The 231,900-nt window shown below is 36.3% G+C and overlaps 4 protein-coding genes and 1 long non-coding RNA gene across 6 annotated transcripts; 2 read left to right on the top strand and 3 right to left on the bottom strand.

The window, feature by feature from the left end:
* Positions 1–27,439: 27,439 nt before the first annotated feature.
* On the bottom strand, positions 27,440–133,760 carry LOC134652063 (collagen alpha-1(XVIII) chain-like). 2 transcript variants are annotated; one of them, XM_063507213.1, is made up of 27 exons: positions 133,522–133,760; positions 75,556–75,602; positions 72,925–73,445; positions 43,137–43,205; positions 41,910–41,936; positions 41,254–41,289; positions 40,653–40,692; positions 40,329–40,354; positions 39,965–40,018; positions 39,551–39,673; positions 38,714–38,896; positions 38,381–38,521; positions 37,572–37,671; positions 37,346–37,435; positions 35,584–35,645; positions 35,287–35,484; positions 34,779–34,913; positions 33,761–33,847; positions 33,087–33,321; positions 32,730–32,794; positions 32,329–32,421; positions 31,677–31,841; positions 30,954–31,105; positions 30,559–30,735; positions 28,658–28,798; positions 27,908–27,985; positions 27,440–27,495 (listed from the first exon to the last, which is right to left on the bottom strand). In XM_063507213.1, the coding sequence occupies exons 1-27, from the start codon at positions 133,533–133,535 to the stop codon at positions 27,468–27,470; spliced, it is 3,087 nt and encodes a 1,028-aa protein (XP_063363283.1). In that variant the 5' UTR covers positions 133,536–133,760; the 3' UTR covers positions 27,440–27,467. The 2 variants fall into 2 exon arrangements, with proteins under 2 accessions (XP_063363283.1, XP_063363284.1); XM_063507214.1 differs by lacking the exon at positions 41,254–41,289.
* LOC134652230 (uncharacterized) lies at positions 84,684–85,166 on the top strand. The gene is made up of 2 exons (XR_010097175.1): positions 84,684–84,853; positions 84,888–85,166. It is a non-coding gene; the product is annotated as an uncharacterized LOC134652230 (long non-coding RNA).
* An 18,439-nt stretch (positions 133,761–152,199) lies between the features above and the next one.
* Positions 152,200–158,699, top strand: LOC134652331 (uncharacterized). Its single transcript, XM_063507502.1, has 5 exons — positions 152,200–152,456; positions 156,097–156,281; positions 157,529–157,707; positions 158,116–158,225; positions 158,510–158,699. The coding sequence occupies exons 1-5, from the start codon at positions 152,200–152,202 to the stop codon at positions 158,691–158,693; spliced, it is 915 nt and encodes a 304-aa protein (XP_063363572.1). The 3' UTR covers positions 158,694–158,699.
* Positions 158,700–169,210: 10,511 nt separating this feature from the next.
* On the bottom strand, positions 169,211–175,141 carry LOC134652330 (uncharacterized). Its single transcript, XM_063507501.1, has one exon. It carries the CDS (start codon positions 175,139–175,141, stop codon positions 169,211–169,213), a length of 5,931 nt encoding a protein of 1,976 aa, XP_063363571.1.
* Positions 175,142–180,435: 5,294 nt separating this feature from the next.
* LOC134652329 (secretory phospholipase A2 receptor-like) lies at positions 180,436–185,148 on the bottom strand. The gene is made up of 6 exons (XM_063507500.1): positions 185,087–185,148; positions 183,763–183,870; positions 182,794–182,940; positions 182,014–182,226; positions 181,039–181,293; positions 180,436–180,626 (listed from the first exon to the last, which is right to left on the bottom strand). The coding sequence occupies exons 1-6, from the start codon at positions 185,133–185,135 to the stop codon at positions 180,436–180,438; spliced, it is 963 nt and encodes a 320-aa protein (XP_063363570.1). The 5' UTR covers positions 185,136–185,148.
* Positions 185,149–231,900: the final 46,752 nt, after the last annotated feature.

Genomic DNA, 231,900 nt, shown 5'->3' with positions numbered 1-231,900 from the left:
TAAAGACTCTACAGCTGGTTCCAGTTACAAACAGTAAACTACAGTGGCTGGTAGTGATGTGGTAGTGTGGTGGTGTGTAGTACTACCATATCAAAGAATGCTGCCAACGGTGATATATTTTTTTTCTTTTTTTTCTTCTGTTTGTTTGTTTTATTTTTGTTATTTTATCTAGTTTAATTTGTTGTAAATATATTATTGTGATAAGTGCAGAATTGCACTGTATTTGCATGCATGCAACTGTGCTTACTTATAGTAAATACTATTTGATTGATTGATTGGTGTAGATGCCCTGAGAGCTCACGATGAGTCGCTCTCAATAGCTGTAGTACAAACCCAGTCGCCGTGGCCGAAACCGGGCACGACAGGATGATGATGATGATGATGATGATGAGATGTCCTATTCCTTTCCCATGGATGGTGGTGTATCTATTTTAGTTACGCTACTTAAGATAATACTAATTTAGTTTAGTAGTACCACTGTATATACATATATAATATGTAAAAAAAAAAGAATATAAAAATAGGCAAATCCAAGGCCTTCGGACTGTAAGCGAGTACTGATTCCTAACGAACTCGAAAAAAAAGCGATATGAGTATAAGGATCGATCAGCAGCATACTACAGCAAATGAACAATGTATTCTAATATAAGTACTTACCCAAAAAGCAATCATATTCGCATTTCGAGTATTTTTTGGTTCTTACGAGGATGGAGCCTCTCGATTCAATACACCAACTCTCGTGTCAGTTTTCCAATTAAAAAGAATGAAATAACAGGTTTATATATCAAGCTTTATAAGCTTGTCAGCGCAGCGTGCTAAAAAAACAAGGGGTTGCATTCCGGGAGTGCCGGCAGAAGTGAAAACTCAATGACATTGTAACAGTTTTTCGATCAGTCGAAAAATGTTCAACTCGCGACAGGTCACGTGTCCGTCTTTTTTTCCCCACCTCAAAAAGTGCACAGCGCCGCTAAAGAAGTATTCACTTCAAAAATATATACGATCATAAATGGTATAATATAGGTACTCAAAAAACAACCGTCCCATTGCGGATTTTATTGCTGCTAGCAATACTGTCGGCAATGTTTCCAGACTGACCAACTTGCCCAAAAGCGACACGTCACTAGTTGTTGGTACTATCTACAGGCTAACTTTTGCGGCATCAACTCGGATAATCTCATCACTAGTCTAACGGTTACGGTAATCCGTCTACACAAGCTGTACAACTGCTTCTAGTCATTTGCATTGAAGTTTGAGATGTACACGGGTTGACTAATCGTCAAACAACGTTGACTACCGTTACATTTTATTAAACTATTACTTACCTATTATTTTTCCTATATATTTGACTTACTATTGAGACTTTCGCCGCTTTTTTTGGAACTGACTAGAGGTATATAAAGCGAGAATAGGACAAAGAGGTTACTGTGCTAGGTCGGATGAGTTTGACGCAAGCACACTACTTATATAGTACATACCCTAATACACACACGTATAGATATAGATATATGTATTACTTGCCTAATGTATCCACTCTAGTAATATCGTAGCTTAGTAATGTAATGAGTCAGTTGATGTCGCGGTAGTAAAACTTTAATAATTAGTGGGAGTTACAATGCGATATATTTCAATGCTCCCACGGATTTTGTATCGTATGTCTTTACTGCAGTGAAGCAAAACAGACGGCAAAGTTTAAATCCGCGAACCCGAGGTCTACCTCGCAGATACTTCCCACGAAATGGGAACATAATGCGATTAAGAGCTGCCCTTTCTTTATTTAGATACCTACTAATTTTATGACTTAATTCATTTTTAGGTTATTGATCATTTTTATAGAAATATAAGAGAATACTACAATATTTTTAATAATAAAAATGATTACGGTGTCGCGGGTGATCAAGACTCGAAAGCGACGCGGTGCGGTGCGGCGCGGGAGAAAGAAACTGTTGATACTCATGGAAATGCTCTACCCGGGCGATTATCGCGCGAATGCGAAGCGGCGTGGTGCGGCGCAGCGCAGCGCAGCGCAGAAGAAATAACCCATTGGTACTTATGGAGGTGTCATACGTGGGCGACCGTCACGCGAACGCAAAGCGGTGCGGCGCAGCGCGGTGCTCATACTGCTCATATTAATAATTAATCAAGATGGATTTTTTAAATTTCAAACAACGCCATTATGAAAATAATTATTACTCGGTCCTTCGGTTAGTTAAGGATATGAAATTAGAGGCTAAGAATTACCAGTTTTCTGAATACTTAAAATATATGGGTAGGTACCTACGTAGTACATCTTTATGAAAAGTTATGCTGAAGATAAAAATATTTTTGTACTTACCTACTTCATTCGTACTTAAATATTTTCAATATAAGAAAAAACAACGAAAGAGCAGGAACGAAGTAGGGTAAGTCTGGATTTGCAAATCCTGAGTGAAAAGGCTCCTGTCTAGAATTCAAGTGGAGGACTATGGCTTATTCTAAAAGCTTGAAAGCGGGGAGACGGTTCATTAATTTGACGAAAGGAATTCTTTTATGTGATTCCTTCACAAATACTATCAGCTCCAAATCCAGCAACTCTGTTGTTTTTTAATTAGCAGTTATATACATACAAAAAACCTCCCAAAGCCAGCTAGGGCATGTGTAATTTTGTATACCTATGGTTTTATTTTGAGATACTGTAGGTACTTACAAAACTAAAAAAAACTGTAAAATATCAGGATGAACTTCGCTCGATAGAAAAAAAAATAACATTCCTCTATTTTTAAAATGTGTACTAACACTTATTATTATTATTCTTGAAGCATTTCGTTGAGTTACAACTCATTTTTTTTTATATAGTTATCTTTAAACTTGCTCTACTGATCAATATTTTAAATTTGTCAATCCCTCGTTTTTCCAGAAAAAGTTCTAGATCACAATCATATCAGTAGTTTTGTCATATAAGCCACTACAAAGAATCAGCTCAAATCGTATTTTACGTCACACAATTTAATTGTCCAATCACAAATTCCCAAACGCTGAACTCGCTACAGCCGCTGTTTACCGCAAAATGTAAGGGAACCAACAAATTGTTATTTTAATAAACAGCAAGGCTCTGGTTAGCTGAGTATCTGGCAACAAACAGAACTGGGTGAGCGGTGGCTTATTCACAAATCCTGCTGACTGCAGTCGGGGGGGTTATTATGAGGCGGTTTGGTCACGATGTCGATGTTATATCGTCATGAACTAATCAACCTGCACACTCAGCATCAACAGTAGTGGATGAGACAATACACCAAAAATATTGACCACCCTGGAATACTTTTCAAAATATATATTCGGATATTTGGGGGTTAAACTATTAGCTCCTTAGTCGATTTGGTGAAAGGAAAGTCCTGAGGTCTACTCTACGCTCTATTTCTGCCTCATATGCTTAAATTTTCATCCGTCAATGCCGAAAATTTTATTCATGAAAGAATAAACTTTCAAAATAACATATAACTGTAAGTACCATGAGATACATATCTACTCTTATAAAATTGTTTTGGTAGCATACTATGGCTATATATACATTGTGATAAGCGGTGATGTCATGAAGAACTGTAATTTTACGCTTACTTCTATTTATTATGAAACTAAGGCTTCAAAATTCACATTTTTCACTTAGCACGAAGAAAGGCATAATCTGACTGCATTATCGTTAATTTATCGTTAGTCCCAATTCCTCCCTGTACCACCGACCCTGCATTGCAGTTGTACGGATTATAAGAGGACGTTTTTTCAATTAACGTGCCAAATAAGTTTGCTCAAATTTATATCTTAAAACAATGTGAAACTGTATAAAGCAGAAAATGAGAGTTTGTATGTTTAAAATAGTTTTAAATACTTAATAAGGAGCCATTTAAATGTTAGCTTTTGTATTTTATTAGAATAAACTTTCTGTTTTAGCCTTTTGTTCGTGTAAATGTTCAATAACATAATAATGTGTAATTTTATGAGATAAATTTTAATTTTAACTAACACGTTGACTTGTTTGAATAAAATCTGTTCGTACTTTAGGATATTAATGTATGGAACTAGCCCTTATATCACCTAAAAATTGTAAGGGTAAGTAAATATTTTCAATTTTTGCAAATGCCATCAAAGACACCACGGGGGATGAGTAAGATTTTTTTTTTCTCATATTTAAACGACCACAATGGCTTGCTTTAGGTAGGATACCCATGCAGGATCGTTCCAAACGCTCCAAAAACAAAAATCCCTTTTTTTATAAATTCTAGGACAATTTTACACCGATCGACCTAGTTCCACAGTAAGATCAGTAAGGCTTGTGTTGTGTATTCTAGACGACGGTATATAATATATTATATAGTTATATTATAAATTCTTATATTACATATAAAACATCCATAACTCAGGGACAAATATTTGTGATAAACACACAAATAAATGCCCATACCGGAATTCGTACCCGTGAGTTGGGACCTTAAACAACAGAAACATGTCAAACATACCTACATAAAATAATATAAATACATATGTTAACAAAATCTGTATTCATCTGTTATGTCAGCTTACCTAAATAACGAAATTTAGCAAATGACAAACAGACCGCTAACTTTACTGGAATATCCTTACAGGAATACCGCTGTATAGTTAGTAGGAGCATAAAGGACATGATATGAGCGCGCTCAGCACCACCGGCTGCTATAATTAATTAACCGGCGCCGGTAACTGCACCTTCTTCATTAGCTACTTGCATTACCAGCGCAAGCAAACGCTTAGAAAAACCAGTATCCGAGCGATCTCTATTACACCACCGCTACGACACTTGAAGTCATAAGTTACAATGGTTGAGCGTAGCGTTCTTCGTCTGTAAGCTTATGGTAATACTCACCTTGCTCACTTAGCACCGCACATTGCTGCACTAGCGTTTGAGACAGCCAGTTTGAAAATAGAGACCTTAAAAGACGCGCCAGAAATGTAATTATATCACATTCTAATCTGCAAAGCTTTGCTTCATTCGAGGAGTCGTATACTTTACAAATTATTACATTCCATTTATAATTTTTGGCACCGTTTCTAAGAATTACAATGTAATGACATATAATATAAGGTTGAGTACGAAAATATAATCGCCCAGTCTGGAAACTCGAGTGACATGAGCTCGTATGAGACATTGTATTTAAGAGGAATTTATGATAGCTTTGCTTTGTGTAAAGCTCGAGTTTAAGGATCGCTTGTTTTTTAGTAAGTCGCTGGGTGAGAATACGTTTGTGCCATACGCCACTTACATTGGTTTACAGGAGAGCGAAAAGAAGCAAAAAATAATAATTTCTCGTAAAGTTTTACATTTAGGAAATATTGAACTTATTTATCATTTAGGCAGATATGTTTACTATTTATAGTACTATACAAATATTGTGAATATAGTGATAATCATGAAATAAAAGCACTTTTATTATTGCCATATCCGTTTTGATGAGTAAGTGTTAAACGTACAATGTATGATATGACACAAAAGTTTTGGATATGTCACACTTTTGTGATAACTTTCTGTTAACAGAGTGTAATTATCCTATAGTAAAATGCGGATATGGCACATTTTTGAAAAATATGTTTTTCCAAAAACCGATTAATGTCAATTATAGCATATTTTTTGTTATTTTAGAAATCATTAAAAAACGATTTTGCTCAAAAATGGATATGGCACAAACGTATTCTCAGCCGGCGAAGTGCATGGATTCTCGAAGAGTGAAAAAATGGACCTTAAGGTTTTTTTTAATGCTTTCTGTGCGGAGGAAAAACAACGATCTACATCTTATAGGTATTATTATTATGTTCAATAGTAGTAGTTGCAATTTTAGTGTTTTTACAGATCCGATCAGAAAGCGTTCTGGTCAGATTCGGGGAATTGGCAATGATGTCAGATAATGAATAAAGAATTGAGATATCCAATTTTTTTTGCAATAGTATTAATGTATTTTAAATTAAACCTCTTACATTCATTAGCTTCTAAGTTCTCAATACTTTTTTTATATTTATTTATTGATAAACTTCATTTATTAGGTACAGAAATTTACAAACTTAATATACTTAGGTAAATATAAAAATTAAGGGTATTGTATGCATAAGTTCTTAGTTGGCATATTTGAACTAAAAATCTTAGCTATACGAGAAAAATAAAGTAATTGTAAATACATACAATACATTAAAATAGAGTGGGGATTTCACAGTGTCTGCCTCCCGGGAGTTGACATGGATAAATTGGACGCTCACCTTTTGTGAACATTGTGGCATATGCGCCAAGTTACAATCGATTTTTAACATGATTTGATATTAATAATGTGTACCGTAAATCGTGTCATATTTAGTTAGGTACTTTCCCTCAATTTACCATGCAAGGTAGGTACCTAATGCAAAAGAGAATATTGTCTGTGCTTTATTTATTACATGTGGTAATGGAATACGTAGATTCACTGTTTTAAATTTAGTTTTAATATTGTAGACAAATAAAAATGGCTTAAGGCTGATTTAGACGGCGCGATTTTAGTTACATTGCCGACTGTTGGTTACGGCCAATTCAAACGACCGGTCAAAACCCGCAATGTAATGAAACTCGCATGCGAGTTCTTGCATCGTCTAAATGAGCCCTAAATTGTTAAACAGCTAAATTACATTCAATATTCATGATTCCCCACAATGTTTGAATAAACCTATTCTAAATATCAGATCACGCCTGCAGCCGCATAATGTGTATGACCCATTAGGGATTACAATATTTATGTAGTCATGAGGCAAATGCGTTATGAATAATAATGTGACAAGCCCAAATATTTTTTGCTCGTTATTTTGGCCTGTGGATAAAATCAAATGTGTAGGAGTGACCTTTATGATCCTGGTTTAATTAACCTGGAGGTCGAATCCGATTTAACAATTTGTTATGATTTTGATATGACCTTGACGATCGTCTTGGTGATTGGCACGTATCTTGCACGACGCACTTTTCGCAATTGTACCAGTCAGCGTTAAGGTCGTATCAAAATGTCATCAAAACCTAAACAAAGAATTGATAAATCTGAGTAGCGCTCCTGGTGGTATTCGCTATGCCTTTTTCATCTTGCTGGGATAAATATCATATATAACACTTTAAACTCTCGCGTTTTGTACACATATTTAATTTCACAAACGGGTCTACCGCGATATAATTTCATTGTTTATACCTTAAATTCCGACGTTTCAACACGGCGAACGACGACGACGAACGACGACGTTTCCATCGTAATTTAAGGTAAAAACAATGAAATTATATCGCGGTAGACCAGTTTGTGAAATTAAATATAAATATCATATAACTTGGTCAACCAAATCTTGAAAAAGGCGGCAAATTTGAAAAATGTAGGCGCGAAGGGATATCGTCCCATAGAAAATTTGAATTTCGTGCCTTTTTTATTGACAAGATTTGGTTGACCAGCTATAATAACAACAATAATTGGTCCGGTTTTTTATCCCATACATAGCCCAGTACTTAATCCATCGCTTTCACCCTTAGCCCAGTTAATAGATTCCATCAACTTCCAATGGTCTTTACTGCAGTAGTAATGATGGTATAGTTTGAATCCGAACAGTACCTTTAGCTAAGTTCGATTCTAGGGGAGTTTGCAGAGTTACCTGTGTAGGTATACTAGGTATACTCTTGGGTCGTTCGTCCAAATGTTTTTTGTCAAGTTCTTAAATTAGTCCCATCCTGCTTTCGTCACCCATTCTACATTCGTCAAGTTCATCGGTGGTCTTTGTCATCTTTGGTTATAGTTTGTTGTTTGCCTTTTTCTTATTCCGGCTCATTTCGGTATTCGTCATCATCTTCTTTGGGCATGTTTGATGTTAGTCAATTTCTTTTTTTAGTCTCATTCGTTATTCGTCCTATCGTCTTTGGTCTTATTCTAATTTCGTATTTTTATTATTTAGGCTCTTTTGAAATTTGGACACATTCTCTATTTGTCCCGTTAAATATTCGTCCCGTTCGATATTCGTCCCATTCGATATTCGTCACATTCACTATTTGTCTTGTTTTTGTTTTGATTCCATAAACAATAATCCTTATACTTAAAATATTAATTTAATGTACGACACGGGGCTTACTCCGTCGTGCCGTGCCTGGTCTTAGACCAGGGCACGGTAGTATGGCTACTTAGATAGTTTCAGACTGATAAAAGCTTTGATAACTGCTGTCAACCTTCTTCAGGGCGACTTCTATGACACCCACGGGAGGAAAGGGATGATGAAATTGATAACCACAATGGGAAAAAGACAATCGACAAATATGGCCAAAGATGACAAAGACTACCAGCGAAAGTGGCGAATGAAGAATATGATAGAATACAGAATAAGACAAATTAAGAACTTGTCAATAACCGAATGGGACCAACAACGAACGTGTCGAAGAAAAAATGACGAATAATGAATGAGACTGAAAACGAGATAGACTAACATCGAACATGCCCAAAGAAGATAATGACGAATACCGGAATGAGTCGGAATAAGAAAAAGGCAAACAACAAATATGACCAAAGATGAGAAAGCCCACCGACGAACGTGTCGAATATAGAATGGGTGACGAAAGCAGAATAGGACTAATTTAAGAACTTGGCAAAAAACGAATGAGACGACCCAAGAGTATGTTACCCCTGTGTATCGATAAAAGGCGATATCCAAAAACATTTAGGTACAACTATAGTAGGTACCTAAGTATTCACATCGGTTCCCAACACGTGCCGTCATCAATCAATGTCCTCCCGCTTTGTAGACCAATATCCACTTAAGCAAGCCTCACCTGCCCTAATAAATGAGACGAAAGCCTTACCTCGCCGAAAAATGGTATTCACATGGCCGGCGACATGTTTTAGGCATAATGGGGCATATGGGAAAAATCTTGTTATGGCCAATTACTTAGCACGTTTTACGAACGGCCAAAACAGATAAGCATCCCAGCTACAACTTTTTCCGGGCGTCCGGAGTTGGAAATTTACAAGTTACAACTGAAGTTGCATCTGGGATGCGGTACGTATTCATAATTCATATCACAAAAAGATTTGTATAAATGAAGATATTTATGTAAATAGTATATACTATGTAGAGAGATCCAGTATTTTCTCAAATTTACTCAGAACGAAGAAAGGAGTGCAATGTCTAATCAATAGTATACATGACCAGGAACGCCTTTATTTATTGCCCTATTCAATTTTATTTCTCAAATAGTAGCAACAATAAGCCGATTTAATTACGTGAGGTTGTTGTTTTGGTACGTCGTCAGCAATTTTCTAACGTGTTTTTAATTTTCGTCACTGTGTAACATACGTTGTTCCATCCCTCGCGAGCTCACTCGTGTATAAACTCTATGGTTATGGCTGTTAACCTACCCACTTAAAACTACTTTGAAGATTGTCATTAACTTGTCAGTGTCATAGCGCGCGATAATAAGTCCAGTGAGTTCGTTGTGTAATTATAATGTAGAACTTTATAGACCTTTATTTTTTCTCAAAGAAATTATACATTTCACTACAGAGAAACTTAGTTACAGCATAAATATAAATAATCAGTAAGTATAGCGAGTGCATGCGTACTCACTTACAAAGCTCTTAACTAAAACTTAAAAATAAATAAATACTATAACTTATGTTTGGTTAATACCAACTTAACTAAATATAATTTGACTACTTTACAGTTGCGTAAAAGAATATAATTATATTCTAAACCACACAATGTGAAAGAAACTTTATTTGTCTAATACAATTTTACTAGGTACTTATTAATCTATAAATAAGTTAACTACCCATATTTAACTAAACTCAGTTCGAAACAAAGACAACAAACCAGTAAACAGTGGGTAGGGAAGAAGCTACAAATTGTTACCACAAAATAATAAATAAATGTAGTGTTGTGTTTCCAAGTATGTCAGTGATTATGAACATTAAAGTCTACATTCAAAGCCGGAAACTATTGCTTCCCGCCCGTAAGTAACTATGCAATATGAATACCTATGTAGTATTGTATGTATGCAATACGGATAAGTATACTAAATTAAAATTGTATGATTGTGGTTCCTTAGAACACTATTTTTCGTTGGGTACTCACTACACTGTTACGGAAAAATAGCGCCTAGTTACATATTTCGCCAGTCGTTGTTCAGGGCAGCGCATCTATCTATCTATCTATCTATAAATTCTTACATTTTCGTTTCAGTTTGGAATTTCAACGGTTTCTACATCAAAGCTCAACAAATTGAAGGCCATGGATCCCTGATCCTTAAAACGTGGCCAGTAAAAGGTGAGGTCTGATCGTAATTGCGTGTTCAATAGTGTTAACAGTAGGAGCGGAATTACAAGGGACCAACCCTTCTGTCTCATTAGCGACGACGCTTTGGTGAGTAAAATGACGCTTAATGTCTATTACTTATTTTGTTTATTCAAATCAAGTCTTATAGTGAATAAAATAAGTCACGTATGGTAAAGGTTACAAATCCATTTTCCGGGAACATATTCAGCAAATACAGCATACAGGTACAAGTCGTACTTATCGTCAACTATTTTGGGATACCTTTGAATTAGGAAAATGAGAATACATGTGGGGGAGCTTAACAATTTTTACTAAGCATTTGCATCCATAAATTTCTTCCTTCAGTAGACATTATTATTGATTTTCTGAAGAAAAAAAAAACAGTTGTTTTGTTCAAGAAATTTAAGAACATCATGAATATCTTATTTTGTCATTTTTGTACACATGGTCGATGGTCGACAGGTCGTAGGCTATTATTTATCAACTCAAATTTCCACGGGATACCTTCTCATGTAAGCTTATTGTAGCAAGTACTTATAACTACGAGTATTACATGTTACTACAGGCTTTCATGAAACTGTCCTCTATTGTACATGAAGGGTTGACACAAACAATACGAAAGAAAAGTAGCTTTACCAACAGTAACAATTCGTGCTGTTGGTGCCACAACTAGCTAGCTCGGTGTGAGTAATGTAACAAACTTGTACATTTGTTCCACGAATCATATAGTAAAAGACAAAACTCATTATTCTAATCTTCTATCTTATACATATAATAAAGCTGAAGAGGGTCGAAAGTCTGTACATGGAAGATATTCGAAATAAAGTTGGTTGGGGATACTTAGAATCGATAACAGAACACGTTCCAACAGTTTTTAGAATTTTTGTCTGTTTGTCTGTTTATCTATTTGTCTGTTTATTTGACCGCGCATCACGTGAAAACGGCTGAACGGATTTTGATGAAAACTTTACTAATCTGTCAAGAAAATCCCTGGCCATATTTTAGGCTAGAAAAATTCAACCCCTAAAAGGGGGGGTGGCCACTACACTCAATTAAGTTATGTTTGCACCTGAATCTTATGGTGCTAACTTAAGAAAGTGGTGCAAACTTTTTTTTTGTGTCAACATTTTTCTTAGTCAATGTCAAACGTCTTTGCAAATACATATTAAATCACATTTATAGACGGGTCTATCGCGCGTCTATTGACAATAATTAACATTATGTGAAGTGGGTGGTTGGAAAATATGATGTCTACCCCAACCTTTTTCATACACTTTTCGTCTGGTAGTTGCACAAATCTCTGTTTTGACATTTTGTTGGGACATCAGTTACCCGCGACCACGACCAGTGAAACCTGTGTCGAAACGTCGGTAAATAAAGGTAATAAAATAAATTTCGAGATAGGCCCGTCTATAAATGTGAGTTAATATGTGTTCAAAACGCGAAAGTTTTTAAATATTATGTCTTTGTAAATGTCAAACAATTTGGGACTTGCAATTAATTCTATTGATCTGTGTTTAAGCACTGACAGCCTGGACGCTTCGGGCCTTCGGCCCTACATGGAGGCCTTCGGGTTTCGCGTTAGATATCCGCACCAAAATTTCACGTAAACCATTGCGGCTGTGTCCCTGACATAGCCTCTCTACATATTTTTCTATCAAAAAAATTTCGCGCTCGCTACGCTCGCGTTTTTAATGCGATTTTAAAGGTTAAGCCTACTTTGATAAAGGTGACATTCTGGGCACCCTACCGAGCGACTACTATTCTTCGTTTTTTTGCATTAGAAAGAAGGTAAGCGATCTTGACATGTCTTTTAATTGAAAAATGCTTTTTAAAAATCAATAACTTATACTTATCAAAGCAGAAGAATATAAATGATCGTATTAGATTCATAATTGTTACATATTTGCCGTGACTTATTTTTAGAACATGTTTTTCAATTAAAAGACACATCAAGATTGTTTACCTTTTTTCTAATGCTAAAAAAACGAACTATACTACGACTTAAGAACTGACATCCTGGACGCTTCGGGCCTTCGACCCTACACGAAGCTCGGCCTTCGGCCTTCGCATTTAGACACTTATACTATTGTTCTGTGTTTAAGCACTGACATCCTGGACGCTTCGAGCCTTCGACCCTAAGCGGAGCTCGGCCTTCGGCCTTCCCATTTAGACACTGATACCATTGTTCTGTGATTAAGCACTGACATCCTGGACGCTTCGGGCCTTCGACCCTACGCGAAGCTCGGCCTTCGGCCTTCGCATTAAAACACTTATACTATTGTTTTGTGTTTAAGCACTGACAGCCTATCTCAATTATTTTCTATCAAAAAAATTCGCGCTCGCTACGCTCGCGTTTTTTACTTTTAATGTTAAGCCTACTTTGATTAAGGTGGCATTCTGGGCACCCTACCGAGCGACTACTACTACGACAAGAACTGACATCCTGGACCTTCGGCCTTCGCATTTAGACACTTATACCATTGTTCTGTGTTTAAGCACTGACATCCTGGACGCTTCGGGCCTTCGGCCCTAAGCGGAGCTCGGCCTTCGGCTTTCGAATTTAGACACTGATACCATTGTTCTGTGATTAAGCACTGACTTCCTGGACGCTTCGGGCCTTCGACCCTACGCGAAACTCGGCCTTCGGCCTTCGCATTTTAACACTTATACTATTGTTTTGTGTTTAAGCAATGACAGCCTGGATGCTTCGGGCCTTCGGCCCTACATGGAGCTCGGCCTTCGGCTTTCGCATTAGATATCCACACCACAATTTCACGTAAACCATTGCGGCTGATCTGACTCATTTTTCTATCAAAAAAAATTCGCGCTCGCTGCGCTCGCGTTTGTAATACGATTTTAAGGGTTAAGCCTACTTTGATAAAGATGGCATTCTGGGCACCCTACCAAGCGACTACTACTTAGGCCAAATTTTTAAATTATAATTTTTTTAAGTGTTATTTATTAAATAATATTAGACCTAAATTCGAAAGTTTGTTAGGAAGTATGAATTTCTATGTGTATATTTCTTAACTTTTCATGCTGAGACTGATTTGACTGGAGGACAGAATTGGGTGATATTTGTCATGGACATGATTTGGATAGGTACAGTCAAGGACGTAAAAATACAAAAGTAGTACTGTATTGTCCGTTATACACCTACTACTCTGTGTCGTTTAAATCACGTCTAATATTGGAATAAGGGCGAAAAAAACTATTGGTTTTGAGTGTAGTTTTGTTTACTGGTAGGTACCTACCAAATTGTATTCAATTCAATTCAATTCTTTATTCGTTCATCACAGGTACATAAATAGATGTACCTGTTGTTGGCGTACGAAATAATTTCTTATTATCTAACTATATACATTTTTTTTTACATTATTTACATGGGTAATGAGATTGGCAAATAAAAAAATAAAAAATTGTAAAATATTTTATCTGGACTTCAGTCCGCTAATCGTATCCATCTGTCAACTTTACTTCAATTTCCGCCTCCTGGGGAGAGAAAGAGAAATTAGGGATGAATTAGCTTACTGACACAGACCGAATTCCACGCGGGCGGAGCCGCGGGCACAGCTAGTGCTAATATAAAAAGTAAATAAGTAGCTACGAGTATGCAGCATTTTAATCGCCGTGAGTTCTAACTACCAGCGTCGTTTATTCGCGGTCCGGCTTAACGATCTGTCCACTCTGATAAATGTCGACTGATTCTCTTGTGTGTTAAGTCTAAATTTAGCGAAAAGTTTTAACTGACTACACGTTTTAATTAAAAAGATAAGCGACGAAAATACTGTGTAATACCTACGCTAAAAACAATTTGAAACAGGCCAAATATCGTCATATCGGGTCATGTACCTATACCTAATGAAGGGTTACGTAAGGGTTAGCATTATTATAGCAAAACAATGTACACGAAAAATGCTACAAGCTGAGGAAGCTGTTTATACGAATTTAAGATAAGCAATGAGCATCATCTCTTATTTTATTAAGAAGGAAAGATTTTGGCATAAACTGAAAACAATATAGTTTTAAAAATTTAAAGTCTCTGGATAGTAAAACTTACAGGCCAATAATTATCTGAATGATCATATACGGTACCTAGGTACAATTCCAGATTTTGAATATACTTAGATTTTCCAACAACACTTTCACGTTACTATCTCAATTGAATCAATATTTTAGGCAAATTTATCCTTTCAATCAAACATAATATTCCGATACAGCAAACCCAACAAAATTGTTTAAATAAAAAAGTACAATCAATGAATAACAAATACAGAGAACCAATACATTTCTTTTCGGCCGACCGCCGCAAGATTTCCTAGCGTTTGATATAAGGTCGACTACAGAACATTTGATTATCATATTTTTGTTCTTTCTTTCCTTTTATTTCCCCCTTGTGATACAGGATGCATATTTGCATATTGAATTTCGATATAGTGTACAAAATATATGACTGATTTTATCAAATCTATGGATACCATTGAAGTTTTCTTGCCTCTTCTTCTTCTTCTTCTTCCTCGCGTTGTCCCGGCATTTTGGCCACGGCTCATGGGAGCCTGGGGTCCGCTTGGCAACTAATCCCAGTAATTGGCGTGGGCACTAGTTTTTACGAAAGCGACTGCCATCTGACCTTCCAACCCAGAGGGTAAACTAGGCCCGTATTGGGATTAGTCCGGTTTCCTCACGATGTTTTCCTTCACCGAAAAGCGACTGGTAAATATCAAATGATATTTCGTAAATTGAAGTTTTCTTGCCTATTATATTTCAAAAGATTCAAGAATAAAAAAATTCAGGTGAGAAAACAGAGAAATTTCAGTTGGCTATCAGAGTTCAATTAAAGGTAAAGTGAGCTCTGGCTGATATGTGGTATTTTCGAGTTATTTTTTTCACTCTATCGTCCTGTTCATAATATGTTTTTAAAAGAAAATCATATTATTATATAATTATATACGTAGGAACATTATTCATGTCAAATCCAAAAGTGATTTGAATGTCTATTAAATATAATACCTACACATGCACGCAAAAGTGGGTTCAAAAACAAAAAGCATAACGACAGGTATACTTAAAAAAAGAGTCCGCTAGACATTTTACTGCCTACTGTGTTTTGTGAGGCTATTAATGTTTTGACGGAAGCCAGACTGTCTCGCCTACATAATTGCTGTCATTTTTGCTCCACCAAAGAAATGAAGCCAGGCCTGTTGGTGCAGATAATAAATTACTGGGAGCTTCATTTGTCCGACTACTGCCACTAATTTTTCAAGTGTCACGGCTCTGTTTTCTGTAGACATTATTCGGATGCAATTCACGGATAAATGTTTTTTGTGCAAGTTTTGTAAGAATGGTAATATCGAAATATACCTACTTAAGGTACAAAACATTTAAAGAATGACATTACCTATTATCAATCAACGTGGCAACGCGGCGAGCGTGATGGGCTCCTTTGCGTCTGGAGGGGCGCGGGGCGAGTTTGGTGGATAGGTTTAGTACTTGTTAGTTGTTAGTTTAGATTAATATTTAGTAGTAGTGTTTATTATCAATTATTCTAGTACAATTTCAAACGTATGACATTTTGTGGATTAAACAATTACGAGTAAGAACTTTATCATTCATTACCTATTTATAAAAACATACTTGTACTGTACCTACCTAATGAAAAACAAATTTCAATTTTTAATATTTATTATGCTTCTCATTTTCGTATTTAAGTATTGTATCAATTTTTACCTGTCAACATACAAAAAACTTTCTAATATAACAACAATGTTCATTAAAGCTTCCGTAATTAAGGCCAACAAGTTATCCACATGATAATTATCAACAAAAACCGTTTAGCTTATCCTACGTTTAGCGCTGGCGCTTGGCCAAATACTGACGCAACTTACAACACCTCATAACTTAGCAACTTGCCCGCCAGTGACGTGGATTCACTGGATAACAATAGTTTTAACTAAGCTTCACTCGCTTAAGCGTTAATGAGATAGGTTCGGTGATGTAACACGCAATATTCAAATATACAGGGCGCGGCCGGAAGAATTTATTACACTAGGCTATTAGGCGGTGGACTTTGTTTTATAAGGTGTTCTAAAGCCTACAAAACATAGACAAACCCAACATCCGTATTGCGAATGTTGAACCGATTACCTAAAAACGTCTTTCCACATCATTTTTCGAATTGTACAGCCAGCATTATCATGTGAAGATTTAGCTGAGGATCGATGAGGGTCCGAACGGAGCCGGTCGTTTATCAAGCGACGCGCGACAGCATTGCCTGTTTATTCCACTGACTGAGCGAGCCCAGGCTTCAGCAAACAGTGTAGCATGACGTCGAGATTCGCAACGACTATGTGTAATCAAGAAAAGCTTATGCTGGTACCTCCAAGTGGTCAACTTGCTCACGTGCGGCAAGCGATCGGAATGACACCACTGAGCGATGCTCTAATATCCGCCACGGAATAGCAAGGCCGCTGCAATCCGGACCCAAGATGGGATGCACGCGGACTGCAGATATTTTATAAGGTGTCAAATGACGCCTATCGATTTGCAGTTCAATAGTTCAAACGCGTACATAATCGGAGTTTAAGCTTTTGCCATTTAGGGCTGTTGAATATGACAGCGGCATTTATGGAATACGGTAAAACTTTTCATACACAAGAGTTTTAATGAACTATTACACTTTGAACATATGAATACCTAGCATATGTCTTTTAATAGACAACTGAATCTTAAATACCACAGCTGCTGTGTGTATCAACCTCCTGCTTCGCTACGAGAATACGCTGAGTTGTAAGGGATTAAATAATAAAAAGAAAACAATACCAGAAAAGTAACAAGAACTAAATTTTATTCAATAGTACATAAGTATGTACTAATAAAACTTCAGTACAAGGGTTGAACGCTTTGTTATATAAGTACTCTGCGTCAAAACTTATGACCAACTTTATTGGCAAATTTCAAGAGACAGTCTTTTTTAGCAATAAGCTATTGAAATTGTTCGCCATAAAGATTTCATTTTGCATATAATTGGATTAGCCTGTCACTTGTCGGGTGAAATTGTTCTCGGCCGAAATTTTGTGTCATATTTAATAAGTTGCTCTTGTCCAATTGAGACACGTTTTTCAGCAATAACAATAGGTAATACTCGTAATAAAATATTAGGAACTTTTATAACTTATTACCCTTGTGTCGTGTTTATACACATTAAGTTATTTTGTTGACATCGTTTGTTTAAAATATAATTAACTATAATTTTGTTTCTAATTTATTTAATATTTAGACATAAAATACACGAAACTTTTAAATTAAAGCCCATTAATTCAATTAGGTAACAACCTAATTGAATTAATTGGGTCTCTAGTTAACCTATTTGTACATTTTAATTGTTGTTTCATATTGTTTTGAACAAGTAGGTACCTGACGTAATGTATATTTCAATAGGTACTTACCTAAATAATAAAAATTGTAAGTGTAAAAATTTGGATACACAGGATTGAACCAATTTAGCATGTAGATGTAGATGGGAGTTAAAAGTAATCACTTAATCCGGAGAAAAATCAAAAAAAATACTAAAATGTATTTTTTGAATAATGGCGCGGGTAGAGAGGCTAATAATGTTTATAGTTTTATAAAACCGAGCTTACAAAATATTTGTTACTTATAAGATTTCGGAGCTCGCAAAATGACAGGTGATCAACACTCCCATAAAATTACAACGAATTGCATAAAATAGGTCAAATATACGTCATTAACAAGTAATGTTTTTCGTTTCGTACAGTAACATTCAGCTTTAATATTTAGTCTCCAAGACTTTATCCACATCACGAGTCTAACACGAATGCCGGCTTTATTTTTGAACACACGGGTTAGCTCAAACTCAAATCGCACGCCGTTATATTAAAAAACTTTTTGGCCTCAACATAACCCCGCTTATTCATTCCTATTGCAAATTTGCCACCGAATTTGATATCTATAATGAGAAAAGTTTAGAGGATGTTGTACTATTAAAAGTCGGCAAAAGTTTGGATTTAGATTTCTTGTTGACTTATGTGATAAACCGTGAGGGTTAGGATTGTGTGATTATGGATGTGTGTAATAATAATTTATAGGATAGATAATTTGTGGGCTTAAAACCTTGTAGACTTTGTTATTAAAACTTTATAAAATTTTACATTTATGATAAAAAAACTTGGTTTTAATTTAAGTAGTTCTAAGTAAAATGCTAGATTTATTTTGAAATTACATATTCTTAAGTCGCTTTTTTATAATTATTCTATTTATTACCTACCTAAATTAACTCCTTATTATACGGGTGTTTGGTACATCGTTTGCCAAATTAAAACGGCAGATAGGTTGAGTCATTTGTTATCTTCTCATGCCTAGAAAAACAAAATTTGCCAAGGTTTTTTTTACTACTGCGCAAGTAAAAATTTGAAATTTACGAAAATTGGCATAGAGCTGTTTTTCTAGGCCTGAGAAGATAGCAAATGACTCAACCTAATATCTGCCGTTTTAATTTGGCAAACGATGTACCAAACACCCTGTATTTGATAAATATCTACATATGTACGTAAATGTACCTACGTTGAATTAAATTGCCATAAAATATAAATGCCTTATTAGACTAATTTCTAAACCTTGACTTCTCAATTGCTTAATTAAACATTCAAGTAAAGTACCTACCTAATTACTTCACCAATTTATTCATGTAGCTTTAGCTTTTCTCGTAATACCATGCATTATAAGAAGTAAATTTTTTTTTTTAAAGATGTGTTCCGCCGAGTTTGTTGCCGGCCCCAATGGATACCCTCCTCAAATTGAGGGGGGATTTAAATCTTCTCGGGGCAGAGGTGTAGGGTTGGAGCCGGTCTACCTAGCTTTATTTGACGTTCATAAGCGCATTGTAATTATGCCTACTTGAATAAACTATCTTTTATCTTATCTTTATCTTTAATATTTCAAAGTTAAGAGTCCACAGCAAGCTCGGTTCTCCATACAAACGTAGTTACGCTCTCATTAAAATTACTACCTAGATTGTTCTGAAACTTTGTACTTACAATCTATGCCTGTAATTAGTATAAGCTATATATAAACTAATTACAGACGTAGATACGTATACCTCATGTTATTGTTTGTGCAAAGTTTCATTGCAATCCAACACGTAGGTTTAAAATAAGTACGAAACTCTGTTTGTATGGGAAGGTGAAATTCGGCCGTGCTTGCTGCGGACTCTTAAGTATCAATTGGGATTAGATAAGCAGGATTGATGGTAACTATCAAACTCGAGTCTAGACCCGGCATGCCTCATTTGCTAACGCCCTCGAACTTGCCCGAAGGTGCCCGAAGTTTGGCCGACGCGTTAATGGTCCGACAATTTATTTAAACGGTTTACGTGCCCTTCAAAATTTACAGTGCTTTTGACCTTGGGGTATCGAATGCGAGGATCGATTTTACATCGCAATTCGAATTAATTATATGCTTTTTCTATTGTTATAGTAAGGTCAACCGAGGTAAATGCTAAACGGAACATTTTAGAACTATTGCAACCACTCTCTTTTTGAAGTGTGGTCACTGAATTTTAATGCAGACGGCTATAATAGTTATAATATGTTGCGTTTCGAAGATATCTTCAAATGACGCATTTACCACAAGAAACGCATTTACCTCGGTTGGCCTTACCTATAGTCGATGTGTGATATGTATCATAAGTCATAACACCCGAGTGGAACTAGACAGATTGAATATTTATACAATTAAGTTTTATGAAAGTATGTTCTAAATAGCTACAGGTGGCGGACGAAACCGCACAATAGAACTCTCTTATAAATATATTAAATATCAGTGTAGTTGTCCAGAAATTAGATATATCTGCGGGATTAAGATAATTGCGCCTTTATCGTCTCTCATCGTGATCGTCAATTTATATGTAAGTCTGAAAGTGTCGCGACTCAATAGCTGATAATGATAAATGTTTCAAATTTCACTGGTGTGTACCCAGTGATTGGTCTGATTCACATCGCTCGGGTTATGATATTTCTCGATAATAATCAACAACGTCAAATTACATATCCGCACACCTTCCTAAGCCAAAATTAAACGGATACAATATAAGTTATTGCAGTACCTCAGCACCTATTAATGCACCCAAGTGCAGAAGAGTAGTTGGAGAAGCGCCAAGTCCTAGGAGGATAATGCGCTCCACTGGTAAGGAATTGCCGATATTGATTACTGGATCAAAATCATAGTTTAAATTTTCAATTTCTGAACCCCTAGTGTAAATTTCATTCGATGGCGTGACGAGCGTTCGCGTTTGCGTTATGTCTATTATTGCATCGGATTTTGAACAGCGCGTCAGGCGGGACGTTTTGGAAACTCAAAATCCCATACAAAATGACAACGCAAACGCGTACGCCACACTATCGAATGAAATTTACACTTATATAAATTATACCGCAGCAGTATTTTAATAGGCCAATCAAATTAGATTTTTTCGGAGAATTAATTCCCAGCAAGTTGGAAATAATTTTAATACCTTCATTTGGTCCGAAATGCGATTAACCTGAGTTTGCGCTATCCCAGGAGGTGTGCATAAATTTTGGGAGCCTTAGGATAAAAAAAAATCCTTGGATTGCTAATTAAACCACTCGATCTTCTTGTTCGTTGCTAATTTCTTTTTTTTTTGTTAATTTTACATTTTTTAATTACATACATACATTTACATAATTAAACGAATTGAAATAACCACTCGATGTAGAAGGAACCCACCAACAATTATAATAGCCTTCAAGGCATAGGTAAACTTGGTGGTTAGAAAACAGTATTATTTATTTATTTAGTTCTGGCTCTCAGGTTGTTCCAAGTATGTCGCTATATACTTTCAATGCACGAAAGAGTACCTATTGATTGCACAAAGAGTAAACTAGTATTGTATGAATTATATTAGCACGATATGGCTAAAGCGTATCCAAATCAATCTCTAATGAGATTTGTTATCAAAACTATTTCAAATACCTACCTACCAATATACTTGCTTTAGAATTCTTGACTTAATTGGTCGCCCAGTTGACAATGTCATATTACACCTACATCAATGAATTCGCTATAATATTATAGACCTACATGATATTCCACTACACAATGTGTGGTCAATATAAATGATGGGGTTATGAAATCAAGAAAATCAGAGTGGCCTAAAAAGCTATCGAAGCTATCGACATGAAGGAATGGAAGAAGCTGGAAGAGGCCTATTTGTGTCATACTTATGTGTTTATATTCATATTATACAAAAATCTAACTTTATATGAAAAACTTAATAAAAGTGAATTTTATATAAAATAATTACACACAGTTATCAGAGAGAGATGAAGAAATAAATTACTTAACATTTTTATCACATAATATACTATACAGCTTTCATCATAAATTCATTATTCAATCCAAACTCATTCTAGCATTTGAACTAGAGTGGGGCTCATTTGCAATAAGAGGTCGCAATGACTTTCAACGAGCGGCATAAAGGCCAAGACTTGGCCGTAGTTGCATGCGCTAAGAGTTAGTCCCGACGTCTAATACCTAGTATTGCATAAAGTATTTTTTATACTCCGTTGGTGGCCATAACCGGAATGTATCATCGACTTCCACCAGAAAACTACAGCCATAATAATAACACTGCTACTTATTCTGTAGGTATATACTAAGAGCAAAACGATAATCTAAATTGAACATTGAGGTTAGGAATTTTTAGTTAACTGTCTTGAAGATGGTACCTAGTATTATGGTCCTGATAAAAGAGAAGTGATGATGATGATGATGATCCTTTCCGGCCGATTTCGGCCATGGCGACCACTGCGACTCCTAGTTTGCTCGGCGCTCGTGCGCCCGAAGATGGCTGACGTAGCCGATCTTCGAGGTGAACCCCCGCGCACATTGAGGGCACGTGAGGACATCAGCCACGTAGTGGTAGTGAAGTACCTCGTTAACGGCTACATTTTTAGGGTTCCGTAGCCAAATGGCAAAAAACGGAACCCTTATAGATTCGTCATGTCTGTCTGTCTGTCTGTCCGTCTGTCCGTCTGTCTGTCCGTCCGTATGTCACAGCCACTTTTCTCCGAAACTATAAGAACTATACTGTTGAAACTTGGTCAGTAGATGTATTCTGTAAACCGCATTAAGATTTTCACAGAAAAATAGAAAAAAAACAATAAATTTTTGGGGTTCCCCATACTTCGAACTGAAACTCAAAAATTTTTTTTTCATCAAACCCATACGTGTGGGATATCTATGGATAGGTCTTCAAAAATGATATTGAGGTTTCTAATATCATTTTTTTCTAAACTGAATAGTTTGCGCGAGAGACACTTCCAAAGTGGTAAAATGTGTGTCCCCCCCCCTGTAACTTCTAAAATAAGAGAATGATAAAACTAAAAAAAATATATGATGTACATTACCATGTAAACTTCCACCGAAAATTGGTTTGAACGAGATCTAGTAAGTAGTTTTTTTTATACGTCATAAATCGCCTAAATACGGAACCCTTCATGGGCGAGTCCGACTCGCACTTGGCCGCTTTTTTTATTATTTGTTTTATACTGCCATCGCAGTGGACATTCATTCTTGAATTAAAGGGTTAGCAACGTGTAACGAGCTAAATTGCTCGAGTTGGAACTCTTGGAAGCATTCATAGATTGTCTACTTATGTTCAGACAACAGTAACAAGTAGTCTGTCTATTATAATTTATAACCATACCACTTAACATATGTAGATTAATCAGGTAGTAGAACTTATAGTTAGTGTTTGATCTTAACAAATAAAATACCTTCATAAAAATTCATGAATAGGTTAATAACAAGTATTTTTGCACAGCAAGAGTACTATGAGCAATCGCAGGGCAACCGCGATAACTAGGACATGCACGAGCGCGCTGAAAGTGTTCCTTAGACGCGAACTTAATGAATGACTCACTGAATTTGGTTACAAATCAACTTATTAACGCTAGTGCAAATGTTAGAGATATGCGGCTTTGGACCTGTGACCTTATTTGCAAATGTAAATTTAAATTATTAATAATCGTCTTGGTTAGGTCGGTTAAATATGCAAGCCTGAAAATAATATCGCTCGTAATAAGTAAGTAGGTAGGTATTTATACTTCGTCTAATAGTTACTGTCACAATTATACCTGCATCTGCTTCCAGGATGCCTTTCTGAACCTACAAAGTCCATAAATAGTGAAAACCTACATGCATCGGCTCTACGACTACAAAAAAAAAATATTGTGTGCTGTATTGTAAAGGAACAAGGATTACTTTAGAGTATTTATATGTCATTGACATCGACTCACTGTGTCTCTGTACATGGCTCCATAAAGTTAAACTTTCCATTGTCATCCTGCATTCAGAAAAAATGCTTTTTGTAGCTGAGCTACAAAGCGGACGTCGGTCTTAGTCTGTGGGGAAATTTAATATACGAGTACCACTGTGTCGCAGTGAAAAAGAATGCCTGTCAAATTACTGGGTGTAGGTGTAATATTGTGAAATTTTAGGATTATTAAAACGGGTTGTAAGTTAAAAACAATAGGTAAACAAATTAATTTTAATTTCTGTTTAATTTTTCTTGTTTTACAAGTAAAGCTATAGTTTTTTGTATGGCACAAGGAATTTAATTTAAGAACAAAATGTTTAACATCAATATATCATATTGTGACTTATTTGTAATTTATTCTTATACTGGGAATTGAATACATCACTGTGGATCAAGAATGTCATAAATATCACACTATACTAATTATAATATAAAGACAATCGATGAAGGTCCATTACGGATTCGTTACGTTACTATGTAAACCAAACCTATGCAGTTTATTGTTAACTGTCATCAAAATTGCAGTTAGAAATCTACCGTATCGGCAACCAACAGACAATGTGGTAGTTTATGCTTAAAACTATCACATAAAATGTAAAACTACAATTATTAGATCATTGCTTTCAAAGCGAATTTGAATAGGTATTTACAAAGGTCGACTATGTACAATTAGTACGCAAATCGGTAGGACAAATAAATAAAAAAAATATTTGGACACATTCTTTCATAAAAGTATTTGTTACCCAAATATTTGGTTTAAAAAACAAAATACCTACCTTACCTACCGTAAACATTAATTGCTCGTGCAGAGATATGTGACGTTATCTATGAAAAGGAACCTTATTGTCGATGGCGGTTACGCCATTATTAACGATGCTCCGATATAAATACATTGCCGCGCGACGCTGTGCGGCATAAGCGCCATCGACAATAAGGTCCCTTTTCATAGATAATGCCCCATATTATTACATTAATTGCTAATCTACGAGTATTTTTAATTACTTACTATGTTTCTATAACTCCTAAAAAAGCGATGAAGGTACAGTTAAATAATCTCTTCTATAAAATAATTAGTTTTTGAATGAATTAACAGTAAATGAGTATTCATTAAATAACCTACATGAGATTATAACATGTTTTAATTTCAAGTAATCTTATCAAGTATTACCCGTGTCATAATCCTTTGTATTTCGGTGTAGGTAATTAAAAATCCAGTGAGTATCTGCATCTTTTTAGGGTTCCGTAGCCAAATGGCAAAAAACGGAACCCTTATAGATTCGTCATGTCTGTCTGTCTGTCTGTCTGTCTGTCTGTCTGTCCGTCTGTCCGTCTGTCCGTCTGTCCGTCTGTCTGTCCGTCCGTATGTCACAGCCACTTTTCTCCGAAACTATAAGAACTATACTGTTGAAACTAGGTAAGTAGATGTATTTTGTGAACCGCATTAAGATTTTCACACAAAAATAGAAAAAAAACAATAAATTTTTGGGGTTCCCCATACTTCGAACTGAAACTCAAAAATTTTTTTTTCATCAAACCCATACGTGTGGGGTATCTATGGATAGGTCTTCAAAAATGATATTGAGGTTTCTAATATCATTTTTTTCTAAACTGAATAGTTTGCGCGAGAGACACTTCCAAAGTGGTAAAATGTGTGTCCCCCCCCCTGTAACTTCTAAAATAAGAGAATGATAAAACTAAAAAAAATATATGATGTACATTACCATGTAAACTTCCACCGAAAATTGGTTTGAACGAGATCTAGTAAGTAGTTTTTTTTTATACGTCTTAAATCGCCTAAATACGGAACCCTTCATGGGCGAGTCCGACTCGCACTTGGCCGCTTTTTTTAAGTAAATAAAGTGGTATATTTAAAAGTTGAATTGGTATTTTTGACATTAATATAGGTAATCAACAAATAACAAACAACAGTCAACATTCATTCGCTCTTAATTACCTATATACAAGATTAATCCTTATAAGTGGAAACTTATTATTAATCAATTTACAGAACTGCGTTATGCAATTAATAACAGACATAAGGATGGTTTTTGAGAGCTCTCGATCTTTGGAAATATCTCATCATCATCACGCGTGGCTCATGACAGCCTGTTTTGAATATCTGTAATTATTAGTCAAACTTCTAATTACGTAGCATTATAAAAATGATAATGATATAGGCATAATATGTATAAGCAAACTTTGATACATATTTCAATGACCTAGCTGAAATTAACTGTTTTCTTTAGAGGGGACCTCGCTATTACAGACTTAAGGTATGTTACACCAACCAAAAATGGAGTAACTATCTACATGACTTTATTAATTATCACGAGTTGCCTAAATAATTTGCGTGCCAATAATAAAAACAAATTAGTTTGTAATTTATTCTGGTTACGGAATAATCAAATTAGCCACACAATATTTATTTAATTATATGGTTGGATAGGTAGGTACATCACAAGTTATGTTTTGAAGTAAATTACTATTTGTTTTTGTCATTTCGGCCAAGGCGCGCCTTGAAAACCATAATCTAATACCTTTAAACGACCAATTCTTGTTTATTTATTTATTTATATATATATACATATTTCGGGGATCTCGGAAACGGCTCTAACGATTTCGATGAAATTTGCTATACGGGGGTTTTCGGGGGCGAAAAATCGATCTAGCTAGGTCTTATCTCTGGGAAAACGCGCATTTTCGAGTTTTTATATGTTTTCCGAGCGAAGCTCGGTCACCCAGATGTTTATTATTTATCAGACGAAAGCTAGCTTAACTCTTGTTGTTGAAGTAAATCGCACTTATTCATCCTCTCTCTCTTATTATATAATCGCTGTCACGATTGCAGTAAACGCATTTTAAAATATCCAAACGACAGTTTAAATCACAGTTAAAGTGAGCTTAGTACTGTACTTTAGGTTGTATTTTGCTCTCTTATTTTCGACTGTTCGACCACTTAAATTATAGTGAGGAATATTATTACTGCATTTTAATTAGTAATTATCCTGAAAATACAATAACATTTCAAACACAGTACAAATATTTTAGAACATTTATATTGTACTGCATTTTAAACAGTTTTTGGCGTAAGTATTAACTTCCCTTTACTAGTTAATTTAGAATTATCGTGACACCTTTACTGTATTTTAATCAATAAAGTCTCAAAATTCACAGCAGACAACTTTATTACGGCAGTTTAAATAGTTAGTTTTACGTCAATAATTTACCAAATTCTTCTGATTTACTGTACATGGATGATTCGATTTTTATATGTTCCCATTGTCATAATCGCACGTGGACTATACACATGTATGCGTCCTGACATGGTGGTCCAAGATCAAGAAAAAACAAAAAATCGCAAAAGTAGCACGTACTGTTGTTTAAGTACTGCACGGCAGCATTGCAGTATAGTTATTAAGTTTTTATTTGTCGGATCATTTTTTTTTCTTTGTATGAAATGCATGCTGTGTTTACCTTTAAGTGATTGTTGCACTTAGAATATCACTAAAAATGCTTGTATGTATTCTTTCTTTCTGTGCTAGTGTAAACAGTTGTTGGTGAACCAAATAAATTAAATAAATAAAAATAATTGCTTAAAATACTCTCAGCGCATTGTATTGTAGGCACTAATAGAGTGAGAAGCACTAGCACTGCAAGTAAAGCCTAATCAATATCAAATCAAATTGACGTTTTTGAAGTTCATATGCTTTGATATATTTATGTTTGCGCCATCAGAGCCACAATGGATTGGAGGTTCAGCGGTGATTTTCAAACTAAGTTATAAAGGCACTTATATTAATGGTCACGTTAACCTTCTTCGTCTTCTTGCTCTGTAACAAAATAACAATAACAATAGGTATCTAATACAACAATATAACAATATCTTTATTTAACAATAAAAGTTTAACAGAAGCACATTGCAGTAAACTGTTATTAATAAAGATCCAATACGATTGTTACGCACTTTTGCCTAGTAAACTACTAACTAAAAAATGTGTGCCATATAAATAAATTTGAAATCAGACAATTGGCCAGAAAGCTTTGTATTTCGACTCTGTAATTAGGGTGTTCACTTACGGACAGGAAATTGGTTAACACACTTAAGGTTCAAATTAATTTGGTTGTTTAATACTTGCGCTATAAAATGTTCAATGTAAAATACACCCGATGGCGACATTTGATAATTTGGCACTGATAAATAGTAATATATAAGTGTATATTAAATTGAAGTTAAATACTTACGGTATATGCCTTTGTCTTCTAGGCAGGGTTGGTGTTACCTCTACACACAACACGATGAATTTGCTGCTGCACGGGTGCCTGAAATTACAATGACAATAAATAAGTTATTTCACATTGCACATAATTTTTATTATTATTTATTTGGGCCCGCTACTTTGTCCACGTAGGTATATGTTTTTAAGCTCTAGTTCCTTTCTCCAGTTATACTCATACACTGACTTGTATATAAACAGGCATATGATATGATTCCTGGTTCCTGGCATATAAGCGGTAGGCTTTTCGCCCAGCGATTTTGAAAAGCGCGTTATTGCGTGATTGGGGAAAAACATCCAAACATACTTACTTATATAAATGAAATGAAATGAAATTTATTATTCAAAACATACAGTTATAGGTCACTACATAATGGGATTATTTTACATTTGGTATATTTAATAAATACTTAATTATATTAATTATACTATGATGATAGTACAAAGGTAAAATTTGAACGGAAAGGAGTAGAATGTTACCCACCAACTTTAATGTTAATCAGGCTAAGAGCTTAATATTCTTCAACAATGACCATATAAACGTGGTAGAAAAAGTATAATGAGTAATTTATATACAGTCACCACACGAGATTGTTACGCCATTTAGGGTCCTAGCTAAATTGGTTGTTCCGGTTGCTTACGCTATGGAACGTCCAATTTAGCTGGAACCGTAAATTGCGTAACAATCACGGAGCGTCACTGTATATATTAAACTTACAGTTCTCTCTCCAGCAATCTATTTTTGGCAAGCGTTGACGCAGTCCCAAAATGTTTAGGGCTTTCGCTCATCCAGTCTAGGCAGTTGGCCTTCTGGCCCACTTCTAGTGTGCTAGAGCCATGCCACAGTTTATGTTCAGGCCTAAAACATTAAAATGTATTGTTATACAAACGCCATGTTTTTGATTTTTTTGGGCTTAATATTTACATTGATATAAGAAAGACGCTCATAGACATTGATATAGTATAAAGAACTGGATACCCAATCAGCCGCCAAAAATGGCCCCACAAAAGTGATGTCAAAACAGATCATGCATTACTTTTTCGTTTAGTCTTGTTTGAAACGCTCAAATGTGAAGTTGTCAACAATTACGAAATGTGCCGTTAAAATATGTAAAAATAACAATGATAAAACAAGGAAAAAGGATGGAATGTATTTCTTTCGGTTAGTTCTTTGGATAGCATTACATAATTTATGTAATCTGGTGGTAATTTTATGGTTTTGAATAAATTAATTTTTTAGTACCAAAGAAGGGATGTCAAGGAACAAAATTCTATCGAGTCGATGTGAGGTCAATATTTTTTTATATTTTTATATGGAATTCATTAGAAATAATATTATGTTTAAATTGAAGATTTCCAAGAAAACCTATGCGACGTGCAAAGTGGACTGCTATTTAATTATAGCAAGAGATAGGGGTGATGCAGTTTTAAAAAAGGCAAAACGGCACTTGTGTGTTTGGCCCATTTCCCTGTTTCCGACATATACACCACCAATAAGGGCTTATATCGACTAACTGTAAATGCTAAACCTGTCGGAACACAATGACAACCACAGGATTTTTTTTTATAAAGTATAGGTAGACTTTATAAAAAAAATCCAATCAGTATCTAAATGTCCCCGTGCACCCGTGCTATGAGTAAATGTAGATCTTAAATACACAGCTATTTAATAAGTAGAATTTATTTCAAGGAAATTAGTATTTAAAGACGTATACTTACGAATTAAAAATTTAATTTGTTTGAATTTGAACCACGAATTAATTTTATTTGAGCTCCCGATTAAATTAAATTTGTTTTATTTATTACTTCAATTTTAATATTTTCCTGTACAGTAATACATATTAAAGTGTACCAAAGTGACTCCATTCGTTCATTATTCTCGTTTGACGTTGTTTGACGTAAATAAGTTACGTTTAGTGCCATCGGACTAAATTTTTTAACAGTGTTGGTACTTATGTTTGCAAATTTGACACTTAATGCTTACGACATTAAGCTCTTTTCTGTACGAAACATTTATCTTGACTCAAAATTTACGTAAGCGTTTTTATCATCAATGCAAATGGTGCGAAACGTCATTGGGATCCACATTTCTTGACGTTTTTGTTCTGCTTTGTGTGTCTATTTCTTTTATATTAAGTCAGTGCTCATAGATAATGTCCAGAAGAATACGTCAGTTTATAATGATTAATTATATATAGATACTTAGTATTTTGTAGAAAATCAATTTATTACAAAACAAACAAATATACCTAGTCAGTTAGAGTGAATACAATGAATCCACTCCAAAATCCCCTTCCACTTTGCTCTTTGGATAAATATCAACATAATGGAAATATTTTTACACAATATCTGATACATATATTTTACTATGGCTATGCTCCCTTGTTTAGATTGTTTATAATGTTAATAATAAATTATTATACGAGTTAGGAATAAACACAAATTGCAATTTTTTTTTTGTAGGTTTCTAACGCTTATAAATTATAATAATAAAAACTCTTGATCTTTTCAGTTAATTTAACCTTTACGCATCTCACAGAAATAAATGAGAAAATATGTCCATAATTATCTACATATTTTAAAACTTTCTTCTACTAATTTGTAGGTAAGTACACTTACCAGTTTGAATCAATGAATATACTCTTCCCATTGAACCCAAAGATGTTTGCTGTCGAAGAAATGTGACCCAGGTCATAAAACATGTCTTTCCACGTGTTAAAAAGCACGTCACCAAATAAGTTTCCTACTGGCAGTTCATGATATTTTTTATTTACAAGATTCTCTAAGCCACCATCCCTGGAAGAGAGTAAATATACTCGTATTATATTATTCTTGAACATTACGAAACAAAATATATATTTAACTAAAGTTGCATATGGCAATCCAACTGTTCGGATCGAGGTGCGTAAGTTTGGATTTAAGGATGACTCACGATAGAACGGTTCGGGATCACGTGAAGTTTTCTAAAGAAAACTGAAGTGTCGGATGCCTGAACATTCATCATTTATCCTTACCTAAAATCGAGTAAAGGCTCAAACTGACCGCTGATATTGTGTCTTTGAGCCTGCCTTCCGCAGTCATTTGCTATCGCGTAGAAACTAAAACTTGAATTCGTCTCACTTAACATTCTACCCGTGTATGGTCTGTTTAACGCTATTAGACGGATCTGAAATAAAATCAGTTCGTAATTATTGTTAAAGTTTAATGATAAACATGTTGTGAATTTCGAGTGATGAGAAATGTTACGGGTCTGGTAAATAAAGCTGATAATCCCCAACGCTATGTGAATCGACAATTGTGCTAAATATCATTTCTATTTTTACTTGTTAGCTATTTATTTGCGTATGAAAACTGTCACCTCCAAGCATGCCCACTTTTACGTTTAGAGGTCATAAATATCATATCAGTAATGTAATACATATATGTACAGTCGCCATCAGATAAATCGGAGCGGCCAAGGTGTTCACAATATCTGAACACGCACTCAACGCTCTGACAATAGAGGCGTGTTCAGATATTGTGAGCGCCTGAGCCGCTCCGATAATTCTGATGGCGACTGACCTACTTCATAATAACGTCACAATAAACACGTCAAACACAACAATGTTACTTAGGCGATCGGGGAAAGCGGTGTTGTATGCAGGTGCAGATGGTCTTGAATATTTACTATTCTCTAATGTCACGATTATATTTTTACAATTGTCCCTCCCATTGTAAGTATTAGGTATCATACTAACGTAATTTGTTTTTAAACGCCTTGGTGGTCGAGATCTCAACCTCGGAGGTCTGTCGGTGCTTGCGACAATGTTGTTTGCCCTCGGGGATCCCGTCGTTACTGCAGGATCATGCCGCGGTGGTCGAGTGGTTGTCGATGAGGACTGGACGTTCCATATGGAACCCATCTGGAAAATAGGTAAAATCAATATTAAAGTTAGAAATGTAACAAAAATGATGTCGATTGTCAAGAAAACTCATTTTTAAAGTGTTATGCCTTTCTGGCGTTAATTTTTGTAACAAAAAAACTATTAATACCTATTACCATTGAGGACGATTTGTACTTTTTAGTCTTGTTATGAAACAGTTATGAATCTGTCAGCTTTCTGGTTGAATAAATATGACTGTTGACAACCTGACAGACCATATCCATAACCATGCCATAACAAGATATAACAGTTAATATCTGGTCCCAAAATGTTAAATATTAAAACCAACTAATAGTTAATTAATTAAAAATTTAACATTTCAACATGTTATTCCAGATTAACGTTGCTTCTTTCTAAAAAGAAATGTTAACAAAGTGCCTTGAGCGCTCATTAGGGATTCGCATAATCATAACGAAACATTGAATTAACAAAGGATATATTCTTATAAAGGAAACGAAAAATATACCCGGACATATTGCCACCCGTTTTGGACCCGTAAAAGAAGAATTTCCTCTTGTAAAACGAAGGCTAAGGTTCCTAGAGGCGTGCTTTCGGTTCTCTGTAACAAAAAAAAAACAACTTTATAGAGTTTTTGATACTTTATTATATTTACACATACTCGCGGTTTCGAGATAATTGGCTCTCCCATACCTATTAAATTAGTATGGTATGATAACGCAACAGCTTATTTCAGTTATGTCAATGTGTACAAATTAAAATGTAGAAGGAAACTGAGTAGTGCTTCCACCAAGGGACCAAGCCTGTGGTATTGGTGATGACATAACTTCTTTGTGAGTTCTTCATACTTATATATTTTGTAGTCGTTTGGATGAACAATTGACAGTTACAAATGTTACAATGACTTACTTTTATTAATGCTGTCCGGCTTTTGTAAACCACTGTGGAAGCTGTGTAGAAGTCGTCTTCTCCGACTGAAAAATATATTTATACAAAAATACATATTATATATTTTTATCAAGCCAGGTCGGTACCTTGTCTATATAATTTTAAAGATATGTAGTTCTAAAAATATTGAATACAATATAATTTTTATTGTGAATCTAAGTACTCAGAGAGTTGGTTTTCAAAAACGAATAAACGGATAAAATAAAATAAACGGCGTCCATGATAATTCCGGGCTCATTTTAATAAGACATACAAAAAAACTACATGGAACTGGACCATAATTTTATTTGATATACCAACAGCAAAAATGTTACTCACTGTCATAATAAATAGAATTTAGTGTTTCCGCTGGTCCACCCAATGGTCCAGTCATAGTCAATCCAGGGGACCCAGGTAGGCCAGGTTCGCCAGGAGGACCTGGAGGGCCAGGAGGTCCAGAAGGTCCAACAGGTACAGGAATAGCAGTGTGATTGGAGACTGCACCCGGGGGTCCAGGTGGGCCAATTGGTCCCGTGAGCCCAATCTGACCTCTTTCGCCTTTTTCACCTTTCAGCTGGGAAAACTGTTAAATTTGTATTTTTAAACGATATAGGTACCGGGATAGCCTGTAACACGTGCAAAAAATTAAACTGTAGGTTGTACTCCTTAAACTGACCAACATTTTGTTCAGTGACTTAAAAAAATATATGAAGACTTTAGATTATTATTTTTCATACAAAATAAATATTAGCTTCAATGTACGCCATTATCATTGTGATTGACGTTGCTTGTCACGCTTTAAACATAAGAAAATTCGCAATGCATTGCGTCTTAGAATAAACTTGAAAGTGTATTATAAATTAAAACACAAGTTATTTAAAAAATGTTGATCAGTATGAGGAGTACAGCCTATAGTTAATTTTTTTGCTCGTATTACAGGCCACACCCGGTATAAGGCACGGGTTAGTAGCATGCGACCCAGCATTTACTTCTTAAAAAATACGATATCTTACCAATGCCAAGTCAACAGGTTGAGTTCTTTCCCCTTTCTCTCCTTTTTCTCCGGTCGACCCTTTTTTACCTTCAACGCCTTTGTGCCCCTAATAGAAAGCGAGTAAATCAAGTTAACATTACATTAATAAAAATCTATTGTAGAAGCATATTACTTCAAGGGAAATATAATATTATTACGTAGGTAAGCAAAATGTTTCAGTTGAATAACGAATGAACGAGTTGGTATATTTTTTTTAAATACACTATGACAGCGAAACTTAGATTGTGTTTAGTTTTAATTGTCTTATTTATGTTGAATGTTATTTATAAACGCGCTGCATACGCTCCTTTAGTTGTACAAAAGGCACATTTTTATCACTAGGTAGAGTCTAGCTAATGAAAGTTGAGCCTGAGATTTATTTAAAACTTTTTATATGGCAACTTTTTTTCCTATCAAATAAGCTGTCAGTTTCAAGCTGTCATTTAATTTCATAGTAATTTTATTGCCAGGTGCGGTTTTTATTGAAATTCCCGCGTTATCTCAGGCTCAACTTTCATATTTTTTTTAGTTTTATCATTCTCTTATTTTAGAAGTTAGGGGGGGGGACACACATTTTACCACTTTGGAAGTGTCTCTCGCGCAAACTATTCAGTTTAGAAAAAAATGATATTAGGAACCTCAATATCATTTTTGAAGACCTATCCATAGATACCCCACACGTATGGGTTTGATGAAAAAAAAAATTTTGAGTTTCAGTTCGAAGTATGGGGAACCCCAAAAATTAATTGTTTCTTTTCTATTTTTGTGTGAAAATCTTAATGTGGTTCACAGAATACATCTACTTACCAAGTTTCAACAGTATAGTTCTTATAGTTTCGGAGAAAAGTGGCTGTGACATACGGACGGACAGACAGACGGACAGACAGACGGACAGACAGACATGACGAATCTATAAGGGTTCCGTTTTTTGCCATTTGGCTACGGAACCCTAAAAATACCTTATCTTATATAATCAAAACAGACTGATGGATGCTTACTATAGGTCCCGGAGGTCCAGTATTTCCTTTATCTCCTTTAGTTCCATTTTGTCCCGTCGTACCTTGTTCGCCTTTAGGACCAGGATCTCCTTTTGGGCCCGCCTTTCCGGGGTGGCCATGCGATCCTTTATCACCCTTAAATATTAATACAAAAATAAAAGATGGATAGTTTGCTAGGTGTAAGAAATGCTTGGCTGACATTCTCTTTATTTAAGTTTGTTTCCTATGTGAATAAGAGAATTTAATATTTATTTCTAATAAAATGTTATGCTATGATAGTAAACATACTGTTTAAAATTGTGTTTGTTCTCATGCTAGTTTATAAGCTGTAATTATACAAATTTTTATGATAAAAAGATTATTGACTAATAAAATTACGACTAGTAATTTTTTACTTACTTTACAAATCACAGGTAAAGTAACGAATTTTAATGAATTTCATTGTCATATGAAAATTTCAAGGATTGGAAGAACTATCAACTATCGACCATGGAAAATAGTCACTAACCTTAGTTAATGTAACGGCAGCAGCAGGAGTGTTTCCGGGTGGTCCAGGTTCTCCACGGTCCCCTTTATGACCTCTTGGTCCAGGTGGTCCATGCTCCCCTTTTGATCCCTGTGGACCTTGCTCTCCCGGTGTTCCGTCTCGGCCATCTTTACCATCATTTCCCGGTAGTCCATTTATCCCATCATCCCCCCTGTCACCCTGAAATATTGAAAAAAAAAAAAATTTTTTTTTAGTTCAGAATATTATTTTTTATATAAATTTTCACACCACAAAGTACCAAAAAGTAGTAGTACTTACCTTGACACCATATTCTCCTTTCTCTCCCTTTGGTCCTCTCAATAAATCGGAAATTTCAGCCTCTGAAAATAAAAATAAATTATAGAACCTTCCTAAACTAAACACCTATAAGAAAACAATGTGAAATCACTTGAAATCATGCTAAAAAATAAAGGATAAAAGAAAATAATGCTATTAAGATAAAAAAGGGCCTCGTTGAGTTGCTTCCAACCGAAAAATTATACAACGACTTATTTCTACATCTAGTCGGGGGATCAATATTCAATCGGCCTCTTTCTACCCTACATGGTCTGTAAAGGACGCAGCTACAGCAGAGCTTTGGACGTTTGTTCATTAAGTAATGCCAATTCGACAGGCCAGAGGGATGGAATCTTTGAGGGCAAATAAAAGAAAAATGAAGGGAAATCAATTGGCTAACGTTATTACTTGTACGTGATCTGGTTTGATTGATAGAGATAAATAAATGTGTAGTTATTTGTAGACTTCGTCAAATAAAGCCTTTTTTCATTATTGTAATATTCTTTTTAAAAATACTTTTGCTAGTATTTTAGTTTGAAAAAAAAAACTGTCAAATTCAACTTTGCACTAAGGTCAGTGTGAGGAAGACGGCATATAAGATCGTCATAAGGCAAGAACTCTAATATGTATCTCGCTCAGGCAGTCAGAAAGTAAGAGTTTCCCCTTTTGATTTACCGACCTTTTGTGAATGGAGTATGTGTACAAACGCAAAAGTTGGTTGGTTTTTAATAATTCATGTAGTTTAAGAATATTGTACGCCTTAAAGGCAGGTTATAATGGACATTAAGTATTTTAGAACATCTGTATTACCTACATATAACTCACAATAAAGAAATTGAAATTGAAATTGGAAGTGACGAAAGAGCTTCTAGACGCTCTAACTTGATAAACATGTCTTCCCCCTATTCACTTTAGTCTATTGTGTAAAAAATGTTATCAATTATCAATTCTTTTCAGTAGTGAGTTCAGTTCAGGCCCTTCTCCGAAGTCCGAACGCAGCTCGTAGAACACTGAGTGGCCGGTCATGCGTTCCGGGATTGAGGACTATCATTGTTATGGATTTGTTTACATTTCGTTGCCTAAGTTATTTCTTCGACCCAATCTATGCGCTGGTTGTTACAACACACACTTCATAAAAATTTTGACTCTACTTACCATTTATTTCTAAAAATAATACTCTAAAGCATCTGTATTTTTGTATTTACGGTTAAAGATTCTTTATTCTCATAAGAATTACAAATTCACTTACATGAGAACATTATAAACTAAAATACATTTTCAAGTTAAACTAACAGTGCAGTTACTAATAAAAACATATGTAGGTAAGTTGACAATCGGCATGCAAACTAGTTCTGTTGCTGTGCGGCGGCGCATCGTCGAGTGCTCAGCGATAAGGAGCTAGAGTAAACATTAACGTATAACGTATTGGATGCGGCATCGGTATAGGCCTAGCGTTTAGCTGTGTATTTTCCCTCAGAGTCCCATTAACAAAATCACTCGATAAACTGTGTCGTAAAAAATAATATCTACTATGAAAACTCCCACCACATTTTAGTATGTACATAGGTAAATAGTTTATATTTCAATAGATATTGCTAATCCCTCACATCTAATAAGGAGCATCCTAGACAAAGCTCAAAAATGTGATTAATTCGGTAGTCTACTTACAGCTCTGTACTTCAGATTTTTAAATAAATTATGTCGAGGTTGGGTTCTGGTAGGAACGTGGTGTATAAATACTTACTCTCTTTAGGATCTATCTCTTCTGTTAACAATGATGTTAATTTAGCTGGCATGCCAGCCAGACCGGGCAGACCAATGAGTCCAGTATCGCCTGTAATAAATCAATCTTATATTATTTAATATTCAATATTTCGAATTAAAGTAAAACGAAAATATAATATTGATTTCTTCTCGGGACCGTACTTGAATACTCGATAATAAAAAAACTTATCATAACTCATGTTAACCTTTTTGTCCGTTATGGCCGGGTAGCCCTTCACTTCCAGGTGTGCCTGGAGCCCCGTCTCTTCCATCTTCACCGGGTTCTCCTCTTTCTCCCTTTGTTCCCTATGAAAGGAATAAAAAGAATAAGAACTGTTAAAAAGGTTAATTGACATACATTATAACCCTTCATGGCATATATCAATGAAATTATTGAAAATAGAAACACCGTCCTTCTATTAAGCGAGTCCATGGACGTAGGCAGGTACAGGCAGGAGCACAAATTTTACATACAATGCATGCCCCTCTGTGAGTTTAAGCATCGCTTGTCCTTCTATCAATACGCACAATTGCGAAATAATAGTTATTTGTACAACAAGAGATCAAAGTTTGATATTTCTTCGAGTGCTTATTTTGAGTCCCGTGCAAGCGAAAGATGCTATACTAATTTAGAATCTTGAGCGTAGTAAGGGACTCAAAAGCGCACGAGATGTAAATAACTTTGATCTCGTGTAGTTCACAAAACTTTTCACCTCAGCAGTGAGAACATATTAGAGAACCCGAAAAATGTATTCCTTCTTCATCACTTACCTATTCACTCATGTTTTCTTAAGATATACCAACAATTAAGTTTTCACCTCAGCAGCTCGAACAAGTGTACTTTGCTACTTAAAAACAGTGAGCAAATTCGCATTTTGCTCCCTGAGTGAGCAAAATCGCATTTTGCTCATTTTCTCTCACTCAGTGAGCAAAATGCGATTTTGCTCACTGTTTTTAAGTAGCAAAGTACCCTTGTTCGAGCTGCTGAGGTGAAAAAACAATTTTATCATGTTACCTGATCACCTTTGTCTCCTTTGGTACCAGTTTCTCCTTTTGCGCCCCTTTCTCCTTCCAGTCCTCTAAGACCTGGGGGACCAATTGGTCCAGGTGGACCTCTTTCGCCTGGTATGGCTACTTCATTTTTCTCTTCTGTTCCCTGTCAATAGGCGTTCTAACATTTAATGTTTCTAAGAATATAACAACTTACGTAACTATACAAAAAAAATTGTAAAAATAATAATAAATTTGGTAACTACGGAAATTTTATCTTTTTTATGTGATTATTCTACTGATAAATAAAGCAGCCTCAGTATTTGCGTGTCTAAATTAAACCAGAACAATGTATCACCTTCATGATAGTACAAACTCCCGGGGGTCCCTGCGGCCCTGGTGGCCCAACTGGTCCCAGTTCTCCTCTCTTGCCTGGTTCACCATCTCGTCCTGGAGATCCGGCTCTTCCTGGACTGCCATCTTCACCTCTTGGTCCTGCGTGTCCAGTGTGCCCTCTTGGTCCAGGCTCACCCGGTGCACCCTGGAATATTTATTATTTCTCGATACTTACATTTAATCATCATTAGCTTTGCGCATTGTCGGCGCAGCAAGTTTATTTCTTCCATGCCCCTCTGTTGGGCGTCATCTCACCATTCACTTGCTTTCTTATTATCTCTCATACAAACTGTCAAATTTTTTGCATTTGTCATTTTAGACAAAATTTATATTAAAATCAATGTGAGTTTAAGAAGTACCTATATTTGCATATATTGTTGTCAGAAGAACAACAACAATCAGGTAAGAAGTAAGAGACGCTGTCAGAGAAATATGTAAAACTATTTATTAAGTCAGTGAATGAAGGCTTGGTGGTTCCCTCCTTATGAATATTTCTACATTTCTATACATACAATCATGCACCGAGCTGCGATTTATTTCATGAGTGCCTAAGCAATACTTGGTCATTTTTGTAAGTATGTACTATTTTTTCTATGACTTAAATTAAATTAAACATGTATTATAACTTTTGGAATTGATTACTCAATAACAAAATATTACCATTAGATTTGGGAAAGGGGACATGTGCGGAAAGAGAAGAGTCGTAAAATGTATGGGGCTCAATACATCCCACGACTCTTATCTTTCCACACAGACTCTAAACAATATATGAAAAAAGGTAATGATAAAGCTTTTTTACCCGTGGGCCAGCTAGTCCAGTTTCCCCTTGGTCACCCTGTGGCCCCGGAGTTCCTGGTGGTCCTCTCATCTCAGGCATGGACGCAAGCAAGCTAGATATGGTCGACTCGGAGCATTCACATTTCTGCAAATATTTCGTAATTATACACAAACCTACCTAGTACCGTAAGCGCAATAAGGCTTGTATTGTGGGTACTAAACGAGGATATATATATAATAGATTAGATATATTTAAATACTAAAATACATGAAAATCATCTATCTCAGGAATAAATATTTGTGATGAGCACACAAATAAATGCCCTTACCAGGATTTAAACCCGGACCCCCTGCTTCGTGGGCAGGGTTACTACCGACACACACATCTGTACATAATATTCCAAGATTTTCGTGTTTATTAAAAAAAAAAACTTACACCAATTTCTCCTGATGATCCTGGTACAAAATCGGGGCCTTCTATATCTTCGTCCTAGTAATCCAAAAAAAAATGAATCGTTGTAAAATTATTCTACATTTTAAAAATGTAGCTATTCAAACATTATTTTAGAGAATGTTATTCAAATGGGACGATGAGAGAAATTCTAAAACTACTTATTAGAAATTACCAATCTTTATCTCGGAAACCTGGAGGCTAAACCAACATTAGTGACCAAATACTCGTATCAGTATCTATTCATGATATTACAATTTTGATTACTATTATTGTATTTGTCTACGATGTCTACCTTAGCAAGAGGCAGAGTTAATATAAGTAGAAATGGAGTATAATCTATACTTACATCGCCACCAATTCCATCATCCCTTTCTGCAAAGTTAAAACTATAGTTAAGATAAAATTCTTTTAAAGGATTGTGTTTACAAATATTTGCTGGTCTACAAATTTCTGACATGAATTGTTTTTGTAAGCCCTTTCAATATTAAAGTACCTAAGTAAATTCAAATGATGTTTTAAGTACTCATTATTAATGTTAATAGGTATGTACTTAAAGAGAATTATTTTTATTTTTTGCAAAATTATGTTAATTTATAACTTTTTTGAAGAGGAAAAATGTATGCAATTAATATGTTTGTTTTTAATTTATTTATAAAAAATAATGTTATACCTGTCGTTGATGATGTTCTTGAATCGAAGAAGTCCGTAAACTATAATATACAAAAAGACAGTTAGAAACATTACGGTAGTAAAAATTTATGTACCTATAATGTTCACTTCAATGAACTAGTATGACACTTTCATTATATTTTACTTTATTTTATATATTATTATACCAAACTAAAAAAACTTCCGTTTACGTACCTCTAAACTTTAACAATTTCGTGCAACTAAGCCTGTCAAACACTGGTACAGTTAAGTCCTATTGATTTTCAGAGATACATATGTACATTCAAATTTTACCGCCTTTCCAAGCAAAGCACAACATAATAACGAACATAACAAATAGGCAGATGTCCAACCAATGGCAATAAAGCGAGTTGCAATGCCTATTTATTTTCTAGTGCAAGATGCCTAAATGTGGATCCTGTGTGTGTAAGGTAAGTACTTTATGTAAGAGTCGCCCACAAATAACTCGCTCTACTCGCTGATCGCCAATGGTTGGACATCAAGCATAGATGGGATAGATGGTCACGTTAAGCAGACAATTGTTACAGCCAATTGAAAAAAGCCAATCAAAAAAATAAAAATGAAAAATTCTCCGCACTTACGGGCCTTTCAGCGGTAAGACTTGCTGCTATTGGCCCCTAAAAGATTATGAGCATTAATAATATATGTATTAATAAAAATAGAAACAGTAATTTAGTTTTAATTAAGTTGTTTTAATTTTAATTAAATTTTGTGTTTCATTAGTACCTATTAGGTTGTAACTTATGAAATTCAAGGAATAGAAAGATTAGATATTTAATAAACTATTTACAAACAATGTAATCAAAACAAATTAAAAAAGATGTTCTACTGATATGTAACATAGGGGTAGGTAGGTAGTTTAACCGTAGGTAAAGATTTTTATAAAACATAAGTATTTTAGAAAAAAATTATTTTACATTTTAATGTCCTGTTGTTAGTACAAAAATATACAATTATTATGCGAGATTCATTATGATTAATTATTTTATGGATTAAATAATAAGTCCCAGACACGGAGCTCATTTGATATTGTATTGATTCTCATTGCCACTCAGAATTGCATTAACTACGAGTAGGTATTCGTTAAGCAATGTAAATGCAAAGGGGAATGATTAGCAAATTCGTATAGGTCTGGGCCGCATTGTTGTTGCAGTATAGGTATAAAACTATCATTGTCATATATTTTTACATATTGTTCTGATTACATTGTTATAGGAAATAAGATTTGAACACTTACACCATAATCCCCAGCCGGTTTACCAGCCTACAAAAGAAACATTAAATAATTAAACACTTTCCAACCCTGTCCTTAGAAACCATGTCGATTACGCACAAAAATAAATTGAAGGGAATTTAGAATTGATTCTAAAACATTTTTTTCTAGAATGGATTTATGACATCAATTTTTGTTTTTACAATGCTACAATATCCACTTTTAAAGAAACAATCGTCAGTGAAATGGCGGTCGATGAGTGGATTAAACTCGTGTTTAATTAAAAGGCGACGACGATTACGACAGGCTATGTACGCATTTGATTATTAAGTATGAGAATTGATAATAATATTAAAATATAGGCAGCTCACATGCTGTAAAATATGTGCTGAAAGCGACTGTGAAAATGTTTAATTCATTTATCAATTGTTTTCTTATTTTTGTTTAAATAAAAAAATAAATGTGTAGATGACCGATTCCATCTTGATATTTTAAGGAAAACAATTGATAGTTTAATACATTTTTATTCTTTGTTATTGTTGTGCGTAAACGTATATTTAATTTTGTGCTGTAGTAGTCGATTAATAATTTATAAATTCACTTTTGCCGCCGCATCAGTTAAAGGAAGAGAGACACGAAGCTGTCATAAGATGCGTAAATATTTTAATAAAACAATACATACACTGTCGGGTAGTCTAAAATCCTGAAAATCATCAAAATTAAATAATTATATATTATTTTTATAAAATAAAAGTAAGAGTAGGCGCAAATGTATTTTTCACAGGACGATTTGTTATTAGGTACCTAACGCCTGTTATTTCAACATTCTAATTTTGTTATATCTGTTAGACGATAGTAATTAAATTGACATCAATAAATTTTACTTTTACTGGTGTAATTAACGATCATAATATTACCAAAAAAAAAATGTTATTATATGATAAGATATATCTAACAAAATATATTAATAATATGTCCATGTTTTTAATAAAATGTATCTAAATAATTCGTTTAATGTTTAGTTTTATATACTTGAGCTCAAAAAATAAAATTGAAATAAAATTACAATTGTGTGTAAAAATATTTGTGTGCTGAAATCGTACACGATTTGGTCTTTAAAATAATGATTTAGCAGAATATTATTATTTTCACTTTTCCGCGGTGAATTATATTCCGCTAAGGAATAAGTATTATATCGACCAACTAGCCTTAAAATTTAGATTAATCATATATATCAATAGATATACTTACAGTTTTACATATATTATCTATAATATTTTCTTCAGCGCCGACGAAAATTTTTATATCTTGAAATTCACCCTGTAACAATACAGTAAAATCAATTTTAATAAATCACAAATTGACAGTGTACAAAGTAAAGTGTCTTAAAAATATTCCTAGAAGTTGAGTTAAAATATATACATTATTATTTATTATTCCAAAGACTAAGAAATCGAAACAATTTTACGCAATTTACTTGACCAACTAAAACAAACAACCTCAGGCATAAAATTCAATTCACTAAAATCATTATGCTTCGATGAAACCTCCGAGCCATAAATGTCTAAACGATATTAATAAACTTCACGAAGACCTGAACTTGAAAAGGGCAACTAAATTAGACGCTAATTTTATTGATGATTAAAAAAAATATTTGGTACTATCTTTCATGAAATTATTAATTTTACTCATTACATTTTAAACGACTAAATATTCAAAAGTGAAGACATGTGAATTGACAGAACTTGAACAAGCCGAGGTTTTTGCCATGTTACTATGAGAAACTGTCTTTACCGACTTACACATGAAATGCGAACCTCGTGCAAATACTGTTTAAAGGGGACATTTACTAATTTGAGCATCAACATTTGTCGCCTTCTTAATGTTACGCAAATAAAAAACGCCATTTTATAAATAAGAAATATTTTCTTTGAGCAATATAGAAGAGTAATCCTCAGCTTAATGGCGACATAAGTTAATGTGTGTACGTATTTGGAACACTCTAATCAACAACATTTTAAAATGTGGAGGAAATGTTTTTTTATCTGTAAGTTTTGTGCGTGATTTTAAAGACGAAAAATCTAGTCTGTGGTCAGTCATGTCGACTTTGTAGATGTTATCTGTAGAAGCGTTTTCTCTGTTCGCTGAAGCTATCCTCATTGTTCAGCTAGAAGATTAAAAATATGACGGGAGTCAGTTCTTTTGTGACAGAGACGGCCTGGGATTTTAATGAAACTGACTCTGAAAGATTCGCTTGCGATCGACACGCTGGCGTTTGTGAAAACTGGTGTATATTTTGAGTGGAAAAATATGCGGTACGTGATTTGTGACGATACGAAATATAAGTGAAATAATTTATAAAATAATGAGTTCGACATTATGTCGCTTCTTAATAACCTCGGAGCGCCTAAGTTACCATCTTCGGTACTAAATATGCCGCAGGGACCTTTTCTAGATTTATTTTAGCTTTATTAAGTTGTTAATTTAGTTTTGAGAAAGGTTCATTTTTACAAGCTTTTTACAAGCAAGCGTTCATTTTTCAAAGGTTCATTTTTACAAGCAAACTTGCAATGTAACTATGAACTGGGCAAATCTTGCAAGCTAAATTTGACCCACTTCCCAACTTCCAATGAAGCTGAAATTTTGCATCAATATGTAAGTTGGATGACAATGCAATATTATGGTACCATTGAGCTGATCTGATGATGGAGACAGGAGGTGGCCATAGGAACTCGGTGATAAAATAAAGCAACGTAATTGTGTTTAGGGTTGTTAGAATTGTCTCGTTGAGTATTAGTTGACTGTGTAAAAAAAGTGCAGTCAGTGATAAAAACTGGTATCAAAATACATAATTGAATTTTGACAAAAAACTTATCATGGCTCCGTACCTGAAGGGTATCCTATAATTCTCCGTTGACGTGCAGTTCGTGTTTGTCAGCAATCAGCATAATAAATCACCCATGAAAAGAAATAACTTGAAATGTGTAACTATGTACATATGTTTGTAGGGGTCAAATCATGCAAGTTAAATTTGACCGACTTCCCGGTTTCCGATAAATATTGGACAAAATATTATTATGACATGAAGCTGATCTGATGATGAAGCTGTGTTTAAGCACTGACAGCCTGGACGCTTCGGGACTTCAGCCTTACGCGGAGCTCGGCATTCGGTCTTCGCATTTAGACACTTATACTATTGTTCTGTGATTAAGCACTGACATTCTGGACGCTTCGGACCTTCGGCTTTACGTGGAGCTCGGCCTTCGGCCTTCGCATTTAGACACTTATACTATTGTCCTGTGTTTAAGCACTGACAGCCTGGAGGCTTCGGGCCTTCGGCCCTACGCGGAGCTCGGCCTTCGCATTAAGACACTTATACTATTGTTCTGTGTTTAAGCACTGACATTCTGGACGCTTCGGGCCTGCGGCCCTACGTGGAGCTCGGCCTTCGGCTTTCGCATTAGATATCCACACCAATGTTTCTTGTAAACCATTGCGGCAGGCATTTCCATCCAAAAAATTTCGCGCTCGCTACGCTCGCGTTTCGCGCACTTAGACACTTATACTTTTGTTCTGTGATTTGGCACTGACATCATGGACGCTTCGGGCCTTCGGCCCTACGCGGAGCTCGGGCTTCGCCCTTCGCATTTAGACACTTATACTATTGTTCTATGTTTAAGCACTGACAGCCTGGACGCTTCGGGCCTTCGGCCCTACGCGGAGCTCGGTATTCGGTCTTCGCGTTTAGACACTTATACTATTGTTCTGTGATTAAGCACTGACATTCTGGACGCTTCTGGCCTTCGGCCTTACGCGAAGCTCGGCCTTCGGCCTTCGCATTTAGACACATACTATTGTTCTGTGTTTAAGCACTGACAGCCTGGACGCATCGGGCCTTCGGCCCTACGCGGAGCTCGGCCTTCGGCCTTCGCTTTTAGACTCTTATACTATTGTTCTGTTTTTAAGCACTGACATTCTGAACGCTTCTGCGCGGAGCTCGGCCTTCGCATTTAGACATTTATACTATTGTTTTGTGATTAAGCACTGACATCCTGGACGCTTCATGCTTTCGGCCTTCGCATTTAATCACCAAATACACAAATATTTACCCTACTTAAGGCCACTTATGCTTGACGAGCAGCGAAGAGCTTCGAGCCTAAGAATATAAAGACTTACTCGTAATGCAGTTGTTGCCTCCTGTTCGACGAAATCAAGTATTTGATCAATCCTCTAGATATGTCCCTACATATTTCAGAACAGCTTAGTAACGGAGATGAACAGACTTAGAAACCTGTCCAGCGAGAACTAAAAAGTAAAAAAAACTTATTTAAAAACAAGCTTTTATTTAAATGCGATTAAAAGAATAAAATAATGTTTTCCTTTAAAAAAAAATTACTATCAACTTTTAACGTCATTACACAATTTATATGACATAAAAGCTTGTCGCGATATTAACCTTTGTAGATAAACAAGTAAAATAAATAACTTGATCTGATGGATTAAAAAATTTTAAAATTTTCATACTATATAAATACGAGTACTTAAATCTCGCGACAAGCTTTTATATCATATAAATTGTGTAATGACGTTAAAACTTGATAGTAAAATTTTTTATAGGAATAAATTATTTTATTCTTTTTATCGCTTTTAAATAAAAGCTTGTTTTTAAATAAGTTTTTTTACTTTTAATTTATTAGATTTAGAATTTTATTTTATCATATCGAAAATTTACGAACTACGTACGTGATTTAATAATAGTATAGCACAATTAATAACAACAACATCATTGCCATGTAAACGTCGACACCTTTTTCGCTTTTCCGCTTTTTTGCCAGAATTCTAGATCTGATTTAGAGGTAAGTATTGTAACTTTAAAAATATGATTTTAGTCGTCATGTATATGTCGCGCAAGTGTAAGAATTTCTAAGAAACATTCCTTTTTTGTTACCAGATTTCCTTACACATTTGGTAACAAAAAAGGAATGTTTCTCAAGCTCAATGCGCTTTTAAACCTGCACCTGTATTGGTTTGCCTTTTTTTTTATTTTAAATTTTAGGAAAACGTTCCGTCTAAAAAAACTTACCTAGAGTCTGTGCGGAATGAGAAGAGTCGTGGAATGTATGCGGCCCAATACATTCCACGACTCTTTTCCTTCCGAACAGAAATAGTATCGATAAACCTGGCCATGGCCCATTGATAAACTTCAATGTAAAATGTATAACATTTCACGGAGTCAAAGGCTAACCGAACCGTAGGTATGAAAATGAATGACCGATCCATACTTATCTCAGCACTTCGCAGTTTCTGGTCATGAACGCAGCAGATCAGAGGCAGCTGTGTAGCTGTGAGATGCCGGATATTGCCTAACCAATGCCCAGTTACAGTTGAACAACAGTCACATGTACTAGTCATTGCTCTCACCTCATCTGTTATTTTATTCAATGTGTTAGGCAATACTTACATTAAAAAAAATAAACATTACGGGTTGCTTAGTTGAATCAGGTGGCAAGTGGGAGAAAAAGGAGAGTAATAAATCTATATTAAAATTTATGTGCAATGGTTAATTTTAGAGCAAAGATCACTTTTAGCTAGGCAACCCATGTCCCAACATAACAGATGATAATATAAACTCATGCTTTATTTTAAACACTATACTGTTAGAAAACAGGAGTGACTTGTAATATTAATCCGATTTAAAAAAACCCGTTATAATTACACAATTTTTAACAATGTATTTTTTTATGTGAAACGTGAGTGAAATTTCTGTAAAAAAACCGTAGGGGTCGGATCAAAATCTAAGTTATTAAGTCCGACTCACGCTTGACTGCAAACTTCTAATAGGTTTTCCTGTCATCTATAGGTAAAGAACTATTTTTTGTATTTTGTTCAAAATTTTAGACCCACTAGTTTCGGAGATAAAGGGGGGGGATGGTCATTTTTTGCCTATTTTCTTGAATGACTGCTAAACTTTTTATCCTAAAATTATAAAAAATATATATTTGAGATTATTACAATAAGCTCTTTCATTAGATATGTAACACGATATAGTTTGAAAAACTTTTTTATTTATTTTTTTCATTTACCCCCCAAAAATAGCCTCCATATTTGAAATTCATTTGTCTCCGTTACATGTCCGTCTTTGGGTCACAAACCTACATATGTTGACCAAATTTCAACTTGATTGCTCTAGTAGTTTCGAAGAAAATAGGCTGTGACAGACGGACAGACGGACGGACGGACAGACGCACGAGTGATCCTATAAGGGTTCCGTTTTTTCCTTTTGAGGTACGGAACCCTAAAAATACCAGAATTTGACATACGGGTATTATACAATTCAATATCCCAACTTACATTACTTATAATTATACTTCATCAATAAATCTGGCAAATTTATGTTCGCTTCCCATATAACATAAACGAGGCCCCATAGTTTCTAAAAGGATAATAAATTTACATGAGTTTGTTTGCCTAAAAGCATTGGTTTATTTAGGAAGGTTGTAAAGTAAATAGGTTTTATGGAAATCAGTTAAGTAATTTCAAACTAATAGATTGCGGAAAGGTCAGATTTAGTTCTAATTTGTCTTTTCTGATCCCGAAAGTTAAGAATATTGGTAAAATCCCTAAACTACTAGATTCATGGACTTTATATGTTAAAAACTTTTTACAAAAAAAATAAAACCGACTTCAAAAAGGATGAAATAAAATATTATCCTTTTTGAAGTCTATGCGTTACCAACTGATATGTTTGAAGTCGGTGCCAAGCCAAGTAGTAACAATACCAGTCAACAATGGGATTTATAGCCATAAAGCTGATTATTTTTGAGTGGTATTGTTACTACTTGACTTAGCACCGACTTCAAACATATCAGTTGGTAACGCATAGACTTCAAAAAGGATAATATTTTATTTCATCCTTTTTAAAGTCGGTTTTATTTTTTTTGTAAAAAGTTTTTATTTTTCCATTTTTAGTTTCCTATTTTCCTACCCTTAAGGTTGGATTTTTTTTCCAAATTTATATGGGACCAACTTCGGGCTATACCCTTTCCAATAAAAAAAATAATTATCAAAATCGAACTACTCTGTAAAAAGTTATGCGTGGTCATACATAAAAAAAAAAAACAAAAAAAAAATATACGCGTCGACTTGAGAACCTCCTTCGTTTTTTCGTCGGTTAAAAATATTAGCAGCTTCAGTTTTCTGGTTTTTGGGATCAGCAGAGATATTTTTTTCTTATACTGCGTAACTAAGTAGGTTAGGTAGGTAGTTATGGCCCAGAACAACAAATTTACATGCCGTTTTTGAAGTGAAAACTTCTTTAGCGGCGCTGGGCACTTTTTGAGGTGGGGAAAAAATGATAAACTCGAGACAGCGTAAGGCGATCACGTGACCGTAAGGGGCGTAAAGCGATCACGTGACCGCAAGCACCGTGTAAGGTCACTCATAATTTAAATGGCATTTAAATCAATAAAGAAAAGCTCAATGTTATTTGACATTTATTTGTTCAAATAATTTGACGTTGTCATGGCAGTATGTAAATAAACATGTCAATGAAAAAGTGTGATCTTATTTGAGAATGATAATCAATAATAATAACATATAATAAATAAATAGAATACCTCCGCTAAACGTATGTATCGCGTTACCGGGCGTCGGTAACATAGTGAGGTGAGTTTTCACTTCTATCGGCACTCCCGGAGTGCAACCGTTGTTGCTTGTTTTGCTACTGTAACAACCACGGCAGACTACCCACATCTTAAGTAATAATTTCTGATTGTTTTCATTTTAATCAATTTTGCGGGTACAGTAACACTGACAGTATCAGGTATAAAACGGGGCCCTCCTACCCGGAGTAGTCAGTCGTCGCCGTCGATTGAAACTGTAACTGTAAACACCTAAAGTGAATTTGAGTTAGAATAAATTGTATTAATTGAAGTTGGAATAAAGTCAAGTACTAAATTATAAAGTTCTTTCTGTGTTTATCTTTGTGTAGGTTTCATCTTCAGAAGTGGGATAGAACGTAAGTACACGCCTACTGCTATTAATTTATTGATTTAGTGAGATAACGGATAAACAAGATGATCCTTATATTGTAATGTGAGGATCAAAGGACATTTGAAATTAAATTAAAAAACTACCTTATAAATAAACCGTTTTATTCTATTAAAGAATATTTTGCAAATGCTTTAGATTAAACTATGTTGACATCGATATTGTACCTACGCGTAATTCTAACTCTTGACGTTCTATTAATCTGTAATGCATTATTATTGTTGTGATTGTTTTATTATATTTTATGTTGATTTTATTGTGCACCATATAATTGTATTTGCATGCATTTAAGTATGTTTTATTGCAAATAAACTGATTGATTGATTGATTAATTGATTGATTGATTTGAGATTTGATTGATTTGAGATTTGATTTATTGATTGATTGGAGATTTGATTTATTGATTAGTTTGAGATTTGATTTATTGATTGATATGAGATTTGATTTATTGGTTGATATGAGATTTGATTTATTTATTGATTTATTGATTTGAGATGTGATTTATTGATTTGAGATTTGATTGATTGATTTGAGATTTGGATTATGTTCAAATATGTCAAGTTCAATAAAAAATATTTGAGATTTGATTTATTGATTGGAGATATTTCAGATATGAGATATTATATTAGATAAACATAATTATATATATATATTTCCTTTTTAAGCTTATAAGGTATTATTATGCATATACCTAGTATATATTATGTAACACCGGATACTTTTACGTTTCATGTCGAGTTGCTGGAAAATATGGCTGACGATGACTCGTGACGATCAACGGCGCTTGTGAACTCCAGCGGCAGTGGAAAGGAATCCAGAGCGAATCAAAGTTCTGTTGTGATGGTCACGCGGCACTGGACATCAGGTCATGTACACCTACTTTTACTTTATGAAAAAAAAAGTGATTAATGATTTTATAGGGTGATATGTGATGGATTACCGTAAATTGCTTTAAATCTGAGACTTACAAATAAATGTTTTATGAACATTTTGCCAGAAGTTGAAGATAAGTTGAAGATAAAAAGTAAATTTGGTGAACCAATAGAAAACTATTACTACTACTACTACTAACTATGCTTTTTATTCATTTCCTGGGGATAGGTATCACACTTTAGGTTGCTTTAAATTGCTACTGACATATCCAGCTTGACAGACTATACGTATGTACCAATTATGAGAAAATTTTCCTAAATGAATCAATACGACATAATAGAGTAACGGGTATAGATTTCATCCTATGTATCTTACGGAATAATAGATAGGACGATGAAATCGATTGCTTTGCGTTGTGCTATTTTCAGCCAGACCGACTTTTGTAAATTATATTTGAGTTACAAGGAAGCTCCGCATTTAGAATTCCATCTAATTAAAATCAAAAATTGGTCAATACTTAGCTCATTAATGACACATTTCCTGTGGATTGATTTAAAGGTTTATTGATTCATTTATTGATTGAAGTATCGAGCTATTGAAATTATCGAGTCATTGAATTATCCAGTCATTGAATTGTCGAGCCATTTAATTGTCGAGCCATTGAATTGTCGAGCCATTGAATTGTCGAGCCATTGAATTGTCGAGCCATTGAATTGTCGAGCCATTGAATTGTCGAACCATTGAATTGTCGAGCCATTGAATTGTCGAGCCATTGAATTGTCGAGCTATTGAATTATGCAGAGTTACGATTAAATTGTTTTAGTTTCAGATCGATATCGAATTGACGGCAGGGTTGAACCTGTTTATACTTACGAGAACTAGATTTGGTTTGTACGCTAACTAGAACAGGAGCACCACGATTAAACTGAGATCGAGGAGAATTGATGGGGCAATTGGAATTAGAATGCCGTAGGAAAAATGCTACAGAAATGGTGACTAGTACAAAAGATCAAGAAGTATGATGCTAAGTCAACCCAATTATGCGTGTATGTACATTATTAGCAGAGATTGATGCCGAATATCAGTAGCATTAGAGATGACTATTGATATTTGAAGCATTAGAGTGATTAAATTGAAGAATATAACTAGAATATATCTAATAATAATAATATAATAATATTGGCAGCACAATTTCAACAAGCCCTTGAGCTTGGTTCTCTCCCACCTTCCTTAACAACTGGTGTCACCTTCCTGCTCTATAAGTCCGGTAGTACCACGGAAGCGAAGAATTACAGACCCATCACGTGCTTACCTACACTCTATAAGCTCCTTACATCCATTTTGAGGACAAAAATCAACGCGCACATTGTCGCTAACAATATTTTGGCCCCCGCTCAAAATGGATGTAGGGTTGGGTCCCGTGGTACTAAAGAGCTCCTCCTCATAGACATGACCATTTGCCAACAAATCCGGCGGAACAAGGAGGCCCTCTCGGCCGCTTGGATTGACTATAAGAAGGCCTATGATTCGGTGCCTCATTCATGGCTGGGGAGGGTCTTAGAGTTGTATAAAGTTGATGCAGCTTTGAGAGCCTTTCTAAGCGCATGTATGAGGCAGTGGACCACAGTCCTTCGTCAACCAGGAGGCGGGGATGACCGCCCTGGCCCGCAGGATTTCATAAGGATTGAGCGAGGAATATTTCAGGGTGATAGTCTGAGTCCCCTATGGTTCTGCCTAGCTCTGAATCCCCTCAGCACCCTGCTGAAGGATTTGGGTCTAGGTTGCCGGCTTCGGAGAGAGGGTGAAGTCATTTCTCACCTTCTGTACATGGATGACCTCAAATTATTTGCACCAAATAACCAAGACTTGAAGGAGCTACTGAACACCACCGAAGTCTTCAGTAGTGCCATCAACATGGAGTTTGGTGTCGATAAATGTGCGGTTATGCATGTACAGCGGGGGAGGGTTGTAAATTCAACAAATTTACAACCTTCTGAGACAATGTCTTTCAGATCTATCTCTGAATCAGAAACCTACAAATACCTTGGTATGTCACAGTCGTTGGGTATTGAGGACGAGGGTATTAGACGGTCGGTGAAGGAGCGCTTTTTCAGTCGGCTCACAAAAGTCCTTAACAGTCTTTTGTCAGGAGGCAACAAAGTGCGCGCCTTCAACGCCTGGGTAATGCCCCTACTCACATACTCCTTTGGCATACTAAGGTGGACTCAGACCGAGCTGGACGCCCTGGATCGGAGGGTCCGATCACTGCTCACCGCACATCGCATGCTACACCCACGCTCGTCGGTTATGAGATTGTACATCCCACGGAAATGTGGAGGCCGAGGCTTCCTAAACGCCAAGGATCTCCACAACCGCGAGGTGTACAATCTCAGGAATTATTTCCTTAACAACGAGTGTGGGATGCATCGTGATGTGGTGGCAGTAGACAGGAACCTCACGCCGCTCTCCTTGGCAAACGAGAACTGGCGCAAACCTGTGGTACTAAGTACTGCGGATCGCAAGGCGGCATGGGAGAGTAAGGTGCTACACGGGCGGTTCTACAAGGCCCTCACGGGACCCGATGTGGACCTGCTCGCGTCGGTGAACTGGTTACGATTCGGGGACCTCTTCGGAGAAACCGAGGGTTTTGCCTGTGCAATTGCGGACGAAGTAATGATGACGAACAACTATCGGAAATATATCCTGAGGGACGGTACGGTCGACATTTGTCGGGCATGCCGCCGTCCCGGAGAGTCACTCAGGCATATCATTTCCGGTTGTTCTCATCTTGCTAACGGCGAGTACTTGCACAGACATAATCTCGTAGCCAGGATTATTCACCAGCAGCTTGCTCTTCTATACGGTCTTGTGGACCGCGAAGTACCGTACTACAAGTATTCACCTGTGCCGGTTCTCGAGAATGGCCGTGCCACGCTCTATTGGGATCAATCTATTATCACTGACAGGACTATTGTAGCCAATAAGCCTGACATTGTGATAATAGATCGAGCGCAACGCCGGGCCGTGCTCGTTGACATCATCATCCCCCATGATGAGAATCTCGTGAAAGCCGAGAAGGACAAGTCCAGTAAGTACCTAGACTTGGCTCACGAGATAACCGCCATGTGGGATGTTGATTCGACGATCATTGTCCCGATAGTTGTATCAGCGAACGGTCTAATAGCGAAGAGTCTCGACCAACATCTTGAGAGACTCTCGCTAGGTGGTTGGATCAAGGGTCAGATGCAGAAGGCGGTGATCTTGGACACGGCGCGGATAGTCCGTCGGTTCCTCTCTCTGCAGCCCTGACCACCGGCAGCTTGGGCCTTGCCCCGCTGCTGGCGGCACCCTAGGTTAGGTTTTTTTATAATATGTTTATAAGTATTTTGTATTGTTTTTGTAAGTGTTTTTGTATTTTATTTTTATATCCATATTATAAATTAACCTAACTTAAGATGATAAATAAATAAAGAGAATAATAATATAATAATAATAATATAATAATAATATAATATATCTAGTTATATTTGAATATAACTAGAGTGACTAAATTGAAGAATATCAGTAGCATTAGAGATGACTATTGATATTTTAATATAACTAGAGTGACTAAATTGAAGAATATCAGTAGTTTTAGAGATAACTATTGATATTTGGATATGATTAGCCAATGGTTTCTGGTGAAGTCCACGGTGCAGTTAAGGCTGGAAGTCGTTGGGTGGCCAGATCAATTGTGAACTGGTAAAGTCCACGGTGCAGCTGGAGCTGGAAGTCGTGGTGGCTAGAACTGTTTGTTATATAGAGTGATATGATTGGCCAATGGTTTCTGGTGAAGTCCACGGTGCAGTTAAGGCTGGAAGTCGTTGGGTGGCCGGATCAATTGTGAACTGGTGAAGTCCACGGTGCAGCTGGAGCTGGAAGTCGTGGGTGGCTAGAACTGTTTGCTATATAGAGTGATATGATTAGCCAATGGTTTCTGGTGAAGTCCACGGTGCAGTTAAGGCTGGAAGTCGTTGGGTGCCCAGATCAATTGTGAACTGGTGAAGTCCACGGTGCAGCTGGAGCTGGAAGTCGTGGGTGGCTAGAACTGTTTGCTATATAGAGTGATATGATTAGCCAATGGTTTCTGGTGAAGTCCGCGGTGCAGCTGGAGCTGGAAGTCGTGGGTGGCTGGAACTGTTTGTGAAGCCCACAGTGCGCCATTTGAGGTGATGAATCATATATTAAAACTGATTTAATTTACATACTAGAACAAATTAAATTATTTTCAGAAAATATCTTAATTTGTTAAATATTATATTGAGTAGTCACACTACTATATAAGTTGTAAACTGAAATAAATGTCATATACTCAGAAAAAGTGACCCAGGCCTCTAGTGCCCCGGGCTGGAATCGAACCAGCGGCCTCTGCTATCGCGGCAGTTGCTTGTTCCCTCTCGGCCACCGGGGGCAGCGGCATGGGTCGCTGATTTAATTTATTGAAACTGATATATATATATACTGAAACTAATTTAATTTTTCTATTGACATTGTTTTATTTTTATAATTTTTAGTATTGTGACATTGTGACGTTTTTAATTTAATTCTATTGCATTGTTTCGATTTGTTATTTACTAATTTTATTTTATATTGATGTTCGGTTCTAATTCTTGTTATTATTCTAAAAAAACGATCATCATACGACCAGTAGTACAAGCTGATATTGTAAAATAATTATAAGGCAAGAGATGAAATGTCTACGAAATGAGGTTATTGCCAATTTATATTGTTAATACGAAAACGAAGGGACTCGTTTCAAACAGGACGGCCGACTGTAACAACCACGACAGACTACCCACATCTTAAGTAATAATTTCTGATTGTTTTCATTTTAATAAATTTTGCGGGTACAGTAACACTGCCAGTATCAGGTATAAAACGGGGCCCTCCTACCCGGAGTAGTCAGTCGTCGCCGTCGATTGAAACTGTAAACACCTAAAGTGAATTTGAGTTAGAATAAATTGTATTAATTGAAGTTGAAATAAAGTCAAGTACTAAATTATAAAGTTGTTTCTGTGTTTATCTTTGTGTAGGTTTCACTACATTAACCGGAAGTACAACATTCAACAAATGCTTAAAAAGGCAGTTTATATAAAAATATATCGTTGCAGGTGTTAGCTTAGTGTTTAACATCGATATCATATTACATCTTGAAGCCGTTTAGAAATTGATGTCATTTTGATGTAATTTGACCATCCCATCCCATCGTGCTCGTAAATACATTGGTGCGTTACTTGGAGGATATAATCAAACGGAGACGCCATGTCTGTAATTTTCTGTACAAAACAGTCTGCCGATTTTTGCGGGGGAGGGGAACGTCAAATGTATGCGTAACGTAAAAATAGCCATGTCAGATAAACGTCAGTCCATACATTGTGTATGACCGTTGGCCGCCTATTTTCGACAGAGGGGAAAGCCTGTTAATGGCTACTCCGTTTAGTTGTATCCTCCAAGGTGCGTTAGCTATACAGAATAACAGATTTGAAGGTTCGAATCTCGCTCATTATTAAATAGCTCTAAGTTACAAGAAGCTAAAAGAGAGTGTCCAATGCGCGCAGCGACGTAGACGCATTGATGATTAATTAATTTTATTAATTGTGAAATTAGCGCGGCTCGGCCGCAGCTAGCGAAGTGACGCGATGAGTGCCACCGGACAGGGTGCACCCATTGTGAACGAGCTCCTCGCCTTTCTGCAACAGAAGCTGCTGCTGGAAGGAGTGATGGACACGGTGTCCGCTGTCCAGATCTGTTCGTCGAGTTTCTCCGTCGAAGATATCTGTGCAGCAAAGAAGGTGCTGCACGAGTCCCTCGGGATCGCCGGCACGTATGTACCTCACCGGAGAGGAGATGAAACCGGGAAGAAAACCCTAGAGGACATCATCAGAGTTCTAAGGGAGAATGAAGACCGGATACCGGAGTTTGTGGTGACGGGTGCCTCCAGCCTGCCGTCCTATATTCCGGATCACGTCGACGTTAGCTGCTTGTTGAAGGAAGTCGTGGCCCTAAAAACAAGTTAAGCGGATGTCATTTCGAAGTTTGAAGCGGCCCAAGTCACTATTACCGAGTTACGCAACGAAGTCGTCAGTTTGCGAAATAGTGCCCTCACTCGGTCGGCGGCATCAAATTTCAAGTGCGATGACCGACGAGCCACGAGCCCTGAGTCGGTCAGTTTGGATGTTGCTGACACTGTGAAAAGTGTCGCATCAGCCGTGTCGCCGCCCGCGATCCTCCCGCGCGCGCGCCCTCCCCCCGCCTCCTCCAAATCACGTCATCGTGTGTACGCGGATGTCGTCGCCGGTCCGAAAGTCGCATAGAACCGGGTTAGTGTACCTTTGAAGGTACCTGAAGAGCGAGCCAAAGAGAAGCTCCCTGGTGCCAGTGTGGATGAGGAGGAGTTCACTCTGGTGTCAAGAAAGAAGAAAGCGCGCTCAGCGCCTCGTAAGACTCGGTGCGGTACCGCCGAACTAGTTCATTCTGGTTTGCGGGTTGCTACACCGAGTAAGGCGCTGTATGTGTCGCGCCTGCATTACACCGCCACGGCTGCTGAAGTCGTGGAGTATGTACACCAGAAGACCGGCTATACGCTGAGGGTGTTCCAGCTTCGATCGCGCCACTTCAACTCGTTTGTGGTGCGCGTGCCGCGACCGCTGCAGGGGACCATCGAGTGCGCCGACTTCTGGCCGAAGGGTGTCGTTTTTCGGAGGTTCCGGGGCAAACTGTCGAATCCGACACAAGACCAGACGATTCAACGGAGCCACGCCGTTTTGTCGCCTAAATAGTGTTTAGTTTTTTAAGTTTATATAAAATGCATATACAAACTCGTGTTAGTAGCCTTATTTAGGCTTATAGGTACTTATGTACCTATTGCGTATATCAAAATACATTTTTATTGACATGCCCGCTTGCCTAACATGTTTAAGATTTTGCAAACTGTAGTCATTTTGTTTCTACTATTTATTTAGCGATTATTATCTGAGCGCTTGAGTTAGGGATGGGCAATGGAAAACATCATAGGCACACCAAACCATTCATCCATCCGTAAGAGATATCCGCGTGGATAAAACAACTGTCGCAAACACCGCGCGATTAATCTGTCATTATCACGCTGTCGAAAAGAAAATTCCAATCATATATACACACATACGCGCACACACACTAAATTACGATACTGTTTTATTGCACACCTCAAACAACAAGAACAGCAACCAGAACCTACATAGTTTTTTTTTCTGCGCCACGCTTTGCTCAAATAAGTTTTCCAAATATTAAACACCAGTTTCAAGTGAAATTTATTTCAAAACGGCTAATTTGTAAGTGAGCCTTCCCGTCGTAAATCTCACGCGTGAAGTTGTAAACTTTTACAAAAAGTACAGTCATATTATATCCTGGAGATACATCACCTTCTCTGACGTTTGAATACCATGAACACAGCCGTGTTTAATTGTTTATGCCAGAGTGTTTATTTATAGTTGAAACCGCTTGAAAAGCTATAAGAGACAAATGGCCCGATTCGAACTTTAAGATACGTCAAATATTACGTCTAGATACGGTATGGATGAGATATATATGGTAGTGTCAAAAGTGACGTTTTTGTTTGAAGAAGTAATATTTGACGTATCTTAAAGTTCGAATCGGGCCGAAATACCCATGTATTTATCCCCCATGGTCTCTTACGTATATCTTGAAAAATCAGGAATTTCATGAGATGCCACTGCGGCTATGGGACACAAGTTATTTGATAGTTAATATTTGGAAAATAGTATCAAAATGTAGACTTGATTATAATAACTTTTTGCTCCCAAAATGTGTTTTATAAAACTGTGACAAATCTTAATCATCCAAATTTTGTAAATACGGAATAATCAACTGTAAAAACTTACGATGACACCCTGTATTATAATATCGGCCCAATTCGAACTTTAAGATACGTCAGTTAGTAAATCTAGAAAAGATATGGATTAGATATGTCAGTGTCAAAAGTGACGTTTTTGTTAGAAGAAATGTCACATTTGACACTGACATATCTAATCCGTATCTTTTCTAGATCTATTAACTGACGTATCTTAAAGTTCGAATTGGGCCGTAAGTGTATTAAGAAAAGCAAAAATGAATTAAATTCTTTTTTTTGCCTTATTAAATTTATATTATGCCGCGCTCGAATCTCAAAATGTAGCAAACATTGACATTGCCCATTTCAGGCAAAACGTAAACGTTTCACTCACGGGCGTTTTTCCTTAGGAATTGATCAATCTTTGAACAAATACTTTTCGTCTTCCTCTGCTTAAGTGTTACGTTCTCATTTTACCTCCGAGTGGAGATTTCAGGGGGCCCCTCCAAGTTAGCGGACGAAGTCGCTTTTATGGAACTTTTATGGATAAATAGTACATTTTCATTGTTTGACTTATCTTTGAATTTTACGACGTGTTTTATCGTTAGAAGCTAATTGTGTTTATTATGAATTAACGCTTGCTTCGGGTAAACATTTTGTATTTTTTTTATGATGAATTTAAAAAGTGGGACCATCTTTTTAAAAGTCAATACTTACTGTTAATTAATTGGTAAAATTCCTATTATTAAAATTCCAACATGGCTACCTATTTATTACCCAGGAATAAAAAAAAATATGATCGGTATATCGTAAAAATACATGAATAATAGTAGTAGTAAAAAGTTACTTATAGAGACTACTAGACTAAGAGTGCCCACTTAGATCAAGTACTTCCCTTTGTATATTTAGGTTTCTAATGCATGAAAAAAATATTGTTTTTTTACCTACTTACGTATAAATAGCAGACGATAAATTAAAACCTCACAAAATTATATTAAACATGAACGTCTATGGCTCAAAAATCATTAAATAGGTATACTGGTAATAGGTACCTACGTGTTGTTTTCATAAAGCACCAACCCCTAATTTATAATTTAGCATCTTATTAAACCAAAACAAGCTAACCCTGCAATGTGAAAAAGAGGTGACCTTTGACGAGACAGACACATAAAGTAGTCGTTACCTTTCCAATTTAAATGTCTACGTAAATTATGCCATAAGTAATGCTTAGATAACTCTGGATTCTATTAGGAAAAATCTAATTTGAAAAGTCAATGGGGCTTAGAATGTTTTAGGTTTCTTATTGTTTTATTTTTATACTTCACAGAGGCAAAGGTATTATAAGGATTTAAACTTAACCTATGTTACCGAAAACGTTTATTACATATGCCTAATTTAAATAACAAATAATTTAACTTTGATCATATAAATATGACATTCTGAATTCTGTTATCTACATCATTATCTGTCATCAGACAAAACATCTTAACGCATGATTTTGCTACGAAATAAGATTAGTCCAGTACTTATCGATAATTGCGTCAGACGAAAAATTAAGACCTTTTCGGATATTATTTATCGAATTAACTAGGGTCGCGCCAAGGCCATCTTCTGAAAGAAAACTCATAAAGCTGTGACCTCATTATGGTAAGTAGGGTACTCAATCATAATCCAGGAACGTTAAATTTTCTAGCATTCGCAGATATTAGACACTTTTTGGACAAAATGTTTCATCAAAGAAAAGGTCAATTATTAATCACCTAATAGTAGTATTTTAAATACTTTTAACTAAATGTAAGTACCTACTACTTTTTGTATATTGGTCAGTTAGTTAGGTCCCGTAACAAAATAACTTCAGTAAGACCTATATTTTTACATTACAGAGCTAAGGGTTCAAAACATACCTTGCATTTAACCTCATTACAGTTAAGCATAATTCTGTTCAAATTTCGTATTTTCTGTAGAATCAACTTTATCCCATACCGAAACGTAAAGTTAGAATTTGGGACCGAAGCTCTGTAAGCCGAGACCGAAGGGGAGTTTACGTAAGTTATTAAAAACAGATTCAAACTTATTATTGTAATTCTTTGTGAAACTCCTCGGAATAACTCTTTTATAGACAACAAAGTAAAAAAATATATTTATATATGCTTTAATAAAACGTTTTATGAAATGGTGAGATTATAATTTTTTATACACGGTGCTTCCTGTAACAGGAGCAATAAATTAAACTGTAGGCTGTGCTCCTCAAACTGACCAACATTTGTTCAGCAACTTTTGAAAATAACTCGTGTTTTGATTTTTATTACACTTTTAAGTTTATTCTAAGACGCAATGTATTGCAAATTTTGTTATGTTTAAAGCGTGACAAGCAACGTAAAATACACTGATGTCAGCGTACATTGAAGGTAATATTTATTTTGTATGAAAAAGAGGAAGTCTACAGGATTCATAATTTTTAAAAGTTGCTGAACAAATGTTGGTCAGTTTGAGGAGTACAGCCTTTAGTTTAATTTATTGCTCCTGTTACAGGAAGCACCCTGTATAGTGAAATGATGTCGTATATTAAAGAAAAAGTGACCAAGACAAGTGGCGAAAGCGATACATTATAGTACTACAGTAGTAAAACACAAACATAAAAATAAAAATAAAGTTATTTGATTGTAATACACTGTTCATTAAGTTTGAAGGGAAATTTCGATTCGGTTTATCTTCCGACAGGTAAAAACATACTTATACTTTGTGTATTTACCAGGAAAGAAAATTATGTAAGTACTTTTTAAGTTAAATACAGTTTTTGAAAAAAAAAATAAACCCTACTAAAGTAAAAAAAGATTGTCTGTAATAAACTGTAAAAATACAAGGGAATGTTAGAGTATTATTAAAATGCACTAAATATCAACAATAAATACAATATATACCTATTAAACAGTATGTTATAGAATGTACATACTGTGCTTTGATATCATAGCGTGTACTGTGTAACATATTATATATTCAGTTTCTATTTGCGAGTTCCTATAATTGGCTCTGTACGCCATTTAAAATTTCATAGCTGTTGGAATTCCTTATAAAAATAAATAAATAAATGTATTTCATGGGATAATTGGATGTAAATATGCAAGTACATTACATAACGTACCTTACCTATTATTAATTTCAGCCCATCTACTAAACGGCATATTGCTTTATACGTTATCACGGTAATAAGCTCATACATATTTTCATCAGTAATGAAAATATAAAAGATTAAAGATCTTAATAAAATTTAACAATACAAAAATTACTAATAATCTTTATGAAACTTTAGATCATAGAAATTTATATTTAGTTACCAAAAACATAACTGGACTTTAAAACTAAATATAAATAAAACTAACCTTAAAAGGAAACAGGCTTTTATATAATGTTGTAGCAGACGTACCTACCAAACCTATTCTCTACAATACTTTGTCTAAACATCTTACCAGTTTACTTCTTATTTATGTCATATAATAGACAAAGATAAATAATTGAAGCTTACAGTAATGGGGCAATTATAAGATCCGGGGATAATCGTAGTAGGCGGTAATCGTTTATGTACGTAAGTAATTAAAGACCGTTGGGCCGACCGATCCAGCTATTGCGTGATGAAATGGATTTAAAATCGTTTATTGTATGTAATGGCACTTTGAAATAAGAAATACAAAACAGTTAACGTAATCTAAGTTGTCTTCTTCTATGTAGGTAAATGAACGAATAAACGTCACAAAATCCCTTAAAGGGATAAGTTCGCCTTTGTACTCCCTATCAAGTGCCATAAATTTGTGTTTTGTGTTTTGTACAGTACAATAAAGAGTTTATACATAGATACAAAATGAATTTTTCAAGTAGAATCTAAATGATCTATTTTTGAACTTATAACTATACCTAATCATTTAGTTTAGTGATAGCTGCTCTATTCATCTGATTTTTGTTAAGATTACGAGAAGGCCTAGCTATGAATATTTTGAGCAGATTAACACAGGTAGTCAAATAGTTAGACAAAATAGTGGAATGGAAGAGCGCACTAACTCAGCGTGAAATACGAGGGACGTGCCAGATTATGATAAGACTTTAGCCCAGTAAATCATTGGATTTTCCGGTCGGGAGCCGACGCAAATTTAAGGAGGATCCCTTGGAGGAGCCGTCTACATGGCTCACGGCTGTTTACATGGCTTTGGGAATTCAATACATGCTACATGTCAACAAATATTAGAGTTATTACTCTTTAATGGTTTTCCGGAATAAGATTTATATCAGAGAACCTAATGAGTACGTAATTTGAAATAAATATAAGGCGACCTACCTGCTGTATCGATTTGACCCAATCATGATCAAAATGCTTCTAGCTCCAAAAATATCTATGTAAGTATCGAAAACTTTTCGCATTCCAAAAAAAAATTATGTATATGACGAGGAGAGATAAACGATCATGTTAATTAGACATATATGTGAAATAACTTCGATTGTATTGTATGGTGGCGACGGCGTTTAGGTTCGTATGTTAACTATTTGATAAAATAAATAGGTGCCTATAAAATACATACATATTCTTTTCATGCCTTCACGCGCTGGTTGCAAAAAATCTAAATTTCGTCGTGTTATATTTTAAATACACTATTCACACACTTCTGCCTAATTAGCAAAATCAGGGCGTATCTAACGCTGCGCACACATTCCCACAAATCTACGGCGTCACCACTAAACTTCTCGGGAAACTTGGACGGTGTTTGTTGCATACTTAACACCAGGGTCTAAGTTTGTCTTAACAAATTGTAGTGGGAAGTTAACCCGCACTCACGTACAGGCGGGGACAGAAAAACTTGGGCAGTACCTGTCCGAACAATGCGCACGTAGCTCTAGACTACAAACTGTTGAGCGCGGCGCGAGTTTAGGGAGCAAGCGAACTTAACACGCCCAGGGACCTTGATGACCTTGAATTCTGATGACGACTAATTTCAATAACCACCCGTTCTTTCCGCTGAATCAAATTTTTGGGAGTAAGAATGAGAAAATTAAACAGTTTTTCAAACTATATCGTGTTACATATCAAATGAAAGAACTCATTGTAAGAATCTCAATTTTTTTTTAATAATATTAGGATAAATAATTTAGCAGTTATTCAAGGAAATAGGCAAAAAATGACCCCCCCCCTTATCTCCGAAACTACTCACCAAAATTAAAAAAAAAATACAGGAAAACTTTTTGAAATGTGCAGTCAAGCGTGAGTTGAGGACTTAATGTACGGAACCCTTGGAACGCGAGTCCGACTCGCACTTGGCCGGTTTTATCCAGATGAGTGTACTAACGAAACAATAATCTTTTTTATCATTTTACGCTTCTCTTTTGTTTCTTGAGCACTTCATAAGATTAACGTAAGAGTTCAAACGGAGAGGTTTGGGACTGCGAGGGATGTGAGTGGGATTTTAGCAAAGTCCGTTTGGTTTTTGTGCTTTCTTTATTTCTAGTTCAGTGCAGGTAAGTTCTGCCATGGCCGTAGCAGGATAATTTAATTTAGCTCTTTTGGAAGTAGTTTCATAATGGTATATTTGCTTTTGAGATTCAGAACTTAAATAAATGGCCTAACTGAAGAGATGGCGACGGCGATAGGTAATGTCAACTTCGCGACAACTGTCACTTTGATAAGTCCAAGAGACTTGTTCAAAATGAATCCCAAGTATGCAGTGTGCTTAACGCATATTCCAAAGGGTATTTCAATGCAATGATATTTTGTTAAATTTGTATTGTATTTAACGATTTTGACTATGCCCATGGCTGGTGGTTCCTTCTGAGCACGCAAACCTGGTCTCGTACTCACTTTATTTATAAAACAAAAATGGCAGAATAATGATGAAACAGAATTGTATTAAAATTTAAGGCATCGTTATAAAAATGTCATTTACATTCTAAGCGAGTGTGCCTATTTTAGACGTGATCTCATTTTGTCACTACATGCTTAGATTTATGACCTAAAATGTTATTTGAATAATAAGTTTATTTTCGTAAGCTCGTAACTTTGCTATGGATATCGGCATCATAAAATCAACATTTGTCTGTACGATATAGAGTATTTTTATTTCGGTATTTTATACAGTCATTATAATAATTAGGTTTTGCCCAATAAGGCTTAGGCTTTAGGCTTCGTCCGCGTAAAAGTATTTTAATGATGTCATATTTTAAGTCGATCTCATTAAAATAAATTTTTTGTAGTAAAAAATACTTATACCTACCAGGATTTGAAACCGAGATTTCCTGCTTCGTAGCGATCACAATAGACTAGCCTATTATATATATTGAGTATTCTATTATTTATCTATAAATTAATAACCACTCAACTCGGCTAATACATCGCATTTGAAAAAATACACTTTGATAAGGTAAAAGTGATAATTTTGGTCAGCATTGACAGAATAAAATGCTAAATTATCTTCAAATAGTCAAGCGGACAGAAATGTTACTCTGGACATCTCGCCACTAGTTATCACTATTGCAAATAATATCCTACTCTCGATCACATTTATAATTTGCAAACAACTGATATCGAGTTATAATATCGCCAATGCACAAATTCAGTGAATCGTAAAGGGCCTAGATTGTACGTGTAACAATGTCCTATTGAAAGCACAAAGCCACAAGTAAGAAACGGATCGGAGAAGAGGGAAAATTGGATTTTCTTTGAGTGAAGTTCTCCGTTAAATTGAAGCTGGCTTTATACGCGAAATATCTAACTGTTCGCTGTAAATTATAAAAACTTATTTGGGAACAACCTTTGATGTTACGAATTGGATGGGCGATTTTATTTGTATAATTATTCAATGGAAAAGAAAAGCTTGTACCAGTACTAAGTAAATATAAATGAAACAAGGTTTTTTATAGGATGTCATTCAGTTTTGATATATGAGTATAATTATATATACATATCTCTTGCAAGAAAAGCACGAATATCCGGAAAATTACATGCATAAGAAAGCATGTATAAGAAAAAAAGATAATTACCTATCGAATCTATTTTCTATGAGCCAAAAAATGCTCGTCAGATTTACTACATATCTACTTACGAAGTTATTGAATTTTGTTGAAACATTTAAAACTAATAATGTTTTAACACTTACGAACGAAGCACTGCAATTTCAAAACAGTCGCAATGCAAAACAGTGTATTGAGTCAATTCGCAAACGTAAAAAACCTGTCTAACTAGCTACATAATATTGATAACTATAAAATCCAGTAACCTACACGTAGTAAATAATAAGAAAACTGCAAGAATAATGTGAGTCCTATATTTTTGACATCAGCGTTTTTGTGAGTGAGGTCTTATATATCCCATGTTTGTGAGTGAAAACGCGTGGTTTGGTGCGCCTGACGCGGGGCGATAAACACGTGATTCTAGGTCCTACCATTGGATGCGCGAGCATCGGAGGCGGTTGAGCCAGCAAACGTTACCCTAATCGCAAACTGGATGAGGATATAATAATTAATAACCATCGATTTAGGAAATATCTTTTGCTTTAAACATAAACAAGTTTTCGACTTATAGCGGTACCTACCCTAAGGCCCAAGGTACACTTGTAAGTTTTACTTATAAGTAAGTAGAGACACAGCTAAACTACAGAATGACAGATGAATATCGTTATCTCATTCTAACAAATAGCTTTGTTCCTACACTTACGTAAGTAAAAATTACAAGTGTATTATCTCGGTTACAAGTGTATTATCTCGGGTCTAACAGTATACCTAAGTGTAACTTAGAAATCCGTGATTAATATGCACAAATGAATTTTACAATGACACTGGTATGTACCCCCGAAGCAATCGCTTGCCTTACTTCGACCAGCGACGAATAGTTTTGAAATATCACTGCGTCTTATTCCTAACGTCCACTTTACGTAGATCCGTGAGCTTAATTACAAGAGTCCTAAAGTTCGGCCTGCCATCAATTAGTCCACATTCTCAACATACTGCTACACCGTGAATTAGTAAGCAAATACGCCGTTCTAAACTGTTAACAATTTTACTAAACACTACTGAAAACAATAACTTAGTAACACGTGTTGTCTCGGAACAGGGAAACGTACCGTAGCGTTAGTTTAATGAAGTCATAACGGCTGATTTAACGGAGTTTTGGCAACATTAGCGTTTGAAATTAAATTGAATTCAACCAACTGTTCTTACATTTACAGCACGGTTAATTGTTATCAAATATTTTTTTAATAAACAACTAATTTTTGCGATAATTCCGGCGTGTAATTGTTATGAGTTCGCGTTGTTACCATTCACCACCTTCGCGTTGATATTAAATTTATGAATTGATACTCATGTTTTTAACCCCTTAAACGCCATTCTTATCGTGCGCGACGCGTCATCGTGCACCTTGTCGTTGTCGTTGTTGTTGGAATGCACGAAGGTTCATTTTGGGCTGAAGCCGCGCGCGTCACTTGACGTCTTTAGCGGTCAAAGAGTTAACATACCACAGTAATTTTATTTTATTATAACAAAATAACATTTAAGCAAATCAACACTTTCGACGAAAACAAAGAAAAATACGAATTTGTGTGTTAGATTAGAAACGACAAGTCTTATTTAGACCTACCCGGTCTGAGAGCCATATCCAATTAGGTAATAACTCACTCCGCCGGTCAGTATGAATAAAATATTCTGCTGTGGATGTATTGGATTGAGATTGTGTGTTAACTAGCTGATTATTTCGCGATCCATGTTAGAATATAAGATACCTGAGCATACAAGAGCTATACATGAAATAATTTTATTTCATTAACTATTCTGACATATTTGATAGTAGAGATTATAAATTGACTTGCCAACTAACCCCATGAATAGGCGTAGGCGCTAGCTTTTAAGAAAGCGATTGCCATCTGAACTTCTAACCCAGAGGGGAGACTAGGCCTTATTGGGATTTAGCCCGGTTTCCTCACGATGTTTTGCTTCACCGAAAAGCGACTGGCAAATATCACATGATATATAGTACACAAGTTCCGAAAAACTTATTGGTACGAGCCGGGGTTTGAAATCGCGACCTCCGGATTTAAAGTCACACGCTCTTACCGCTAGGCTGGGCTTTGATGCCGAATATGTCATATTTTTTAAATTTAGTTTAATATTCTACTTGAATACTAAAGTACAGCAACATAAAATTGAATAAGCTTTACCTTCACTGTTCCAAAATACACAATTTTGTAGCGCGCCTTTTAGTGGCACACGTTAAGCTCCCATCTAAAAATGTGCAGAAATTTTAAATGTTCACGAACAAAGTACCTACTTCCTTCCCCCACAGCTGCCAAGTCGACATTTAAATAGGCTTAAACTTAGGTACGTTTGCTCTGAAACGTTCGGCCGGTTCACATATTATTAGGTGACGTATGGAGAGAACGAAATTGTACTCTTAACAGGATATTTCAAATATAGTTAAACATATAGGTAGGGGCTGACATTAGCTTACTGATATTTGGGATACAAAAGTATCACTTGTGCTGTGATATCTTGTACATGTACAGTCACCACACCGGATTGTTTAGGGTTCTTGCCTTGCACCGGATGCCATTTAGGGTTCTTGCTAAATTGGAAATTCTATAGCGTAAGTATTGAAAAACTAATTTAGCTAGGACCCTAGATGGCGTAACAATCGCGGAGCGTGATGGTACATAGCATTTTCTATGTATTCGAAACAGTACCTATCCCATGCACTGTATTCCAGTTTCAAATAATGCAGGAAACTAGCTATTAAATTATAATTAGCGCAATTTTGTGAAACGATTTTACTTACTAATTTAATAAACATGAGCATTATACAAGAAAAATCGACAGCATAAAATACGGAGTCAAACATCAAGATTTTCTGATCATTCAATTAATTAATTTTATTACATCGTGCCAATTAACGTTAACAATAAAAGTTTTTATATCGGATGTCCTGACTGGACCGCCTGTGCATTTTTGTCAAATGCCGCAATGGCTACATTTCTTGTGACATCTGGGAACTAAAATGCCGTACCCACTTGTATTTATTATATGTTTACCTTGCCAAACTATTTACACACAATAGATATAATTGAAGTTAAGTTTAACTTTATTCAACTTAAGTGTAATGCCTAGATTTTGAATTATAAACTAACCTAACCTGACTTACGTTAGATTGTAAACTAACGGGTTCACAATATTACGGTGTCATATATACTTAATATGTTTCCGGGACGTTAACTTTCATTATTTTCTCCACAGAAGGGACCTTTTTCTGAAATGTGTTTAATCCCTGTATACTCCGGAGTATATTCAACTAAAATATCACGCCTTCGCTATTTTATATCACGACAGCCCATAAGTACAGTTACAAAATATATTTTTTTTGTAGTTAGGTATTTGTGACTTGTTTTCATAGAGTTTGCACACTTGAACGTAATTAAAATGAATGGTGGCCGCGCTCTCAAACAAAATTAACATGCTAGCGCCAATGCAAGGTTAGGGCGAGTTGCCCTCTGTGTTTTGTCTAGCAGGTAAGCCATACATATTTATATGTCCTAATGTCCTTAACTAGTTGTTGTCTAAACTGGCAACTGTATTACAAACTTGAGTCAACAAATATGTCATTAGCTACGTCTGATCACTATTGAATATGGCACGGACCAGTACTTGATTGTAACAAAGAACTATGACTCTCACGATCACAAAAGCTGCCCGGAAATCGCACAGAGCGCGGCATCGCGCACTGAATTAACGAAGTTGCTTTAGAAAATTAATACGAGCTCGCTCGTGCCGTATAATTTAATTTACTCGTGTTTAACAAAATCCCTGACGTGTGTGAGTCGCCTACTAATTTAGAAAGCTGTTTAGTGACAGCTAATTTCGCAACGGTTTACTTGCTCGAATATTTGCTACAGTTTCGGTCGAATTTGCGGCATATTTCAGCGCGTGACTAACGTAGGGCGTACGCTCTGACAGTTTGCTTTGATTAAATTTTGCTTAAGAGACTCTATTCGTCATGCGTTTAAGTGAAATGACGATGTATCACTAATATTACTCTGAAGAATCTGCAGGATATGCCCCTTAATTTGCTAGTTACGCTTGGCCATTATCCACTACTACGACCACTTATCCGTTTGGTTTATAAATAGGTATTGTGGCGAAAACAGGAATTTATAAATGCTTAATTTTTTGTTCCGAGTTTTACAGATTTATTTGTTGGATTTAAAATCAGTTACTTTTAACGCCTAAGATACAGGCTTTCGCGCAAAAGAAACACTAGTCTAAAAGCTCTCATTAGGTGGGCGTTTTCTAAAATAAATATCGAAAACCTGATTCTTTCAAATCTGGACATTCTTGGGCTCATTCTACTCAGAATCGACAGCATTCTCCATCCTTCGATTAAAAAAAGATGCCCCAAAATGTCCATTCCATTACGTCACGTTTTATTATGAGAAAATTTTTCACTTGTATGGACGTGACGTAGTCCAATGTACAATTTTCATACAAATTTTTGGGACATTTTTTTTATCATCAGGATTGAATATGCTAGTGATTCTGAGTTGAAAGAACCCAAAAACACCAGGATCTGTGAGAATCGGGTTTTCAATATTTATTTTAGAAAACGCCCAGGTACCTATACTTTGCGGCGTGTCGATTTAATAACTCACTTCCAACAACCGGTTCCATTATACCCTTTGAACAAGTAAGAAGGGGCTAAGTAGGCTTAATACGTAGGTTTCTACACTTACCTAGTACTTGTTAGGTGTGCTGCAAAGACAGTGTATGGTAGGGTTTTTAAGCTGGCTAGAAATTTGCTTCAACTAGGCTTGGTTTGTTGAGTTTAGGTTTCGTTTTAGGAAAAGTTAGTGTGGATTAAAACTAACTTAACTTAACTTAACTAAATTAGTTTTGGCTTTCTGTGACTTTGTGCAACTGTTACTCTCTCAATTTTTTTATTTTTTTTGTTTTTATATTAATTTTATAAAAGACGGTAGTCTATGTCATGTGATTGTTCTATTTTTTATTTTTATTCTGGTTTTTACTTGTATATTAATTTTCTGTTTTCCTTGTTATATAAATAATAATGTTTGTGTTTTTAATATCAATGTAAATTTATTTGTGTGTCGTTGGCGTACGTGTCGCCGTCAACTTTTTTTAGATTAAGTCAGGTCCCCACTGAAAACCAGCGCCACGGTTTGCCGCGGCATTATGCTGAGTGGGGATCCTATTTTAGCGTCCAAATGTCCTTTATGTCTGCATGCTTTATTTTTTTTTTCTTTGTATTCATGTTGTGGCGTTAAAATAAATGTATTTCTTCTTCTTCTTCTTCTTCTAACTTACTTGCTAGCTAAATGAAAGCTTGCTGTGTTACTAAAACATAATTTTGAAAAACATACCTACATACAGGGTAACACTCAGTGGGAAAGTATTTAATTAGCTCTATTTTTCAATTTCTTTTTGTTAATCTATCTGTTTTTTATGGGAACAACCAAATATTCCGAAATATGTTTTTCCGACTTTCATAACCTCGATTTTCATAATCCCGATTTTTTATATGTCCGAAATATCGAAATTACGACTTTGAAAACCACGAAAGAAGAAAATCACGACTGTGTTATTTCCGAATACTTAAAATCCGATTTTCACATAGACGAAAGCTTAAAGTTCCGATTTAGAAAAAATCCGAAAATATTTTTTCCGAATTTGTCTATTCCGAAAAATCATTGACCGATCGGAAATAAAGTAATTCGGTATTCAAAAATTCGATCTTTTGTAAACTCGGAATAATGAAATTCGTGATTTTTAAAATAAGACTCAAAACGCACCTTTTTAAGTCTAACTAACCAAAATCCGAATCGGAGCACCCCACTAGCCACGTGGTCTTGTCTGTCCTACCCCTAGAGTGTATGTAAAAAGCCGGAGGCGCGAAGGGGAAGCAGCCCTCGCCCAAGCAGATGCTCCGTAGATGCCCATAGCGCCCAACAAAAAAACTGTTGCCAGAAAAGTGGCTTAGGTTAGGTTAGAACTGCAACCCCACGAAATCAAACTGTTGCTAGAAAAGTGAGTTAGGTTAGGTTAGAACTGCGACCTCACGAAAACAAACTGTTGCCAGAAAATTGGGTTAGGTTAGGTTAAAACTGCGTCCCCCAAGAAAACGAACTGTTGTCTGAAAAGTGGGTTAGGTTAGGTTAGAACTGCAACCCCCAAGAAAACGAACTGTTGCCAGAAAAGTGGGTTAGGTTAGGTTAGAACTGCGACCCCACGAAAACCAACTGTTGCCTGAAAGGTGGGTTAGGTTAGGTTAGAACTGCGACGCACAAGAAAACGAACTGTTGCCAGAAAAGTGGGTTAGGTTAGGTTACAACTGCGTCCCCCAAGAAAACGAACTGTTGTCTGAAAAGTGGGTTAGGTTAGGTTAGAACTGCAACCCCCAAGAAAACGAACTGTTGCCAGAAAAGTGGGTTAGGTTAGGTTAGAACTGCGACCCCACGAAAACAAACTGTTGCCTGAAAGGTGGGTTAGGTTAGGTTAGAACTGCGACGCACAAGAAAACGAACTGTTGCCAGAAAAGTGGGTTAGGTTAGGTTAGAGCTGCGACCCCACGAAAACAAACTGTTGGTCGCCGAAAGCGACCAGCAAGCCGAAGCTGCGGAGGTGAGCATTTATTGTGCCTGCGCTTTGATACGCAAGGGCGAAGGGGCTGCTTTGCCCGTAGCGCCGGAGCAGATGCGGAGCACGAATCGATAAATTCGGAATTTAAAAATTGGGGATATTTAAAATAGGAGTCACGTGGAATCGGAATTCAAATTTTCGGAATAATGGCATTTCGGAATTCGTGATTTCAAAAATCGTAAATGTTAAATTCGGTGTTTATCACTATCGGAATTTTTATATTTGGAATTATGTGGTTCGAAATTTAAAAAAATCGTCATTTTGCTATTCGGAAATATACACTTTCGTGATTTTCATCGTTCGTAATTACGACAGTCGGAATTTTGATGGGTCGAGCATTTATAAAACGGAATAATAAAATTCGATATTCTAAAATTTGGCATGAAATATTTTGGAATTATGTAGTGTACCCGTTTTTTATGTTTGTTGAAAAAAATAGCATGAACTTATACGTAAAAATGTTTAAGTAGTTATATACTATAGGTGCGTATGAAACGTGCTACTTACCTATTGAATTAATAAAAATACAATACACAAAAAAAATAGTGAATATAACAATTTGTATAAGTGAAAACTTACGTGGAAAGGATGCATCTCGTCACTCAAGTGTACTTTATAGTCACCTTTCAAATCAATGTCATGAAACACTGAACCACTCCTTTCGAAATCTGGCTCTTTCTTTTCACAATCCAGCCAAAAAGACACTTTGTCGTGTTGTATGTAGAAAGAAACATTTGTCCACTTGTTTTTTATACTCATTTTTTCTCTAAAACTAACAGTCTTCATGGAGAAACTGTCACTTTTCAATATAAATTCGTTCAAGTTTCCATAGTTCGTCTTCAAAATCAACATAAGTTTTCTAGTGTAACCAGTTGGATCGGTTATAGAGAATAAATTTGATGTTTTATATATTTCCAACTTGAACACTGCGTGTATCATCAGTGGATAAAATAGTGTTTTATTTGCCAGGGAAAGCTTTGAAATGTCAACCGACACTGGTTTGTCTATTTTGTATGGAGGTTTAGTAAGATCTTCCACATCTTCGCTGCTCTTTGCGTGATCCGCAAATATGATTTGCTGCAAAACGTTGTATTCGTCATCTGAAAAAAAAAAACAAATTGATGTAGGTAACAATCTTATTTATAATAAAAACTCTTTCCTATTTTCCTACACCTTACTGTCTCAAACCCCTTCGAATATCAATATAAACAGCATAGGTTTTTTTCTTAAGATTAGGTTTTTTATATATTATAGGCAAGCATTCATATAAAGGTAGTCACGCGCCTAAACAGGACGTAGTATTTTTTATATTTGTTTCTTTACATAAATAATAAAATTGTATTGAATTTAAGGATATACTAGCATAGTTGTGACCACTCTGACTTTTACTACGTAGGAACGTGAAAACCTGAAAACTCACCGTTTTCTTTCTGATTTGTTTATCACGATACGGAGCTAAACAGATAAGCAAAAAGCCGACTGGTTTTCGTATAAGTTTCACAAGTGAAAATATCACATTATTTGGAGTGCATAAACATCTCCATTAACACGAAATCCTTATCTGTACCTATTTGTCAAAGTGGAGGCAAACGAATTGCTGAGTTTTAATAGGCCCTTTCAACTTGGATATGCTTCCTTTAAATGCTTGACTTAACTCAATATGTATTTCATTTCAGTAAGTCATTCATTTCTTTTTTAGCCTACCTACTTGCCTACTGTAATCGTCGACAGACAAATGAAAATGTCGCTGCGTGGCGTTGAAAATGTCGGAAAAAATCAAATGATTTTTTCGGGAATTTATTAAACTTTAGTTTTTTCCGTTTTTTTTCGGATTTTTGAAGAAAAAGCCAATAAGTCATTACAATGACACAACTGTGACAACTGAACTGAACTGACACCGATCCGATGTCAATGGCAAAGTAAGTTTATAATCATTCACCTACTTACTCACCAGTATTAAGAAAAATAACCGATTAAAACCTGTTTAAATCGCTTTTTTCGTTTTTTTTTTCGGAAAAATTTAAACGGTAAATGTCATGGTTTTTTTGCGTAAAAATCCGAAAAAAAGAGCCGTTTGGAAAGAAACGGGATTTTTTCCGGAAATTTTCAACGCTAATCTTGATGAATGATGATGTCACGAACTTTAACCCAAATTGCGGTAACTTTTTATATTATCTGTCTACGATTAAATATTAATAATATGCCTATATTTTATGTTATTGTCACCCAATTCTGTAAGTACCTAAGAACTTATGGTAAACTTAGTCTCAATCGAATATCGGTTACAAGTCCTAATTTTGCTAGCAGAGTTTTATTTATAAAATTATGCTTGTATTTGTCCCGAGCAAACATTGCAATGTAAAGAAACTTGTAAAAAGAGCAATTACTGTCTGCAACGGAAACGACCGTAGTTGACAATGCAAATGTTCTCAGCTTATTAAATTAAGATAGAATACTTTATTCTTTATTTCTTAGAGAAATACTTGTATATAACTGAAATTTTCTAAATAAAATCTAGATATTTATTAAAACTAAAATTACATAGACGTCCAGCTAAGTGACATAGGCTAGGTCTTCTGACATACGCGGCCTAAGTAGACCTAACAGAGGTTATGGCGTCTGCCGCAGACGCAGAAGACGCTGATTCGATCCCATCCCTGGGCACTGAAGGCCTTGGTTGCCCTAGGTTAGGTATGTAGTAGTTCTACTTTTTAAAATAACACTATAATTTTTTTTTATTTGTTTCCTAGTTATTTATATATTTATCCTTTATCTGTAGCGCATTCAATTTTATTGGTGCATTACTTTTATAAACATATTTTTTATTTACAAATAGGTTTAGTAATTTGAACGAAGCACCAAGACGCGCCCTTATTAGTAGCAGCTGTTTCAGTCTTATCTGATCGCCACCTAATGGCAACGGTCACGGTACATTTTTATTGCAAATTAAGGAAAAATAAATACTGTTTATATACGTAAACAACCAAAAGACATATGTACATAACTAAATGTGATTACTGTAAATTACTCTTCGAAGTATTAGAACAAATTAAATTATTTTCAGAAAATATTGCCTTGGTCACTTTTTCTTAGTATATGACATTTATTTAAGTTTATATTGTAAATTGTCGCTGTCGCTATATCGGATCGCTTTGTTACCTTTGTTGTCCATGGTATATCATAAATACGTTGGAAATTAACGCAACTTACATGTTATGGAAGCTGTGGCAGTTAGTAGCGAACAAACACTTATCAATCTGAAACAAAAGAAAAACAGATTATAAACAATTCCAAACGAAACAAAAGACGAACTATATTTTTAACACTAACAACTAGTACATGAAATATTCCGATTGAAGAAACTTGGTATGTACCTTTAAGCCTTTGGAACCTATTACCGTGGTTTGAATTGAACACCTAAGTGTAAGGCCTGAGTGAACGCTTGAGTTAGGCGTGCAGCGGGGCGGGGCGTGCGGCGTGCATGTTAAACAAATGCAAGCGTATAGGAGCGGCCTTAGTGCACGCTGCTCAAATTACTTGTGAGCCCGACGCCACGCTGCACGTCCCGTCGAACGCTCCGCTTCGAGCGTCCACTCAGGCCTTACACTAATACACTCAGCAACCTTAATTGCCCACTAAACGACTACTTTTGTTATTGGGATTAGCTTGAAAAAAAAAATCTTACTTTCAATAAGCTTCATTTACATTAATGTCATTAATTTTGTTAAAACTACAGGCATCTATAAAAAAAACGCATAAAACTATCGTCTTCCAGTTCCCGCGGCAAACGAAGCAAATCAATATCAAGTATTGAATAGTCCATGTTCCTTCGCTCATATCTCCTTTCATCCAAGACTAATGTTTTTCCGATATCCTTTATATTTTAAAAGTGCATTGAGATTTCTATATAGCGGATGCGTTGTTTTATGAAGTTATTATTCACCGGGGAGGCTGCTGGTTGTTTTGCTATCTAGAGAATAAGTATAGCTTGGGAATTTTATAGGAAAGTAGTTTTTACACCAGCAATTGACTAAATCAACTATAAACTTTTCGCATTCATTTTTGAGCACAGGAAACAAACCGCAAAGAAAGAGGAGGAGGTTCTCAATTCGTCAGACTCTTTGTATTTGCTTTGGTTTATTTTAGGTGTATTTTCTCCGATTACTCAAAGCCAGAGTCAGTGTTGGCCGAAAGTTAATGCAAATTGAAAATGCTGGCCATTAACCATTATAAATTGAATCGTAAACTATAATCGTCCGATACGGTTTAAGGTTCAATTTATAATGGTTAATGGCCAACATTTTCAATTCGCATTAACTTTCGGCCAACACTGGCCAGAGTGCCCTCTGAACCACGTTCGACGTGTTGCCTCCCTGTCACACTTACGTACGAATTTACAAATGCGACAGAGAGGCAACACATCGAACGTGGTTCGCGGTAGGCCCTCAGAAACGGTTGAAGCGGAAGGTTACAATTGGTTAGATTGTCACGTCGAGATCTGAATGCCTATTCTGTGTTAGCGTTAGCAGCTCATGCTGGCTAATGCTCGCGGAATGCATCTCGCTCGCACTTATTAGACTCACACATGACTCAAGGTAGTCATGGCAATCTGGAGGAATCGAAGGAACTTTTCAAATATTATGGACTTGGCGATTTATAGTAACTAGCATTTATTTTGCCGTCGGGAATACCAATTCGTGAACTGGAGCTCTGTATGAACATTATAATGATGGTATGTTAGACTGTTTGGTAGAGTCGGTTCATTTTTGTTAAAACAACATATTTTACTAGCTCAACGGCTATTAAGTATTTAACAACTAACCAATGATTGACCCTAGTTTCAGTGATGACAGGGCCTAAAACGTAAGAATGATGTGGAGGTAAAATGTAAGTATGATGGATCGCTGGTTGCATCCTACGCCAAAAAGTCGTACATTATAATAATTTCATTATTCAGATAGAGTTTTAGCTTATCGCGGTAGCTTTAATATATATGCAAACCGGTAAGCAGAATCTCAGACATATTATATTTTAGACTACGCAATATAACTTACTTGCTCACTGACAATCAATATTCCAGGGCTCATATTTTCGGATGTGACCTACAAGATATTTATTTTATAATCCAAAGCTACTATAAAACCCCTCAAGGTTTATAATTTAATTTTTTGTCTATATTATAATTAGACTCCATAATGATATTAATGATTATTGTTGGAATCTAAAGACTTGTTTGACATAAAATTCGTAAATACCATAGTATTTTGCAACAACGATACCATCTTTGGAATATTCGAAGTGATTGGGGAAAAGACTGACCACGGTTATCTTTTCATACAAATCACTGGAGATAGCTACAAATTTGTTTTTACAAAACTTACATGCCACATCTATTTGAATACATGTCTCCGCAGAAAATGCACGGCAGACCGGCAAAAACACGTTTTACGTCTCCAGACTGCGATCATTATCGTAAGCTCTCCGAACAAGTGTCGTGCGACACTTTAATGGCATATAATGCACTCGTTTTAACTTTACAAGCAGCCGACTAAAAGGCAATTGGTTATGTAGATTAATTTCACCACGCACATTTATTTTGCACTTAATAACTGCGTTTAAAACTGTGATTGGCGTGTGTTTAATGATCGTGTTGGAATATCAATGGTCTTACGCAAAAAGGCTGTAACATATTTGTGTCATTTGATAGAAAAATGAACTTAGTGCGATTGGCGCTTACATCATGTGGCTCTGTATTTTGTATTGAAGTATACTTTATAATGGCTTAAGCTCCAACTGGCATAACGTTTCTTTTTATACGAATTGACAAATTTGACGCTTATTTAGTTACTGGTTGCTGATGTATTTGTGCGAAGGGGAGGTTGTTAGTCATGCTTGTGAAACTGGTTTTCGATCATCGTTAGCCCTTATTAGTTGAATTATGCAATTTGTCAGCAAATGTAAATCGTTTTATATACGAGATCATATTTAATAGCTAATGAAATATTGGCTTGTATAATTATTCATTAAATTATCACTCATATTTTATCAAATGAAATCGGACGAAATAGCATTTTGTTCATGGTCTAATAAAACATGGTCTTCTCTTCCCAGAGTGTCACTTGCCTACGTCACAATAACATTGCCACTTTATTTCAACATAACATGTTACATGGGTACATTATATCTATAGTTAATAAGTTAAAATATTTCTTTATAATTTTCATTTATATGTATTTTATCTTAAATTTTACAATAACACGTCATTTTTAATTATTCGTTAGCAATATCTTCCGATTCACGAAATAAATTTCAGACTTTCGGGTAATTCTGTTTACACTACTGGCAACACAGGATAGCGCTGTCACATTTGACAATCCGCCATTTTGTCCCTGACCGTCATCCTTGTCGAACGCGTGTTAATTGTTATTTCCTTCTCGCTCAGTGTCAGCAGTCGCAGTGTTTTCCAAACTTTTCACGCCGTAAGCTTGGTAATTAATGTTTTGTTACGAAAATGGTTGGCTGCTCTATTCGGAACTGTAAGAGTAGGAGTGAAAAGTGCAGTATAGATTTGTTTTATTTTACTATGTTTCTACATTAATAACTTAAAATTAATGCCGTTAAAATAATTTTCACCTTTGGTTAAAATACTCCCACATTTTAAAGTTTGAGAACCTGTAAACAGCATGATGACGTAGGCAAGTGACAGTTAGGTCATTCGCGAATCTCGGAAGAGAGTAGGTACCAGGCGGAGTATATTATTATACCATGATTTTGTTATAGGTACCATGACGGTGGCAAACAAACGTGTGACCTGCCTGTTAAGTAATATAGTGCTATTATAATATGGCTGTGGTCTTCTGTAAGGTGAAGATTCGTCCCCAGTTAGGGTGCTCCAGATTCGAGCGAGATGACATTTCGCTGTGCTCGGACTCTCTTATCAACTTTAAATTAATAATGGATTAAAATAACATAAAAGTATTGGTGCGCTTCTCGAAAGCTCTAAGACTATGCAAATATTCTGCCTTTGCCGTCACATCATGAAGTTTGCAACGATAGCAAAATTTAATCATTCGCCGGCACTGCAACTTCTCACAAAAAGTTCACACTCGTATCAGCGAAGATAAGTGGCATTTTCCTTCTGCTGGTTGGAATACCGCCAATTTTTTAAACAAAGGTGTACCTACATACCAAACAAACAACATAGTTTTATGTAGGTATTTGGAGACAGTGTTGACCCATATGAATACATAATCAACTCAATAGATGCCAAACAAATGAACGCGGCCACAGAATAAATAATAGTACTAAGTACAGAAGACTCACTCTCTAGCAAAACGCGTCTGTTACGATCAGCACAGATATGGCCGCTAGGTGGCGACAGCGCCACGCGCGGCTTCTGGCTTTACCCAAAATTGGGGCCGAACGGATGTACTTTTAGCTACCTATAGCAAAGCGACGAAATCGCGGAGTGAGACACGCCTGACGCGGCCAATAATCCCTCTCACCCATTTGAAAACTTACCAAAACGGAACCGCGGTAACAATGATTTTTACGTTTTCCAAGTGGCGGAAGCTGCCAGATCATTCGTAACTGGGTCAGTTTTATTCGACCTAGAATAGTTGCCGCTGTCAGCATTTCGGAGCACTGGGCTGTTATTCCTATCCCTTTCTAAAAATGGCACAGCAAAGCCAGTATAAGAGAGATCTCCGCGATTATGCACAGTTTTTGCGATGTTTAGGGTGACAATCTATCCATTTTTTATGAGGATCAAGGTGTTTATGTGGGATGGGACTGACTGCACGCAAGTAGGTAATACAAAAACCAGAAATTACAGTCAAAGAGTTTGAACCACTTCATGTTAATTAATAGAATAATGGATGATGGTAACCTGACGTTACTGACTTGGATCAGAGAGGATGAATTTGGACCACGAAATTTTGCGATGAAGAGTAACTAGTACATTTCTATTTATTAATAATAAAATAATTTACAATCACAGGTGCATGCAAACATATGAATTCCAATTAATACAAACCAGGTAAGTGTAATAAAATTTATTAATAATGGAAAGATAGTGGATAGGTACCTATATCGACCATAAAATATGTCCGTAAGTAAATGTTACAAACACAATGTTACAATGTTATAAACACAAATTAATAATACGCCACGAAATTATAATAATATAATTATGTTTTTGAGTTTTTTTTAATAAATTAGCAGTTCCAATACATGAAGAAAATATTACCTTGTTATATTAAAATGCTCTTCTTTCCTTTAAACTAGATGATGTTTTTATTACGTGCTGACAGGTATATTTAATAATCTGAGCAATACGCTCTGGTAGTCACAAAAATAACCGCAGTGTCGTGTCGCCCGGCGACTTTATGGGCGCGGATAAATGAAAATCAGAAACACCAAGTTTTGCTTTTTTAAGAAGTTTCTCTACGTACTTTGATCAGCTTTTTTATACATTTACTTTTATGTTACAATGTGTTGTAAGTTTGCCTTGAATAAATGATTTCTATTCTATTCTAATAAAACATAGGCCTTATACAGAGCATGATTTAACCCGTTTTAAGCACTCTGATTCTGTCCGAAAGGACACAGCGGCTGTATGGTCGTTGCAGCTCATAATGTAAAGCAACAGGGTTTAAAATATTTCATGCCAAAACGACCTTAAAATCGTGATGATTTACGATGTAATTGCCAATCATTATGCCAATTTAATTGCCGATGTAATTTAAGGCCCGAAATACACACATTATGTACGTTTTTTTAACAATACGACGTAGCAAACAAGCGCACGACGACAATATGACGTTGCAGTCCTCCCAAAATCAATTCAAAAGTATCGTCAACGTTTCCATAAAGGTGCCATGTTTATTCTTATTCGTATTCTATACACGGATTAATATGTTATCATGTGCAGCCAGAAACTGTCTGCCGTATTCGAACTTCAAGATATTCACAAGAGACGACACGTACTAGTTCCATTCTAGATACGTTATAGTTTAGATTTCAACTAGTTCTCTTTTGCAGCGCAATTCGGGCAACCAAGGTCACTTTTACGATAGATCATGTTAGATATCTATTAGTTGTGAATTAGATCTCTAAGTAGTATCTTGTGGAAATCGTTCAAGAGTATCTCCAGAATCGCGGAAATGTCAAATTTGACAGGTTAGATCTTAAACATATCGTTATTGTATCTTGGCGATGTCTAAAAGATATCTATTAGATGTCTATTACAAAATCCGAATCGGGCCCTGTGTAGGTATTCTTGGAAACTCTGGCATTCTAATGATCGTCTGGAAAACGACACTAACTGTTATCATGGCTGCATACGAGTGAGAGGATTTAGTTTCCATTTTCAGCGATACTGAATATAACCCGTGCCCGTGACTGGTTTCCTACAACTTTTGGCAATCGGATCGCTAACTTTTTCATTCAGTCGACGTCAAAAAGTTCTGCCGATTGAATATATTCACCATTTGTTCAAAGTTATCTAACGACTAATTAAACGAGGTTTTCGCATAGACTAGGAATCCTCTAGACTGAGTTTAGAGCAATTATTTCATGAAACCGATGCTACCAAAAATACGGGGGTGCGGGGTGCGGGGGGACGAGGTGAGCAAATCCCGTGCCGTGATTGGTCCGTAAAAGGCACGGACCAATCACGGCACGGGATTGACTCGAAGATGGAGTAAAACTACCGTATAAGTGGCAGAGGGGGTAGCGTTACTATGCTCAGTCTAGAGGATTCCTAGTCTATGGGTTTTCGTAACTGACTGGAAAGCTTTGAGAAGGTAAATCTCAGCGCAGTGACGCTGTATTTTCTCTAATTCTGTACTATTTTATAACACCCTGTAGTGTTTTTACTCTTTTAGGGGTCTGTAGTCAACTAAGAACCCTTATACTTTCACCATGTCCGTCTGTCTGTCTGTCCATAGATATCCGTTGTCATACAAAGTAGACTGTTTCAGAAAAATTAAGATTATTATCCGATATTTGCATGTTATAATTAGTATTGTTAAATTAGTAGTAAGTATTTATTACCCTAGTACAAGGGTAAAGTGGCCGTACTTAAAAATGGAATCATATTAAATTTAAAGGAAACACTTGCTAATATGTACCTACACTTTTGTACTGTCGGTAAATACCAATACATTCTGGTAAATAGGTACCTTAACAGGCTAGCCTGCTTGTTGCATAAACATCATAAAATAGCTTCTTTGTGTGCATTTTACGTGTGACCATATTTGACCCATCCGACCTTACGATTATATGACTGTTTAGCATGTAAATGCTAAACATAACAGCCCGAAGTGTAACTTCCTTTCGATTTCTATATACAAAAGCGTCACGAATGCGATACGATGCGTACGATATTACGATGAAATATATGTAGTAATTAAGACCTAGCAAGATCCTGGCCTAGCGGTAAGAGCGTGCGACTTGCAATCCGGAGGTCGCGGGTTCTAACCCCGGCTCGTACTAATGAGTTTTTCGGAACTTATGTACTAAATATCATTTGATATTTACCAGTCGCTTTTCGGTGAACGAAAACATCTTGAGGAAACCGGACTAATCCCAATCATTGGCCTTAGCGTCTAATGCAGACGATTTATGGCGTAAAACCGGAGAAATATCCTATTACACCGCCTGGGACGAAATTAAGGAAACGCAGGGATGCCCAGCACCTGCATTACCCTCTCGGCTTCACTGTCTTATCCCACAGGAAAGGCGAGCCAATACGTGTGGAGACAGGTCAGCTGCAGGAATCTGCCGCTTATTTCAGGTTGGACCCTACTCGCGCCTTACGGTAACTCCATTCCGGGTTTTATTTTGGAGTATCCTTCTCCTAGATGGATTGCAAACCAATGCTACGACGACGACCATCTCCCCTGTAACGAAATACCTTCTTGCTTCGTTTGTGGACTTAGTCGCCTCGTACGACACCCTTATCCTATGAGAGAGTTGGCGCTATTCTAAAGCCGGCCACCACACGGCTAAGTCCCAATACGGGCCTAGTTTACCCTCTGGGTTGGAAGGTCAGATGGCAGCCGCTTTCGTAAAAACTAGTGCCCACGCCAATTAGTGGGATTAGTTGCCAAGCGGACAAAATGCCGGGACAACGCGAGGAAGATGAGATGATGATATGTAGTAAGACCTCGCTACCTGGTTGACGCCGTACACTGCTTACGTACTTAAGTACATACGTATCTGACTATCTGTATAAATGTCAATATTTTTATACAATGTGACGCTTTATCGGTATGTCATAAAACGAAGACTAAAGGTCTTACGCACCGAATGACAAATATTACGGTTTAGAAACTCCTGTAATCAATATATTCGGTAGTTAAAGACTTCAAACTAGTAATTACTTTAATGATCTTTAATAATGATAATAATAATGGCGCAAACCTGTGGTACTAAGTACTGCGGATCGCAAGGCGGCATGGGAGAGTAAGGTGCTACACGGGCGGTTTTACAAGGCCCTCACGGGACCCGATGTAGACCTGCTCGCGTCGGTGAACTGGTTACGATTCGGGGACCTCTTCGGAGAAACCGAGGGTTTTGCCTGTGCAATTGCGGACGAAGTAATGATGACGAACAACTATCGGAAATATATCCTGAAGGACGGTACGGTCGACATTTGTCGGGCATGCCGCCGTCCCGGAGAGTCACTCAGGCATATCATTTCCGGTTGCTCTCATCTTGCTAACGGCGAGTACTTGCACAGACATAACCTCGTAGCCAGGATTATTCACCAGCAGCTTGCTCTTCTATACGGCCTTGTGGCCCGCGAAGTACCGTACTACAAGTATTCACCTGCGCTAGTTCTCGAGAATGGTCGTGCCACGCTCTATTGGGATCGATCTATCATCACTGACAGGACTATTGTAGCCAATAAGCCTGACATTGTGATAATAGATCGAGCGCAACGCCGGGCCGTGCTCGTTGACATCACCATCCCCCATGATGAGAATCTCGTGAAAGCCGAGAAGGACAAGTCCAGTAAGTACCTAGACTTGGCTCACGAGATAACCGCCATGTGGGATGTTGATTCGACGATCATTGTCCCGATAGTTGTATCAGCGAACGGTCTCGACGGTAGCGAAGAGTCTCGACCAACATCTTGAGAGACTCTCGCTAGGTGGTTGGATCAAGGCTCAGATGCAGAAGGCGGTGATCTTGGACACGGCGCGGATAGTCCGTCGGTTCCTCTCTCTGCAGCCCTGACCACCGGCAGCTTGGGCCTTGCCCCGCTGCTGGCGGCACCCTAGGTTAGGTTTTTTTATAATATGTTTATAAGTATTTTGTATTGTTTTTGTAAGTGTTTTTGTATTTTATTTTTATATCCATATTATAAATTAACCTAACTTAAGATGATAAATAAATAAAGAGAATAATAATAATAATAATAAGCCCGCAGGGCAGCTTGTGGCGAGCTGTTGGGGAGTAACGACCCCACGGACCCGAGTGCTCCAGAGAGTCGGTCAGGGTCTCCGTCTCCGGCGTGTCTTTGTCGGTCGGAGTGGAACCCCAAGGGGACCCGCAGGACTCTCGGCTCTGGCTTGCCTTCATTGGCCGTCCAGAGAGGAGTCGTTAGAGCTATATGCTCCAGGGGTGGAAGTGAAATTTGCGTAAGCGCGAGTTGGCACAGTGGCTGTTTACAGCCACTGGGTAGAAAGCGGTGTACACCTCTCGACACCCCTGAGCCGCTCACACCGATGTTGCGCCTGGTCGTCTTTACGACGACAGTTTCAGGGGCCCATCTAGTCAGCGGCGAGTCACCACCTGCCTCGATAACGTGTGTTAGCATTGTTATGGCAGGTGTCCGGACTTCTTTACAATAGCCCAGTATCATTGTCCCCCCAAACTTCAATCCATAGACCGATATACTGTTCACTTTTTATACAATAGTCCCAATGCCTGCTGAGACCGGTTCACGGGTATCTATTGATGTACCCGTGAATGGGTTCCAGCAGGCGTTCTACATGACATCAAACTTGTCTGAAAGGGCCTCTGCGCTGTTGGCTTCGGCCCCACGCACGCCTCCCAAAGGTCCGGGACCCCATGGTCCCGAGATATGGTGAGACATACAAATAATAATAATATATGATCGAATCAATTTAGTAATTGTATTGATTACAAGAGTTTTTAAATCATAAAATCGAATTGATGACAATCGATGAAGAAAACGTTTTTTGGTTGCCCATTTATCTATGTATGCATGACAGATAATAACCAAGAGATTATCTGATATTATTCTTTAAGCTTCATCCTATAGAATTTAAACATGCATGATTAGTCACAAGACGGTGTTGGTAAGCTTGACCAGGTTAATCCTACATCTGCTAAATTATGCGTAACCTTTTACCGTGAATATGTATAGTACCTTTCACTTAAATACATTATTCGAATATAGTTTTACTGTAAGCGAATAACTTTTTATGCAAACGCTATGTTTGCGAAAAGCTCTTGCGGCCTTACAGTTGAACCCAAAATGCTCTCAAGATTATATTCCTATACTTACGTATAACGTTAACATAATAAATACACCGTAATTAAGTATTAATTTAAACATTTACAAATACCTAAACTCAACTTTTTTTATTATAGATTAAGATAGGTGCTCACTGCATACGGTGTTAAAATCGGAAAAAGAAATACATCTGTAATTAAGTGGTAATTAAGCTATCAAACAAGATTAATGAGTTACAGTACTGGTTACAGTGTTGTGATGTAAAATGCAGTTAATAATATTAGTTTGTTGTGTATATAATCATTCATTATAAATAAAGCACTTAGTAGAAGCAATTATTACATACAGACCTTAATGACCTCATTTCGACGAGACATTTATTGCTACTGTAGAAACCGATAGATAAAGTGATGCTGAGTTCAGTTTATTATCTCGATCATTGCATTGTATTTGATTTACATTTCAATACCGACGTTATTGAAATCAGCAATCCGTATTGGGCCAGCATGACGACTATGTCCACAGAATAAATAATAGTACTAAGTACAGAAGACTCACTCTCTAACAAAACGCGTATGTTACGATCAGCACAGATATGGCCGCTAGGTGGCGACAGCGCCACGTGCGGCTTATGGCTTTCCCCAAAATTGGGGCCGAACGGATGTACGTTTAGCTACCTGTAGCAAAGCGACGAAATCGCGGAGTGAGACACGCCTGCTATGGCCCATGCGATGCCCTCTTGTACAATGACAGGAGGCCTACATTCATGCAGCTACGTGCCCAGCAGTGGGACTATTGGCTTGTGTTGATGAAGAAGAAAATATTGCCCAAGTCGCATACTTTGTTAGATATGTATATTTTAGTTATAAAACTCCAGGCCTGCCTATTAAATAAAGTTTTATTCATAAGGTCGGTCGTGAACATTAAAAGATACAGATTTATATCCTTTTAATTAATATTTCAATAACTTCGTAACAGGAAAATGTGTCCATTCATACACAAAGTTAACAGGGGAAATCCGTTATACTAGAAACGATATTATTCTAACATGATTAATGTGTGTTTGGCCTCGTGTCAATCTAAATCACTCTCGATAACATTAAATAAGAAACATATACCTAATCAACACCGAGGTCGATAAAATATAACGTCATTTTAATAATGATCGGCACAATTACTCTTAACCCTTAAATGCATGATTTTTTCTTTTTGCCCGAAATTAACCTCGTAAGTCCTGTGTTTTTCCAACAGCAGTAGTCATATCTGCCGGCTGTACTATACCAAGTACAAACCAAGAATAGTGCTTCAGACCGAAACAAAAAGATGTCGATTTTAGAGATTTTTGAAGTGGGGTCTTATTTTCAGTATTTTTTATGGTATGTTTATTATGTATAGAACCTCTTTAAGAAGGAAATTATTGAAAATATTTTGTACTTGTGTGAGTACATTGGGTTTTTACACAGTATAATAAAAAAGTTAAAGGATTTATTTAATATTAAAATTAAATCATATATTTTCTCTACACATTACTAAAGTAAAATTTTTACTTTATTACAACATAACTAATCTTCTTCTTATAAAAAGGTGAATTAAAAAACCTCTTTTCATTATTTTAATACCATACTACATCTACGAAGGTTGGATTTGGGTGTTCAAAATCTGGACTAGATCTCCAGACCTACCCCTTGCACTTTGCCCACGTCGCGCCCTTGTGCACTTGTGCTTCTACCACGGCTACGCCCACCTCGTTGACCACGAGCACTTTGAAATCGATGACTAGATACACGTCCGCGTACTACAACTTCTATTTCTCCATCTTCATATTCCGAAAACGAAGAAAAGTCCCTATTTGATTCTTGGTCGGGTTCAGATTTAAACATATCTTCATTATCCTAGTCCTTGAAGTCATAGTTATTGAGAAGTTGTGATATTAGCTTTTCATCAAACGCTAGAATAAGAAAAAAAATACTTGTAAGTTAGACCGAACGTACTACCGTAAGTACAAATTATTTTGACCAATCACGACCCTCCTTAAATATACAGGTTTCTTTGAAATATTGTTTATTTTACAATATTTATAATTTAAATATACTAATACATTCGTATGACAACAGAAAAAACAAGTGATTACTTGAATATAAACCGATTATCTTACCTCGTGCTGGCCAGCGACCTGACTGTGTGGCCATCTTGCGAAAAAATGACACTGACACTGACAGTTGACTTTACCTGTCTAACATGGCGAAATTGACCATAGAATATAGAATGAGAATGACCGTGTCAGTGTTGCCGTTGTAAAAAAACTACCCGGTAAATGGGGAATGAAAAATGTGTACTTGAGTAAGTACATTAGGCAGTTACGCCATCTATGTAGTTAAAATGTCAGGTCTGAAGTGCTATCCTTAATTTGTACTTGTACAAGTACGCGGGGACTTACGAGGTTAATATAATTATGTATCACACTTAACTGTCATCAGAAAGGTACACTATTTATGATGTTCCTATGATAAAATTTGTAAATATAAAATAATTACAAAACCCCAAAAATCTGCCCAAAATCACATACTAAAAATCATCAACTTCCAGGTTTTTCCAAGTTTTCCGACATTTCGTCTATAAACAAATGTAAATGTGTTTTATAAATTAAAATACTGCGTAAATTTATGTAATAATTCGGAAAATTTATTATTTTTACTATTGAAATAATATACTTACAGGAACAAATAGAATTTGTTTAACCCTTAATCTGTGAGCTGTCTAATGCTTCGTAGACATTTGGCAACACTATGCATTTAAGGGTTAAACCTTGACGAATAAACCAAAAACAGACTATTTTAAAATACAAACCAGTTGCGTATTGATTTATTACTCATTATCAAAGCAAACCACTTTGAGAGCTTTGAGCCTGCCGAAACAACATTTACTTTATAACTTCAATCTATTTTAGATCGGAAACCTGCTCTTCAAATAATTTGTACAAGGACAATTGCTTTAAGTACCTATATAACTTTCAAGGGTCAAATTTATATTTATTTAATCGTATGGCAAATATATTATAAAATAAAAATTGAAACAAATATGAATAATTTAATCATCATCATCTTCCTCGCGTTGTCCCGGCATTTTGCCACGGCTCATGGGAGCCTGGGGTCCGCTTGACAACTAATCCCAGTAAGTAATTGGCGTGGGCACTAGTTTTTACGAAAGCGACTGCCATCTGACCTTTCAACCCAGAGGGTAAACTAGGCCCGTATTGGGATTAGTCCGGTTTCCTCACGATGTTTTCCTTCACCGAAAAGCGACTGGTAAATATCAAATGATATTTCGTACATAAGTTCCGAAAAACTCATTGGTACGAGCCGGGGTTCGAACCTGCGACCTCCGGATTGCAAGTCGCACGCTCTTACCGCTAGGCCACCAGCGCATTAAATATGAATAATTTAATGTTTACACTAAGACCATTCAGCCACTTCATGGCATCGTCGCTCAGGGTGATCAGGGCTATTACCGCGAAAATCGAAGTTCGCAAATTGCGGGCATCTGTCTCTGTCTCTCTAATTACGCCTTCATTGGAGTAAAAGAGAAAGATCCCCGCAAATTGCGAATTTCAGTTTTCGCGGTAGCCCCTCAAGTCTTTGGGGAGTCCGGCGACATAGCGCGTTATAGGGTCTTGTATTTTTGATGAATTTCATTTGAAGTAAATAAATAAACATCTGACACAAATAAAAGAAGTTGGAAGAAAAACTACTTATATTCTTTCATAGAGCTTTAAGTGTTATACACTAAGCGGGCTAACAAATTAATAATAAAAAACTACCTATAAAATAACGGCATTTTAAAGGTAGGTATGATTATTTACAAACTAAAAAATGTGTAAGGCCATAATCGAAATAACAGACGAAACAAAAAACGAACAAATGCAACATAGCATAATACATATTTCTCAACTAACGGTATATACTATATAGGTAGTTCTCTCCCTTGAGGATACAAAGGTTAAAGCCGGTAATCGCTACCATAAGTAGATTGCCAACTGTCTTCTGGCAGTTCTGGGGTCCAAATACAACGCCCAACAACATATTAAAAATTGATATCGGTTACCGGCTACGAACTATCTCTTCCACTCTTTCCCGTACCTAAGTCATATCACGCGATAAACTTCATCCTTATGAAGCGATATACGAGGTACCAGAAAGTTATTTCACTTCTGCTTCCATTTCAGCAATTAAACGACTAATTACCCAATATTTTATGAATAGTTAACCCTGCTTGCCAGCTTTTAATCATAAAGTTATTTGAGTTTCGTGTGGGTGATACTATTTATATTTATGCGCGACTTCGCAAGATATTAGCACTAAATTCAACTGTGTAGCAACTCCTGATATATCTAGAGATGTGGCTAAATATAGCGCTTTCCCGGAGAAAAACGACAATTTAATACAAACTAAGGAAACGGGCGCTTATTACATTTCTTAATTAGTGATAGATTCCCGAATATTTATTAAATTTCTAACTTAATAAATTGTACTTTTCTGCCAAAAATAACAAATTACTTACTTTTCTTATGAATTCAATACTCAGAGGTTAATCATAATGTATTTACTTACTACTAATTAAAACCCTGATCGATGGATGCCATACAAAGGCAACTAGCCTATTTTATCACTAAATATTTCTATAATACCATTCAGAGTACATACAGCTAAGCTATTAGACGTGTTCAGGCTCTAAACCAACTTCACTAGTTATAAAAGGACTACCAACCACATTTAAAATGATCTGGAAGAGATCAATTAAAGGGATAAGTTCGCCTTTGTACTAATGACGAATGTTATTTTTGTTTAGATTTTTGTACAATAAAGTGTTTTACTTAAAATGTGCAAAGAATATCTATCGATACCTATCGCCTGCTTCCCTATTTGCAATCACTGTTTGCAAATCGTCGTTACCCCAGATTCCTTGCATCTGGTCTCTTATTTAGAATAAAGATTTTACTATCTGGAATCTAAATACAAGAGCTATAAATTACCCTTTCCGTTTGCTATTTGTGGGTCCTGGATTTATACAAAATTCTGCAAAACACGAGTTCGCTTTCAACAAAAATAGCTAAATGGAAATTTATTTAGTGGCTTCGCTTTATAAATCTAATAGTTCCATAGTATGCAATGCTAATATTTATAGTACAGGCAATATAATTTTATATGTTGTATTGGAATTTGATGCCCATTTTATAAACTACCTAGTTGAAATTTGGTTGCAAGTACGAGTACAATGTAATACAGAGATATAGAAAATGACTCCACCATAATTAGGCTTGTACTTAAATGCAATTGGGATACACGCTGATATACTTCAGTTTCGTTACAAGATTTTTATGTTGTCTCAATGATGTAAATAATGGTAACTTTTTAGCAGGCTAGATTATTTTTAATAACCTGAACTGAAATTATGTTCATCAACTAGTGAACCGCAAATCCACATTTAAATTGCAAATCATGTAAAAATACGCAACCAACAACAACTAAATCCCGTCATTTATATTTACCTGGAACACATTCGCTCGTCAAACCCTATACGAATATGTAATTTAATTTACATGAAAGCAATTTCGTGTTCGAGCAAAACATCAACACGAGAATACTCATTTGCATCTCGCACTAACATTTCTGGTTGTGTATAGTTATTATCTTATCTACCTGGTACTAAAAGTTAGTATTCATTACGTGAGTTTGATGTTATTTTAAACAAAACTAAAACATTAAACTGTCTGTTTTGAGTATTTATTTTCCTGCTGTTACCACCATCATCATCATACTCTTATAGGCGATCGCCACCACATATTTTAAATTAGACCTAACAAAGTCTCGTATGTGCGAGGCCCCGATTCCCCGAACACGTAAGTTCTACCGTTGTTACTGAAAACTGCATATTTTGTATAATATCTATAATATCCTGTCAAGCTAAGACTTTCCATCAGATCTCAACATTCTGAAACTACACAAGCTTCGGAAATATTGTATGCATAGATGCAAGTGCAAGCTTCCAGATGGAAGTGTTGATGGTCTTCCAGCCGGCCTAGCCAAGGTTACAATCGCTATCGCTTCGACAACGAAACGCTTTGTGTCTCTCTATCACTCTTCCATATTAGTGCGACAGTGACGGTTGCGTTTCGATCGCTACGAAGCGTAAGCGATTGGTGTCTTGGCTACGCGGCCTGCACGGTTGGCATCGCCGACACGCCAGAGAGCTGTACCATGAATATTTGTTGTAATATCATCAATATCATCATAATAGCTCTTTGCAATGCCATTTGAATAGTGGTCTCTTCTTACGACTGCTTTTACGACTACCATTGAGTAAACAAGACACGATACTAATTTGATATCTAGCTAAATTTAACGGAAAGCGAGAATCGACTATGACTATTTTCTCGTTACAATGTCTCATCTGTTTGCGCTTTTTCGGAAATTTCAGTCTTCATGCTTAGGTAATTAAGTTTCTTTAACAAGAGCGTAACTAGATGAGATAAGAGTTTTTAAAAGTTTCAAGTGAGTTTGTGATAAGACAGTAATTGAAGATGGCGACTAATCCGGCATTCCTAACACGTAGTAATTGAAGGGAGCGTTAATAATTAGGGAACGCACTGATTTTCACTTCTGTCTCTATTCATATGCAAATTAAGATGTGGGATGTTATTGTGGAGGATTGAGGGTAGGTAACTAAATTTGCGATTCCCTGAATGAGCAAGGAAGGGTTATGAATTAACAATTGGGTTTAACAAATCTTTAGACATTAAAATTAGACTATATACTAAATTAAAACGAAACTTAACAAGGCCACAACTTAGTCAAACAACTCGTCCCGCGCCCCTCCAGATGCAAAGGTGCCCTACACGCTCTCCGCGTTGCTGCCCCAACTCGCCCAGAAAATTTTGGCCTCAGCACACCAACACCCGGAAACGGATCTTTAGCCTTGGTACTTTAAACATAGTCGGCCTTGGAGATAATAAAGACATTTTGTTCGCTTACTTCCATTATGTCCATTATTTTCAATCGAAGCTTTACATCTATACCCATTTCACCCGAAAATTATATTACTATAGTATTTTTCAAACTCGATGGGTAGGATGACAGCGGTCATTTCAATACAATTTTTCGAGATTTAGTGTTTTTAGGTTGTAAATTATATGGAGATGACACACGCGGAGAAGATAATACAATGCTCCATCTTTCGGACTTTGTTGTCAATTTTTGACTGACTACTTGGTTTGTTTGCTCGCTTGTGGCTCTGGTGATAGGACCCACGGCAAACCATGACTGTCTACAACCTATTTAAACAATTTTTTACTCAAGATATAATATTACACTCTATTGTATAAGGGCATAGGGGCTCTTGGCATTAAAAGGTCATGTTTGGAGTATTATTTCCGAATACCTAATGTTGCACCGGTAACAAAGTAGGGACCAACAAAACCCACAGACACGTGTTGAAATCCCGATCAATGAGGCTGTAAATAATAATAAAGTTATGTTATAAATTACGTTAATATACCATAAGCTTATAAGCGGATTGGAAATAAAACGAAAAAGAAAAGGAAAATGTATTTTTCTCTATAGTAAAAATATTTTGCTCGTATTTTTTCTTTAAATATTTCTCACTGGAGGAAAAACAACATCCAAGACCGCACCAATTTAGAAGTAAATAAAGCTTTTTGAAGAACTTTTAGTGGTTTCCTATTGCTCTTTGGGAGCGGCTTATTGACTGATATCTCGATTATTATTAATAGTTTGTATAGTATTTTTATTTTATTATAAAGAATGAAAAAATTCAATAACATACCTACACACAGAAAATATTATATAGACTATGTTAAAATGCAGTAAATTAAATTTATTTATTTCATGCCGATTGGCTTCTATTGTTTTAGACCCACGTGGCTCCAGTACTGTGGACTCTGGATCCCGTTTCTCAAAAGCTTGTAACTTGTAATACAAGCGGATGTCACTTTTTGACAGCTTTTGTTAGAAAGGGACTTCCACTTGTTTACAAGTTACATGCTTTTGAGAAACGGGCCCAGTATAGGCTCATACGATTTAGATAACAGGATAAGCAGCCAAGATATCTTCTGAATAAGGTAGGTATTTTAATATTGGTTTTTATTTCATTAATGTTATAAACACGGATACCTACTGATAAAAAATATAAATCGATGAGAATAGTTATAATTATTCTCCATTAGATAATCTTATGGACACAATAACAACGAAATTCTTTCTGCGCAATTTTTTTATCAAATACTTACCTAGGTACTCATAAGAACATCACGCACTAATAAGCTATTTGGTTTGGCTTGGTAAGTGATTTATGCATATTTAATTAAATTAAGAAGATCATAAAGTTACACTAAATTAAAATTAATGAGCCTATTTGGGTTTACCGTCAGAAAAAAATTCTGAGGAAGGTCAAAGAGTAATTTAAGTAGGTATCTAATGTAATTAATTACCTACCTAAATAAATCAGGGTCCAGTTTTACTCATTTGATTTGAATAATACATTTCTACCTACCTATGCATAAATGTTTGCAAACAGATCCAAGCGATTTTATAGGACAAGTGCCAGTTGTGGTGACTATTAGGGATACATAAATACGATAATAGTATGAAAATAATCCGGAACTCGCGGGTTCATGGCCAGGTCTTCCTACCAATGAGTTTTTCAGAACTTATTTACAGTCTTTTCGGAGCAGGAAAACATCATCAGGAAATCAGCCGAATCAGAAGAATCCCAATAAAGCGTCTTCCCCTCTGTATTTGAAGGTCATATCGCAATCACTTTGAATAAACTAGTACATTGTAGTTAGCTGGAAGAGATCCCTTAACGGGATAAGTTCGCCTTTGTACACATTTACTTGATGATCTCTGTGTTATGTACTTGTTTTGTGCAATAAAGTGTTTACTACTACTACTACTACTACTACATACGCCAAATCTTGGTATTAGTTGCTAAGCGAACCCCAGGTTCCCTGGCAAAAGTCGGGACAACGCTAGGATGATGATGAATGATGATGACCTCGACGAAAATTATAAAATCACTGCTGTCCAAGTCGCTAAAATATTCGCAGAATTGATATCACGACGTGTAACTCAAAGGGACATTATCACAGGGCGTCTAGTCGAACGCGATAATTACTCGCGATAAGCGCGTCGTTATGCTAATGTCCTGTGGGGAACCCACACGGGTTAAATAACTGGGGATTATCTCTTCTACTTCAGCGTGTATGCTCCCACCGTTAGTCATACATCTATCTAATCCCGTTCCATTTGAACCGATTTGCTTTTACTTGGATATTTTCTATTCACTCATGATATTTTTGATAATGTTTGCCTCTTCATCAGTATTTTCATGATTGTTCTGGTTTTTTTGTAATTTTTAATTTAATTTTTTATTGTAAAAAAACTAGCTAATAATATAAAAAAAGTTACTGTTCAAGATGTTATAAAAACACATTCAGGTACACCTGTGAAAATAAGTTGCTATTTTAATCATTTGTCCTGAAACCTGGCACAGGATGGTGTCAATAACAATGACAGCCCTATTCAAGCAAAACGCTACGAATCGTATCTCAGCTACCACGCAGCGCTCAACATTCTATACTACACCCAGAACCGCAAAGACGTAAGTCAACACACCGCTCATGTATCCCTATTCCTTTAGACGTGAACGCTGTCACTATTTGAGTTAATAACGACTTTTTGCCATAGCCGTTATGTTTACATTTGCATGTAGTTGCAGTTAAAGCTGAGTTCTGTAAACAACTGGCAGTGCAGACTTGCTTAATATTGCGTTAAACAGATTAGTACATTTGATTTAAGTTTGGTTGACGAGAATGGAAATTACTTGTAGCGGCTTTGTAGGTCGTATCAAATTAATACTTTGGATTGTCTTTGAGGCTTTGATTGGAAATCTTCACACGTCTAACATAGTTCGCAATAGTTATTTACGGTATAAGTGCGGAAAAGAGGAAATCCGAAACGAGTGGCGATAAATTAAAACACGACCGAAGGGAGTGTTTTAAATCGACACGAGTTGCGAATTACCTATTCGCACGCGTATCGTACAACGTTTTGTACTACGTGCGGGAAAGTAACACCATATGTACTGTAAATGCTTTTACAGTACATATGGGGCTACTTTTCCGCACTAGTGCGTAAAATAGCACTTTTCGTGCGTATGTCGAAACTTTAAAGTGCCATATGTACTGTAAAATGTTGTTCGATACACGTGCGAATAGGTAATTTGCAACTCGAGTCGATTTAAAACACTCCCTTCGGTCGTGTTTTAATTTATCGCCACTCGTTTCGAATTTCCTCTTTTTCGCACTTGTATCGAAAATAATTATTTTATCCCTCATGAATAAATACCATGATCTGTTTGTTATTTATAATAATTAAGTTCCATATTCTTGGCTGGATTTCTTAATCTATTTTTGGTAATGAAATTGACTTAGCAATATATTAGGTATATTAATTATTTTAGGTAAAGAATAGAAGATGGAAGGACCTTTGTATGTACCTTTTTTGCAATATCTTGAGACCGAGTTTATTTATATATTTGGAAAATGGATAACAATAATAGAATAAAGATGAATAACATAAAAGTCTTAAGTAACTAAAAATCAGCACAATCTTAGACGTGATTCAGATAACCAATTTAATAGATAGTTAAACCGATGGAAGCAATTTAAATCATGTCAATCACAGAGATGTCAAATAACTACGATCTTCACAACTTAGTTATACGAACATTTTGATAATGGACTATAGGTCTATTACTTAACTGAGGCGGGGAGTACCTACTTACACTTAGGTTAATTACGGCCTGACTGAAGGTTTGGTTCTATGAAACTGATTTGTATTTGGTTAAGTAAATTAAAATTAAATACCTGAACTAGATTTCGTCCAAATACTAAACTACTTTCAACTAGAAATATACATACATACATACATACATACGGGTCAAACTGAGAACCTCCTTTTTTTGAAGGCGGTTAAAAATACCACTCAACTGCCTGAGGTAAGTGGTACAGTCATCATCAATAGTAGCATATATTATTTATGAAACAACGTGCCAAAATTATTCTGCCACCCTCTGTTACTTTTCCAGATAGAGATATATTTCAATAATTCGCGTTTTCATAAGTAGGTATCTGTAACACTTAATATATATTATTATATCAATTTTTGTTTTAAGCTATCAGAGAATGCCAGATAATTTTCCGCTCCGCTACTTCTGAGGTTGACAAGAGTTAAGACGAGGGCGCGTGCAAAATTTGCCTTCTCATAGAGACGTAGTCCTCATTTTCCTCTCTGCAAATTAGACATGATTGAAAATATTTTGACACAATTTGTTGTAACTATATCTACCACAGCTATGTCCCTACGTTTGATTTTTTTTTCGAATTACCTATTATAAGAAATAAGACCATTAAAAATTTGTATAAAATCTATTTTCGCTCCTAATTTTTACAATAAAGAAAAATCGATATCATATTTTTCATAGCGTCAATATACAGAGACGAACATGGGGACTACGTTTATATGGGGAAGCGGCCGTCTTCTTTCCTCTTAATGCTTATGACGAAACCGTCGCTATTAATCATGGAGTTATTAAATAGCATATTAGGTACATTTAAAAGAGTACATCGGAAACTCCCGAATAAACATCCATTACCCACACGATATTAAAATACGAGCAAGGTCTATTTACAGCCGGATGTCTTTTTGCAAATCCGAACCCATTTTGAGAAGGGTCTCTGGCACGTGAATAGACAACCTTTATCTGTAACTAGCATCATGTCATGTCGGGTGTTTACATTATATCTGGATGTAAAGGCTCACACACAAGAGCGAATTCATTCATGTTTCAGTATGTATAATACTTAATTAACCGATATTTTTAGGTGAACGAGTACAGAACTATACGGTACGGTACGGTTCTTCGGTTGAGAACTCTATCTAACATTACTGTATATACGTTTTTGGCAGAAAAATCATTATTGGTAGAAGCTTTTATCTTTGACTGTACTTTTCTTACGATATACTACTAATACTCATCGAGACAATTCTAAAAACCCGTAACACAATTAGGTTGCGTTGTTTCATTACAGAGTTCCTATGGCCACCTCCTGTCTCCATCATCAGATCGGCTCGATGGTACCATAATATTGCATTGTCACCCGACTTACATGTATGCAAATTTTCAGCTTCATTGGAAGTCGAAAAGTGGGTCAAATTTACCTTGCAAGATTTGACCCATACAAACATAGTTACATAAATACATATTTACACAAGCACCTACATTGCAAGTTAAATAAAAGCTTGTAAAAATAATCAAGTTATTTAATTTATAAACGCGTACTCGTATTGTTTTATGCATTAAAACGCAAAATACTTCGCAATACGATTATTTCCAACAAATGGAACTTGGTCGTTTACTTTTGGCTCATCAAAATGGCCAAGCCGTTTTCAAGCACAAATATTCCGTCGGATGTACAAATATATTTATATTATGGTTAATATTCAATAAGTTATACAAAACCATGTCCTTCCATGGTTTCTCCATACGTTTGTGTGGAAAAGCCGTCGCCCACTGTTGTTTTATTAATATATATATAATGTAAATACATTACGTATTTAATGGCATATGGTATATTGAGATATATATTATTAAAACAACAGTGGGCGACGGCTTTTCCACACAAACGTGTGGAGAAACCATGGAAGGACATGGTTTTGTATAATTTATTGAATATAGCTAAATTTTACATAATTTATTAAAAACTAGTTTCATAAAAAATTCAAAGCATACATTAATTTGCGTAAACATATTTACTTTAATGTTCATATCCAGAAAGAAAAGTGGGGAACACATTTGTGTGGAGACGCGGTTACGTGACGCCGTCTTCCGTTACATAGGCGCGTTTTCCTTGCGGGGGGCCCGCCGCGCTCAAGCGCTGCCCGGAAAACGCGCCTGTGTGATGAAGCCTTTAAGATTTCCATTAATTTATTTTTTAGCTCTAATGATGTACATTATGTAGTCGTAGTATCTGTTTATGACTACCGACTTTTAATGCAAACCGGCATTTCAACTAATGTTGGGATATAAAGTACGTTATATTAGAGATGGGCCGAACATGGATTTTGCCGAATACGAATATTCGGCCGAATATTCGGTTCAGTTCAGATCATACCGAGCCGAATATTCGGTTGGGCTAAATATGTCTAAAACGCTGAAAACAAGTTCATACAATTCCGCGATGGGTTATTCCCACTAGTTACCACCAAGTTGTTACCAGTGGTAACTACTGGGATTTTTTTTCCCACCTTTTACCACTGGTAACTACTGGGAATAACAGTAGTTACCACCAAGTTGGTTTAGTGGTAACTACTGGGAATTTTTATTCCCAGTAGTTACCACCAAAATTTTGTTAGAGTTAAATACTAATAAAAACAGTATAAAATAGTTTAGTATAAATATAGAGTGATTTAATAAACAATTATAAGCCGATTGGTGTTTTAGTAAACTGCCTTAAACGTGACCAAGAATATTGAAACAGTTTAACCGGTACTAGTACAAAAACTATAAAATATGTAAGATAAATTTAATAATCCACTTAGATTATTTTTCAAGTGATTTTATTAGGTAATTCAAAATCACTATATATTTATACTATACTATTTTTATACTGTTTTTATTAGTATTTAACTCTAACAAAATTTTGGTGGTAACTACTGGGAAAAAAAATTCCCAGTAGTTACCACTAAACCGAGTTGGTGGTAACTACTGGGAATAATTTTTCCCAGTAGTTACCAGTGGTAAAAGGTGGGAAAAAATTCCCAGTAGTTACCACTGGTAACAACTTGGTGGTAACTAGTAGGAATAACCCTTCCGCGATCTGCACTCCGCACGTGTTTTTTACCCTTTCCTCTCTGGATCGCGAAGTGCACCCGCACTAGCTAGCGGACGCTCTTAAAAAGAATTTGTTTATTAGGCAAATATTCGGCAATTCGAACCGAACTATTTGGCTGAATACGAACATTGAAAAATATGCCAAATACCGAATAAATACCGAATATTCGTCCCATCTCTACTTCATATACTTATTGTTTTAGTCTTGAATCCATTGATGCTGCCACACGAACAGTAAACATTGTAGGTAGTTATTTACATAATGGCATGCAGGTATGTAGAATCTCCACACGCGCCTATTAATTAAATTAAATAGTCATTCATTAAATTATTTAAATGGCCCAAAATTATGTTTAAACACCTATTAGACTAAGAGATGAAACTAATTGATTGAGCACCGACCATAACCATAACTCGGTCCATTTTTTTTAATGCTAAGTTAATTTAAGTTGAAGCATTTAGATCGTAAAATAACTAGAGATGCAAAGGATAGTTGTTTGGCCGGATACCGGATACCGGATATCCGGCCTGTACACTGGCCGAATATCCGGTATCCGGCCGCCGGATATTAGTCCGGCGGAACTATACCTATATTTTGAGTTTTGCAGGTGCGCGTTGTGCAGGTTTCGACCTGTTTCGTAGTGAACACAGGTAGTGAACGTTCGCGCGGACACATTTTTAGGATTGTAACGAGTTTTATCATGTCATTACGTAGTAAGTTCGTTTATAGTTACAAGTGTACGCGCGTATTTTTGTGTAAACAAATAAGTGTATTGTGTGACATTGGTTACATATTCATTTCTATCTACTGTGTCGTTAGCATTATGACCGTGACTGTTTTTTAGATTCCATTTTTTACCGCAAAATGTGTTAATTTTACTATCAGGTATCCAGCCGGATAGTAGGTCACTATCCGGTATCCGGCCGGATACTAAAATAACGGCCGGATAGGCCGGATACCGGATAGTAACCGGATATCCGGTGCATCTCTAAAAATAACGAAATAAATGTCTTTTTTAATTATTAATATTTATTTGGTAAGTATCGCTATAAATATTTTATAAGACTTTTCTACATGTAGGTATTTTACCTTTGTTTGAATTTCTTCCCAAATATATTCAGGTGTAGGTCGATGTTTTCCTTAATCGAAAAACTTATAGCATCAATGGTCATATATACCTATCATGATATACCTATCGTACATACTCAACTTCCGAAAAATTCATTGGTACGAGCCAGGATTTGAACCCGCGCCACGCCGCTTTTTGATAGATGATATGTGTGTGCGATGTAAAGATTACGCATTTCATTAGCGACCTATATCTGTGTCATTCTGTTTTAAATTCCATCCATTTCTCGTATTAATACGCCTCCCCAAAAGCAAATGATAAATGGGGTGGAATGGAAAGTGGTTAAAAATAGACCGTGAGGTCTCCACTTCATAATGAAACGGAGCCGCCGTCACACGGCGATTAAACTTCGCGGTGCGAATCAGACTGATTTCAATGTCCATATTGATTTCATTGGTTATTTAGAGGTTCTAAATATAACGGCCGACGATATAAGAGATTCATTCCATCGGGAAAACCCCGAAGCAATTGAGCAAATTCGAAAACGAAGACTAGAATTCACTAGTGTAAGTGCGAAGTATGCTTACACTGATATCAAATATAAAATTTATAATATTCAAGGATCAAATTAGGAATGCTCCCATTTCAATGAACTCTCAATTACTATAGCAAATCCCTACGGAGATAGATATTTGATAGCAGGTTCATATATATGTATGTATTGTGTCTAACATATATTATATATTATATATATGCTAGACACAATACATATATACATTTCCGATTAGCTGGCGGATGTATCCAAATGTTTACGAGTGTGTGCGCGCCAGCAAAGTTATTAAGCGCCTCTTTACACAAACTTGTATAACTATGCCGACTGTACATTCTATGCGCTGATATTAATAATCCTTCTTGTCTAATATTAAATATACCTACATTATCGCACTGAACGGAGACAACGAATACTACAAGAAAGAACAGTCGTAATCTAAATAACTTCGATACATTCAGTTCATCTCATTCAGTTTATCTTAGTTTGACTACCATTTCATAATGTATCTCTCAGTTACTTAAAGGTTAGCTGGAAGAGATCCCTTAACGGGATAAGTTCGCCTTTGTACACATTTACTGGATTATCTCTGTGTTATGTACTTGTTTTGTGCAATAAAGTGTTTACTACTACTACTACTACTACATTCCCAAACATCCACGAAACCATTACCTACTGTACTCGTACGGTGTATGTACCTGATTTATTAAACACGTACGAGTATACTACCTATATAACATATCAACAGAAATATACTATAGGTACGTGTCTGAAAACCGGTAGGCAAACCTACCACTAAGCTCATTTTGCTCAATGCCTCTCAAGACTATGGGCCCGATTCGGATTTTGTAATAGACATATATTAGATATCTTTTAGACATCGCCATGATAGGATAACGATATGTTTAAGATCTAACCTGTCAAATCTGACATTTGCGCGATTCTGGAGATACTCTTGAACGATTTCCACAATATATGACTTAGAGATCCAATTCACATCTAATAGATATCTAACTCTATCTAACGTAAAAGTGACATTGGTTGCCCGAATTGCGCTGCAAAAGAGAACTAGTTGAAATCTAAACTATAACGTATCTAGAATGGATCTAGTACGTGTCGTCTCTTGTGAATATCTTGAAGTTCGAATACGGCACAGTATTACGTTCACACGTCTTGATGAATATGAATGTGTGCAATTGTTATGCCTTGTTTGTCGCTATGTGATTCATTTAATATCTCATCTTAAGTGAGATGGAGCGTAGCGAGGAATGTTAGCGCATTAACAAATTGTTTGTAATGTTATGATGGAGAAGCTTTTGTTCCCGATCCGTGTCTAGGTAGTATCTCTGTACCTAAGTATTGGCAAACATATTGGTACACGCAACTTTAAATATGATGGCTAATAATATTTTACTGAACTATGTGTGTTAACACACAGTTACAACCTAGTTATTGAAAGGCAAAATGTATTCAATTCTTTTAAGGGTTCCGTACCTTAAAAGGAAAAAACGGAACCCTTATAGGATCACTCGTGCGTCTGTCTGTCTGTCCGTCCGTCTGTCACAGCCTATTTTCTCCGAAACTACTGGACCAATTAAGTTGAAATTTGGCACACATATGTAAGTTTGTGACCCAAAGACGGACATGTAACGTAAATAAATGAATTTTAAATATGGAGGCCACTTTTGGGGGGTAAAATAGCAAATTTAAAAATAAAGTTTTCCAAACAATATCGTGTTATATATCAAATGAAAGAGCTCATTTTGAGAATCTCAAATATATTTTATTTATAATTTTAAGATAAATAGTTTAGCAGTTATTCAAGAAAATAGGCAAAAAATTACCATTCCTCCCCCTTTATCTCTGAAACTACTGGGTCTAAAATTAAAAAAATAAAATACACTAAATAGTTCTTTACCTATAGATGACAGGAAACACCTATTAGAAATGTGCAGTCAAGCGTGAGTCGGACAAGTACTTAGTTTTTGATCCGACGCCTACGGGTTTTTTAAAGACATTTTACTCACTTTTCATTTAAAAAAACATATTGTTAAAAATACATGTAACGTAAAAAATGGATTTTAAATATGGAGGCCACTTTTGGGGGGTAAAAGAGCAAATAAAAAAATAAAGTTTTTCAAACTATGTCGTGTTACATATAAAATGAAAGAGCTCATTTTGAGAATCTCAATGTTTTTTTATAATTTTAAGATAAATAGTTTAGCAGTTATTCAAGAAAATAAGCAAAAATGACCATTCCCCCTTCATCTCTGAATCTACTGGCTCTAAAATTTTGAAAAAAATAAACTATAACAAATAGTTCTTTAGCCATAGATGACAGGAAAACCTATAAGAAATGTGCAGTCAAGCGTGAGTCGGACTTAATTAAGTACTTAGTTTTTGATCCGACCCCTGCGGGTTTTTTAAAGACATTTTACTCACTTTTCATTAAAAAAACATATTGTTAAAAATTGTGTAATGTACGGAACCCTTGGAACGCGAGTCCGACTCGCACTTGGCCGGTTTTTTTAATTTGTACATATTATTATAGAAAATGAAAAATAACCAACCGAAATTACTCTTAGAGATTAGCATCAGAAAATAAATGGAATCAAGGCCGTACTGGAAAATTTTACTCACTTATTATACCTATAATATGTGTAATACGTATAAATTAAAATATTGACGAATGGGTACAAATCACATACTAGCTTTTATTGATGCTATAAACTTATTTTATAAGGTTTGCTTAATTAATTTATAGTTATAAAACCAGTTTATTACCAGAACGCATCTGAGGCAAGGCTATTTGTATCACGATTGTAAGCATGTTTTTATGACTATGCATTTTGCAGACCTTTATGTGTCACCTGTTTATAAAATAATAATATAAACTAGGCTTTGTAAGCGACACTTTGTATTTTGTGCACTTGTTATTGTGATTCAGCAAAATTGGAGATGCATGGGATTAGATACGTAACAGGAAATGTTGAGTAGTCTGCATCAGACTGGCATTTGAAGTGCTTATACATCGACCTTAATTACTTACGGTACAACAGGAGTACGCGCACATGTTTCAGCGTATATAATTCTGGTACATTATTGCCGAGAGGTAAACTAATCAATTATTTTATCGAAACTTCACGTCAAAAACGTTAATACCAATTTCCCTGATTATTTTTTTTAATAATTTAAGGGTGATTCTTAAATTATGTCCAAATAAATTTTTTTTATAAAAGTTTTTTTTTTTCACATAGTATTACATATATCAAAAGTACATACAAAAAGCAATTTTTATATTCATATGGTCAAGCTTAATACCCTCGGGAAAGGTAAATAAAATGAGTACATAAACACGGTTGTGACAAAGTGTCACTCAGTCGCGACATTTCGGCATTTTGGTGGCCAACTTAGCTATTTTGATTTATATAGTTATTTTAACATAGGCTAAATCACTCCTATGACTACGACAAATCTAATGACAGCTCAGACGTCGAAATCCGTCAAACTATAAAGGCTGTAGAGCGTGACAAAGAATTCGATACACATCATACATACATACAAGTGAAAATATTTTTTTTTGCTTTGGCAGTCGGGCAATAATCGCAAATAATCTGTAGCTAATAAAAATACATTACTGAAAAGTGCATGTGCCTCTAAATTAATCAACGAATTAAGAATGACACGACCACGTGTCTATATGTCACGAACGTGGACTCAAAAGTCCGTGGTGGTGACAGATTTTTGAGGCCACGGTCGTGATAATTTGGAACATGTTCGATATTACATAAACATTTCCTTTGATTTTGCAAATGTTAAATAATTAGCTTAATCTGCAATGTATGAGGTCTGATGTTACAAACAATAACGTGAAACTGCATCTTACTTTTAAAACTCTAACACGGCGGTGATGCGTTAAGGTTGACCATTTTTTCAAATGAACACAAATTATATTACCACGCGCGGTGGTGACGCGAAAACTAATCACCAAATGTATGTTGTTTAAAATTATATAAAATCGTTATAAATCCATACAATTTTTAAACAGTCTTGTAGAACAAGGATTAGTGTTTTATATTTGATATACCTAAATTATTATAAAATCACTTCATATTAAAAAAAAATCAAATATCACAAAATCTGGGGAAGTCACACTACACGGTCCGTGACATTTCAAAAGTCAAAGTCAAAAGTCACGCACGCTGGCTGCTTTGTACAACTGTCACCGGTTTACAAGCTTATCATTACGAATATATATATTTACGTTCACATCTCTGCAAATTCGTCTTTGTAATCTGATGCAAGAGAACAAAATGCATAAACAAGTGTTTAAATACTTACTCGTAAGTACTCATAAAACTATATAGCTCGGCAATTTGAGAAATAGTCATTTTATGCCTTAATTTATAGTGACAGGCGTTAAACGATGACTAGGTATGCCACCTTGATGTAGACATTATTCCGAAGGTATAAATGTTTTATTAGCAAAAGGATGCTATTCTCCTAGTTCTTTTGGTTCGCCATTGAAAACATATTATCTATACAAAACAATTACACATGAGATATGTAACAAAAACGACGCGCAGATTATAAGTACATTATGAAAATAAAAATAAAACTTGTGCTACGAGTATCAGTGGTTTTAAACAATAGTGTTACACTCAACTTTTGCTTGACACCAGAGTCCTACGCATACCCAAAAGTTAATCCAAAAGTCATCAATAAAATTATATTGATGCAAAGTACACAAACACAGGAAAAGTACAGGCTTTGAGTGGGTGCTCGGTGAATCTCCAGTCTAATTAGATAATTGTTTGTTTATACAAACTTTTTAGATCACTCAACTAACAGTCCTTTTTGACACCGCTTAAGGAAAAATATAATTATGCTTATTAGTGTCATTTTTGGTTTCATTTCCTAAGCATTTTATTGATTAGTGTAATCATTTAACAGAGTGGCTAGTTGTAGTTCCCAAAACAAATAATGACCTATATAAACTATGCAACCTACCTACCTCGAACCGTCTCAAGGTCTCAATTATGTATTACTTTAGATGGAATGACATAAATTTATTTATTTATTTAGTATACATAATAGATCCTATCTTAGAATTTACGCGTCAGCCTTTACTACTTATATAAAACCCAACTTTATTAACTGAAAACATTTTAAAAGTGTATTTTAAAATGTGGTGAATTACAGCAATTACTTATTGTAAAATAAATGCAATAAATTGTCTCGGGACCCTATGGCAATGTACCTGGCTCGCAGAGTGACGGTTAGTGGTTGGAGCTCGGCCAACTTAGAACACTTTATTGTGTTTAAGTACTAAATTTCAAATAAAACACTATACATACAATATTATACATAATAATGTACAAACAATTAATTTTATTATAGTATTTATTCTAATTGTGACATCTGGTGATTTGCATTTTCTTATCACGTCATATAGATTATATTGATTCTAGTCGAGCTAGATGTTATGACAGTTTGCATTATTGCCCTCAGTACATTTTCTCTTTTCGATTACAGTAATCGTTTAATCTCATTTTAAAACAAATAAAAAGTTATATTATCACAGGTAAAATTTGTTAGCTTGTATTTTAACTATATAAATACTATAACTCTCGTAAGACTAACACATACTTGTTACTCGCTGCAGGTTTTGCTCCGGTAGAAGATTATCGAAACGGATCGCAACATCTAGAGCGATAATGATAATCGACTAAAATTACGTAATTAATATGTATTATTTTTAAAACACATTATTTTCTTCCATTAAATATAAATTATAGTATCCTTTTATAATAAAACTTGTTTACATCCGATAACGAAGTTTCTATGACAGAATTTGTTCTACTTTCACTTAATTATAACCATTTCTCAAAACGTGAATTATGGCTTAAAAATCTCGTATGTTCGCATTTATCGGAATAAAAATAGCGCTATAAATAATAGTAAATAATATTTATAATAGTTGTTATTAGAAGAATAATAATAAATCGGTCCAAGACTTGGACATGGGCCAAAACTAAAAACAATTGTCATTAATTAAATTATCTTTAGAAATAGCATTTAAACTGGGGGAATACCCAGCTGGCGACAAATTTGACTTTAATAAATGACTGTATGTGACGTCCCACGGGTACCTTATGGCCGTTGGCGCTTACGCTATTATTAACGCCGCTCCGCCGCCGCGCGCTATTATTATTGCGGCGCTATGCGACGTACGCGCCAAGTGCCATAAGGTACCTTTTGCCGTGGAACGTCACATATAGTGTTTACGCCGATAATTTTGCAAAAGCAAACATCCCTGGCAAACCGTCAAGTTCGCTAAAGCAAAATTTGTATAACGTCACAAGGTTAGACATGCGATGTAATGCACTGAGAGAACCAGCGTCGAATTGCGGCCCTAGGAAATCGGCCAAGATCATGTCATTTGCTGATATGGTTTGTTGAATTTGACACATATATCCTGTTGTCAGGTGTGTCTCACTCCGCGATTTCGTCGCTTTGCTACAGGTAGCTAAAAGTACATCCGTTCGGCCGCAATTTTGGGGAAAGCCATAAGCCGCGCGTGGCGCTGTCGCCACCTAGCGGCCATATCTGTGCTGATCGTAACAGACGCGTTTTGTTAGAGAGTGAGTCTTCTGTACTTAGCACTATTATTTATTCTGTGCTGTTGTTCTATTGAGTCTAAAGCCCGCGACGTAAACTTGACCCGTATTTTTTGCAAATTTATTTACGAAATTGCCGACGACGTTGATTGCGGACGACGTAGATGTTCTGTCTTTAAATATAGTTAGTGTAAATACATCGTTTTCAAAATTAACTTACAATTTAAGTACATAAATGGCGAATTAATGCGCAGGTACCTTATATGCATAAGTAGAAGGAAGTTGAAACTGGTTTTAATGAGCTTAATTTTAAATAAAACATTATTATTAGCGGGTTACGCACAGTATGTATTCATTGCATATATGATTTAAATATTAAAATATGCAAAAAACGTGGAGGTAGGTCACGTATTGTAAAACAGAAAGGGCAAAAGCGGAGTGCCTCTTTGGGTGGCCTCCTTAACGTGGCGCGGTACTGAATGAGCATATTAGCATAAAGTGTCCCGTCTGTTCAAAGTGTATGTGTCAGATCTTTAATAGTTGCCCGTTAAACAGAGCCCACGTTTTTTACACATATTCATGCATTTTCTTACGAGTAAATATTATAATGATCGGTTAGTATGCAATTTTATGTATTTTTTCATCTAATTATTATACCACTTAATGTAATCTCCATTTATATACTTAGATAACAAGTTTGAGCTTTATAAATACCTATACTAGTTAGTTACGTAGCTAGAACGTAAAGTGCCTTGGGTTGTTTTTAGGGTTCCGTAGCCAAATGGCAAAAAACGGAACCCTTATGGATTCGTCATATCTGTCTGTCTGTCTGTCTGTCTGTCTTTCCGTCCGTATGTCACAGCCATTTTTCCGAAACTATAAGAACTATAGGTACTGTTGAAACTTGGTAAGTAGATGTCTGTGAACCGCATTAAGATTTTCACACAAAAATAGAAAAAAAAACAATAAATTTTGGGGGTTCCTTAGAACTGAAACTCAAAATTTTTTTTTCATCAAACCCATACGTGTGGGGTATCTATGGATAGGTCTTCAAAAATGATATTGAGGTTTCTAATATTATTTTTTTTCTAAACTGAATAGTTTGCGCGAGAGACACTTCTAAAGTTCTAAAGTGGTAAAATGTGTGTCCCCCCTTCCTGTAACTTCTAAAATAAGAGAATGATAAAACTAAAAAAAATATATAATGTACATTACCATGCAAACTTCCACCGAAAATTGGTTTGAACGAGATCTAGTAAGTAGTTTTTATTTAGTACGTCATAAATCCCCTAAATACGGAACCCTTCATGGGCGAGTGCGACTCTCACTTGGCCTCTTTTTTTTGTTTTGTATTGTAAGTCCCCACGAAAGTTCAAATATATAGGTTACGCATAATACGTTTACATAATTGATAGGTTAATGACGATGTTCACTCTTGTATGTAAATTTGGTAAGACAAATGTAACAGCTTATTTGTCATGTTTGTATAGGGTATAGGGTCGTAGTGGCGGACTAACTGCCGTATTCGAACTTCAAGATAGTCACAAGAGACGACACGTACTAGATCTATTCTAGATACGTTATAGTTGTAACATGCCAGAATCTATCTATCATGTTATCATTATATGTAAACATATAATTATTCTATTTTTAAATCGGCTAAATTTAATTTTTGTTTCTCACGGTAATTGGAACAGCTATTTTTCGTCTTACATCTTAAATAAGCCGAAGTGACTGAAATTCTAGATAAAGTTTTGAGGGGCCTGGTAATTTATAGTAAACCAATTTATTAAGATACTTGTTTATAAAATAATTTGAACTTTATTTCAATGTCATAAAGCTTTTGCATTATAAAACATTGCCTAAAAATTAGATTGGTTCTCTTAGCTCAAGTACTAGTTTCAAATTTCGACTAACACTTCGCACGTCGTCATAAAAATGAATGAGATATGTTTGTTTTGGTCAAAATATTCTATGCAAAACTGAACCATATTATAAAGAATTAAGAAAGGGCGGAGCCCTATAATAAATGGCTCATATAGAAAAACAAAGACGATTAGAATAGGACCAGCCATATGCGGATCGGGCTTGCGTTCCGGGGGTTCCGTACATTGCACGGGTTTTAGCAATCTATTTTTTATATTAAACGTGAGTGAACTGTTTATCCTAAAATTATAAAAAAAAGAATATATTTAAGATTCTTGCGATAAACTCTTTTGTTTGATATGCAACGCGATATAGTTTGAAGAACTTTATTTTTAGATTTTCTCATTTATTCCCCAAGAACGGCATCCATATTTAAAATTCATTTGTTTACAATGCATGTCCTACTTTGAGTCACAAGTGCTAAATTTGAATTTAAATAATCCAGTAATTTCGGAGAAGGTAGATTGTGACAGACAGATAAACGGACGCACGGGTGGTCCTATGGGGTTTCCGTTTTTACCTTTTGAGATACGAACCCTAAAACAAACTGAGGTGTCAACCCACAGCCGTCATAATAATATTTTAAACCACACCCATTAAGTAGGTCAAATTGGACCTTATTTTAATTAGTAAATAGGGTTTAATTTGTATGCGATTATGAAGTTCAGCATTGGTTTGAGGTATACCAATGAGGGCAAAGGAACTGGGAATAGCGGGGAAGAGTCATGGCATGGTAGGGATGTTTATAAGGAATTGCACAAGCATTTTCTTGGCCTTCAGCAGTCCGTTGGAACTGGTTCAATAGTGTAGGTGGTTAGGTTAACCTAGGTTACCTATGTTGTGTCCTGGCCTGGACTTTGCTAGAATCTTATGATCCTGGTAGAGTTTGGGTTGGAGCATAATATAACGTAACTTGTTGTGGGGTTTTATTTGATAGTTTTAGAGAAGTTCAATTAATTTGTGTTAATTTTGAGGGTTTTATTGTTTATTGGTTTGTGGATTGGACAAGCGCTAGTATAATAAATTTGTACTAAGTGAAGTCTAAACTATTGATCAATAGACTTAATAAGATTATAAAGTTTGTGTTGTTCATAGTGCCATTCATAGTGAATTTAAATTATTTTATTTGTTTATTGATTTGTGCTCAGACAAGCGCTAATGTATGTATTATATATTAGTGAAGTTTAGGTTACAAATCAATAGTGTTAAAGGTTTTAAAGTCTTGTTTAGTTTTCAGTGCAATTTATTAAGTTGTGATTTAATTGTGTTTAATATATTTAGTGTTTTGACTAGGATTATTTTAGTAATATTTAACACTGAAATGATCTTGGTTGGAGGACTTTATATATTAATTTAAAGTAGTTTTGCGACATATTTCATAGCTTTCTTATATAAATTATGGGGTAGACAGAACAAGTTCCAATTCAGCACAGTGCTGGGTGGTTAGAGAAATAGGGCGGGTAACCAAACGGTGTCAACTACAGCCCTAGTTCACTAATTGCGGATTTTTGATAAATACCAGGTGGGACCTGGCAGTTCCTGCGTTTATTAAGACAGGTTTTACCCCTGGAATCTGGACGATTTGGGTTGTCAACTAGACTTCTTAAAAAAGCCAGGTTCTAGTCCAAATATCCCGTATCTATGTATTTATATATTCACTTTTATATTACCCTTTTCCGGCTATATATCCGCTGTCCCAACCCCCTGTGTGGATATATTGGCCAGCACACGAGGAATAGGATCTAGACTAAATCGAGCTTCCTCACTCGTCTTAGTTAGCTGTAGACTAGAGATTACTCATTGCACATCGAGTAATTACGCGAGTAAATTAAATGTGTATCCCGGGATACTAGTTTGCAAATATATCGGTAGATTAGTTGGTTAGTTTAGCTGTTAGGGCTAGGTTTTATATTTGTTTGGCTTATGGAATGTAGGATTAATCTAGGTTTATAATTTTAATTTAACAAAGCCATTAGATATTCTCAGTAGATAGCTAGGTTCCCTTTCGATTTGATACATATGGCTATTTTTATTGTATATTACGATGATAATTATGGGTTTATGGGTTAATTTCAAAAATAGCTATAGCTAGGATGTAGTGTGGGGTTAGGGAATATTAGGATTTATTACATATACTTATTTATGACTTGTTGACAAACTTGACATATTTACTTATGACTTTAAATATATCTTGGTCCTTTGCAACGCTACTGGTAGAAATATATTGTGGGAAAAACTAAAGTTAATAACCACAATATACTGTAGTATTGTAGAGTCAATTTGCTATGAGAGAAATATTTATTTTGCCTGTCCCTTGGCAGTCTGTATGACGATTTCATTCTGTTTTCTACAGATCTGTAATTTTCACACTTGGCCTTAAAAATACAAGGTCATATTATTATTGAAATATATCAGTGAGTGGTTTGTCCGGGCTAGGTCGAGGCAGATGCAAGACCGTAGTTTATTTTGGTCCGAAAGTGAGATTCAAAATGACTACAGCTAATGTTTGGATAATATCATTTCATTGAATATTGAAATACGTATACTACAAAATTGCAGTATTCTGGGGAATTAGAGTGGATCAAATACAGCTGCTCTACTACCAGTATTTTGTTATGTTAAATTGTCCCTTTGATTTCCTCTCAATATTGACGAAAAATGTCACAAAATAATGACTTGGTCAAATGGTGAAGTAGGCCAGTCATTATAAAAGATGTCCCTTCTGGACCACAAAATAGTTCCTTCCGAACTGGGGCGGGGATTCTGACCTGCAACTGGATGATGATCACGGGTGTCGCGGAGGCGGAGCGACATCTATACCCCAAAAACAAAAATGTTTGTAATTGTGACATTTATTAGAATTCATTCTGACATTGACCAACTGACTATTACATTTGACAGACTTTACTTACTTTGACATACTTTACTGACAATAGACTTTACTATGACATTTCTCGGACAAACTTAATTATGACATTTTACTATTGACTTTTTGTTTACATCATATTACTGACTTAGTCAGACTAAGTCTAACATTACTAAAACTTGCAATAATCTTTCTTACAACTCGGACATATTTTATTCTGACATAATTTACGGTTTAATAATTATTTGACATTATTAGGATTCATAACTCATTCCTTATATGCGAAAAGGATTTCGGTTACTATTAGCGGTTACGACGAAGGGTTCTACATAAACACTAGACGATCATTTGGCCAATTTACTGATCCAATTCAAGATATTAACTTATTTAATTAGCTTTTTAGGTTATTTACATTATTTTATAATTATTAATAAAGGTATTTACGGATTGCGGTATTTTAAAAGGGTTTTAGAATTTTAGATTTTCTTATTGGAATTTTTAGTGTTTTAGGCTAGTCTAGATCTATCTAGGTAGGGTAAAGTAGGGTTAGTTGAGTAGAGAGGTGGGAGAGTGTTACAATTGGTGCCAGAGACCAGGATAAAGTTTATATCATTTAATTTTATTAATTTGTAAAATTGGTTCCGTGACCGCGGATAACTTAACATATTTTTTATAGTTTATATTTTATAATAATTCGTTCATTTATAAAATTATGCCGTGACTGTTTTGTTTTATATAATTTATATTGAATTAAGTTTATTTCATTTGATTCTATTATTTGATCAACGTTATTAGTTTCATTTTAATTTTGAGTTACATGTCTTGTTTTGGACAAAGTTGTTGTTATAGTTGATTTGTGTAAACGGTCGATTATAGCAACACAATTGTTGTCGTGAAAACGGATAGCATATTATGGGATTGAGTTTTTTTTGCTAATTAGAAAACGTTTTTTATGATCATTCTAAAAATAAATTTTAGGCGTATGTATTCATTGCCAAGATAGTCGTAGCTTTTACATACTTTTACGCGATTAAATATTAGAACTTAAAAAAAAAAATCTTAGTTGGCTAAAATTATTAAAGTTGTATATATGGGGAGGCGTACATGTACATACTTATATAGTAGTTTTCTAAATGTAATTTGATAGTTGATTGCTAAAATTATTAAAGTTGTATACATGGGGAGGCGTACATAGTAATGCTTCAAATAGTCTAAAATTGCAGTTTTGTTGTTATTAGATTCTGATATGAATATTCCAGTCGTTGTAGAATTTAGAAATTAGAAATACGTGGCATTCCTTAAAGTTATCGAGAATAGTTAGACTAGTCACAAAAACAAGTCGCGCCGGCCACTTAACTGAAGTTGAGTCTATTATTGTTTAGAGTTAAAGTCATTCGTAGAAGTTACAAAAAATATCGTCGCGCCAACCACTTGAATTGCAATACGAGTGTTGTTTTCGTTAACGCTCGAGGTTAAAGTGTGAGAATGTGTTAATTTTTTACCATGTAGGGAATAACTTAGTGTAGAATCAAATAAATAATAAGATTACTTACGTTTTTGTGCTGAAGTTATGCTTAGTGCTCAGCTGTGGATAACATTATTTTACTAGAGTCACTAAAATTGGAAACATTAAAAATAATAAGTAAAAGATAGTAAGGAAAAAATTTTTTTTGTTTAATTCATCAAGGTATATTAGTAATTGTTTAGGTATTTACATGATTGAGCATTAACATCAAATTCCTTATTTCATAAATATTGTAGGTCTTTTATACTCAATATTGTTAACACTGCGTTATTCAACAAACTTTTTAAACAAGTCCGTAGGTACGTTGACTTGTGGATAACTTCATACAATCGGGATTTACGTTGGTGCGTGTATTCGCTCGGTGTTATAAGAAAGGGTTTATCTTTATTTTTTGAATTCTTTGAGTAGGTATAGGAATACGTAAGTTACTCCGTTGTAATTAAGCTATTGTTTTATATCTAGTGGGTATTGAAGCGGTTTATAGTTTTTGGTTTTAGTGTTCTTATGTGTAAACAAAGTTTGTTAAGAATATTACAATTTCCGAGCTAGAATTGAAATATTGAATAATTAAAAATATGTCAATATTGGAGTTTAACGTTTTACGGTATATACGAGTCAGGTTACATTTTAGGATGAATAATTATACAATTACACGTTCAGTTACTTTCAGATTTTATTTTTTCAGTTATAAATACATTTGTCACTTGTATATTTACATAAATGCTAGGAATATTTATGAGTTATTTAAATAATCAGTAATACAGAAAAGCATTTTTCTATAAGCCACATTTTTGCATTTGAATTAAATAATTTTAGATTCATGATTTTCAAATGATTAGGTAATTTGTTGTAACTTGTGACTCATACAATAAGGGCGTTTTTGCAGTGAGTGACAAGTTTGGCTTAGGTAGTTTAGGTTTCCATTCAGATCTTGCGTGGGAACTTAAAAGACTTAGGCTTAAATAAAAATAAATAATTATAATTTCAATAAATAATTAGTACGTTAGGTTAAAAAAAAAAATAGTGAATTTCAAATTACAAACAATTTATTTACCTTTGAATTTCTAGTAGTATCCAATTCAATTAACAGTTTTATTTTTATAGTTGGTAATATAATTGATCATCACATTAAATTGCTTCTTTTCATGACAAAAACGTTTTAATTTTATTTGGTCATTTTTAAATATTTTCAAAGTTTAACATGTTTACTATATTTTGCTGGGCTCTCCATAGTTATATTTATGTCAAGTAAAAGCATTAGTATTGTAGTTTTTTTTCTATCACAAGTTGGTATAGATATTTGAATTTTGACTTTGTAGTATATTGCATTTTGGTATTTTCAATCGAGTAATAGAGTCGTAAACCCAAAGTATTTTTTTAATAGATGTATTGATTGTATGTTTGCTAACAGTAAATTTTCATAAAAAGATTACACATCATTAAAACTTATTTTATTTTAATTATTTTATTAGCGGAAGTTTTGTTAGATTTTCAGGGGTGTGTGAAAGTGAGCAAGGAGGTGCATAACTATGACGAATGTTTGATGAACAAAAAAAAAATATATGCAGGACCCTGGGAAGATAGCAAGACTATAATCAAAACGCTTTTTTGACATTCTGACTGGAACATTACACTATACAAGGGAGGTAACACGGTAGTTTGGTGTTAGGTTAGGCTCGCTAAAAAAAAAAAGAGCATATTTGCAGATTTATAAACTGCCGCCGTGTTATTTCTACACTACACACAACATCAGAATAGAAACCCACATACCCATCGTTAATGTGACGTCATAGTGCTTTCTTCATATGGAAAAGCATAATGCGAGATGAGCTTAAAAAATGTTTAAAGATGAAGTGTATTATTTAGCTCATTTCGAATCAGGTTAATGATTAGTTGTGCTTTTTTATTGGTTAGTACTATTTAGTTGTTCAATTATATACAAAATAATGTTTATAATTAATACATTTTGGCACTTCATTGTAGAAGCTAAGGGTTAAGCAGAGCTTAATCTTTTATTTTAACGTCCCGTTAATGATGTACATGCTCCAGACTAGGAAAGGCTTTTTGGGGATATAAGTCATGAGTTACGGTGTTGGAATTAAATCTTTTAAAAAAGAAAAACCCGTCGAGTGACATCTCCATATGTTGCTAGGCAGAAGAGGGAAGCGACTCGTCGAGTGGCATTATATGCTGCTTGGCAGAAGGTTCAATCTTGTCTTACGAAGGGATACGTTCAGTTCCTTTCTTGGTCGTCAAAATGCAGACTTAAGTCGGAAACGTGCGTATGTATCATTCGGATCGATAGAAGGATCACAACTTCTATTCTCTTGTTGAGGCAGGATTAACTGGTTGCGCTTTTAATTGTTTATTTTTAACATGACTGAACTTGTTAACTTATACTCTCAGAAGTGTTCATTCCTCTGTTTGGTTTAAACACACACTACACAAAGCCGCAACAAAAAAAAAAGGCACACACAGAAGGGAAGAATGTTAAAAAGGTTTCTTATTAGAGTTTAATTGCATTATTTTGATTACGATTAATTGTCTTATTTTGGTTTCATTCGAAAATTTACTTTCGCAAATATATTGTTAATATATTTAAGCTACAGCAAATTTTGGGAGGCGATTGTAACATGCCAGAATCTATCTATCATGTTATCATTATATGTAAACATATAATTATTCTATTTTTAAATCGGCTAAATTTAATTTTTGTTTCTCACGGTAATTGGAACAGCTATTTTTCGTCTTACATCTTAAATAAGCCGAAGTGACTGAAATTCTAGATAAAGTTTTGAGGGGCCTGGTAATTTATAGTAAACCAATTTATTAAGATACTTGTTTATAAAATAATTTGAACTTTATTTCAATGTCATAAAGCTTTTGCATTATAAAACATTGCCTAAAAATTAGATTGGTTCTCTTAGCTCAAGTACTAGTTTCAAATTTCGACTAACACTTCGCACGTCGTCATAAAAATGAATGAGATATGTTTGTTTTGGTCAAAATATTCTATGCAAAACTGAACCATATTATAAAGAATTAAGAAAGGGCGGAGCCCTATAATAAATGGCTCATATAGAAAAACAAAGACGATTAGAATAGGACCAGCCATATGCGGATCGGGCTTGCGTTCCGGGGGTTCCGTACATTGCACGGGTTTTAGCAATCTATTTTTTATATTAAACGTGAGTGAACTGTTTATCCTAAAATTATAAAAAAAAGAATATATTTAAGATTCTTGCGATAAACTCTTTTGTTTGATATGCAACGCGATATAGTTTGAAGAACTTTATTTTTAGATTTTCTCATTTATTCCCCAAGAACGGCATCCATATTTAAAATTCATTTGTTTACAATGCATGTCCTACTTTGAGTCACAAGTGCTAAATTTGAATTTAAATAATCCAGTAATTTCGGAGAAGGTAGATTGTGACAGACAGATAAACGGACGCACGGGTGGTCCTATGGGGTTTCCGTTTTTACCTTTTGAGATACGAACCCTAAAACAAACTGAGGTGTCAACCCACAGCCGTCATAATAATATTTTAAACCACACCCATTAAGTAGGTCAAATTGGACCTTATTTTAATTAGTAAATAGGGTTTAATTTGTATGCGATTATGAAGTTCAGCATTGGTTTGAGGTATACCAATGAGGGCAAAGGAACTGGGAATAGCGGGGAAGAGTCATGGCATGGTAGGGATGTTTATAAGGAATTGCACAAGCATTTTCTTGGCCTTCAGCAGTCCGTTGGAACTGGTTCAATAGTGTAGGTGGTTAGGTTAACCTAGGTTACCTATGTTGTGTCCTGGCCTGGACTTTGCTAGAATCTTATGATCCTGGTAGAGTTTGGGTTGGAGCATAATATAACGTAACTTGTTGTGGGGTTTTATTTGATAGTTTTAGAGAAGTTCAATTAATTTGTGTTAATTTTGAGGGTTTTATTGTTTATTGGTTTGTGGATTGGACAAGCGCTAGTATAATAAATTTGTACTAAGTGAAGTCTAAACTATTGATCAATAGACTTAATAAGATTATAAAGTTTGTGTTGTTCATAGTGCCATTCATAGTGAATTTAAATTATTTTATTTGTTTATTGATTTGTGCTCAGACAAGCGCTAATGTATGTATTATATATTAGTGAAGTTTAGGTTACAAATCAATAGTGTTAAAGGTTTTAAAGTCTTGTTTAGTTTTCAGTGCAATTTATTAAGTTGTGATTTAATTGTGTTTAATATATTTAGTGTTTTGACTAGGATTATTTTAGTAATATTTAACACTGAAATGATCTTGGTTGGAGGACTTTATATATTAATTTAAAGTAGTTTTGCGACATATTTCATAGCTTTCTTATATAAATTATGGGGTAGACAGAACAAGTTCCAATTCAGCACAGTGCTGGGTGGTTAGAGAAATAGGGCGGGTAACCAAACGGTGTCAACTACAGCCCTAGTTCACTAATTGCGGATTTTTGATAAATACCAGGTGGGACCTGGCAGTTCCTGCGTTTATTAAGACAGGTTTTACCCCTGGAATCTGGACGATTTGGGTTGTCAACTAGACTTCTTAAAAAAGCCAGGTTCTAGTCCAAATATCCCGTATCTATGTATTTATATATTCACTTTTATATTACCCTTTTCCGGCTATATATCCGCTGTCCCAACCCCCTGTGTGGATATATTGGCCAGCACACGAGGAATAGGATCTAGACTAAATCGAGCTTCCTCACTCGTCTTAGTTAGCTGTAGACTAGAGATTACTCATTGCACATCGAGTAATTACGCGAGTAAATTAAATGTGTATCCCGGGATACTAGTTTGCAAATATATCGGTAGATTAGTTGGTTAGTTTAGCTGTTAGGGCTAGGTTTTATATTTGTTTGGCTTATGGAATGTAGGATTAATCTAGGTTTATAATTTTAATTTAACAAAGCCATTAGATATTCTCAGTAGATAGCTAGGTTCCCTTTCGATTTGATACATATGGCTATTTTTATTGTATATTACGATGATAATTATGGGTTTATGGGTTAATTTCAAAAATAGCTATAGCTAGGATGTAGTGTGGGGTTAGGGAATATTAGGATTTATTACATATACTTATTTATGACTTGTTGACAAACTTGACATATTTACTTATGACTTTAAATATATCTTGGTCCTTTGCAACGCTACTGGTAGAAATATATTGTGGGAAAAACTAAAGTTAATAACCACAATATACTGTAGTATTGTAGAGTCAATTTGCTATGAGAGAAATATTTATTTTGCCTGTCCCTTGGCAGTCTGTATGACGATTTCATTCTGTTTTCTACAGATCTGTAATTTTCACACTTGGCCTTAAAAATACAAGGTCATATTATTATTGAAATATATCAGTGAGTGGTTTGTCCGGGCTAGGTCGAGGCAGATGCAAGACCGTAGTTTATTTTGGTCCGAAAGTGAGATTCAAAATGACTACAGCTAATGTTTGGATAATATCATTTCATTGAATATTGAAATACGTATACTACAAAATTGCAGTATTCTGGGGAATTAGAGTGGATCAAATACAGCTGCTCTACTACCAGTATTTTGTTATGTTAAATTGTCCCTTTGATTTCCTCTCAATGTTGACGAAAAATGTCACAAAATAATGACTTGGTCAAATGGTGAAGTAGGCCAGTCATTATAAAAGATGTCCCTTCTGGACCACAAAATAGTTCCTTCCGAACTGGGGCGGGGATTCTGACCTGCAACTGGATGATGATCACGGGTGTCGCGGAGGCGGAGCGACATCTATACCCCAAAAACAAAAATGTTTGTAATTGTGACATTTATTAGAATTCATTCTGACATTGACCAACTGACTATTACATTTGACAGACTTTACTTACTTTGACATACTTTACTGACAATAGACTTTACTATGACATTTCTCGGACAAACTTAATTATGACATTTTACTATTGACTTTTTGTTTACATCATATTACTGACTACATCACATTACTAAAACTTGCAATAATCTTTCTTACAACTCGGACATATTTTATTCTGACATAATTTACGGTTTAATAATTATTTGACATTATTAGGATTCATAACTCATTCCTTATATGCGAAAAGGATTTCGGTTACTATTAGCGGTTACGACGAAGGGTTCTACATAAACACTAGACGATCATTTGGCCAATTTACTGATCCAATTCAAGATATTAACTTATTTAATTAGCTTTTTAGGTTATTTACATTATTTTATAATTATTAATAAAGGTATTTACGGATTGCGGTATTTTAAAAGGGTTTTAGAATTTTAGATTTTCTTATTGGAATTTTTAGTGTTTTAGGCTAGTCTAGATCTATCTAGGTAGGGTAAAGTAGGGTTAGTTGAGTAGAGAGGTGGGAGAGTGTTACATAGTTTAGATTTCAACTAGTTCTCTTTTGCAGCGCAATTCGGGCAACCAATATCACTTTTACGATAGATCGTGTTAGATATCTATTAATAGATGTGAATTAGATCTCTAAGTAATATCTTGTGGGAATCGTTCAAGAGTATCTCCAGAATCGCGGAAATGTCAAATTTGACAGGTTAGATCTTAAACATATCGTTATCGTATCTTGGCGATGTTTATAAGATATCTAATAGATGTCTATTACAAAATCCGAATCGGGCCTTAGGTCCAATCAATACTTTATTGATTTTATCTACTGCATTGCATTGACTATGCATGGTGCTTTAATTGAAGAAGACAGTTGAATTAATGACAGGTTGATATTTTAAAATTATTAATTCTGGTAAGGGTCACCCCACACTAGCGTCTCTCGCGCGTTGGCGTCTAGTCATCTCTGTGCCTGCTGCTCGACGCAATGTTGGCGCAACTGCGCAGTGACGCCATTTTCCATAGCGCGACTAGATGCCGACGCTCAATAGACGCTATAATATATGGTGTGGGGTGAGATTGCAATAAACCACAACTGTACATTTAAATAAACTAAAATCTTAATAATCATTATTATGAAAATATTATTCTACTATTTATATTTGTTATTAGTTTGTTTGCATAACAGTTGAGCAATATATTAAATTTTACAATACCTTTCAAACTTGAATTTGCCCCTTTATTTTCAAAGCTTTAGTTCATTTCAAATCCAAGTGGTAATTTGTTTCACTAATAAAAGTAACAAAATAACGGTATTTATTTGCTTAAATAAAGTATTAAATAAATTTCAAAGCTTTCTATTTGTTGAAGTGCCTCGTTGTCATCTTAAAGGATTTAGTTGTTTTTACAAAATGTTTTCTTTTATGGTTACTCAACTTCTTACTATGAATAGGATAATATTTTATTAGATGACGTTGAAACTCTAAGTAACTTAAAAAGGGACTACTTAAACTCCTTAGTTTCGTCAATCAAACCGTCTACCCGTATTTTACCTATACCACAATCTTTTTCGTTGTCATTTATGAGTAGCATACTTACTTACTTGGCTGGCGCGATGACTCAAAATGAGTCTTGGCCTCCAACACAAGAGCACGCCACTTTGCTCGGTCCAGAGCGGTATCACGCCAGCTTTCGCCGACGCCGAGCTCACGGAGCTACAATATAAAATATTTAGTGCCAACAAATATTTGTCGTCAAACGGCATTAGTAGCTACATAAATATATAATGTAAACAGCAGTTGCAACTGTCACAATACTCCTGGCCAAGTGACCAATGTTGGCATGACAAAGCTGACTTGATCCTTTTGATGGATGTCCCCAATGCTACTTGCTACTTGGCAACGTTTCAACATGCTTACCGGCTTTATTCGCAATATACTTTTGAGGTAGCGACAATGACAATTATCAAAGAGGGTTGTCATAGTAATGGACAGTGGAAATTCTAGAGAACTCTTAATACAGGGATTATTAAGACACAAGGATTCCAGTTCCACGTAAGAGGACGTAGGTTTTGACCTCAACGTGTACTAATAAGTTCCTCAGAATGTATTTAGGTACAAAATATCATTTCATATTTTCCAGCAAGCGTTCCTTAAGTGAAAATTAGACTAATCGCAATAAGGGCTAAGCGGTGCTTTTACCTCTGGGTTGTTATGCAACCATCTGTTTTGCAGGGTAACCATAGAAATCAATTTAGTTATTGTACTGTATTGGCTGTTATACATGTAACTATAGACAAAATACGTGTTAGTGTAAAAACACAATGCACGGATACAGAAATACAATGTCGTATTGGTATTTGGCATTAAACTTTCGTTTCTGAATGCGGCCTGAGGCCTTGCGGCATCACGAAACATTCGCGTAAATTGCGGTCACTGCATTAAACGAATTGAGTCACAATAATGACTCAGAGACATCAGGGAATAATTCAACTTACTAGCATCATTTTACTAAATATTTTATTCATAAGGATGCATATGTTATATTAATGTTACCTATAAATAGAAAGGATCTTGTTATAGATGGCGCTAATGCCGCGCGATGTCTTGTATTTATCAAATATTGAAATCAAGCAAATCATCACTCTTTCATCATCCTCCATACAATCAACAACGACTTCTGCAATTAACCGTTTTATCAAAGAACCCTCGTCACCAGTATCTTTGGAAGATTATATTACAAATATTAGTTACACTACAAATACAAATCGAAGCTTTTTAATTGAGTTGTCGCGATCCTGACTTGCGCATCTACACACTCTGATAGAATGCTGCTGTTGTCAATTCAATACATCGTAATATTTTTGCTGATTATGATGCTAGAGTCGATCTGTTCGAAAAGAGAAGAGTTGTGGAATGTATGGGGCCCAATACATTCCACGACTCTTCTCTTTCCGCACAGAGTCTAATAGTAGAGTTGTGTTGTTCCTAATGCCCGTCTTACAAAATAGCCAAAATTGTCTAAAGATTTGTGGCATTTTTTCCCATATTCCTGATTTTAAATACATATATACTATACTTGGTGAACTGGTTAGCAAATGTCAGCGTCGTCGGGAAATATCCAAAGTACGGGTGTCAACATTAGCGACACTCCGGCCCTGGTGTAAACAAGCAAAAATATCAAAACTAATCTTTAAAGCTGTGAACATACGGTGGAAATTCGGTTGGGTTGTTTGCACAAATGTTAGTCGAAAACGCGGCACAGCGTAAGATTGATAGACTAGCCTGTGAATGAACTTAGCAAATATACCTACGGATTTTTGGTCGGAGATAAATCTTTTGGTTGGATTAATCTGATATACATACTTGGAAAGGGCAACACAATTTATATCCGGATTGGATTTTGTTGTCAACTCGTGACGTATGTTGAGAACTAGCTATGAGATTGACTATTTCACTTGTCGCAGTTCATGTTGTTCGCTTAGGATTGGGGATATTAATTTTAGAAAATGTATTGCTTAGAAAACTTGTTTTCTTATTAATAAAATACAAGGAGATAATGGGTGATATAGGTATAAGTATATATACCTAACGGCAAAACCATATACATATGTACATATTTATGTCTAAGATAACTCCGCACAGACTTTGAAACGACAAAGTGTGGTACCACTACAGACTTCACATTTTCATTGGAATTTGACGATGATGGTGGCTTGTCCAGATAAAAGGTCCAAAAGGAAGACGAAGACCTGAGCATGGCAGGAGAGATGATATACCGGTTAGACACAATAGCTAACAGAAGAGCAAGGTGGTTGGCTACCCGATACGCCACGATAGATTTTTGAAGCATCCTGGAGGGCAAGATTATGGGAAAAAGACGCAGAAGAAGTTCCAGGATCACATGTATCAGCCAAATAAAATGTATAGTTTCTGTCGTGTCAGCAAAGAGAAGAGTGGCGATTACTCCACCGACAAGAGCATAGCTCTTAAATATTGGTGATGATGATTTAGCATAATCGTTATTGTATGCAAACACTGTGCAAAGAAACATCGACTTTTCACCAATAAATATAAATTTTAATACCTACGAGACTAGTTTCTATTTGAATATTGGCGTGCCAAAAGTTAGCGATTTTATTTACCTTCTTATAATAAGTTATGCAAACAAAAATTGCCCATCTCTCGTAAGTGTTTGTGCAGCGAAGTCGATCGGAAAGTCACACATGACCCGCAACTATCCATACTAGTTACTCGTATTTCAAGTGTCGCAGTAATAGTCTTTTTGAGAAATGTTCGTTGTTGATAATATTGTGTGTACGTATGTATACTTAGATATGAACAAAAACAAACGCTTACGAATGTCGGTCTAACTTTTCTTAGCTATACAAATATGGTATGTTAGTTCAACTAATATGAATGTAAGACCTTCGATTCGCTCGGTCCGTCTTCGGGTAGGGAGAGTCCGGCAGATTTGACCAGGGGCACCATGGTATAAAAAGTACCAAAATTAAAATAATATTTTTTTTGTGCACGCATGTGTCACACCCGAACAGGAATTGTTACGTAATATACCTATTGCTATATTGCTGATAAACCCCTTCCTCTCTCATTACTTCCCCCCTTCCTTCTTAAGCTATCTACGAAACATCTGTGAATTCGTTTTTTTTAAATAGTTTTTCTAATATTAACTTTAATATAGTTTTGTTTGGATGGTGTTAAGTAATACATATTATTTGTTATCATCCCAAAAAGTAGACTACTATTTATTTGTCAGTAGCACATAATAAACCCCATTCTACTCTAGGTATGCCATGTTCCTCAAATATGGTGTTAGGTGCTTAATATAATCGACAGAATATTGTCTAGTACATTAATCAACAACTGAATTACTCCTACCAGCTTAGCTTAAATCAATCATAAGTGCATGTCAAGCACGACGACGAATCTAGCCACGGGCATCGGAAACTAAGTAATACTGCAAGTCAAACGAAATTTCGAATGATCATACTAGAACCACAATATTAATTTAACTATAATCACGACTAAAGCTGAAACCCTATATCCGTTACGCTAAATCCGGTTCAAAAGTATGAGGTGCAAATAACTTCGCTTTGATAGTCAATCTTTTTGTTTATTTCTTAGTATCGACTTGGTTATATTTCATACTTATTATTTCAGATGGTTCAAATATTAAATTATAAATAGGTACGTTCAAATCTTAATGGCTTAGCTAAATCTAAATTTAAATACCTAATAGTTTTAATGAGTTCGTTAGTTTGTTTACATAGGTTTTATTAGGTTAGTATCACGAATTATGTTTGTTTTGGCATGCCAAAACAACCCCATAAACCCATGGGTTTAGTACGAATTTAACCCATACTATATTTACGCACTTGTTTGATGATGAATTGGTGACTGACAATTTAAAATAATAGTTTACTAATCTTATTTCCCTAGGTACGAAGTACTAGGATTCTGTCAACATACAATCTTTATAGTACCTAGTTGCGTCACTTGCGTCTGAGCATTTTCCCGTCTGTTGCGGCTGAATAGAGATCCTTAAAGGTACCTATTACCGTTCGGAATCAGACTACGCCAGCATTCCTGCGGCAGTATTGAGGCGCGACATTGCTGCCGCGAATGTTAAAAAGCAGTAATATCGCGCTATAAAACAACTGCAGTACTGCTGTCGACTGCATTGCTGCAGGAAACAATTAAGTTTGACGTAACCAGTAATATAAAAACCGGCCAAGTGCGAGTCGGACTCGCCCATGAAGGGTTCCGTATTTAGGCGATTTATGACGTATAAAAAAAAACTACTTACTAGATCTCGTTCAAACCAATTTTCGGTGGAAGTTTACATGGTAATGTACATCATATATTTTTTTTAGTTTTATCATTCTCTTATTTTAGAAGTTACAAGGGGGGGGGACACACATTTTACCACTTTGGAAGTGTCTCTCGCGCAAACTATTCAGTTTAGAAAAAAAAGCGGCCAAGTGCGAGTCGGACTCGCCCATGAAGGGTTCCGTATTTAGGCGATTTATGACGTATAAAAAAAAACTACTTACTAGATCTCGTTCAAACCAATTTTCGGTGGAAGTTTACATGGTAATGTACATCATATATTTTTTTTAGTTTTATCATTCTCTTATTTTAGAAGTTACAGGGGGGGGGGACACACATTTTACCACTTTGGAAGTGTCTCTCGCGCAAACTATTCAGTTTAGAAAAAAATGATATTAGAAACCTCAATATCATTTTTGAAGACCTATCCATAGATACCCCACACGTATGGGTTTGATGAAAAAAAAATAATTGAGTTTCAGTTCGAAGTATGGGGAACCCCAAAAATTTACTGTTTTTTTTTTCTATTTTTGTGTGAAAATCTTAATGCGGTTTACAGAATACATCTACTTACCAAGTTTCAACAGTATAGTTCTTATAGTTTCGGAGAAAAGTGGCTGTGACATACGGACGGACAGACAGACGGACAGATGGACAGACGGACAGACGGACAGACAGACAGACAGACAGACATGACGAATCTATAAGGGTTCCGTTTTTTGCCATTTGGCTACGGAACCCTAAAAATGATATTAGAAACCTCAATATCATTTTTGAAGACCTATCCATAGATACCCCACACGTATGGGTTTGATGAAAAAAAAATTTTTGAGTTTCAGTTCGAAGTATGGGGAACCCCAAATTTTTTTTTTTTTCTATTTTTGTGTGAAAATCTTAATGCGGTTTACAGAATACATCTACTTACCAAGTTTCAACAGTATAGTTCTTATAGTTTCGGAGAAAAGTGGCTGTGACATACGGACGGACAGACAGACGGACAGACGGACAGACGGACAGACGGACAGACAGACAGACAGACAGACATGACGAATCTATAAGGGTTCCGTTTTTTGCCATTTGGCTACGGAACCCTAAAAAGGCAACAGAACTGTAGTAGAGATATGTAATTATACTAATTACAAATATGAAACTAATTTTGTTTATACAATAGTTACAAAACACAAATATTAAGTGGCAGATAAACAAACTATGGGCCCGATTCGGATTTTGAAATAGATATCTACAAGATATCTTTTAGACATCACCAAGATACGATAACGATATTTTTAGGATCTAACCTGTCAAATTTAACATTTCTGCGATTCTGGAGATACTCTTGAACGATTTCCACAAGATATGACTTAGAGATCCAATTCACATCTAATAGATATCTAACTCTATCTAACGTAAAAGTGACATTGGTGGCCCGAATTGAGCTGTAAAAGAGAACTAGTTGAAATCTAAACTATACCGTATCTAGAATGGATCTAGTACGTGTCGTCTCTTGTCAATATCTTGAAGTTCGAATACGGCAGTGTGACTCCTAGGTCATGGATTTATCGGAAACATTATAATTATGTTGCGGTAGTAGATATAGTAAATACCTACAGTATCTAGTTGCGATAGCTATACTGGCCACCAAGTAAGCGATTCATAAACATGTTAAATAATACCAATTTGTTTTTAATTAATGCGTCACGGACCCTCGGGATAAAAATTATAATGTGAATATAAATAAATTATATGCCAAAAAGATATCAAAGGTATCATGATTTCGTTCCTCCGGGTATTAAGTGCTAAAAAGTATCGTCCCGAATTAATATAGGAACCGAAAAAAAACCGAATATTACGTCGCGCTCTTGCCTAAGCATAATCCGGTACGTACAACAAACAAGACACACACAACAGTAAAATTTCCATTTAAATAAATAAATATTATAGGACATTCTTACACAGATAGACTAAGTCCCACAGTAAGCTCACGAAGGCTTGTGTTGTGTGGTGTGTTGTGGGTGATTTGATCTCAACATGTCAACCAGGGATCGGATACCGGTATTTTTTGTATGGGAACGGAAACGGTATTTTTTCGTTCTTTGCTAATTACTTCATTTCTAATTGGGCAATCTAATAATACGAAGTCGTAACCTAAAAACACAACTGAGTCCTACATTTCGAGTATAAAATAATTCGAAAAATATGGTTATTTCTTAGTTTTTGCAAAAAACCGGTTCCGATCCCTGATGTCAACTATACTTGGTCAACCAGATCTTGACAGTAGAAAAAGGCGGTAAATTTGAAAAATGTAGGCGTGAAGGGATAGGTATCGTCCCATAGAAAATTTGAATTTCGCGCCTTTATTTACTGACAAGATTTTGTTTACCAGCTATATAATATTTTTCACATACCATGGGCACGGTGACAGCTATCATCTCAAGAAATATTTTGCATATACAAAAATTGCGTTTTAAGGTTAGAAATTGTATGGAGGTGACAGCTGTCACCGCACCCAAGCTATATGAAAAATACTAATAACTTGTTCTTAGATAAAGACCTTACTTACTTCTTTACCCATTTACCATACGTGATTAATTGATAGTTTATGACATCGTAATTAGTATGTTATGATGTATAATAAAAACGTTTCACAACCATTATCAGCGTAACCTTTAGCCTTTACAATAACTTTAGTAACACTATTGTAGATAATAATAGTTGGAATCATAAAGAATATGTTTTATCTACAGCATCCTAGGCTGTTCTTATGAATATGAAAATGACTTTAAAAATATAACTAAAAATACATTCAATTGAGCAACGCGTTAAAAAAGGTATCCAGAATAAAGAACTAATTGCTATATAAATAAATTGATTTTTTAAATAATACCTATACTACATGTAACTAGCACATCGTTGTCCCGTGTACGACTGTACGTCCCAAAATTTTAGAAATTAAAAAAATCAAAGTAGATTTTCATTAAACGTACATTGAAAAAAAATCTCCGTGACGAACCAGAAAAACAAATACAGGGTGGCCGCAAATAAAGTGGGTAAATATTTATTTGGCTAGAAGTAGGTATATTGGTGCCGATTGAGACCGTTACGATGATGTTATCAGACAGGTTCAGATAATATCGATTTATTGTATTGTTTATATTTATAGACGACTCACACTTTATGTAGCCGCTGGCAGGCATAGCTAAAAACAGTAGTCTTATTAAATTTGGTCTTTTAAAGTAGACAATTATCTTACTAAATAAAAGCTTAATTATGCACGTATTGCATGGAATGATATTAGATACTTAAGGCTTATTCTTGTTCTTAGGGATTCTAAAAAGCAAAATTAAAATTTAAAATCCAAAATTTAAAAAAATATTGTTATGGTATACACGATATTTTACATCAATATTGACAAAATCACCTTTAGTTCCGTGAATGAAACTATAATCAATCTTTTATAATATGTAGGTAAGATAGGTAATATATAACAATAACTTAACACTACAAAAAGAAAGTAATAGGTACCATAAACTAACTGTTTGAACTTTTATAAAAAACCTATTGAAGAAGTTTATTCACGAAATTCGGAACTATTGAAAGCAAAAGTAGTCAAATAAACAAACTGTTAACGATACACTGTATGTTTTGCTTATAGGAGTGGAACATTTATGAGATACTAATTAGAATAAGATATGGACAACTTCATTGCCTTGACGTCATTTAGTATTTTATATCAGATATTAATATTATACAATATGAAAAATATACAGAAAGCTTCCTATTACAAAATTAATTATTAATTATTTATTCTTAGTAGTTTTTAATTTTTTGTTAATGATGTAGGTAAATATCTTACCTTGCGAGATCTGTGAGTACATCATGCTTTTCATCGTTTTTATTTAAAAAAAAAATACACTGAATATAAATTATGCTTCTAAAATGCAAGTAATATTATTAAAAAGCTTTCAAGTGCTGTTGAAAATAGCTTTCAAGTAATGGAAACGAACGACGAGTGCCTTTCGTAATAGTTTTATTCATTCAGTTATTCTTCTCGTAATAAATGGATGGCAAGTTTGTCATCCAATATAGGAACAAACAAGGTAGGCACGTATTACATAACTTTATCGGTTCACAGCATCGAATGTACAGCTTCCCAAAATTTAAAATTTAAAATATTCCTTAAAAGGCACCTTAATAAAAGAACGGAGACACAACGACTGGGAGGTTGGCAAACTGCATTCTTAGCATAATTTGGTTATGGGCGTGTTTTTGCACCCAGATGCTCGTTAATCTTGTTGTCAGGTTAGTTATTTGGGGCGTGTTAATGTCGTAATAAAGATTTAAATGAAATGTTATATTTTTAGAGATATTCTGCAGAATACTTAACGTAACTGTTTTATTAGTTAAAGTTTTTATCGAACGTAAAAGAGGTCTCATTTTTAGCAAGTTTTTTTTTTGATAAATTGCACTGTTTATCATCATCATCATCATCATAACTTAAGAGATTTGCTCTTGTCGGTGCACTGTTTAGTATCTGCCGGCCGGCTGACGGCCAAGCCACATATTTTGACTAAGGTGTAGAGTCTGTGAAGGTAGGGCCTGTGTAGAGTTAGAAGCTTGGCTCTACAAGATATCTGATAACTTTTTGTCAGTGCGAGCCTTATGGTTTCGTCTTGGCAACATTTTACATGAAAATGTTTTTGGTGGGATTACCTATATCAAGATTTTATTCATCAAACGCTTAAAAAAAGGCTAAGTAAAAATATGTATAGGTAACACTTTTTTGGACAAAAGACAGTTAAAGTTACCTCGGTTACAAAATCTTTGCACCGGTTTCGATTTCTAAATGTTTCACTTTTCTGGCTTAATAAGAACGAAGCATTCTGTATAAATTTCTGTATCAGTTAAGGTAACTTAACTGATACAGAATGCTTCAAGACTCAATATATTTAATCCGCCTATTGTGTAGTACTTATTAATAATTATTTGTAAAGTTTTTCTTCAATATTTAATTATAACATTCAAAAGGTGCCAAGAAATCGAGGATCTTTATGACTCTAAACGAAAATACTCCTAGAAGGCATATCACGTGTAGCCGAGATGTTTCTTCCTTATAGTATCATCAATATTATAGATAAGTATTTACATAGCCTACACCTACAGACAGACACTGAAGCGCTAAGCACGTTGTGATACAAATAAATGTCACGAGAAAAAGATAGTAGGTGTTATATAATTGCGTTTTGTTGATATTTTCAGAAAAGTCACGTGGGACACAATACACGAGACGACATACACGTGGGACATGAAATAGGTATTGGAACTTCATAACACATTAAAATAAAATAGTTAACGTTTCTGTAGAGTCACTACAGTACAGTGGTGACACAGTGGTGGTACAGTGGTGGGTACAGTGGTTTCTGTATCAACTCACTGTCATCTGTATATAACCTGTGTGTTCACAAATAAATATTACTTACTTACTTACTTACTACAGCCAGCTATGCTATAGGTATTTTAATAAGATAAAATAATGTGTAATAATTAGTTTATTTAGGGAAACATCAACGAACAAAAAATATAAAAATAAAAAGTAAATTATGATTATTTCTTACAGACATGATGCATACTGTATTACCTTTTTTTACATACTTAATACTCATACATCATTGATTAAGATATCACACCGACCATAATACTTCTATAATTTTAATTAAAGTACGAGATCGCCACTGACAACAAAAACAGTAGCGGCATAAGCGTGGTAGTTATTCGCTCTCATTATCGTAACACTTTCGCTGCCAAGTATCCACTATGCGTTTTCCTCTTGTAAGATAATTGTGGAGTTTAGCTCTGAAACTGCCAAACGTCAATGACCGCATTATGATTTTCCTTTAGTAAAGCTACAGCTCAGCTAAGATGCTGCAGTAGGTACCTACTCAGTTTTAGATCATGAACAAAAAATAATAATGAAACCGAATGTACAGTAAAGCAGCGTACTCATACATTTCCTGTACCTTTTAACGGCCAGTAATTGAGCGAAAATTAGGGAACATTTTTGAAATTATTCTTGAATCGCCCTTAGATTTGGTCAGAGGCGCCTAGCCTTTTGGCACAGGGCGGACACGCCATACATCAAAAATGATTTGCGTTTATATGTGTGCACGGCACGTCTGTACACGCGTCATTGAATTTCTGACGGAATCCTGACGGAATCTCAGTAGAGCGACTTACGCACACATTCATGTCGCGGCCAGTCGCGGGCGAGGTAATCCGAGTCGGTGCGGGGCGGTGCGTGTCCGTTCTATTACTTATTCTGTGCTTTTGGGACGGGTACTGCCGTGTCCGGGTGGTTTAGTTGTCAGGACGTTAGCCGCTTAAGCTAAAGACGCGAGTCCGATACCGGTGGACTTGGTCACTTTTTTCTTTAGTGTATATTTGTATAATATCTATTTCAGTTTATTCTTAAACTCTACAGCCGTGAGTATCCAAACCTTTATATTGCGTCTTGTCACGTAGCTTCATAAAATTTAGTGTAATGCAACGGCTTTACCTCCGTTATTGACAGTGACAGTTATTGCAGGTTTCAGCATATTTTCGGTTTCCGCACATCAAGGGAACCAAAATAAATAGAGCCCTTTGTCGTTTACACCATTTTACTAATATGGCCCTTAGTTATTCTGGTTTGTATTTAGGGTTGAGCCATGTTTGAATTTAAAAACATATGTATGCAAATACTTTTTTGTATGCAAAAACGTATTTATACGTCTTGGCACCGAATTTCCTTCTCTTTTTTGCGTAATTTGATGCGTCTGGTTTAACACGTTTTATTGTTATGATTTTATGATGATTAGTGTTATATTATTACGTAGCTTTTTCTTTTTATTTTATTCAAGATTTAGCTCATAATAACCGAAACTGGTTTATTTCTAAATTTATACATGACAAATTTTAGATAGTGTTGGGTTATTAATGAAAACAATTTGGGAATTGATTTATAACTTTTCCATATAATTAACTAAGTATTATTATAATTACAGTAAAAGATAAGTTAAGTAATAAAAAAAACTCCGTCTTTGTAACTTCACATAATTTTGTTAATTCAGTAAAAGTTGTACTGTTTACATTTAATATAGGTTAATTTATGAATTACTCCCTAAAAAAACAAATAATCATAAGTTAGGTACATATTTTTTTGTTTATTATTCATTATTGTGAAAAGTGCATACCTATGTCTTATTTTTTCCGAAACATTAATTTTAATAATTGTTGGTTTATTATTTAATGTAACGTAAGAAAAAAAAATACACATAACAAAATAAACTTCGTATTGTAAATCTTAAAAAAAGTATCAACAAGTTGCAATAATTTAATTTTACCGAATCATTTATTTTTAAATATAATTTTTAATATAACCAGAAAACAGTAAATAAAAAAATGCAAATACTCACAAAACGCACTTCATATTGTAAATCCTAATGCAATATCACAGATAAATCATAGCACGACACTTGGCACTCACGTCACTGCGCCCGAGCATGCGCGTCGCGACATCGGCGAATACAGAATGACGCCGGCGCCACGAGCTTTGGAAACTGAAGATTAAATTGACGCTTTAATAAGGCGTGTGCGCACTGAGATACGTTATAACTAACTTCCTGCTGTCTTGCTGCTTAATTAAGACGGTGATAAGTCTGAAAAATAACTGACAAAAATAAGACTTCAGCACACAGTTATACTTACCATCATTAAAATCAAAGATCTAAGATGACCTTTCATGTGATCAGAAATTTTAAATAATGATAACTCTTCCATTTTGTTTTTTTTTGTCTTTTAATTTATTGTTTTAATAGCCACTCTTCTATGTTTGTATTTCTATAAAATAAAGGTACTTATGAATAAATGCTACACAGTTACGCTCATTATTCTATAAAACTGTATGTGGGGCCGGTTTCTCAAAAACTTGTTACTTGTAATACAAGCGGATGTCACTTTTGACAGCTTTTGTTAGAAAGGGACTTCCACTTGTATTACAAGTTACAAGCTTTTGAGAAACGGGCCCCGAGAGACGTGAAGCCTAATCGATGATTTAATGTATTAAATCGATAGCGCGCACATTTCTTACATGCGCGCTGAGTTATGTGATAACTAAGTGACTTCGAGCGTTTTCCTACTCAATTAAGGACGGGAAATACAGCTGGTAAAAAAACTATAACTAGATAGTGTTACCTATAAGGAGATAAGAAATAAAGTACATTGCCCGCAAAGTAATAATTTTACTTTGTGGTGCGCAAGTAACGCCGTTTAATGATTTTAGTACGATGAGGCGATTTTTTTTGTGACAAAATAGACATGGTAAGTCTAGTTATTAGTTATTAATGATGTTTGTAGTTTAGTTAAATTTCAAGTCTTACTTGTATTTAAGCGGAAATGTTTATGTTTCTGTCATTTTTAAATTCGTTTTACTGAATATCAAAAACATTATAATAAAAATACAATGTAGGTTGTATCTAAATTATATTGAGGGAATGTGTTCATCATTATCTGACATAATAAAAGTTTTATTTCCAACCGGTACCTACTAGAAAAGCAGAAAAATTGCAAGTGCGTGTTTATTCGTATGTTCCATTGAGCTTAAATGCGTTCGCAGCATCAGATTGAACTGTCACAGTTTTTCCAGTTGAGTTGAATAAAACATTTTCATGCATTAAACAACGGACATTTTGCAACTTTTTACACAATCCCAGATTGTTAAAATTGCCAGTCGGCTCTAGCTTGACACCTGTCATTGTACGGTACAATTTTGTTTAAAGTGTTCATCCAATTCGATAAGTAAGCAGGTAACTAATATTTAAACAGTTTATTTGTACAAATTACTATTTATAGATTTGAATAGTTAAGGTAGATATAGGCTACTTTCGAAAAATACGGAGGCAAGCTTTAAATTATGAGGTATCTATTGCAGATAACGAACGGTCAATAAAATTATGATATTAGTTAAAAAAAAATTAATAATACATGAACTATCCGTACGGTAGGTAGATAACGCTTCGAGCTTTTAGCATAAACAAGTGAACTGAATGAAAACTTTAGTGAATGTGTGTTTAGTTGTTCTGTTGAAATAGTGATAATTAACTATGATATCCCGACGATAAAGCGACTTAGTACACGTTTAATGGAATATGGTTTAAACATAACCATCTTTTTGAATTTAGATCGGGTTTAAACTAGTTAACAACATTTTTACCATACCTGCCTCTATTAAAAATTACCAACTTAAATTATCACTTAACAACCAAAGACAAGGTGTAGAAATATATTTCAGGTATATGGTCAAATAATAAAGTGCGATATTTCATGATTTAAAAACCTAGAAACATAGATGTCTGGCTCATGATGATAAAAGTACAATAGCACTAAATAAATAGACTTGTTTACGAGTACGTACATCTTTGGAAATCATCGAACCTGACTTTAGTCACATAATTTTGTCGGTTTCTCTCTTCGCGTCACTAATATTATCTAAAAGCCAACATCTGGCGTCTATGATTTAAATGAATGGGTTTCAGCTTGCGATTATTTTGGCGCCTGTGATATTATGACAACATTCAATGATTCTTCAGAAAATTATTATACGCGATTATTTAACAATCTTATAAGAGAACACTCATTGCGTCAATAAATAGCTCAAGAATGATTTATATTATATTCAGTACACCGAAATATAATTAAAGAGATTCTACTCTATGGTTCTTTATTCTATATACAGTGAAACCTGGTTAAGTGGGACCTGGATAAGTGAGAAACCTCTATAGCTGGGTCTCATGGTGCGGTCCCGACACTTTAGCACTGAATTACCTCTGTTAGTGAGAAAACACGAACCTCTATAACTGGGATTAGTTGTTGTGATTTTATAGTCACATTTACCTCTATAATTGAGACAGAGTGTATTTTACCTCTTTTACTGAGACTATATTTATAAGGTTACATTTTCCTAATTGTTTTTTTAGAATTGTATAGGAATTGACCTCTGTATCTGAGATAACGTCAATCTATGACCTCTCTAACTTGGACTTTATTGATCAATTTCCGTATTCTTACTAACTGTTAGTCTATGCACAAATTCCGCATTTGCTTAATTGTGTCTAAACGACTTCAAGTTTCATTTAGTTACTTTATGTAGTTAAAACTATCGAAACGAAAGCTGAAATTTTGATAAGTAACACGAATAAACAGATTTTCATTTAATACATTTCTAAGACGCAATGAAGGCCGTATCAAATTTAACTGAAAAAATCTATCCTTTGGAGAATCATTCAAAATAAATTCAAAGAAATATTTAAACAGACTTAAAAAATATTTACTGACAAGGATTATTTTACCTTATTTATTTTTAAAGATAATTACAAAATACCTTATTTACCACCTCTATAACTGAAATATATCCTCTATTCTCACCTCTATTAATGGGACCCTCTGTAAATGAGACAGACATTTATTTGTACCTGGCTATTAACTGAGAGCCTGGGTAAGTGAAATACCTCTTTAAGTGAGACAAATCTGCTCGTCCCTTGAAGTCTCACTTATCCAGGTTTCACTGTAATATATGGTTCGGTAGTGTGTTTTTTCTAAGGAAGGAAAAAGTAATATTAATATTTTTCTGACTTGAATTTGATAAACGCTATTTAAAAGATCAGTTTGAAAAAAAAAAGGAATACATATGACCCAAATAATTATTAATTCACGTTATGTTTTACAGGTGTGGTTATTTAACATATAACGAAAATACTTTAAACTGCAATATTTAAGTAATTAAATACGAATTAAAATAAAATTACAACGGTAAAAGCTATTGACCACGTTTTATAAAACGGCGTATCGAAATGATTATAAGGTGCGGTCACTCTGTGGGTGAGCCGCCAATTATATTCGTTTAACGTTATAACAGTTATATACCTAAATACGTTTACTTTTAAGATAGTTATCCTTTAATATGGATAAACGTATTTCATGTATGTGCATGTAAATATAATAATGCTTCGGTAGCAGTGAGTAGTTCAAATGTGTGACGTTTTGTAAATTGATACTAATATTATTAAAATGTATATTATGAGGAATTATTGTCTATCTGTCTGTTAGCTCTTCACGCTTAAAACGCTGAACCGATTTAGTTGTAACATCATGTGGTATAGAGTTTTTCTATCCCAGAAATCAATCATCACGGATGTAAAAAGGGAGGTGGTAATTTATTGGTGGAACTAAATAATTTCTTTTCAATCATCATAATCACGCAGACGAAGTTGCGACCAGAAGCTAGTAGTAGTAGTTTATTAATTCATTATTAAATATAATAAAGAAAAAAGATAAAAATCGCGAAGTTCTACAGAACGCTCACGTTCAAGGCTAATTATTTTCATTCACACTTAAAATAACACACTATTCTTAAAAAAATTAACAATAAATAACCATAAGTACTTTTGGACGAAATCCAACACGGGGCTAATCCGTGGGTTATCAATGAACGATGATTCGTTGATGACTGTGTTAAGCCCTGATATTCCCATAGCCTATTAAGCCTATCGTCTCAAGGAACAAGGAAATGTGTGGCCTCCTTCCTCCTTCCTCTAATATAGCTAGGGGCCCGATTCGGATTTTGGACTAGATATCTATTAGACATCCCCAAGATATGACAACGATATTTTTAAGATCTAGCCTGTCAAATTTGACATTTCCGCGATTATGGAGATACTCTTGAACGATTTTCGATGTCAAACGTCTCGTTATGTATTTTTAGATCTCAAAATGATTTTGAAACCATCTTACTACGATAATTTAACGTAAAAGTGACATTGGTTGCCCGAATTGAGCTGCAAAAGATATCTAGTTGAAATCTAAACTACCAGGTATCTAGTACATAACGTATCGTTCTCTTCTCTAAAACCGATCGTGTTTTCCGAATACCGCGGTAGGTATTTTTATTTGCTATAATTACTATTTGACCCGGAGGGTTTCTAATTTAAACATTTTCCTTCCGTGAACTGATAAGCTAGTAGTAAAAAAATATCGTGTAAATAACTACATAAGATTCGTAAAAGTGATTTACCTCCTGAAAACCCTCGGCCTGAAAGTGAAATTTCTTCCCGACGTTTGTATTTTCAGAATAAATACAATCTATGTCTCTTTCAGAAGAGAGCGGTTCTTAAGTTATAGAGTTGTCAAATAAAAATAGTTAAGTAATGATAGTAATTTGAACCCATAACCACAGGGTTGAGACGAGAATCAATTTAAGATAATAGATAGATAATAGAGTACTTATGATTTTGCTAAAAAAAAAGCGGCCAAGTGCGAGTCGGACTCGCCCATGAAGGGTTCCGTATTTAGGCGATTTAAGACGTATAAAAAAAAACTACTTACTAGATCTCGTTCAAACCAATTTTCGGTAGAAGTTTACATGGTAATGTACATCATATATTTTTTTTAGTCTTATCATTCTCTTATTTTAGAAGTTACAAGGGGGGGGGACACACATTTTACCACTTTGGAAGTGTCTCTCGCGCAAACTATTCAGTTTAGAAAAAAATGATATTAGAAACCTCAATATCATTTTTGAAGACCTATCCATAGATACCCCACACGTATGGGTTTGATGAAAAAAAAAATTTTTGAGTTTCAGTTCGAAGTATGGGGAACCCCAAAAATTTATTGTTTTTTTTCTATTTTTGTGTGAAAATCTTAATGCGGTTCACAGAATACATCTACTTACCAAGTTTCAACAGTATAGTTCTTATAGTTTCGGAGAAAAGTGGCTGTGACATACGGACGGACAGACAGACGGACAGGCGGACAGACGGACAGACAGACAGACAGACAGACATGACGAATCTATAAGGGTTCCGTTTTTTGCCATTTGGCTACGGAACCCTAAAAACCTATGAATTTGCTCAAAGCCATACAATTGTTATACAAGCAAATTTAATGTCCGACGGTCAAAGCTACGTCACTGTCGAATGCATTAAAAAATGTATTTTTTTCTTGTGCTGAGGAAATAAAGTGAACCCTGCGTTTGAGAAAATCCTAAAGAGACTACGCCAAAAACTCGCCTTCTGTGGGAAAGCGAAGTTCTAGGTATAGACGTAATATGGTGTAACTATTGCGCAGAAAATCGAATTATAGAGGAAACAGGGATAATACCGTCACCGGGTCATGGCGCTCATCTCATACGTGATCGTTTTAAATTTAAACGAGTTTTACTGTAGTGCGCCTAGCTACGGGAATAACATTACACCAATAACGATGGCCGCGGATACGTGGATCATTACCTCGGCCGTTAATACGCGAACGAGTGAATAATTTCCCTGTGACGTCACTATACGCTATTGTTCGTAATTCGGCTGAATTATTGGTCGAACGGAACGATCGGAGCTTTTGTTACGTGATGTATTCAAGAATTTTGTGGACATTTCAATAAATTATTGTAAATGATTACCAAGGCAACAAATAAAAAAAAATAAAGCAGATTTTTGTATAAAAGTAATCTCACACTTTATGGAACATGGTTTAAATGTAATAATGTCACTCGGTTATCACATAAACGAAGCGATTAACACCTAATATTTAAAAACGGCTCAATGCTTACTTTAGCATACAAACAGTTAAATATATAAACACGCACACTCACACAGAGTGCTAAAATCACAAGTTATAACCTTTCATTTTAACTTTGTAGATAGGAAATATAAAACTTTGACCAATCAAGTTTTGTTGGTTTATTACGGACTACTGATGTTTACGAAGCACGTTACGAAAGCGAGAGTAAAGACGACAAGCACATAGAAAGTGTAAATTTATTTTATCCCAGTGGTTTGCTAAGAAGATTTTATTGACTCTTTTGTTATGTTACATCTATGAATTAATGAATGAGCCTATTATTGCCAAAGATTTAATTGACTATGTTTTATAGATTTGAAAGTTGACACCATCTTATTTTGCAACCTTTATATCATAACATTCATAACATGTATAATATATGTATATTAACAAATTTACTATGTCAAATAGATATACATATGTACTATCTTCAAGGTCTTGAAAAAGAGATCCTTTCTAATGCATTTATTATACTTACCGTGATATTTTAATGCGTAACGAGTGACTGAAATAATTTTCGTTAAACTTTTACGATCAACCTCTAAAGCTTTCGTAGAAGTAAATTATCTATTGCCATAATATATAGTAAATTATATAAAAAACAATACACTCTTTTTGCAAGAAGGTTAACTGGCTCATTATTTTGGAACGGAAGTCTACGGCTAGACTTGACAGTCACGGTTTAGGTTACGCTTATGAAGAGTATAGACTAAACAGATGCAATATTGGAGTTTTTTTGAACTGATGATTTAAACAGAATAATCGTACATAATATACGCGCACACGTTGTAAAATAATTTCTATCTACAGAATGAACTACTACTAATAATATGAATCTAAGAATAAAATTATTTAACTAACAATTATTAAATAATCTTCCAGCTATGAAGTAATTCGCTTGTCATAATCCCAATACTAGGAAACTGTTATCTGTAACTGAATAACAAGCTGGATGACTTGCCACTCAAACATTTAATGATGTCACCCCGTCACTCAATCCACCCATCAAGGTGACAACTGGCACGTTTGCGAAAATATCTTCCCGGTACCCGTGACCCAATATTATATTCGCAATTAGCACACAACATAATGGTAGAGGAGATATATATGTAAAATATATATTAATTTTTATTTTAAACTTAAAAATGTTAACGACACGTTTGTGACGTTAAGAGGCAGGTTGAAAGAGCAATACGAACTTTAAAAAGCTGACTTCTGACTTGTACCATGGTGTATCACGTGTATCAGTTAAATAAAGGCTCTGTGAGACCGAGCTTTGCTCGAAAAAGAGAAGAAGATAAGACCTAGCTAGATCGATTTTTCGCCCCCGAAAACCTCCATATAGCAAATATCATCGAAATCGTTAGAGCCGTTTCCGAGATTCGCAAAAAATATATATGTATAAATAAATAAATATACAAGAATTGATCGTTTTAGGGTATAAGATAATATTTTTACATCTCTAATGTATGTAGTTCCTATATTTGAATAAAAAATACGTTGACGACGCACACAAAAACCATGGCATTAGGTTTAAGTGGCAGTAGTAATAATTTTTCAAAAAAGTCTCGAGCGAGGCAATTCTGAACTAATGTTATGTAATCTGTGATAATAAATCACCTCCATTTGATTGATTTTTAAGACAAAATAGGCCAAGATGACGTACTTTTTAATTGCAACGGCATGTCGGCTTCGCTCAAACGGTTTATGACATTTTAATTGAGTAATTAGTTTTTTAGGCAGCGTTTAGCGTTAACACGACTAATTGTCTGAGTCTGGTGTGACGTAAGGATTATTTTTGTTGCAGGGTGGCATCCAAAGCATTTGAAACAAAGCAGATTAAATCACGGAAAACAAATATTCCCACGAAGGGAAAATCTTACCGAGCACGTTACCGAAAAAAAAAACCAGGAAAAAGTCCCGGTAACGGCATATCGATAATATAATACGACCAAGGCAAAATGCGAACAAAGTACCGGTATTGAAATGAAATTGGTAGTAGGTACTCAATTTTAAATTTCTGAATACGCCGTAAAGTCGCTAAGTATATAACTAAGCCGTCAAATTGTTTTGAACTTTAGCTTCCGCCACATAAAGTTTTAAAACCTTTAGTAATTCCATTTTAAGGGGATTAGAGGTTTGTGATTTTAGTCGAAATATATTTTAAGCCAATATTAGTATATATTAGATATTAGAACAATTTTCTAATACCTGGAGTTGCAACGCCGCCTTACTTATGGCGCTTAACGACACCACCTTTAAATAAAAGAAGGATTTAATAGTAAAACATGTTAGGCCAAAAGAGTTGAAATCTAGAGTCTGTGCGGAAAGAGAAGAGTCGTGGAATGTATGGGGCCCAATAAAGATAAAGATAGATAAAAGATTTTTATTTGTGACGTTCACAAAACATGTACGAACATGTACAGACAACAACAGCAAGAACAGAAGATAACAATAAATGTGCATCACGAAATGGATCCAACTCAGCATAATGCTAGCTATAAAGCCAGCGCTGGTCTTCCGTAGGGCCCATTCGGTGATGCCACGACAGATAACACAAAAAGATACAAAGTAAAACATTTGCAAAAGATACACAGAAGAAGTAATTAAGAAAAATTTATACATGAAAACGAATTAAGAATACAAACAAAACAAAAAGAAAAGAAAAATATAAACATAGACAAAAATTTATAATAGACGTAAAATTATGAACGCGACCATACCATGCGTCAACTCTTGCCTGCAGCTGCTAGCGCCAGCGGCGACGTGCGAAACTAAAACTGCATAAGCATGGCATGGCATGGTCGCACCATGGGAAAAGTTAAACTAGAAGATGGACAACACAATATTAAGTGGGCGTAACAAACTCATTACCGCGAGTGTCACTAATCCTGTTCAGCCACATCAAGGAACGGCAATACAGTACAGCTGGATGTCTATGAGTTCTGCGACATAGCATACAAAACGTAATCCTAACCTAAACTTAAAATTAAATAGAAATGATAATAGAAGCGATATGGCAAAGCAAAAGGGACAAAAAATGAACGGTAAGTCTATATAAATACGAGAGACAAAACAAGTTATATGCAACTAGTGTCATGACTCAAAGTTTCCTGTGATTATTGGTGTAAATACATAAACTGTTTGAGTTTGCATCTAAAACTGTTAACATTTTGCAGGTTCCTTATTGGCGGAGGAATATTATTCCAAATCTTTGCTGCTGCATATCGGAGACTACCACGGAACGCTGATGTAGCATGTCGGGGTGGCAGTAGGTGTATCGCACACTGCCGGCGTTCACGCGTCCTATTGATCGTCAGCTTATCGTAAAGATATTTTGGGGCATTGAACTTCAAGACACCAAAAAGAAGACAAGCTAAATGGAGTTTGCGTCGATGTTGCATTTTTAGCATATTGTGTTTGTTGAGAAATGGAGTGACATGAGCCCTTGAAGGAATGCTGAAACAAAAACGTGCGCAGGCATTTTGGACGCGCTGAATAAGCTTCTTTGTCTTGGCAAGAAGTCGGGGACCATATACACTGTCAACATAATTTAATTTAGAGAGAACAAGAGACTCAACTAACCGTATACGCACATTTTCATTTATATATGGCCTTATTTTATAAAGAATTTTAAGTTTATAATAACAGCTTCTGACAACATTAACAGTGTGGCGCTCAAACCGAAGGCTACTATCCATGAGGAGCCCAAAATTACGAGCCTCCTGAACTTGCTCAATGGATTGCCCCATCAAAAAAAAAAAAAAAACAAAAATGGTTTATTGTTTAACAGTACAAGTTTTACATAAAATAAATGTCTGGCGGAACCCAAACTAGGCTGAGCCTGTATCATGGCCCTTGAGTGCAAAGCAAGTTTGACATTAAGATTATCATGTTAGTGCTACACTTATTACTTACACTTAACAAAGAGCATTAACTATAAAATTTATAAACTAATAGGATACAAAATAAATCAATATCACAATACAATCCACGACTCTTCTCTTTCCGCACAGACTCTATAAAAGATCACAATAATTTGACTTTTCGAGGTTTGTCTCAAAACATAGTGCGCAAAAGGTGAAAAAATAATTCCAGTATAAGTAAAATCCATGACATAAATGCGCATTCTAACTCCATAAAAATTCTACCGGTATCTCTTCACCGGTAAATAAACACCAATCTACAGCTCAACTAACGTATAGCCAAAGCTATATCTAATCTAACGATGCCTTTTTCATTAGAAGGGTGATTTCCTCAAGTTAACTATGCGAAGTCACATCTTAGATATCAGAAACTTTTTCAGTGGTAAAAATCCATTTTAGCGAAAAAACCAAGAGTACCCATTATTGCCTTTAATATTTTGCTACTAGAAGTAAAAGTAAAGTATAAATGATAAAATAAATTATTTAGTTTTGTTTGTTCATGTTTGAACATTTCTGTTTAATAGGTAAGTAATAACGAAATTGATTGATGATTTAGATTAGCGTCGGTATCAGGAGTTCGATGCTAATAAATTAATAATAATATAAAAATTGATTTTAATTTAAATCGGCCTCCAGAGCAACCACTACAAAACAACAAATTTGTGCCTTAAAGTGCCCTGTGGGGCTTAATACTACTACTCCTAATCACTTACCATCAGCCGTTAAAGTGCATAGCGACTTTATCAATGAATGCATTCATAATTTCTCTATGCAATTTCGCAGTAATATTTTAAACTTATAATGTATTAAACAAAGAGTGTCAGCGTTTTATAAAAAGTGGCTTTACAAAACTAATCTCCATCAAAACTGTGCACAATTTACGTCCATCCATCGAGCCCTGGCTCACTGACATCATTGCGTGACCGCGATAAACACAAGTGCGGTCCGCCGAAGAAAATATAGCCTGTTTAGCGTGGATGGTAGCAAAGGCGAAATGAGTTCGCATACACAATGGCGATCTATGTGTTTACGCTAGTGGAACATCTAACAAGACACAAAGAGGTCGTATTTCTAAAGTACAGAGCCGTTTAATTTTTGACGTTTAATTAGATACCCTAGTTGGTCTAAAGAAGTCATTCAGTAGGAAGTAGTCATGTAGGTTGTACATATGGTGCTACTTTCCCGCTCTAGTCGAAACTACTCACTCACACTTTCCGCGCCTATGTCGAAAATTTAAAGAGCCATTTGTACTGTAAAACTTTGTACGATACGTAAATAACTATTACAGTACATATGGGGCTACTTTTCCGCACTAGTGCGTAAAATAGCACTTTTCGTGCGTATGTCGAAACTTTAAAGTGCCATATGTACTGTAAAACGTTGTTCGATACACGTGCGAATAGGTAATTCGCAACTCGTGTCGATTTAAAACACTCCCTTCGGTCGTGTTTTAATTTATCGCCACTCGTTTCGAATTTCCTCTTTTTCGCACTTGTATCGAAAATAACTATTACAGTTCATATGGTACTACTTTCCCGAACTAGTGTGGGAAATACACAGACAATCTAACCTCTAGACTGAGCTTAGGCCAATTCTTTCATGAAACCGATGCTGCCAAAAATACGGGGGTGCGGGGGGACGAGGTGAGCGAGTCCCGTGCCGTGATTGGTCCGTTCAAAGACACGGACCAATCACGGCACGGGATTGACTCGAAGATGGAGTAACGCTACCGTATGTGTGGCAGAGGGGGTAGCGCGACTATGCTATGTCTAGAGGTTGGATTGTCAGTGGGGAAATAGCACTTTCCGTGCGTATGTCGAAAGTTTAAAGTGCCATATGTACTGTAAAATGTTGTACGATACACGTGCGAATAGGTAATTTGCAACTCGTGTCGATTTAAAACATTCCCTTCGGTCGTGTTTTAATTTATCGCCACTCGTTTCGAATTTCCTCTTTTCCGCACTTGTATCGTAAATAACAAAATTATTGCACCCCTCAGTACAAGAAAATAATACAGAGAATACAACAACTACGTTCGTTCTGTTAAAAAATTCTACTATATGTATATAAATAAAAAAATATAGCAAAGTGTTTAGTTTTTACTTGGTGCATTCAATTTATAACTATTACCCATAGATGTAGGCAATTGTGACTCATTCGATTAGAATTGACACACTTCCTGCTATAATCGCACGAGACAAGGGACTTTATTCCTAAATGATGATTTTACGTATCAAAATTATATCGAAATGGTGGTTGCATGCCTTTTCTCGCTCTATGTGTTCTCTTTTTAGACGGCATCTCCATGTGTATGAGCGGGATACGCTGATATTCTTACTAAATTGATATGATATGTTTACATCTTGAATGTTTGTTTCTGAATTTGGTTCTAGAGCAATCTATTAATTGATAGTAGGCGCCAGCATTTGTTTTATTAATTTCCTGTGATTGTTACCGACGTCTGTCTGGTAAGAAATATATCATATTGTGTTAAAATTGGTGTACCTAAATTAAAACCAAGACCAATAATCCGCACTTCCAAAGAAGATGATCAGTGGTCTTTAAAAAAAAACGTATTGAATTTGATTGAATTAGATTTGAAATAAGTATTGCAAATAAAAGGTTCGTTGAAATGTTTGTGAAATAAACTAATATTATAAAACAAAATGCAATAAGCTGTTTATTTTTATTTTTAAGTACACGAAATCAGGTTATCATGTTCAATTATGAAGTTAAGGGGGCTAATTTTAATACGTTTGAGGTTTACATAATTATGATAAGAATACAATAATAAGATTAATGTTAAATATTATATTTTTTATTGTTATCAGTCATAAAGATATTTATACTGCCTCAAAAAGATTGAACATATAATATCCACAGAAGAATGCACACATAATAAACTTCCATTCAATGTACCTCATAAATAAATGGAACAGAAATTAACTATACCACTTTTAATATCTCAGCATACAATACTATATCAAAGCTGAAAGGGTCTTTATGTTATGTGACGTAAAGTTTATAATCAAATGTGTATAAGATATCATTTAATAGCCATTAAATCTAATAAGATACTAACGATAACTTATTTACATTTAAATAGCGGCGCTGTAGTAATAAATCTTCATTCATAAAGTGTAATCTGATTGTACACTTATACCTACATAATATTTAGTACAAGTATGTACATTGTGCCTAAGGGCCGAAGGGTGTGTACTACATATATATAAAAAAATCATTCTTAAATGTAAATGCATAGCAGAACTATTTAACCAATTGAAATTCCAAGCAATAAATGAGCAACTTTGAAGAAAATATAATTGTAGTTTTTTTTATGTTACCAAATTTTATTCAAATTAAAGAAATTAAAACTAACAAAAATAAATTAAACTAAGAACTAAATAAAATAAACTAAAACTACCTACTTAAAAAGAAAAAGCCTACAAATAAAAAATTGGCCCCAGGTCTGTGCCATCCGGTAGGGTGCCCAGAAGGCTGGCGGCGTTGCCGCGCTGAACGGCAACGCCAATTATGCGTTGGGCGAGGTAATCTCCAGCCTTCCGGTAACCCGTTGCGTCTATAAGGCGCTTGGCCAACTCCTTATAAACGCTGTGCGCGCCTTGACCCCACGGCCCAAGCGTCTTCACCGAAAACGGCTCAAACATGCAGCCGCTGTCTATGTCTAATTGTAGCTAGTTATTGGTACGTATTAAATTTCAACAATATACCTGCACATACATATTCACGGTTTTCACATACATATTTAACTACTAACGCCTATAATAATTAACCGAGCAATTACTCATATTTCACTGCTTCAATCACGTATACAATACCTGTTTGGGAAACTTAACTACATCAATGAACAATGAAAACAGAGGGCTACCGCGAAAACCGAAATTCGCAAATTGCGGGGATCTGTATCTTTTACTCCAATGCAGGCGTAATTTAGAGTGACAGAGAAAAATGCCCGCAATTTGCGAAATTCGATTTTCGCGGTTATAGCCCAGAGGTTCCAAGTTTTCTATACAAAGTGACTCGCTCGATGCTCATGATTACAATTTTATGGGCCTAGCCAACGCTTTGTTGCCCAGACAATTATTTAATACATAGTTACCTACTAAAATAAGTACAAAATACATTTTATTTGTGCAGCGCGAATCCATGCTGGCGAATTCTACGTACTTATCTATTTTCTCTTCGCCCAATTTAAATACAAAGATGTTTTTAATCCACTCGATGTATTTCAAGATGCTTTCAAATACCAAAATAATTCATTTATCGGTAAAAGCTTTTAATAAAAGTACATTGAACCCACAAATATGTACTGAAAGCTGGATTCCAATCGATTAAAATAACAGTTTCAATCAGGTATTTTGTGGTATAAAGGTTGAATATATAGTGTGTCAAAGGTCTGTTTGATTTCAAACATAGACAGAGAGAATCATACTATCTTTGTCTTACACTAATACTACTAGTACTAGCACCCAAAGGAAAAGGATGAGTATAGTTTTTTTTGTTCCTATTTACTGACAAGATTTGGTTGACCCAGTATAGATAATTAGATGGGAATATTTTTGATTGCTGTCAACATAACTACCGCCATAGTCTTTCAAGTGGCATATGTCATACTTGAGTTGTTGGAATTTCGATTTTATTTCAATTAATCGAATTTCAGATCTAAATGACTTAAATTGTCCGGAAGCCGTTTCCTGCCACTTGAAGAGTTAATAAAATTGCATCTTATGCTAACATTCTGATGCCATATTTATAAAAAGACTGCCGGATTGGGCGACTGGCGTTCTAATCCCGGCAACGAGCGTTACATATTTTATCAAGGAATTTGACAGTAACACCATTTGTCTAAAAGTAGCGATCCTATCTCTCTGTGACTATGAGATTGCAGAAAATGATTTCCATTTTGGAACCAGTAAAAAAATCTGAAAATTTAAGAGATGGGAAATTCGTTAATGTTAATTTTTTTATTTTTTTATGATATTGGAGGCAAACGAGCAGACGGATCACCTGATGGTAAGCGATTACCCCCGCCCATGGACACCCGCAACACCAGAAGAGTTGCAAGCGCGTTGCCGGCCTTTAAGATGGGAGTACGCTCTTTTCTTGAAGGTTTGAAGGTCGTATCGGTCCAGAAATACCGCAGGCGACAGTTCATTAAGTATATAGGATTGTTGGTGAAACTTTGTTCACAAGCAATAAGGGCAAAGACCTCGCTGATTATGAAGCCCTGTATGATTATTATCAAAAGCTGACTCATTTTCAAACTGATCTCACATTTTACAGCTTCCATTGTTTGTGTAACTGGTCACTGACATTCAAAGGCTACGAACCGCAGGTCATCGCACCAATTGTTAGTAATTAGCATTTTTAATGTTCGCGCCGAGAAAACCATAACATTTTATATGACTGATTTTAGGTTCAAGTTCGTTACTATAGGTCTTTGTAGTCAGGGTTAATGGCATTATGTATGTATGTCACTTTATTGCACATGGTTTACATAAAACGAAAAAAAAAAACAAAACAAAAATAAAAATGTTATGTACAAAGGCGAACCCTACAAAAGATCTCTCCCAGCTAACCTTTGAGAAAATGCGAAAGGATCAAACACTTAACAGGTGAAAGACAATTTAATAATTATGGACAAACAGCAATATGAGAATTTTGGATACACATAAAGGAAGACGAGACATGATACTCGTAATTAAAGGTGTAAACAATTTCCCGAGGGATCAAACCTTTGAGTATATAGCCTAAGGAGATGTGATAACGTAAACTCTTCGAACAAATTTTTTCACCACTTTAAGCGGGGGGCGAGGTAAACACCTACAGCACACCACCAAAAGATAACTAACTCAACAGACACAGATTTTGCTGTTGCGACAAACGCACACTACAAAAAAATTCAACACATCAAAAATTACACGCACACAGACAGAGTTTTCACATAACTATGCAGCATACATACGAACATGATAGTGATGGGTCACATCTGAAGAATGATTCAAATCAGTTTGATGAATGAACTGAATTGTCTTATACTACCTATTTATTATAAAATTGTAAAAGTGAAAATTCTGTACATTGAAGATATTAGGTAGTCAATAAAATGATTGTTTATATGTATGGCTGTCTGTATTTATGTGTCTTTGTGTCTTAGCCAGCACGCACAACTAAACTGTGGAATGAACTGTCGCCCGCGGGTTTTCCGGGCTGATACCTATGTAAAGATATCGTCCCATGGAAAATTTGAATTTCGCGCCTTTTTTTACTGACATTATTTGCTTGATCAGCTATATTAAACAAACCGCCGTGATTGAATGAATGAATGATTCATTCAATCATTCAAATGTCGAGTCGCTTTTTTGACTTTGTCACATCCCTTAAGACCGATTCGTCCCCGTACCACTGTATTCATGTTTACATTTTTCTGTCGTTTATGTATCGCAACGGTTTTTTCTTTAAATGGAGATTGTACTTCAATATACATTTAATAGTTAGTATAAATACTTATTTATGATAGGAAACGCGATCTTGTTGCGAATTTGAACTATCAGATCGCCTTTTACATGATAATACTGCACAAATCACCATTTTTTAAGAGAAACGTCTTGCGACACGGAACGATGCAAAATGGCGGTGAAGCGACTTCAAGTAGTTTTATATAACGTGTTTGAACAGTTGACCAATGTACTTTGCCGGAGGGGGTCGCCCGTGTATCACATCTCCATAGGCTATATACTCAAAGGATCAAACTCAAATTCAAATAATCACGGAAGGACAGAATCACCCCCAATACATATTAAATAGAATCGGCACCTGAAACTTAAATTACTATGTACTCGTAATTAGGTATAAGACTTCGAGATATACTTAGCAGTTAGCAAATTAACTAGTTATAGAAAGTTTCTTAATAGCTCTAACCCGTTTAAATAACTATTCGTATCCTTTTACAATTTCCTTTCGATATGTTACCGTTTAAAATGCCTTTAACTTTTCTCACTCATGGTGATAAAACGACTGATTTTAATTAGTTCTATATTTATTTTCAACCTTGTGTTTATTACCCCAGGACTTAATTTTGCATATACAGTTTTCGAATAAATCCTTTTTGTTATTCAGACTAATGTTATGTTAAAAGCTGCAGTTTACAGGGCATTTCTACAAATGATTGGTGTGATTAGTGATTAAGCTTGGTTAATTATCTCAATTAAGATGGAATCTTAATATACTGTCATTATCACATTCGCTGCTACTATAAATAAATTATGGGAGCATATTCGTCGCTATACTTACTCAACCTCATATCTGCAACAATTATTTGATGGAAATGTCGCTTTTCTTTCATTCGGAATACGGGAGTTTTTGTCATCAAATGAGTGTTACAGATACGAGGTTGAGTAAATATAGCGGCGATATGATTAGCAATAAGCAGTAAGGTGCTTTGGGATAACATCGAATGCGAGGTAATTTCGAGATTCTCTAATATAAACTGGGACCACTTTTTACTGTTGCAACAGTAGGTAAGAAATATATCTTGATAATCATTGCAGTTGCGTGAGTTTTGCCAAAGTATGTAGTGCTGGAAACATGTTTAGATATACATATTAGCAAATTTTCATTCATAAACTCATTTTTCATTATGAGTATAGCCTAAAATCGCTATAAGTACATAGCGAAATGCATGCGCGAACTATAGCAAAATGACATAATTTTGATATTAAAATGTACGTTTGAATTGTCCTTGTTTTGTTGTTGCTATCTTGCATTTCCGCAGACAGAGCGAGACGGCAACAAACATGGTGGCCCTTATCAAGTTTTTTTGCTGACGTGTAGACACTAGCATGATGATAATTTCAATTTATGAAACGTATTTATTTAATAAAATTAATTAATAAACAAAACTAGGTTTTTTATAGTCAATTTTGACACTATAGGTATTATAAATAGAATTTTATGTGAGTTACTTTATTTTTTTTTAGATTTATGACAAGTATAATAATAAGTATTATATAATTGAATGAAACATTTAACATTGGTTTAAAGCGATAAGTATATGTTATCTGTTTACTTCAAATTTACTTGTTTTTTTTAGCAAAAAATAGCAGAATATTCTTCAGAATTACGGATTGGCAGGTGTTGATTTTTATGGACCTACAAAGTTATGAATTGTACCTCCTCATTATAAGCGGGCACGGAGAACACTGTAACCTTGTAAAGGTTTAGTGTTATTCAAACTGTTAAGTCATTTATACATTCAAAATTCATTATTTCACGTCATACTGAGGTTATAAAGTCACATTGACCATGTGACACGCTTAGTTAATTTTTCTTATTATTATTTAAACATTTATTTATTTGCCTTATTAGACTATGCTAGACCTGCGCCATCGCTTGCAATAAATATTCAGCTATAGGTGGTCATTTAGTGACAAACTGTGGCCAGTGAACCACGTTATCTAGCACACATTATAATATAAGTAATACATTCTTATACAAACTGGTAATAAATATACATAAGCACAGACGCCATCAACCATGTCGTGGTTTGAAACAGTAAAAAAAGCAGCTACAACTGTTGCGAAGAAAATAGCTGAAGCAACTCCGACTGTCATGTTCGGTGCAAGTGCTGTTCCTGACCATCACAGCGGGTGGTGGAGTGTTCTCAATGAACCTAGTACGTCTGGAAACCCAGGTGGAGGATCCAGTGAATCCAATAGTGATATTGATGTTGCAAGTGTATCTACAGCTGTTGAAGTGACAACTAGAGCGAGATACACTTATGAGCTAGACAGGTAAATTACTACACATTACTAAAAGTTTAATAGGTAGAGTCTGTGCGGAAAGAGAAGAGTTGTAGAATGTATTGGATCCCATACATTTCACGACTCTTCTCTTGCCGCACGGACTCTATAATTTGGTATACTTATCACAAATGTATTTTTATTTTATTTATTTAGGTCTGCTAACAGCAGTTACGGTCTTACATTATTAGGTAGGTGCACATTTGAGTTTTAATGTCTAAAACGTATTGCACAGCTAATTAAAGGCAAACAACACTTGTGTATACTCATATGTAATGACCATTCCATGCTAGCCCTTTTACCCTAAGTGACGCATATTTGCAGTAAACATCCGATGTCCTGTGCTCAATTTGCAACAAACCACGGACTTACAAGCACGTTATCTAACCCTAACGATTGCGATATTATATAATCCGTGATAAAACTTCAACAGATAACACACAACAACACATAAAAACAAATACATTAACTTCGATAGCACTACAAAATTTGCAATCATGTCTTGGTTTGAAACTGTAAAAAGTGTAGCAAAAACAGTAGTGAAAACTTTAAGTGATGTGACTGGTGGTCCAGCTATCGATAAAAGAAGTTTTGCACTTCCTTATCGAGATGGTAGGCCTCAACCTTCTACATCAAGAATGGCCAGAAATGAAACTAACAGTGAGAGTGGAACAAGTGAAGATGAAGCCACAGGTGTTTCTCGAATAACTACTAGAGCCAGAATTACTTATGAATTGGATAGGTAAATAAACAAAAAAAAAACGGGTTGCACTCAGGGAGTACCGGCAGAAGTGAAAACTCAATGACTAGTTCAAAATGCACTATGTATAATTGAGGTTAACGCCATCTAGCGTTAGCGTTAATTACTTGAAACCCCTAAGCATATCACTGTTAGTACTCTAATTATATTAAGGTGGTTCGACTAGGTTACTCAAAGCTTAACCCTCGCTAGATGGCGCCACTTTCGCAAAATTTCATGTTTTATTTTTTTGTGGAATGGTCTTGGTATTTGTATACTTAAAAGTATGTTTAGCGAACTCTTTAAGTAAATATTGAATTATTAAAATAAACATTGAATACTTCATTGTGCATAAACCACCCTTTAAAGTCGACGGAGTGTTGCTGTCATGCTTTTTCCTACTATAACTCACACATGCAAACAGTGTTTCCGTGATGCTTGTAGTTGACAATTTCACACAACGTGAGTATTATGCTGCAATAGCGTTATGGTATGTTCGTGGAAATACGTGCAAGAGGATTGGTGTCCAAGACTGGTGCGAGTAGGTAATTTCATTTTGTTTATTTTTGTCCTTTTTGTGTTATCTTAACGAGCAATTATTATATATATTTATTTATATATTTGGATGATATCAGAAACGGCTCTAACGATTTCGATGAAATTTGCTATAAGGGCTTGAGGGGTTTGATCTCTTATCTAGGTCTGATCTGTGAGAAAACGCGCATTTTTGGGTTTTTATATGTTTTCTGAGCTTTGATCGGTCTCCCAGATATTCAATCTCTTCTTCCTCGCGTGGGGTCCGCTTGGCAACTAATCCCAGAATTGGCATGGGCACTAGTTTTTACGAAAGCGACTGCCCTGACCTTCCAACCCAGAGCGTAAACTTATTGGGATGAGTCCGGTTTCCACACATTGGTTTCTTTCACCGAAAAATAGGTATCGGTATATAAATAGGTTCCGGTAAATAGGTATCAAATGATATTTCGTACAAAAGTTCCGAAAAATCATTGGTACGACGGTACCTACGAGCCGGGGTTAGAACCCGCGACCTCCGGATTGCAAGTCGCACGCTCTTTCCGCTAGGCCACCAGCGGTTCCCCCAGACATTCAGTATCATCATCATCACTATCACTATCACTACATAGTATAAAACAAAGTCGTTTTCCTGTCTGTCTGTCTGTATGCTTAGATCTTTAAAAGTACGCAACGGATTTTGATGCGGTTTTTTTAATAGATAGAGTGATTCAAGAGGAAGGTTTATGTATAATTTGTTAACCCGTGCGAAGCCGGGGCGAGTCGCTATTATCAAAAAATTACTTTATCAACATTTAAAAAAAAAAACCTGATTTTCACAGATTATGATCTTTTTGGGTTCTTCCAACTCAGAATCACTAGCATATTCTTGTTGAATCCTAAAGCTAATATAAAAACTATATCCCAAATATTTGTATAGAAATTTTAGTTTCCGCTACGTCACGCAGGCTGGGAAACATTTTTGATACTAAAACCTGACGTAATGACCGACATTTTAGGATATCTTTTTATGCTAGGATGGAGAATACCTACTGACGATTCTTAGTAGAATGAGCCCAAGGAAGTCGGTTTGTAAGTGTCAGGTATCAGTTTTTTTTAAAGCGCTAATAGTTTGTTCTACAAGTAAAGCAATCCCTTACTGCCCAGCCTCTAATAAAGTAGTAGGTAATTGTAAAATAAAAGAAGAACATTTATTTTAATTTTTTTTATGATTAATTCAAGTACCTACAGTACATTTTTTCATATTTGTTATCCGTAGTAGTCCCTGTACCTGAAAGAAATATAATTATCATGAATCATGATAGGAAAAAATCTCTAATGTAATAGGAAGAAAGATGATGCAACAATATGGATTCTAATAAAGTTATAATCAAGTTATAATTTACTTACCTGGTAGTAACTAGTAATAATTGTGTTTTTCATTCATAGACAAAATTCCATTATTTTCAACCACAGGAAATTTTATACATTTTTTTTATTGCTGTCAGGATGTCCTGATTGTAAAAATCAAAGAGATTAGGTAGTTTCTAATTATCTTTGTAAAAATTAAACGAATATGCTTAGCCCATACTTAATCAATCGATTTTTGAAAATAAGAAAAATTTAATAAAAATAAAAAAAACAATACTAAATTTAGGTGTAAAAAAAAATACAAAAAGTTATGTCCCAGCATACAATGACTGGGGATTGAACCGGGAACCTTCCGTTTCTAAGCAAAAAAAGCGACTGTTTACAAAACGCACCATGGTAGTTCTTAGCTAAGCTGACGAAATTCGGGTACTTATTCAACAAAATCGGGTAGGTCAACAAAATTGCACTAAACATGACGGCACTTCAAATTCACGCCGTGGTCAGCCCGGCAACGTCGGAAATGGTATGGCAACGTCGCAAATGTATCCGTACACGACATTTGTGACGCACACATACGTAAAATTGATGAAAAGTTAACTATGATTTTTGCATGATTTCTGTATTAAACATTGTTTTCCTATTCATTTAGCCAAAATGAATATTCGAAAGAAGATAAATGCGGAAATATTTATGTAGTAATAGTGTGTAGTTACTTAATGAAAGTCGATTGAATTTTGTATGAAAATCGAACCACCTTAATACCAGTTAGAGCGAAACTCACTCTCGATCAGGTCACGTGTCCGTCTTACGGTCACGTGATCGTCTTACGCTGTCTCAAGTTTAAAAACATTTTTTCCCCACCTCAAAAAGTGCACAGCGCCGCTAAATAAGTTTTCACTTCAAAAAATTTATAGTAGAACTTCGTCGCCGAAAAATCAGTATCATACAATTATTTACAACGATTTTGTTTTTCACTTTGTAATTCGTAAACAATTTTAAATGTTACAGATTTCAAAAGAACGCTTTGTTAATGTTTGTGCAAATGAAAAGCGAACCACCGGGGAGTAGCAGAGTAGAAGAAACGACGACTCAAGATTTAAACTTTATCCGGGATACCCTCACCGGTTTTCGGTTCGAAGTAAACACACACATAGATCTCACTTGTAGCGAAATCGAGAATAAATGTCAGGAATGTAAGTACCTGTACTGTCCTAAATTATAATCGAATAATCGCCCAACACATTCACTGCCAGTGTCCCGCTAGGCAGATAATCCTAATCTATTTAGGTCTTTAGGTCATATTTAAGCTCGCGCTAGCAGTGAATGTGTTAATTTAGAGATGAAACTTAATGATGAAATTGCGGGCAGAGGATAAAGTATAAGAGTTAAAAAACAAAAAAGCGGCCAAGTGCGAGTCGGACTCGCCCATGAAGGGTTCCGTATTTAGGCGATTTATGACGTATAAAAAAAAAACTACTTACTAGATCTCGTTCAAACCAATTTTCGGTGGAAGTTTACATGGTAATGTACATCATATATTTTTTTTAGTTTTATCATTTTCTTATTTTAGAAGTTACGGGGGGGGGGGGGACACACATTTTACCACTTTGGAAGTGTCTCTCGCGCAAACTATTCAGTTTAGAAAAAAATGATATTAGGAACCTCAATATCGTTTTTGAAGACCTATCCATAGATACCCCACACGTATGGGTTTGATGAAAAAAAAAATGTTGAGTTTCAGTTCGAAGTATGGGGAACCCCAAAAATTTATTGTTTTTTTTCTATTTTTGTGTGAAAATCTTAATGCGGTTCACAGAATACATCTACTTACCAAGTTTCAACAGTATAGTTCTTATAGTTTCGGAGAAAAGTGGCTGTGACATACGGACGGACATACAGACGGACAGACAGACGGACAGACAGACATGACGAATCTATAAGGGTTCCGTTTTTTGCCATTTGGCTACGGAACCCTAAAAACCGTTCTTAGAAAAGAATGTAGTTGTCATCAAGTACCCATGTACTTCCCCTCAAAACTAATACAGCGTTTTATTATCATAAACAAACACACAGGGCTAACTAAGGCAGACTGCATCTCACATACCTGTAACATGTTTGGGAACTAATTATATGTAGGTAGTAGGAATGCAGTTCTCACTATGCACCTGGTACATATAGGTAATATAAATGTTTTGGACGTTAAGAGGTTAAAAAAAAATTAGCCAAACCATCTTGTAGAATGGGAGTAGGCCTACATTAAACTACATTAGGACTTAGATTGGTTTGCGGCTGCTATTTCTTTGTTAGGTATTTGATGCATGTATTTTGATGCATGTATTTTTAACAAATATTTTGCTCGAAATTAAACTCTCGTGAGACATATTTTAAAATATCTGGATCACTAATCACTCTAAATGTTTTAATATATTTTGCTTTCCAGTTTTTCAGCAAAACTTTACCGAGTACGGTGCGGTTATCGTGGTTGTTCTCACGTTTGATGGCACAACGGGACAGTTATCGGCGCTGGACGGCAGATTTTCAGAATCGATCATTTTGCATCACTTGACGGACAATTTGAATCCGACATTGCTCAGCAAACCCAAAATATACATTACCGAGGTAAAATCCAAATCTGATTAAACATTTTATAGAATACTAGCTTCTGCCCGCGACTTCTTTTGCGTGGAATAATTATGGTGATTAATAAAAACTATCCCATGTCCTTCTCCATGCCAAATTTCATCTAAATCGGTTTAGGGTTTAAGGATGAAGAGGTAACATATATACAGACAGAGTAACTTTCGCATTCATTCATAGATAGATAGAAGAGTGTGTGTGTGTGTGTGTGTGTGTAAGCGGATAATACCTATGTATAAGTAGGCCTCATAATACCTATTAAGAGCCTCGGTTATTATTTATCAACCCCCATGTACATAACTCATAATGGCGGTTGTCTTTAAATCTTAAATATTCTCTGTTGAATGCATTGTAGCAGAAAAGTTAATAATGAATTCGAAATGTTTACAGGCCAATCGGATAATTTCCTCTGAAAATGGACTCCGGTTGATTTCTATATCACTGGAAGGACATCTAGATGTTTTGGGATTTCACTTACCAACTATGGAACATCAATCGATGTGAGTTTTACAACAATCATTTTAATACGGATTAAATCCATACTAAAATTACGTAAGGTTATACGGGTGGGTAAGTGTGTCTGCGGGATAAGTGTGGCTGGCCTTCACATTGGGGCTGTTTTAAAACACCGAAATAATCAATAATTATTGCGTATTTTACACATTTTCACTAATCTCTCTTTTTTGTGTGTGGGAATAAATTATTTATTATTCTTATATGCCAATCAAGTACAACCATAGACCGATAAAGAGGTAGACAAATATATTATGATAATTTATTGCAGGATACGACGTCCACTTCTGCTTATATGTGACAACATCAAGAATATGGCTGATACTCAAGACTTTGCCACTATATTAAAGAAATCTGCAGACGACATTTCAACAGACGCAAACTCCGTTTTTGTGAATAATCCTATAGAATATTGCAACAAGTTTACAAAAGAGATGATATTAGCGAAATCTTAAACAATCAGAATCTCATCAATAATATTAATGAGCGCATTTCCTTACTTACTTACTTATAAGTTCTACTTATAAGTCTACTTTATACTTTTTATAAGTTCATTTTGGCTGGTCATAGATGATGATATTTACTTTTTAACTAACCTGATCACTATAATAGATTAAACATTCATTTAAGTACCTATATAAAGATACTCATATCAAATTAAGGTTTATTTTGGTTATAATTGTTGTTCTTGAATAAATAAACGGAAACTTTTGTTGTTGTTTTTTGGGGCAATTCCGGCCTATTTTTAACCTTGCATTAGTATATATTCAAAAATAAACCATGTGTACCCGCGATTGCCATTTCTTGAACTTTAAACCGATGTATCTTTTCAGAGTTATTCAGACATGTCCAAAATTATCAGAGTGACTATGCCACTAATTCGGGTGTAAAATTAATGGTGCAGTCGCGCAAGCCCGTGCTCGCGGAAATGATAACGCATTAATGGCTCCCGCCATTAGCATCCGGTGGGGAAATACAGCGCCGGACGTAAGTTTTTACTCTAGGAGTGCCTAATTCCGGTTATGGCAAGCATCTAAATAATACATGGAATCATGTCTCTGTGTCTTTTCGAGTCCAAGCTATTGATGGCGGCGTTGCTACGCGACGGAAAAGTTATACGTTTAAATGATACTAATGAAGATCCAGCTAGTTAAGCATAAGTACAAATAAAGACGCACGCAATTAGCAGCAAGCCATATTTTTTTTTGTATAATTTCAATTATTTTTAAAAATAACGTATTTGGTAAATGTTGTTCAAGGCCTAGTTTACCCTCTGGGTTGGAAGGTCAGATGGCAGTCGCTTTTGTAAAAACTAGTGCCTACGCCAATTCCTGGGATTATGTTCCCCCATGTGTACCCCAGGCTCCCATTAGCCGGAACAACGCGAGGAAGATGATGTGGTCCAGTTGTTTTTCGATCCTAAATAATAATAATAATAATAATAATAATAACCGCCATGTGGGATGTTGATTCGACGATCATTGTTCCGATAGTTGTTTCAGCGAACGGTCTAATAGCGAAGAGTCTCGACCAACATCTTGAGAGACTCTCGCTAGGTGGTTGGATCAAGGGCCAGATGCAGAAGGCGGTGATCTTGGACACGGCGCGGATAGTCAGCCGGTTCCTGTCTCTGCAGCCCTGACCGCCGGTAGCTTGGGCCTTGCCCCGCTGCTGGCGGCACCCTAGGTTAGGTTTTTTATAATGTGTTTATATGTATTTTGTATTGTTTTTGTAAGTGTTTTTGTATTTTATTTTTATATCCATATTATAAAATAACCTAACCTAAGATCAGAAATAAATAAAGTGAATAATAATAATAATAATGGATGTACATGGATGACCTCAAATTATTTGCACCAAATAGCCGAGACTTGTTGGAGCTACTGAAAACCACCGACGTCTTCAGTAGTGCCATCAACATGGAGTTTGGTGTCGATAAATGTGCGGTTATGCATGTACAGCGGGGGAGGGTTGTAAATTCAACAAATTTACAACCTTCTGAGACAATGTCTTTCAGATCTATCTCTGAGTCAGAAACCTATAAATACCTTGGTATGTCACAGTCGTTGGGTATTGAGGACGAGGGTATTAGACGGTCGGTGAAGGAGCGCTTTTTCAGTCGGCTCACAAAAGTCCTTAACAGTCTTTTGTCAGGAGGCAACAAAGTGCGCGCCTTCAACGCCTGGGTAATGCCCCTGCTCACATACTCCTTTGGCATACTAAGGTGGACTCAGACCGAGCTGGATGCCCTGGATCGGAGGGTCCGATCACTGCTCACCGCGCATCGCATGCTACACCCACGCTCGTCAGTTATGAGATTGTACATCCCACGGAAATGTGGAGGCCGAGGCTTCCTAAACGCCAAGGATCTCCACAACCGCGAGGTGTACAATCTCAGGAATTATTTCCTTAACAACGACTGTGGGATGCATCGTGATGTGGTGGCAGTAGACAGGAACCTCACGCCGCTCTCCTTGGCAAACGAGAACTGGCGCAAACCTGTGGTACTAAGTACTGCGGATCGCAAGGCGGCATGGGAGAGTAAGGTGCTACACGGGCGGTTCTACAAGGCCCTCACGGGACCCGATGTGGACCTGCTCGCGTCGGTGAACTGGTTACGATTCGGGGACCTCTTCGGAGAAACCGAGGGTTTTGCCTGTGCAATTGCGGACGAAGTAATGATGACGAACAACTATCGGAAATATATCCTGAAGGACGGTACGGTCGACATTTGTCGGGCATGCCGTCGTCCCGGAGAGTCACTCAGGCATATCATTTCCGGTTGTTCTCATCTTGCTAACGGCGAGTACTTGCACAGACATAATCTCGTAGCCAGGATTATACACCAGCAGCTTGCTCTTCTATACGGCCTTGTGGACCGCGAAGTACCGTACTACAAGTATTCACCTGCGCCAGTTCTCGAGAATGGTCGTGCCACGCTCTATTGGGATCGATCTGTCATCACTGACAGGACTATTGTAGCCAATAAGCCTGACATTGTGATAATAGATCGATCGCAACGCCGGGCCGTGCTCGTTGACATCACCATCCCCCATGATGAGAATCTCGTGAAAGCCGAGAAGGACAAGTCCAGCAAGTACCTAGACTTGGCTCACGAGATAACCGCCATGTGGGATGTTGATTCGACGATCATTGTCCCGATAGTCGTTTCAGTGAACGGTCTAATAGCGAAGAGTCTCGACCAACATCTTGAGAGACTCTCGCTAGGTGGTTGGATCAAGGGTCAGATGCAGAAGGCGGTGATCTTGGACACAGCGCGGATAGTCCGCCGGTTCCTCTCTCTGCAGCCCTGACCACCGGCAGCTTGGGCCTTGCCCCGCTGCTGGCGGCACCCTAGGTTAGGTTTTTTATAATATGTTTATAAGTATTTTGTATTGTTTTTGTAAGTGTTTTTGTATTTTATTTTTATATCCATATTATAAAATAACCTAACTTAAGACCAAAAATAAATAAAGAGAATAATAATAATAATAAAGCCTTTTTATTTCCCAAATACATAATTTACAACGATTTTAGATTTTTTAATTTTTTTCTTAATTTATAGGGACCCCTCTTGTAGGGTATAGGCCTCCTCCAGATTCTGCCACCTCGTTCTGTCCTGGGCTGCTGTTAGCCAGCTTTTGCCGACTACTTTCACAATATCATCCGCCCATCTTTGTCGTGGATGTCCGACTTTCCTTTTCCCAACCGGACCGGCCCATTGGGTAGCGGCGAGGGTCCAGCGTTGGTCTGTGCTCCTTGCTACGTGTCCGGCCCATCGCCATTTCAGTTTTAGGGAATGATGTAATGCATCTGTCAATTTTGTCTTTTTTCTAATTGTTTGACTTTTTACTTTATTTATTTTTCTTAGGTTCAGGATGCTTCGTTCCATGGCTCGTTGACAACTCATTATTTTGTTTTTAATGTTTTTTGTATAGGCCCAAGTCTGGGACCCATACGTCAAGCAGGGTAGAATACAGGTATCCATCACAGTTCTTTTCATACTTAGCTTGTAGTCACCTTTCAATATGTCTTTATGCGCCCAATATTTATTCCAACTACAGGTAATTCGCCTATTAACCTCGTCTTCGTTGCTCGTCTTAGAGAATGATACCTGTTTACCTAAGTAGATGTAGCTATCCACGTATTCTATTTCTACATCGTCTAGTAAAATTGAACTTTTAGAGCTGTTCGTCATTATTTTAGTTTTATTTAAGTTTATGTGCAGACCAGCTTTCTTGCTCTCTATATTAAGCTCTCGTATCATTTTTTCCAGCCTTTGGTGGTTTTCAGCAAAAACTACAATGTCGTCTGCAAATCTGAGGTGGTGAAGACGTGTATTGTTTATTTTGATTCCTTCTGTTGCCCAGTTCAGTTCGGCGAATATGTTTTGCAGGACGGCTATAAAAAGCTTAGGAGACAGTGGGTCGCCTTGCCTGACGCCTCTACCTATTTTAAACTCATTACCTCTGGTTTCTAGTTTGACTCTGCTTACACTGTTTGAGTAGATGTTTATTAGGATTCTAGTTATTTCTGGGCTTATTCCACATGTTCTAAGGGCTTTCCAAATGAAGTTATGGTGAATGCTATCGAAAGCTTTTGTGTAATCGATAAAGCACATATATAGAGTTTTATTAAACTCGCTATATTTTTCTATGACTTGTTCCATAGTGTGGATGTGGTCCATGGTCGAAAATCCGGAACGAAATCCTGCTTGTTCTACTGGTTGCATGCTGTCTATTTGGGACTTGATTTTGTCTTGTATGATAGAAGTGAATAGCTTGTACACAGTAGACAACAGACTTATAGGGCGGTAGTTGGCTATGTCCAAAGGATTTCCTTTTTTATATAGGAGTATGATATCCGAGCTGTACCATTGTAATCCTAAATAATACTTGTACACAAATATACGTGTACACCTTGACAAATAAAACTGAAAATATGTAGAGCTGGTAAATACATATAGGCAGTATCTTTCTTACCGTACCTACATAATGACATTTACTAGGAATTTTAATGGTCATAAGACTGTTGAATTTATTGAAGTCAATTTGTTTGGTACTGATAAATTGATGCCGGCATATTTTTGACGAAACCGCTTCACCAGAGGCCCTATAAATTAATTAAATCTAATAGTCGGGATATTTGTTCGGGTATGTAGTAGGCCTTTACTAAAGAAAACCAATTATGGCAATTATATCAATGTCTAAAATGAATAGTAGATTGATGAGTCACACAATTACATAGAAATTAACAGGGAATATGTTTATAGTAGGTAAATAAATAATTTAAGGTAAATTCTCACTAACGTAGGCCACAATGCAGAAAGCGAAACTATCTTAAGTCTATTTTTTTATTCGGTAGACTAAAATGACATTTCATAGTATGAAATGACACATGATGTTCATACTATGAAATGACATTTTAGTCTACCGAATAAAAAAATAGACTTTAATCTACCCATAGAATCTTTTATATTTTTGGCTGAAATAATATTAAATAGCGTTTGAGTAATTAAGGAATCTAAGGATGTCTAAGAGAGGTAAACGAATAACTAAAATTTAATTACATATGAGGAAACACGTTTGCGTTACTTACCTCAATCGAATAAAATAGCCCCTTAAACTTATTCAAAAAGTTCTCGTAGCAAAGGCATTTCAAACCACAATTGAAAAGAAACATTGCTCAAAATATATAAGAACAAAATTGGTTTCCTCTTCTTTTGAAATAAAATGTTTCTTACAATTTACGCGGTACCTACGCCTTGCATTCGAGATGCAAAACAATACGGGAAATACAGTTGTACCAGAGACTAATAAATTTTACTACGAAAGAATACCTACTACTACTAGCCTCGCCATTATTCTGTACCTTGATTTCAACATAGTCTCCGTTTCGTTTATTTTATAAGACGGATTTGCTCTCCAAGGAGAGCTCCAGTTAATATTAATGTTATGTTTTATCGATTTCAAGTCCAAATTGCGTTAGAGAAGTGGAAGCCAGTGAAAGTCAAAGTGCCGAATTTAACATATGAGTCTGACAATACATAAGTTCAATACCTATAGATGTGTTTAATAATAAGGAAACCCTATTTTCATGGAGGCAGTCTTAGTTATTCATTTGTCTCTGGCTGTACGAAAACATTTTACGCGGCTGTTACCTGTTTTCTTCCTCTGCTGCGTAGCGGTTGACTGGGTATCTTTGAAGAGAGAAATTATTTCTAGCGCTGAAAATAATTAAGTTTCTACAGAAAAGGTTCAGCTATTTGAATACTTTCAGCTTGAAAGGTTCAGCTATTTGAATCATTTCTGCACATTGACTTGTCAATTTAGTTCGCCTAATTTTGGAGTCAACTTTAAGTTGAAAGACGAACTTGATCAATATTTTATATCCCCTGTCAGGCAAATCACGCACCACAACGCTAACTTCTTATAAGACAATTGCCTTAACCACCACAATTTTGCTATCAAAAGATGTCCTTAAGTCCGTGAGAAGAAAGGAAAAGCCCTAAGTAGCCCTTAGAGACACGACAGCGATATTAATTGGACGTGCAGTATCACTAAACGGAAGTTGGAACAAATGGCAGCCATTCTGGAAGTTTATCAGGCAAGAGGCTTATTAGTCGTGTCATGACACAAGTTTGTTTATATGCAGCGGGTGTGCATTCTCCGGCATATTGCACGTGTCACCTTTGCTGTTTTATGCAATGTCTTTTTAGGGTTCCGTAGCCAAATGGCAAAAAACGGAACCCTTATAGATTCGTCATGTCTGTCTGTCTAACTGTCCGTCTGTCCGTCTGTCTGTCCGTCCGTATGTCACAGCCACTTTTCTCCGAAACTATAAGAACTATACTGTTTAAACTTGGTAAGTAGATGTATTTTGTGAACCGCATTAAGATTTTCACACAAAAATAGAAAAAAAACAATAAATTTTTGGGGTTCCCCATACTTCGAACTGAAACTCAAAATTTTTTTTTCATCTAACCCATACGTGTGGGGTATCTATGGATAGGTCTTCAAAAATGATATTGAGGTTTCTAATATCATTTTTTTCTAAACTGAATAGTTTGCGCGAGAGACACTTCCAAAGTGGTAAAATGTGTGTCCTCCCCCCTGTAACTTCTAAAATAAGAGAATGATAAAACTAAAAAAAATATATGATGTACATTACCATGTAAACTTCCACCGAAAATTGGTTTGAACGAGATCTAGTAAGTAGTTTTTTTTATACGTCATAAATCGCCTAAATACGGAACCCTTCATGGGCGAGTCCGACTCGCACTTGGCCGCTTTTTTTACTCGCAGTCGTACGATGAGATATTTTTTCTACAAAATTACGCTGTAGAGCAATACTATAAAAGAGGATTTTGAGGTAAACATAGACTGACATTTGTTTATTTATAATATTTTAAATAGTATATATACGCCAAGTTATTTAGGTATTATTCAATTAGGTACTATACAGGCTGATATCAAATTGGTAAAAGAAAATAAACTTTTTACTTTAATACTTTTGTCCTAAACTAAGCCTCTACTAGATCTATTGCTGCTAATTTAATCAAAAGTACCTACTTACTTATTCATAAATAATAGATAAAAGGAAAATACCAAACCATTGGGATCATCCAACAAGTCAAATCCAATGTTTCAAGAAACCAATCTTTCAAGATCAACACGAGAATAGGCAAGTAGGAAAGTTTACAAAAGATAACAAGAATGGGAAAGTAATGGGATTCTAATTATTCATTAGTGGCCCTCCCGCTCGTCCTCCCGAGCCCCGTCCTTTCAATTCTGTTTCACATACGAAAGTTTTGGGCGATGAAAATGTAATGAATGGCTTTAGTCACGCACTTTGTGTGTGTTTTGTTTAATTTAAGAAATACAATTAGCGTTTCTTTTGTACATATTTATTTTCTCATGTCTGTAGGACTGAAAAGGCCGAACGAATTATTTGTTTGAGCTTAAACCCCCAACATAGTTCGCTCTTTTCCTTTGACGGTTCGAATAGGCTAACTAACTACTCTTCTATGTAAATGCACAACTGTAACCCTCGCATGCTTGAGGGCCATTTGGAACGGTGCGGGGTGTAAAAAACCATGAATTTATTTCATCGTCAATTAATGCTCAGTCATAAATAAAAGCAAAACGGCGAAGTGTTGAGCGATTTAATGGTTGAGTTTTTAGGAATCTTTTATTTAAGAATGTTTAATCACGTATGTAATTATTTTTTGTGTGTATATGTATATCTTGTGTATTCGGCCTTTATACGTCCCACTGCTTGGCACAGGCCTCGTCTCCTCTCAAGCGCGAGAGGGCTTGGGCTATAGTCCCCACGCTGGTCCAATGCGGGTTGGGGATATCTCCGATGAAATTAACAATTTTGTCGACGTGTGCAGGTTCCTCATGATGTTTTGTTTTCACCAAAAATAGGTGGTGGCCGAGTGGTTCTGACGTCGCGGGTTCAAATGCTTAAATGTTACAGGTGTAATATTATTTTAAATACGCAACTTTTAGAATATTTAAAGTTTCCTTAAGGTTTTAATAATACTGAAAACGAATATTTAGTTTATATAAAACAGGCCCACAAACGTGTCAATACGATACAAAAAAATCGCAAAGGCTTTTTAAAAACAAAAAGAGTATTTGACATAAAACGGTGAAGAGCGTTTGAATCTTTATAGTTTGCGATAAAGAATGGTATCTACCCATCGAGAATACCGGGTTTCAATTGCTTGACAATAAACCAGGATTGTCGTGAAATCTTTTTATGGGTCGTTATGGCGTTTAATTTAATATCTATAAATGCCCCTTTTTTTCGAAGTAGAAAGATAGTAGTGAAAAGTGATAATAAGGATATTGTTTACACTCGGGAAATAGAAATAAAACAGAATAAAAAAAAAGAAAATTAACAAGGATAAATCTGTAACGTCACTAGACACTCGACTCGACTTGACTAGTTTATCACCGAAATAAACATATTTGATTTTAAATGTTTCCTCATCATATATGTACCTCACCGTAATACGAGCCGTTTACTACCAATTCATTCACAAAACCATTGACATAACCCGTTCAAATTACGCCTAAGTCCTAGGGGACGTATATTGCTTTCCGTTTCGTAGCAAAACGCGCCAGCGACTCTGAAATTGCAATATGGCTCGCACTGTAAGCACGTGATTACCTTTAGGTTGCACCACAGAGGATGCCCCTACTGGAATTGCCATTATTTCGTCTGATAGTTCGTCATTACAGCTCAACCAGCTAACATAGGTCTGTGATTCTAAACAATTAGAAGCAGCTAAACGGTCTAGAGAACTTGGTCATGAATGAGTGCTTTGATGACAGATACAGGAAATTGCGAAGTTTGGAATCATCCTGGGAACTTGTGATGCATTAAAGGATTTATGGGTTTGTGGTTTCGATAAACTGTGCATTCATGATTTGGGAGCGCTATGGGCGAAGCCCGTAAAATGGTTTTATCTACACACATGTCATTAGTGCTCTATAATGCGTTCAGAAACCGTAGGAAATGACAAGCTTTATTACAACCAATTTTACTATGAGAACTTTCTTATCTGTGGTAGTAGGAAATTTTTTACTTTAATGTACGAGTACATTAAAGTACGTTACCTACGTTATAGATTTTTGTAAGGTTATGAGTTTAAATTTGGAACAGCAGTCAAAACTCAAGTGGGTCTCTGTAGGTGACGGTCGCCTACAGAGACATCTACGATAGCTCAAGGTTCAAGGGTTCAAAATCAAAAGGGATCTGATTGTATCTGTTATAATAATGGTTCTTATGGAAATTACAAGGATCACTGTAAGTTAGGTTCACGACAACACTAACTTAGGTCTAAGCTTGGGTTCTAGCCTAGGATCGGGTCACTTAGATTCGCGTTTTAATCGTTCGGGTCCTGAATAACAACTAAACTGTTCGGTTTGGGTCCTGGTCACAACTAACTCGAATTTTACAGGCCCGCTCGTATTTATACGTTTGCGAGTGTAGACTTTTAGCCAATGACAATCGCAAGTTCGCGGCTCTCTCCATGGTAACTGACAGAGACCAGGATAGTTTACACACACATATAAACCAAGGGACGCGTTCGATCTAGCGACTGTGATTGGCTTATGCGATTTCGGTAAAAATGCACAAGTTCAGACTTATTTGCTTGAATTTTCTCTTTCAATTTGGTAAGAATCTAGGTTTCCTACTTCGAGCTAAATCGTTCAGCTATACTACTATATGTTATTAGATGCGTCTACTTACGCTCTATAGACTGGCAATAGTTTAATCAAGTGCATGATTACGGTCTAGCTACAAGGTTCAGATTAATGAGCCAAAATCTGCCAAGAATGACAAATGCTAGGCACGCTTTCTCGCCCTACGGTTCGAGGAGAGAAGTGAGAGTCTAGATTTTACCTAGATCAACACCGTTACCTTTTTCTACAATGATAATCATACGTACTTCTAGCTATAGTTCTAAGCCTGAAGTAGGAATGAGTATCAAAGTGTTTCTCCAAAATAATTGGAGAAAATTACCATTTTTATACCTGTCTAGCTCACACACTCTCTCGCTCTACTGGTGACCAATTAGAGAGCGAAAAAGCTGGCTTTCGCCGTGGTATCCACCACCACGTAAATATAAATGGAATGTAGGCATAATCGGGCTCATTATTATTATGACTGGGATAGAGACAAGGTTCTAGTACTCATTTTAAAGTAACGGTTCAGTTAGGTTTTAACTAATTACAACTTAGGCATAATACAGTTAGGTTTTAACTAATTACAACTTAGGCATAATACATGGTCTACCTAGGTCTTAGGCTACCTACGTTGATCAAGATCTTTATTTTTTAGCTATTACAACTTAAGTAAGGAATTGAATTTATATCTTAGGGTCATCTATGTAATAATAATAGGTACGGTCGTGGTCAGCGGGTCGGCTGTCGCCCACACTCCCCTCGTCGACTTGCTATGTCGACTCTGGATCGACCGGCAAGACAGCCAGCCTGGTAGTGGGTCTTCGGAAGACGCCGCCCTTGGTCCGCACCTCCGCGCTGCGAACACCGCCGTCTGGTCCCGGGTAGACTCGTTCGACCACGCCGCGTGGCCATACGTTGCGTGGCAGTGAGGGGTCGACGACGATGACTAGGTCGCCGACCGCTAGTGGCCGCTCGCCCGTCGCTGAGGATCGTCGCGGGGCGAGGGTGGGTAGGATTTCGCGCACCCAGCGACGCCAGAAGGAGTCAGCGAGTGCCTGGCTGACTTTCCAGGCCCGTCGGTTGACCTCGCCACAGGGACCAGTGAGAGAGGTCCCCGTGGGGCCGTTGAGCAGGAAATGGTTCGGTGTCAGCGCCTCGGGATCGCGTGGATCAACCGAGACATGTGTGAGAGGCCGAGCGTTGACGCACGCTTCGGCCTCGGCCAGTAAAGTCGCAAGCACCTCTTCCTTGGGCGCTCGCGAGTGTAGCGTGGCCATGAGAGCAGTCTTCACAGAGCGGACCATCCGCTCCCAGGCGCCGCCTTGGTTTGGGGCACCGGGGGGAATGAACCGCCAGTCCATGCGATACTGCAGGCCGTACTGCTGCAGTGCGGGCAGCCATTCTTCGTAGGCAGCCCGTAGCTCCGCCGTAGCGCCACGGAAATTAGTTCCGTTGTCGCTCCACATCGTGCGGGGCCAGCCCCGCCGCGCGGCCATGCGGCGAAGTGACATGATGGCGGAGTCAGTGCTGAGGGAGTGCACCAGCTCCAGGTGCACCGCCCGGGTCGTCAGGCAGGTGTAGAGCGCCACCCAGCGCTTCTCGTGTCGCCTCCCGATGGTAACTGTAATGTGACCGAATAGATCTACACCAGTGTTCGTAAAGGGTCTACAAAATGGCTCTATGCGCGACAGCGGCAAATCTCCCATAGGCGGGGCGCGTGGATTCGCTCTTCTAATTCGACAGAATTGACAAGCGCTAGCGATCGCACGCACAGTCGGTCTTAGGCGCAATATCCAATATTCTTGTCTAACATCGTTTACAACGCGTTCATTGTTAGCGTGCGCCGCTCTTCTATGCATTCTAAATATAATAAGTCTGGCCAACCGGTTACGTCCGTGTAGAATGGCCGGCCTCTTGTTGATAGGCACGGGCGCGGCATCGATGCGCCCCCGCATGCGGAGCACGTTGTCGGCTGCGAGCTCGGGGTCCAGCTCAAAGAGCGCGCTGCCTTTGGTCAGAGGCTCGCCGCGGCGGAGGCTCCGGAGCTCGTCGGCGAAGTCCTCGTTCTGCGCTCTCTGCAATAGTAAACGTTCAGCGGCCAGTATATGTTTGGTTTCTAAGCTCATCTTAGTTTTAGATTTTAGAATGTCAATAAATTGCAACATTCGTGCAGTGGCTCCCAGTAAACGGTCGTAACTTGAAAATCGGCTCACATCTGGCAGCGGTGGCGAGGCAGCCTCGCGGCTCGCAAGGCATTGTTTGACCTCCAGTACTTCTAGCTCTGGTTCTGGCTGGTTAGATGGTTCTTGTGGCCATTCTGTTGCTGGTAGCCGTAAGAAGGCGGGTCCTTGGAACCATCTGTGTGTTATGTCAAACTCACGTGTACTGTCCGCTCGAGTGGCGTCATCTGCAACGTTCTGGCGTGTCGGCACCCAACGCCACTGTTCTGGTTCCGTGAGCTCGGCGATCTCGCCCAGGCGGTGCGAGACATAGGCGCTGTAGCGGCGAGCGTTTTCTCTTACCCAGTGGAGTGTCGTTCGGCTGTCAGACCACATGACGACTTCCGCTACCTCGTACCTGTGTTGTTCTAGAATAGTCTTCTTCAGTCGAGCTCCGATCAAGGCCGACTGTAGCTCCGCTCGTGGTATCGAAATGGATCGTGTTGGCCCCACTTTAGCCTTTGCCGCGATCAGGGTGACGTAGACCTCCCCTCGTCTTTCGATACGCCAATAAGCGACCGCTGCGTATGCTTGTGAGGACGCGTCAACAAAAATATGGAGGGTTCGTCTCACCATTTCCATAGGTCCGTAGTGGCGGGGGATGCGCAGTCCACCGACGTGTTCCAGCGCTCGCAGCCATGTCTGGAACTCCTCGCACTCGTCTGGTGGCAGCGGAGCGTTCCAATCCAAACCCAGGCTCCAGAGTCGCTGTAGTTGGATCTTTACTGTAATTGAGAAATATGAGATTATTCCCAACGGATCATAAATACTCATTACTGCGCTTAGAGTCTCTCTTTTCGTTGGAGCCCTTTTAAGCTCCTTCACCTCGCTTGGGACTCTGATCATGGTCGTGTTGAAGCCGAGATGGTCCGTTCTTGCATCCCAGATTAGACCCAATACCTTCTGTTCCTTGTCGCCGATCGGCGCGGGTGTGTGTGTGTCGGCTCGTAGCTCCTCTGGGATCCGTTCTATGAGAAGTGCCGAGTTACTAGACCACCCACGGAGATGAAATCCAGCCTGCTGGTGGCAAGCGGAGACCTCTTCGGCGCATGCAATAGCATCTGCTTCGTTTTCATAACTAGAAACGTAATCGTCCATATAGTGGTTCCTTACTATGTCTTCTAGGGCCCTCGGGTAGCGGTTCTCCTGAGCGTAAGCATTGTAATTTCTTACCGAATGTGCGAGGAACGGTGAGCTCGCGATTCCAAACACCATTGACTTCATTCTGTACATATCAGGGGCGCCGCTTCGGCGCGCCGCTCGCCACAGGAACATCTCTTCTACATCTGCAGTCACAGCAAATGCACCTTCCCTGAAGCGTAACATTATACCGATAAGTGATTGTAACATATCCGGTCCTTCAAGAATGAAGTCGTTCAGGCTCTGTCCTTGATTTAATGCTGCGGCATCAAAGACCAGACGGATCTTCTTTGGTTTGTTCGGATTAGTGACAGAAAAGTGAGGGAGATAGTATGACCCTGGATCTGGGCCTGGTTCACTTACTCTCTCGGCGTACCCCTTGTTCAGTAAATTATCCACTTGGGCGATGTATTTCGCGGCGAAGCTCGGATCCCTATCCATCTTCCGTTCTATTCCGCGCAGTCTCGTTAGAGCCATGTTGTAGCTAGGCGGTAGTCTAGGGTCATCATCACGCCATAGTTGCCCTACTTCGTATCTTGGGCCTTCTGGTGTACTCACTTGCTTTACAGTATCGTTGAACAGCCTTTGTGCTCGCTCGTCCTGCGGGCGCACCTTATCAATCAGCTTTATACCGAGCGAGTCAATTTCAAAATATCGCTGCAATTGTTTGTTCAACTCACCGTCTCGTTCGCTCGCTTGTGAGAGGTGTAGCACTCGTTCAGCTCGTCGCGGGGTCTGCGGCGCGCGTCCATATATTACCCAGCCAAGATCTATCTTAACTGCTGCGGGTTCATTTCTTGCTCCGACTCGGGTCTCAAGCGGTAATATCATGTGCCAGTTGTCCGATCCGATGAGCACTCGAGGCGTGGCGGTGTCATACGTGGCCTCCCGTAGGCCCCTCAGGTGCTTGTAGCGGTCGATCAAAGTTCTTGGCACTTGTTGAGAGTTAATACCTAAGTCTTTTACCGTTCTAAGTTGGACGAGATGCGTGTGTCCCTCGATCAGCCCGCGTATCTGTACCGTCACGCGTCGGCTGGGCTCAATTGATGTCATCGGACCAATCCCGTTGATGTGTAGTGGCGCTTCGACACCCACTGCACCCACAGCGTTGGCCAGCGACTCCTCGCACAGACTAATAGTCGATCCGTCGTCACAAAGTGCGTAGCATTTGATCTCGCCTGTCGGTCCAGATAAAAGTATAGGTATTACCTTAAGTAAAACGTCTGACTGCTCCTGGTGCTCTGTGCTCAGCACGAAGTGGTGCGCTGGTGGCGCCCTCTCTCGTTCCAGTCGTTCCGCCATCATCAACGTGTGCTCCCTCTGTGCGCGCTCTGGCTCGATGGGCGCGCTGGCAGGCATCGCTGAGGCCGCTTCGTCAGCATGCCGTGAAGACTGTAGTTCCCTTCGTAGGAGTGTAGATTCATCATGTAGCAGCCGGTGATGTGGGTGCTGGCATCCTTGCTCTCCGCACACACCTGCCTTGCAGCTGCCACGCCTGTGTTTCCTGTTAAGACATTTAAAACAAATTTTATTATTCTTCGCCCATTCCCATCGAGCCGCGACACTCATATTTAACACACGCCTACACTCTGTGGCCGGGTGTACGGCACCACAACAAAGACAAGGTTCTGTTTTGTCAGTTGTATATGTTTGCACACGATTTGAGTTATTGTTATACTTGCGGACCGCTCCACCACTTGACAGCTGATTCGATGCCGGAGGTCGTCGACCTCCGCGCGCGTCTTCACGCGAAGGCGCCGGCGCACCGCGACGAATGCCGCCTCCGCGCGCATGGCTGTACTGTAGTTCTTTATCACTTATGTCAAGCAGGAAGTTAACCATAAGCGTGAGCTCGGATTCGGCCTCCTCGAGCTTATCTTCTGCATATTCACACCACCGCGATCGCACGTGAGGTGACAGGCGTTCCGTGATTTCTCGTATAAGGAAGGGATTATTTGCGTACGCACGTCGATCTAAACTTGCAAGTGTCGTCACAATGTTCACTACTTTAATGGCAAAGTCATTTAGGTCCACCGCACTGGGCCCTAGGTTCGGTAATTTACGTAATTCGTTCAACGCTTTATCTATTAAAAGGTCGGATCTGCCAAAGTTTTTCTTCAAAACTCTTAATATTAACTCTGGATCAGCTGACGACGCTAACATATGCAGGACGCAATCTCTAGCTTCGCCCTTAAGACAATGTCTTAGCCGGGATAGGTTCTCCCAATTGGTAAATTTATAGCGGCTGCTAGATTCTGTATAAGCAGTATAAAATGTAATCCACTCACTGGGTAGTCCTGTAAATACGGGCAAGTCCCATACTTGCTTCGACGACGTCGGTCTGCTGTTCAGGGCCACTAGCTGTGTCATAACTTGTTCTAGACTTGCCGTCGCACCCGATGACTGCTCCCGTGAACTACATCTGCAGTAATCGGCACATTGCACTTTATTATTACATACTTCGTACTGTCGGCGTTCGCACGTACGGTCGCGTACCTCTACCGGCCGCGCGGGCGGCGTGCGCACGCGGCGGGTACCCGGGGTTGACTGCAATGGCGGCTGCGCAGGCCGCGCGCGCTCGGCCTCGGCTCGCGGCGCATGGGCTAACGTAGGCACGGCGTGGCGCGGTGGGCGCGGAGCAGACGCGCGGGGCCCCCCGCCGTCCGCGTCCGGACTTGTTTCGTTATTATCACTCACGTTCACATTGGTATGATTTTCTTCCGGCCAATCATTTATAGTGATATTAACCATCGATTTGATAGACGAACTCGATCCAGTCTCTTTCTTTTCAATTTCGAGCTGACTCAGCTCGATTTGATGATCTAGCTCTAAAAGCTCGCGTTCAATTTGAAGTTCGCGCCGAGAAATCTCAATTAGCTTCCGTTGAGATTCTTGTTGTGCGATCTGTCTACGTAGCTCCACCATAGACGTACGCGATGCTACAGATGCTCGTGAGGATCGACGGCGTTCTTTTAGCACTGGAGCAGAACTCGGCGGCGCTGCGCGGCTTTCGTGGTTCAAGGTCAGGATCGCATCCGCGCGCGCTGGTGAACCGGGGAGTGAGGCCGCTCCGGGATCAGGGAGCGGGGCCGACGGGCCAGGTTCTTGTCCTCGGGCTAACCTTTCTGGTGCCCTCCTCGGTGTTCTCGGCATTAGCAATACCGATTGGGGCGTGTCCTCTCGATCGTCGGTTGGACGGATCTGCTCGGAGCGCGGAGCACCTCCGCCGGCCGCGGCGCGTGTCGCTGCGGCTGCGGCCTGGGCCTCGCGCTGTTGTTCTAGCTGCTGGCGTTCCATTTCAGCTCGTCTGTCGCCGCTCGGGGACCGGTTCGTTACGCCCATTTTAACATTACTCGTAATACACTGAATTTACGGATCATAAAATTACACTGCACTACTGACTGTTCATGAAATAATTTTAACCGGCGATTTAACGGATCACAACTTATATCCGGCTTCGCGAAGGACCACAACTGTAGGTGACGGTCGCCTACAGAGACATCTACGATAGCTCAAGGTTCAAGGGTTCAAAATCAAAAGGGATCTGATTGTATCTGTTATAATAATGGTTCTTATGGAAATTACAAGGATCACTGTAACTTAGGTTCACGACAACACTAACTTAGGTCTAAGCTTGGGTTCTAGCCTAGGATCGGGTCACTTAGATTCGCGTTTTAATCGTTCGGGTCCTGAATAACAACTAAACTGTTCGGTTTGGGTCCTGGTCACAACTAACTCGAATTTTACAGGCCCGCTCGTATTTATACGTTTGCGAGTGTAGACTTTTAGCCAATGACAATCGCAAGTTCGCGGCTCTCTCCATGGTAACTGACAGAGACCAGGATAGTTTACACACACATATAAACCAAGGGACGCGTTCGATCTAGCGACTGTGATTGGCTTATGCGATTTCGGTAAAAATGCACAAGTTCAGACTTATTTGCTTGAATTTTCTCTTTCAATTTGGTAAGAATCTAGGTTTCCTACTTCGAGCTAAATCGTTCAGCTATACTACTATATGTTATTAGATGCGTCTACTTACGCTCTATAGACTGGCAATAGTTTAATCAAGTGCATGATTACGGTCTAGCTACAAGGTTCAGATTAATGAGCCAAAATCTGCCAAGAATGACAAATGCTAGGCACGCTTTCTCGCCCTACGGTTCGAGGAGAGAAGTGAGAGTCTAGATTTTACCTAGATCAACACCGTTACCTTTTTCTACAATGATAATCATACGTACTTCTAGCTATAGTTCTAAGCCTGAAGTAGGAATGAGTATCAAAGTGTTTCTCCAAAATAATTGGAGAAAATTACCATTTTTATACCTGTCTAGCTCACACACTCTCTCGCTCTACTGGTGACCAATTAGAGAGCGAAAAAGCTGGCTTTCGCCGTGGTATCCACCACCACGTAAATATAAATGGAATGTAGGCATAATCGGGCTCATTATTATTATGACTGGGATAGAGACAAGGTTCTAGTACTCATTTTAAAGTAACGGTTCAGTTAGGTTTTAACTAATTACAACTTAGGCATAATACAGTTAGGTTTTAACTAATTACAACTTAGGCATAATACATGGTCTACCTAGGTCTTAGGCTACCTACGTTGATCAAGATCTTTATTTTTTAGCTATTACAACTTAAGTAAGGAATTGAATTTATATCTTAGGGTCATCTATGTAATAATAATAGGTACGGTCGTGGTCAGCGGGTCGGCTGTCGCCCACAGTCTCTATAATTCTAGTATCCATAGATATTAAAACAGTTATCGATACGAAACGTCAATTTAGTATGTTTTTTTTTTAAATATAAACCGCACGATATTTGATCTCGAGTGACATGAGAATAGGGACTTCATTCATATGTCTAGGAATTTAAAAAAACTACGGATGTGTGACATGCGTGAAAAAAGTTTTCATTCACCGCCATTTGACGTATCTCGTTTTATCTTTTAGTTAGTTTTAAGTATGTGTTTAGATAAAGTAGTGTATGTAACTGTACATAATTAGGCATTAAAATACTCGTGTGATCCTTTTAAGAAACTCACTAACGTTCGTTTCTTAAACCCACACTCGTATTTTAATGCCTCTCATTATGTAGCAGTCACATATAAGCTTCTATTGAGTCATAATCAAAAACGGAAGTATTCGTGTTTACCTCCAATTTGACGTGTATTGATTTGCGAAACAAAAAAGGTTTTCTTTACGATTGAAGGCTTCGCCCGTAAGTAGTTTATTGTTACTTTTATTTCTTATTTCTTTAGGCTTTATTTAACTACTTTATAAGCTATATTTAAGGGGTAAGTTACCATACTTTTCACAAGTATACTTTTACCATGGCACGTTATTTTACGTTTCTCACCAAAACAAACTACTTACGCAATTTTTTTTAATTACTCAATTTGACAATCATTGTTATAACTTTTTTACCAGTAAATACCAATCCAGTTAAAACTAATAAAAACACTACAAGCGATCGCCTAAAATGTAACTCATCCAGTTTAACTTCACAAGCCAAGTGTTTTGGTACCTTATGAGTTTCATATGTAAATTTATTGCAGTCTACGCTGGCTAATTTGCGCCATAAATTTAGTCATACTTGTCTCTGCCTGGCTTGGTTTTATAGGATTACTGTATGTTAGTCTAATCAAACATACATGTATCAACGCAAATTAAATGAACAATTTTTTTTTAATAATCAGGTTACTTACTGTGAGATAATTTTGGTCCTGCATTTGTAATATTGCGCTTTTTAGGGTTCCGTACCCAAAGGGTAAAAACGGGACCCTATTACTAAGACTCCGCTGTCCGTCCGTCCGTCTGTCACCAGTCTGTATCTCACGAACCGTGATAGCTAGACAGTTGAAATGTTCACAGATGATGTATTTCTGTTGCCGCTATAACAACAAATACTAAAAACAGAATAAAATAAAGATTTAAGTGGGGCTCCCATACAACAAATTTTTGACCGAAGTTAAGCAACGTCGGGCGGGGTCAGTACTTGGATGGGTGACCGTTTTTTTGCTTGTTTTTTTGCTTGTTTTGCTCTATTTTTTGTTAATGGTGCGGAACCCTCCGTGCGCGAGTCCGACTCGCACTTGGCCGGTTTTTTTAGTTCTGGACATTGCACTACAGTGCAGGTCTTAATGAGCAATTTTTGTTCTTCCTATACCTAGGATCGAAAGATCGAGTTCGGGATTCAAAATATAAATTTTTAGGGTTCCGTACCCAAAGGGTAAAAACGGGACCCTATTACTAAGACTCCGCTGTCCGTCCGTCTGTTACCAGGCTATATCTCACAAACCGTGATAGCTAGACAGTTTAAATTTTCACAGATGATGTATTTCTGTTGCCGCTATAACAACAAATACTAAAAACAGAATAAAATAAAGATTTAAGTGGGGCTCCCATACAACAAACGTGATTTTTGACCGAAGTTAAGCAACGTCGGGCGGGGTCAGTACTTGGATGGGTGACCGTTTTTTTGCTTGTTTTTTTTTGCTTGTTTGGCTCTATTTTCTGTTGATGGTGCGGAACCCTCCGTGCACGAGTCCGACTCGCACTTGGCCGGTTTTTCAAAATAAACAAAGGAATTTTATCGAGGTGAACCAAATTAAGAGCCAACAGGAGTGGTCATTTCTCCATACAAACGTACTCGACTGTTTCCTCCGTGGGTTTTGAAGCTAGAGCAATGATTTTATCAACACAGATTAATATTGTCAATATCTGTGTATCTGTGTGTCGGACCGTTTTGCTTTTTTTTATATTTTTGTTGTTTAAGGCGCTAAAGCCCTTCAAAAATGGCCAAAATGGCCGCAATATGCCGCAATGAGAGGCGTGGTATTCAAAACTGATATCAATTAGCCAAAAAATCAAAACGGTCCGACACAGATAATTTCATAATCATTTAGATTTCCAAATTTAGTTAAGATTGGTTAAGTTTTGGAGGAGGAAACAGTCGAGTACGAAACCTCGATTTTTGAGATTTTTACGCAGGATTTTTCGCCTTATCTTTATCGCACTAGTTTTAGGAGCCGCTTCCGTTAGCGAGACGGGTATATTTACCTAAAATATTTAAATCTCAGCTCCTGTTTCGTCTTAACTCTGCAGGTACTTTTTTTTTTTTCTGGCTTACTCCCTGCAATTTTGCACGGGGTGAATTTGCCAATGTCGGTGTTGACTTTCACACGTGAGGAGAATGTTCGGTATAATAATTTTGTAGTTTTGGAAGGATGTAGTTGGGAAACCCTAAAAACAAATAATTGTTATGAACATCACAGACAAACACATGACGAATACAAAAATTAGCAAAAAAGCGGGAAGCGGGTGACAGAACGTTAGTAGTGCCAACATGAAGGAAGTGGAAGAGAAGAAAACTTTATATATATAATATAGATAGAGATATACTAGATATAGAGTATAAAATAAAACGAGTATAAATTGACATGAATTATACGAATTAAATTAGAAAAGATAAGACGTTATTTAGAGTTTAATGTTATTCGTTTGTAAATATTTAATTAGGATAGAAGTTAGCTTAGTATCCATGTGACAAAGTAGCGAGCTAAAGCATATAGGTCGTGGAACATTTTCGGGTAATACATCGTACAGCGAGTAGCTACATTTTGAACAAGCAAAGAAGATGTGGTCCAAGTTGCCCTCATCCAACCCGCATTCACACATTGAGTTCGCACGGACACCAATCATAGCCAGAAATAACGGGGTACATACTTTGCCTAAGCGTAAGCGACAGATGGTAGATATTACCCATTTCGGAGAAGTACGAAATCGATAGAACCACGGTTTTCGAGTAATTCTGCAGGTACTTTGCAATGTCGATTGTGTGTGTGAGAAAATGTCGTCATAAATGTCAAACTTCTATGAAAATATGACATTTATAATGACTTGCCACACTTTCTGTCAAAGTTTGACCAGAGTTAGTAGACGGATTCTCTTTCATCATTTACATAGTTACTTAACATATCTCCTCAACGCATAAGTCCTCCAAACCTTTCCTATATTTATTTCTCATATGTATATAATTATTTGCAAATTGCTTATAATTAATCATTCATATTACGTAGGCATTTACTCAGATATTGAGAGCAAATAAAGCTATAAAGAAAAGGAATGCTAGCGTCTTAAGTCCAAGTTAATTAAATTACTGCATTTAATAAGCGTATCGTTCTACGGGAAGTTTTAGTAGTAAATAATTTCACAAGAATAGAGAGTTGCTTTTATAAAAAGAAAAAAATGCACAAACGGAACTGCAACGCAAATTTAATGAACACAATAAATTTTATTACATTCTTTAACTTCGCAATATTTCCGATACAAATTGTTCACAGTAGGTACTTACTTATACAGTGCACATTAGCAGCGACTCAGAGGGCCTACCGCGAACCACGTTCGACGTGTTGCCTCCCTGTCACACTTACGTACGAATTTACAAGTGCGACAGAGAGTAGGCAGAACGTGGTTCGCGGTAGGCCCTCAGGTTCGTATTTCTTCTTTTTCTCAATCGGGATTATGGCCAAATAATCTATGAAAACGGACCTTCCATTTAATTATAAAAAGAAACCTGATTTAACTTTTTAATTTTAACTTAGTGTAACATTTTCTCTTCCGAGAATATCATTGAAATTCAGTTTCTTTATCATTGCTTCGCGATGGAGTTTTCTCACATATAAAAGCGAGGATTCGATTGCAATTATGATCATTAAGCCGGCCAGTTCTCCAAACCGATCCGCACAATTCCGGTGGGTCTACATTGTTAGGTTCACCAGAATTGAAGGTAGAAAATCCGGCCTCAGCCAGCGATTCGCCTGTAAAATAATAATAGCAATAAAATTACAATATCAGTATTATTTGAATAATTTTTATACAGGGTGTTATGCGTCGCTTTTCGGTGAAAGAAAACATCTATCGTAAAAGTGACATTGGTTGCCCGAATTGCGCTGCAAAAGAGAACTAGTTGAAATCTAAAACTATAACGTATCTAGAATGGATCTAGTACGTGTCGTCTCTTGTGAATATCTTGAAGTTCGAATACGGCAGAGTGTTACTACATTAGGAATTAGTTCTATGGGTAGAACCGTGGCCCTTACGAGGATATTAATTTGACGTTTAAAATGTAGATTCATAAAAGCTGGCGCGAGATTTTTACTGAGCTGAGTATAATATGTCTGGCTGAGTTTAGAACGAAATAACCTGCTTGATAGTCAAAAATAAACTCACCATGAATAGTAAACCAATCTCCAAATTTCACCCACTTAGTTAAGCCAATGCTTGCAGCATCTTTATGGAAACTGCCGGGAATATCATCATGGGAATATTTGGTAAATAATTCTTTAAGGACTTCGGACTCAGTTTGGCTGTTAATGATAGCCAGGTATGCGTCTTCGGCCATACAGGTCTTGAAGGAGTTTGGCCACGACCGGCCTTCTTTATGGAACTTGTAACAACTGTTAGTTCTGTTATCCAACTGGTAGTCTGAAAAAAGAATAAAGTCCGATGGGACCGTATTGAATACTCAAAACATTAACGAAGCTGTGGTTATCTGACTATTCTATATTTTATTCATTTTTCCATTTTTTTTTTTCATGTGAACGCCAGACGATAGTGTCTCCAAAAGTCTCGTGGCAATGCCGCGCAGTACTGTTGAGTCACAAAGTGTCAGTCAAAGTGTAAAAGATTATCATTCTTAACGTTACCGTACCTGTCCTTAAAGTTCTCAGAAGGGTAATGACGATATTTTTATTCAAATTTTTAAATAGTCATTGAATACTTCCTTACTTAACTTTATAACCTGTAAGCTAATTTACAATTTAACTGTACCCAAAACGGCAGTGAGTCTCTTAGTGATGACTATGAATTACCTACGACATATTTTCACAGCTTATTTTATTATTTCATAACCTTCATAAATAATTTTATGCGGTTTTGGCCACGTATCTCATTCTTACCTAGATCTCATAGGCCATTAAATAATACGTTATTATAATACTGTCTTCGGTTACCGCGATAGTTACTCATGAGATAAAACTATGAAAACGGATTAAGTATATCACCAGTAGACCACGAACGGCTGTAAAGTGCTCGAAACGTCGGAATGATGAATCCTTTATACTTAATCCGTTTTCATAGTTTTATTTCAATACATTCGTAGGTACTTTCTTATATAGGTAAGTAAAACAATAAAAATCATCTCACCACTGTCAATGTACTCAGGGCCACATTTATGGGCGTCAATATTCTTCGTTAACTTAAAACAGAAAAATGGCTGATCAGAATCACAATCTACTACAGATAATTCCCCAGATTGGTTCATGACAAGACATTTATTTGCGCGGTCATAAAAAGGCTCATGGTTAGACCATGGTTGACCACGTTCCCATAGCACATCAATCTGTGAGAGAGGAACCCCTGTAAAAAGCATAGGAAAAGTTTGATCAGTAGTTTGCACAGTGCGTTGCCTTTTGTTTACCACAGGCATTTTAGTTTTGGCGAAAATACACACGAAATGTGCTGTATACATACACTGACCTCAATTTGTGCTGTTGATTGATATATGTGTGTGTATTGCACATGATTTGTAATTATATTTGTTCTTTGTAAGTGAGAACCTGTAATTGGCTCTGTAAATCTATTTTAGCTTTTAGACATGTTTATAGCTGTTTTTCATACAATGTATGTAATAAAAAAAAAAAATTAAAATAGGTATTATTTCCTCAAGATTAACATGATTCTATACCAGAGTCATAAGTGTCAATACTGTTATCTATTAATAGCACATCATGTATGTCTCATTGTTTGGCACGTGAGTCATTTTACATAATATGGAAACACTATGGAGCTTAGGTTTTACTATGCTGGGTGTAATGCGATTAATAACTTCACAGTCGGAAATGATGATAAAGTTTCAAGGTGAGACTATTTGATAGGATGATGAGATGTAGGAAAATATTGAAAGTTTTAAAGTAATATTTATACCTGTAATAGTCGTGTAGTACCCTTTAGTATATGTCGCATGAATTCCAGTATAAACTTTCTCTGGACCTTCTTGTTGGTTATCCTTATTTAATATCTCTTTCATGGCAGTTATTATGTTTACGTCTGTTGGTGAGGCCAGTACACCACCTAAAGTAAAATAAATGGTAATTAGCATGTAGCAAATAATCTAACAGAACAATACAATACAATCCAATACTCTTTATTGCACACCCCACATACACGTAGTTTACAATAAATGTAGAATAACATAAACAAAGACAATAGAGGTAACAACAGGCGGTCTTATCGCTTAAGAGCGATCTCTTCCAGACAACCGTTGGGTATCGGAGACAAAAGAATTAGAATATACGGTAGGTGGCGCAAAGAAAAAATATGAAAAGTCGAAATGAATATGACCAAACAACACAAAACATTAATAAAAATAAACATACTTAAATACGTATAACCATAAACATATTACATCTAGACATACATACATACATACATAAAAACTATATATTAAATAAAGAAACAACAGTGTAAATTATTATAAAAATAAAAACTAAGGTATGTAGGTAACATTGAATTAGTTTAGAATATAATATCATGGAATGTCTGTTTCATTCTTAAAATATTATTCAGTCTTCATCAATTCCGTTTCATAAAGTAAGAACTTAGTAACGCAAAAGATTAAATGTTACTTCACTTGAGACAAACATTATAAATTGTTGTTATTTTTTTAGATGTCGTTGTAAAACATGTTATTTAAACAACTATTTCTTTGTGTTCGATTTTTTGTTGTGTTCAAACTAATCTGTTAATGATATGATATGACCTTGACACTCGCAGTGCGTCGAATGGGTACCGATAGCCTGCGATTGTATCATGTCAAGTAACATGTAGGTACTATTTTGCGTTACTTAAATTTTACCATGTTGACAAGTCTAATATAATACAAAGATACCTTACCTTCCAAATAGCATCTTAAACGGGCTTCTTCCCACTTTGCCGGCATGCGATGCAGCTTGAGATAACCATCAATTTCAGACACAAACCGATAGTCATCTACAACACACTCTGAAACACAATAGTAGTCCTACAGTACGTTTACTACAGTCGGCATCAGATATATCGGAGCGGTCAAGGTGCTCACATATATCTGAATACCCCTCTGTTGTAAAGGCGTTAGAGTGCGTGTTCAGATTTTAGAGCACCTCGACCGCTCCGATATATCTGATGGCGACTGTACAAAGGCCAGGAAATAAGAATAGCGATTGGTGAGTTTCTCATAGACTGATCATTAGAAACGATGTGGCTAAGAAAATCGTGGAAATCAAATCAGGTCTAAGTACAAGTTTTTTTTTTGTCAAAATATTGCAAGAAAATTGTAATTAATAAAATAATAACCCTAAATAACTCATTTAATTGTTACGATCCGCCTTGCAGTGGAAAAAAATTACAAAATCAAAAAGAGGTCTCAAGGTTTTTCAAGTATTTGACAATGATCCGGTGCGGTGGGATGTCAAGGTCAGAAACATGAATTTAACAAGAGCGTTTTGTTACTTACATATAAAATAAGTGTTCCCTGAACAAAGTTTTGTATGGAACACTAAAAACAGCTGACCCTTATTTAATGCAAGGCACCACATCCCATTTGAAACGCCTTCAATAGGCTAACCGTATGGTAGCCTACCATACCATACCATTGGTACGTGCGTAAAGATTAAGATTACTCATATTTTTATCTTTTTTGTGAATACTTGTTACAAATTTTGAAGGTGCGTTTTAGACTTACGTTCGTGATTTTTTTTCTATAGAGGAAAGTCAAGAAATCAGGTTTCGAATCGATGAAGTCACTAGAGAAAGGTATCAAAATTGCTAAGTAATTAAATTTTTGACAATAGTATTGTCATTTAAAAAAGCTCTACGATAATTTTGAGTATAATCATTAAATGGGCCATTTTATTTAAAGTTGTCTCTTACACTTTTTTTTAATTTGTGAATTTATACTTAGGTACTCAGAATCACGAGCTCTTTCTATCTCAATACGAGAAAAAAAGTGTCCCAAGGTATTTTTCCCATTCCGTTACCATTTTTTCATAGACTTTGTATGGCGGTTTCGGAATGGAAAGATCGAAAAATGTACGGAAATCTTGGGACAGTTTTTTTCTCCTATTAGGATCAAAAGAGCTCATGATTCTGAGTAGAAATAACATAAAAAATCCCAATTTTGAAAAAAAAGTGCAGGGGACAACTTTAAATAAAATGGCCCTAATTTGGTAAAAGTACTTACCCACAACACAAAAAAATAAAATAAACGTTATAAAGTAATCAGTGAGCATTGTGATGCTTTTGCCTGCTCAGTAACGACTAAATATTTAAGATTTGTCATTCGACCTGTATTCTTCTGCTCTTGATAACCCTACGACCGGGATGTTTACGAATGTTATCACTTACTGTGACGTTTAGGGGTTTTACCACATTTAAGTATTCCAATTTACCTACTCCATACAATTTGTATATTATATATGTATATGTTGCATTATAAAAAAAAAAGTATGTCCGTATTTTGTTGGGCGAGGTGTGTGGGCCAGGTTGATTCGATAATTCACAACAGAACTGTAACACGTTCAGGCATTAGGTACCCTACGTACGTAATTATATTATATTCATTAAGGTCACTGCGGGCAAGACCGTCTACAAGGCAAGTCCGTCTACACGTTATAACTTTTGAATTAAGAGGCGTATGCGGCGCTGTGACAACCAATTTCAGAGCAATCCGCCTAAATAAGTCATTTCGTGTTTTGAACTCGAAGTCATAGTTCGACAGCCGTTCGAAAAAAAATTGTTAAAAATAGTTTTTGAAAAGATTGTGCATCAGAAAGTACCTACATAAGTAGCATAAGAACCAGTTATCTTTATTCTGTGTTTAAAATATCAGAAATTGGCTTAGTTTTGTAATTATACGTTCCACCATTTATCACATTAAAATTTTACTAAGTTTGAAAGTCCGTCTATTCTGTACAAGGCAAGTCCGTCATATTTCCGGACTTTCGTTAAATCAGAGATTACCAACTGTTTTTGCGACTTTAATATTATAACGATTTGATAAGGTATCGACAAATCCGCCTGACATTGCGCATGATGTTAGTTTCCTAAATTTTCATCTCAGTAAATTAAAAGAAACTAATAAAGTACATTTTAAAATTTATATTGGTCTTTTATTTCGGAAATCCAAAAAATAATTACGTGTAATTATTAGCCGTAAAAGGTTTACCACCCCATTTTCGTAGTTTATGCCGGACTTGCCTTTATATTAGAAAAATGGCGTTTATTTCGAATCTGAACAACATATTAACAAGTTGAAAGTACACTTTTCATTGTCTTGATTCATTCTTTTTAGGAATTCGACTACGAACATATACGCACCCATAGATTGGCTGATATCATTACTAGACGGACTTCCCTTAAACTACAAGGGAAGTCCGTCTACTCGCCGTCTTTTTAAAAATACTAATGTTTTTGCTTAATTTATGATTAAAATGATCTGTCACTATGGCTAAACTATTAATTATTAAATTCTTCATCGTATGCGATTACAAACGGTAACCTAGGTGAATAATTAACGCAACTAGATCACTCCAAAGTTAAAAAAAAAATAAAGTATGCCGGTCTTACCCGCAGTGACCTTACTTAAAAAAAACAACGACTTGCAGTCAGGGAGTGCCGGCAGAAGTGAAAACTCAATCACTATTGCAAAATGTCTGCAGCACTATGTATAATTGAGGTTAACGCCATCTAGCGTTATTTCGTCGTATTACTTGAAACCCCTAAGCACATCACTGTTAGTACTCGAGTTATATTAATACCAGTTAGATTGAAACTCACTAGATGGCATTTAAATCAATAAAGAAAAACTCAAAGACATTGAAGTAACAGTTTTTCGATCAGGTCACGTGTCCGTCTTACGTCTTACGGTCACGTGACACCTGTTACGAGTTTAACATTTTTCCCCATCACAAAAAGTGCACAGCGCCGCTAAAGAAGTTTTCACTTCAAAAATGTTTGAGGCGACATTCGAATGGCGACTGCAGCGTTGCTGGGGCTCGCATAAAGTACCGATACCGCCTTCATTTTCATTTCATTTTATAAACTCGACAACAATGCGACAGTGACAACAACCTAATTTATCAAGGAAATAATTTCCTTCGAAATAATTTATGGAACTCTTCCATTTCCCACTTCTGAGACGCTGCATCTGTCAACATTAGAATGCCACATTAAAACATATTATCTAAAATTGTACCTCAGTTTTGATCAATTGCAACCGTTATGTTGCATAAACGCCCCCAATCTCATAACTCTCTTTTTTATAACGGTTAGGGTTATAAAACGTAGAAAACCATCGATATCCCCTGAATAAATCAATGATATATTGAAAAATAATTTCCATAGATTGCAGGCTCTATACCATCTATACCCGCGGCTTATCTTCCTCCCATATTTCAGTACAGCTTTTACTTTATAGTCATAAAATAGTTTCGTGATAGTTGAGTCGACGCAAGCGGCCGGGCGGCGCAGGGGTCATCTTTTATACATTGTACCTCCCACATAAAATTATTTTATGACCTGCCCGCCAGATCGCCGTTTGTTCTACGAAAACGTCAGTTTTGCACCGGTTTAACGCAGGTTTAACGCTACTGAAGAGATTTTAGGCGTTATTCATAAACGCGCAACAAGCCTCAATTAGCTATTAATATAACACTTTAAACTCTCGCGATTTGTACACATATATAATTACACAAACGATATAAATTCATTGTTTTTACCTTATTATATCGCGGTAGACCCGTTTGTGTAATTAAATATGCAGCTATTAATAGTTTGTGTTACTCTGACTTTATGACTTACGCATTTGTAAGATAGGGATAAAATATACATTAGGTAATAAATTGAGGCTTGTAATTTTTTATGAACAATGGTATATGTTATATGTTCTTAAATAATTATCATCACTAAATAATCTTGATATAGTTACCTTGAAACAATTATATATTGTAGTTTTTGATCCGAACCCTACAAGATTTTAAATAAATTTTATTCACGTTGCACTTAAAAAAAACATTATTAAAAATTGGAACGCGAGTCCGACTCGCACTTGACCTGTTTTTCTATTGACTTGTCTCTGCCTCTTCAAAAATAACCCCGATCATGAAACCGAAGTTCGTTAATTTAAACCTCGGGCGTTATTAATAATGAGGCTGCTCCATCGTAAAAGGGTTTTATAAAATTATAGATAGGTATAGCACATCAATTGAATATTTACGTTATTATTCCTAACTAAACATGTCTCAATCTCATTTTATGTCTCATTCCTTCAATAAAACAGGCCCGAAAATTCATACCAAACTTGGGCAAATCAAGTATGGAAGTAGGTAACCATTGTAACTGTGACCTACATGTCCGTAATAAGTTAATGTTATCAGTAGGCATACGATTACGAGTACTTTATATAGGTTCATAAAAATTGTCTTTCGGTTTCTATAAGAGATTTGTTAACATACTCATCTGTTAACATGATGAAACCTTATCAAAATTAACAATATTATAATTAAACACATGCTAAAATGAATGTAATTGAAGACTAGGTGACGGTATTTTTTTTTTAATATGAGAATGAGTGCTTGTAAATTGATTGGCGGACGATGAAGAGAACTTATTTTATAATTACTAATACATACTACTACTAGGCTGTTGGTTCCAGTATTTATATAGCAACGCACGCGTAATCCATTAGTTAACGTGAGACAAAGTTAAGGACATTAGTGGAATTACAACTAATACCATTAAAAGCTCATCTATCGTAATGCTTCAGGATTGCGGGAACAATTCCCATATAGTGTTATAAATATCAATACATAAACAAAATCGTCCTTAGCCAAAACATTTTGAGATAATTATGATTCTTTCAATTTGTATGTCCGGTTTGATTGTCTATGCATCCATCGAAGTTTATTTTACTCTTAAGAACGAATCGAGCATACCACATACCGGCTTGAACATGCCTTAATAAAATCGCGACACCCATTTCTCCAGCCCATAATTCATTAAAATTACCTGCTACTTATTTTATCAGCTACCTACTATGTATCATGACTTGCATACAAATATGTACAGTTAGCATCAATATTGGCGTATGAAACAACGAGTCACAAGTAGCTAGCAGTCCAGCTGTTCTACATATAGAGAAATATCACATGTAGATACTTTTGACACATAGTCTGACCCCTCTTTAAAATGAGTACAAAATTCTTAAGTCAAGCCCAAAATAAATAATATATCGTAGCCACGTTTGACTGTCCCAAATTGGGCTCCAGAATATATTTCATAGCGCTCAGGGCAGCTTCTCACAATCAGGTCTGATTACATACAAAACAGTGTACTTGTAAGCTTCTTGATATTCCCACCACGTCTCAAGACAAGGCTATTGTTTTAGCTGGAGGTTGTAAAGTGCAGTTTGCAATTGCAACGTAATTTATATGTTGCACGCCCGGGATTTTGCCAATTAAAAGAACTTGGCGCAGTTTTCACGTGCTTTGTCTTTGGCTGTAAAGTTTGAGTATCGACTTGGGGTGCGAATTTGTTGTAAGTGGGTACTACGTTGAAATGGCTGATGTACCTACTGTAGAGAATACCTAACCTTATTCCACAGTGGAGCAAAATTCATTTAATACAACGCTGCATGTAGTCAGAAAGTATTAGTGATTTCTTGGTATCTCCCGCCCCGACCAGTGCCACTCCATATACCACCGTTATGTTGAGTTCTCATCCAAAACCCACTGGATAATGGTCTCTTATAAATAAATATCTCTACGACGATACGTTTTGCACTCCTCTCATCAATGCTCCCTGTTTTTTTGACGAGATGATCTTACCATGGTGTGAGAGCATTTGCGATAAATTTGGATACTGTGCCTACCAAACTGTTTTTTTTTTAATCAACTTATTTAAAAGAATCGTTTATCAAAAAGACAGGTCGGCTCCGTTGGGTCTCTATAATAAAGAATTTCAACGAGTGTTACTAAACAAAGACATCAAAAAAACTAAACGAATTTCGCAATTTTTGACAAACTGGTCATGTCACTTGATATGCCAGCTGGTTGCTCATGCTGTCTCATGATTAAGCAGATAATTTGGTTTTACTATAAAAGCTTATCTTACAACTAGTAGATACAAACTATTTACTTCTAGTTACTTCATCTTCGTATTGTATGCAAAAAGCAATTTCTTCCAGCCACTAAGTAAGCATCAGCTGAAGCCTCGTTTGCTCGAAAACAATAGCTGGAATAAACTTGCAAACTATCTATTAAAACACTAAAGCCCGCGTCACACAAAGCTCAGCTTTTAAAGATGTAGTCTAGTCAAAGAAGTATATTTTGGTGTGGATAAATATAAATTGAGGGCGATGAGCTTTGGTTATTCGGCATCGAATTACATACAGTTCGTTACACGACATTTATGCTGATCTTTTTTATATTTTTACATTTAGAGCTATGTTTTAGGACTCATAAATATTTACAATATTGTCATTGGAATAAAAATAGATGCCTAATTTTAGGTCTAATTTTTGCCTTTGCTGTCGTCGTTGAGCAGCAAAAAACTTCCCAGTTTCATACAAATGTGTCTATTCCTCATACAGAATAAAATAAATCATAATAGGTATGCTGCAGTGCAACTGTGCATGGTCCGCTGAAGTAGACGAAGAGCGTTATGATTGCTAAGTGAGTCATCGGTAACAACATAAACAGGGAACGAAACAATTACCAATTTACAGAGATGGAAATAATATAATTACGTATCCTGAACCACTCGTTGCTTGGAGTAACTGTTCTAAATAAATTCCCCCGCATTAATATTCATTGATTGTTATCTTAAATTTTCACCGTTTCCATTTTAGCCGTGGAAATTTTCGCTTATTATTTCATCGTTGTTCTCCAGTTTGGGTACAACGTAAACTACGAACAAACTCTGCTTTGATTAGCATAATTAGATAAACCGACCGGTGGGCAAATGTATTTACTGGGCCATTAAAGGTGCGGTTTCAGAAATTGCTGTTTTGATAGAAATAAACTGTCAAAAGTTGGCTATTTCTATTATTCTATAAATATGTTTTTGTAAATTGCTCAGGAAATAAGAGTGCGTCGTGGATAGTCTTCACTATAATAACATCTACTGCTGAATGGCCGTTCATCTAATGGTTCGTTGATTTCTGGAGCTGCGATTCAGGATCCACTTAATTTGAGTCCTAAATTAATTTTGTATCAAGCAGAAACATATGCGAAAGATGCTATTAAGCTAAATAATTTTAAAAATGGAAAAATTCACTGTCTTTGGTGGGACTTGAACCCACGACCACTGGATCACAAGTATAGTGCTCTGCCATCTGAGCTACCAAGACCGTGCCCAATTCAGCGAAAGAGTAAGTCCTAGTATATTTCCTACACTAATACTAGTTAACATTGGAGGACGGCAAACGGATACATACAAGCTATGTATATGTAAATTCGAAATTAACTATAATTTTTTGTGTTAACGGCCTCCTTCTCTAGTCGGGTGTGACCCCGCCTACGAAGCTTGAGGTCTCGGGTCCAAATCCTTGTAAGGGCATTTGTGTGGTTAACAAGGATTTGTTCCTTAGTTATGGATGCATTCTATGTGTATAAGTATTTACATCTGTTATATATCGTCGTCTAGTACCCATAACACAAGCCATATTGAGCGGGACTGCTCTGCGGACTCGTAGGTATCTGTCCTCCTTTCATTAGGTGTCACGTAGCCGCCCACACCATTTTATTATTGGGCAGCAGCTTGTTTCTGAATAGGTTTCTTATTAGCCCTGTACTACAACTTGTCAGAGATATGACTGATGGAGTGTTTGCGAGATAGAAACGGGATGGACCAGGAGATAAGGCGTCAGCTCCCAAATTGTGTTATTAATATTTAACATCTGCGTCTCGTGTAAAGAAGGATAAGTAGGAATGTCGTGCGCTTTGTAATTGCCTGGGGTGTTTTTACAAGCTTATAATTCACTCTGTGTCCAGACTTTAAATAATTGCAGGTATGTTATACACATAATGTATAACATACATGATATGTGAATCAAAATAGGTACCTATTTGTACTTGGACTTGGGCGTACGATTGAGCTGTAACAAATCAACATTTTTAGATTCCTTACGATGTTTTCCTTACCCACAAAGCGAGTGTTAAACATAAGGTGTTTCTAGAAACAATTTTCCACAGCATTGTATCTTCCATAATACAATATAGTATTTCATAAGTTTATAAGTAAATGTGAAGTAGTGCGGAGTTAACTAAACTGTGGCACGGCTGCGGTGTCGTTACGCGCCACGCTCGAGGTTCGTGCTCCTACTGAGAAATGAAGAGTGTGGCTTTGTACAAATTCCGAATGTGTATTCTCACGGGAACAACATTGTATTTCAACTTTGGAAATAAATGTGGTTCTAGAACATATCGTACAAGTACAAAGTCTACGATTGAATGACATTACAAAATGAGTTGCTGCTCTTATGCTAAGCGTGGCAGACTTAATACTAATATGTCCTCAACTCCTCACAATGCAGTGACTGGGGCGGCTTGGAAACATACCAAAGAGCACGGAACGAACTATTTGGAAGTAAATACCTCTGATGTTGTTAAAATTGACGTAAGTCCAGTCAAAGCATTTTTTTTAATATTTTGGGTTGTAAATAGTCAATAGAGTTATACTTAGGGTTAAACATAATATTATGTCGAGCACCATGCCTGGGAGACTTTAGCTGAAGACCGTGATGAATGGCGCAAGCGTATTGTGGAGGGGAGAAGGCTATGCGACCAAGCCTGGTTTAGGTGTCGCAGAAAGCAAACCGGGACTGGAACCTTAGGGCATGAGCTTTATCTGCCAAACATGTGGGAGGTCGTGCCGCTCACGCATTGGCCTCCCCAGTCACCAAACCCGTTGTATAAACAGCAATGCATAAATTGTCTGCAATAGACGCAAAGGCCTGTGATGAAACATATGTATACTAGTATCGCTTACAAATAAATTATCACTCACGGAGTCCTAACTTTAGTTAGCCGAGTAACAACAACACGTAATTGGATACATTTCGTTAGCGTGACTGCAAACTTCTGTAATCATAATGAGATATCGTGTTGATACAAGTTAGTAGAGTCCAACGAGCGGAGGAAATTGTAAGTTGGGATGGTAATTGCTGTAATGTTTGTCAGTTTAGTAACAACATTAAGACTCTCAGCATTTTCCCGTGTTGATTTATGACCTAATTCATAATATATAGGCTAGGCCTCAATTCAGTTTTTATTCTTTGCCAATTTAAGGGCCACTTGCGCCATCCAATGTTAGCTACTATATAAATTGTTCTGGTAAATTTTGAAACCCAATCGTCAGGTTATTTTACCACCATTGTCGAAGTGAAATTATCAATAAAAGTTAGTGATAAATAGAAATTTACCAAATAATTGTATACTTACATCAACTTTAAGTGAGGACTGATTCGTACTTACAAATCGATGGCCGAGCAATGTGTGGTTTGAGAAGAATTTCTTTCAGCTACAGAATTAACTCCCTAATAATACCTATAAGATTCCTTAACACGGGATTGTACAAACCATTAAGGGGTTAGCAGGCATGCATGCATAAGACTATTTTGAAATCGCAAAAATCTATATATAGTCTCACTACTACCTACTACTAACAATAAGCTACTTACTAACAGGCGGTCCGAGGGATTGCTTGCCACCGATGTGGTATAAAAAATGTAAAATCTGAGCGCGCTTTTATATGTTATATCATGAATCATGATAATATTATATTATTTGAGAGAACTCAATAAAGCGTGAAATTAAATAATGTAAATAAAAATAAAACTCAAACAACATATTATACACATTTCATTTACAAATCTAAAATATCCCGAGCATCCATTAAATATACATTTGGTGGTCAGAAAACCTTTTTAGTATTACAAAGGAGATCTCAATAGGCGTATCGCTTTTCAACTCGACTGGAGGCAAAGCCGATCGAAGCCTACAATCGCCTACACAATTCGTCGGCTTGTGGCAATAGTCTGTCTCTGCTGATATGTCGCCTGTCTGTCTGTCCGCATTACGACGTTTATGGTCTAAGGTATGAGCGAAAAAAGGGGTTAGGTACAACCAGTCTAAAAGTGTTGTTATTCGTGAGCAAATTTTTTACTCATTAAACTTTAGCCTCTCTAATCCCACAACTCGATATCTGGAGGTCGATTCTATTTTACCAATTTGGTGGTTTTAATTTTATTTTGATACGACTTTGAATCTAAATGCGAGCGAGTTGCCTAATTAGAAAACTGCTGGTTGCATTTAGTGACCAATCAGCCCTAGAGGCTAACGTTGATTGGTATTTAAAATTAAGATGAAAATCAGATCAAATATTAAATCAAAATCGGCCTTTTAGTAGACAAACAGTTTTGAAAATCTTCATCTAACCCGTTATCGAGTTGCTGGGGTTTCTGAGGTTAAAATAGAAATATTAGGATATGACTGAACTATTAAAAACAGCATCTCTTTTTTGTTCTCAAAAGGAGTCTGGTAGTCCGATTGGTATCTTTAGTTGATTTCCACTAGGTACTCTCAGGGTACGCATCTTTACATTATAAATGTAAATGAATGAGCTGAAAGTCAATCACCATCAAATCATTTAGATATTTCTAAAGTAGGTATGAATGAGAATGAGAATGAAAACCACCTGTTTTATACCCTTATTTATATGCAAATAAATATTTTGATTTTGATATGATTTGATTTTATTTGATGCGCATCTAAAAAAGGCATATATTATAGTTTATTTTGGCTGTTTTAATTACTGATTACTCTTTATAATTTCTCTTAAATCTCTAGACACAGACCGCAGCATTACGACGTATCGGGTGATGTGAGCCGCTGTCACAAAGCAATTTGATTAGTGTCCGCCTCGCACCGGGATGACGGGGCTGATGTCGGAATACGGGATTGCAACTGTTGTCCCCTAACGAGAACTGTTTGGGACGTTTTGTGAACAGTTAAAAGAACTCTGGGCTTGCTAAAAATAAATAGGGAAAAATGTTAAAAAATTCATGACAAATTGTCGGGCTTAAAATCTGTAACTTTAAAATGACCTCCGATTTTTGAAGACTGCATTGTCCCCGTAGTCTCGGAGACTGGCCAAAGTTGCCATCAACATCTTATAGGTGCGCGAGTATTTCGAACTATCCAAACTTGGTCTTGTTTATCAACTTGAACGTTTTGCACACCAGATGTCACACGGTCGACACACGACACTAACGATATTCGTTTGCGCTTACATTTACTAATGACTTGATTTCATGTCGATGAGATCCTAAAACCATCACCCCGATTGAGATTGCATTGTTTGTTATTCCAATCTTCTATTTCCTGCGGCTAGATTCAGTGAAACAGTTAAACAACAACACACGTCTTGTTATCCGATCTCAAAAACGCCTGTATCAGCGCAAACACGGCTAACTACAAACGCTTTTACCTAATTGCATTAACATTTGACTCAGAACAGGCTCTCGTTAATTGGCCAGCAAATTTTCCAACCAGCTTGAATTCTGTCCACGTTGCTCAATAAACTACTAGAAGCATTTAGTGGGACGCGAGCTGGCTCCAAACACGGTGTTTTCCTTCCATTCGAATTGTAAGATGCTGCTCTCAGATTTATTCCGACGTAATTGTGCGCGGAGTTTCTTTTGTTGGAGGTTTTTGCTACGCTTTCAGGATTAAGGATTAAAAACTATGAAATGTTTAGTTTTTCCCGTGTCAGGATTAAGGGATGACAAAATATTTTTTACTTTTTTTTTAGCTATTTTTACTTACATTTTTCATTTATTTATTTGCCATTAATTTAATATTAAATAATATAATCAAACTGATAGAGTCTAAAATCACGTCTTGCATTTCCTGTTTGAATCTCCAGACGGCCAGCACGAGCTGACGTTATTATGCTAATGAAAGCGGATATATATAGACTGAAAGGTCTTGTACATATATGTATCGAGTCAGAAGTCACAATAACCTGTCAAGATTTACATTAACCTGTACATCGATCACAGGTTAAAGTTAAGCAGGTTACAGTGAAAAATACATTATTTTATATTTTATCTCTTAAACGGATAATATCTGGGTGACCGAGCTTCGCTCGGAAAACATATAATAACTCGGAAATGCGCGTTTTCCCAGAGATAAGACCTAGCTAGATCAATTTTTCGCCCCCGAAAACCCCCATATAGCAAATTTCATCGAAATCGTTAGAGCCGTTTCCGAGATCCCCGAAACATATATATATATATATATATATAAATAAATAAATAAATAAACAAGAATTGCTCGTTTAAAGGTATTAGAATAATACGAATGTCTCACTTTTAGCATAGATGAATATAACTTCATACAAAATTAAAATAATATTATTACATGATGCCTCATACCAATTTCGTAAAATAATCGAGACAAGTTAAAGTTAACATTTTGTTACAAACTCCAGATTCCTGCCTTTAATCATTTGTCTCTCCGAAACTACGACACTTGGGTCATAATGGTTCCCTACGGTGGTTAGTTTGATACTTACCGAATATTTTGCCACAGTTATGTTCTAAATATAATTTTGTGTGCGTGAGTGAGATGCGATACCGTGGACGTACAGGTTACAGTGAAAATATCCTTGGACAAACTTCTTGCGTGCATTTTGTTGTAAAAAAATTATATATAAGACCCGTGCAACGTACATTTTAAAAGATATTGTCTATGTAATTATCTAATTATATAGCATGATAGCATCGCTCTTCCAGTTTTAATTCTTTAGATTTTATAAGCACCAATTAATGTTAATATAATTGGTGCTTATAAAATCTAAAGAATTAAAACTGGAAGAGCGATGCATTTGGACAAGACAGGTTACAGTGAAAAATGGTATTCTTAATTTTTTTTTTTTATATAAGTATTAAATAATAATAAAAATAATGACTTGGCCTCGATAAACATTGTTTTTAACACTGATTTAAACTTTCACGATTTTTACACATTATTAAATTATACAACGGGACTTAATCGCGTATCTAAGTTTTAAGATTTACCTCCGACGTTTCGAGGACGGCGTTGTCCCCGTGGTCTCGAAACGTCGGAGGTAAATCTTAAAACTTAGATACGCGATTAAGTCCCGTTGTATAATTTAATAACATTGTTTTTGTTTATCTATAAACATTTTTGTTTCATATGAAAAAGAGCAAATGAGCATACATTCATTCAAAAACTCGATGACAGGATAAGATGCCACTATTTTGAGAATCACTCTGAAATCATTCGGGCCATTTAAAAAAAAAATCATTAAATAATATGTGAAGTAGTATGTGTGTGTGACGTGTGTGTTTGTACTTAATAGCGCAATTTATTAGGTTCGACCGTTGACTCTTTGTCATTGAAAATGGAACACCCTCTAATAAATTTATATAAAATGCTTTATTACAACAGTTAGGAACAAGACCATAGTTCTCGTCAGCTGGACAAATGTCTCGCAAGGGGTTTTATTCCCGTCGGTTGCCTAGCGCGGGCGAGGTAATAACTCGTGCTAAACTATATAAGAGCGCTCTCAGATTGCTCATAGTTTTCCCGGATATCGAGGTCATCTTAGACTGTTTTAAGCCAAAAATTTAGTTATCCGCTGTCTCACAATCAATGAGAATACTTGGTGAGAACGGACCCGAATTTATCACCGGCCATCTGTTATCCTTACCAGACGGACCTTAGAATGTGCGGCATTCTTCCCGCGCCATGCTCACAAGTATGTTTGATTAAGTTGGATAGGCTTAAGTGGAATGCAACGCAATGCGGTACTTTAAGGGTTGACGACTGTCCGATCCCACATATTCGTATGGATGTCCGTTGGGAAGTTAAGGTGAATGATTAGCAGTACATAGAGTAGGTGCAAAAAAAGTACCTAGCAAATTAACATTTGAGTGAAATTTATTATAATTGATGTTTTTCCTTTCAAATACAAGAAATAAACAATTGGTTGTTTAAATTACTATCTCAAAATTTCGATATCATTACGTGACTTTGCGTGATCTCGACTGGTGCAATAAAATACTAATTGTACTTATAATAAGTGTGCTTAGTACTTGATTTCCATAAAAAAAGAGATATTTTGTTTATAAACCATAAATCTACTAAAAATAAGTAAAATCGGAGAAAAAAAAAATCAAATGAAAATAGCAACCAAAGGTCTAAAGCATGATTAACATACCAAATAATATTTAGGACTAAATTAAGGAACTATGTATATAATTTGATTCAACTTATTCACGTAATAAAGTTTAAAAGGTAATTAATTATAAATACTTAACTCATGTCAGCAGTCTTTATAATGTAGGATATATTAGAGGGATATCTTTAGGAACTACTTAGAACAAATCATGCTTGCTAGTCCTGAATTTTGATAGATTTTCCATGAAATCTTAAACAAAAATTGAAAAAAAAAAGGTCTATATCTTCATCATGACACTTCGAAAAACCTTTTATTTATGACGCTTGAAAAAAAGATGAATGGGACGAGTATACGAGCAAGTTTCGAAAATCTTAAAAGTTCAACGAAGCCTCGAACAAAGCGAGAGCGTTGAGAATCTCAAAGTATTACAGCATAAAAGGAAACTGCCCGGAACTTATTGAAGCAATCAGATTGTGCAGATTCCGTTTAACATTAGCAGAATTCTTCCCTGAATCCGATCGCATTAAGAGCCCATTTAAACTTCGCGCGACGAAAGGATTCAAATTTCTCTCCCCTTGAAAAATAAGGCTTAGCAATTCAGACCCGAAATCCGCTACAAAAAGAATTACTCGCGTTTTATGTAGAGGATTTAATTTAGTATTAAACTTAGGAGACAAAGGTTACACGACGATAAAAATTAATTAATTAAAAATTAAAAAACACGACTGCACTCGGGGACCTTGATATATTGAAATTTTCTCATTCACAGGTGCAACCCCGACTGCAATCGAAATAAAATATGCAGGTACAATCACGATCCTAAATGAGCCTAAACTTTTCCGATTGCTGTTTATTACCCTGACTGAACACTTATATTCTATTTTACATTCATTAAGTTGAGTACCTAACATAACTAAAAATTATTTCTAGCTTTTCAGTTCGCTTTTAAACTGCAGTCGTGTTTTTTAATTTTTAATTAATTAATTTTATTTTATTTTATAATTAATTTATTTTATTTTATACATTTTAGTGACCATACAAACCAACCACATTTTTTATGATTTAAGATAATTTAGTTGCTTCAAGGAGATTTCATCACGTTGATCTTTGATATGTTAGCATAAAACGTGCTTAAAAACCTAACTAGGTCTGACCCAAAAACCAGACGTATTGAAAAGTGCTATATGGCTTAATATCTCTGCAACTACATAATTATTTCCTATTAGTTGGCTTTCGGCCTTCGCAATTAAGATACTTGGGGAAGCTGCAGAAAGCGTGCATCTTTCTTACGCTCCGGGCCTTCGGCCCTACGCGAAGCTCGGCCTTCGGCCTTCGCAATTAGGATGTTTGGGGAAGCTGCAGAAAGCGTGCACCTTTCTGCGCAAAGTTCGGCCTTCGGCGTTCGCAATTAAGATACTTGGGGAAGCTGCAGAAAGCGTGCATCTTTCTTACACTCCGGGCCTTCGGCCCTACGCGAAGCTCGGCCTTCGGCCTTCGCAATTAAGATGCTTGGGGAAGCTGCAGAAAGCGTGCACCTTTCAGCGCAAAGTTCGGCCTTCGGCCTTCGCAATTAAGATACTTGGGGAAGCTGCAGAAAGCGTGCATCTTTCTTACGCTCCAGGCCTTCGGCCCTACGCGAAGCTCGGCCTTGGGCCTTCGCAATTAAGATACTTGGGGAAGCTGCAGAAAGCGTGCAGCTTTCTTACGCTCCGGGCCTTCGGCCCTACGCGAAGCTCGGCCTTCGGCCTTCGCAATTAAGATATTTGGGGAACCTGCAGAAAGCGTGCACCTTTCTTACGCCCCGGGCCTTCGGCCCTACGCGAAGCTCGGCCTTCGGCTTTCGTAATTAAGAAACTTGAGGAAGCTGCAGAGAGCGTGCAACTTTCTTACGGTCCGGGCCTTCGGCCCTACGCGAAGCTTGGCCTTCGCAATTAAGATACTTGGGGAACCTGCAGAAAGCGTGCACCTTTCTTACGCTACGGGCCTTCCGCCCTACGCGAAGCTCGGCCTTCGGACTTCGCAATTAAGATACTTGGGGAAACCTAAAGAAAGCATGCACTTTTCTTACGCTCCAGGCCTTCGGCCCTACGCAAAGCTCGGCCTTCGGCCTTCGCAATTAAGATACTTGGGGAAGCTGCAGAAAGCGTGCACCTTTCTTACGCTCCGGGCCTTCGGCCCTACGCGAAGCTCGGCCTTCTGCTTTCGTAATTAAGAAACTTGAGGAAGCTTCAGAGAGCGTGCACCTTTCTTACGGTCCGGGCCTCCGGCCCTACGCGAAGCTCGGCCTTCGGCCTTCGCAATTAAGATACTTGGGGAAGCTGCAGAAAGCGTGCACCTTTCTTACGCTCCGGGCCTTCGGCCCTACGCGAAGCTCGGCCTTCGGCCTTCGCAATTAGGATACTTGGGGAAGTTACAGGAAGCACGCACCTGCCTTACGCTTCGGACCGTCGGCCCTAAGCGGAGTTCGGCCTTCGCCCTTCGTAATTAAAATACTCGGGGAAGTTGCAGGAAGAGCCCATCTGTCTTAAGTTTTACTTACGTACGTACTACGTACGGACACAGCTATACTACAGAATGAGAGATGAATATCATTATCTCATTCTAACAAATAGCTTTGTCCCTACATACGTAAGTAAAACTTAGAAGTGTATCTCGATTCTCGAGCTTTATATAAAAAATACGTATAAAAATATACGGTTATAATGACACTTTCACACTTTGTTCCGTCAAAGTCGGTGCAGAGTTGTATCTGAAGACGGACTCTACAATCTCAGACTCTCTACAAAGAACTTATTTACACGTTTCTATTCCCTTAGCGCAATTTAGAACATATTGGCTTGGCTTCAAAACAAGTAAAATATGATTAATATAATACCTACGTATAATATTTGACGTATAGCGGTCAAACCACTTCCTTTTAATATCCCAACAATAGGATAATATTTGGTTTTATGAGATTAGCTTTTCTTAATATATTTTGTAAATTCTTACTTTCTTAAAATTGAACTTAAACCCTCATATTGTATATATATTATTGATCGTCTTTCAAAGCGCTTCATTTTGATGCCCTACTCGATGGGTTTGCAAGAATTTTTTTTCTTAAGGTTGCGTAATATGGCGTATTAAGTCCGCCATATTGATTTTGTAATGACGTCACATAGCCTATGTCACCCGGGATGACGTAAGGATTCTAATGATGTATCATACATCTAAATCGGTTAAGGCATTCTGAAGTTATCGTGGAATAAAGAAACTCACATACATATATAGGTACATACAAACATGAACGCTGAAAACAATACACTCTTTTTTTGGGCAGTCGTGTAAAAAGAAGACTTAAGAGCCAACAGGAGTGGTCATTTCTCCATACAAACGTACTCGACTGTTTCCTCCGTGGGTTTTGAAGCTAGAGCAATGATTTTTTCAACACAGATTAATATTGTCAATATCTGTGTCGGACCGTTTTGCTTTTTTTGATATTTTTGTTTTTTAAAGCGCTAGAGCCCTTCAAAAATTGCCAAAATGGCCTAATTGACTATGCCGCAATGAGAGGCGTGCTATTCAAAACTGACATCAATTAGTCAAAAAAGCAAAACGGTCCGACACAGATAATGTCATAATCATTTAGATTTCCAAATTTGGTTACGATTGGTTAAGTTTTGGAGGAGGAAACAGTCGAGTACGAAACCTCGATTTTTGATATTTTTACGCAGGATTTTTCGCCTTGTCCTTATCGCACTAGTTTTAGGAGCCGCTTCCGTTAGCGAGACGGGTATATTTACCTAAAATATTTAAATCTTAGCTCCTGTTGGCTCTTAATAAAGACTTCAAATACGGCCATAAATTTCATCTCAAATTGATAAAGATCAACCTAGAATCCGTCCTGTTTTTTAATGCTCAATAAAACATGCTTTTGACTTCAAAAGTTTTATCTCTAAATCTCTCTTGTTTACATTAAAACGTGGATTTAAATTTTTTACAGCGGTGTAAACATTATTCTTATTATTTTTTCCCTCAGCGAGCGAGGTGTTCATATCACATTCGCGTCACGTAGGCCCTTTCCATAAATTCTCTTCTTAAAACATTGCGGTGCGTCAACGCGGAAAAATGAATAGAAACGAGCGACACAGGTCATAATACTCGTATTAAAAGTATGGAACAGTTTCCCTAGTAACTAAGACTAATTTGGACCAAACTGTAACCATGTAACCGTTGAGTGGGCGTGCGTGTAGGAGTATCAGTTGTGGTTTCAGTTTGCTCATACCCTTAAATTAAATTATTGGAAAGGACTCATTACATATCGGGTACATAGGAAGTCTCAAAAATAGTTTCAGACAATGTGGAGTATATATATCCCTAAATACTTGTTATATCCTACAAGTACCTATCACTTTTGTTTCTGCGGAGCTCGAGTTTATCACAGTAGGTGTCAGTTTAATTGATTAACGATCGTACAAATGAAACCGTGAGATTTCAACACACGACGAAAATATCTGTACTCACGCGATTACTGGCCAGTTTCAACTAGGACACTCTAGGAGATTGGTGTAACTCGTATTTAATCTCGTTGGCATAATCACATTTGCTCGTAAAGCTAAAGTGCTATTAGTAGAGCACACAGTAATTGAAATAATATTTAAGTATATATTTTTGTTGAAACCTTTTTTTTTGTAAGTTTCACAATCGACTCTAATAAATGTATCTCGGGTGCCATGAAGCACGCTTGTCAATAAGCCGTACGATTGATGAAATTTAAATCAATGCTTCAATGTTTCTTCAGGTCTTCCAAATTGAAGGAACAGAAAAAAACAATAGAAAGTTATTTTATCATTTCATATAGGCATACGATTATTAGATGGCGCGCATCAAAATTTGCTTGAAATTCGATATCAAACTTTCGTGAGACATATTGACAACTACGGATGCGGAGTGCACTGCGCCCCCCCACCCCGCCCTGTCAGCGCGCGCGCAACGAGCGACGAGGTGGGCGGCGCGATTAGTGCACGAGTAGAAGTCGCCGCGAGCACTAGAGCCTGAGGAAAGACCCCCGAAGGGCCCGAAACATGTCGCCAATAGGGACTGAAAATTCAAGTGAGTGAAACCGTTTGCTTGACATTAATTTAAATTGAAGCCGTCTACTGACATCATGTCGCCTTTACGTGCTTAACAAGTGCACAACTTTGTATTTGTCTTGAGGCCCATTAATAATCGCATTATTTTTTGGATTTTTTTAGTTGTGTGGCATTTTTTTCCAATTTAGCACATAAATCAGTTTGGCTGGTAGCCCGGATTAAAATATCATGTTTGCCATCCAACCACCCCTTGTATTTGTCAGGGATTTAAAAATATGCCACCACGCAGCTTACATTAAACTCACACCGTTTACAAACGATGACCGGATGGCCGAATGCACAGATCTCTACATTCCACGAGATGGAGTATATTCTTGTCCAAGAGTGGATCAAATATCGAGGAATCAATGATCTTCCCTCAAATATCTTTCATAAAACTTATTTACTAACTTACTCTAAGCAATATAATAGGTAGTGAAGAAATTATTTTCACAGGTTCGCATAATATATTAAAAAATAAGGTGTGGGCCAAGGAATATATAGGCACCTCATTTTTTGAAGTGAAAACTTCTTTCGCGGCGCTGTGCACTTTTTGTGATGGGGAAAAAATGTTAGACTCGTACAGGTGTCACGTGACCGTAAGACGTAAGACGGACACGTGACCTGATCGAAAAACTGTTCCTTCAATGTCATTGAGTTTTTCTTTATTGATTTAAATGCCATCTAGTGAGTTTCCCTCTAACTGGTATTAATATAACTTGTGATTGAGTTTTCACTTCTGCCGGCACTCCCTGAGTACAACCAGTTATTTTTTTTTTAATTTTTATTGCAATTGTGGACATCATTTTACATCTTCACGATGACTGTAGTTTCCAATATTTTATTAAGTTTCAAATCTATTCCAACAAATACATATTATTTTAGAGCCGGTAAAATCTATTTTACAAGTCAACCTACACTAGTTGAGGGCAGAAAGGATTATATTTCATAACATGGCATCTAGTGGAGGGTAATCCGTGACCGGATGTAAACGAAACAGTTGTAACGCCCGACGGAATAAATTGAATACAGATTGGAATCCTAGGAACGTTAATGGAAAGCGAAAAATTGCGCTACAATTTGGGATTCCTAACGTTATTGAAATCGGGTGATATTTCGTGAAATTAATTCCTGTCCCCTATTCAAAAGATAGATTCTGTTAAATGCTTCGGGTGTCAGTCATACCCATCGGTATGAATTTAAAATTTTCTATGATTTCTGAAAACGTTTCAATAACGTTTATTTTTATTTTTATGGGAGTGGTGAGCTACAAGTTAGTCAAGTGCCAGTCATCTATGAAAAAATCTAAGAATACGAAGATATAGAGTAATCGAGAGGTAAAGGTTACCTACCGAACTTTTCAAATCCTTGTTTGATGTGTGTACTAAAGGTTTTTCTGAATTATTTTTTAGTATTATATTATTAACCCGTGAAGCGCCCTAGCAAGACACGTGTGATGCTAACTCAATTTGGGTCGTAGCGACTCAGTATCAGACGTGTGTTACCTACTACAAATCAATATGGGTCAAATTGCTTTGCATCAATTTGATGTATGGTGGGCGTTCGACGGGTTAAAAGAAAAAAATATATACAACATAATTAAGACAATAAAAAAAACAATTAAATTAACTTAAAACTGCCGTGCAAATTGACGTGTATTGTGTGTAGCCTTATTAATTAGTTAAAGCATAATTAGGTAAATGTATAATTATATGCAACGCACTGCCTTTGAAACATATATTTTGATATAAATTACGTTAATTAATAAGCTTCCAATAAATACTTACACATTATCACCATTATAAATTATAAATTGACTGTGGAAAGCCCCAGCATACATTGGTTTAATTCTACCACTGAATTCAAATAAACTTATTTACGTATTATTATACTTAACTTATTTCACTAATATTATTAAACGATAATGGGTTCACGTTTTTAGTCGAAAATCACAAACTACATCGCACATAAATATATCGCATCGTACATACTATAAGTATCGCACTATATTGGTCTCGATAAGGCAACCGTGCTGGCGAAGAAAAAAACCGGCCAAGTGCGAGTCGGACTCGCGCACGGAGGGTTCCGCACCATCAACAAAAAATAGAGCAAAACAAGCAAAAAAACGGTACCCGCCCGACGTTGCTTAACTTCGGTCAAAAATCACGTTTGTTGTATGGGAGCCCCACTTAAATCTTTATTCTGTTTTTATTATTTGTTGTTATAGCGGCAACAGAAATACATCATCTGTGAAAATTTCAACTGTCTAGCTATCACGGTTCGTGAGATACAGCCTGGTGACAGACGGACGGACGGACGGACGGACAGCGGAGTCTTAGTAATAGGGTCCCGTTTTTACCCTTTGGGTACGGAACCCTAAAAATCATGTCAATGCGAAAACTATGGGAGGATATTGAAGTTAGTTGTCATCTGAACGTGATTGTGGTCATTGTGGTCAATGTGAACAAGTATTAAACTAGTGACGTAGTGTGTTGTGTACTGCACAATAAAGGCCTGTGCACACCGGCTTGCGTGTGCGTGACGTGCACGTGCGCGTGCGCTAAAATGTTGGAGCCGCACACGCACACGTCACGCAAGCGGTGTGCCGTCTCTCATAAGGATCTGTATACCTACTACAACGCTGCACACGCACGTGCACGTCACGCATATGCAGCTGGTGTGCACAGGCCTTTATGCCAAAAACGAGGGTAGTTTCTCGTCGACCCTGCCGCCGCCTACGCCCGCGCCAAGTAATGGTCGCAGAGATTTGCTCGAAGTTTGCGGTCAGCGAACGCTTGAGATCCTGTTGGAGCCCCACTTAATGGAGCAATATATTTGGAGCAATTATCGACTTTAAAAACATGAGCTACCTGTTTTAATATATTCCGAGTCAGACAGCCATATTCGAACTTTAAGATACGTCAAATACTAGAGATTGAAACGATATGGAATGTATATGTCAGTGTCAAACAAGTGTCAAAAGTGACGCGTTTGTTTGAAGAACGTCACTTTTGACACTGACATATCCATTCCATATCGTTTCAATCTCTAGTATTTGACGTATCTTAAAGTTCGAATATGGCCGAGAGTCGCAAGCTTTATTATTTTACAAGTGTTTCCAGATTTCGAACTTCGTACAAGATATTCAATTACAAACTAAAATTATCATTTACTATCAAGTAAATAAGTCAATAAAGCAAGTAAGTAAGTTTGCTGGGCGTAAGAACTATCAAGTTCTTACACCCAGCAAAACTATTTATCATATGCAGAATCCAATATTGGAGTAGTACTGAACCTAAATAATTACCAACATCACAAAATCACAAGAAACAGATACCGTATTTTTACCAACCCCTTACACACCAATCCAAACTGTCTTCAACTTCACGCCGCATCCGAAGACACTCCAAATATCAGTTCGAATGAGCTCGTCACACTTACTTCCCAAGTGCCTCTAGCGTAGTCTTATTACGCAGAGCACACGACATGCATTTTTCACAGTTACGCCTGCGCCCCACTTCAGACACTTTTCAAGCGCCAAGCCTACACTTGAAAGGTCGTCTGTCACTGACAATGACGTTCTATTTTAGCACTGCATCTCTTGCAAAGAGTTGAACACGTCTTTGTAAGTACTATAGCTTTTATTATCATTATAACGTTTCGTTTTGAGGTCTGAGAAAACAATAATAATTGTATTTCGATTGTAAGACGCAAAATGTTTATTCTCTTCTTTCAAATATTTGATGCTTTTTTTTTACATATTATACAGAAAAAAAACCGGCCAAGTGCGAGTCGGACTCGCGCACGAAGGGTTCCTACCATTACGCAAAAACGGCAATATAATCACGTTTGTTGTATGGCAGCCCAACTAAGATATTTATTTTATTTTGTTTTTAGTATTTGTTGTTATAGCGGCAGCAGAAAAAAATCGTGTGTGAAAATTTCAACTGTCTAGCTATCATTATTCACGAGTTACACCCTGGTGACAGATAGACGGACAGACGGACGGACAGCGGAGTCTTAGTAACAGGGTCCCGTTTTTATCCTTTGGGTACGGAACACTTAAAAATAAACGTAGGTATATAGAAACCAACTTTTAGCATAATAATAATTTTCAGAATATCTCTCTTGCTAACGCAAGATTGTCACTAAACATTCATGTGATAAAAGAACGACCTTGTACTTAACGCTTGTAAGGAGAATACATTTTTAAGGTCGAATGGAATAAAATGAGGATTATAATAAAGCCTGTTTGTACGTATGGCATCAAGGCGGTGTATTAGAACGTGATGTAATATGGTCGAGTAAAAAAATATATCAAGTTGTGAATTTATTTAAATAGGACAAGAACACTTAACTAATAAACACCATAACTAATAAATAAATAAATAAATAAATATTATAGGACTTTCTTACACAAATTGACTAAGCCCCACAGTAAGCTCAAGAAGGCTTGTGTTGTGGGTACTCAGACAACGATATATATAATATACAAATACTTAAATACATAGAAAACAACCATGACTCAGGAACAGATATCTGTGCCCATCACACAAATAAATGCCCTTACTGGGATTCGAACCCAGGACCGCGGCTTCACAGGCAGGGTCACTACCCACTAGGCCAGACCGGTCGTCAAACTTTGTAAACAAACTAACCATAACAAAACTTTGAAAATTTAAATAAGCCAAGTCATGTTATTTTAACAATAACTATTGTAGCCAATAGGCCTGATATTGTGATAATAGATCGAGCGCAACGCCGGGCCGTGCTCGTTGACATCACCATCCCCCATGATGAGAATCTCGTGAAAGCCGAGAAGGACAAGTCCAGTAAGTACCTAGACTTGGCTCACGAGATAACCGCCATGTGGGATGTTGATTCGACGATCATTGTCCCGATAGTTGTTTCAGCGAACGGTCTAATAGCGAAGAGTCTCGACCAACATCTTGAGAGACTTTCAGCTTCATTGTCAGGTTTGTAGAGTACCTTAGATCCGTAGCTAAAATGGTGAAACGGAACCCTTATAGTTTCGTTAAATCCGCCTATCCGTCCGTCTGTCTGACCGCATGTCGCAGCCATTTTACTCAGAAATTATAAGCTATAATATTGCTAATTAGTTAAAAATTTAAAGAAGGGGTGGGGGGGGGGGGCAGACATTACATAACTAAAAGTGAAAAAGCTAAAATCGCACTATTTTATAAAGCCTAGCCTATATTAAGACCTTCCCCATTTAAAATTACAACCTTACGCTTCAGTGTAACAGACTCCCTTACACCTCCCGGCTGGCGTCACAACGCTCCATCATCATGTTAATGGCAGAAGAAGAGCAATTTGCGTCGAGCGCAATCTCATTGTTTTTGATTAAAATTATTATTGTTCTCCTTTATTCGTGGGCTTTCTTTTTACGCAATTCGTAAGCCGAGCTGTGCACAGCTGGTTCAGAGGAAGATAGTGGTTGGGAAAAAGGTAACCCGTACTTGCAACTTTATTTATTACCCACATATAGTGTGTCAAAGGTATGTTTGATTTCAAACATAGACAGAGAGAATCATACTATCTTTGTCTAACACTAGTACTAGCACCCAAAAGAAAAGGATGAGTATAGTTTTTTTTTGTTCCTATTTACTGACAAGATTTGGTTGACCCAGTATATTTTAAATTATTTCTCTTTACTTCTTTTCATGTCGGTGATTTGATCAATGGGATACCAGGAGACCTAATTCAGATAGTAAATTGTTTTTATGAAACGGTTATGGATATGATCTGTCAGCTGTCGCAAAGATTGTTTCTACCAGAATAACATTGTTGACAGCTGACAGATCATATATACAACCGTTTCATAACAAGATTATAAGATTCGAATCGCGCTCCACTCTCCAGACGGACTAAACACGGATTATACACCTCTTGTGGTTCAATTGTACAATTTTTTTTAGTATCGTCACATTCATAGGGGCTATATAAGGCTCCAAAGCCTATGTATCACTGCGACCATCGCTGATCTATTGTGATCCTCGTCACATTCATAACAAAAATTACCAAATTTACTGTTAAACTAAGCTGTGACTCGGAACGTGTCAATCTAAAAAACAGGAATTGATATAGCGCGAATATATTTCAGATTTGTATAAATCACAAAGATCGTCCGTTTTTATTTCTTACAAATGAAATAAAAGCGATTTCAGCTTTGATATACAAAATAAACGACGGGTTTTAATATATTGGTGTATAGCGCGATTTTAAATTTGTATAAATCACAAAGATCGTCCGTTTTTATATCTTACAAATGAAATAAAAGCGATTTCAGCTTTGATATACAAAATAAACGCCGGGTTTTAGTATATTGGTGTAAATTACTTTATCTGTTGCATTTTGACTCTTGTTTACTAAACGTTGATTGTCAGGAGTATGCCAGCAGTCACTTTTGTAAAAAATATAAATAGGTACCTAACCTATATGTAAGCTTATTTAAGATCCAACTTTAATTTTGAGTTTAATATCTACCAAAAATATGAGTTATGATTTTTATATTACTTATTATATTTATTCCAGCATAGCGTGAACAGCTGCATATAAATGGTACCCCCTTCATATAAATTTGTACGCAAAAGTGCTAATAAGCTAATAGCATTGCTGACTGTACTTATACTGTAGCCTATAATCTTAAGAGTGTATATGGCTATCTTAAGAGTGGTCACTCGTCCGTCTTTTAATTGTAGGTACACACATGAGTGAGAGAGTACATAATATAATAATAGTTAAACATTACCTCTAAATACTCACATTAAAACGTGTTAAACTGTGCATAAACCACGTTTTCCCAGGACATTCCTCTTCCGTTGATTTACATAGCGTTGCGATGTAAGTGCACCATAATTTGTAAGGACAAAAGTGCCAACCTTTCCACCTACAATGCCGCCTCGTTATCTACAGGGGGTTTAAATCTGTCACTGTGATAGTGCCTCGGTTTGCTCCGGATTTATGAACTTGCTTTGCTTCGGTCTAGTTTTTACTTCGTATTTTCTTTATGTGTCGTATGTGGGAAATAAGCAGTACAGATATTTATTCTGTTATTTGTTGAATGACAAGCCTTTCACTCACTGAATTGACTGTTTTTGTTAACTTGTAAAATCTTAAAGAATGAAGTCTATTTTGTCAATTTCAGGGGTAGATTAAGAAACTAGTATAAGTAACGAAACTGCGTCCTGTAATGCAGGGTTTTCTAGCTCCGGACACAGGGTCGTGATTTACCTACTGTATGTTTAAATTTTTAATTATTTTTTTCATTTTCATTTCACCTACTAAATGAACTACAGGCTTAATTTCATGAAAAATATTTTCTTGCGAAGACTATAATAAATAATAATTTTTCGCTTCTATTCAAACGAAAAAATAAAATTGCAACTTTGAGTTATTACATAACATTGGTACCTGGCTTTCAAAGTAGATTTCAATGTGTCTCAGAAACCATTGTCCAAGACATTGCCTCAGATTTATACAGGAATTAAATATGTGGCTGATGTAGGTTATTGAAATTCACGCGGCTTCCAGCGTGCGTCCTCTCAGGATTGGTAGCACGTAGACAATGCGCTGAGTCCATTCCAGCAGATATTGAAGTGCATTACTCTTGGGACGACGATAGCTATGGATATATTGCAGTTAATTTAAAGTCTGCCATTCAAAGTTCTTATACGCAGTTAGGACGTTGCTTCGTGTATTACTTGGGGTTTTCCATACACAAAAATCTAACTTGACCATTTTTCCTCTTTGAAAACCTTATGTAAGTATTACTTTATTCACCTATAATAGTTAGTAATCATTACAAACTTAGTTTGAAGCTCGGTCAATCTGTGTATGACTGTCCCCTAATATTTATTTGTTTATTTTATTTGACCTATACCTACGCGTATTGTAACTCTCGCGTATGATGTCACGTAAAATGTTTTAAATATACAAGATTTGAAGGAACTGTCATAACGGCCATCATTCGACGCGAGAGCATAATTGCTATAAGGTCAATGTGGCTAATTCCGTCTACTAGCGTATTTCTCGAACAATGAACAAAATTGATAATTTCATCGAAAACACAGCGGTTGCTTTTAGTTTCAGTAATCAAAAGCAATTTTTTCTACGATTGAAAATCAAAGAAATAATTATACGCTCGTGGACGGAATGGGGCTATTTCGTCCACGACCGGATGGAATTAGCCACATTGACCTTAGCAGTGTTTTGCTAAACAATGCTGCTTCTGGTATACATGGCGCTTGGTTAGTTATATTCATAATGGTCCCATTTTTGTAATTTTCGGGTAAATTAATACATTAATATAATACCGAGACATGATTCTACTTGCTTAGATGACAACGGTTTCACTCACTTGAATTTTTAGTGGCTATTGGTCGACCCTGAGTAAGGACCCCCGAAGGGCCCGAAACATGTCGCCAATAGCGACAAAAAATTCAAGTGAGTGAAACCGTTGTCGTCTAAACAGTTTAAAATATGTCTCACGGAAGTTTAATATCGATGATCCTACTTTTACAATTCTCAGGTAAATCAATGAGTACATTAATATAATACCGAGACAATGTTCTCAATATGTACATACCAAATACATAAATTCAAAAAGATAAGTCTACCAAACAAGAAAATTAATATTAGGAGCCCAGCATACATCTGGAATCTATTTCTTGGAACCCCCGTTACTTCTTCGGGCAGTCGATAAAAAGTCACGCCCTTATTTTAATATAACTCCATGTTACTTTTGCACTGATTCAGCACTTTATTTTCTAGACCGATTGTCGAACTTTCCACCCATTGCGAAAATTGATCGCTATACATAATGTTTTTGGAGTTCCGTGAATTTAAGTTGTTTTTTTTTTATTTGTTGAACTATAAATAAAAACCAGCCAAGAGTACCTCGGGGCATACTCAGTGTAGGGTAACGTAGTAGCCTTAAACGGAAGCTATTAGTAGGTATGTATCATGTAGATTACAAACAAAAGGTAGGTTTTGTACGTAAGTTATGTGGAATAGATACTTCTCAATATACATATTTTTTTAAGAAAACTATTGAACTTTGGAATAGGTAAAACTAGTCTTATGTTTATACTCAGATGAACATCGCTTCCGCCCCGGATCACCGAGGGAAAAATAAACGTTCCGTATCAAACCTTTAATAAAATAAAAATAAGCCTTTTCGTTCGCTTTAACCCACACTTGACAGGTTTTCAAGTTCGTTAATATTTTCGTTGCCCATGAGACTGTATTTTTCGTAATTACAAAAGTGCGAGCAATTAAAACTTTTATAATTGTCGAGACGGAGAATGCTAAAATTTACTTCACGTTGAACAATGGCCACCCGGCATAGACAATAAAAAAGCGGCCAAGTGCGAGTCGGACTCGCCCATGAAGGGTTCCGTATTTAGGCGATTTATGACGTATAAAAAAAACTACTTACTAGATCTCGTTCAAACCAATTTTCTGTGGAAGTTTACATGGTAATGTACATCATATATTTTTTTTAGTTTTATCATTCTCTTATTTTAGAAGTTACAGGGGGGGGGGGACACATTTTACCACTTTGGAAGTGTCTCTCGCGCAAACTATTCAGTTTAGAAAAAAATGATATTAGAAACCTCAATATCATTTTTGAAGACCTATCCATAGATACCCCACACGTATGGGTTTGATGAAAAAAAATTTTTTGAGTTTCAGTTCGAAGTATGGGGAACCCCAAAAATTTATTGTTTTTTTTTCTATTTTTGTGTGAAAATCTTATGCGGTTCACAGAATACATCTACTTACCAAGTTTCAACAGTATAGTTCTTATAGTTTCGGAGAAAAGTGGCTGTGACATACGGACGGACAGACAGACGGACAGACAGACAGACATGACGAATCTATAAGGGTTCCGTTTTTTGCCATTTGGCTACGGAACCCTAAAAAGGGAACTTAAAACTTTCTCAATTAGAAGAGAAATTACGTTTTACCTTTACAAGTTCGATGCACTGGCTGAAAGGTGTGTGTATAAAATTAAATATGACTGTGTAAAATTTGTCTTACGATTTAACTCGTTTCTTTTGAATTATTGTTATCTTTAAGATAAAATAGAAATGCACTTCTGCTCATCACTCAAACAAGTGCCTTTACCGGGATTCGAATCCAGAACCATCGGCTTCATAGGCAGTCACTACCGACGAGGCCAGACCAGTCGTCATAGGTATGGTCACTAGGTACCGCTGTTTACCAATGGTTGCGACATAAAAAGGAAATATCAATTTTCAAGCAACTCATAATTTCTCACTTTGACCCAGAAACTTAATTTGAACTCACAGTGCACTGATCCGACGGACAAAATGAAATTTTAAAATCCCTTAATGCGACGTTGTATGAAAAAATGGTTTTCATGAATCAACTCGCAGTCTTGATCTTCCAAATGACTGGCTTAATGGTGATTTTTCGTTTCTCCTCTCATTTGCGTCACTGATTTATGCACGATATCATTCATTTTATATTATTATGAAGAAGTTGCCTCGAAAAATAAATCGGACGCTTAACGAGACGATTGGGAAGCGTAAACAACGCAAAAACAATGAGGAATTATTGAACGTGAAAATGGAATTGCGAAAATTATTTAAGATCTTATTCGAAAATATGTATTAAGTGCTTATATTGTGTATTATTTACTTTCATTACGTGTGTTAATAGTCGTGTAGCTATATGTATCTTGTGGCATTAACAAATAAAGTCCAATAGTTATTTGGTGAAATAAATAGAGACTTGGACTTTAGTCAATATATAAAAATGAACATAAATAAAATATCGTTAGGGGCCTATCGCAAGTAGTATTTTTTTTTCAGGGTATGTATATACAGTAAAGGCGTTTTTTTATATTTAGTTACGATGGCCATGTAATTACATAAACTTATTTTTCAGGTCAATGAAAACAAAAAAAGCCTGGCGAACAAAGCAATTTACAAACATCGCAATCCCGATCAAGTACAGTCGCCATCAGATATATCGGAGCGGTCAAGGCGCTCACAAATATCTGAACACGCCTCTATTGTCAAGGCGTTAGAGTGCGTGTTCAGATATTGTGAACACCTTGGCCGCTCTGATATATCTGATGGCGACTGTACCTAAAGTACAAAACAACGGGCACCGCGGCAACATTGTAAACAATAGTTACCATTCTTTTGGTTAATTCGCGAGGGCTGTTGTTTTTCCTTTTAATAATTACACGGGCCAGAAACAAAGCTATTGTCGTACCCGTGTAAGAAGTGGGTCTGCAGACGAAAGAACACCCTTTGTTTTCGGGTCGTCCGTCAGCTTTTTTCTAGTTCGCAGTTGAAGAGGCCCGAATTATGTTAGGAATCTTGCTGGAAACGGAGACAAAATAACCTTTTATATTGTTAAGATTTTGTTGTGTAAACGTTTTAATTCATCATCTTTATTTTCAAGCTAAACGCGACTCTCAAGGAATATTTTATCCAAATTTATTACTTCATAGGATACAACATAATTCCCACATGTTTAGTTTATAAAAAAATTAAAATACTATATACTACTATTACTATTACTACTATTATATTATACATATATATTATTTATATTATATTATACATATATATTATTATCTACTTTATTTATTTCTGATCTTAGGTTAGGTTATTTTATAATATGGATATAAAAATAAAATACAAAAACACTTACAAAAACAATACAAAATACATATAAACACATTATAAAAAACCTAACCTAGGGTGCCGCCAGCAGCGGGGCAAGGCCCAAGCTACCGGTGGTCAGGGCTGCAGAGACAGGAACCGGCGGACTATCCGCGCCGTGTCCAAGATCACCGCCTTCTGCATCTGGCCCTTGATCCAACCACCTAGCGAGAGTCTCTCAAGATGTTGAGATGATGTCTCTCTTATTATTATTATTATATTATATTATTACTATTATATTAGTTTATACTCTACCTATAGAGGTTATTTGGTTACTATTTGTATATTTTATTTTATCGATTTTTCTAATCATTTTAGGTGTAGCAAGCTTAAGGGCGATTCTTATTTGAACATTTCTTAAAGTTTTGATTTTGTTATTTTACCTTGAAATTATTTAACTCACAGGGGAAAACAATGTCTGTAATAACCTTACTTACCATTTTTATTCAAAGATATTTTTTACCAAAAAAATACTAGTCTTTAATGTCATTCCAAAACTTAGAGAATACAATTAAATTAATTGTTCTTTAAGATTTTAATTCACAACTTTTCAAATTGAGTGAAATTACTTTCATCTACCATTACGACTTCCCAAGAAATAAATATTTATTATGAATAAATGATACAAACGCCTACAACATTTTTAACAAATTGAATCGTAAACGAGATCAGTCGACCAATGAAAGAACACTGGTGGTAAACAATTCGAAACTCAAAATACTCGGAGAAACGGGCCACTGTAATACGATTCTTTAATCTTTTACCCTTTCATTCAAATGAATTGGTAGTGCGGCTGCTGTGAACAAAGATGTGGTATAGGCGCGATTGAACACAGAAAATGTGTAAAACATTTTGACTCGTATTGTATATTACTATCTGCTCGATTCTACCAATGCTTACAAGTAGTCACAAAGGTACGATACCGATCTGTCAGTGTCAAAAGTGTCATTCCTTCAACCAAAAAAGTCAGTTTTGATACTGATAGATCGGTATATAAAAATAGTGTTTCATTATCTCATCTTGACGTGTACGTATAATTTTTACATCTCTAGGAATTACAAAAAAAAATACAAACAGCTAAGTGAATCATTTAGTAATTTTACTTTTAAGCTTACAATGTTTTACCTTTTGGATATTTAATTTTTATTTCAAATTCTCGGTTCTAGTTTTCAACAGCCACTGGAATGGTCCAACGCGTACAATCCTGGGTTAAATATTTTATCAAACCACAATCTAAATGGACATTTCGGATCCGTAGATTATACTGACGTTTTTGCGAAATAACGTGATGAGTGCTTATAATCCTTCCATTAAACACTTATTGTTGATGTGAAAATTAAAAACTGAAAATTTCTTTTCATTTTTTTACTAATTGCTCGTTTAAAAGCAGTGGAATCTCAAATAACATGAGCCGATACTATGTGAAATAGTCTCGGATACGGCGCGGCTGGACGCAGGTACTTAAAGACGTACGACGACGTACCTAATCGCAAATAAGTTTTCGGCAAAAATTTCATTTTTGGTACAAGCTTTCATCGCTGACTACTTTTCTTACGATAGACAACTAATACACATCCAGACAATTCTAAAAACCCCTAACACAATTAGGTTGTGTTGTTTCATCACAGAGTTCCTATGGCCACCTCCTGTCTCCATCATCAGATCAGCTCGATGGTACCATAATACTCGTATTTCATTGTCACCCGACTTACATGTGTATGCAAAATTTCAGCTCAACCGAGAAGTGGATCAAATTTAACTTGCAAGATTCCATTACATAGTTACAGGTCGACCTAATAAAAGCTTGTTAAAAATCATGCGTGCCAGTCTTACTGCTACCAACTCTTCCAGCTTTTGTACTTTTATTTCTGCAGATTTTCAGTGCGTACCGTAAAACGAGCTTACACGCGCAAAAAAGTCTGAATGCACTCTAAATGTGTGTCCGCTGGCAGTCGATTTGCTGGTGCAGTCACGTGCAATCCGAAGCGTCTGTGCAAGCTTATTGTTTCTGAATTGCAGAGAAAAATTGCGCGATTTTTACTTTTCGAATTCCGTACTCAAAGATTTCAAAGATGCGCGGTTGGTCGAGTGTATTTCTTTTATACATATCGGTAATTCACAGTCCGTTAATGATATGCAAAAAAAAAACATACTTAGTTAAAAGCTGTAATTAGACTTAATTTATTCGATTTCATTATTTCAAACAGCAGATTTAATTTATGTTAGGTACATGTATGTACTTGTAAGAGTGTTGGCGTAAGTCGGAAAATTTGTACTTGTACAAAAAAACTTGTACCTACAAGTATGAAATAAATACCGACAATACGGTAAAAATGTTATGGTTATTTTTATTTTATAAAATGTTAACGGATAAAGGCCTCTATATTTTAGTTTGCAATTCCCATAAATAACGATTAACTGTTATTTATCGGTAATTCTAATAAGCTATTTAGGGTGCAATAAGCTTATTATTAGGTCATTAATAATCAAAATTTTTGATGCAATATTATAGGATTTGTATGAAACATATATATAATACCATCCAAACTAGTTTAATTACTGGGTAAATATTCTGGTTGAAAGAATAAATTCAAGTAATAGTCAGAATATTTTACACTAATACCTGTAACCGAAGACTTTTAACTAACATGCCTAAAAAAAGTATTTAGGTACAGACTCGAATAACGTAGAATTTTAATTTCCATAAATTATAAAAAACTCCTTATATTGTAATTTATCTTATCTCCCGTGGGCAAACTTTGAAAGTTTTTTAAATAATCGCTCTATTCATTGTCATAAAAAAGTTGCACAGCTGTAATAATTCCTGTACTAAAAAAGCGGCCAAGTGCGAGTCGGACTCGCCCATGAAGGGTTCCGTATTTAGGCGATTTATGACGTATTAAAAAAAAACTACTTGCTAGATCTCGTTCAAACCAATTTTCCGTGGAAGTTTACATGGTAATGTACATCATATATTTTTTTTAGTTTTATCATTCTCTTATTTTAGAAGTTAGGGGGGGGGACACACATTTTACCACTTTGGAAGTGTCTCTCGCGCAAACTATTCAGTTTAGAAAAAAATGATATTAGGAACCTCAATATCATTTTTGAAGACCTATCCATAGATACCCCACACGTATGGGTTCGATGAAAAAAAAAATTTGAGTTTCAGTTCGAAGTATGGGGAACCCCAAAAATTAATTGTTTTTTTTCTATTTTTGTGTGAAAATCTTAATGCGGTTCACAGAATACATCTACTTACCAAGTTTCAACAGTATAGTTCTTATAGTTTCGGAGAAAAGTGGCTGTGACATACGGACGGACAGACAGACGGACAGACAGACGGACAGACAGACGGACAGACAGACAGACAGACAGACATGACGAATCTATAAGGGTTCCGTTTTTTGCCATTTGGCTACGGAACCCTAAAAACGAACCCTTTTTCTGTAACTGTAAGAAATTTAAATAAATAGGTCTATTTATGAGAATAAAGAAAATGTTTTTGCAACATTTTTCCCGATAATTCATACTGTGAAAGTGACAACACTGAAGATAGCATCGTTCTTAAGGTGTTGCTCTGTTAAGTCATGAGAAATCAGCGTATTGGAATGTGTTATCATTTGAGACCTTGGAGGGGCCATGGACCATGGACGTATCTTCAATATTACACAAGGTTTCAAGGAGTCTGACATGAACAGCAATGTCTGTTATGATTTGTAGTCCAAAATAATTATAATTCACTCCCTCTCAATATAAGACAAGCCCCGAGCAAGTTAGCTTTCAAGCGGTTGCTATATAAAAGTATCTGCCGAAACAAGAGTTCGAGTAGCGTTCATCATTATATTATATATTATGAGTATGTATGAAATATGTAGTAGTATATTAATTATATATATTCTAGTATTTTTATTTCTGTATTGTAGTTAATCAGAATTATTGATTGTTTAGTTGTTTACTAAGTTCTAATAAGTAAATTCCTTTTTCTCCTGTTTCTATATCTGTCTGGCCCGATGGTTGACTGGTAGAGAATGCCATTAGGCATTAAGTCCGCCATTTGTACGTTATTTGTGTGTATTGTGCAATAAAGTTTAAATAAATAAATAAATAAATAATAATAGATATGTTTAGTAAAATGGACGGAACGACAAGCTATTGTTTTCATACATTAATTGGTGAACTTTCAATCATGATTGTCATGAATCTTAACAACGGAGATTAGTACCAAATCCTTTGTAAGGTATGTACTTGTAGGTGGTATGTAGCATGTAATGTACTCATTCATCTCTATAATAGTAGTTAAAACCTTATAATTTTTTAATTTGAGAATGGTAACTATATGTTGGACAGTAAGTACGCACAATAGTAAAAAGATGGGCGGCTGCTTTGCACTATACTCGTAACTCTGTCAAAATATATCTACAATGAACTTACTTATGAGAGTAAATATATAGATTAAGTAACATTTAAATTTTGTGAAAATCAAACCATAGATGAACGTATAAATTCCTTAAATATTTATAATTGTTTTAATAGTGATTCAAACTTTCACGATTTTTATTAAGTTTTGATTTTACGGGATTAACCGCGGTCATTCGGAAAACAAGATCCGTTCTAGAGAAGAGAACGATACGATATGTACTAGATACCAACTAGTTTAGATTTCAACTAGATATCTTTTGCAGCTTAATTCGGACAACCAATGTCACTTTTACCTTAAATTATCGTTTTAAGATCGTTTCATAATCGTTTTGAAATATAAAAATACATAATGAGACGTTTTAGACATTGTGAAAATCGTTCAAGAGTATCTCCAGAATCGCGGAAATGTCAAATTTGACAGGTTATATCTTAAAAATATCGTTATCGTATCTTGGTGATGTCTAAAAGATACCTAGGACATAGATGTCTATTTCAAAATCAGAATCGGGCCCTAATTCCCATCGTTTTGAATAATAATAGTTTTACTTCCCGCTAGTCCCTTCTCGCTTGCTTACTAATTCTGGAGCAGGAAAACAAGCATCTCTCCCGTTTCCTCCCGAAAGGCGATGACACCTTGAGTAATAGTCCAAGTATTCGCGTCACGTCAGACGTTACATAATTTTTCTTCTTAAAATATTGTGCCGCGCCGGTGCGAGAAATGAATACTTTCCTGTTCGCTTTTGAATTGTCTGAAAAAGGTTACCTGTATACACTAAAATATTACTTTTGTTCCTTACTTTTGTTTCTTCTAAATATATATTATACGATACTGCCTAGTCCGAGACATACCATATATTATTTCATCAGAATCCTTTAGACATTACATGCCAATTCGTTGCGATTCTACCAGAATCGTTCATATTTTTTCACAGATAGAAGTTCACTTACAGGTAAGTTCGTTTAGTCTTGTAATTATTATTGTAAGGGTAAAAACACCAGAGCACCATTTTAAACAATATTTATTAGGGAATCACAATAATAATCAGAGTTTTGGACTTAGGTAATACGCGCAGCCGATCACGCGCAAAAAACCGATCTCTAGATGACAGACGTCAAAGTGTTGCCCCACTCCCGGCTCTCGCAGTGATGTCAAGACCGCTGTTTGACGATGCCGCCTTTTAGCTCGGCCATCGCCTGACCCGACCAGCGCCCCGCAGGTCACTGTCATCAGTGCAGCCACTGAAGTCTGCCACAGCCAACGCAGTCGCAGCAAGCTGGGTCTTCACCAGGTGGATGTAGCCTCCACCAGTTCAATATTCTGCGAATTGAACAAGCACCTTTTACGCTCAGCCGATATACAAGCCTTGGTCCTTTTGAGTAATTCGACTCGAGTTCCGTTGAAACGGTCTATTTCGTTATTGTCAACTTACACCAAGATATTTAGTTCTATTTCAGTCGAATTGGAGTAAGGGCTTAAGCCGACTGAACCAAATGTAAGAAAGCATGACCAGGCTAGGTACCAAATAATCCGTGGTATGAGAGGTGTTAGGATATGCAAGTCTGCTCAGCACTTGCTTGAAATACACAAAAGGCTTAATTCACGTGCATATGACACCAAGAGGATATAACTACCAATTAATTAATTATGCAAAATAATAAAATATTGCGATGAGCGTGACATCTAGCGGCAGGTAGATAAACCACCCCCTTTTTTTTTTAACACCATCTAACATAAATTATTTTCTTGTGAATAACGTCATATAACTTTGAAGGATTTATTAGATTTTGATAAATTTCTAGCATGTATACCCATGCAGCTAACCCAAACCTTCCATTGAGCGGTGCGTTCATACTGACCGCTTAACGTAACAATGACTATTTGTGTCGTTTTAAAAGCAAAGACTTGGAACAAACTCACAATTGGCTTCTCCGTTGTAGGATGTAAGACTCCCTCGCATGCACGCACAAAAATGCGTACATCTCGTGAGAGGCTAACATGGGACACGTCTCATGCATGTGCGGAGCTGCCTAGGCTAGGACACCACTGCCCTTGTAGGCGCAACGACCGTAGAAGTTAGCCCTTCACGATAAGGTTGTCACGGAGCCCGGTGCACGCACTCGCTCCAACTGGGTATTTTGAACAGGCACTCCCTCCAACTCTACTGGATCCGGTACTTCGCCAGCGATCCCTAGAAGGTATAAGTGCAAGCAACCCTTTCAAGGTAACCTTGAGATCATCAGTCTTAAGGTCATTAAAATATCCTTTTGTAAACAAGGTCTCAAGCCAACCTCTCAAGGTCAACAACAAATAGTACGATACGATATAGATAAAACATTTATCGGTAGTAGAAATAATGGTCCTCTTAAGGATAATATCATATCACATGCAATGGTCTGCCTCTTAAAGCCTGCACTGCAGATACCAGGAACAAACTAGCCTGTTAAAGATAGTCTTGTATCACATGCAATGGTCCGCCTCTTAAGGCCTGCACTGCAGATATACCAGTAACAAAATTAGCCTATTAAGGATAATCTAAGCTCACATGCAACGGTCCGCCTTTTAAGGCCTGCATTGCAGCAAATACCAGTAACAACCATCCTCTTAAGGATAGTCTTATATCACATGCAATGGTCCACCTCTTAAGGCCTACACTGCAAACACCAGTAACAACCATCCTCTTAAAGATAGTCTTATATGACATGCAATGGTCCGCCTCTTAAAGCCTACACTGCAAACACCAGTAACAACCATCCTCTTTAAGATAGTCTTATATGACATGCAATGGTCCGCCTCTTAAAGCCTACACTGCAAATACCAGTAAACAACCATCCTCTTAAGGATAGTCTTATATCACATGCAATGGTCCGCCTCTTAAAGCCTACACTGCAAATACCAGTAAACAACCATCCTCTTAAGGATACTCTTATATCACATGCAATGGTCCGCCTCTTAAAGCCTACACTGCAAATACCAGTAACAACCATCCTCCCAAGGATAGTCTATATCTCATGCAATGGTCCGCCTCTTAAAGCCTACACTGCAAATACCAGTAACAACGATCCTCTTAAGGAAAGTCTTATATCACATGCAATGGTCCGCCTCTTAAGGCCTACACTGCAAATACCAGTAACAACCATCCTCTGAAGGATAGTCTTATATCACATGCAATGGTCCGCCTCTTAAGGCCTACACTGCAAATACCTGTAACAACCATCCTCTGAAGGATAGTCTTATATCACATGCAATGGTCCGCTTCTTAAAGCCTACACTGCAAATATCAGCAACAACCACCCTCTCAAGGATAGTGACAAGCAACAGGCCGCTCCTTAAAGCCTCTGTTGCGATTACCGGCGCCAGGAAGTAGCCTATTAAGGATAGCATCCCTTGCCAAGACTAAAGTAACAGCCCTTCTTAAAGAGCACATAATAATTAAAGCTCTATAGCAGACATTGAAGAGAGTAAGTAATATAAATAAAATAATCACTCAGTTCTCAATCCGAGTGTCTAATAAAATTAATCAAGCACAATGTGTTTATTTTAGTCGGCAAACCCGTTAGCAAAACACATAAGTATGACAACAGTAACCCAGTTCTAAATCTGGGATAAAACAAAATCACAACTCGATTCCAAACTCGAGAGTAAGTAATATAAATAAAATAATCACTCAGTTCTCAATCCGAGTGTCTAATAAAATTAATCAAGCACAATGTGTTTATTTTAGTCGCCAAACCTGTTAACAAAACACATAAGTATGACAACAGTAACCCAGTTCTAAATCTGGGATAAAACAAAATCACAACTCGATTCCAAACTCGAGAGTAAGTAATATAAATAAAATAATCACTCAGTTCTCAATCCGAGTGTCTCATAAAATTATATCTCAGTTCCTAATCTGAGAATATACTCGTAGTCAGTTCTTAATCTGAAAACGGTACCTGAAATAACAGCATTTGCCCTTAACATGGGAAATATAAAATAATAAGCAGTTGCTACTATGCAACCAATTGTAAATGATCATGTGCAACTTGGCTTGCCTCTTCCGTGCCCCTAAATAAAGGCAACACTCTTACTATACTAACATTGAACTACAGTAGAGCCTGAACAGAAGTTCATGTTATCGAGGTTCCTCTCTTACCCAGGTTCGACTTATCGAGGTTTCACAAATTGTATTTTTCAACCACCATGAAGTGTATATTGATAATGATCAATCAGTCAAATCATGGCACATATGCTTAAACCATAAAGCTTCCAATCCCAAGACACACATGGTTGATTTTCTCCAGCTGTGCATGTGCATTTTATGTGTAGATAACTCAACACATCATCATCCAGGTTAACTTATACCTGCACAAAACTAAATAATTTTGTTAAATGCCATGCAAGCACACATTGTAAGATAAATGAGTTCATAACATAATAAACCACAATTTATGCATTTTTCAAAACAATGAAATACATACTTAGTGAACCCACAAAATTTGTGAAACATATTATTATTTATAACTTCTGATTTATGAAACCCAGAAGTAATAAAAGTGTACTGTTTATTAATGCAAACGGTACCATAACACACTACAAGTTCAGACGAAAACCGTCAATAACTTCAAACAGTAGCTCATGACATGATATTCTTCGGTCAATGTTCATTAGCAGTGAATGGGTTAAAATAGTTATTTGGAAAGCTTTAACCAAGCTATTTACCTTCGTTTAATATTCACCCATAAAACACTTATCGGACTGGAACGTTTAGAGTCCAGTCGCACTTGTATGTAAAAGACATGTATCATGTAGACCGTCAATATCCATATTGACTCCTGAAAGTATTTACCTCGCTTACCATTAGCAACAACCTGCTTTACCAGTGTCATACTCAGCTCAGTAAATATCTTGTTCAATATGTCCATCTCTTTGACAAGATTTTAACCTTGGAAATTCATCAAACTTCATCAGTAATAAAGTTTTGTTATAATGAAATGCATCTGAAACATACTGTTAGAACACAAATGATTATCATTGTCAATAACTCAAACACTTGACAATGTCATGCCAATAAAACTTTCATTAGTTTGGTAAGTCTGTTTAAATATATGTCTTTGGTTCATTTTATAACATGACATTTTGTGAAAAATATTTGCAATGCAAACTTTAACCAACATCCCAATGAACAAAACAACAACCACAACATACTATAAGCTGTATGCAATTAATTTGTATAAACATTCATAAGATTTTTCATACATAGAACCAATCAATAATATGTACAGACAGAAATTTTCTCAACATCTCAAATGATTTACTGCCTTATTTATCAGTATGTCTGCAGCTTAATGTTAATTGCAAAGATGCAGGAGGTTATATGTGAAATGAACTGTCTTTTAAAATATTCAGTCCGAGGAGGCTCCAGAAACATGGAGTGACTACATTTGTCACAGACACTACTAACCAGCTTGAAATAAATGTCACCTTTCGCTTATTCACAAAGCACATTTTACCAACCACACACAGTCAATGTAACACATACTGACCGTTAGTATACATGTACAACATGAACAAACATTTTATTTCTAAATAAATACCTCATTTTCCATGACATCGGAGATTAGCCACTTATCAACATATTTTCTCCATATATGAATTATGAGCACTAGGACATAATATACCTGGCATCCATAACCAACTAATTTTGAAATATTAGCCATGTCCATCCGGGTTCATTATAGAGGCCTGACCCGATAGCCACTCTAGTGTCTTCAACGACGGTATGGTCGTTCAATTCAAGAATCATTGCTGTCAAATTTCTGGAAATTACACAAACCAAAAACACACCAACAAAGCATTATGTCAGTTGCAATAAGCATGTGTAATATCATACACACACACATATGAAACAACAAGTAATTTCTCCTTATTGTTGTTGTAACCAATATTCCAGTGTTTTTGAAACCATGAAATCTATTTTAATTTGACTGAAAGGATAAAGTATTAAATAGCACTCATTGTTAATCATGAAAACATAATACCACCATACATATAGCATCAAACAAGGCTAAATTTACATTACCAAACTTGTTTTATATGCTTTTACTTGAATGTAAATTTCACCACAACACAAACTTTAGAAAATGTTCATAGCATTTTGTTAATATGTCATGTAGACATACTTAATCACATTATGTTATGTATCTGAAAGCACATGAATTACCAAAATAACACAACATATAAGTGAGGCAGTGAATATTTACCACTATGGCCCCGGAGCACTGTTAGGTGTTGGATCGACAGACTTCTTACCTGAGTTAACTTTTACCTGAGTTACTCTATAATCCCAAGGATTTATTTCATTCATACCAATATCAAAATTCAATTGTACCTAATGGTATCTGTCAGCTTATGTCTTGTGATCTTCTGCTGTGAATATTGTAATACATACATGCCAGCAGCTTTATTACACTGTCAATATGTTTTATTTTTGACAGTCATGATCATTGATGTACATAAACTGAAATAGGTCTCTGAAATCAAACACAAAACACACAAAACACACGGCAAAGGTACGATACGCCAGCCAATAGCCGGCACAGGTTAGTTTTGTAGGCTATTCTTGTAGGTATGATTTTGACACCAATCTTGGACTTTGTATATTTAAATCCCTAACTGATGAGTGGTGTTGGTGCATTTACTCATTACAATCAGATTAACGATCAGAACAATGAAATAAGGAAGGACTACGCGCGGTAAATTTCGTAATGTCAATTTCGACAAATTATATCGTAGTAGGCGGGAATCCACTATCGCACTTCTGAAGCTGTAAGGGTAAAAACACCAGAGCACCATTTTAAACAATATTTATTAGGGAATCACAATAATAATCAGAGTTTTGGACTTAGGTAATACGCGCAGCCGATCACGCGCAAAAAACCGATCTCTAGATGACAGACGTCAAAGTGTTGCCCCACTCCCGGCTCTCGCAGTGATGTCAAGACCGCTGTTTGACGATGCCGCCTTTTATTATGTAATATACATATTCATGGCATTTACGTCAAATGTCGAGGTCGACAATCACGCGACAGATGATAGACCAGAGAAATGATTTTGAAATGTAGGATATTGTATGTTTCTATTTATATACATTTAGGTACTCGCGTCGTATTTGGCATGACCTTATTGCTTTACGGTACTTATTTAAAGTTGAGGGATATTGTTGGGTTGACTCACGCAAGGGAATGATATAGGCAAGCTATGACAATTCCGCTAATCAAAAATTACCTTTAAATAGGTACCTAACAATTTTTTAATATCTTAATATACATTTATAGTATTGTTTTGAGTGCGCGGTTTAACTTCGAGGTTATCATCAATCTTTAAACAAATTTAAAAATAACTAAAACTGATTATAAAAGGGAACAAAATGTAAAAAGTAAAAAAAATACCTAAAATTAAAATGAACAACAGCAAACTAAAATATCGTGTTTTTTCTTTAAGGAGCGTCATGTCATGTCCTTATTTTTTTATATATTTTGTTCTTATTTTGCATGTATAAATTACTAAAACCTTTTTTTAATTTCATAACAGATCTTTTTTAAATATGGTGAGGTCTGTTAAAATCATAGAATTGTCCAATACACTTGACTTTTGGAAAGTACAGGATGTTGATTAGTAAACTTTCATAAAGTTAAAAGCTTTCTACAAATCGTCTTCAGCAAAGATGATCCCTGACCGCCGGCGAAATAGCAAAAGCATTTCAAACTTCAATTTCAAATTACAAATTCAAAAAGCCAACTCGGTTTACATTTTCATACGCCAGTTGTTCGTCTAAGAAAACTTGGAACTAATTTCTCGGTTCACTGGTGCTATTCGCGCGCCGCTAACTTCATTGCAAAGTGATTTTATGTTTTCCACCGCAACTGGTTGAACCAGTTTTGTGTACGTGACATTCGCGTGTGGCGTGATCTACAGAACTGTCTTTTTATGTTTTTGTGTTGTATTGTCCTGGTTCCTATGAAAATTCAATATTTTTCACGGAAAATTTAATGACAGTATTGCAATTTTGTTGTAGACAAATTGAGATAGATGATGCGTTTCGTACGAATGCCTACCAATAAACGAATAAAAATGCTGTGTTGATTAAAATTTATGTAGTGGACATGAAAAACTATGCGTGAAACATTCGTATTGTACTTGGTGCAAAAAAAAAAATATAAGCGCAATTTTTATTATAGAATTTAATGTTCGTACAATGGCGTAGTATCTTGCACAAAATTTAAATGGAAAATGACTATCTTGCAAGCCTCAAAGAACCTACATGTCACCACAAGAACTCCCCATTCAAAGGAAAATAAATGGCGATGGTAGTTTTGCATTACCATTGCGTGCAGGCTGTGTAATTTAAAACCAGTGCCTACAAGGATAAGAGTTGACCTAGTTAGAACTAAAAAGTAAGCAGTATTGATACCAGTATAATGGCGAAAACCTAGGTCAATACTATTGAAATGCCTCTTGACTCAACGCGACGCGATTCGTGTTGAGACGTATGATTTCTACGTAGGCCATACTGAAAGTTTCTGGATTCTGATGTATGAGAAAACTTATTTTTTCTAAGTGGCCAGTCCAGAAATTATCAGTATGCCCCAAGCAGCAGATTCACATTATTAACATTCGATATGACTAAATGCCTTCACTCATCACCTGATTTGTACCTAATATGCTACATAAATCGGCTTGACACGTCTTATGCGGCCAAAGTAAGTTTACAATCGTACCTGCGGCTATATATTACATTATTACGGTTTTTTTTTAATTATTTATTTTTAATTTATTTTGAAAAGTATGGTACATTTAACACTTATATTAGGTTCGCCAAACTTACGTTTAACGGCGAATTGAAGCACTCATTTTAAACGTTAGTACCTTAAACTAAATTACATTATTTATTACTAAGGTTAGTACATAAGCAATTATATCATATTGACACAGTATATAAGTTGTATTTATGTAATATTTAACTAGGAATTCTATTTATTCAGTCAATTCTATTTATAGTATTCCGCATTATGCATGCCATAGCTGATTTCCTATAGGGAATTAACTCACAACTACAAAAAGTAAAAAAGCGTTAAATGTAATCCAAAATCAAATTCGCATAACAATGCGACTGACAGCTAATGGGACTTATTTAAATTATGCGGGGACGGCGTAAGCATAACGAGGATAATAATTAAATAGCCACCACTTTGTATTCTCGCGGCATTTCGTTTTTTGTCCGCAAATTGCAAAGATCCGTGGGTTTGTACTGAATATGCCACAGAACATATTAAAGCGGTTAGAACGGCTATCGCGCGCAGTTAGTATCGGAACCGGTGTCGCCGCTCGTTCCTCTCCACATTTACTAACACTCGCGTCACGGTAGTAAAAACTTGTGTGCGTGGTGAACGGATACGCCTCCTTTAGACAGATTTGATGTCTGGCTTCTTAATCTGAAGGTTATTGTGGCGCAAAAGGCATGTTTACGTTTTTCGGTCAGCGCGGGCGAGTATGAGCATGCGAGCGTTTGCTCATAACTGGCGGCGACACGTACCCTGCTCGCATCGCCATTCTAACTTGTTCTGTGGAATATGCTTTGCACTAGAGGCTTTATTATGAAAATTCCATTGCCTTACAGATTTTAATCTTGTCATAAACCAAGTATATTGTTTTAGTTGTACCTTATAATTTTATATCAAAATAAAATCTTGTTTAAAAACGATCGACTGTTTGTATTTATTGTTTTATTTTATCACGTCAGTCGTGATTTTCTAACCCTATCGTTACACCAGATTAATAAAACTTAATTTAAAAATATAACGAGTTAGACAACGGATAAGAAAAAAATAAAATAAAAACCTGTATTAAAAAAAAATATTCAGGGGCGTCATCCTTGTGTGATTTCTGATTTAAACTTCATTACAATCTTTTCAACAATTATGTTTGTCAACATAATGGAAGGAGACCGTTATACAGCCGCATATAGGCATAGCAATCAAATAAACTTACGCAACTCGCCAGGGTACTCATTCTGCGGACCCCAATGTAATTTATAATTTCCACGATTAGGAAAAGTTATTTTTAATTCGCTCCAGACATGATGCCGTTGTAATTTGTTTTTAATTAGATTATCAAGTTCGTCTGTTTTGTTTGTGCCCGGCAATAAACTCTTAAATTCGTTTATGACCATTACGAAGTAGGCAATAAGAGTTTGTAATATTAAATTATATGTATTTATGTTTACATAGGACATTTTATAGGATCTTCACGTTTCATATCCAGTTTTTGAAGTGAAAACTTTTTTAGCGGCGCTCTGTGCACTTTTCGAGGTAAGGAAAAAATGTTAAAATCACGTGACCGTAAGATTTAGATGGCCACTCATTTAGATGGCATTTAAATCAATAAAGAAAAACTCAATGAAAAACTGGTTTCAAGTAATTAACGCTAACGCTAGATGGCGTTAACCTCAATTATACATAGTGCATTTTGCACTAGTCATTGAGTTTTCACTTCTGCCGGCACTCCCTGAGTGCAACCTGATGTTTTTTTCATAGCTTTATTTTAGTTTATATCTGGTTACTTACTTGACTTTGAGTGGGGAAAGCATTACAAACACGCATCGTGGTAAAACCCCTGACAACGACACTCAGATAAGCGAAAGTAAATAATATGCAGGTACCTACCTAAACACAAATCTTACGGTTTTATTCATACAGTCAGCAGTAACAGTAACTAAGCAGAATATCACGTTCAGAATGATCTACACAGAACCTTATTTTCTTGACATTAGAGTCCGTGTGTAGATCATTTTGAGTACTAAGCCCGTGTAGCTACTTTTGTTGCTCTTCAACTACATTCCTCATATACAATGCTCATCTTAAGTCAACCTAAAGACGCACATTCAAAGTCATGCCTTAATTTCCTTAAGACGAAATTAACTCAAACTCTGAGGCAAACAAGCACTTGGCGCGCACTTCTCGGTAATCGTGTGTACATTTCAGAAGGAAATTGACCCGCTGTCCCTAGTCGCTCGTGTTACGTGTCAGACATACTGATCGTACGTGAATGCTCTGCTTGAGTTTACCCGAGCGCAGGACTGAGAATGGAATTTGACATAATTTAGCAAAATAATGTCTAAGTGCTGCAATTCTAAATTATATTTCAAAATAAAGTAATATAGGTACGTGTTTTTAATTCAGCGTGTAATAATAATTATTGAAAATATTACTGATTATAGATGTTTTATTAGAAGCGCTGTGGTGGCCTAGCGGTAAGAGCGTGCTACTTTCAATCCGGAGGTCGCGGGTTCGAACCCCGGCTCGTACCAATGAGTTTTTCGGAACTTATGTACGAAATATCATTTGATATATTATTTACCAGTCGCTTTTCGGTGAAGGAAAACATCGTGAGGAAACCGGACTAATCCCAATACGGGCCTAGTTTACCCTCTGGGTTGGAAGGTCAGATGGCAGTCGCTTTCGTAGAAACTAGTGCCCACGCCAATTACTGGGATTAGTTGCCAAGCGGACCCCAGGCTCCTCCCATGAGCCGTGGCAAAATGCCGGGACAACGCGAGGAAGAAGAAGAAGTTTTATTAGAAGAACGGTTGTTAAAATATCGAAAATGTGTCATACTAGAGTTTCGTTAGCTGTACGCCAATAAAATTGACAGACAATGTGTAGGTACCAGTTCAACAAAACAACTCAGAGGGGAAACTTGACATTATTAGTATTACATGGGCTTCAGACGATTTTTTCCTGTCAAATCCAAGCCCACGAGCTTTGGTTTCGAAGTTTCACACTAAGCTGCCACGCTGCCAATGCTTCAAACCAGCAGTCAGGGCTATAACCGCAAAAATCGAAGTTCGTCAATTGCGGGCATTTTTCTCTGTCACTCTAATTACGTCTTAATGAGAGTAAAAGAGAAAGATCCCCGCAATTTGCGAATTTCGGTTTTCGCGGCAGCCCCCAGCATCTTTCCGTAATACCCCTTCACACGAAAAGTTTAAAACAAAGCTACTGTTAGTGACAGTGTAATTAGGCACATAGTCGTACATAGAAAAAACCGAGAAAATTAAATCCTTTGTCTAAATTGTAGGTCAGTTCATATTTCCCTGTAGTAAAATGGAATTATTTTCAGCGGTAAATTAATTTTCTCAGCGTTTGTGGAAAACGGGATAGTTGAAGTTAAGGGTAAGGATTTTAAAGTGGTGTGAATGAAAAAAGGCAATTAATATAATAGATGTTTTGTTATAAAGCTGTTTGGCTAGAAAAATGTCATACTTACCGATAGGCAAAAATTCAACGTACAGCCAATATCAATAGTAGTGGATGAAACAACGCGACAAAAGTATCTGCCAACCTGACCTGCTAGCATGAGTTGCGTTCTCGCGCGCGACTTCATACATCTAGCGCGACTTCAAGTATGGACTCGCGCGCGAGAACGCAACTTATGCTAGACCGCCTGGAATACTTTTCCAACTAGATATAAATCTCTGCAATTTGCATTC

Source organism: Cydia amplana, chromosome 11 (genome assembly GCF_948474715.1).
Source record: "Cydia amplana chromosome 11, ilCydAmpl1.1, whole genome shotgun sequence".
Lineage (NCBI taxonomy): Eukaryota > Metazoa > Arthropoda > Insecta > Lepidoptera > Tortricidae > Cydia > Cydia amplana.
Note: the sequence above shows the minus strand (reverse complement) of the source record. Positions and strands in the feature narration are given on the sequence as shown.

Coding starts and splice junctions, on each gene's coding strand:
- LOC134652063 (XM_063507213.1), bottom strand. Junction 43,206..72,924: donor ACGAGATGCATCCTTTCCAC/GTAAGTTTTCAC, acceptor GTATTGTTACAG/GGTGAATTTCAAGATATAAA. Junction 33,322..33,760: donor AACCTGTTGACTTGGCATTG/GTAAGATATCGT, acceptor CAGTTTTCCCAG/CTGAAAGGTGAAAAAGGCGA.
- LOC134652331 (XM_063507502.1), top strand. CDS start 152,200: ATGTCGTGGTTTGAAACAGTAAAAAAAGCAGCTACAACTGTTGCGAAG. Junction 156,282..157,528: donor CGAGAATAAATGTCAGGAAT/GTAAGTACCTGT, acceptor TTTGCTTTCCAG/TTTTTCAGCAAAACTTTACC. Junction 158,226..158,509: donor ACTATGGAACATCAATCGAT/GTGAGTTTTACA, acceptor AATTTATTGCAG/GATACGACGTCCACTTCTGC.
- LOC134652330 (XM_063507501.1), bottom strand. CDS start 175,141: ATGGGCGTAACGAACCGGTCCCCGAGCGGCGACAGACGAGCTGAAATG.
- LOC134652329 (XM_063507500.1), bottom strand. CDS start 185,135: ATGCTCACTGATTACTTTATAACGTTTATTTTATTTTTTTGTGTTGTG. Junction 183,871..185,086: donor TTTATTTTTTTGTGTTGTGG/GTAAGTACTTTT, acceptor ATTGTGTTTCAG/AGTGTGTTGTAGATGACTAT. Junction 182,227..182,793: donor GTACTACACGACTATTACAG/GTATAAATATTA, acceptor TGCTTTTTACAG/GGGTTCCTCTCTCACAGATT.